Here is a 288358-nt window from a genome sequence, read left to right on the forward strand (position 1 = left end):
GATTTGCGCACATAGTATTTCCATGAGCTGCCCTCACATTCACAGCACTTCATGGACAAATACGACGAAGGACATTCTCCACATTGGCTGTAGAGATGCAAACATACCAAATTGGGCACTGGAGGACTCACACAGACGCTATCAAAAGAAAAACACATTCCGAAAGACATAACAATTGGAGATCGGAGCACATGCACAGGCGCATACACACACACAGACATATACATACACCTGCACATACACCCCCACATACACAGGCACATACATACACCTGCACATACACACACATACACTTGCGCAAACACACGCACACACCGACAAGATTACAGAAGAATGCCAGCGGAGAGAGAGACGGAGGGACGGCCCGCCGGAGAAGGCCAGCCTTGGCGTGCCAGTCTACGGGACCAGACGGGAATCGACCATCATCAACTATCCAGACGATGACTAACCTGGGGAAGACCTTCCCTTGGACATGGACCCGTGCCGTGAGAGGGAGCGAGGACGACCGATTCAACTTACATTACCCTTGACATAAAAAAAACTCCTATAAAAACTGAAGCTGGGCTGAATGATGGCGCGCATTTTTCGATGGTGCTCGCCCGAGTGCAGTTTCTCATGTGATTAAGAAAAAGCCGCCCAGATATCTGTCTTTGTACTATTTCCTGAACTCCAGAAATTGAAGAAAGTAAATATCGGAACTCTAATCAGTTGTTGAGTCTTTATTTGACCCTTTTCTTCTTGAGCACAAAAAAACGAACACGTATTGGAGTAAGTTTGGCTTTTAAATGTTGATTTACTAACTACTTCTCATTTCCAGGTGACCCAACTCCAACAGATGGAATGGCTGGTGACTGTCTTGGATTATACTTACTGCAGGACTTGTTGATTTTAAATAACATTTACAAAGAAAGTAGTGAGCTGTCCAAATCATCCAGACTGCTTGTTACCTTGAGGAGCGCTAAGAGCACCATTACGCTCACAAATTGTAAGTTAACACGTCACAAATTCCAATAACAAATCAGCCACAGCTTTAATATATAAATGCCATATTACCCAAATGGTCTGCTAAATTTGTCACCATGAATGAAAAAGTACCATATTTTCACAACCATAGGGTACACTGTATTAAAGGGCGCAATCTCGAATGCTTATGCTTTCTCTGTATTAAGCAAAGGCCACAAAGTATTATTGAGTGCAGATAACACTACAACATGCCTCAGGCTAAAACAAAAGCCAGCATGCATGTTCGGATATGTTTCAAATAAGGTTGATACGCAAAGGCGAATTGGAGTTGATCACATTTAATTAGCAGTCATGTGAGTGGCAGGGCAGCTTTTGTGACACCGCAACCAGCAATGGGTCAGCAACATTGCCATTAACGGTATATGATCACACAACATCAGTGGAGCGATTTCACTAGTCATGACACTCCTTACAGTCACAGTATTAAACCAAAATCCGAATCCGAAATCCCTCTATTGTCATTGTACTCAAGTGTGCAACGAGATAAGAGAGCTCCCCTCTCCAGTGCAATACAACAATAATTTGATGAAATATATAAATTAGATAAATCAGAGAATAAATAGTGAGATGGAAAATGATACGAAATAGGATATATAAAAACACATCACGTCGCTGTTCTGCAAGGTAGGGGTGGTCGTGTGTGTGTGTGTGAGAGTTTAGAATGGGGATGGCTCTTGGAAAGAGACTGTTTCTCAGTCTATTAGTCCTTGACTTGATGCACCTGTAGCGCCTGCCAGAGGGCATCAGGTCGAACAGGTGTGAGTTTGGGTGGGTATTGTCTTTGACGATATTGAGAGCCCTGCTGAGGCACCGGGCGATGTAGATGTCCGACAGGGAGGGGAGAGGGCAGCCTATAATCCTCTGCGCCGTTTTGACTGTCCTTTGGAGCCTCACTCGGTCTGCCTCAGTGCAGCCGCCGTACCAGGTGGAGACACAGTAGGTCAGCAAGCTCTCGATGGATGAGTGGTAGAAGGCCAGCAGCAGCTTCTTGTCCAGGTTGAATTTCCTGAGGACCCTCAGGAAGTGCAGATGCTGGTCGACCTTCTTTATCACTGCTGTGGTGTTGTGTGTCCAGGAGAGGTCATTGGAGATCTGTACTCCCAGGAACTTGAATGTGTGGACTCTCTCCTCACATTCACCTTTGATGTAGAGGGGGGGTGGCACAGTCTTGTTCCTCCTAAAGTCGATGACGATCTCCTTTGTTTTTGCAATGTTGAGTTGCAGACTGTTGTCCTCACTCCAAGCCGTTAGTCTCTGGACCTCCTCCCTGTAGGTTGTCTCGTCACCTTTCAAGATCAGGCCGAGCACTGTCGTATCGTCAGCAAATTTGTCAAATCAAAGATGAATAGACTGAATAACAGTTTCTTCCGAGAGCCATCTCCATGCTGAACTCTCACACACACACACACACACAACCACCCTTACCTTGCAGAACAGCGACGTAATGTGTTTTTATTTATCCAATTTCGTAATATTTTCCATTTCATTATTTATTCTTTAATTAATCTAATTTATATATTTAATAAAATTCTTGTTGCATTGCACTGGAGAGGGGAGCTCTTTAATCTCGTTGCACACTGTACAATGACAATAAAGGGATTTCTGATTCTGATTCTGAGTTTTCTTTCGCGGCTGATGGAACATATGAATGCAAGCGTGTGTGTGTGCGTCTAAGTGGGGGTGTGCGTGTGTGTGTGTCTGTGTGCGCTTTCGTACCGATCTAAGACTGGACGACTGTGTGGATTTTACACGTAGATATAATATCAGTATCTCTATATTGAGATTATATAATTAACTCTACATGAAAAACATCTCTATGTAGTGATAATATCAAACCCACACAGAAAGAAAACTATACATTATCTCGTATCATTCTCTCTACTTTAAAACCAACACAGAGATGAGGTAATGTATAGTATTTTTTTTTAATATTTGTCGTGTTTGGTGTAATTTATTTTAAATAAATCTCACCACCAAAGAAAAACGCCCATATGTGTTGATTTCTTGCAAAACTGCTATTTTGGGAAGAAAAAAAACAAAAAAAACCACAAAATAAAAATATATATAATAATACAAAAATTCAAGACGGGTAGGTGGTGGACTATCGATATAAAAAGAGTTGTATTGTATTGTATTGCATTGCGTTGTATTGTATATGCAGTGAGGTATTTATACATCTCAGCAAAAAGGAGCACACACACAGGCACATTTGTTGTGTTTTTACACCTTCACAGCAGAGGCCATGGTCAGCTTTACATGTACAACGCACATTGGTGCAGAATGGCCCATATTTCTTTTTTATTGTGTTCTGTATGGCCAGGGAAATGTGGCATGGTGGCCGAATGGTTAGCACAATGGCCTCAGGTGATGGACATAACAGTTTTTTAAGTGAACTGAATCTTTTTAAGTGAACTGAATCATTCGAATCAGTTCATCAAAAAGATTTGTTCAAAAGAATCGTTCACCGAATCATCAACTTTTTATAAGCTTGTCTAAAGCCCATTTGACTACACGTCTGGTTGTTAAATTAGGTTGATTAAACACAAATAAATTTCATATCCAGGCGCACACAGCTCAAGTCAATATCACCACCTTCGCCACATCAAATGAGTCGCTCGGTGGGAATTTGCCCCCTATCTATGCGTTGGCATTGATGTACTATGATCACGTCAGGCAAATAGTTGTATTCTTGTTTGGTGATAATGCACTGGAGTTCCCCAAAAAAAAAAAAAATGAATAAAACACTCCGAAATAAGTTGTGATGTACACGTACAACAAAATTTAAAACCAGCATCATTATAATCCTTATTATAATAATGGTGATTAAAAATTACCAACAATAATAATCGCAGTAGACACTATTCCTACATAAATTTTGATGCGTTACGAAGGGCATGCTGTCAAATGAAGGATGACTGCATGTCTGGTTGTTAAACGTTCTGTTGAATTAAAAAGGAGAATTAAAAAACCACTCGAGCACCAAACAGGTTTTGAAATAAAAGTGCAATTTAATGATAAAAGGCATTTTGATGATAGCACCACTTAATAATTGCATTAGACAAGAGGATAATATTGAAGTGCACATATGTACCATTTAAAATGTATTGTAATAAATGTTTTCAAATGAAGATGTCCCCTCTAACAACGTCATCTCCCAGCTGCTACATACCGGGGCACCTCATCACGATCTGCGAGGGACTGTAAGTTTGTCATTTGTTCTTATTTGTTTTCATGGCCTTGCCGGTTGCTCCCGGTACTTGAATGGACTTAGCATTGGCCGTTAGCCTGCGGAAACGGATGCCAATGAAAGCTTGTCCCCCCGCGAGCGCGAAATGAATGCTGTTGGTGAGTGGTTCCTTCCTTGGCGAATCGTGAGTCATTCACTACAAAACAGCGTTCACTGACTGAACTGATGTACTGCATGGAGTTCTCGTTCGCGTGAACCGGAAAACGGCAGCGACACGTTCACTTACTGAATCGTTGGCGAACGGGAAATGACTTCACGGATTGCTTCGTGAACGCCAATAGCGTGGCAGTATGTTCAGTAAATCATGTTTACAACTGACATTGTCTGCTGATTGGCTGTTCACAAAGATTGACAACGTGCGTGTAGCGGAGCTCAAATGAACTGAGAGAAGGTTCCTTCCTGAAGGTTCGTTCATTCATGTTCACTGAAAAGATTCGTTGTTTTTGAACGAATCGTTCGCGAACGACACAAGACAAATGTCCTCACAGTGCAGAGGTCGTGGGATGAATTCCGGCTGCGGCCTTGCTGTGTGGAGTTAGTATGTTCTCCCCATGCCTGCGTGGCACTCTGAGAAAAGTGGATACATGGAAATAGTTCGTTATGTCCGTCCGTGCATTAGCACCTCCGGAAATCACATCGTCACCCTCCTAAAATAAACTGAACAGAATTATGATAATTCATCCATTATCCAACCTGCTTATATATTAAATTTATTTATAATTTAGTTCCAAGGGTAGAATTGTATGATCTGTTTAAGTAAGGAAGTAGCTGATTTTGGCAGAGATGGTCAGCATTCGGAGATGTTTAAGGAGAGACCAATAGGTTTTGTTGATAGTATTAAACTATATGTAATTGTCGGAATGTGTACGTAAACGCCTGTACAACAGATCAATTAATTATGCAAAATTGTTTCAAATTTCCAGGTAGATTGCCCAGCGACATAAGTATGTGTGAATTTACTATTTATTGGTGATGACAGAATGAAGCCCCATGAAGCAGTCAAGCCATGCAGGGAAATATTCACACACATGTAGGCTTCAAGTTGATTCATTTGATCGACTACGCCATCATGTAGACGGAAAAATGTAAAACATGCTTGGTGCATCCAATAAAATGGTGAGGTGTAAATCATGCTCTGAATACAAAAAAATATATATTTGAAGAGTGTTTTAACATGAATTGTTCTGTGTTACGTTGTCTGTTTGTGCTTATGCAACAAGTGAAAATGTGAAATAAGGAGGTAAAATAAAGTGCTGATTCATTTTTATTTAAAAACAACTTCGAACTACACTCAAACCCAGCGAATCATTTCCTGAATCAGTAACATGGTACACCAGATTCCTGGTGCTTCAAACGTCACCACGAACGTCACCAACACGCACATCGACCGGCCGTTCATTAACCATTTCCATTACTCGGGACACACTTCAGGGATTCGACCTGAGAAGCACATCACCACTATTTAATGCAATGTCGAGCTTGATCAAGCAGGACTATGGTTTGCCCAAGAGAGCCGTTAATAGCTTGAATAGGCTGATACGCTGAGAGCAGGACTATTGCTGGGGAAATTAAATTGAGTGGCCTTCTAGTGTTAAATCAGCAAACAATCAACAGTTAGACGCAAGAGAGACAACCAACCAAGAAAGATTGAAAGGAAACAATAAGAATGAAAAAGAGATTCTATACTGAGGCCACCAAACCAGGCCCCCTCATTGCCTCGACTCCGCCAAGAAACTGTGTCCATAAAAATTATGAACAGAATCTGTGACAAAGGGCAGCCAACCCTCACTGGAAACAAATGTGACTTACCGCCGGCAATGCGGACCAAACTCTGACATAAGTGGTACAGGGACCGAACTGCCCGTATCAGGGGGCTCGGTACCCCATACTCCCAAAGCATGCTCCACAAAACTCCCCGAGGGACACCGTTGAACGCCTTCACCAAGTCCACAAAACACATGTAAACTGGTTGGGCGAACTCCCGTGCCCCTCAAGGACCCTGCTAAGAGTGTAGAGCTGGTCCACTGTTCCACGGCCAGGACAAAAACCTCACCGCTCCCTCCTCAATCTGTGATTCGACCTCCGGACGGACCCTCCGCTCCAGTACCCCTGAATCAGTACTTCTCAATTATTTCCTGTCACGCCCCACCCTACCAAAAAGAAAACAATTGGCGCCCCCCCGACCACCATTTTTTTCTTTCTTTGTATATTGATGTTAAATTGTCAATAAAATATCCCTTAACAAAGCTAAATTGCGAAGGAATATAATTTTGAGAGCTATTATTTTGAGGATCTCGAAACTCACTACTCTTGTGCAAATATTGATGAGATGATAAATATTTACTATACATTTTTTTTAACTTTATTTACATTAACAAACCTAAAACAATTATAATATAGAAAGGAAGAGCCAGGGGGATTTTAAACAAAAAAAATCCATATTAATAACATAAAGCAACAGTTTTAATGTTTCCAATGTTTTTTTTAATTTATATTTTGGTGACTATACGTTTGACATCGAACCTCTTCATCGTGATGACGTCAGCCATTTCCGTGTTCCTCTTATTTTATGTTTAGATACGTAATGGTTGCAATATAACATTTCTGTTCATAGCTTCTGGCTCTCCGCCCAAACGCAGTTGGAGTCAGACTTCTGCGTACATCGAATCAATTCATTTTAGCGATTAGCACGCTTAGCGCCTCCTTGCTCGCCTCCTTGTTGAGAACGCTACTTGTTAGTGGAGTCATTTATTTGCCAATCACGTAGCTTGTTGCTGATGCTGTGCACAGACTTACATATAGTTCAAATAAAGTCCGTTCTGCTGCGGCGCAAGATAGCTTGGCGCAGAGCATTTAAGTAGCGGTGAAAGAAATCACCTCCGGGACAACGAGCAACAGGCGACGCTTTTTTTTTAAAATCAGTACTGCGTGACCTACGGCGTGAACTAGGGGCATAAACAGCTTTGACGATCTCAAACTCGCGTTGTCTGAGATTGCCTTTTTCGGTCCCAAAACGATGCACCGTTCAACCGTACTATGGCGGAAAAAAAGCATGTTCCCCAGGGTCCCGCGCGCCCCCCTCAGCATCGCACCGCACCCCCCTCTATTTGAGAATAACTCTCCTGAATAGATCTTACCAGGGAGGCTGAGGTGTGTAATTCCTCTGAAATTGGAACACACCCTCCGGTCTCCCCGCAATCCTGCCAATCCAGAGGCACTGTGCCCGATGTCCACGCAATTTTGTAGAGTCGTGTCAACCTTGACAGCCCCACAACATCCAGAGCCTTTAGGAACTCCGGGCGTATCTCATCCACCGCTTTTCCACCGTGCAACTTTTTAACCCCCTCGGTTACTTCAACCGCAGAGATATGTGAGTCTACCACGGTTCAAATGATGGATGGATGGATTTCACAACAGATGGAGCTGTAACAAAGAGCTTTCCATTTAGTTTAATATAATTTAACAGGTCATAAGAGCACAATTTAAAACACATAAACACATTTACAATAGATACCAGAAGAACATTAGAACAATGACAGTGTTCATAGTAGAGTGTTCAGTATTCACAGTGTGTCATGTTGAGTCGAAAGCTAAAGAATGAAAATGTGTCTTCAAACGGGTTTTAAAAATGGACAGAGAGGGGACTTGCCTAACATTTCATGGAAGCTCATTCCATAGGCAAGGACCAGCAACAGAAAAGGCACGATCCCCCCTGAGGCTGCGCTTAGTCATTGGCACAGCCAGCAGCATTTGATCCACCGACCCGAGGCAGCGGGCAGGTGCATAGAGAAGCTTATAGAGGTACGCTGAAGCGAGGCCTTCTAAAGATTTAAAGATGTCTTGAAGTATCTTAGAGTAAACTCTAAAGTGCACTGGGAGCCATTGAAGAGAGGCTAAGATTGGGGTGATGTGATCTGTCTTCCGAACGCCAGTTAAAAGTTGAGCGGCAGCATTTTGGACCAGTTGGAGGCGCTTGAGCGAGGACTGGCTAACTCCAAAGTAAAGTGCATTGCAGTAATCTAGCCTAGATGTAACGAATGGATGGAATACTGTTTCTAAGTGCTGTTGGGAAAGAAAGGGCTTCACTTTAGCCAGCTGCCTAAGATGAAGGAAGCTGAATCGAACAACAGCACTGATCTGCTCATCTCATTTGAAATCAGTTTGAGACAGTTGGCTTTAGATAAAATGTCAGGCGGCAGAGGTCAACGGGATTGAGAGTAGAAGGGCCACTGGGACCGAACACCATAGCCTCTGTCTTCTTTTTGTTGGAATTCAAGAAGTTAAGTGACATCCAGATTTGATAGCCCCTAAGCAGGACAAAAGTGGTCTCAAGGAGAAAGTGTCTTTTTTGCTGAGCGGGGCATATATCTGACTGTCATCTGCATAGCAATGAAAGGAAATTCCATGTTTTCTTAGGAACCTAGGGGCAGCAAGTATAACGAAAACAGCAAGGGCCCCAAAACGGAACCTTGTGGGACACCGTACGACAAAGGGGGCAGAGCGGGACTCAGTGCACCTTAGGCGAACACAGAAGGTCCTGTCAGTCAAATAGGCTCCAAACCATTCTAGAGCGCTACCACTGATGACCACCAGGTGCTGTAAACAAGCCAGAAGAATATTGTGGTCCACCGTGTCACACGCTGCAGTTGGATCTCACAAAACAAGGCATACATAGTCTCCAGTGTCGTTTGCCAGGAGAATATCATTTAATGCTCGTTTCAGGGCTGACTCTGTGCTATGCCTTTTCTTGAAATCTGACTGGAAAACCTCCATCACGTGTTCATCTAAAAAGGATCGTAACTGCATGTGCACCACGTTTTTCAAAATTTTAGAAATGAAAGGCAATTTGGAAATTGGTCTAAAACACACCTTGATCAAGGCCAGGTTTTTCAAGAAGGGGTTGCCCCACAGCATGTTTAAAATGTTGGGGGACGACTCCAGAACCGATTTGGCAATGCTTCGGAGAAATGAGGAGGGACGGCGTCCTGTGGTGAGCCTTATGTCTTAATATGGCAAACCATATCCTCCAAAGATGACAAGGAGATCGCGTCAAAGGAATCTAACACGTTTAACTACGCTATTCTTGAGGGAGTTGCAGGTGTGCGTAGCTCCTCTGATCGGCGAGCTCCGGGAAGCTCTCGCAGAAGTTGTTGATCGACGACAGATGGCAGCGCAGCCAAAGCTCCTCTGGACAGCTGATAATTGGTACCAAGCAGGGCTCTCGAATGCGGCACCACAGAGTACATCTATCCCTTCAGGATCCAGCAGGGGACAAAGCGTGCTTTAGCTCCCTTTTTAGTATCATTAGCTGGCCACTGCGTTTGCTTCCGCCATGGAGGGAAGTATTCCGCCAGGATGTCGTCGGGCAACGTCTTATCCCAACTATGCTCAAACGCAGCTGAATCGCCAACTTCGCACCATAGTTCCAGCTGAGACTGGCAATCATACACCAGCCGCGAGTCCGTGAGCAACGCACAAATCACCAGAGATAGAAAGAAAGTCCGATAGCTCAAGAGGGTCTCTAAGAACACCAGCGCACTGTACGGCATCTTGTAACTTTTCTGCTGACTCTAACTCAGATGAGTCAAAAAGGCCCGATTGCACTCCTTCTTCAGCCTGACAGCATCCCTTACCGCCGATATCCACCGGCGGCTTCGGGGGTTGCCGCCATGACAGGCACCAACCACCTTACATCCACAGCTTCGATTGGCTGCCTCAACAATGGAGGTACAAAACATGGTCCACTCAGACTTAATGTCCCCCGCCTCCTCCGGTACGTGGGCAAAGTTCTGCCGGAGGTTGGAGTTGAAGCTCTTTCTGACCAGGGATTCTGCTTCAACTTAGCCCTCATTCTAGCAATTCCTTTAAAACGTTTGAGGTTCTCATTATGTGACCCACAGCCGCTTTTTTTTTGTGCTTAATATATTTATTGAAGTTTAACAACATAACAACGAAGAAAAAAAAACCAACCCAACAGCCACGACCCCAAAAGGCAACATCAGTGGATTTGGGGTTATTTTAACACCAAGTACAATGGAAAGAGTGTCACAAATATTACTCCAATAATGTTGAATCTTGGGGCAAATGTTTTAAAGTAGCTTCAGACGAGTTACATCGGTCACAAGTAGGGTCAATAGGTGGGTAGATACGTGCCGATTTAGATTTGGGAAGATGTCCTCTGTGCACCACCTTGAACTGGATAAGTGAGTGTCTCTGACTCAATGAGGAAGAATGCATTCTTCTCAACACATCAGACCAGTCTGCCTCACCGTTAGTGATCTGAAGGTCCCGCTCCCAAGCTTCCTTAATATTAGACAGTGGGGAAACCTAAGCGAAAAATCAAACTTCACATCATAGAATGTCTTTTCTTTGTTGGATTGAAAGATAGCAAGTCATCAATGAAAGTGTTAGGGGGTTTGTCTGGGAACCCCCTGATGGAGCCCGAAACAAAATGCCTCACCTGCAAATATCGAGGAAAGTTCGAGGCAGGCAAATTATATTTATTTATTAAACGTTTTAAGCCCCTCTTATGCCATAAATTAAACATAGAATCCTGCATCGATGGGAAAAAAAAAAATTTGTTGCTATCGGACTCGACCAACTAATGTGATGAAGATCAAAATACCTCCTGAATTGTAGGAAGATTTTAACAGAGTTATAGACAATAGGGGTTGTGGCGTGGCACATTCTGAGATAAAGGAATGGGCGCACCAATTATAGCTGGTAAGGACAAAGTACCACAGGAAAGCCTCTCTAACTCCACCCATTTTGGTCCGACCCCATTAGCACCATAATTCACCCAAAAGGACAAACAACATACATTAGCATATATATACAGTAAACCCCCGGTTATCGCGGTTAATGGGGAGACCACCCGCGAAAACTGAAAATCCGCGAAGTAGCGGCGCACCTTCAAAAATGCTTAAAAAATAAATAAATATATATTTTTATATATATATATACGGGTGGAGAGAGAGAGAGTGAAATTCATGTTATAACAAAAAAATATATATATATTATTAAAACTTATTATTTTTTTATTCCCCAGCCATTATTTTTGTATTTATTCAATTACTTCTTTTTGTATTTATTTAATTACTTCGACTTTTACCTGCTGGTACGCCGTCCGGTGTGCCCTGTGAATGTTATGACCCTCCAGCAGAGCTGGAGGATTGAGCAGGACTCTCCAAACGCAGACACGGGAAAAAAGGTGGTGATACAAAGATATTTATTATAATCACAATATAGTCAGTATCCAATTACAATCTAGGACTATTAGGGTCTATCTATATATATAATACCAATCTATCGGCGGAAAGAACGTAAAGCGCTGGTGGAACACTCGCACCAGGAAAAGGGAATAACTATAGAACGAAAAACGCTTGCAAAAGGCAAGAAATGACATAACGAAGATTGCTTACCACGGAAGGATAAGAGGAGACCAATCATCGACAGAAAAAGAGAACAGAAAACGAGCCGAGCTGTAGCTGATAACAAAATGAAAGAAAAACGCGACAACAAGAAACACTTGAACAAGATAACGATCGAAGTACGGGAGCATGAGCAAAGTAGGATAACAATCCGACGCCAGGAAGTCAGTGTAGGTGGATTATATAGTGAGTGTAATCAGTGAGTGAATGGGAATCCGGTGCGGGGCTGGTGGGCGCGTCTCGCAGCAGCTGATGGCATGGCGCGAGACGATCGCTGGAGGAACGCCCACACAGCTGAAAAAACAAAAACACACGCGGCATGACAGGCACGGATCATGACAGTGAAATGAAAGGTGGCATTCTTCATTTATTTATTTATTCATTCATAACTGACAGCCTCGCGCTCCGCTCGTGCCCGGGCGGAAGAGGTGCTCCTCTTCGGCTTAATTGTGACGCGAGCATGCCCTCCTCCTCCGGAGCTTCCATTCGGTTAAACTTAGGGGCCGCTTGACACCGCCCGTGCCCGGGGAAGGTGCTCCTATTCGGCTTAACTGCCACGCACGCCGGCCGGCCTCCTCCGGAGCTCTGGTACGGTCCGAACCGCGCGAAACGTCGCCCCCGATCTTGCCCGGGGGAACGTGCTCTTCTTCGTCCACTCTCCTCTTCGCCCACGCTCTTCTTCGGCGCACGCCGGCCGTCTAACCGCTCCAGCGCCCCGTCGTGCTGCTCGGCGAAACTACAATGCCCCGAGTATTTTTTAGACCCGCGAAGCTCTGAAACCGCGAAAGGTGAACCGCGAAGTAGCGAGGTTTCACTGTATATCATACTCTGCAGTAAGCCTCAATCGTTCTTTGCATAGATCAGGGGAAGGGGATTGTGCAGTCCTATTATCCAGATCAGCTATCTAATTTTCCAAATATTTTTGTTTACCCTGTGAGGCCTTACTCCTTACAGCCAAGATATCACCTGCCCCCTTAAGTATGCTTTGAGGGCCTCCCAAACGATTGAAGGGGAAACATCTGGTGTCACGTTAATGTCTAAAAATAAAGAAATTTGGTCAGATATGAAATGTTACAATTTTAATTGAACGAGCCATTCTCACAAACCCGGAACAGAGTATAGATATAAACATATGTGCTGGTAAATCGATACATACATCCGGTATACCACTTGTAGCCCAGTTACTCTGGCTGAATAACAAAAATTATTCAAAATATATATAATATATACAGCACGTTGGTCCATTAGTGACGGTGACAGTAACGCACCCCAGAACTCCCAGGTGACACTAGCTGCTAGAACAAGCAGCACACCTACTCTACCTAATACCAATACTTCCATATCTACTTCTACCTAAATAACATCCCATCGTCCCGCTTAATGAAATGTATGCAAAAACCCACCAAATAACAGTATTCTAATTGGAGACAGAGAAAAAAAGAGCGAGAAGCTGAAGAAAAAGTCCCCATTAACTTAAATTCCAAAAGAAATATATTATTGCTATTGCCCCTCCAAAAAAAATAAATAAGAAAATTGAACATTAGAGATAAACTAAATGGCTTGTGCAAATTACACTATAAAAACAGTAAACCTACTTTAATAAAAATAAAGAAAACAATAATAATAAAAAAAAGGGAAAAAAAAAAAGGTCAGTAACACAAGGTCCAAAAGTCATCGCCAACAGCTCAAATGACCCTTGAATCTTCGACAAACATTTAATGAAAATAAATATATAATATATTTAAAAAAAAGACAGTCACACAGGGTCCAGAAGTCCTCACCAACCGCTCAAACGTCTCCTGAATCTTCAACGAACTTCTCAGCTTCACCTAACCGAACGTCGTGTACGTGCCGTCAGTGGAAACAATTCGAAGCCGCGCAGGAAACAACAACGAAGGTTCAAGTCCCCTCTTGTACAAGACTGACATTACTGCCAAATATTTCCTCCTTTGACTCACCACGTCAGGGCTGTAGTCCTCGTAGATCCTGAATGTGCTGTTCTGGTAGGTCAAGTCACGTCTCTTCCGTGCCTCACAAACCACCAAATCTTTTTTTTTGGAACCCATGGAAGCAGATAATAACTGGGCGAGGTTTACCACCATCACCTGGCTTCGTAGCGAAGCTGCGGTGCGTACGATCCAATTCTGGAGGTGATGGGAACGCATCCCGCCCAAAAACATCCTGCAAAAATAGTGAGAAGAACTTGCTGATCTGTGGAACCTCAATTCCCTCACGTAGACCAATAAGACGGACATTATTCCTCCCGTTTCTCCCCTCCAAGTCCGTTAGTTTCGACATTAGCTTCGCGTTATCGGCCAGCAGTCTTTTACAGCAATCCTCCATTTTAGCCAAGTGCTGGTGTAGTGATTCGGCGTTAATTTCCAGGGAATCCAAACGCTCGCCCTGACTTTTGACAGTCATTTGGAGTCCATCTAACTTCCCATTCACCTCGTCAAAAGATTTTTTTAAACTCTGTGGCAGTGAATTTTGCAGCTCGGCTAGTGAGGCAGCCAAGTCAGCCCTGCTAATAGTAGCGGCAGCGGCATCCGACTTGTGTTTTCCGTTCCTTTTGGAAGCTTTAGGTGGCATCATGAAGTGAGGCGCTACCAAATGACGGAATAAACTTAAAAAATATAATCCAGGGAGAGCAAAATGCAGTTTGGAATGTGGGTGATAAAGTTGAGTAGCGGGAGCTTAAGCGTTACGCAGCTTACTCCATGCTCGCCAAACCAGAAATCCTTGCAGTTTTTTATCATCCCCCAAGCTCATACTCTGGCTTTTTAGATGAATTTTCTGAATTTGTGGCTGATTTGGTAACTCATGCAAATAATACAATATACTTCTCATGGGCGACTTCAACATTCATATGAACCTCCCGTCGGAACCACTTACCGTGGCGTTTCAGACAATTGAGACTTTTGGTTTCACGCAAATAATAGAAGCGACGCATACAAATGATAATACTTTAGATTTGGTATAACCCGAGGCTTCGCATCCTCAAACGTAATCGTATTACCATATACTACTGCTATATCTGACCATTACTTTATTAAATTTGAAATCTTGGCTCATTTCCATCGTTCTGACCACAATCAAAGCTATAGCAGCCGCATTATTAACTCTTCAACCACCACTGGGCATACTTAAACTATCATGTAGGACGCTTGAGTGCAAATGACATGCGATTAAACTTGAGGTTTTCCGTCAGGCATAGTGCGATAGTTTACTAATATACAAGAAAGCACTCGATTTCGCCAAAACTAATTATTTCTCTAGATTAATTGTCTTACATAAAAACAACCCTAAATATTTATTTGATACAATGGCAATCCTAACACAACAGCAGGATAGCTCTTCCTATTCAGCTCATGATTTCATTCTATACTCAGAAGATTGAGCGCATTCGGGTTGAAATTCAAGTCACTGTTCCTAAAATCCCGTCAAATTCTGTGATAAAAGTGTTAATAGGGGCATTAGGGCCGATAACCGTCCGACAAGCTGATCTCAATTTTAAAAAGTATCTGTCAAAGGGGCCTGTGGAGGGGCGAGAGTTGGACTCAAATGCAGAGACAGGATGCAGAGTTGTCGTCTGAATGTCCAGTGAATGGTTGGTAGATTGTCAGAATCAGAATCAGAAATCCCTTTATTGTCATTGAACAGTGTGCAACGAGATTAGAGAGCTCCCCTCTCCAGTGCAATACAACAATAATTTAATTTAATATATAAATTAGATTAATTAAAGAATAAATAATTAAATAGAAAATAAATATGAAGTAAAATAAATAAAAACAATGTTGCTGTTCTACAATAATTTAATCAAATATATAAATTAGATAAATGAAAGAATAAATAATGAGATGGAAAATAATACGAAATAGGATATATAAAAACACATCACGTCACTGTTCTGCAAGGTAAGGGTGGTCGTGTGTGTGTGTGTGTGTGTGTGTGAGAGTTCAGAAAAGAGATGGCTCTCGGTAAGAAACTGTTTCTCAGTCTATTAGTCCTTGACTTGATGCACCTGTAGCGCCTGCCAGAGGGCATCAGGTCGAACAGGTGGGAGTTTGGGTGGGTATTGTCTTTGACGATATTGAGAGCCCTGCTGAGGCACAGGGCGTTGTAGATGTCCGACAGTGAGGGGAGAGGGCAGCCAATAATCCTTTGCGCTGTTTTGACTGTCCTCTGGAGCCTCCCTCTGTCCGCCTCAGTGCAGCCGCTGTACCAGGTGGAGACACAGTACGTCAGCAGGCTCTCGATGGACGAGTGGTAGAAGGCCAGCAGCAGCTTCCTGCCCAGGTTGAATTTCCTGAGGACTCTCAGGAAGTGCAGACGCTGCCGGACCTTCTTTACCAGTGCTGTGGTGTTGTGAGTCCAAGAAAGGTCATCGGAGAGCTGTACTCCCAGGAACTTGAACGTGTGGACCCTCTCCACACACACGCCTTCGATGCAGAGGGGGGGCGGTACCGTCTTGTTCCTCCTGAAGTCGACGACGATCTCCTTTATTTTTGCAGTGTTGAGTTGCAGTCTGTTGTCCTCGCACCAAGCCGTCAGCCTCTTTACCTCCTCTCTGTAGGCTGTCTCGTCGCCTTCCGAGATCAGACCGACCACTGTCGTGTCGTCAGCAAACTTGACGATGGTGTTGTTGCCGTGGGCTGGGCTGCAGTCGTAGGTGTAGAGGGCGTATAGGAGAGGGCTCAGCACGCATCCTTGAGGGGAACCAGTGCTCAGCGTGCGGGTGGAGGACGTGTAGGGGCAGAGCAACACAGTCTGGGGTCTGTTGGTCAGAAAGTCCTTAATCCAGATGCGTGTGAGGGCAGGGAGGCCGAGAATGTCCAGTTTGGCGACGAGGATGTCTGGGATGATCGTGTTGAATGCCGAGCTGTAGTCCACAAAGAGCATCCTTGCATAGCTCTGCTGTTGTTCCAGGTGGCCCAGCACAACATGCAGAACAGTGTCGATGGCGTCCTCAGTGGATCTGTTAGCCCGGTATGCAAACTGGTAGGGGTCCAGAGTGGGAGGAAGGCAGTCTCTGATGTGCTGGAGAACCAGCCTCTCGAAGCACTTCATGATGACTGGTGTGAGAGCAACAGGACGGTAGTCATTCAGGTGGACGGCGGGTGACTTTTTGGGGACAGGAATAATGGTGGAAGTTTTCAAGCAGGAGGGGATGACTGCTTGAGCCAGGGAGCGGTTGAAGATCCTGCAGAAAGCATGTGACAGTTGGTGGGCACATGCTCTGAGGACCTTGCCCGGTATTCCGTCGGGTCCAGTAGCTTTCCTGGGGTTAACAGCCAGGAGCGCGCGCCTCACATCGTGTTCCTCTACGGTGAGTGGGGGGGAGTTGGAGCATGAGGTGCAGGGGTGTGACGGTTGGGGCGAGTCAAAGCGAGCGAAGAAGCAGTTAAGCTCCTCTGCCAGCGATGCACTCGGGTCTACAGAGGTCGTGCTGCTGCCACGGAAGTTGGTGATGCTCCGTAGACCCTGCCACACCTCCCGTGGTCTGTTGCTGGCAAGGTGGGCCTCCAGCCTCCCCTTGTAGATTGCCTTGGCTAGCTTGATGCCTCTGCTCAGGTCAGCACGAGCCACCCTGTACTGGGCTTTGTCGCCCGACCTGAAGATAACGTCACGGGCCTTGAGGAGAGAGCGGACCCTGCTGGACATCCAGGGCTTCGCATTTGGGAAGGTCCGTATGGTCCTGTGTAGGGACACAGTTTCCATGCAGAACTTGATGTAGTCCAGTACACAGTGCGTGTAGACATCAAGGTCCTGATGATCAAAGAGGTCCCAGTTGGTGTCTTGAAAGCAGTCCTGTAATTCATTCATGGCGTCATCACGCCAGGTTTTCACAGTCTTTGTGGTGGGCCTGGATCTGCGCCTGAGAGGGGTGTACGCAGGTGCGAGCTGCAAGGACAGGTGGTCTGACTGGCCGAGGGGGGCGAGTGGGAGGGCCCTGTATGCGTGCTTGATGTTCGAGTACACATGGTCGAGAGTGTTGTCTCCCCTCGTTGGGCACTTGACATGCTGGTGAAACTCTGGGAGTACAGTCTTTAAATTGGCCTTATTAAAGTCTCCCACTACTATATGAACGCCATCAGGGTGGGCCCGCTGATGTTTATTCATGACGCACGCGAGCAGCGAGAGCGCCGTGCTAGTGCTAGCGTCGGGAGGGATGTAAACAGCTGTGACGATCACTACCGTTAGCTCCCTCGGGAGAAAATAAGGCCGGCATTTAACGGACATGAACTCGATGTCGGGGGAAGAGTGCTTCTCGACGATCGTGCTATCGCCGCACCAGTTCTCATGCACGTAAACACAGAGCCCCCCACCCCTTCTCTTACCGGTGGCCCTCGTCCGATCCGCGCGATGTAGCGAGCGCCCAGTCAGCTGGATGCTAGCGTCGGGGACGTCGGCGTGCAGCCAGGATTCCGTTACGACGATCACACTGCTGTCTCGCACATAGCGGTTTCCCAGGATTAGTAATCCCAGCTCGTCGATTTTGTGGACCACGTATCTGGCGTTGGTGAGGTAGAGACTCGGCAGTGGTTGCCTGTGGGGCCGCCGTCGCAGCCGTAGCAAGACACCGGACCTGCAGCCCCGCTTCTGCTTCCTCTCTCTGCGTCGCCTGCGCCGCCTCCCGGTCCCGATGACAAGCCACGGTGAGCCGGGCGGCCTCGCCAGTTCGTCCGGAATTTTGCGATCATAGCAAAATTCCTCTGTGATGGTTATTTCGCATCGATATCCAATGTCCACGATGTCCTGGCGGGTATATCGATGCTGTGCCTTAGTTGGTGCCAATAAGAGCAAGCAAACACTAATAAAAAGCAATAAGGAGCACTGGGAGGGAGAGCTGTTAGCCGCTGCGTCCATGCGCGCCGCCATCTTGGACAACGGCCAAGGTGAGGTGCTGCTATGGAGATTATGGCCCTGATCAACTGGATGTAGTAATGGAGAAGAGTGGTTCATGAACGGCGAGTCAATGCGCATGTTGGTGACGTACGTGGTGACGTTTGAAGCACCACGAAGCGGGTGTACCACGTTACTGATTCGGGAAATGATTCGCTAGGTTTGAGTGTAGTTCGAAGTAATATTGTTTTTAAATGAAAATGAATGAGCATTTTTTTTTACCTCCTTATTTCACATTTTCACTTGTTGCATAAGCACAAACGCAGACAAAGTAACACAGAACAATTCATTTTAAAACACTCCTCAAATATATATTTTTTTGTATTCAGAGCATGATTTACACCCCACCATTTCATTTGCATGCACCAAGCATGTTATATATTTTTCTGTCCACATGCACGGTCAAGCAAATGATGATGAGGATGATTTTTTATTGAACATACAAACAGAACAGAAACGAATATAGTCATAAATAAAAGATTTAAAAGGAAAGAAGAAAAAACGGAATGTCATAAGCACAGTCTACATGTTCAATAGGGAGTAGGAAGAAGTTGAGAACTTAGCTCGTCCTACCCACTGTTCTCAGCGCATTTTTACTTAATTTAAATTAATACGATGGATTGTCCATATAAAATCTAATACTATATAATGGTATTTACATTACACTCGGTGTTTCAAACATAATACAAATTTCACGATTTAGGGATTTTACTTGGTACTTTAATTTTGAACATGTTTTTGAACACAACAAGTGATTTACACTTTTTCAGGTCCATTTCAAATGAATCATCGTGTGAAGTATTTCCCTGCAGAAGCTGACTGCTTCAAGGGGGCTTCATTTTATCATCACTAGTGATCACACAATACCAGGGGAGGAATGTCACTTGCCACCACACTGCTTACTGTCAGGGTTTTTACATCAAAAAACAAACGATGACATTGTGGACAGTGGCCCTTTCATCTAGCTTTCTCCCGGACGTGCAGACTGGTCTGTTGTCAACAGACTGTCTCAAACCGTGACCAACAGGAGTGCTCACACAATTTTTATATATTTTTAATATTTCTCTCAGTCAATTCTGCTGCACTTTATAGTTTCAAACTTTATCAACAGAGGGTGCTAATGCACACTGTGAAATGCTCCTAATTGGTCAGGCAGAGTGCTCAAGAAAGTCACACGTGCACGGATTTACGGAACTTGGTCCATACACAAGCCGCTCCACATTATAACGCGCCCTGTCCGATTTGGAGAAAATTTGGGACTTCTAGGTGCGCCCTATGGTTGTGAAAATACTGTAATTAATCACCATGTAATTTGTTATACAGGGGATTTGCTGTATGGCATTGCAACGATACCCTCTTGGCTGGGAAATAGTGACTGGAATTCCGTGTCAGATAGCACAGCGCGACATTAACATACTAGAATCAGGGGAAGGTAAATTTAAAAAGCCAAATGGACAATACTAATGTCTTAAGACAATCAATAGTCATATATCGATTTAATCAGTAATGGGCGGTCAAGGCATTCAAGACCTTCTCTGCTGGCCTGACATAATCAAGAAATCATGATCATATTCTTCACATTGATGTCATAAAATATCCTGGTGTGGTATTTTTAGGTGAGAGTTTTCAGAATTCCGCTAATCGTGTTGCCAGGCTCGTTTCACAATACCGGTAGCACGCACTATTCTTTCCCAGGCCTTCAGATACAATCATGCGGGCATCTGTTCTGTCAACGTCAATGTGCTTTCACATTTGATAGACAGTTGCATAACGAATCAGATCACAAGTTGGTTACAGTGAGCCTTCTTGCTGGCCTTACGCTGAAGGTGATGAACGCATTTTGTGATTGGATACTCACTCGGGAGGGGGATGCGCTATGCGGAATCAACACACACGGAAGTCGTAACTGGCGACTGTTTGAAAATCTAAAATATATTCTTGCTTTTTTTAAACCGCAATGGCCGAAGGAGGGAAAAGTGGGGATTTTTTTGCAGATGCACGTGCGAGGCCATTTTCAAGGCGGACCATTCCAGAGAAGCTATGTTGTCCAACACTCACCCAGTACTGTGTATGTGTGTTTCTGTATATTATTTGTCCAGCCATGGTGTCATAAATGATGGTGTTTTGAGGGGGATTTATTCAAGTAGAACTAAGTAGGACTTCATTGAAGGCCTGCGTGTGAAATGCACGGCCCGCCACTGGAATTAATGTCTTCTTTGTGCAAATTACAGAAAATAAGGTAGTTTTACTGTATGGAATCACAGAGGTTTCCTCTTGGCTGGTAAATTAGGACTGGAGTTCCCTGCAAGATAGCACAGAGCAACATTGCCACTCCAGAATCAAAAAATGCAAAGACCAAAAAAAATGTAAGAAAAATCTTATCTTGATAACTGCTGGTCAAATATGATTTGTTGTGTAGTTTGATTCACATTACAGGAAAAAGCTGTACTGCCAGACACATAGGTATATTTCTTATTATTAGTCACAGGATATGATCTTGTATTTTTTGTAGCTATGTAGGTAATTCATACAAAGTAGTACAAAAAAGTTAGAAACATGTAGAACTAATTAAAATATCAATGGATCTATCAAATAATCTTTCCATGAACAACTGTTCTGATCTTTACACTGGTGCTCTATTTTCATGAACTACAAGAGTCCATAGTTTACTTTTAATTTACAAGAACTATCAATGTTGTGACCCTTGACACTGGTGCTCCATTAAGCGAGCGCCCTGTTTCCAGGGACTGAACTTCAATCGACCATAATGCAAGCTCCCAGTATCCAGATACATAACATGAGCTCCAAGTATTAAGCACATAAAACTGATATTCAATTAAATTCTATTTTCTTTTACAGGGTGCCAGATCATAGCACAAAATTATCAAGGCACTTTACAAGTGTAGCAGGGAAAGACTTGCAAGGAAAGAAAAAAGCCATCTTGACCCACGGGAGCACTTTGGCAATAGAGGCAAGAAAAAAATATTTTTGAAGGAAGAAACCTTGGACCCATCCTAAGGCCCAGAGTGGACGACCATCTGTCTTGACCGGTTGGATTGAAAAAAAAGAGAGAAATACAGAAATAGAAAGACAGACGGACAATGACAGCGGGAGAGATAGAGACAAGAACAGACCAAGACACAGACTGGAACCTCTTTGATCATCAGGACCTTGATGTTTACACACAGTTCAAGTTCTCAAGTTCTGCATGGAAACTGTGTCCCTGAACAAGACCATTCAGACTTTCCCAAATACAAAACCCTGGATCTCTAGCCAATGTTTACTCACTCCTCAAGGCCAGTGACACAGCCTTCAGGTCAGGCGACAGAGCTTTGTACAGTGTGGCTCGTGCTGACCTGAAAAAAAGGCATTAAGCAGGCCAATCCGGACTACAAGAGGAGGCTAAAGTCCCAACTTGCCAGCAACAGCCCACGGGAGGTGTGGCAGGGTCTACAGAGCATCACCAACTACAGAGGCAGTAGCAAAACACCAGTAGACCCGAGTGCGTCGCTGGCGGAGGGGCTAAACTGCTTCTTTGCTCACTTTGACTCACCCCAACCACCACACCCCCGCATTCCATGCCTCAACACCCCCTCACTCACTTTAGAGGAACATGATGTGAGGCGTGCACTCCTGGCAGTAAACCCCAGGAAAGCTACTGGACCCGACGGAATACCAGGCAAAGTCCTCAAAGCATGTGCCCACCAGCTATCACATGTTTTTTGCAGGATCTTCAACCGCTCCCTGGCTCAAGCAGTTATCCCCACCATCATTCCCGTCCCCAAAAAATAACCCACAACCCACCTGAATGACTACCGTCCTGTTGCTTTTACACCAGTCATCAAGTGCTTTGAGAAACTGGTTCTCCAGCACATCCTCCAACACTGGACCCCTACCAGTTTGCATATCGAGCTAACAGATTGACTGAGGACGCCATCGAAACTGCTCTGCATGTGGTGCTGGGCCACCTGGAACAACAACAGAGCTATGCCAGGATGCTCTTTGTGGACTACAGCTCCGTATTTAACAAAATCATCTCAGACATCCTCATCACCAAACTGGACATTCTCGACCTCCCCGCCCTCACACACACCTGGATTAAGGACTTTCTGACCAAATGACCCCAGACTGTGACGCTCGGCCCCTACAAATCCTCCACTCGAACGCTGATCACCAGTTCCCCTCAAGGATGTGTGCTGAGCCCCCTCCTGTATGCTCTCTACACCTATGACTGGAAACAACACCATCGTCAAATTTGCTGACGATATGACAGTGGTCGGTCTGATCTCAAAAGGTGACGAGACAGATCCAGAAACTAACAGCTTGGTGTGAGGACAATAAACTACGGCTCAACACTACAAAAACGAAGGGGAATGTCATTGACTTCAGGAGGAACAGGACTGTGCCACCCCCCCATCCTCCTCTACATCAAAGGCGTGTGTGTGGAGAGGGTCCACATATTCAAGTTCCTGCGAGTATAAATCTCTGATGACTTCTCCTGGAAACACAACACCACAGCAGTGGTAAAGAAGGTCCACCAGCGTCTGCACTTCCTGAGGGTCCTCAGGAAATTCAACCTGGACAAAAAGCTGCTGTTGGCCTTCTACCACTTGTCCATCGAGAGCCGAATGACTTACTGTGTCTCCACCTGGTACGGCGGCTGCACTGAGACAGACAGAGTGAGACTCTAGAGGACAGTCAAAACTGTGCAGAGGATTATTGGCTGCCCGTTTCCCTCCCTGTCGGACATCTACACCCCCCCGGTGCCTCAGCAGAGCTCTCAATATATTCAAAGACAATACTCACCTGAGCTCACACCTGTTCAACCTGTTGCCCTCTGGCAGCCGCTGCAGGTGCATCAAAACAAAGACTAAGAGACTGAAAAACAGTTTCTTCCCGAGAGCCATCTCCATGCTGAACTCTCACCCACACCTACCCTTACTTGTAGAACAGCAACATAATGTGTTTTTATTTAGTTTACTTCATATTTATTTTCTATTTAATTATTTATTCTTTAATTAATCTAATTTATATATCAAATTAAATTATTGTTGTATTGCACTGGAGAGGGGAGCTCAATAATCTCGTTGCACACTGAGTACAATGACAATAAAGGGCTTTCGGATTCTGATTCTGATTCTGGAGGAGGTGAGACAAAAACAGAGAGAGGGAGTGTATGAGAGTGATGGAGAGACAGAAAACAGTAGAAGACAAAAAAATAATGCAATAAGTAGAGTTCCTAAAGAGCTGCTACATAACATTAATGCTTCATCAATATAATATCGTTTTGGGGTGCAAATGGCTGCCACCTTGTGCCTTGCAGAGAGGCCTCTGCTAGTCAATGGTAGCAGCACATTGCACCTCTTCCTGACAGAAATTCATTCTATATTGTTGAACTCTATCTTCGACGTGGGAGTGGACTACAGAATACTGAATGGTGGGGAAAATATATTTTTATTAGATCTGGTTCATTAATTTGCCTGCTACTCGAGGAGTTGGGTTCCCAAAAAATGGCAAAGGGGTGGAAAATAGTAGCTAATCTTTGCAAAAGTATTCAAAATAGTTACTTCTGGTACAAGATGGCGACACGTATAGATGCAGCGACCTCTCACTCTTCCTATTGTTCTGTGATTTGTTTGTACAGTCGACATACTTTGTTGGATACTTGGAAAAACAACATTTGCAATGTTTTTACAAGATCAAAAGCGTGGAGACTAAAGGGACTCGGAATAGACAGCCACCATGCCACAACAACAAACTTACCTGCTATCACTACTCCTCCATCGAAAAAGAGGAGCTATGTGGACAAGCTCTGAGCTAAGCTAGAGATCACTCCAACTCTCTCAACCTGACCATCTATCCTCCTAGCTAATGTGCTAGTACAATAAAAACAAAATGGAACATATACGACTGCTGAGATCAGTGAATACAAAGTGGAGGAATTGCTGTGTGATGGTTTTCACTGAGACATGGCTATGTGACAATATTCCCGACGTTTCCGTGCACTCGAATAGCTAACATGCTATCGAGCAGACCAGGCCATCGCAAATGGAGGGAAGACTTGTGGCGGCTGAGTCTCACACAAATATGATACACCTGGCGCCACAGCCAGGTGCTGAAGTGTTTGGCTGCCAAACTTGAGAAGAGGGTAACCTCCAATGCCATGGCATAAAATCCCCAGACTGTCTTCCCATAGAAAATACCCTTCGTTCCAGAAGGGGGAAACCATGGACCAAGCCAACTCCTCTAGAGTCAGCCCACTGCCTGTACTCGGGATTGTGAAATGCGGGTGGACCTCAGCCAGAGGCTCACTTTTCCACCTGAAACTGCAGTGACCAACCTACGCCCTGACCTGGTCCTACGGTCCGAATCCTGCCTGTGGGTCCTGATTGTTGAGCTGACAAACCCATGGGCGAATGTGATCAATGTGGCATACGAACGGAAGAGGCTGCAGTATGCCAGCCTAGCAGCCGAAACTGAGGGGCGGGGCTGGAGTGGGATGATGTGGCCAGTGGAGGTGGGCTGCAGAAGCTTCAACAACAAAGCTCCTGAAGGAAGTGGGCATCAGAGGGCCGGACCAACGGAGCGCAATAAAAGAATTTGCCATAGTAGCAGAGCGGAGCAGTCAGTGCCTGCGGGTGAAACGCAGGGACGCACTACGGGCTGCCAAATGACCAGATGGTGCCACCATGCGACACACATCAGAATCAGAATCAGAATCAGAAATCCCTTTATTGTCATTGTACTCAAGTGTGCAACGAGATTAGAGAGCTCCCCTCTCCAGTGCAATACAACAATAATTCAGATAAATATATAAATTAGATAAATAAGAAAATAGTTAGTGCAATGGAAAATAATACTGAATAGGATATATAAAAACACATTACGTTGCTGTTCTGCAAGGTAAGGATGGTTGTGTGTGTGTGTGAGAGTTTAGCCTCTCATTAGCCTGTGGTGGGCAACCAATCTTGCGGAAATTGCCAAAACACCCAATGACGTTGAGGCACACAACTGATGACGTTCCAGGCGGGGTGCACCACATGATTATCGGTACCAAGTTCCACTGCACTCAAGAGGAAGTTTCCAACTCTTCATCTGTTGTGCTGAACATAGGGGATTTTTAACAGCTAGTCCTTTAAAGAAGTCTGTTATACGTGGTACACTGGAATTTTTTTATTCATGGCCAACAATGGGTTGCTTGCCTTTCGGGGTTGATTTGTCCTTGCGCAGAGGACAGTTCTTGTAGAGGGTATTGTTGATTCCTTTAATATCTTCTTATTTTCGTTGTTTAACCTTTTCATGTAATGACGGACACAAACAACGTTTTACGCGTGAATAAACACTGACGGTCGCAGCATGGTAAAAAGACCGTGTTTCTCGTCCACCATGATTTTCATTTCTTTTCCAACAAACCACTTCACAAACTTATTTGTGTAAAACAGGGAATAAATTAATTGCGCCCTCTACTGTTGACAGTCTCAACATCTCATAGCTATTTCAATCCCAAAAAATCTAATTAAAAAAAACAAAGAAATGTATCATTTCTTTTCACAAACATACAAATCGCAAAAAAAACAAATATTTGGAATTATTATTCATAAAAATACATTTGTGAAATGCCGCTTACATGACGGCCCCTAATTGTTATAGACTGGAATAACAATTACAAAAATTACAAAAGCGACATTTTAAACTTTTCTACAACCTAAACCCTATTTAAATGTAAACAGAACATATTTGGCAACAAACTTGGCCTCTCCTAGCCACAAACCTTCTGAATGTTAATGCACGAATCAGTTTCAAGTGAGTGACCAACTTTTATGTGAATTCCTCTTGTGGTAAGACATGTAAATAAAACACCATACCTTTTCACATAACTTCAGCCACATTTAATCTCAAAAGGTCCAAAATAGTCTATCCCTACATTTGTAAAAGGGGGATTGTCTATTTCAAGTCAATCTTTTGGCAGGTTTGCCATTTTCTTTTCACCAGGTTTGACTGACCATTTACAAATGACACATTTTTACAAGATTTTCCTTACAGCTGCATCAGCTTTTGGAATCCAATATTTTTCTCTCAGCTTGGATAACATTACATTCCGAACACTATGACCTGTTTGCTTGTGAATATGTCTGAGTATCAAAGACGATACATAGTGGTCTTGATGAAGTATTACGGGGTGTTTCACATTTCATGGTAAAGCAGATTCATCCAACCTTCCACCCACCCTCAAGACATCATTATCCAACTCAGGATCTAGTTTCAATATATGACTAGTCCTTTTGAGCTTTTGACCCATCTGTAGAGTAAAGATTTCATCTTTGTTGTGTGGTATATTTTTTTGTTGATGTGTGGATCAGGCTCAGCTTTCCTCTGGGCAGGTCGCCGCGCATGGCAGAATTGGTGATGGAAAAAACTTCTGTGACACAGCCATTTTGGTTAGAAAGAGATTTTATTCTCATCACATGCTGATGTCAAAAGAAGTCTCCCCAAAAAGAAAAAGGTGTCCCCTCTCTCCAGCCTTCCCTTCTTATAGGGAATGGCCACACAGGACATGAATATCAAATTTTACCTTGTTGCATATGCATTCTCATTGTACTAGTCTTTGATTTTGCCCCCGAACCCCTGTGCAGGATCGCGGGAGGGTGCTGGAGCCTATCCTAGCTGACTACGGGCGAAAGGCGCACTACACCCTGAACTGTTCGCCAGCCAGTCACAGGGCAGACATAGACACCGTCACTGAGTGGGAACTGAACCCACGCTGCCCGCACACAACTCAGGCGAGTGTACCACCACACCATCAGTGACTAACAGCAAGCTGTTACAAGTAAAGAAGATGTATGTTTGATAGAGTTTGTAGTTGTGGTACTGCATTAGAACAAGTCTACAACAAGTCTATGCTGTTAACACATTTTTAGTTAGTTTATTTATTTACTTACTATTTATTTACTGCCCAAAGATAATTGTGTTAGGCTCCAGCACCGCCGCGACCCTTGTGAGGAAAAGCGGTACATGTAATGGTTGGATATTGAGCTAGCTTTTCGCAGAGCAAATTAGCACCCTCTGCTGGCAGGGTTCAAGACCAGAAAGCTGTGCGGCAGTGACTGAGAGAAATAGATTTTTTTTATATACTCCTTTTGGTGACGGTGTGAGACTGTGAGTTGACAACAGATTAGAATGAACGTGCGGGAAAAGATGGATAAAAGGGCGACTGTCCACGATGTCAAAGTTTGTCTTATTATTAATGTTATGCAAGCAAGAAACCTCACAGGTTACACTACAGATGCTGGGGAAAAACATAAAACACGCTGCCCAAAGCACAACCCTCATGACATCTCTCTAACCAGCCATCTGATTGGCTTAGGCTGACGAACTCCCAGAATGGTTTGCACCACGTCTTTCTTTTTGGGATATGAATGACATGAGAGATACATGTTCTTTGATCAGGATGGTGTACAGTGCGCTTGTGTTCTCAGTGACCCTCTTGATCTATCGGATTTTCTTTCTGTTTGTGGTGATTTGTGCGTTGTTCACGGACTCGCGGCTGGTATATGATTGCCAGTCTCTGCTGGACCTACGGGGAAAGGTTTGCGTTTCAGCTGTGTTCCAGCATAGTTGGAGTAAGACGTTGCCTGGCTACATCCCGGCAAAAATCTTCCGTCCCATCACGGCAGAAGCGGTGCCTCAGCAAACGCGGTGGGCGGCTGACAAAGCTGAAACCTAAAAAGAGAGCTAAAACGCATTTCGTCCCCTGCTCGATCCTGAACACATGGATATACCCTGTGGCGGCTCTTCTTGCTCGAGAGCCCTGCTTGCTACCAATCATCGCCTGTCCAGAAGAGCTTCGGCTGCGGTACAATCCGCGTGTCGTCCATCAACAACAACAAATGTGAGATTCCCAGAGCTCGCCGATCGGAAGCGCTACGCACACCTGCGACTCCCTCATGGATAGTGTTAAACACCCAGTCGTTGTCGAACAAAATGTTTATCCTGAGTGAACTATTTCTACAAAATGACTTAGATGAGCGCCGGTGAGTGCAGTGCAATGCTGGAACTATTACCGCCTGCGTGTGCTTACTTGGGCGCTCAGAGAACGTCAGGTGATGGTGGAGGAATAGCAACTACAGTGAAACCCCGCTACTTCGCGGTTCACCTTTCGCGGGTTCAGTGCTTCGCGGGTCTAAAAAAAATATTCAAAGATTAAAAACTTTTTTGCCCGGGCACGATCGGGGCTCTCCATTCGCTCCGCTACGCGGGGGCATTGTAGTTTCGCCGAGCGGCACGATGGGGCGCTGGAGCGGTTAGACGGCCGGCGTGCGCCGAAGAAGAGCGTGGGCAAAGAGGAGAGTGGACGAAGAAGAGCACGTTCCCCCGGGCACGATCGGGGGCGACGTTTCGCGCGGTTCGGACCGTACCAGAGCTCCGGCCGGCGTGCGTGGCAGTTAAGCCGAATAGGAGCACCTTCCGCCCGGGCACGAGCGGGGCGACATTTCGCTCCGTTCGGGACCGTACGAGAGCTCCGGAGGAGGCCGGCCGGCGGGCGTGGCAGTTAAGCCGAAGAGGAGCACCTTCCGCCCGGGCACGAGCGGGGCGACATTTCGCTCCGTTCGGGACCGTACGAGAGCTCCAGAGGAGGCCGGCCGGCGTGCGTGGCAGTTAAGCCGAAGAGGAGCACCTTCCGCCCGGGCACGAGCGGGGCGACATTTCGCTCCGTTCGGGACCGTACGAGAGCTCCGGAGGAGGCCGGCTGGCGTGCGTGGCAGTTAAGCTGAAGAGGAGAACCTTCCGCCCGGGCACGAGCGGGGCGTCATTTCACTCCGTTCGGGACCGTACGAGAGCTCCGGAGGAGGCCGGCCGGCGTGCGTGGCAGTTAAGCCGAAGAGGAGCGCCTTCCGCCCGGGCACGAGCAGGGTGACATTTCGCTCCGTTCGGGACCGTACGAGAGCTCCGGAGGAGGCCGGCCGGCGTGCGTGGCAATTACGCCGAAGAGGAGCACCTTCCGCCCGGGGCACGAGCGGGGCGAAATGAAACCGAGTTCAACCGAACGGAGACGCGCTTCGGGGGAGCAGGTCCGGCGTGCGTGACAATTAAGCCGAAGAGGAGCACCTCTTCCGCCCGGGCACGAGCGGAGCGCGAGGCTGTCAGTTATGAATGAATAAATAAATAAATGAAGAATGCCACCTTTCATTTCACAGGGCACACCGGACGGCATACCAGCAGGTAAAAGTCGAAGTAATTAAATAAATACAAAAAGAAGTAATTGAATAAATACAAAAATAATGGCTGGGGAATAAAAAAATAATAAGTTTTAATAATAATTTGGATTTTTTTGTTATAACAAGAATTTCACTCTCTCTCTCTCTACCCGTAATCTATATGGTGTACTGTATACAGGGGGGTATACTGTATACCTGTATAGGTTTTTTTAAGCATTTTTGAAGGGGCGCCGCTACTTCGCGGATTTTCAGTTTTCGCGGGTGGTCTCGGTCCCCATTAACCGCGATAACCGGGGTTTCACTGTATTTTTAAAAACAAATTTGAATGTAAACCGTGTATATTGGCCACATCAATCACCGGCTTCGAGAGCATTTGAAGTTGGCAGGGCTGCTCCTTTGCTTTGCACTGTCATTTATAGACCTCCCAAATACATGCCGAAATCATCCTAAAATATGATCACATCCTGCTGATGGGGGATCTTAATATACATATGTGCTGTCCTGAAAATGGACTGGCAAAGGATTTTTCAAGACGAATAGACTCAATTTGGTGCAATGCGTGTCTTGACCCACTCACACAAAGGGACATACGTTAGACCTTGTCCTTACTTTTGATTTATCGATCTCAGATTTAAAAGTGTTGGACAATGTTATTTCTGATCACATGACAGTGCTCTTTGATGTTCTCCTCTGCTGCTGTAAAACCTAAAACCAGTGAATGCAACCGCCGGATTTCTAACCCCCTCACTGGTTGTTGGTTCTCTCAAGCCTTTGATCAGCTCTGTGTTCCCTGATCAAACACAGAGGAACTCAGCTCATGGTTCCACTCTTCGTGTAGTAATATTTTAGATTCTGTGGCTCCATTAAAAATTATGCAGTCAAAAGTAAGACCGGAACCATGGTTTAAAGAACTCATGCAGCTCAACAAGAATGCCGCAAAGCTGAACGCAGGTGGAAAAACGACTGCAGGTCTTGTGTATCAAATCCTAAAAGACTGCTGGCACAGTTATCAAAACAAGGTGAAAGTGTCAAAGAGAGAATACTTTTCCAGTCTTATCCGGGCAAATTATCCTAATCTGCGACTGTGTCCTTTAACAGAGTGCCCCCTATGGTTGTAAAAATACGGTAGAATGTAAGGGTGTTATTGACCTTTTTTTTATTTTAAATTACATAATAACCGAATTAAATACCATTGCTGCTGCCAGGCCTGATGTTGTTGGAAAGTGTTCGTACAAATCTATTCCCTTCAAATTAGTATTTTCTTGGTGAAAAGAACATTTCCCTGGCAATTACTTTACACAAAATTTCACAAGCTACATTTGGCAGAATGATAAAGGCCAAAACACCAAATATGAGGCATATCAGGGTAACCACAAAAACATACAAAATGGAACAAATATTTCTTTAAGCCTGAAGGTGGCCCTACCAGTACAGTAAAAAACAATGTTCGTAGATGTCTTCAGTCGTAGATGTAGCGATTATTGTAAGATTTATTTTAATCAATTAACAGCGGCTTGTACTGCTTGTAGTACTCTTTATTCAAAAATTCAAAAAGGCTTAAACAGATAAAAAACCTGTGAAAATCAGTCATCAGTTATAAGGCTGCATATTTAGAGAATTTGAGTTCGTTTTACAATCTTAGAAGTTACTACCGTGTTTTCGTGACCACAAAGCAAACTTTAAAGTCCCAAATTTTTCCCCTTGGGGCATTTCAGAGTACATGTTAGCACACCCTGCTGGCCAAAGTCTGAGACATCTATGTCTGGAATTGACTGTGACAAATACATTATGTGAATACGTTTTTTGGTGATGGTGCAGGTAAAAGCTGGACAAAAGGGCAGCTGTCCCCAATGTTGTAGTCTGTCTTATCATTCATGTTATTGCAACCAAGAAACATCACAGGTTTAGACAACAGACTGCAAAAAAAAAAAAAAAAAACACACTGCCCAAAGGACACCACTCACATCTCTCTAAACAGCCATGTGATTGGCGGCACGGTTGCCGACTGGTTAGCACGATGACCTCACAGTGAGAGACAGCATCGGGCGTGGGTTCAATCCCGGCTCCGGCCATCCTGTGTGAAGTTTGCATGTTCTCACCGTGTTGCGTGGGTTTCCTCCGGGTACTCCGGTTCACATTCCAAAAACATGCATGGCAGGCCGATTGAACACTCTAAATTGCCCTTAGGTATGAGTGTGAGCGCGGATGGGTGTTCGTCTATGTGTGCCCTGCGATTGGTTGGCAACCAATTCAGGGTGTCCCCCGCCTACTGCCCGAAGATAGCTGGGATAGGCTCCAGCACTCCCCGCGACCCTAGTGAGGAGAAGTGGTACAGAAGATGGATGGATGAAATGAATGGCATGAGAGATGCATTTTTTGTGTTAATTTTATTTCTTTGTTTCATTGTTTGCTTGTATGCTGTTCTGAGATATTTTTGGTTTTGATTTGAAACCGTGACTCTAAGGAATGTGGTGACCAGTGACATCCCTCCCCTGACGTTGTCGATTAGTTGTGTTGCCATAACCTCTCTCATTGGTCTGAGGTGCTGCGACTGGCAGAGATCCCTTATTCGCATGGGTGCTGGAGTGCGCGAGGTAGCATGCGTGAGGTAACATGCGTGAGGTAGCATGCGCGAGGTGGCATGCGCGAGGTAGCATGAGCAAGGTAGCTTGCGCAGCTAACATGCGCCTTGTAGTGCCGTGCGCCCAGTGTTACGTATTGAATACAGAAAAAGCACCCTCAACTGGTGCCGTAAAAATACGGTAACTTTTATTTAATATTTAAGCACCCAGCACACAATGTAGTTTTATGAGGAGAGCATTTATTCTTCAAATCAACACAGGAGTTGGCAGTAATACGTCATAAGAAACTAACTATGAAGAAAAGGGTGGAATCGGACAAGATTAAAACAGTGAAATAAAAGAAAACAATAAGAGCAATCAATAAAAGATGATGGCGCAAGCTAGTGTTAACTTTCCCAGCATTTGGACATAACTTTATGATTAATATATATATATATATATATATATTGTCATGTTTGTACTTTTCGGTGCGATGGCGATGCGTGGGTAGACAGAGTCACACGACAAGGAATCTTCTCTCGTCAACTTTACTTGCCTCCAGTAACAATGAAGTCACAATCACAGCTGTTATCGTTGGAGATGATACACCGTGTTGTGTTGGTCTCTAGCTCGGGCACAGACAGCGTTTGAGCAGTGTCCATGCAGTGAGCCGCGAGTACCATACAACAAGATCAATCTTTTATCTAACAGTCTCGCGATCATAAACGGTAGTCATAACATCGCGTTGCATTCACTGACCAAACATAGGCTGGGAAAAACCAAAGCACAATAGCACTGCATAGTCCTAGGCCCTTTAACAAGTTAACTGCACTACACTACCCCTCCTTTAGGAATACTGAGTCCCTTCAGTATAGGTAATGTAGGAAAACATAAAAAATAAGTAATTATAATAACCAGAACACACATTAGTCTTAAGTGCAAACAGTGAGCTGTCAACACAACTATGGATTAGTGCAACTTGGAATCAAGATCTGTATCTTTCTGGTCTATTAACCCGGCGACCACTGGATGTATTAACAGTCTTTGTCAATGGGTTTTTATCACCTCGGCTTCGTCCTTGTTGACACTCTGGAGCGCTGGCCTGAGATACCGCTGATGGATCATCGGACTCCTCACTTGAACCCGCGCCTGGATTGTCTGGCAGTGGCAGCACTGGCACCAAGGGAATGTCCTCTGCGTTGGCTTGGATGTCAGGGTCTTGACACTGCTGTAGCATTTTACTTCTTTGCCGTGAAATCCAGACAGGTATAACTTCACTGTCATTTGGCTTGAGTCTGTCGTGATGCATTATCGTGCTACGCTTGGGACCTTGGATCTCATACAGAACCGGACCTCGCCGTACAGAAACAATCAGGGGACCCTTCCATAGGGCTTGGAGCTTTGGACTTAGACCCTTCTTTTTCATATTGTCCTTCACGAACACTAGGTCTCCAAGACTGTACGAATGTTCTCTAGCACGATGATCGTACACTTTCTTCTGTCGCTCCTGTGCAGAGCGAAGGGGCTCTCTCGCCATGCTGTGGGCTTCTTTCAAACCTTCTTCCAGGTTGTAGAGGAAATCTGATACATCCAGTGGATTGGCCTTGAGTCTTGCGGTACCAGACAGGATATCTTGTGGTTGGTGAACCTCTCCGCCAAGCATAAGCCTGTTGGGTGTAAATCCTGTCACTGTGTGTCGCGAGCTGCGGTAGGCTGCGGTAAGTAGTGGCAGTTGCTCGTCCCAGTCCTTCTGGCTTTGGTTCACATAACAAGGAAGCATTTGCAGCAAAGTCCTATTAAATCGTTCTACCTGTGTTACAATAATATTTAGAGGTTATTATACATTTGCCATGACGCAGCTTTATTTCAATGCATGGTGCGCATGACATGTTGCAAATTGGTGGAGTGGACTATGCTTGAGTGTTTACAGTTTGAGTGGAGATACAGGAGGACACCTTTACTGCAGGGAAGTGTCTGCAATTGGCAGGGCGGTGGCACTTCTTCAGAAGTGAGGATGAAGTCAACAACATCGTGAGGAGCCTGATAGTAGAAGTTGGCATCGAAGTCTGAAGTAAACAACATCGTGCTGGGTCCTGATAGAAGATGTTGACGTCAAAGTCAGCTGCGACCCATGGCGGCACGCCAATGATAAACCGGACTAAACCAGCTTTTGAGAAGACGAACTGTACCACCCTTGAGTGTAATCTGATTTCTCGAAGTGTAATCTGATTCCTCGATGTTATAAAAGGGAATGTGTGAAAAACATCGAGGAACAGAAGGGAGATGAAGTTGCCAAATAAACTTTATTAACCTCTCTGTATCCACTTGAGCTGAGTGCCTCTCTTCTTTCAGCTATGAACCCTATATGTCAAATTGGCGAACCTGACAACGTGTCCATTGGAAGAGGGGTGGTAAGGGGTAGTCCTGGTCTTGGTAATCTGCAAGATCTCACACACATTGCGAAAGAGCACACTCTCAAAATTGCGACCTTGGTCTGTGTGTAGCTCAAGGGGGGCTCCAAATCTGGCGATAAAGTCATAGACCAGCTTCCTTGCAGTTGTCTCAGCACCTTGGTCAGGGACAGGGAATGCTTCGACCCATCTGGTGAATTGATCAATTATGACGAGAATGTACTTGTTACCAGAGTTCGACACAGGGAATGGTCCGAGTATGTCAAGGTGCAAACGGTCCAAAGGTGCTCCAACTTGGTAACATTGCATCTTTGCTTTCTTTGTTGGTCCTGCAGTCTTGCATGCACTGCACTGTGGGCATCTCTTGACAAACAGGTGAACATCTCCACCCATGCCGTACCAATGGTAATTTTGACGCACACGCTCCAGGGTTTTGGCTTCTCCCAGGTGACCAGAGTATGGAGGGGAATGGCATGACTGTAGGACTTCTTTTTGCATAGATGTGGGGACCAATAGAAGCAAAGTTGGGTGTTGGTTCCCAATTCTCTCCCAAGAGTAGTAGAGGACTCCTTCTCTAAGTTTGACTTGGCGCCAACAGAGCCAGAACTTCCTCACTGCAGGGCTCTCAAGCATCACTTCATCTTTGGCAGGGAGTGTAGTGGTTTCCTTCCATGTGTGAAGAGTGGCAAGGACAGGGTCTGCTTTCTGAAGTGTTGCCAGTTGCTCCGGACCACGGGACTTGAGCCAGTTGACTTCTGGGCACCCACCAGATGGATGATCTTCTGCCGACGTGGTGCCATGACCATTGGTGTCACTTCGGGGTTCCACACATCTTACTGCCAGTGGCATAACATCATCAACATCATTCTCAAACTTGGCCCACTGTTCATGAATTCTCCGGCAGTACGTGCACCCCTTACATGGCAGGTCTGACAGGCTGATCCCGGCTTGGTAACAATCACACTTGTCCACATTTCCTCCCGGCAATCTTGACGTGGCATCCGCGTTCGCATGCAGTTTACCAGCCCGGTGTTCGATGCAGAAGTCGTATTGACCCAACTCTTCTATCCAGCGAGCTAGCTGTCCTTCAGGGCATTTGAACCGGAAAAGCCAGGTGAGACTGCCATGATCTTTTCGAATCAGAAACCTTCTACCTAGTAGATAGTGGCGGAACTGGCGGGTGAAACGAACAACGGCAAGTAGCTCACGACGAGTAACACAGTACCTCTGCTGAGCTGGCGTAAGGTGGCTGCTGGCATAGGTTAGAACTCGCTCCTCTCCCCACTGGATTTGGGATAGGACAGCTCCGACACTGTTGTTCGAGGCATCTGTATCAAGAATGAACTTGCCTTCCGCGTTGGGATACCCCAAAATGGGTGCAGTCGTCAGTTTTTCTTTGAGCCTTTCGAAAACAACTTCATGCTTGTCTGTCCAGTGGAACGTAGTCCCCTTTTTGAGAAGGTTATGAAGGGGGCTGGCCAGTTCTGCGAAATTTGGAACAAACTTGCGATAATAATTACATAGCCCAAGGAAAGCTGGCAACTCTTGCAGGTTTGCGGGGGGTTTCCACTGTTGAACATCTCTGATGAGAGCTGGGTTTGGTCGGACACCTCCACCACTCACAATGTGACCCAGGAAGAGGACTTCCTCTTGAAGCAGATGGCATTTGAATGGCTTTAGTTTTAGTCCATAGTCTTGGAACCTCTGAAAGACCTGCTCAAGCCGATCTAAACTGTGGTCCACTCCATTGCCAATAACGATGACATCATCCAGATAAATGAGAAGAGTTTCCCACTGAAGGCCTCTGAGGATGAGCTCCATTGCCCTCTGGAACGTACTTGGTGCGTTGCATAGTCCAAATGGCAATCTGATGTGTTCATAAAGACCCCATTTTGTGATGAATGCAGTCTTTTCGTGGTCTTTGCTATCCACTGTAATCTGCCAGTAGCCAGACTGAAGGTCAAGGGTCGAGTACATGGTAGCTCCACCAACAACATCAAGACATTCTTCGATCTTTGGTAGTGGATATGCATCCTTGATCGTCAGACTGTTCAATCTACGGTAGTCGACACACCACCTTAGTCCTCCATCTTTTTTGCGCACTAGGACCACTGGAGAGGCCCATTCAGATGAAGATGGTGTGATTACACCTGCTTCCAAGATGGCCTTCAGGTGTGCTTCCTCTTCACCTTGAAATCCAGGAGGTGTTCTTCTCACTGGCTGACGAACAGGCTTAGCAGAACCAGTGTCAATCTTGTGTGTTACAGCAGACATGTAACCAAGGTCAGAGTCACTTTTGGCAAAGATGGATTGGTACATGAGGAGTAATTGAGTGAACCGCTGTTGCTGTTCTTCCCTGAGAGCTTCACTTGTAGCGGCAACCAGGCCTCAAAGGTGTTCGGGAATGTCCGGGATTGTTGTTACTCTTCCCATCACCAGTGGTGGTGTATCATCATTATACGCATGGCATTACGCTGCACTTTGCTTTGCCGCACACGGGAGTTCAGGGTAAGCTTCTACAAGCATTCCGAGACAGGTTCCTTTCGGTAGAGAGGTTCGCTTAGTTGAGAAATTGCACACCCTGACTGCCACTCTCTTTTCCATAACAACAAGAACACTTCCAGATGTTACATTGTCTTTAATGTGCAAAGGCTCCAACACAGCTGGAACTCCAGGTCTTGGCTCCTCCACTTCACCCCATACAATGCATTCCGATGAAGCTGGTATAGTTGTTACTTTTCCAAGGGTCACTCTCGTCACGCAGTAATCTGGTCCATTATCTTGCACAATTTTTGAGGGCACAAGTTCATCTCCAATGAAAACCTTGCCACGGGTGTAGATAACCACATCATGGGCTTTCATCAGATCTAATCCAAGAAGAACAGGGTCTCTGATGGAAGCTACATGTACTTCCCAGGGGATAGACTTGGATCCAATTTGAAAGGTCACTGTGAGTCCATGTTTAGCTTTCATGCCATCACCGACTCCTGCGCTCAGTAGGTAGGTTTGGTGTAGGTCTGTAGGTGTTGTGTTGTCTTTCAAGATACTTTGGTACAGTTCCTCTGATATCACAGTAGTTTGAGCTCCAGTGTCCGCCACAGCTTTCGTTGGCTTGCCATTTATAGTTATAACAATTTGTAAGCTTTCACCTCTCTTCTTAGTGCAGCCAATCTGCCGGCCTTGTAACTGAAGATCTGAGTTCACAGCTGAGCTCTCCAAACCTCCAACTGGTTGCAGCAACAAGTCTGTATGGTTACGTGCAGCAATTGGACTGGGTGGTCTGACGCAGTGTTTTATGAAGTGTCCTGTTTCCCCACACTTGAAACATGGGCCGGCCGCCCCTCGATTTGGACTAGGAGTTTGAGAACTACCCCTGTTAGGTTGTAACTGCTGATAATTTTGCTTCCTTTCTGGTACAAGGTTTTGGATTGATTTAGGCTGTTGGGGTCCTGTGACTACAGGCTGATAATTCCCAACTTGCTGCTGTAGAAGTTCTACTTTGTTGACAAGGGCCTCCACTCGATCCATTAGTGCAGCGAACTGGTCAGCTGTAACATACTGGGGGATTTGGACCCTGCGGGATACCACAGCAGTATCCTCACATATGTCTCCTTCATCAACCCATGAGATACGCCTGGTTCTGTTCCTCATTTCGATTTCACGGCCCACCGTGGCTTTGAAGTTATGCTCATGGGCCTCCACAAACTTTTGAGCTTCGACGAGGGACCCTGGTTCACGATTCATGACTTCATAAGCCACCTTCTGATTTCGTAAGCCTTTGAGGAAAGCATCTTTCGCTAGCTGGTCTTGCAGCTGGAGATCGACTCCTGGATATGCGAGGGTGATAAGGCGCCTCACCTCCTCCGCAAAGTCAGCTGATGTCTCTCTACCTTGTCTGAGTTCGCCAAGCTTTCTCCTTATCGTGGTCGGGTGGTCCGTCTTTCCAAAACGTTGGGTGAGCTGCTCTACCAAGAGAACATAATCCTCCCTTGTGCGCTCTGGGAGTGAGCAGACAGACCGCACCGCAGCTCCTCTTAAACACTCATGTAGCCTGTCGACTCGTTCGATGGCACTCCACCCGTATTTTCTTGCTTGACGTTCAAATGGCATTAAGAAAGCATCCCAATCCTTATTTCCATCAAATATGGCCAATTTAGGCCTCTGGGGCTCTGCCAATGTGTTGAAATAGGCTCCCGAATTACTGAGCCTGCTTGCATTTTGGTAGGTATGTGAGTGTTGGGTTTCATGCTCAACATCTCTAATCTCTCTGCGTCGACTATCAGATTCAGGAACTGCAGCCCGCCTGGACGGCCCAGAATTTCGAGAGCTTTGGTTTATCACTTCCAGTTCCGCTGCAAAAGGAGCACGGTCCCTTGGCCTAGTTGTCACATTGAAAGGTGCACTTAGGTCGGTTGCAAACCTTTCCCTGGTAGACTGCATTGACATACGATCCTCCCCACCTTGTACAGTAGTGAGTTGTGTTGGGGCTTGTTGTACAGCTGACTGTCCTGTTATGTGTGAAAGGACTGGGGCCAACATCATTTGAAGGTGTCTTGTTTGTTGGGTTTGATTATCCAACACCGCTTGTAGCCACTTTGGAGCGGTCTCTGCCTCTGCGTGGCCTGCTGTAGCTCCTTGTAATTCTTCAGTCATTTTTATCAATTTGCTTTGTCTCGTCGGGTAGTTCCTCTTCAACTCTTATTTTGGAGGGGCGGGCCAGAAGTCGTGCGTGGCTACGCTTAAGCAAACTGACACTTTTTTTTTTTTTTCTTCGGCACGGCCGCGATGAGTTGTAGCTTAGCTTCAAATTGTCATCTAGCTCAGGATGGATCCGTAGCGTTCTTTTCGATTGAATTTACTCACGGGAGTTTTGTGAAAAATCTCACTTCTGACACCAGTTGTCGTGTTTGTACTTTTTGGTGCGATGGCGATGCGTGGGTAGACAGAGTCACACGACAAGGAATCTTCTCTCGTCAACTTTACTTGCCTTCAGTAACAATGAAGTCACAATCACAGCTGTTATCGTTGGAGATGATACACCGTGTTGTGTCTGTCTCTAGCTCGGGCACAGACAGCGTTTGAGCAGTGTCCATGCAGTGAGCCGCGAGTACCATACAACAAGATCAATCTTTTATCTAACAGTCTCGCGATCATAAACGGTAGTCATAACATCGCGTTGCATTCACTGACCAAACATAGGCTGGGAAAAACCAAAGCACAATAGCACTGCATAGTCCTAGGCCCTTTAACAAGTTAACTGCACTACACTATATATATATATATAAAGATATATATATACACATATATATATATAATTTTGGACTAGCTTAACCCCCTTTTAAATAAATTGTTAGCAACAATTTTGTTTTGTACCCTGATAATTGATTATCCTCTTGAACAAAGGACAAAGGCCTTTTTGCAGTTGTGTCACAGGCTCTACAAATTCTGATGGGATGGTCAAAAAAGTATACAGTGCCGCTAATGTCAAAAAGTATTTATGACCCCATGGTTTACGACCCTCATGATTTATGACCCCCCATAAACGAGTTCATGACCCCCAATAAAGGTGCTTATGACCCCCATAAAAGTATTTATGACCCATGATTTATGAGCCCATGATTTACGACATCTGGGTGATGTCATATCCTCCCCACTTCCTGGTGCGTCATAACACCGCCTATTTCCTGGAATGTCATAACCCTTCCCATTTCCTGGTAGTCACTTCATGCACTCAGCACCCGCCTACTCACGACCGCCATGTTGTTTTGTAGTTCTCAGCGGCCGCCATCTTGTATTGTTGTCATCTGTGGTCGCCATGTTGTTTTGTAGTCATCTGTGGTCGCCATCTTGGTTTGTAGTCCATGTTGATAAGAAATAGTATCCAGCTAGGTTAGATATAGCATGTAGCTAGGCTAAGATATAGCATGTAGCTAGGCTAAGATATAACAACAAGGTTAAGATTTAGCATACAGCTAGGCTAAGAAATAGCATGCAGCTCGGTTAAGATATAGCATCCAGCTAGGTTAAGAAATAGCGTGCAGCTAGGTTAAAATATAGCATCCAGCTAGGTTAAGACTTTTGTACCGACATTATCAAATCATTAATGCATTGTTTTTACTTTTTCAATGAGGCTGCAGGGTCTCTCGGTCCGTCGGAACCAGTAAATTCGGACGGGTTATTAAACAAACTATATTAAAACGGAAGGAATGTAAACACATTGGTCGATCCATGGTGAGGACCTGCGCATGCGTAGATACCCCCCAACCTCTGACATCCAACCCCTCGAAGTCTCCGTGTTACAACACTGCCAACCGCCGGCTAACGATTATTTTTAACAGGAACAGATCTTTTATTAATTACACGTGCATGGATATATAATTTTTTTTTTTTTTAAAAACAACAGACATGATGAGATCCCTTCTATACAAACCCGGGATTGTATGGTTGTGTGAATAGTCTAACGTGATGGTGCCTAACCTTTTCATCTGTGGTAAAAAAATAAATAAAAGGTGTCAAGACCGGATTCTGGTTTATTACTCCCATTGTTTGGTTATGCGGGTGGCAAAACCCCCCGTTCCTGTGTAGAAACAGGCCTAGGCATGTTCCCACTGACACAAGTCAGGACATGTATTTCTTGTGACTGCCTATATTTGGACAGCCGGACGACGTCATTTATCCCTGCCCCTGTCTCAAACTAGTATAAGTAAAGCCCAAATCACACTCCAGACAGACAAACCATTTTTTTTCCAGCTGAAGAGCCAGACCTACTCCTCATGAAAATGAAGATGCTCAGAACAAGACTGTCAGGTGTCGCCGGTCGGTGAGGAGGGGGAGGACCCAAAATGCGAGGAAGCAGGGGAATTTATTGAACGGATCAAACAAGGACAAACAATGTGGCAGGGTGCAAAAACAATGAACGAGGATGAACAGAACACGACGGGAACGAACTGAGCGGGGCTATGAGACGGGACAGGGACAGGTGAAAAGAGCTGAGGGCATGAACGAGAGCGAGGTTAGCAGTGGCGTGCAGAATCGCCAAAGCGAGGGCAGCGATGTCGGGAAGGAAGGGCAATGCACCGACGCTGAGCTGTCGGCACGAGGTGGTTAAATAGTCCAGTAATTATGGGAGCAGATGGGAGTCAGGTGTGCGAGGCTAACGGGGAACAGGTGCGTGGCTGGTGGGGACGGAGTGCTGAGGGGAAACACCCCTACTCAGCTGACAGAAACCAAAACAACAACAAAGACATGGGAGACGCGAAAACAATAACAAAACCCTGTCATGACCGACACGGATCGTGACAAAGACGCTTCACGACCCTGAACACCACCACCCCGAGAACAACTATTTATCTATTAATTATATTTCTATAACCTATATCTATAAATATATATATCTATAAATATATATATATATATATATATATATATAATATATATATATATATATATATAAATATATAAATATATATATATATATATATATATATATAATATTTAATAAAAGTATCTTTGTATTGCAGATAGCGGTATGGACGAACCTACACACGACCATTATCTGACTACGGTTGAAAAAGCTGTCGATGTAGAGAACCTTACATCTTCAGACAGGAGCCAGGCTGACACCCCTACAAATGCGGACCAGGCTGTGCCATCATACTCCAAATGGTTTGACTGTCCGGGAACCTTACAGACTGCCGTTGCATCCTTGTACAACACATATGGAGGATGGATCCGTCCCGATACTCCGACTCCGCCGTCGACCCCTCTGATGACCCCCCCAATCTCAAAACAGTGACATGACGTACCACAATACACAACCTGGTGGTTTAACAAATGCACCTGCCACGTCAAATGATCATGAACCCATGCAAACACAGGCTATGGAGTCAAACAATAGTTCTCAACTCAGCATACCTGGCGATTTGCGTGAACTGGTGAACGATATAAACGTTCATACATCAGATCATAACACACCATGCCAAACACACAGCGATGACGATTATGATCGACAAATTCGACAAATTGAAGATTTTGTCGATTTTTTTAATCCGTGAGAGGAGGCATTAAAGCGATTAGCACAGCCATCTCAAAACACTGACGTGACGTGTGACAACACATAACCTGATGATTTCACAAACGCACCTGCCACGTCAAATGATCACGAGCCCTTGCAAACTGATGATGTCACAAACGCACCTGCCGTGTCAAATGATCTAACAAACACATTGTCCACATCAAATGATCTAACACACACACAGTCCACATCAAATGATCACGAGCCCATGCAAACTGATGATTTCACAAGCACAGCGTCCACATCAAATGATCTAACAAGCACACCTACCACGTCAAATGATCACATGCAAACGCAACACGATGATTTAAACACCCAGTCGTCAGAGGATTCAATTGAACAGAGAGGAGGACATTGGGTAATCATACGAGACCGTTTCAATAATACAGAACTCAGGGCCCCACTGAACATACCAGAGCCCGAAGATAACACTGCTTTTCCAGCATTTTACACAGCTATCATGGGCACGATAAATGAGCAGCTGGTGACAGCATTCAAGAATTTGTTTCGGCCGGTCCCAAAGGCTACGCCTATCAAACCAGAGACACTAATAGTTATGAAAGTCAAAGGTATCACACAGACGTACGAAAGCGTTCAAAACATCAACTTAGACAGTGTCAAGGACTTAGTGGAGGGATACATATCTCACACGACACAGGGGAACGAGATCAACACGCGCACGCTTGATACCCCACAACACAGCATCATTTGCGACAAAAAGGGGTTTCGCGTCAGAAACACTTCATTCGTCAAAAGGTTTAGGGTGGTCTACGACAAACGAAGGCTTTTGCCAGACGGTCGCAGTGTCCCGTTTGGTTATTAGAGAAAATGGAATTATCACAGGTCGAATTCGATCCTCGTCTACAAGTGCCTTTTTCGTGTTTGATCTCAGGGCCTAGCAGTTGTGGGAAAACATATTTTGTGAAACGTGTTTTGGAAGACTGTCAACATGTTATGAGAAATGTACCTGATAACATTGTATGGATTTATACCTCATATCAACCCATGTACAACCAATTACAAAAGCTGATTAAAAACATAAAATTCATAAAAGGTCTCCCAGAGTCTTTTGAGGATGAAACCCTGTTTCCGTTACATCAGACTCATTTGATCATCCTTGACGATCTGATCTTCCAAGCCTCGGAATACCGGAAGTGGTGAAAATCTTTACCCAATATAGAAATCATAGAATGAGTGTCATGCTGTTAACTCAGAATGTATTCCATCAGGGTAAATACAGTCGTACTATCAGTCTGAACAGCAACTACATGCTTTTGTTAAAAAATCCTCTGGATAAATTACAAACCAGTATTTTGGCGAATCAGATATTCCCTGCAAAGAAAAAATACTTTTTAGAAAGTTTTGAAGATGCTACCAAAGACGCTCAGGAGTATTTATTGGTGGATTTAAACCCTGCGTGTCCAGAACAATACCGTTTGAGGACGGGTGTACTTCCGGATCAGTGGCCTACCGTTTACATCGCCAAAAGCTAACATGTCTAAGCTTTTAAAAACAAACGCGCCACTCCTCAAGACCCTGTTTAAAGCCACAAGCAAGAGGTGTAAAGACATACTGACCAGGGGCCCGGCCTCTTTGATCAAGGTATTGTGCGAAATTGCTTTCAATCTGTTGTAAGGTCATATACCCCTTTCACCGGCACAGTTTAAGAAATTAAAAAAACAAAAGAAAATTATTAGACTATTGGCCCATAAAAAAATGAGCCTGGAGAAAAAACGCGCCGCTTTGACTCAAAGGGGCGGATTTATTCTTCCTCTGCTGGGAACTGTTGTTGTTGTTGTTGTTGTTGTTGTTGTTGTTGGGCTAGCGCCTGGGCGGGACCTCAGAGCAAGGATTGCCCAGCTAGTGCAATCACCTTCTGCGTCTCAGTGGAGAGGACGTTGTAAGGAGGAGGTGCATCGCCGAAAATCTTCTGCCGGAGGGGGATGAGTCGGGGGCACCGCAGGAGCCAGTGCTGGACTGTCTGCGGCTCCCCTCCACATCGTGGACATGTGGGGTCGGCTGTAGGGCAAAGGAGGTGCTCGTAAGCCCGGAGCTTGGGGTGGTGGCCCGCACGGAGCCGAGCAATGAGGACGGCGTCCTGCCTTGATTGAGCAGCGGAGCTGTCTGCGCGCCAAGAGAACCCTTCATAGGCGGCTGCGGTCCGCTCGTGCTTAGGGGGGTCGTCACGGATGCGGCGTTTGATAGTTGTCGCGGCTGCGCGAAACGATACAGGGCGGAAGGCTTCGGAGTGGTTGGAGGCGGCCTCTTTGGCTCGGGTGTCGGCGAGTTCGTTGCCGGGCAGACCGCAGTGGCCCGGGATCCAAAGAAGAGAGGTCTTGCCAGGGCGCGCATTCAGCAGTTGCCGGATGTGGGCGGTGTCTGCGGCGCAGCTCGAGATGGCCTGCAGAAGGAATTGACTGTCGGAGCAGATTGTCACCTTCGTGTGGGCGTTTGAGTGAACGAGCCACTCGAGGGCCATCGTCATAGCTTCCCTCTCTTCTTCGTAGGACGACGTGAACTCGGCGCCCCTTCGCATAAGCACCGTCGTTGGTTGGACGTCAGCTGGGTCCCCAGAGGCGACAATCATTGCTGCCCCTCCATTCGAGACGCCTTCCGTAGCAGAGCCATCCGTGTAAATGGTCAGCTCCGGCTCGGTGGCACGAATGGCCGCAGTGGCCAAGTTGCGCAGGACAGATGGAGCGTCTTGTTTTGTGGTCATCCCGATGGAGGTTGACACCGTCCAGAGTCCGGAGTCGTCCAACCATGAGCATTCCGCTGTGACTTGGAGGGAGGCTCTTGCCGACAGCCCAGCTGGGAGCGTCGTGGAAAGTTTATTGGCCTCAAGTCGCCAACTGGAGCGTTGTAGCCGATGCCTCACGTTCGCAGTCAGGATCTGGGACCTCGGGTGTGTGGACGGCAGTCGCGCGGCTTTCTCGTAGGCGATGGCCGTGAGTTGGTGCGAGTGCGTCTTATAGCTGCTTACACCAGCTTCGAGCTGAAGGGCTTCAATCGGTGATGAGCGGAGTTGTCCTGTCACTAGGCGCAGCGCTGAGTTCTGCGCTCGTTCCAGGTCGGCTCGGCGAGTGTCGGAGAGGAAGGGTTGCCATGCAGGAGCCGCGTAGTCCATCACACTGCGTTGGAGGGCGGTGAAGACGGAGCGCAGGCTGTCTCCGCGCCAGCCAAATTTCGACCCACTCAGACAGGCCAGTATGCGGTTGCGGGAGAGGACTTTGGATGTCACCGCTTTCACATGGGGGCCAAAGCTGAGCGTTCGGTCCAGGGTTACGCCGAGGAACTTCGGGGTGGGGTTGTGGCTGAGGGGTGAGCCGTTGAGGGAGATCGTGGGAGACCAGGAGGCCTCGTGGGAGTTCGTTGAGAAGAAGGCCATCTCGCTCTTGGTGGCGTTGAGCGCCATCTTCTTTGTCCGACTCCATTCCCCCACCGCGTTCACCGCCGTCTGGAGAGCGGCTTCCGCCTCCTCCTTAGTGTTCTTCTGCGATAGCAACGACACGTCGTCTGCGTATAGTGCGAGGTCGACGCCTTCCGGGATGACAGACCAGAGGCTGTTGATGTAGAACAGGAAGAGGAGGGGGGCGAGGACGGAGCCCTGGGGTAAACCCTGCCGGAAGAGCAAGGATTTCCCGCGTTCCCCGTTGATCTGCACCCTAGCTCGCCGGTTCGTGAGGAGGCTCCTGACCCAACGGACCATCCGCCCCGGTACTCCGAGTTCCAGAGCGGACAGTAGAAGGTCCTCGCGCCATACCCTGTCGTAGGCCTTGCTGTAGTCCAACAGGGCCATGACTCCCCGTTGCGAGCGGGCTTGTTGGAACCCGTCGCTGATCCTCTGTGTGAGATAGAGTACCTGGTCCTCACAGCTGCGGAGCTTCCTGAAGTCGGCTTGCTCCTTGCAGAGCCACTCCCTGGATTCCGCCAGGATGTAGAGGCGGTTATGGACCATGCGCTCCATTGTCTTCACAACGCAGGACGTGAGGCTGATCGGGCGATAAGAGGAGAGTTCGCTCCCAGGTTTGCCGGCTTTACGAAGTGGCAGGATGGTCGCTTGTCTCCAAATTTGTGGGCATACACCGGATCTGAAGGAAGAGTTGAAAATCTCCAAAAGCTCCGTCCTAGCCTCCGGGCCCAGGGCCTTCAGGAAAGAAGGTGGGCCCGCCGCGCCGTTGGGCTTCATCTGAGCGATGGCTGAGTCGAGTTCTCCCATGTGGAAGTTGCCACAGCTATCATCGTCTTCTGAGCCAGCCACGTCAAGGCGTTTCTTGAGGGGGAGATGGCAGCGGAGTCGGTCGTCTCTCGTGATGGGTAGACGGCTTACTGTGGCATAGTGACGCGCAAAGACGTTGGCCTTGTCCACGTTTGTGGCGAAGAGTCGGCCGCCGATCTGCAACGCTACGTTCTGTGCACGGCTGTCAGGGGTCCCACTCAGAGACCGGATCACCCGCCATGTCCTGCTGGTGTCTGGGTTGTGTTCCAGGTCAGCCAACAGGGCTGCCCACTTAGTGTCTTTGGCGTCGCGAACAAGGCTGTTGACTTCTTGGCAGGCAGCGATCCACTCCTCCCTGTTGACGCCGATGTCGCGGCGGAGACGGTTGCGCCGTTTGATCGCCTCTTTCACCTCTGGGGTCATCCAGGACTTTGTTGTGCGCCCCTGTGTGGATTTCCCCACCACAGTGTTACCTGCAGCGATCAGCGCCTTGTTGAAGCGAAGAAGACGGTGGTGTAGCGAGGGGATTTTGTGACCGCGGAAGCCGCTGATGGTGGTCTCCACCTGGTCGGTGAAGGCGGCCCAGTCGACGTCACGGGAGTTCCATCGGGGGCGGTGAATGGGCGGGCAGGTGGGTTTTACTTCAAGCTCCACTTCCATCAGGATGGGTATGTGGTCTGAGCCCAGGTCCTCCGTGACAAGCCATGTCGTCCGGTTCGCCAGTTGTGGGTTAGCGAGGGACAGGTCCGGGGAGCTCAGGCCCCCGGTGTTCCGGTTGACCCGGGTGGCGGCGCCGTTGTTGAGGACGCTCAGGTGTGATGACACGAGCCATTCCTCGATCGCCTCTCCCCGTCGGTCGCTCGGTTGTGTCAGGTCCCAGAGGGGCGAGTGCGCGTTCAGGTCACCGGCCACGATGGTGTCACCCGACGCCGAGATCCAGGAGAAGTCCAGGTTGTCGGCGTCGTCGTCGGCGGACTCACGGCGTGGTGGGGCATACAGGTTGTGTAGTGTCAGCCATCGGCGTCGGGAGACGCGAACATTGACTGAAGAAGACTCCAGGAGGCCGTAGCAGGCATGGCCCAGGACTTCAAAGGGTAGGTCCTCTTTGATCAACGTGAGTAGGCCGCCCCCTCGCTGGCCGTTGGGGCGGTCCACTCTGACGGTCGCGTAACCCGGGAAGGCTGGGGTGGCAACTTGAGGTCTCAGCTTTGTTTCCTGCAGCAGACAGATGTCCGCTTTGAGGTCCCGGAGGCGGCCCTCCAGTTCACCAGACTTGGTGCTCAGGCCGTCGGCGTTCCATTGAAGGACACGCAAAGCCGGTCTGAGCGGGGCGTCGCTGGTGATGTGGGTCGTCTTGGGCTTGGTCGCCGGCGGCAGCGGGCCCGGGAGATTGGGCGCAGCACAGCATCGCGGGCAGGACCAGAGCTGAGTGAGCCGGAGTGCTGCGGCTGCGTCACGAGTGGCGCCGGAGCACTTCGACTGGAGGTGGAATTTTGTCTCACAACTGCGGCAGGTCAGCGGATTTGCGACGGTGATTGCTTTGTGGCAGGCACCGCAGCGCACCCTCTCCACTGGGCCTGATGGTGGATTCACTGTTAGTGTTGTTATTGGTCGGCCGGCTATCGTCTTGGTCCGGCTCCGGTGATCGGGGCAAGACCAGGAGGATGTGGGTGCTGGGCCACGGCATCGGTTCCCCCTGTGGCAGAGCGTCTCGCATTCAGGCTGTTGACATTCGAGGGCGAGGATACCCCGCTGAATCGTCTGCTTGCAGCCACAGCAAATCCGCCCTGACGTTGGAGGTGACGGCGGGGCCGGGCCACCGTGAGCCACGCACTGCCAGGAGCTGTCGCGCCGCAACCTCTCGCGAGTGAGGCCGCTGCATTTCAGCTGATGGTGGCAGAGGGCGGGGCAATTGGGGGCCCGGCACCGCAGGGGAGATGATTTCCGGATCGGACGGCCGCAGGAGTAGCAGGAGTCCGGGCCCGGGTTCGTCTCAATGTCTCCGGCCAGGATGAGGAGAAGGGAGGCCAAAGCCGGAGGGTCGACCTCCCACTGTTGTACCCCTCCTAGGCAATCTTTTGGGTGGATTAATCAGGAAAAACTAACCATCATGAGTTTGAAAACAGCCCAGAAGATGTTTCTTCTATCCCCTCAACAACTGGAGCGTCTGAAAAAACCCCAACCTACCATCAGACAGACGGCTGAACAGGATTTGGATGTGAAGATGAAGACCGTTTTAGATCGTTCATTAACCCCGCATGAAAAAATAACAAAGTATCAGTCTTTACTGCATCGTTATTTAACTCTTCTCAAACAAGGAGAAAAGAAAGAACGACCCCACTGGCTCTGGCCCTGCCTCTAACATCAGAAGTTCTGAACCCTTCAAAGAGATCGGTTGTCGAAGTGCAAGGCAAAATGGTGGGGGATGAAGCGGAGCCCTGGTTTGATATCCTGCAAAACGTTCCGACTCGTTATCGGAAAAATGCCAACTATTACTGTGACGGGCAAAAACATCGCGACTCGAACCCCTAGAGGCTGGAAGGAGTTTCTGCACACTCTATACGAACTCAATATTCCTGAGACCACCATCGTCAATCCCCACGCCCGCGATGAATTCAGACGATTGAAACTCCGAGGGTCGTTAAGCTCTGATGATGGTGAGATAGAGAAGAGGACGGCCACTAGGAAGAAGAAAAAGACGAGTAGAAAAAGAAGACCTGCTTCTGTAAAGTGGCTGGGTTATTCCCCTTCATAAGTGTCAATGAAAAATCTAAAATGTTTGTATGTTTTTACATGTTTTATTCAATAAAAACATTTTGAAATAATTACAGACAATGACATGTTTTAAATTTGTGAAAAGAACACGCAGCCTGTCCGATACACGGCTTTTCTGCGCACGTTTGATAATGTTTAACAAAAGTAGATACCATGGCGTTGTTCTTTAACACATGATCCTTGTAGCAGGCTAACACATCCTGATAACTCAACCCGCAACCTCTATGGGTTAAATAATAGAGGCAATGCTGACCACAGGTGATTGACGGCTCGTGTTGTAGTCGTCTGTTATGGTACAAAATACAGCAGGAATGTTTTTTCAAAAATGAGTTTATGGTTTGTGGGCAATATTGAAATTCCGGGGGAAATCCAAAAGCATAAAAAAAAGTACTCGTTCCATCTTTTTCCAGCGTCAAAGCCAGCCAATGTTCTCCAGGTAGGTTGCGAGGATGTGTGTTGACGATGTAGAAGATCGGTGGGGTAGGTTGCAACGAATTTATTTCGTCCGAAGCGTAAACGCCTCCAAATAACTGTCCTTGTAGACCAGAGGTATTCAATTAAAAGTCACAGAGGTCCACGACTAAAATTTCTTCCAATTAAAAGGTCCGAACAAAAGTCCAACTTCCCTTAATGTCTAGCCTACGTTCACATTTTTATATAGTTTCAATATTTAGTCATATTCAACAGAGCGCATTTATATACTAAATATTTAGCAATGTTCCCATTAAACACCTGTGCCAGTCAAACAAATATAAGGCGTTTATTTCACATTCAAGAAAATGTGGCTCCAGGAACTTAAGTTTGCCACTTCAAGAAAAAAACAGTAAAATATCTCCTGCAGAAATATATCAAGTGCTAAGCATTGAGTTAACATCTTTTACCTTTTTTTTTCTTAAATCAGGGAGTTTTCAGCCTAAAAAAACGGAAAGCCTAAATATCCAAGTAAAACAGGTCAACATGTTCAGTACACAATCAATAAAAATGAGACGGCGACTCTTTTCACAAAGAGGGATGCGCCCATGATTTTCAGATGATAGTTCACATTGGGAGGGCTCATAAAACAAAATTGATCGTTGGCTTTGATGAGTTTCACTCGCAGATCCACGTTATTGAGAAGATGTCTCTCACAAAAGAATATATTGGTGTGTAGAGGTCCTATCACGATGAATGGTCAGGAACCCGTCACGAAGTCTACTATGTGTATCAACCCTTTGTTAACAGCATCTCCCGTTAAGGCTGTTGAATCCATATGTCCTGGCGTATCTTTGTAAAACATAGCCGCTGTGAATTGGCTTTTTAGAGAGGCTTCTGAACAGTTTAACAATGTCTCTATCATAGCTCTGTATGGATGGGTTGCGCTAGATTGCGAGATCAGCCTGTCGCCTAACGTCACAGCCACTTGTGAGAATATTGTATTCAAAGGATAATTAATGATACCGACTCGCTCATCAGGCGGCAAATTGCTGCCATCTCTGTTGATCACCCTCAGGTGCAGTTGAAGCAGGGTGTCTGAGAGGTCGAGATATTTGGACCCTTCTCCAGGCACGAAAAACTCCACAGGACCATCATCGGTGAGAGCTGAGATAGGGAACATTTCCACATAATGACTCTGTTCAATCGATAGTTGTGTCATGGGTGGGGTAAACAAGTCCAGTTCCGTTAGGGTGCACTCTGCGGACTTGTGATGTAAAAGAGTCATGACGAAAAAACTGTTGGTCAATATTTCTTAAGAGAAAATGTCGCCAGTGTTTCTTCGCTGTCTCCTTTTCGTGACTGATTTCTTCTTGGACATGCGTTTGCGTTTTTTAAGTTCTCTCAGTCGTTGTCCGACGGTCATTTTGCAGGTCTTTGCGCCAGAACCATTAATCCCGAACCTTCTTGAGGCTCCGCCTTGCGGTGTATTCGCTCTAATACACGACCTGCTACATCCGTTGTAATATTTTTAGCAGCCGTTTGCAGGTGAGGTCTGGCTACGCTGAACCCTCTTCTGATTAAAGGACTCACAAAACGAAATAATTTGGCAAAGATTGATCCCAAGCCTCGCCCGTATTGGACCCGTCATCCGTGAAAACCAGATAACGAACCACCCGCTGGGTTTTCGTAATAGTCGACAAAACGGTAAAGATCAGGATGCGTCTCCAACACCATTTCTATCTGCCTCTAAAGTGTAGCGTGGCGATAACTTTCCCGTGTGTAAATTCCACAGGTTGATTCTGAGCCATTTGATTTCGATCCTTATATCTTCAATATGCCTTCTACTGTAATAAAGAGGGTTAAAGGCCTTAAACACATATGCTATAAATGAAAATGCTTTGCAGCTGTGTGGGGACACACCCCCTTCAGCAGCACGCGTTACGGCAGTCGGATTCATGCGCCATGCGCCTGTCAATATCACCTGAGACACTCAATAAAGAGACTGAACGAATAACCTCGACTCGGATCATTCTACATGGTGTCAGGAGTGGGATCACTTGCAGAGAAGAATAATTCTGCATGGCAAAGTTTAATGCCCCGGCAAGTTTTTCGTTTGATAAACCAACAGAATGGCCGGACTGGAGGCAACGTTTCGAGCGGTTCAGACTCGCCATAAAGTTGGACAAGTATGACGGGAGAGTCCAGGTGAGCTGCCTAATATATGCCATGGGCAATGAGGCAGAAAATATATATAAATCATTCACGTTCGCCAAAGAGGACCAGAGAGATGACTTCAGCGTCGTGGTGAAAAAGTTTGATGACAATTTTTTCCCACGGAGGAACGTTATACATGAGAGGGCGTGTTTCCACCAACATATCCAGCGGCCAAGTGAGAAGGCAGTGTGCTTCATTTGAGCACTTTACGATCTATCGGAACACTGCAAGTTCGGCGCGAATAGGGAGGAAAATATCCGCGACCGGTTCGTCGTTGGGATAATGGATAAAGAGCTCTTGCGTAGGCTGCAAATGATGCCGGACCTGACACTTGCATTGACAATACAGACCGTCAGGCAGTCGGAGGAGGTCGTTGCGCAAGTCAGCCTGCAAGGAGATTCTACAGCGCAAGTGCACGCAGTACAACACGGACGAGGAAGAAGTAACTGGAAGCAAAAAGGCAAGTCACAAGGAAATAAATGGAGAGGAACTGACACAAATGAAAAGAAATGGGGAGGAAATGAGGATAATTGTGGAAGGTGTGGAAAAGCACGACATGGCAAAGGTGATAAATGTCTTGCAATGAGATCTACTTGTAACTACTGCAAGAAAATGGGCCATTGGGCAAAGATGTGCCGCAGAAAGTCTGTTAATGAAATTTCTGAGACTCAACAGACAGACCAGGCATCCTTTTACCTAGGTTCTGTGCACAATGCAGAGGAAAAAGAACAGTGGACAGTGCAGCTCGAGGTCGATTCCACACTGATGGAGTTTAAAATAGACACCGGAGCAGATGTCAGTGTACTGAGTGAGGATTCATTCAGGAAACTCACCCCACCACGAGCCCTGATATCAGCCAAAATTTCCCTCGACAGCCCAGGAGGTGGGTTATCGTGTTTGGGTCGCATCAAGGCCGCGGTTTGCTACAAGGGAAAGAAATATCCATTGGAAGCATATGTAGTGCGCGGCCCAACTGTCAGTAATATACAAAGCAGGTTGCTGTCTGTAAAAATGAACCTAGTACGACAAGTGGATGAAGTGACACATGCCATTCCCGGCTTCCAACAAGCTTTTGGAGAGCATGGTTCTCTAAAAACTGAGCCTGTCAAAATCCATCTTCAGGATGATGCTACACCACATGTTGTGCACACGGCCCGCCGGGTGCCCTTCCCAATGCTTAACAAAGTGAAAGAGGAATTAGGCAGGATGGAGAAAGCTGGCATTATTGAACGGGTGACACAACCAACCGAATGGTGTGTGGCCATGGTGCCTGTTCTCAAGAAAAATACAGGCAAGGGCAGGATATGTGTGGACCTGAAGCTATTAAACGAGTCAGTCAAAAGGGAGCGATACATCCTGCCCATCACAGATGAAATAACTGCCAAGTTGAGTGGAGCAGCTGTGTTCTCCTCCCTGGATGCTGCAAGTGGATTTTGGCAGATCCCACTACATCCAGACAGCTGCAAGTTGACAACTTTTATAACACCTTTCGGCAGATACTGTTTTAAAAGATTACCTTTTGGCATTTCAAGTGCACCGGAGATCTTCCAACGGAAAATGCTAGAGGCGCTACAAGGATTGGATGATGTGGAAGTTTTCATAGATGACATTCTCGTCTATGGAACCACAACGGAGCAACATGATGAGAGGCTGGAGAGAGTGCTCCAGCACGTCGAGTCAGCAGGCCTGAAACTCAATAAGGACAAATGTTCCTTCAGATAGAGCCAGCTACGTTTTCTGGGACATCTCATTGACCAGTCCGGGGTCAGGCCGGATCCAGGAAAGGTAGAAGCCATCCGACAACTAGCATCTCCAGGAAATGTTCAGGAGCTAAAGAGAGTCCTGAGCATGGTGAACTATCTATGTGCCTGGGAAGACCCTCATCGTGGCCGACACTCTCTCGTGATCCTCAAGCGCATGAAATGGACAGTGTGGACACGCATGAAGATGTGGCCTGCTATGTAGCTACAGTGTTGCGGAGTGTCCCAGCATCTCCAACAAAGATGGAGAGCATCAGAAAGGCATCAGCAACTGAGAGTGAACTGCGGGAGGTTGCCAAATTCATCAGGTCAGGCTGGCCAGAGTACAGCAGGAAAGTACCGATACTGATTAGAGACTACACAAAAGCGAAAAACAAGCTATCAGAAGCCAATGGAATCATAATAAGAGGAACCAGGATTGTAGTTCCAAGGGAGCTGAGGGCCGAGATCTTACAAAGGATACATGATGGACATCAAGGTCTGACAAAGTGCAGAAATAGGGCTAAAAAATCAGTATGGTGGCCCAGACTCTCTAAAGGACTCAAGACCATGGTGGAGTCATGCCAAACATGCTTGGAGATAAAACGAGGCCAAAACAAGGAGCCCCTTATCCCCACGGTGCTGCCAAATCGTCCGTGGAAACGAATTGGTATTGATCTCTGTGAACATGAGAAAAAGTGCTATCTTGTGGTCTCAGACTACTATTCGAGGTTCCTGGAAATACTGCACCTGCCAACAACCACTACTTCTCAAGTCATACAAAGACTGAAAGCAACTTTTGCTAGATTTGGCATCCCAGACGAGGTGGTGAGTGACAATGGACCTCAGTTTTCAAGCATGGAGTTCCGTCAGTTAGCTGAACATCTTGACTTTACTCATGTCACGTCCAGTCCCCATCACCCTCAGGGTAATGGCCACGCAGAGCGAGCAGTGCAGATTGCAAAGAGGATTCTCAGGCAGAAGGACCCATTGTTGGCACTTATGGCCTATAGGTCAACTCCATGCACCACTACAGGGATCAGCCCTGCGGAACTGCTAATGGGTAGGAAGATGAGAACAACGCTGCCTTTGGAGACAAAGCTACAACCTAAATGGCCCAACAGATTGGCTGTCAAACAAAAGGACGCTAAGGAGAAGGCTAAGCAAGCTTTTTACTACAATCGTAGACATGGAGCCAGACACCCACCTGTCCTTCATCCAGGCGACACGGTCCACACGAAATTGGACAACGAGAAGGCTTGGAAGTCGCCGGGAGTCATCCTGAAGGAAGCTGTCACACCAAGATCTTACCTCGTTGATGTGAATGGTGGACCAGTATTGCGTCGAAATAGACTCCATCTCCAAGCGCGACCATCTCCTCGATCGACAACGAATGTCCAACCCGCCGCCTCTGAGTGTGAAGGATATAATTTCCAATCTACAAATGTCACCACCCCAGAGACAGCACCCCCCAAACCAAGTGAAATCACTAACTCGACACACAGTCATACGCCACAACCGGTAATCACGACATCTGGACGTGTCAGCGAGCCTGTCATGAGACTTAACCTGTAGGCATAGGTGTCCAGTTTAAACCGAGAGGTAGAAAGAAACACCAGACTATTGCCTTTGGTGGGGAGAGAAAAATATAAAAAAAATAACAAAAAAAGAAAAAAAAAAAAGAAAAAAAAGACTGGAAGCTTGTTGTGATACAAATGTTCAGGTTTGAGTGTTGGAACAATTTGTCTAGTTAAGAATATGATCGGATATCTTAAATGCTGAGATATAGTTGAATGATATTTGTTGGTTAGTTTATTATGCGTAAATTGTATGAAAAAAACGGAAAAAAGATCACAGATTTAAGTTTGAAAGATTGCTGTTCAGGGTAGCAAATGGATATTTTGTGACAACCGCTGTTCCAGATTATTTCAGGATGAATTGTTAATGAGATTAACTGGGAAAAGGGGAGATGGCACATATGCTATAAATGAAAATGCTTTGCAGCTGTGTGGGGACACACCCCCTTCAGCAGCACGCGTTACGGCAGTCGGATTCATGCACCAAGCGCCTGTCAATATCACCTGAGAGACTCAATTAAGAGACTGAACGAATAACCTCGACTCGGATCATTCTAAAGTCCTCGATAGGTATAGTTCTCAAGAGCAGAGCAAAAGCGTCACCCACTGCCTGATGATACAACACGCCTGTACAAACATATAGATGGTACATTCCCACTTTTATATCTGTGGGATGTTGGGTTGCTGTCCATTGGAGTCCGCAGCTTATCCATTCATCGGGTGATGCCCCAAAAATGTAGACTAATGGCGCATGAAATCGTATCCTGAAACGACCAATCCCCAACCAGAAAAATCTCCCCTTTAATGGTGTGTATACGACTTTGTTTTCCGAATGGATTTTTTTGAGGAGAGCATCCACATCGTTTCCGATTTTTACAATATTATCGTAGTAACCCGCAGGCAGGGTTAAAGTTTTGATGGTAAATTTGCGTTTGTCAAGGTATCGAGGTGTCAAAGTACCTTCTGCCGGATCCCCGTTTTCCCATGTGTCTACATATTCAAAAGATGATTGGTCTTCAGGTACGTTGAACCATGTATGGGGATTTGATATTTCACTCAGCGCCACTTCCCAGTTCCCTTCGAGAGCGATATGATGGGCCAGATTCACTCTGTATTCCGCTATCGTATTGTCTATATCAGGGGTGTCCAAACTTTTTGCAAAGAGGGCCAGATTTGGTAAGGTGAAAATGTGTGGGGGCCGACTATTTAGCCTGACATTCTTTGAACCATTAACATTAAATACAAATTAACTTTTTGGGATTTTTTTTAATAACAAATGGCATACTTTTACTTTTACATTTTTTTTTACATTTAGGTTTTTACCGAAATCACAAACCACAAAAAATTAAGAAAACTAAGTTCATGTGAAACATTACATATTATTCACTATTATATGCTCACTGTAGGAAAAGTGCTGAAAACAAAAACAATGATCACTGCATATTCAAACTGTGATTTTGACCATCACAAAAAAATTAATTAACTGAGATTTAAGAATTTATTCAACTCAGAGGACTTAACAAAGGTCTTGCCTGCACTAATGTGAAGGGTGATACTGGGATCTTGACTGCAGTATGTAGTCCATGTCTGGCTCAAGAGCAATGGTTTTGATGCGCAAGACGTCACGCAGGTGAGAGTCACTCAGTCTCATCCTCATGCGGCTCTTGTTAATGTTCATAACGGAGAATGTCTTTTCGCACATGTATGTGGAGCCAAACAAGCTCAGCATTTTCTTAGCAAATGTCCGAATTGCTTGGAACCTGCCTTCATCCAGCTGGCGGTAGAAGTTGACAAGAGGGAGCTGTTGGTGCCGACTGCGATGCTCGGCGTCACACTGCAGCTCAATGAGCTCCAGTTGCAGGTGGTCTGGAGCGTCATCAGGGTCCACGGAGAAAGGAGAGGAAAAAAGCGTGATCTCCTTTTCAATAGCTGCAAAGTCCCGAAAGCGCTGCTGAAACTCCTCAACCAGAGATGAGATGTCTGCTGCATACTTTGTCATTTGCGCACTGATATTGATCTGTGGGAAACTGGTCACAATTTCCTGCAGCGACGGGAAATGTGCGGTATTGGGCTGCGCCTGTGACAGGTGTCTTTGGAAAAGTAGCAGCTTGGTCCGAAAGGCTTTGATGTGTGAATACAGTTGGCTTACCACTGCATTTTGCCCTTGAAGGCTTGTGTTCAGCGCATTCAGATGTCGCGTTACGTCAACTAAAAATCCCAAATCAGCCAGCCAAACAGGATCATTTAATTGTGGCATGGGTTGTCCCTTTTTAGTCAAGAATTGTCCAATTTCCTCCCTGAGAGAGAAGAAGCGCTGCAGCGCAGACCCCCGACTGAGCCACCTTACGTCGGTGTGATACAAAACATCTCCGTATTCAGCCTGGATGTCGAGAAGAAACTGTTGTAACTGGCGGTGGCACAGCGCTTTGGAGCAAATATAATTAATAGTCTTTATCACCGGTTTCATAACATTATCATATTTCATATATTTGGCACAGAGAACTTCTTGATGAATAATACAGTGGAGTTTAATAGCGCTGCCTCCTTCTTCGCTGACTACAGACAAGGCTTGATAATCCACTCCGCTCGCCAGCCATGGCAGGTGCGCCGTCCGTAATAATCCCGGTGACTTTATTCCACTGTAGTTTCATGTCATCTACGGTGGAACAAACAGAAACAAATAAATCCGTTCCTCTTGTTTGGCCCTTCAGACTCTGGAGGTCCAGAAGCTCTTCACTCACGTTCATGTCATTGTCCACTCCTCTTAAAAAGATCAGTAACTGAGCGGTGTCGGACGCATCCGTGCTTTCATCGCACGCTAACGAGAAAAAGTCAAACTCAGTTCCTTTTGCCTCTAACTGTTTCCTAATATCTAATGAAACGTCTTCAATTCTCCGCACCACAGTATTACGAGCCAGGCAAATATTGGCAAACTCTTGCTTCTTCGCGGGACAAATTTTCTCAACCATTTTCATTACACAGTCTTTAATAAATTCACCCTCAGTGAAAGGTTTGCAGTGCTTTGCAATCAGCGTTGCCACTTCGTAGCTTGCCTTTGTGGCATTTTCATTTGACTCACGGACTCTTGTGAAAAAGCTTTGCTGTGCCGTTAAAACAGCTTCCAGTTGCTTCACTTTTTCACCGCGTTTGTTCCCAGTTAGCTTGTCGTAGCTAGCATGTTTCGTCTGGTAGTGCCTCTTGATGTTGAATTCCTTGAAAACAGCCACAGTCTCTTGGCAAATTAGGCAGACACAGTTGTTTCGTATTTCAGTGAAAAAATACTCAAATTTCCACTTGTCCTGGAAGCGGCGGCCCTCGCGGTCAACTTTCCTTTTTTTGTTTACAGACGCCATGTTAGAAATGGGCTGGGCTGAAACGATCACGCAAGGTCAAGGGTCACGGCGGCCACAGGGCTACTGCCATCTTCTGGTGAAATGAAAAATATGAAAAATAGCTTTTTGTACACATGTATTTTATACTGTGGTCAACAGTGCTGGCGGGCCGCATATTATTGATTTCATGATAGAGGCCGCGGGCCGGTAAAAATTTGTCCACGGGCCGCAATTGGCCCGGGGGCCGGACTTTGGACATGTCTGGTCTATATAGACATCAGAACTTGAATTGCAGGGTAGGGTGACGTAAAATCCACCTTCGAGATTTGGATCCTTGGTGTCAAATGTCGAGAGTTCTTGTAAAGCTTCTCATTCATTGAACTACTTGTTGGCCTGTTTGCTATTTCTGTTCTTTCTTTTCTGTTCCCAATTCCCCGAATTAGGTGATGGCGATTCACTTGGAAGTGGCTGGACTGAATTTACACCAACTAACCGGTACAAGATCGAAGGCTCATCTTCGGATATGCTGCCATGGATATTACGGCCCTGGATGAGGACCCACTCCACTGAAGTCATCTTCCTGCAGCACTTCATTCAATTGACTCTTATATTATCTCATCTATTATTGCATAGCATCATTGTATGTGTCAAATGTTGCCCAGTTGGCATCCATTGCAGCCTGGTCATCCTGGAAGGGGGATTCCCCCATCTGTGGTCCCTTCTCAAGGTTTCTCACTTTTCCCCTGATGAGGTTTTGTGAGTTTTTCCTTGCCCTCCTGGGGGTTAACATCGGGGATGTCGATTGTGGCTATGTAAAGCCCTTTGAGACTGTCTGTGATTAAGGGCTATACAAATAAAATTGACTTGACTTGACTTGACATTTATAGATCCACGACTTGTGTAGCGGGCACCCAACTATCATATTTCACAGGCCATCCCTTCCAACGAATGAGAAACTATCTCTGTCTTCCGACGTTACGCCGTTTGATAATCTTCTCAACATGAAAGGTTTGATCCTTGGATATCGTGACTTTCTGGAGTTTGTGTGCATAGAAAGTTCCTCGAACGATTTCACCGTTGTAGTCTTTAAGCCTGTAAACAGGCGGAAAACGTGGGAACACACTCCGCTATCGTAAATAGTTCATCTGTAAAACTCATATAACTTCATATTTCTTGTCAAAGACACCTTGCACTTTTGATATTCTAACAAGATCCCCCGATTTAAATTTCTTTTTTATTCTATCACGACCAACAGGTTTTAGGTTGCCGTACAAGTTTTGAAAGACCTGCCAAGTATTCTCTGGAGTGACTTGATTAGGTTTCCTTTTTATACTTGTATGATAACTTTCATTGAAACTGTCGAGTAAATCTTGTAATACGTCGATATAACGACGTGTGTTCTTGGCGGTGAAATATCTCCACATTCTGGTTTTTAAAGTTCGATTAAACCTTTCGACCACCGAGGCTTTCAAATCACTGGCAGTTGCAAAATGATTAATATTGTGTTTTTTCATCAACCTTTGGAAATGCTTGTTGAAAAACTCCTTCCCCTCATCTGTTTGTAACTTTTGAGGGACGCCGCTAAGGAGCAAAACCGATTCAAAGGCTCGAACGACTTCTGGCCCCGTCTTGTTCATCACGACACGCGCGTGTGCACGCTTTGAAAACACATCGATGACCGTGAGTAAATATTTAAAACCGTCGTTGTAACCCGCTAAAGCCTGCATGTCGCATAGATCGGCTTGAAATTGATTCATAGGTTTTGAAACAAACACTCTGCTCCTAGGGAAATTAATTTGCGCCGGTTTGTGCAAGGTGTATGCATCTTGCGATGATAAAAAGTCCTTGACTTTATGACGCGTCACTTTTTGACCCATTTTCTCCCGCGCAGCTAAATGAAGCCGATCTACACCTCCAAAACTGGCGGGTTGAATGGGATCGTAGTAAGTTTTTTCAACCACCTCTTCACGCTCATGATGGTTTATGATTTAGTTTCGATCGTCACACCGTTATTTATCTAAACACAGACACAAATGCTGCTTTTTTCCAAACATTTATTTTTATTGGTTCACAGCAAGGTAATAACTTTGTGAGTCGTGCTAATAACATAAAACATGCAGGTGGTATAAAAAAAAACATATCACAGGGTTAAATATGGTTACACACACATGTATATAATGATATGAAATCTGTAAAGTCGTATAAAGCCTATAAATCATGGTTAATACAGAAGGATTAACATTTGATTCCAACATATCTTCAAACATCTTCAGTTCATGTGCGACATCCACAAGTTGTTGATGACGGAGACAGTCTCTTATCACATTGTTAACCAGCGTGAGTATGGTGAGTACATGACCTACATTTATGTCATTTTCCCAATTTTCCCAAAATTTTTGAAACGTCTCGGTCAAACCCGACCCACTCACAGATATGAAGTGTTGCACAAATGATTCCCAAGGCGTTTGAAAAACCGTCCAAGACATTACACGCACTTTTTGCATAAACAATAAAATTCTTTCAGTGACAGGGTCTTTATCATTATCATCAGGATTATATGTAATTGTTCTATTTATTAAATCTGACCACCCATAGGTCCTGTAGCCAAAAAACTTTCTCAACACATTACCCATTTTTATTCAAAGTTAATATTTTGTATAATATAATCTTCAAAACTATCACATTGATCACGGTTTATCTTAAGGAGGAAGTTCTCATCTTCTGCAAGTCTGGCCGGTAAGTTCTTTACGAGCGCTAACTCCACCAGTAAGATCTCTGCAACACGTTTGATCGTTTCTTTATCCGCTTTTATAGAACACAGCTCCAACACGTAGTGAATACACGGCAAAAACTTTTCTGCAAAGGATTGGTATTATACGGTCGTAGTGCAATCTTATATAAAAATTATATCCAAGGTGAACATAGTTATACAAACAACCCTGTCTTTTCTGATACTTTCGCAAAAATCGATTGATAAGGTAAAGAATCGCTGCTTTAACAACTATTACGACATACATATCAACCCATCCCTTAGGAGGATCATCCCATGACATATGTTGTGCATCGTCCTCGGAAATAGATGCAGGACCTGGTTCGGTCATGGTCTGAGCCTTAGAGGGCTCATGCGAGCTGTTTGAGAGCTCTTGATTGAACCAACTGGGTAGTTGTACCACATCGCTTTGTGAAGATTCAGCAGATGATATAATAATAATAATAATAATAATATTCCCTTTATTAGTCCCACAATGGGGAAATTCGAGATTCGAACCCAGGTCTCCTGGGGAGACTGGGTCCTGAACGCGGCGCCTTAGACCACTCGGCCATCCTGGCAGCCAAATTAAGATTCGAACCCAGGCCTCCTGGGGAGACTGGGTCCTGAACGCGGCGCCTTAGACCACTCGGCCATCCTGGGGGTCATCGGAGGGGTCAACGGTGGAGTCGGAGTATCGGGGCGGATCCATCCTGCATATGACGGCTCGCCGGTGTTGTACGAGGATGCAACGGGAGTAGGTAAGTTTTCCGGACAGTCAAACCATATGGAGTATGATGGCACAGCCTGGTCCACGTCTGCTTTTGTAGGGGTCTCAACCTGGTCCTCGTCCACATTTGTTGGGGTGTCAGCCTGGCTCCTGTCTGAAGTTATAAGGTTCAGCTTTTTCAGCCGTAGTCAGATCATGGTCGTGTGTAGGTTCGTCCGTACCGCTATCTGCAATACAAAGATCCTTTTATTAAATATTATATATATATATATATATTTATAGATATAGATTATGGAAATATAATTAATAGATAAATAGTTGCATCGTTTACCTGAAGAGAGTTCTACAATGTTGTTATCGATTCGATCAGGTGCCCTGATGGGTGACACTCTTCTTGGGGTGGTGGTGTTCAGGGCCGTGAGGCGTCTTGTTCTGAGCATCTTCATTTTCATGAGGAGGAGGTCTGGCTCTTCAGCTGGAAAAGAAATGGTTTGTCTGTCTGGAGCGTGACTTGGGCTTTACTTATACTGGTTTGACACAGGGGGAGGGATTAATGACGTCGTCCGGCTGTCCAAATATAGGCCGTCACAAGAAATACATGTCCTGACTTGTGTCGGAGGGAACATGCCTAGGTCTTTTTCTACACAGGAACGGGGGGTTTTGCCCACCGGATGACTAAACAATGGGTGTAATAAACCAGGATCCGGTCTTGACACCTTTTATTTTTTTTTTACAAACAGATGAGTAGGTTAGGCACTGTTGGAATTTAGCTTTAAATCAATGTTAGAATTTAATTTTAAACCAATGTAACCTCAAATTAGTAATCTGACTCCAATTTGCGACCTTAACCAACTCTCACTCATCCAACAATATGCGCGCTCGTTCTGCAATAGAACGGTATCAGGAAGCCGGCATTTTCACGCACGAGTGGATTTATTCCCAATACACAGATTTATTACATATTCACCTGGGTCTCGGATCCCTCTCAATACAACTCTACACCTCTCTTGCCACCAACAGAACAGAACAGAACTTTTCCGAGTTGCCCAGTAGTGACTATACAATATGTAAATGACACAAAGACAAAGGCATCCTGGCATGATTCTATTGGCTATGTGTATCCTGCAGTTAACTTTAGCTTGCTCTTATTGGTCTTTCTTCCCCCGCCGAATCCCGTGGCGGCTCCTCCTGGTTGTGCTTGGTTCATCTCGGCTTCCCCCCTCCTTCTGGCGACCACCATCTGTCCTGCAACATTCCATTCTTGCATAGTGAGTGCTGCCACTTCAGGTCCACAAGTGAGCTTCGACTGAGGAGTTGCAGGTACTCCTCCCTGGCTCGGCTGGCGTCATCTCCCCAGCTCACGACGCCGTTGGGCTCTGTTGTTGTGGATCGTCTGTCGCACATGCGTCAAAAGTTGCAGTAAGGATTTTAAAGGCTTCCACCGCCGCCGCTGCTAGCTCTGCCACCGCCACAGCTGGCCGGGCTGCCGCCACCACCGTTGCTGTCTGGGCTGCCATCGCAGCTGTCTGGGCTGCCATCACCCCCGCCGCCACCACCGCTAGCTGGGTTGCCACCACAGCTAGCTGACCCGCGATCACTGCCGTCACCGCGGCTGGCTGGGTTGCAGCCGCGGCTGTATGGGTTGACGCGTCTGCTGGGTGGGCCTCCACCACTGCGGACAGCTGAGCGACCACCACCATTGCTGCTAACTGGGCTACCTCCACTGCTAACCAGGCTAATGCCACCACCACTGCTGGCTGGGCGATCACCACAACGACCTGGACTTCCACCACAGATGGCTGAGTCTCCACCATTGATGAGTAGACCTTCACCACAGCAAGTCTCCTCATCAAGTATATCAAATGCAACAAAGACATTACCTTCTGGGACTGCTATTATGCTGGGTGAGTCCTTGACTCCAACTACAATTAATAATACAAAACAAATAAATAAGGCCATTACCAACCATCGCAAATTTCAGCTATTCCACACTCTTAACCATGCTCGTGTTGTATGGGACCCAAAAGCTAAACCAAAGGGGCTAATATCGATGCGAACCGTCACAGAGGAATTTTGCTATGATCGCAAAATTCCGGACGAACTGGCGAGGCTGCCCGGCTCACCGTGGCTTGTCATCGGGACCGGGAGGCGGCGCAGGCGACGCAGAGAGAGGAAGCAGAAGCGGGGCTGCAGGTCCGGTGTCTTGCAACGGCTGCGACGGCAGCCCCATAGGCAACCACTGCCGAGTCTGTACCTCACTAACGCCAGATCCGTGGTCCACAAAATCGACAACCTGGGATTACAAATCCTGGGAAACCGCTATGTGCGAGACAGCAGTGTGATCGTCGTCACGGAATCCTGGCTGCACGCAGACGTCCCCGACGCTAGCATCCAGCTGGCCGGGCGCTCGCTACATCGCGCGGATCGGACGAGGGACACCGGTAAGAGAAGGGGCGGGGGGCTCTGTGTTTACGTGAATGAGAACTGGTGCGGCGATAGCACGATCGTCGAGAAGCACTCTTCCCCCGACATCGAGTTCATGTCCGTTAAATGCCGGCCTTATTTTCTCCAGAGGGAGCTAACGGTCGTGATTGTCACAGCTGTTTACATCTCTCCCGACGCTAGCACTAGCACGGCGCTCTCGCTACTCGCGTGCGTCATCAATAAACATCAGCGGGCCCACCCTGATGGCGTTCACGTAGTAGCGGGAGACTTTAATAAGGCCAATTTAAAGACTGTACTCCCAGAGTTTCACCAGCATGTCAAGTGCCCAACGAGGGGAGACAACACTCTCGACCATGTGTACTTGAACATCAAGCACGCATACAGGGCCCTCCCACTCGCCCCCCTCGGCCAGTCAGACCACCTGTCCTTGCAGGATCGCACCTGCATACACCCCTCTCAGGCGCAGATTCAGGCCCACCACAAAGACTGTGAAAACCTGGCGTGACGACGCCATGAGTGAATTACAGGACTGCTTTCAAGACACAAACTGGGACCTCTTTGATCATCAGGACCTTGATGTCTACACACATTGTGTACTGGACTACATCAAGTTCTGCATGGAAACTGTGTCCCTACACAGGACTATACGGACCTTCCCAAATGCGAAGCCCTGGATATCCAGCAGGGTTCGCTCTCTCCTCAAGGCCCGTGACGCTGCCTTCAGGTCAGGCGACAAAGCCCAGTACAGGGTGGCTCGTGCTGACCTGAGCAAAGGCATCAAGCTAGCCAAGGCAACCTACAAGGGGAGGCTGGAGGCCCACCTTGCCAGTAACAGACCACGGGAGGTGTGGCAGGGTCTACGGAGCATCACCAACTTCCGTGGCAGCAGCACGACCTCTGCAGACCCGAGTGCATCGCTGGCAGAGGAGCTTAACTGCTTCTTCGCTCGCTTTGACTCGCCCCAACCGTCACACCCCCGCACTTCGTGCTCCAACTCCCCCCCACTCACCGTAGAGGAACACGATGTGAGGCGCGCACTCCTGGCTGTTAACCCCAGGAAAGCTACTGGACCCGACGGAATACCAGGCAAGGTCCTCAAAACATGTGCCCACCAACTGTCACATGTTTTCTGCAGGATCTTCAACCGCTCCCTGGCTCAAGCAGTCATCCCCTCCTGCTTGAAAACTTCCACCATTATTCCTGTCCCCAAAAAGTCACCAGCTGTTCACCTGAATGACTACCGTCCTGTTGCTCTCACACCAGTCATCATGAAGTCCTTCGAGAGGCTGGTTCTCCAGCACATCAGGGACTGCCTTCCTCCCACTCTGGACCCCTACCAGTTTGCATACCGGGCGGGCTAACAGATCCACTGAGGACGCCATCGACACTGCTCTGCATGTTGTGCTGGGCCACCTGGAACAACAGCAGAGCTATGCAAGGATGCTCTTTGTGGACTACAGCTCGGCATTCAACACGATCATCCCAGACATCCTCGTCGCCAAACTGGACATTCTCGGCCTCTCTGCCCTCACACGCATCTGGATTAAGGACTTTCTGACCAACAGACCCCAGACTGTGTTGCTGCGTGCTGAGCCCTCTCCTGTACGCCCTCTACACCTACGACTGCAGCCTGACCCACGGCAACAACACCATCGTCAAGTTTGCTGACGACACGACAGTGGTCGGTTTGATCTCGGAAGGTGACGAGACAGCCTACAGAGAGGAGGTAAAGAGACTGACAGCTTGGTGCAAGGACAACAGACTGCACCTTAACACTGCAAAAACAAAGGAGATTGTCGTCGACTTCAGGAGGAACAAGACGGTGCCGCCCCCCCTCTGCATCGAAGGCGTGTGTGTGGAGAGGGTCCACACGTTCAAGTTCCTGGGAGTACAGATCTCCGACGACCTTTCTTGGACTCACAACACCACAGCAGTGGTAAAGAAGGTCCACCAGCGTCTGCACTTCCTGAGAGTCCTCAGGAAATTCAACCTGGACAGGAAGTTGCTGCTGGCCTTCTACCACTCGTCCATTGAGAGCCTGCTGACGTACTGTGTCTCCACCTGGTACAGCGGCTGCACTGAGGCGGACAGAGTGAGGCTCCAGAGGACAGTCAAAACAGCGCAAAGGATTATTGGCTGCCCTCTCCCCTCACCGTCGGACATCTACACCGCCCGGTGCCTCAGAAGGGCTCTCAACATCGTCAAAGACAATACCCACCGGAACTCACACCTGTTCGACCTGTTGCCTTCTGGCAGGCGCTACAGATGCATCAAATCGAGGACCAATAGACTGAGAAACAGTTTCTTTCCGAGAGCCATCTCCATTCTGAACTCTCACACACACACACACACGTGAACACCCTTACCTTGCAGAACAGTATCGTGATGTGTTATTATATACCCTATTCAGTACTAAATTCCATTGCACTCTCTTATTTATTTATCTAATTTATATATTTGTCTGTATTATTGTTGTATTGCACTGGAGAGGGGAGCCCTCTAATCTCGTTGCACACTTGAGTACAATGACAATAAAGGGATTTCTAATTCTAATTCTAACAATAAAATCCCCAAGTAAAATTATTTCTTTTTTAAGATCGAGTTCTTTAAGAATGGCCAGCAAATGCTCATAAAAAATACTGTGAGCTTATGGAGGTCTATAGATTCCAATCAATATGAAGGACATTTGTGGGGAAACTGTTATGTTTAACCCCACACATTGTGCCTCAGTTGGTTCCAATAAGAGCAGGCAAACACTAATAAAAAGTAATAAGGAGCACTGGGAGGGAGAGCTGTTAGCCGCTGCGTCTATGCGCGCCGCCATCTTGGAAAAAAAAAAAAAACTGGAATGACAGAGTAAATCGAAAACAACTTAAGTCATTGACAGACAGCCTCGACCTCTTACAAGTTGTTAAAGAGCCTACTAGAATAAGTACATCAACAGAAACATGCATAGATCTGGTCTTTAGTAACAAAAGTGAAAGAATACAAAAAATATATCATATGATAACAGGTCTATCTGATCATAACACAATACTCTTCTCAAGAAAACTGTCCAAAAATAGGTTTAATTACTCCAACTGTAAAACTACAGCCCAATTAAGGATACCTAAGAATGAAATGAACAATTTAGAAAATGCCTTAAATCAAATAAGTTGGTCCGATCATCTAAATCATGAATACATTGACAATAACTGTAATATATTCATGGCAATAGTGCAGCAAACTATGAACAGTTTCTTGAGAAAGGTGAAATTGAAACCAAGAAAAAGAAATCTTCCTTGGCTAAACAGTGGAATTTGGTCGATGATGAAACAGCGGGATCACGCACTTAAAATATTCCAAAAGACAAAAACGACACATGATCGACAAATATTCACTTCCCTAAGAAATAAAGTCACTAAAGCTCTGAGGAATGCAAAGGCAAAGTTCTTCATTGACGTAATAAGAAATGCAAGAGGCAATGCCAAGGAAATATGGACAAACATAAAGAAACTAACAGGACAGAATGCTGCAAATAGAGTTATTAAGGAACTCCAGCTAAATGGAAATACGACTCAAGATTCAAATGAGATTGCAACAGCCCTAAACACATACTTTATAGATTCTATAAACAGTCTTACTCAAAAATATTCTCACCTGACACAAAAAAATAGGACTGCAAACACCCATGTTGGAGCTTTTAATTTGAACGAAGTTACGCATCTGGAAGTTGACAGAATCATATGTGGTCTGAGGAATTCCAGAGCCGAAGATATTTTTCATATGGATACTGTGTTATTAAAAAGTCTCAAACAACCTCTTATTGCCCCTATTGCTAGCATCATTAATCAATCGATAAAGTCAGGTATCTTCCCTGTTTCTTGGAAATCTGCAATCATTACTCCTGTTTTGAAATCTGGAGATCCTACAATGATGAGTAACTATAGACCGATTAGTATTCTCCCTGTAGTCTCCAAAATAGCCGAAAAATTGGTGGCTGAACAACTCATTAGGTATTTGAATAACAGTCCATATTCCCTCCATGAAATGCAGTTTGGCTTCAGAAAAAATCACTCTGCGGAGACGGCCATCTGCTATCTATTGGAAAACTTTAAATCAAAATGAGATACAGGTGGTGTAATAGGAGCAGTGTTTCTTGACTTGCACAAAGCATTTGACACTGTAAATCATAGCATTTTAATGACTAAACTGTCATACTTTAATTTCTCCTCCGACTTGATGAAATGGATTGAATCATACCTTAAAAACAGAAAACAGTGTGTTAAAATACACAATATTACATCTGCAACAATAGAGAATTCATCCGGTATACCTCAAGGGTCGGTTTTGGGACCGCTGCTGTTTAGCCTGTTCATAAACGACCTTCCACAACATTGTCCATCTAATGTTACTTGTCAGATGTACGCTGACGATGCAGTTATTTATGTACATGCAAAAACAAAATATCAAGCTGCACAATATCTATCAGCAGCCATGTCTGATGTGTCAAATTGGCTAGAACGTTCTCACTTACATCTTAATGTATCAAAGATTGTATGTTCTTTTCAATTAGGAGGTGTGCTGATACAAATCCTAACGTATATGTGCAAGGAACAAAAATTGAGGTTGTACAAGAGTTTAAATATCTAGGAATCATGTTGGACTCGCAGTTACAGTTTAGGCAACAAATAGAAAGATTAATGAATCACATGAGACTTAATCTCTCTAACTTTAGATATATTAGGAATAATTTAACTCTCGATTCATCAAAACTATTTTTAAATGCCATAATAATGTCACATATGACTTATTGTCTAACTAGTTGGGCAATGGCATGTAAAACCACACTAAAGCCTGTTGAAATTGCATACAAACAGTCCTAGAAAATCTTGGATAAAAAGCCGAACACATACCACCACTGTCAAATTCTGAAGAAATATGAACTCCTGAGCTGGGAAAACATACAAAAATATTCTGATTGTATTCTTATGTATAAAATTCTCAATGGTTTGGCTCCACCTCCACTAAATAAATATGTGCAGAAGAATATGAACAGGTCAACCAGAGCAGGGTCTAGAGGTGACTGTACAGTTCCATTCAGAAAAAGTACCTTTGGCCAGGCAGTGTTCTCATACAGAGCATCTCACACCTGGAACACAATACCAAATGCCGTACGAGACTTACCCACTCTCACTTCCTTTGGTAAACACCTAAAAACCTGGCTTCTAGAGAATCAAGTCTGTAATCATATTTGTTCTCAGTTTACATGATTACCATTGAGTAGGAAACCCTCTGTTTGTAATTTATGTTTGTGAATATGTTTTTTGGAATTGTCTGTCGCGCTGTTATCTGTTTTTGGCTTTTACTACTTGAGACATCATCTGACTTGTAGCATTTTAACAGTCAAGCACTTTTGCACTACAACACTTTAACAAGCATGAAAGCTAGCACTGCAGCACTTTACAACTCATACTCATACTTGGTTGCATTCAATGTATTTATATGTCCATTAGTGTGTTTCTTGAAACTAAAGGATAATGTAAATGGCAGTCAATTTAAAACTGAACAAAGGTTAGACTGCTCGGAGCCACTTTTGTGATCCTGGCATGGAAGTCCATTGTTTCAGAGGGGTCTCGTTCACACCTCCTGTGGTGCAGCTGTGATCTAATCTTCCTGCATTCCTCTCCTGAGTGTCTGGTCATTAGCATGGTCTAAACTTCAGTTACACTTAAAGGATTTCATACTTTTGACTATTAAAGGAATATAAGAGTTTGAGCTTAACATAGTTCATTAGATGTTGGTGCATCCAATGTATGAAAATGTGATATTGTAAAATGCTGAGAGTGTGACTGGTGGCGCGAAACTGGTTGCGGGGGTTGTGCATGAATGGAATGTTTTAGAAGCAGATGGTGCTGAGCGAGACGAGATGACTCCGGGACCAGTGGACGAAGGAGAGGCCATCGGGGGATAGCACAAGCAGGAGGAGTCGCCACGGGATTCGGCGGGAGGAGAAAGACCAATGAGAGCGAGCTAAAGTTAACTGCAATACACATAGCCAATAGAATCATGCCAGGATACCTTTGTCTGTGCCATTTGCATGTTGTATAGTATGAATCAGTACTGGGCAACTCGGAGGTAGAACACATTCGCTGGTGGTATGAGAGGTGTAGAGTTGTATTGAGAGGGACTCGAGATCCAGGTGCCATGTAGAAATCTGTGTATTGGGAATAAATCCATTCGTGCGTGAAAATGCCGGCTTCCTGATACCTTTCTATTGCAGAACGAGCGCGCATATTGTTGGATGAGTGAGAGTTGGGTAAGGTCGCAAATTGGAGTCAGATTACTTATTTGAGTTTACATTGGGTTAAAGTTAAATTCTAACATTGATATAAAGATAAATTCCAACAATTTATGGTGACGCCGACGGGATGCATGAGAGGTAATAGAAGTCTGGGACTTCAAAGAGAGTCTGGGACTCTAAGAAAATAGAAGTCTGGGACTTCAAAGAGAGTCTGGGACTCTAAGAAAAGAAAAGAAGTCTGGGGCTTCAAGAGTCTGGGGCTCAAAGGAAGCCTGGGGCTTCAGGAAAAACCACAAGAGTCTGAGACTCGGGCCTGGGGCCCACGTCCACACCAGGTGACGACCTGATAAAGAATGAAGGAGCCGCACATCCGACCGGCCTTCCTCTTGGGCCCACAGTGACATAAGGTAAGCAGATCCTTTTCAAATTCTGCATATTGGCAACGCTAAATTATAAGAGGAAGGCGGAGTGGAACGGCGTTAAAATATATAAATAAATAAATAAATATATAAATAAATAAGTGTAAAAGTGTGGACGATAGTAGTGTAAAATCTGGGATTTACCTACTAGAATAGTTTGGAACTATTCGTGGTTAAGATACGATATGGTTAAATAAATAAATAAATATATAAATAAATAAGTGTAAAAGTGTGGACGATAGTAGTGTAAAATCTGGGATTTACCTACTAGAATAGTTTGGAACTATTCGTGGTTAAGATACGATATGGTTAAATAAATAAATAAATATATAAATAAATAAGTGTAAAAGTGTGGACGATAGTAGTGTAAAATCTGGGATTTACCTACTAGAATAGTTTGGAACTATTCGTGGTTAAGATACGATTTAAAATATCAGAGTGGAAGCGGTGTGAATGTGAAGGCTAAAATTGTTCTGCGTAAGAAGTGTGTTTGGGACACGCACGAGTGGATTTTGATTTCAAGATGGCGAAGGAGAGGAAGTATGATAGTGGTCTCGGGTCCCGGGTGTGGCACGGAGATTAAGGATAAATTCATAAAAATGAAACATAAAAAAGAGAAGAAAAACATGAAGTAGGGATGAAATAAGAAAAGAGAAAGAAAGAAAGCTAGAGAAAAGAGAAGAAATTGTGTCAGTGTAGCGATTGGAAGTTCAATAAGAAAAGAAAAGGAATGTGAAAAAGATGCAGAATGTGTAGAAAAGAGAAAGGAACAATTAATGTTCCATTGAAAGGAGGATGGTGAAACAGGCAGTATTGAGAATGACAGAGTTTGGTGATTGAAGAAGGTGTGACTTGAACAAATGAAAAGGATAAGAATTAGGGTCTGCTGTAAGGAGGAATTGAAGAAATAAATATTTCATGTTTCATACTTGAGTTGATGGTCTTTCTATTAAGGTAACTGTAATTAGTAACTGGAATGAAATGCACAGATGGAAATGACACGAAGAAAAAGATTGGTGTTATGAAATCTTAATTGAAGGAAGCTTTTGAGAGCATGATAAACCTTTGCAAGAGCATAGGTGGTTCCTGACTTTGTAGTTTGTGATTTGATACCTTGATTGTTTGAGTGGCTTTGGTAAGGCTACAGTGAATTTGGAAAATTAAAGGAAAAAAAAATAAGAGTGAGAAAGATTTTACAGAAGGCAATGGGTAGAGGTGTAATCGTAAAATCATGAGTGTGCTGTAACAAAGAGTTCACAGCCCTTTGAAGTTAGATGCTCGTTCCCAAGAAGGGGGGGGGAAGCACCAGCAGGAACATGTAAACATTTCGGACACAAGAGGAAAGACAGGCATCAATGGCAGTCGTTAACTGATTGAAAGGGAAGATATGCCTTTTGGTGCTCTCGAAAGAAGGTCACAGTCCTTTTGTTTCAGAGGTGTGTCTCGGCACCCCCCTCAATGTTGCAGACGTTGATCTAATCTTCAGGCATCTGCCTCTCATTGAGGTGTGGAGCAATTTTTTTTTACAGTGCTAGTGTAGTAAGGTACGGGATAAAATATATGTATTCAACCTAACAATAAATACAAATTAGCAGGGAATTAGAACACAAGTTAAACACTGAAACATGCAGGGGATGCCTGAGGAACAGCAGGGCGGCGACAATCTTATTAAAATTTAAATTTTTAAGCAAAGGGATTATGGTTTTGGGATAAGTTTTAAGTGAAGTATTCTATGAACATGTTGAAAGAAAATCTTTGGAAAGGGGAATATCTAGCCATTGGAGATTGGTTTACCAAATATAAAGTTGGACTAAATAGTTTTGTAGATGATTTATTAACTGATGTGTATTAAATGTGACAAAGGTGGAAGACAGATGTTTTTTGACTGTACGACGCAAACACTGACATGACAAATTTAGAGTGACAAGGATCTTTCTGTCTCCCAGCAGGGGCAGTAATCCAGTAAAGCCAGGATACTGGGTGCTTGTAAGAAGTTTGAAGATAAGACATTTGTAATTACCCAAGGGGGAAGGAAGTGTTAGTGACAGCTCTCACAGCTGTAAAGATAGCAGAAAGGTCAACATTGGTTTATTTGACACGTTGTAAAAAGGTCACGTTGGTTGAAATCTACAAAGGAGACACCAGACTAAGAGGTTTATACAGAGTTACAAGCGGGACAAAATTTATTTAAGAGGAACTGTCCTCACTTGAGGCCGAGGCCAGATCTGCTGACCAGCATGATGGTCACCAGCTAAATGGGGACACCTCAGGTGAGATTGGCCGTGCCGTGTATCAGATATTTCTGGCCCGTTGGGGTCGATGTTGCTGTGTCTTTCAGGTGGGGAAGGGGGAGACAGGCCTGGTCTATGTGGCCAGGGCGAGACGTGAATAGAGTGAGACTTCCGGCAGTGACCCATCCAATAATGTCGACATTACACAGCTGTTCCAGTTGGCCGTCCACAAGGGCGTGCCCCTCCCAGTGGCAGAAATCAGGCGAAATAGTCCATCAATGAGAAATGCTACTCGGGCTAAGTAGAACGCATTTTGTACATAATTTTGCACGACATCAGAAAAGGAAAATATGGGATTGGATTAAGGAGCGTGACTAAAATTGTTGTACTTGCAGGTTTAGAAGGCCAGGAGAGATAAGAAAAAAGGAGGCAGCTGCTCCTTCCACTTCTGCTGCTTCTGGGCAAGGTTCGGGTGACGCAGCGCCACAGCAGACTGGCTGCTGTCCATAGCAGGCCGGTCAACGAGGTTGGGATTGCAGTAACAGAGGTATGGGTGGTTACAGACGGGGGTTGTGAGTGGGGTGTGCACTTGCTGCGGGGTGTGGGGTCACTGGGTGATGAGCTGTCCATGCCGAGCCACTTTCTGGAATGTGCCATCCTCCGGTGCCATATCTGTCACAAAGAGCTCCACCAGCGCAGGGGGCGCCACCGTTACCCACTCCCAACGCACTTGACACAAACCCGCTCGTACCCCATTCCATGACAGGGGGCCGCGGAGCTTCAGCGTTCGAGGACTAGCAGGTCCTAGCATTCCGGGGACGGTGGATGGACAAGTTTTCGATGGTGCTGGATATTGGGGCGAGCTATGAGCTCCTTCCGCAACCCCCACTGAGCCATGTGGACTCTCAAGATTGCCTGAGTCACTGCCATTGACTGAACGAACACTGGAATTCGAGTGGCATTCCCGGATTGGACTGAACTTGACTCTGCACATCCGTCGGAGGGAGCATATGTCGTGCTCTCTTCCTTCCCAGTGGCTAAACTGAACTGAAACATTTGAGGGCAGCTCTGAAACCTGGTTCCCATCCTCCCGCGGTGGGTATGCCCTGTTCTTGCTCTGGTCTGAGTGGTTTAGCAACCGCCACCCTTTCAATTCACCAATTGACATATCACATTGTACATGTGATCACAAACATGATTTGGTTTATCAAAAATGCACTCATCCAAATTTAGTCATGAGTGCATCTTGCGTTAGAATTATATATTTGTTATGTCTACTGGCGTTGCCTCGCACGCGTGCCTTGTCCCTGAGCAGCGGAAATGGTATGAATTGTTTACTTTCGCCGAGCCACAAATCGCATTGAATATTGATGAGCGTCATCATACTAGAGATCTAGACCCCATAGTTGTTGAATACTCCGCGTCACAATCGGGAGATCATATTTCAGCACCGACTACAAATTCTTTGGTTTTGGGAACATTACTAAATTTCAAAATTTCCAGGGAAGGGTCGCTTGGAAATGGTAGTTCTGTGTGTGTCTCTGCTAGAGGTGTTGTGGACCCAGGGCCCGACTGATTTGGGGCTCGGCTCCACAGCTCCGCGATTGTTTTTACTGTCTCTATCCCCTCCCCCAGTTGACAGAATCAGTGTGGGCACAGCCTGTAGGTGGATTGAGCCAATCATGAGACAATAGGAGGTGAAGACTGCAGCGGTCTTGGAGCTGTCTATGTCTTGTAGAGCACCTTTTCTTCCCATAAAAAAAAAAAAAGAAAAAATAGAGGTTTAATTCGGTATCTGCGTTATTATAGTTTTGGGATTTTTTATTTTAAGCATAAAGGGTTACTATTTCATTTGTGTTGCTTTAAAATTTGTCACTTAACAGTCAAAATTGGAGCGTTAGCTCGAGGCTTAATTTGTAATCTCGGAACACAGTTAGATATTTGAACTCAGTGAACTCAGCATCACTGGAGTCGGACATCACTCCGTACATCAACCTCCGGGTGCTTTCCCGGAGGTGGACTCAATCTCGCTGATAAGGACAGTTTAGAGTTCTGGCTAGAACCTCACACGCCATCCAATTGGGAACTACGGGACAAAAGTGGTACCATAACTCACAGTTGCGCCCGGCCCCAGTATTTGTGCCCGCCAAGGTTGAGCTTAGAGGTTGACCGCCCGGACGGGCAGGTCAAGAGAGGGAATGTGTAGATGGCATGAATTGGATCAAAGTCAGACACTTTCGAGTCTGAACAAAGACGATGACGATGCAAATGTTTAACTTATTGACTATTTTGCCTGCTGGCGTGTGCTTTGTGTGGACGATGTTGGCGTTTGAACATAGGATGCGGGATGACAGAAGTGATGGAGCGAAAGGAGCATGTAATGGAATGGTATGGTATGGAGCAGAGCGAGATGATGGTAAGACGCTGACACAGACACAACAACTACTGCTAAATCTGAAATGTAAACAACCGACACAGGTGAACACTTGGGTGACAATTTTAATTGGACACACCCATGGAATGATGTGGGAATAAAAAAGAAAGAGCCTATTTTTGACACCCAAGTTGCAAAACAAAAGTTCACCTGCCTAAAAGTTAAATGGGACGGGTCCTGGGATTGGAGATCTCCAGGAGTCATGGTGTAATGAAAATGTGTCTTTGCCAGTAGGAATCCCTCTCGCTCGTGATGATGTTTGGCTGTGGTGTGGAGAGAAAGTGCTGTACTATAGGCGTCCCACCAATGCCTCAGGTAAGTGCGCCCTGGTAACGCTGATCATGCCAGTTAGTGTGACAGCCTTAGATATGGCCAAAATGGAGTGGGAAGGTGTTGGACAATGGGGAAGAATCCCTTTCCTTAACAGGAAGAGAAGGGACATGCAAGAATGGTTGAATGCAGGAGATCCCACGTATATAGATGCAATTGGAGTTCCAAGAGGGATCCCTGACGAGTATAAATTGGTGGATCAAATTGCAGCAGGATGGGAGAGTCTTTTCCTGTTCGTTACAGTAAACAAAAATGTGGACCGGATTAATTATGTCCACTATAATGTCCAACGATTGGCGAATTTTACCACCTCAGCACTCCAGGCAGTGCATGAGCAATTGGCTGCCACGTCTCTTATGGCATTCCAGAACAGAATAAGCTTAGATATGTTGTTAGCCGAAAGAGGAGGGGTGTGTGGTATTTTTGGGGATCAGTGTTGTACTCTGATTCCCAACAATACATCTCCTGACGGTCGCCTTACCAAGGCATTGGAGGGTCTGCGCACGCTAAGTAACAAAATGAAGGAGCACTCAGGTGTGGACACCAGTTGGTATTCTGACTGGTTAAACATCTTTGGTAAATATAAAAGCCTGATTGCATCAGTACTGATTTCTATCGCTGTGTTTGCCGCTATTATGGTGTTATGCGGATGTTGCTGTATTCCATGTATCAGATCATTAACTGTTAAGACAATAGAACGCACGTTGGGGCCACTCCCTCCGGGGGGTCAGTACATGATGATCCCTCAAAAGGACCCCCAGGAGGCGGAGGTAGCGTGGCCCTCCGGGAGTCCAGGATGTGAGTATGGAAAGATGGCCTCGGGGACCTGAGGCCATAAGGAGGGAAGGAAATTTTCTACTGATTCTTATTCTTTTACTAATTGTTTGATGTGTTTTAGTTTTATGGCAAGTGATGTCGAGCTCGTGTGCAGCAATGAAATAAGGTGTTCAAGTGATGACCTCAGATGTCTGAGGTCATGAGAGGGATTAAAGGATAATGTAAATGGCAGTCAATTTAAAACTGAACAAAGGTTAGACTGCTCGGAGCCACTTTTGTGATCCTGGCATGGAAGTCCATTGTTTCAGAGGGGTCTCGTTCACACCTCCTGTGGTGCAGCTGTGATCTAATCTTCCTGCATTCCTCTCCTGAGTGTCTGGTCATTAGCATGGTCTAAACTTCAGTTCCACTTAAAGGATTTCATACTTTTGACTATTAAAGGAATATAAGAGTTTGAGCTTAACATAGTTCATTAGATGTTGGTGCATCCAATGTATGAAAATATGATATTGTAAAATGCTGAGAGTGTGACTGGTGGCGCGAAACTGGTTGCGGGGGTTGTGCATGAATGGAATGTTTTAGAAGCAGATGGTGCTGAGCGAGACGAGATGACTCCGGGACCAGTGGACGAAGGAGAGGCCATCGGGGGATAGCACAAGCAGGAGGAGTCGCCACGGGATTCGGCGGGAGGAGAAAGACCAATGAGAGCGAGCTAAAGTTAACTGCAATACACATAGCCAATAGAATCATGCCAGGATACCTTTGTCTGTGCCATTTGCATGTTGTATAGTATGAATCAGTACTGGGCAACTCGGAGGTAGAACACATTCGCTGGTGGTATGAGAGGTGTAGAGTTGTATTGAGAGGGACTCGAGATCCAGGTGCCATGTAGAAATCTGTGTATTGGGAATAAATCCATTCGTGCGTGAAAATGCCGGCTTCCTGATACCTTTCTATTGCAGAACGAGCGCGCATATTGTTGGATGAGTGAGAGTTGGGTAAGGTCGCAAATTGGAGTCAGATTACTTATTTGAGTTTACATTGGGTTAAAGTTAAATTCTAACATTGATATAAAGATAAATTCCAACAAAACTGTACTGTATTTTAAAGTTATATGTTTTCTATTGTACAGTCTAACATCAACCTGCTACAGGGACAACGGATGCAAATTAGCCATTGGCTATAATTTGGCATATTTTCAGGAAACTGTTTTATTAATATGCACTGTCCCTGTATACTCTAAAAAAAAACTGAAAAACAAATACAAATACCCCCGCAACCCCCATTCTGTTGCTTACGCTCCCCACACACAGTTTCACACCCCCACACACACCCAGCACTTTACAATATCACATTTTCATACACTGGATGCAGCAACATCTAATGAACTATGTTAAGCTCAAACTCTTATATTCCTTTAATAGTCAAATGTATGAAATCCTTTAAGTGTAACCGAAGTTTGGACCATGCTAATGACAAGACCCTCAGGAGAGGAATGCAGGAAGATTGGATCAAGGCTGCAACAAAGGAGGTGTGAACGAGACACCTCTGAAACAATGGACTTCCATGCCGGGACAACAAAAGTGGCTCCTAGCAGTCTACCCTTTGCGCTGTCTAGATTGACTGCCATGATTACATTATCCTTTAGCATAAAGGAGTGGAAGAGTTTAAACCTGGCTAGTTTTATTCGATGTCCTGCATCTTGTGTCACTGTTATTCTGTGGAATGCTGAGTGTGTGGCTGGTGAAGCTGAACAAAGAAAGTGAAAGAATGTGAAGGTTTGGGAGGTTTTAGGTCGGTGCCTGGCGGAGACAGATACTTTGAGGGGGAAGGGGTGGACAAGAAACTGGACCCTTCAGCCACAAGCAGGAGGAGCCACCACGGGATTCGGCGGGGGAAGAAAGACCAATGAAAGCAAGCTAAAGTTAACTGCAGGATACACATAGCCAATAGAATCATGCCAGGATGCCTTTGTCTTTGTATAATTTACATATTGTGTCGTATGAATGACTACTGGGCAACTCGAAAAAGTTCTGGTTAGTTACATTCACTGGTGGCAAGAGAGGTGTAGAGTTGTATTGAGAGGGACCCGAGACCCAGGTGCCATGTAGAAATCTGTGTATTGGGAATAAACCCACTTGTGCGTGAAAATGCCGGCTTCCTGATACCTTTCTATTGCAGAATGAGCGCGCATATTGTTGGATGAGTGAGAGTTGGGTAAGGTCGCAAATTGGAGTCAGATTACTAATTTGAGTTTACATTGGGTTAAAGTTCAATTCTAACAGTGATTTAAAGATAAATTCCAACAAGCACCATCACTGGTCGTTAGACTATTCACACAACCATACAATCCCGGGTTTGTATCGAAGGGATCTCATTATGTCTGTTGTTTTTTATTTTAATTTTTATTTTTTTACATATCCGTGCACGTGTAATTAATAAAAGATCTGTTCTTGTTATAATAACCACTAGCAGGCAGATGGCTGTGTTGTAAATAGGAGACTTCGAGGGGTCGGATGTCAGAGGTTGGGGGGTATCTACGCATGCGCAGGTCCTAACCATGGATCGACCAATGTGTTTACATTCCTTCCGTTTTAATATGGTTTGTTTAATAACCCGTCTGAATTTACTGGTTCAATGATATATGATTATTTCCCACCCCATCCCGCAACGGCACGGCGCTCCGAGACCGACCCGACACAGCGCGTCGCTCTGAGGCTGACCCGACACGGCGCTCCGAGGCCGACCCGACACGGCGGGGCGCTCCGATGGACCGAGAGACCCTGCAGCCTCATTGAAAAAGTAAAAACAATGCATTAATGATTTGCAAATGTTGGTACAAAGGTCTTAACCTAGCTGGATGCTATAACTTAACCTAGCTGCACGCTATTTCTTAACCTAGCTGGATGCTATTTCTTATCAACATGGACTACAAACCAAGATGGTGACCACAGATGACTACAAAAAAACATGGCGACCACAGATGACTACAATACAAGATAGCGGCCGCTGAGAACTACAAAACAACATGGTGGTCGTGAGTAGGCGGGTGCCTAGTGCATGAAGTGACGTACCAGGAAATGGGAGGGGTTATGACATACCAGGAAATAGGCGGTGTTATGACGTACCAGGAAGTGGGGAGGCTATGGCCGTGTCCAAATTAACAGGATGCGACCTCCGAAGGCCAGTTCGCAGGCTGGGTCCTCGAAGCCTAAGAAGGCTCCTCCTCATGTAGCCTTATATGGACCGCATAACCCGTGGTGAATTTGGACAGGCTCGATAGCTACGTACAAATAATTAGGCTGCGTCCTTCGATGTCCAATATGGCGGACAGAAGACGTCACTTCCGGTGCGACAAGAACGCTTACGGCGGTGTCCAAATTCACGCGGCCTCCGAGTACTAGCCTTATAAGCTGTCCTCGTTTCCATGGAGTTTCCATGGAAACGGGCCCTGAGTGAAGGCTACGAGCATGCAACCTTCGCAGCCTTAAAAGCCTCGCTCTTCTTCTACGCCGTTCTACAGTCGCAAAATGCAAACTACCGAAGCCACGTGTTCCGCCTCATCGGAGTGCACTTTCAGATGTAAGTATAAGTTATTTATATGCAAATTAAAACATCACTCATGAGAAATATTGGGCAGCAATGTTTGGATATTTAGCTCCAGATTAAGATAATTTTATTCGTTGCGATATCGGCCAAATATAACTAAGGTAGCTCTAAGAACTATTGCATAGGAGGTACGGCTGAAACATTTGAATTGTCTTATTTCTGCATGTTAGCATTATTTTATTTAATCTTTCCCTTATGTTTTAGGGAGCAAGGAGATGACCGCGCGGCTGATCAAGCTGCGCGGGGAGTACGACAGCCTCTTTACGGGGGCCAAGTTCTCCGCAGCCACAGCATGGAGGTAAAAATACAATTACTATCGGGAAAAATATTTGACGGGTTATTGTCTTTTTTCCATCCATTTAAACTCAAAATATCAAAAAGAAAACGCATAAGAATGGTGAGACCCACTATAGCAATTTTAGTTTCCATTCATCAGCCATTTGTGTTTGAATTAGATTTGCGCTAACACGCAGCTGTTTATCCTAGCACAGAATGTGCCCTGTATAAATTCCATGTACCTCCTGCAATGTGCTCCCCAATTACTGATATTAATGAATAATATACGAATCACCCTCCACATTAACATGATAAAACGCACTGAAACGGTCATGAACTAATGTACTGAAGTGCATAAATCTGCATGTTACCCATAACACCAGGATTTCTGACTAATGTTTGCATCTTTTTTACCCATTTTTTCATCCTTTATTTTTGCATGCATTTTTATTTATTTAATACAGGACCATCGTTGAAAAGCTTGAGCTGCAGGGCAAAGTGACGCCCCTGCAGGCAAAAAAAAAATGGGATAATTTAAAAATGAAGTATAAAGTATGGAAGTCCACATTTCTTTTTCTTGTGTGTGAAAATGAAGATATAATTGTTTTATCTTTTTGCTTCTTTTCATATAAAGGATTGCAAAAACCCAGGCACTGGCGAAGGGGTGGCAGGGAAAGCTACTGCCTTGGCCCTGGTTCGACCTCATGGATGGAGTGCTCGGACAGAGACCGTCCATCACCCCCCCTGTCCTAATTGCCTCCATCCCTGAGGAAAGACCAGGGCCAAGTCAGGCAATCCCTGAAGAACTCTCAGGGCCAAGTCGGGCCAGGGTGACGCAAGAGGAGGAGGAGGAAGAAGAAGAAGAAGTCGTAGAAGAAGAAGAAGAGCGAGGCCAACAGCCGGAGCAACAACCGATAGGGAGAAAGCGAAGGAGAGAGGATGAAATAATCAAACTATACAGACTCGACTTGGCAATGCGGAGACAGGAATTGGAGAGACAGAGGTTGGCAGAGGAGGGAAGGGCAACTGAGAGGAGGGAGACATTTAAAAGGTTTTTCAGTTTGATGGAAAAGATGATAGATCAAAATAAAAAATGAGTGAAATATGCTTGGTGTTCAAGACTGAAATTTAGATAACATTCATTTAAGAGTAAACAAAAACCGGGGTACTTTCAAAACAGATGAACTAGTTCGTATCCCAGTCACATCTTGAGATCAGCTTCTTCAGACAAAAGTGAAAAAGCCCAGGTTTGTGAAAGACCAAAACTTTTACAATAATATGAAGACTCCACCATGTCTGTTTTGCTTACAAACTTAATTTATTGAAAAACTGGTGGACAAACAAGGCATAAATTTATATATAATTCACAGTAACTATTCACAGAAAATAAAAAAGCCTTTCCCAGTTCATGACTGTTGCAGGATAAACCTGAGTGTGTCAGTGCTGTTTTGCCAATTTTCGCCTGAGCAGGGACTCATTTGGAGCATGGATGGAACCCTTGTTCCAGGACCCATGACATGGATGGGGCACGAGCAAGAGTCCTGATCTTCCTCTCGTGACTTGAAGTGGGGCATCAAACCGGTTGCAGTGTCCACTACATCATCCATTATGTGGGGGTTTGCAGGGATGGTTGGGGCAATAGATGGCTGCCATGTCACTACAAAAGATGGGATAGATTTATTAACCATTCATTGCATTGTATATGAATCTATTTTTCCATCTTCTGATATTTTGCCATGTTTGTGTGGCTGTGCTGTTTGATGATTCAGTTAAAGATTATTTTGTGGCATATTTGATGGGATGATTGCTCAAATACCATTGTGCAGTTAAAAGTATTTAAATACCTAAATATACTCGTGGTCCTCTGGTACCTCCTCCAGGGCAGAGACCTGAGGAGACAGGTGGTCCCTCCACTGCACTCCAGCGACTGTGTCAGCCACCTCTTCCACAGCAGCCTCCTCTTCCCCTTCGTCCTCCGAGGCCATGAGGTCTCCCACCCTAAGGCAGATGTTGTGGAGGACGGCATATGCAGCGATGACCTAAGAGAAATAAAAAGGAAATGCTGTATATTAGCTATATTTGATAGTTATTGCACTGAACAGGACATGATTTGATCCTGAATAAAGAGCAACATATTGAAAGTATAAGTATCAATTATACTTTTTTTTTTTATTTACTTACATGTGGTGCAAAGGTGTGGTGCACCTCCAGGGCGTGGAAAAAGATGGCCCGGAATCTCACCTTCATCATTCCAAAGGCACACTCAATAATTGAGCGTGCCTTGGAATGATGAACGTTGAAGCGCCGGGCCCCCACGCCCTGCACCGGCTGCTTGTAAGGAGTGATGAGGGGGAGTGGTCGCTGGAGGCACGGATACCCTCCATCTGCCAAGATGAAGTGCCCTGGAGGAGGATACAGCCCTCTTTGGTAAAGAGGGCTGTATCCTCCTCTTTACCAAAGAGGGCTGTGCCGGAGGACCCTGGAGTCGTGGACTGATCCAGGCCAACCCACGTATATGTCCAGAAAGCGACCTTGATGGTCACACACAGCTTGCATGATTATGCTGCTGAAAAGCTTGCGGTTCTTGTAGTCATGACCATCAGGGCCACTTGGAGGCTTGATTCGGACATGACAACCATCTATTGCTCCAGCAGCTCTTGCAAATGCATGGTGCTTCGCCAGCCCTGCAAATCCCTGGGTCACTGCCTGAAGGTCTCCTGCAGTGTTGGGGAAGTGGATGACTCTGTGGCGAAGAGCCACCACTTCCCCAGTGACCCGGTGGATGATGTAGTGGACAGTGGACCGCGGCATCCCAAATGCTCGTGCCACCACCCGATATGATGCCCCACTCGCCAGCCAGAAGAGAAAGACAAGAGCCTCTATCTCGACACCCCATCCATGTCGTTGGTCTTGGTCCAGGAGGTTCAGCAACACTCTGAATGAGTCCCTGCTCAGGCGAAAGTCTGTTTGGAGATCCTCTCCATTGAAAAAACGATCCAACACTGGCACACCCAGGTTTATCCTGCAGTATGGACTTCTTGGCTGTTAATGTTTTGAATGAAAAAAAAAAACATGAACGCATTAATTATTGTACTTGTTTCGTTTGCTTGCATCATTCCTACAGTATCACCAACTTAATTTTAATAACTCTGGCCCTAAACTCTCTAGTGGTATTCTGGTGTTTTGCCATATGTACAAACTAATCACGGGGACAATAAAGCCGTCACAAGTATCTAAATTCATAAAAACTCTTTCAGAATGTATATAATTATATCATTTCCATTCAATATTCGTTCTATTATGAAGCTAACACATGTACTACTGAAGTTGTACTACTGATGTTTTTAGTTCATCTGTAACAATCACGTTATAACCCTATTGACCTGTCAATGTTGGTAATAGTGTGAAAATGCTGATAGACCGATTTAGAACTTACTTCATTCCTTCGATAAAGGACAACTCTGCGATGGGAAAGCGTGATCCTCCTCTCCTCAAGAACAAAATGGAAATAAACTAAAAAGTGAAATAAAATGAAGAAAAGTTCGGGTTCCATCGTTTAAAATGAAATAATACAAATGTTTTGCTAAGCCGATGCCTTCGGTCTGGCGCTCGTCGCTGATTCTCCATTGATTATCCAAGCCGTTTATAAATCCACCGCAAATACTTATCACCTGCGTCGAACAGAGGAGCAAAGTATATGGGGGCGTAACGTAAATGTTGCGCCAAGCGGCCTTGGCTCCATGGAAACGAAGACCAATTCCAAGGCTGGATTCGAAGGTCGCACGTGACAGCCGTGAATTTGGACACCACGCGCGGTCGTGTCGCGCCGAAAGTGACGTCATGCGGCCGAAAAAGCAGCCTTCAGAGGTCGCAGCCTGTTAATTTGGACACGGCCTATGACATCACCCGGATGTCGTAAATCATGGGTCATACTTTTATGGGGGTCATAAACACCTTTATTGGGGGTCATAAATCATGAGGGTCATAAATCATGGGCTCATCAATACCTTTTTGACATAAGCGGCACTGTATACTTTTTTATGGTCCTTCCTGTCCTTTGCCAGAACTTAATATATCCTGTTAGACACACCAGTCTCACTATTGAAGATAAGGAACAAAGTTTCTTGAGGATTATAAAGGTGTTCAGCTGGCGAGGTTCTATTATTGTTCCATATACTCTCAGCAAATGTGTGAACTTTAAGATATTTTTATGTCGGTCAAGTTACAGCAGCTTTTGTAGTCAAGTTGATAACGAATTGTGAAGTTAATACAAAATGGATGACTTCCTTTTGTTTTAAGTATAAGGCTCCAAGACTTTTTTGTAGGTCTTGGTCTGTTAGATAAATTTTCAAAGATCTATGTGAAACGTGCAACCGGGGTTGCCACGCCCACAGATTTTTGTGGGGAAAAAAATCACAAAATTCATATTTTCACGCCATCAAGGCTTAAACACTCTTCCGAGCAAATCTGAGGTAGCCCTTGTAAAACTCCTTGTAGAAAAACAACAAATAATGAAATATTTACTTACTTTAGCCAGTAGGTGGCGGTACCACTCGGATGAAAAATAGTTTGTAGATGTTGGCTCAGCTAATGCTAAAATAATTTCGGCTTGAGTGGACGCTGGCACGATTGGCTGCTGTTGGTCAACGGTAACTTTCGGTAATTTTTGCACCCGTTAGTTGTACCTGCCCTGCGGGTACTCCGGTTTCCTCCCACATTCCAAAACATGCATGGCCGGTTGATTGCCCCTAGGTATGACTGTGAGCGCGGATGGTTGTTCGTCTCTGTGTGCCCTGCGATTGGCTGGCAACCAATTCAGGGAGTCCCCCACCTACTGTCCGAAGATAGCTCGGATAGGCTCCAGCACCGCCCGTGACCCTAGTGAGGAGAAGCAGTATAGATAATGGATGGATGGATGTTGTACCTGCTCTATCGGTTTACAATCCCTCCAATTACCACATTTTTACTTATTGTCATCTGTGTGTTGAGCGATCCCCTTTCTCATCCAGTCCAATCACTGATTGCACAGTCACCGACACGTCTTCTGTTCGGGTGGCTAAGGTTAACTTAACTGTCAATGGTAGCACCTGTCTGCCATGTGGACCCGCAAGCCGGTCTGCTTCTCGCACCTCTGCCTGTTCCTTTCCTGTCATCAACCTGTGTCAGGACTATTTCAATACACTGCCGCTGAACTCGGTTGGATTTACCAGCACATGCCCAAGGGCGACGCACCACTACCGCTGCTCTTCCACCCGGACATCGCTCGTTGATCCCGCAAGTGATACATCCACCGTGGGTCTCGCCGCTTCTTCCACCACAACTAAAAAACAATTAAATCCATCTGGTCCACCTCTTGCCATCCTTCTAGTAACCCCGGATGGACCGCTGACCATGACGTTAGCCAGCCTAGCTAAGTCGGCTAACGCTAGTGCCAGTCATGCCAACAATGTCTGCGTCGGTTTACTCAACATTCGCTCACTCATGAGCAAGGGCCAACTCATTCACGAGCTCCTCATCGACCACAGATTGGATTTTCTCTATTTGACCGAAACATGGCAGCAGCACAACAACTTTTCACCCCTGAATGAATCCACTCCATCGGACTTTCTCGACATCTCTCGTCCCCGTGATAGCGTCCGGGGGTGTTTTGCGATAATCCACCGCGCGAAATGGAAAATACTTCCAGTGCCAATATTTGAATCATTTGAATGCTCGGCTTTGTCGCGACCTGACCACACCCCACCATTGTTGCCATTGTCTACCGCACCCCCAAATCACACAGTGACATTTTAGATGACTTCTCCACTCTGCTCACAAATCTGTCCACTCTCTCTCCTAATATGCTACTATTAGGAGACCGTAATATTCACATTGAGAACAATAATCTGGCCCTCACCAAATACTTATCATGCCTGGGCATCTTTGGCCACAGTCAATTTGTTGATTTTCCTACTCACTCCAAAGGCCATACACTTGATTCATCTGCTGTTCTGGCCTCACTCCCTCTAACTGTTTTTCAGATGAAATCAATGAAACTGATCACTTCCTCCTCACATTCAGTGTTTCGCTCTGCTTGTCACCCATTAAGTCCCCTAGCACAATCTCATTACGTAATACAAAGCACATCAAAACCGGTACTTTTAGGGGCGGTTGACACACTGTCTTCTTCAGGCATTGAGTCAGTGTTCTCATGATCAGCATCATGAGTTGGTGTTTCTTTGTCGGTGATGTTTTCCGTCTTTAGGAGGTGACGTCGGTTGCGCTTCAGCACTTGGCCTTCTTCCATGATGATGTTATACGATCTCTGGGTGCCTGCTAAATCTATAACTGTTATGGGTTCCCATTTCCCATTTGGCAGTTGGAATCGAATTGTGACTCCTTCAGGCAGGGCAAGTTGTGCCTTTGCACTTTTGTCATAACAAAGCTTTTTCCTTCTCTGACAGGCTTCTCTCTGGCTGTAAACTGTGCTCTTACATCCAAGCTGTTGGAATTTATAACTTTAAATGTACCAAAAGTTTACCAAAATAGTTCGAATTAATTATCTGACTCCATTAATGGTTAACCAAACACGACCTTCATTCATCCAACAATTATGCGCACTCGTTTTTGAGAGAAAGATGACCAGGAAGCCGGCAACTTCACACGGCAGCGGATTTATTCCTAACACGAGATCTAATACAAAGCCTGGGGCTCGGTTCCTACCATTACAGCTCTGCGCGTCCCTGTACCCAACAGAGGACGACGCCCCCCCCCGAGTTGCCCAGGATCATTTATACATTTCAGCAAACAAAGCAAAGATATCCTACTATTCTACTATTGGCTATGTGTCATCTGCAGTTAACTTTAGCTTTCTCTTAGTGGACGTCTTCTGCCCGCAAGGTGACGTGTCGGCTCTTCCCACGGTGCACGCCAAGGCAGTTGTTTGTGCGCTCCACTGCCCATGAACCACTGGATCTGTTATTCTGCTCTCACGGTCGACCGTGTGACCATCTCATACAACAACAGCCGGGTGGCCTTGATCGAAGTCCGGGACCCTTCGCGTCTGCACACTCAGTTCTCCGACGTGCGGCTCATCCTGCACAAAACATCTGCCACCCATGCATTTCACACAGCCTGGCCTGACCTTTTCTCATACATTGAATTAAAGCCCAATCAGTATATATCTTTATTGCATTAAACTGAATACATGTCACTTGTAGTCAAGCTTATAAAATCCTTTAAAGCTCAGGTTGAAGTTGCTTCTTGGTGGATAAAAGGATTGAGCGTAAACGCATGCTCATCAACAGCTCTTCTGGCGATTTCAGTCGAGGGGTCTGTGTCTTCCGATGCTCCAATAAGTAGGGGACTGCATGCTTGAGCTTTGTCCATAAGGGCTTAGGCTGTCTGGACAGTCTTGTCAGCCAACCCATTGTGCTGTGGATACAGTGGGCTGCTTGTAATATGTGTGAAGTCCCATGAGAGAGCAGTCTCTGAACTCTCGTGGTGAACTATAACAAGGTCCGTTTTTGCTAATTAGCGTTTGTGGTATTCCAAATCTCGCAAACTTAGCCTTGAGTTTTTTTTATGACTGTGTTGGATGTGAAGCTGGTGAGCTTTTCTACTATAGTAATCGACAACAACGATGTAGTCAGTATTGTTCCATACAAACAGTTGTGTGGCGATCACCTGTGCCCTGGAATCGGATGTGAAATCATTGGTTCCTTTTGGATGGAGTTACGTCGTTCCTGGCAGATGCTGGAAGATTCTACCAGCGCCTCTATCTCTTTTACCCATCCATGGCCAGAACAGTACATCTCTCACTCACTACTTAGATGTTTCAATACCTAAATGTCCATTGTACATGTGTAAAAGCATTTCTGCTCTGAGTGAGTGAGGTACAATGATTTTTTTTTTCTCCTTTCAGCAGGATACCGTTTGTCTCTGAAATCTCATCCCTGTGGTTCCAGTATGTTGTAATAGGAGGTGGACATTTCTTGTGCGACTCAGGCCATCCTGAAATGATGATTGACCTCAACATTGAGAGTTGCTCATCTTGGGCTGTGACAGCTCTGACCTCTGTCATTCTCTTGTCACTTACTGGCGCATTGCTAAAAACAGTGTGTATTTGTAAGTCCATAACTTCACTCAGTGAATTATTAACGCATTCGATTGACTTCCTGGAAAGTGAATCTGCAACCAATATCTGTTTACCAGGCTTGTGTGTCATCACAATGTCATATCGTTGCAGTTGTTGTTGTTGTTGTTGGGCTGGCGCCTGGGCGGAACCTCCCAAGGTTCGCCCAGCTAGCGCAATCACCTTCTGCGGCTCGGTGGAGAGGCCGTTGTGAGGGGGAGGTGCGTCGCCGAAAATCCTCTGCCGGAGGGGAATGAGTCGGGGGCACCGCAGGAGCCATAGTCAAAAGGTGGCAGGAGATAGTGGCGGCGCCCTCTCCCTGACCGGTCCTCCAGACCGAGTCGTGGGGTAATATGGGTGCCGGCAGGATAATTCGTCGTCGACGGGGGACCGCCGACTCGTCCGGGAGACCACGTAGAGGTTGTATCCTTCCTCCCGGATCGTTGCAGTTGCAGGATCATGCGATGGAGCCACTGCCGGAGGCTTCCGCATAATTGACTGTTGTGGTTTGTGGTCTGATTCCACGACCACCTGACAACCATAGAGGTATTGGTGAAACCGTTAACATCAAAAAAGTATTACATACAGCACTTTCTCAATCTGAGCGTAGTTTTCCTCAGTCGCATTCAGCGTGACCTTTTTCTCTTCTTGGAGTAATAATACAGCTCCCAACCTGTATTTGGATGCGTCAACTTGCAGCTTAACCTTTTTGGTGTGGTTGAAGTAGGTGAGTATAGGGCCTGGTTCCTGCATCATAAGATCTTTCATATGCTGAAATGATTGGAGTTCCATGCAAACTTGTTGCTATCTTTTAACAGCTGACTGAGGGGAGCTGTTGCTTCTGACAGTCTGGGGGCAGATCTGGAAAGATAAGAGACCATGCCCAATAAAGTCTCCAGCTCGGCTTTGTTGCATGGGGAGTCATTTCTTTGATAGCCTTAACCTTGCGTGGGTCAGACCGGCTGCCTTCCCGTGTCAGCTTGTGACCAAAATAGCTCACTTCTGGCACGCAGATGATGCTTTTGTCCGCATTCAGCTTTATTACTCTCTCCCTCATCCTTTCCAACATGGCGCACAGGTTTTTAGCATGTTCCTCCTTCGTGCGACACTAGGATGTCATCAACTATGGCTACGTCGCCTTGGAGACCTCATATGCTTCATCTGCCCTCCTTTGAAACTTGTGCTGTACAGTCGCTTGAATCTGTATCAGCCAACGATAGTGTTGAAGGTAGTTATCATGGATGATTCATGGCTTAGCTGGATAGCCCAATAGGCATCCAGCACGCTGAAATATTGTGCTCCAGCAAGCATTGGTGTGATGTCAACTGGAGTGGGAAGTGTATAGTGTCGTCTCAGAATGGCTTTGTTCAAGGCGCGAGGATCGAGGCACACCCTGAGTCTTCTTGTTGTTAGTATTCCCACTGTCACTAACGCATTCACCCACTCAGTTGGTTCTGAGTCCTATCACAAAGAGCATATGGGATGTGTCGAGGTGAACACTCTACAGGTGAGGATGAAGGTTTGAGGTGGAGGACACATTCACCAGGAAACAGACCAATTCCTTCGAACACATCCACAAACTCTTTGGTGATGCTTTTACTTGTCGATTATATGTACCAGCTTGATTATTTTTAAATCTAGACATGCTCTCATGCCTAAAACAGCAGGGGCGTTTTTCACGTCAACAATGTCAAAGTCTGACATAATTTCTATTCCTTTGTATCTGCACGTTAGCCTGCAAGCTCCTTTGACTTTGAGTCTCTGTCGTCCGTATCCTGATATATTACTGTCTGATGAACCAAACACCACGTTCCAGAATATGCTGTGAAATGCATCTGTTGGTATTACATTAGCCTGGGCACCAGTTTCCACTTTGAACTCCAATTTGTGTCTTGCTTTGCCTATTTCCACCTCTGCAAATGCCTGCTCTTTTGCTGAGTTTTCATATAGTTTTGTTATACTGTCAAACAACTCAGGTGGTGATTCTTCTGCGTGGTCTGAAACAGTGTGCACTTTCTTAGACTTGCAGGTTGCCTTTTTGTGCTCTGTATTTGTTCAACAGATATGAGCAAAATCGTTAGGTTTATTGCATTGTCGTCCTTTTGCTCCACAGTGCTCTGTGCAGCTGTACTCTCGCCCGGATGCACCACACTCTTTGCTCTCGACAGTTCCACTGTCTGCTGTTTTGGCCATTTTGCGTCCATGGCGCCTCTTTTCTGCTTTATTAGTCCATTTGTTCACTCCATGTACGCATGAAGTCGGGACCATGACAGAGTAAATTTTCACAGACTTTTGGCGAGCTTATGCTAAAAGACAATTCAGTCGCGGACAATCTCCTCATTGTTTGGGTAGTTGCAATCTCTTACTAGTAGCCTTAGCTCCGTCACAAATTGGTCAAAACTTTTGCTATCACTTTGCGTCTTTTCATGGAATTTGTTACATGCGAAAATGGGGTTCGCGTGACGTAGGTTCCAAACCTGTTGTAGTACGTCTTAAATAGTTTTTCTTCATCCGCCGTAAGAGTCCATGTGTTAAACACATCGTGCATTTTTCTTCTTCACTTTTAGAGCGTAAGAGGCCCTGAAAACATATGCTCCACATGCTGGCGAAACTTCCTCCATGCATCGGGCAGGTTAGTCGAATCCCAGTCCATGCATGGCATGGGGACACCTGTGCTGTCCATCTTCTGTGGGGTCGATGAAGACTTAACTCTGACACCATGTAATGTTTTGGGTTATAATGATATCAAACTCCCCTTTTTCTACTCTGGCATACATGTGCCAACTTTTTTTTGCTTCTAACATAACTCCTACATTTCTTTCATGTGTGTGCTTACATCACTAAGTAGGAGGTGTGCAACATCCCAAAATGCTACATTAACAATATCTTCCAACCACCCAACTCCCCACCGCCACACATGTATTCAACTGACACCTGCAACTCCATAAATCTTTTTCATTGAAAAAAATAAAAATATCCACCAACACCTCCATGCAAATGCTCTCTCTTCTTCCAAGTCTGAACCCCTACCTACCTGCCAGTCTCTCTCTACATTTGCACTCCCCATTTCCTCAGAGCTCGCTGAACTCATCCACAAATCTAAGCCCTCCACCTGCCTGCTCGATCCGCTCCCTACAACCCTAGTCAAATCCTGCCTTCCCTCACTACTTCCCCTTATCTCTGCCATTATCCGTTCTTCTCTCTCCACCAGCATTGTTTAAAACTGAAGCTGTCGCCCCCATTCTAAAGAAACCTGGTTTAGATCCCAACACCTACAAATATCTCTGCCTAATTTGCCAACCTACCATTCATTACAAAAGTACTATAAAAAGTAGTCGCCACTCAACTCCACTCTCATCTAACGTGTTGGAATTAGTAGCCAAATAGATGCAAATTACTACATAATAAACCCCTAATTAACTAAATGTACTCAATGTGTGTTCGTTATTATGTTCAAGAAAGAAGATGTCAAATTAGACTCAACAACTGATCCGTGTTTTGTTCCGATAGTTTTTTAAATTCTGCCTGGAGTTCAGGCAATAGTACAAGTCAGATGTCTGCGCGGCTTTTTCTTATCCTCACGGGCACATGCACTCAAGCGAGTACAGTTGGAAAAAATCTCACTTTCTATTAGGCCACCCTCACATTTATATGATTTCTCAAGCTAGGTTTCTATGTCAAGGGTAATGTAGGTTGAAATCGGTCGTCCTCGCTCCCTCCCACGGCACGGGTCCACGTCCAAGGGAACTTCATCTCCAGGTGGATTATTTCCTGGAAGGTTGATTCCTGTCTGGGTCCCAGGGCATTCCCAGGCTGGCATTCTCCTGCTGGCATTCTCTTGCAACCTTGTCTGTGTGCAATTGTGTGTGTGCGGCAATCTCAAATTGTCATGTCTTTTACAATGTGCTTTTGCAATGTCATCCTTGTGACCCCGCAGTGCCCAATTTCATGTCTGCATCTTTTCGACATATGTGAAAAATGTGCTTTATCATATTTGTTGTGTCCATGAAGTGCTGTTTGGTTTGTCATAATTTTGTAATGTGCTGATCGAATATGTTTGCTGTGAATGTGAGTGTAGGTCATGAAAATACTATGTGTGTGAGTTGCAAGTTTGAGGTCAAAGACTGAAAATTCTTCAGAGTTACCACATTTAAACTAAGTAATATAAATTTTAGCATATGAGAATAATATAATAATCAGTTAACACCATCACTATGATCCCAGTCATTACTGTACACGGTACTTCTTGGTAAACGCTTCTTGTTTAATTAATGTTTTACATATTCAGTAAATTTGAACCTGCTAAATTTAATGATTGATGTTATGTCCCATAAATGTTTAAAATAATGCCACTAATCGTAATACAAAACTTCACCTGCAATAACTTTTATGAGACCTTTCAGTCCGGTTTCCGTCCCCTCCACAGCACTGAACCAACTCTACTCAGTCACCTCTGCTCTCCTCATTGGAGCTGACTCCGGTTCACTCTCCATTCTCATCCTCCTTGACCTGACTGTGGCTTTTGTCGCCATCTCACACAAAATACTCCTCAACAGACTTTCTTCCATCTGCATCACCCACACTGCCCTCAACTGCACGCAGGTCATCCAGCTAAATTCCTTCTCATCCAAGTCCCTCCCAGTCGCCTCAGGTGTGCCCCAAGGCTCAGTCCTGGGTCCCCTGTTATTTATTATCTACCTCTTTCTCCTTGGCACCATCTTTTAAAAATTCAATATCTCTTTTTATTGCTTTGCGGATGACACCCAGCTCTATTTCTCCTGCGACCTAGCATATACCTTCCTTCCTCCTCCGTCAACTCCTGTTCATCTGAAATCAATGACTGGTTCACCAATAATATCGTGAAGCTTAATAGCGACAAAACAGAAGTTCTTCTTTTCGGTACAAAATCATTAATATCCAAAGTTGGCAGTTTTCCCATTCCTGTTGGCCACTCCCCTCAGGTCAATCGTCTGAGTGTAATCCTCGACAGCACTCTATATTTCCATAAGCATATCAATAACATAACCCAGTCATCCTACTTCCATCTACGCAACATCAGTGGACTGCGTCCCTCCCTTTGCCCCTCATCCTCTTCTCTCCTGGTCCATCGCCAAGTCAACTCCCATCTCGATTATTGCAGCTCTCTCCTCTCCGGCCTCTCCCACAAGTCCCTCCATAAACTTCAACTGATACAAAACTCAGCCGCTTGTCTCATCACAAGGACACCCTCGTCACATCACATCACCTCCTTTCTCCAGAAAACTTCACTGGCTTCCTGTCAAATTCCGGATGCAATTTAAACCTGCCGCCGCCTCCCGACTCTGCCTTGGCTCGACCGACTCTGCCTCGGCTCGACCGACTCTGCCTCGTCTCGACCGACCTGTAGCCGCCGCCGTCTCCAACAGCCTCACGACGTTGATTTTACTAAATTTAGAATTTTCTAACGTTTCGTCGAAGGGCGTGGTCATTACGCTACCGCAAAGTCTGATTATTCTCCGTGACAACAATAGCTCCTGTAACATGACTCAGATGATCCTATCTTCTTGAATTTTTTTCAGATATGAGGATAGTCCAGCCCTGAAGACATCAACCAACTTATTTTTCATGGTAGTGGTGTTGCCATCTATTTGTTAAAGCAAATACAAGTTATTTTCGTTGATGTTTTTCTCTGAGCAGGTTAACAAGGTCTTCCTCATATTTCCTCTTGAGACCTTCAGGATGTCACAATACGAAATCTTTCATTTATCGTGAAAAGCTGCGGACGTGGCTTCGCACATTTCACCATTAAAGCAACGCTTATTTTGTGTTCTAAATATGAACGAAAACTCTTAAAAAACTTTGCACGCGCACCAGGCCCGGCAAAATCATCAAAACTTTATTCATACGAACTTATTTTTCATCGTATTGGTAGCGCCACCTACTAGTTTAAGCAAATATAGATTATTTTCGTTGATGTTTTTCCCCCCGCAGATTAAAAATGTCTACCTCATATTTGCTCAGATGAGTTTTACGAAATTTTTCATTTTTGGTGAGAAGCTGTGGGTGTGGCTTCACACAGTTCACCAATGAAAAAACGCTGATTTTGATGTTATAATATGAGTCTCACATTTGATTTTAGTACAGGCCTAAAATTAAAAATCAACTTAATTTTCATAATAGTGGTAGCACCATCTACTGGCTAAATAAAGTAAATGTTATTATATAACATATATTAGAATATATTATTTAATATAATATCTTTGATGTTTTTGTCCGAGCAGGTTCACAAGGGCTTGCTATGATTTGCTTGTAGTGTTTAGGCCTTCATGACGTCAAAGTACGAAAATTTGTGATTTTTTTGCAAAAAGCTGTGGGTGCGGCAATACAGTTTGCCATTAACCCTTACATGAATAAGTGGGATCAATAATGACCCCATAGTGTGTTATTCTTTCATATTTTTTTAAATTAAAAGTCGTAATATTTTCATATTCCTGGTATTCCTCATGAAACATGTTTATGACATGAGGACATTCATATTTTTATTTAATTTTTCATTATTTTTAAGAAATTGCATTTTTCGTATCACGTCCCCACATGAGTGGGCTAAAAATGACTCCAATCAATTCCTATGGAATCTTCTATGAACTTTTGTTTCCTAGCAACTCTAGGTGTCAATAGACATTTACGGTTTCACTTACACGTCAGATGTCAGAAGTATTGCCACTAGGATTTCATTTTTACACAGCAACATACATCTAAGTATTTTTCATTGACAGAATATATTTTGTCATCACATGAGCTGACTTTGTTATCAGCTAACAGTATTGTTAGCTAACCCACAGATCAGGTCCAAAGTATCCGCAACTTAGCTTAATTCATAGTAGGCTGTTATATTAGCTCATTTAGCAAGGCAGCTAACATAACTGCATTTGTTTTGTAGAGACTGTTACTATATTTTTAACTTCCTTGAAAATAAAAGCCAACCTGTTAGTTGCCTATTATAAAATCATTGATTGTGCACGTACTTCTCTGTGTGGGCGAGTGTGTGCATGTACCTATATGACTATAAATGCATATACAATTACTTACAAAGCTATGTATGATTTATAGTTTTGTGTTCCATTCCAACATTTCCCTTTTTAAATTTTATTTCAAGTAAGATGGCTGCTAGGAGGCCAGCTAGGATTCTTGTGGACGTTGTCCAACAAATGATCCAGGACGAATGGGATGAAGAGGCCATCGGAGGCATTGACTCAGGATCTGAGATCTCGGGTGCAGCGGACCCAGACTATTGTCCACCTAGAAATGTCCGGGCGCCTAGAAATTAACTTCCCTCCACTGAACAAGATCAGTCGGACACAGAGGAGTCTGCTGACGAGTCCTCCATAGAGGAAATAAATATGGCTCTTACTGGGCAGAGTTTGCTCCCAGCCAGGCTAAAACACCTAGTCATAATATTCTAAAGTCAGTGAGGGCCTGCACCTCCCCATAGGTGCATGAAAGCAAGTAGCTTTGTGACAGCTGTACATGTAAAGTGAGAAGATGTTTGTGTGTGTAAATAGGTGTGGACAGTGTTATGTGTCTGGACTTATTGAATGTTCTCCATATAGTCAAACAGACAGAACAACACGCGAACATGTTTTCATACCTGATTGATTGATTTTTAATTGGTAAAATGTGAATAAAAAGTGAAAAATGAAATTACTCTTTTTTTTAAACAAAATATATAATCCCTAACCAAAATGAAAGTCGTGTCTTAAGTTTATTACAAAAACGCGATTCATCTATTTTAATTGGGGTAATTTTTGACCCCACTCATGGAAGAGTGTATGTATTGGTAGGTCATGCATCCAAGGGTTAAATCAAGGCTGATTTTGAAGGTCTAAATAAGTATAAAAACTCATGAAACTTTTCATGCATATCAGGCCTGGCAACCATCTATAGTCTAATAGTTTATTGTGCATTTTTTATAATATTGCTCACGAGCGCCCCCTAGAAATATTGCAAAAAGTTTCCCTGGTTGTATGTTTCACCTAGATCTACGGGAATTTGGTAGTATATGTAAGAACCCAAGAGCAACATTTTTTTTTTTTAAACTATTTTCCCCCATTCTTGGCCTTTTATCAAAGTTATATTTTATCAAATCAGGTTTTAATCTGTTGTACTTCACTTTCAAAAAAATTCAGATGCCATTATCTCAATGTGCCTGCACCCAAACGTTGCCAGGACTGCGAGGGCCATTTATAGTTGCTTGCAGCTCTAGTTATTTTGGGGATTTTGACACAGCATGAGACTTACTTACTGTTTTTGTGCTTTGTACTGTCTTCATTATTGTTTTATCGTTAGTTGTTGTATGACTTTTGCTTTATGTACAGTGCTTTATAAATACAGTTGAGTTAAGATGATGCCATCTTCCAATTTTGTGTGTGTTGCTTGAGTTATCCAAATTCTCATTGATCTCTTTAAGACAAGCAAGTGAGTCCTACTAAGTATTGGTGGTAGTCGTACAACGACTAGTAAATGAAGAAGAACTCAACATTTTCTGCGCAGGCTGGCAGTGATGCATCATTTTACGGTAGGATTCAACCAGGTGGAATATATATATATGCTAAGCTGAGTTGTTACATATGAGCCCGTTGAAATTTACATCCATCCATTCACCTCTTATTTGAGCTTCTTTATCCTTACGACAAGCTGGAACCGATTTCAGCCGTCTTCTGGCAATAGGCGGGATAAACCCCAAACTGGTTGCCTAATTTTTTGTAATAAAGTTTTTGAATATTTTTATTTCTGAATTTACCTCATTCTGTTTTTGTTACGTCCATGTGTTAGCACCTCAGGAAATCACATCGTCACCCTGCTAAAATAACCTGAACAGAATTATGATTCCATCCAAAAGGCCACTATCCTGGGAGGTTTAAGGCAAAACAAATATATTTTTGACAAAATATGATTTAGGCCATTAAGAGGTTGATAATATTAAATAATGTGTAATTGTTGGAATGAATACGTAAACGCCGGTCCAACAAATCAACTAACGATGCAAAATTGTTTTATATTTCCTTGTGGATTGCGCAGGGACACTTTTAAATGCAAATGTTTTTTGTTTTTTTAAGTTTATGGCACAATGTTTAGCTAGAGATCAGGCAATGACTTTCATTTGACCATTAGAGCCATGAACAGCTTTTGAATAGGCTTACACACGGAGAGAAGGACCATGGCTAAGGAAATTAAATTGAGCTGCTGATCTAAACCTAATGGCTGGCACATGAACTTTCATACAGGGTGGTTTTGACTGTGTTTAATGTCTCATGAGCTACTCTTCATCACATTAGACACAAGGTAGCACATGACATTTGACAAAACCGAAAGAAAGCCATCTCAATCCCAGCAGATAAGCTTCAAGTAGTTGGAGAGGGTTTTGTTAAATTGTCAGGGACAACTGTATTTGTAAATGTAAGGGTAATTTATGGGAGCCATATCCGCACTAAACCACCAAGCCAAGACCAGTTGGATTTTCCGAACTATAAGGGGTTCTACTGCATCAGCATGTAGGCAATATCTGATGCAGGCGGAAGGGTTTTAGACATTTTCATGGGGTATCCGGAATCTTTGCATGACACAAAAAAGTAGTGAATCCCATTCTACAGAACTCAATGTTTACCTCCACTTGGTTACATCATTGTAGGTGATGGTGGATACCCCTGTCTCCAAACACCTGTGTGCCTGATTACGCCCTATAAGCAGCCTGTTCGTGGATGAGTCCAGCTGAAGTTCAACCATTATCATTCCAGAGCACGCAGCATAATCGAGAGAGTGTTTGGGATGATGACAACATGGAGTTCAACGCTTTTCCAAGCACTCAAAGTAAAGCCCACCCTTCCACCACTGGTAATCTCCTCCTGTGCATTTCGGCGCAATTTATGGATATACAATGGTAACACACTGGATCTTGATGAGGATCTTGCAGTTGATGACCCCCAGCCTCCAGTTGAACCTGCTGCAAGCCATGAAACGTCAGGGAATATAACAAAGGACAGAGTGGCTGCACTCATTTCCAACGACACTAGATAAGGCAAAATCCTTGTAAACATGTCTGTTATGTCCTGGCAGGTTTAATTGAATTGTTAATATCTTGATTTCATACAAAAGAATAACATTTGTCTTCCAAAATTTGGAAAATCAAAGAAATGCTACTGTTAGTAATGTTTTTGCGATTTTACATTTTCTGTCAATTTGTATTTAAATTCAAATGTTTAGGGTGCCCAGTATTTTGTAAGTACAGTAATGTACACTGGTAAAAATACATTATTTATGTGAATATAATATTATAAAATACAATTACAAGTACAAATAAATGCATTTTTACATTTCCCACTTCTAAGTACCCTTGAACAAGATACTAAACCCCCTGATGCACCTGATGGTATGTATATCAATTGGTAGATGCAACAGCAGTGTGTAGCGCTTTGAGGCCCATCATAGGTGGAAAGGCACTATGCAAGTGATAGAATATTTACCATTTACAGTGACAATTAATGCGGTATAACTATTAACTTGTAAATAAGGAGCGATAGTGTGCTGAATCCAAAGAGTAATGGTGTCATGATCCGCGTCGGGCATGGCAGGGGTTTTGTGATTATGTTTACGTTCCATGCTTTTATGTTATTGTTTTGCTTTGTTTTCGGGGCGTTTCCCCTCAACACTCGTCCGCGCCAGCCACACACCTGCTCCCCGTTAATCATCACACACCTGATCCCCATCTGCTCCCCTGATTACTTGACTATTTAAGTTTCCCAGACCTTCAACCCAGTGTCGGGTCATTACCCCGCTTGGCTCCCTGTTGCTGCTCCATTGAGGACTGTCACAGACGCTCCCCGATCTCGTTCTTGCTCTCGTTCACGTTCATGTCCCTCAGTATTTGTCACTCTCTTTGTTCCTCGTTCTTGACCCAGTTTAGTCACGTTTTAGTTTGCCTTTGTTATTTTTTGCACCCTGCCACGTTGTTTGTCTTTGTTTGATTCAGTTAATAAATTCCCTTTAAGTTACCCTTTTCCCTGCTTCCTCGCATCTTGGGTCCTTCTCCACCTCGCCGATCGAATCCTGACAAATGGTGCACAAAAAAAAAAAATGAGGTGGACAACAGCAACAAAAACTGAATTTTTCCCATCCTCAGCCTCTTAGCCTGTTTTCAGGGTTCAAATTTCCTTCAAGAAAACAAATGCAAAATGGTAAACTTAAAAAAATGTTCCAAATTCATTTGCTATGGCATTTTAGGGGTACAGCTGGAAAACTACCTTGTGTTTTTGTTCTTATAGGCTTGTTGTCCAGTTACCTGTCCTTCAAGCCCAAACTCTTCTGTCCCACATTACTTACATTACAACACAACTGAAGAGCACGCATGGTAAATTTGCATGTTATTCCCACATTCTCTGTTAAAGATGTGCTCTCAAAGTCCTTACTTTGTTATGTATATGTTTATGATGTAATACTTTTATCACATGCATGCTTATGATGTGCCGCCCCTTTCATCCTTTGTAGCCTCAGAATAAAATCTTCACTTCTTCCACACTGTCAGACGAGACAGGTTGTGTGCAGTTATTCCTCTGTCAATACAGAAATTCTGGTTTGCTGATCCTGAAAGTAGTTGGACGCGACACTACTGCTGTGTAGTACCACTCTGCCAACAGGTTATGGGCCCAGGACCCAACTGAAGCCAGGACAAAATCAGGAATTCTTGGACTCTACCACCAGAAAGAAGCCGCGACATACTGCAAGTCTGGTGAGCATAACTGCGACTAAGCCAATGGCTAACGCAATGAACCGGCGGCCGACTGAAACGGGTAGCCGCTGGAGTAGACTCGTTTTTGACGGGGATGAGAAAAACTATGAACTGTGGGAGACAAAGTTTTTCGGTCATTTAAAACTACAAGGGCTCAAAGACGCGGTTCTGTACAATCCTGCTGAAAATGAGACAGATGATGAAGATGATAAAAGAGCCGTCTTTGAAGCGAAAAATGCCGAAGCATATGCAGAGCTGATACAATTTTTGGATGACAACAGTTTATCACTGGTAATGCAAGATGCAGTAGATGATGGACGAAAAGCACTGCAAATATTGAGGAAGCATTATGCGGGTACTGGCAAGCCGCGCATTCTTAGCCTCTACAAAAAGTTGACCACGCTCAGAAAATCTAACAGTGAGAGTGTCACTGAATACATCATACGGGCAGAAGCCGTCATCACAGCACTTCGAAAGGTTGGTCAGACATTGCATGACGAATTGCTCATCGCAATGGTATTAAATGGGCTGCCTGAATCATTTGAACCATTCAACGTCCACATAACTCAAATTGAAGAGGCAATGACTTTTGCTGACTTCAAGACGAGATTACGGGACTATGAAGACAATAAAAATCTAAAAAGACAAGAATCAGAGGACAATGTCATGAAAGCAAGAGGACGACCAAGTACGAAAACAGAAAGTGCCGAAATTGAGTGCTTTAAATGTGGCCGTAAAGGACATAAAGCTAAAGAATGTCAACGTAAGCAGTGGTGCAGTTTGTGCAAGAGCGCCACGCACCGCGACTCAAACTGCAGGCGTAAACAACGGTCGGACAACGCACGAAAAGTTACCGACAACAAGGATTACGCATTCCACCTGAATGACATCGACACAGATATCCAGCCGGTGCGCAGCATCAACAAAACAGGTCTGATGGTCGACACGGGCGCCACTTCACACATCATAACCGATCTGGGGAAGTTCAAAGCGTTCGATGACAGCTTTCAAGCCGAGACACACTGCGTGGAATTGGCTGATGGCACGAGATGCAAAGGAATAGCAGAACGCAGGGGAGACGCGGAGGTCTGCCCGATGGACAACAACGGAGAACGACACAAGGTGACACTGAGACAGGCGTTATTCGTTTCATCTTTTCCGCAAGATATCTTCTCGGTACAGGCTGCTACATCCAGTGGAGCGACAGTCATCTTCAAGAAAGAACATAATGTTCTACGACACAAGGATGGGACACAATTCAACATTTACAAATATGACAGGATGTATTATTTAAACACTGTGAATGGAGAAAATGATGACCAATGCAAAAAGTGTTGTGACATGCAGACATGGCATGAGATCATGGGTCACTGCAATTATGATGATATTCAAAGGTTGCAAGAGGTTGCCGATGGCATGGTGATTAAGGGTAAAATTGACAAAGCAACATTACAATGTGATGTGTGCACTCAGGGAAAGTTTATTCAAACTAGAAATAGAGAACCTGATACCAGAGCTAAAAATGTACTCGACATGATCCACACAGACATAGCCGGACCAATTGATCCTGAATCAATTGACGGACATCGTTTTGCATTGCCATTTACCGACGATTACTCCGGTGCAATATTTGTGTATTTCATGAAACACAAGAGTGACACAGTACTAGCAACTGAGAAATTCTTGGCAGACTCAGCCCCATACGGCAAAGTCAAATGCATCAGATCTGACAATGGGACAGAGTTTCTAAGTAAAAACTATCTAAATTTGCTGACTAAAAATAGCATCAAGCATGAAACATCGGCGCCATATTCGCCACACCAAAATGGCACAGCTGAACGTAATTGGCGCACATTATTTGACATGGCGAGATGCATGCTAATTGAGAGTGGATTACCTAAGATGTTATGGACCTATGCAGTCCAGACAGCAGCTATTGTGAGAAACAGATGTTTCAACAATAGAATAAAACAGACAGCTTATCAAATGCTAACGGGGAAACGACCTAACCTCTCCAGGATGCAAAAGTTTGGTTCTAAATGTTTTGCTTACATACAGAACAGAAAGAAACTAGACTCCAAGTGTGAGGAGGGAATATTTGTTGGGTATGACAAAAATAGCCCTGCCTATCTGGTGTTCTATCCAGACAGTGAAAAAGTGCAAAAACACAGATTAGTGAAGTTTGTAGCAAAAGCTGTAGCAGAGCAAGAAACACAAACTTTCACTAGTGATGATGACGAACTGGTACAGAACAAACCAAGGGCAAACCAATCTGGACCAACCATAAGTGTGAGCCCAAATGTCACTCAGGGTCATGAACCCAAAATGACACCTGATGTGGACAGCCAGTCACAAAACGATGAAACAGAACAAAAAGAAATGGCACCAGAAGTGAGTGACCAAACACAGACTGATGAAACTCAACAAAGACGATACCCTTCCAGAGAGAGAAAGAAACCAAAATATTGGTACGAGTATGTAAGTGGTGAAGAATTTGATGATCAGACTTTCACCAGTGTTGACTACTGTTACCGGTTAATGTGTAACATACCTGTAACATACAGCGAAGCCATAACCTCATCCAATGCAAAACAATGGCGTGATGCAATGGATGATGAGATGCAGTCGCTAAAAGACAACAACACGTTTACCCTGACTAACTTACCTAGAGGTAAGAAAGCAGTGGGGGGTAGATGGGTGTATGCGCTGAAAAGCAATACTGAAGGATGTGAGAATTACAAAGCACGTTATGTTGCAAAGGGATATAGTCAAAAGATGGGTGTAGATTATGATGAGACATTTTCACCCACCGCAAACATGACTAGCATTAGAGTGCTAATGCAAATAGCAGTACAAGATAACCTGATTCTACATCAGATGGATGTCAAAACAGCATACTTGAATGCACCAATTGACTGTGAAATTTACATGGAACAGCCAGAAGGCTATGAAGTCAAATCAAGCACTGGAGAAAAATTGGTGTGTAAGTTACAAAAGTCACTTTACGGACTAAAACAATCTGGAAGAAATTGGAACAAAATGCTGCATGAATATTTGGACAAAAACAAAAATGTGCAAAACCCAGCTGACCATTGTGTTTATACAAAAGTGAACAATAATGACAAAGTGATCTTGATAATATGGGTTGATGACTTGATTATTGCCGCAAGCAATGAAAAAGTGTTAATGAACGTGAAAGAAATGATGACAGCAAAATTCAAGATGAAAGACTTAGGAAAGCTGAAACACTACCTAGGTATTGATTTTGAACAAAATGACACAGGGAAAATATGTTGAAAAACTACTGGAAAGATTCAACATGCACGACTGTAAACCAAGAATGACACCATGTGAACAGAAACTTGACTACACTGGGAACACAGAAGAGATCTGTTATGTCAAAAAGTACAGAGAGGCTGTGGGTAGCTTAATTTATTTAACTACGTGCACAAGACCTGATTTGAGTTTTGTTGTGAGTAAGTTATCCCAATATTTAGCTACGCCAACAGAAGAACAATGGTCTACAGTAAAACACGTCTTAAGGTACTTAAAGGGTACAACTGGCAAGGAACTTTGCTTCACTAAATGTGATGACAAACTTGGATTACAAGCATACAGTGATGCTGATTGGGCAGCTGACACAAGTGATAGACGAAGCACAACAGGTTACTGTATTAGCTTGAACAAAAATGGTCCTGTTGTTTCATGGAAGACGAAGAAACAACCTACCGTTGCATTGTCCACATGTGAGGCCGAGTATATGGCTCTAGCTGCCACAATGCAAGAATGTTTGTACATAGTACAGTTGTTGGGCCATATTGACAAATATCAATATGAGCGACCAATTATCTTTGAGGATAATCAAGGCACCATAGCACTGGCGAAAAACCCAGTAAAAAGGCAAAGGTGCAAACATGTTGACATAAAGTACCACTTTATCAGGTCAACTGTTAATGATGGGAAAATAAGTTTGGAGTACTGTCCAACCGACCACATGGTGGCAGATGTTTTGACAAAACCAGCAACAAAAGTTAAGTTGAATACATTTGCCAAGTTCATATTTGGGAACTAACAGGTATGTTCAAATACAAGCTTTTTCCCAATGTTTAGAGTGGTCAAAATAACGTGAGAGCAAGTGGGGGTGTTAAAGATGTGCTCTCAAAGTCCTTACTATGTATATGTTTATGATGTAATACTTTTTCACATGCATGCTTATGATGTGCCGCCCCTTTCATCCTTTGTAGCCTCAGAATAAAATCTTCACTTCTTCCACACTGTCAGACGAGACAGGTTGTGTGCAGTTATTCCTCTGTCAATACAGAAATTCTGGTTTGCTGATCCTGAAAGTAGTTGGACGCGATACTACTGCTGTGTAGTACCACTCTGCCAACATTCTCTTTGAACAAAACTTCAATTTCAGAAAATTATTATCTTAGTCCATCCGGAACCTGATGATCCTTTTGATTTCCTCGAGAGCCCCTGTGGAGAAAAAAAATGTGTTCGATGAGCCGTTGGTTATCGTGGTACGTTTTTGCATTAGCCGAAGTTATGCTTCTTGGGTTCAGTGACAACCGTCAACGGACTTCCGAATAATAATTACGTTAAGTTATTGATTACACAACGTAACAATGAAAATCGGATGCCAACCAATTCAGTTGCAGCCTAGCCTTGATGCTATTAGCCCCGACCGAGTGTAAGCAACAACTCTTAAAACAATGCTTATTACAAGAACCAACATATCTCTGATAAAATTTTTGGTATAAAAATCAATTTGTCACACTCAGAAGCAGCACTGTACGACCTGGCTTCTACCATTGTTGTTTGGTCCCACAGCCAGTTCTACCAAGAGCATTTTAACCCACAACTCAAAACACGTAATTACAGCAAAGTATAGAACAGTGTCACTCCAATGAAACACAAATACATTACTTACATTTATGTGTTTCCCACTTCTTTTTTGTTAATGTCATCTTTTCTACAGCCATTATATTTTGTGCCGAGGTAAATGGGCTGTCACTTGTATAGCACTTTTCTACCTATGGTACTCAAAGTAGTTCACACTATTACCTCATCTACCCACTGATGACTTACCATCAGGAACATTTGTAGTTTCAGTTTCTTGCTGAAGGAAACGTCGATATGGTCACAATGGCAGGGATTGAACCTATTGAACGACCACTTTAACACTGAGCCATGACACCGCCCAAGGTGGCATGTATAGAATCGAGAGAGGTTGGGATTTGTTTCCGTGCTGTCAGCCATACGTCGCTTGTTTGTGACCCTAAGTTTTCGGAGAATTGGGACACGTCTTGGTTCTTGTGAACACTCATTTCAAGGCGGAAGGGACAGGACGAGATGTATGGGGTTGTATTGGTATTGGGCCCAAGCCATGCAAGCCCAAGCTATGATATAACCTCACATAGGTGTAGGATGGGGCTCATGACCAGATTCTTCCAAAGCTTTAGCAAACTCCTCACATAAATAAAGGTTAACTTTACTGGAACATTGCCCATAAAGTTCAAAATAGTCCAATGATTGCGTCAAACATTGAAAAAATTATTTTCATATTCCTCTCAAGGACACATAAAATACGTCATACGACATACGTCATTATCTGCTAGTAACATTGTTTTATGTAATTCCTTTTTAATCTGTTTGCTCAGTATGCATGGTTGAATGTGCACTAAGGATGTCTGTTAAAGGTCATCTATGGCGACTGCTCCAGGAGCTGCTTGTGCTTTTTTCTTTTTTTTTTTTTTTCTTTACATAGGAGCCCTCCGCCTATTGGCTAGCCCACAGCGGGTTGGTGAGGTGGGAGTGGATAGACACGAGATAAAAGAAGAGAATGTGTCATGCCCTGTGTACACCCACACATCTACTCATACACACTCACGTCAAACTGTACATTTGTCTTTTTTAGAACAACAAAAGGCGAGGAAGGGATCCACAATATACCACTTTTGGTGCTCTTGGGGCTGGAAATGTGAGTACATGCGCACACACACTCTGCATACACACGCCATGCACACAAAAACTCATGCACGCGCACGCACACACACACACACCCACGCGTACACGCGTTTGTAATCCTATTTCAGATTAGTGTAAGGATAATGGCCTCTCAAATGGAGAAAGGGGGAAGTACACTTGTTGCACAATAAAGCATTTGTGTACAGCATAGTGTATTTTTCATTTGCTATTACATGCTTGTGTTATAAAAAATATGGACAAATTATGTATTTTTACATCCTTTTAAGGTGACCATAATAACAGACACATTACAGACCCACGATAGTCATTGTAATTGTAGTTGAGGTGAAAAGTGTGACTGAGATCCTTTATTAAATTGGACATCCCTAAAGACAGATTGTCTCTTCATGTAATACATTTTGAAAATGTTGACCAGTCTGATACAGGAACTGAAAGAAAAAAAATGTGTCTTACAAATACATATAAATATATATATATGTATATATATATATATATACATATATATATATGTATATATATATGTATATATATATGTGTATATATATGTATATATATATATATATGTGTGTATATATATATATACACACACACATATATATATATGTATATATATATGTATATATATATATGTGTATATATATATGTATATATATATGTGTGTGTATATATATGTATATATATATATGTGTGTGTATATATATATATATATACACACACACATATATATATATATATACATATATATATATATATATACATATATATACATATATATATATGTATATATATATGCGTGTGTATATATATATATATGTGTGTATATATATATATATATATATATATATATATATATATATATATATGCGTGTGTATTGTTCCATAGCTACGTCCCTCCTCACAGTATGAGTTTCATTAGTACGTGACTGCAAATACAACCACAATATCAGAATTGCCTTTATTAATGCTGATCAACAAATTAACTAACTTGAAAATCAATTAAATGTCAATAACTAAACAGAAAAGAATAAGAAAGAATATATCTTAAAATGGTATCTCACTGATTGGCGAATGCTTGCAAATTGGTATTTTCGTCAGGGTTCGTAAGAGGTTGCAAAAGGTTGCAAAGATGTTTGCAGACAGTAAATGAATGTCTTTTGCAACCATTTGCACCCTTTTATAAAGTCGTCATTTTCATCTGATAAACAGGGACACAGCAAGGAACCCCACTGCACGCGCCCATTTCCTGCCGACTGTCACCACTGTCATAAAATATAGAACAAATTAATATTTTACCACAAGACTAACCCATATTTACATTTTCACATGTGCTGAAGGTTGAATTTTTGATAATAAATGGTAAACATTTTGATTTGCGCACGCACCGCTCGCCGGGTCTCATTCAATGAATGGGAGGTCTGCAGCCACAAAGTGGAGTGTCGCTGCTCCCTCGGCCGGGCAGGTGAGGCTCCCGCCTCAGGGTTGGGGCAGCACTAGACAAACAACGGAGGGCTTCAGGTACGGCAGTGAAGACAATGAGCCGCTATCTTAGCAAGGTGGCCAAGTGATTTAAACTGAGCTCCCCATTCAGAATGATTGAGTGTAGACGCCGACTTTTGGGTGCCACTCGTGAACTTACCATTGGACTAATTCATCCATGGTACATATAACATTGTGAATTTGGTTCAATGTTGATGTAATATACAAAATTTGTGTAGTGCATATACTGTATTTTTGGGAGACTCGCCTCTAGTGAAATGTTACGGCAGAACCTCACATGCTGCAACTGTGCAAGCTTGTACAGCTAAACTGATCCCCATGCCGCCCCGCATCTTTTATAATGGTATAGCAATGTAAGCTATGTGGTGTGTTGTGGGGCTAATAGAGAAGCGGCATTGGGTACCAACTTGCATGTATTAATAAAAAAAAAAATGCAGCTCACACTAGGGTTGTGCAATTAATCGAAATTCAATTATGATTACGATTATTACACTCCACGATTACAAAATTGGCATAATTGTAAAAAAGAAAAAAATTATCCATCCATCCATCCATCTTCTGTACCGCTTCTCCTCACTAGGGTCGCGGGGGGGTACTGGAGCCTATCCCAGCTATCTTTGGGCAGTAGGCGGGGGACACCCTAATAAACTGGTTGCCAGCCAATTGCAGGGCACAGAGAGACAAACAACCATCCGCACTCACACTCATACCTAGGGGCAATTTAGAGTGTTCAATCGGCCTGCCATGCATGTTTTTGGAATGTGGGAGGAAACCGGAGTACCCGGAGAAAACCCACACACGCACGGGGAGAACATGCAAACTCCACACAGGATGGCCGGAGCCGGGATTGAACCCACGCCTGATGCTGTCCCTCACTGTGAGGCCATATGGTATTATTATATGTATAACATGTTAAAATAGTACTCATTCTACCAAAGCAAGGTGAACGAGTGAAAGAGTCCAAAAGGAAATACTTGTCCAGTCTTATTCAGACAAATCCACATTACCACATTTAAAACTATCGCATCTGCACTTAAACCCCATCAGACAATTTGCACAGACTTGGCCCCTGAAATGTGCAGTTTCTTATAGACAAGGTTGCTACAGCTAAGGTTTCTTGTTTCAAACACTCACTTGACCCCCTCTGTCCACTTTCCTTGTTACGCAGAGATGGATTGGTGGTGATCTTGTCATCTTTGGAGGATGTGGTATGGCATATTAAGCCAGTCCTGTGTAAAACCCAAGTTTGAGACGGTTGGCTTTAGATAAGATACCAGGGGGCCAAGGTCAACAGGAAAGTAGAAGGGCCACAGAGACCGAACGACAAATTAAGTGACATCCAGATTTTGATTTCCTCTTGTCAGGCAGAAGTGGTCTCAAGAAGAAAGTGTCTTTTTTGCTGAGAGGGACATAGATCTGACTTTCATCTGCATAGCAATGGAAGGAAATTCCATGTTTTTGAAAGATGGAACCTTGCAGGAAGCATAATTAAAACAGCAAGGGCCCCAAAACAGAACCTTATGGAACAGCATACGACAAAAGGGCAGTGCGGGACTCAGAGCATCTTAGGTCAACACAAAAGGTCCTGGCAGTGAAATAGGATTCAAGCCATTCCAGTGTGCTACCACTACTGGCCACCCGGTGCCGTGAACGAGCTAGAAGAATACTGTGGTCCACTGTGTCAAATGTTGCAGTTGGATCTAACAAGACAAGACACACATAGTCTTCAGTGTCATTTGCCTGGAGGTTATTAGAATTAGAATTAGAATTAGAAATTCCTTTATTGTCATTGTACTCAAGAGTGCAACGAGATTAGAGAGCTCCCCTCTCCAGTGCAATACAACAATAATACAGACAAATATATAAATTAGATAAATAAGAGAGTGCAATGGAAAATAATACTGAAGGGTATATAAAAACACATCACGATGCTGTTCTGCAAGGTAAGGGTGGTCTCGTGTGTGTGTGAGAGTTCAGAATAGAGATGGCTCTCGGAAGAATTCATTCAAAACTCGTAGCACGACTGACTCTGTACTTTGCATTTTCTTGAAACCTGACAGGAAAAACTCCATGACCTTGTGTTCATCCAAGAAAGATTAGAACAGCATGTGCACTTTTAGATATTTTGTTCTCTTTAAGATATTTCTGTTTGTCTTCAAATCTTTCAATGGCCACGCCCCAGTGTACCTCTCTGAGCTCCTCAACCCCTACGCAACTGCCTGCTACATTGGTCTGCGGACCAAATGCTGTTGGAGGTGCCGAGGACTAAGCGCAGACTGTCATCATGGCTTTTCTGTTGTTGGCTCTTCCCTATGAAATGACCTCTAATTGAATGTTCGGCAAGCACCCTCCCTGTTCACTTTTAAAACTCATTTGAAGAAACATTTTTCTTTCGCTTTTGGCTCAAGATGAGACTGTTGCTGTTCTTCTGGTAGCTACTGTATATGTGTTTTTTGTGTTTTAATTTGTCTTCTAATTTCCTGCTAATTTATATTACACCATGTAGAAAACGCTTTGTTGCAGCTCCAGCTGTTGTAAAAGACACCAAATAAGTAAGTTTATATTGTATTGTCCAATGCTATAGTTAGTATATTTGAGTTAAAAATTGGAGCGCTGCATAGATTTTGTTTATTTAAATGTTTCAACAGTTCTATGGCAATTTCCAAGCATATACGCTCTTTATCATGACATGCTAGCCCTATGCTGGCAACTTGTAAGTAAATACTCCATGCATATATATATATATAGTTTGCATGTTCTCCCCGTGCCTGCATGGGTTTCCTCCGGGTACTCCGGTTTCCTCCCACATTCCAAAAACATGCATGGCACGTTGATTGGACACTCTGGCAACCAGTTCAGGGTGTCCTCGCCGACGGCTCGAAGATAGCTGTGATAGGCTCCAGCAGGAGGTCCTGTAGGGGTCCGGTGACATTCTTTAGGTGGTACAGCCCAAGGCATTCGAAGAACTTCATAAACACAGATGTCAGACCTACAGGCCTGTAGTCATTTGGTTCTAATGTTGAAGGTTTTTTGGGGACTGGGATGATGGTAGATAGGCAGGATGGGACCTTGCGCAGCTCGAGGGATCTGTTGATGGTCTGAGTGAAGACTGGAGCCAGCTGGTCAATTTGACTTTAAGGTAAGAGGTCGACACGCCATCCAACCCAGCAGCCTACTTGATTTTCTGCTGCTTCAAGATCCGTCTCACATCCTGTTTGTGGATCTCGAAATTGTGGTAGTGGCTAGAGTTGGTGGCTAGTGTTGGTGGCTAGTGTTGGTGGCGATGGGTGTATGTATCAGAATCAGAATGCCCTTTATTGTCATTGTGTACAACGAGATTGGAGAGCTCCCCTCTCCTGTGCAATATAACAAATAATCGAATTAAATATATCAATTAATTAAAGATTAAATAATTAAATGATAGATAAATATGACGTAAAATGAACAAAACACATTATGTTGCAGTCCTACATGGTATGGGTGTGTGAGAGTTCAGCATGGAGATGGCTCTCGGGAAGAAACTGTTTTTCAGTCTTTGTTTTGATGCACCTGTAGCGCCTGCCAGAGGGCAGCAAGTGGAAGAAGTATGAGCTCAGGTGACTATTCTCCTTGATGATCTTGTGAGCTCTGCTGAAGCACCGGGTGGTGTAGTTATCTGACACAGAGGGGAGAGGGTAGCCAATAATCCTCTCCGCTGTTTTGACTGTCCTCTGGAGCCTCACTCAGTCTGCCTTAGTACAGCTATCAGGTGGAGACACAGTATGTCAGAAGGCTCTCAATGGATGAGTGGTAGAAGGCCAGCAGCAGCTTGCTGTCCAGGTTGTATTTCTTGAGTACCCTCAGGAAGTGTAGAAGCCGATGGACCTTCTTTATCACTATTGTTGTGTTGTGTGTCCAGGAAAAGTCATCAAAGATCTGTACTCAGAGGAACTTAAATGTGTGGGCCCTCTTCACACACTCGCCTTTGATGTAGAGTGGGTACGGTACAGTCTTGTTCCTCTTGAAGTTGACGACGATATCCTTGGTTTTTGCAGTGTTTAGCTGTAATTATTTGTCCTCACACCAAGCTGTTAGTCTCTGGACGACCTCCCTGTAAACTGTCTCGTCTCCTTTTGAGATCAGATCGACCACTGTTGTATCGTCAGCAAATTTGACGATGTTGTTTCCGCGGGGTCTGCAGTCATCGGTGTAGAGAGCAGACAGGAGAGGGCTCAGCAGGCATCCCAGAGTGGAACCAGCGCTCAGATATGTCGGGGACGAGTGTCACAGCCTGGGATCTGTTGGTCAAAAAGTCCTTAATCCAGGTGTGTGTGAGTGCGGGGAGTTTGTTCATGAGGATGTCTGGTCCACAAAGAACATCCTGGCATATATCTGCTTTTATTCCTGGTGGCCCAGCATAACATGCAGAGCAGTATTGATGACGTCCTCAGTGGATTTGTGTAGTTTTCCTTTTAACATATACAGTATAACATGTTCAGATTGTCAGCCAGTGTCTCATTGTTTATTGCTTTGGGTATTTCACTCTGAGTTAGAAATGTCAAAAACAAAGACGATTTTAGTGACCCTATTGCCAATCAATAAACGGTCACTATGGTTGCTACTGGCTTGTTTTGACGCATGTCCTTTCTACCATTTCCAAACTAAAGTCTATCTTGGTCCACTTTCACAACAAATCACCTCACGTCATGCCACGTCAAAAACTTTTTGCTTTCCCAATAGCAACACCTGGGTCTCATTATCCCATTGGTTAAATAGACCTGTGTCTAATTGACACCTCACCGCCCTCAAGTGGTGGGAGGTTTAAATCTTTATCTTAAAATTAACAACAAATGGCTCTTACAACGACACGAGAGTGCGCAACACAGAGGCGACCACTCGTGTCTGCGCCATCTTGGTTTATTCTGTTCTATATTTGTCAAATAAAAAATGCTTTGGGAATTTTCTGTTGTGTTCACCAAACAGTACGTACCATGGATGGAGAAGAGTTCCGGCGTCGAGGAAAGGAGATGGTTGACTTTGTAGCCGACTATTTGGAGAACCTGGAGCAGCGACCAGTCTTTCCTGATGTAGAGCCAGGTTATCTTAAATCCTTAATCCCGACTGAGGCACCGCTGGAACCAGAGAACTATGAAGAGATAATGAAGGATGTCGAGCGAGTCATAATGCCTGGGGTAAACGTTTAAACACTTAATTTCATTTGTTGATGCATTTTAGGGTGCACTGTAAAAATACAGTACTGGCAGCAGTGATCCAGTAACGTACAGCAATTTACTACAGTTACTCCATCTGTAATTTATAGTATAATACTGTAAATATACATCCGTTTAATTACTTTATTTTTTTATTCCTGATTACTGTATTTTACTCAATCACTGCTCAAAATAAAACACTTTTTATTATTAGTGCCTGAGCAGTGACCTCTGCGACGTCCCGATGTATTTTGTGGAAATTGTTAGTTGGAGGCACATGTAACAGCCCAAGAAAATAAAAGTTTCTGAAGCACTCATCTAACCTCAAAAGTAAGTTGCCCATTTTTAATTTCCTTTCAAATTTTGCCCCATTTTGGCCTTTTAAATATGTCATATTTTATCAAAAGACTTTTGATGTACTGTTCGGCGGCGGCTACATCGGCTCGCTACAGTTTTGACATCTTGGTCAAAATGCTCAGTCTTCGACTCAGTTTTTGATGGCGGACACAGTCAACTCAAACCGCAGATTAGCATATGATCGCAGGTTTTTGCAGGATATGCGATCATCCAGAAATCAAGTGCCCGTTGCTACGACCACTCTGGAGTGTTTACATAGCCTCGGAGTGCTACGCCGACAAGACCCAGCGGCCTACGGAGCAGCGGAGCAGAGAGGCAAGCGTAGGCGATGTGACCGGAGGAGGAAGCGGGGTTGTTGGGCTGGCCTAACAGCTAGGCTAAAGGCTAAACCCTTCAAAACGCCTCTCCCATCCATTTTTCTCTCCAACGTTCGCTCTCTGGACAATAAACTGGACCATCTACAACTGGAGCTAACATCGAACCGCGAGATGACGAACTGCTGCGCTATAATTCTGACGGAGACATGGTTAAACTCATCAATCCCGGCTGACGCTGTTAGCATTGGGGGGCTAACTGCATTCCGTGCTGACAGGAGCGGCGAACTCACCGGTAAGAACAGAGGAGGCGGACTATGCATTTATACCAATAACAACTGGTGTAAAAATGCTAGGATAATCTCGAATCACTGCTCAAGGGACATTGAGCTTTTGACGGTGATCTGCAGACCCTTCTACCTCCCCAGGGAGTTTACCGCTACTATCGTTACTGCTGTGTACGTGCCCCCCAGCGCTAATACAAAGGAGGCAATGGACGTTCTCCACCGAACTGTGAGTGAACTGCAGCATGCTTACACTGGAGGCATTTTCATTGTTGCTGGAGACTTTAACTAGGCCAACATGAAAACAGTTCTTCCGCATTTCTACCAGCATGTGGACTTTGCTACAAGAGGAAGGAACACATTGGACTTGGCCTACACAAATATCAAAGGAGCATACAGAGCAGCCCCCCGCCCCCACCTTGGCTCATCAGACCACCTTTCTGTTATGCTAATTCCTGCATACAAGCCCCTGCTGACCAGAGAAAAACCTACAGTGAAGCAGGTGAGGGTGTGGACTGAGGGGGCAATGGAGGCACTACAGGACTGCTTTGAATGCACAGACTGGGACATGTTTAAATCGGCTGCCACCTACAACAACAAAATAAACATAGATGAGTATGCCATGTCTGTGTCAGCCTACATCAGTAAATGCGCAGAGGACGTCAGCAACACCAAAACCATCTGCAGCCGTGCCAATCAGAAGCCCTGGATGACTGCTGAGATACGCAAATTGCTAAAGGCACGGAACCTTGCCTTTAAATCTGGTGATGAGGAGGCACTGAGATCAGCGAGGGCCAACCTGAACCGTGCTATCAGACTAGCAAAGCGATCTCACAGTCAAAAAATCCAGGACTTTTTCCTCAGCACAACCAACACCAGGGATATGTGGAAAGGCATTCAGGCCATCACCAGCTACAAGCCAACCACCCCCCCAGTGGGGGACACTGGCATGGACTTCCTGAATGACCTCAACAACTTCTTTGGGAGGTTTGAGGCACAAAATGGCACCCCTGCAGTGAAAGCGGTTCCACATCAGGACGAAAGAGCACTCCTCCTGGACTCAACTGACGTGAGGAAGACCCTGAAAAGGGTCAACACACGGAAGGCTCCAGGCCCTGACAACATTCCAGGGCGGGTCCTTAGGGAGTGCGCCGATCAGCTGGCTTGTGTCCTAACAGACATTTTCAACACCTCGCTAGACCAAGCCACGGTACCATCATGCTTCAAGATTGCCACCATCATCCCAGTGCCAAAGAAACCCCAGATCTCATCATTGAACGACTACCGGCCCGTTGCACTGACTCCTGCCTTAATGAAGTGCTTTGAGAGGCTGGTTAAGGAGCACATCACCTCCAGTCTCCCCTCCTCACTTGACCCCTTTCAGTTTGCCTACCGGACAAACCGCTCCACCGGGGATGCCATCTCCTCTGCTCTTCACCTGAGCCTGACACACTTAGAGGAGAAGAACACCCATGTGCGGATGCTGTTCCTGGACTTCAGTTCAGCATTCAACACCATCATCCCACAACACCTGGTAGACAAACTGAGACTTCTGGGCTTCAACACCCCCCTGCGGAACTGGCTGCTGGACTTCCTCACTGACAGACCCCAGTCAGTGCGGCTTGGTCAGAACACCTCCAATGTCATCACCCTCAGCACGGGCTCCCCCCAAGGTTGTGTCCTGAGCCCCCTGCTGTTCACCCTGATGACACACGACTGCGTCCCTAGGTCAGCCACAAACCACATTGTGAAGTTTGCGGACGACACAACAGTGGTGGGCCTCATCAGGGACGACAACGACCTGGCCTACAGAGAGGAGGTGGAGCAGTTGGTGGGCTGGTGCAGAGTCAACAGCCTGGTCCTGAATGTTGACAAAACTAAAGAGATCATTGTCGACTTCAGGAAAAACCAGCCCAACCATGCCCCACTTCTCATCAACAACAAGGCTGTGGAGGTGGTCAGCAGCACCAAGTTCCTAGGGGTGCACATCACAGACAAACTCACCTGGTCTGTGAACACTGCATCACTGGTGAAGAGGGCACAGCAGCGCCTGTACTTCCTGCGGAGGATGAGGAGAGCCCACCTGCCCCCACCCACCCTCATCACATTCTACAGAAGCACCATAGAGAGCATCCTGACTAACTGTATCTCTGTGTGGTGTGGAGGCTGCAGTGCCTCCGACTGGAGTAGTGTGAGGAGGGTGGTGAGGACAGCAGAGAAAATCATCGGGACTTCTCTCCCCTCCATTCAGGACATTGGCCAGAAGCGCTGCCTATCCCGAGCCAAAAACATCATTAGGGACCCCTCTCACCCCCATCATGGACTGTTCACTCTGCTAGCCTCTGGGAAGAGGTACTGCAGTGTGCGGTGCAGGACCACCAGGTTCTGCAACAGCTTTGTCCCCCTAGCCATTAGACTGTTAAACGGTCAATCACACACATAGCAAGCCTACCCAGCTGTTACCCCCCCACTTGCGTGTTTCACTCTACAAACTTTCTATTTTTTTGCACTGTTGTACATAAAATCCCTTTTCTATATTCCAACTCAATACTACATATTTTATCTGTATATTTATGGAACCTGTGCGGGTCAGATGTATCGACATTTCATTCTGTATACATGTGTACAAGAATGACAATAAAGTATATCTGAATCTGAATCTGAATCTGATGTACTTAATTTAAAAAAATGAATAAATTCCAAAAAAAAGTATCCCAACATGCCAGTACCCTAACCTTGCCATTTATAGCTGCTTGCAGCTGTAGTTAAGGCTCAGTTTAATTATAGTCCACCCTTAAAGACATCTACGCATATATTTTTCATTGGAGTGGTAGCGCCACTTTCTGGCTAAAGTGATCATACCCTAATCCTAGTCCCCTGAATTTGAGGGCGGCCTTTGACACCATTTTCCACCCCATCCTCTTTAGTAGAATGTCCTCCATTGGCATCACCCACACCCCTCTTCACTGGTTTCGCTCTTACCTTACAGGCCGCATCTATTTTATTCAGCTCAGGTCCTTCAAATCCTATTTTCTCCCCATCTGGTGTGACTCAGGGCTCTGTCCTGGGATCCCTCCCCTTCATCACTTACCTCCTCCCCCTTGGCCAGATCCTTTGCAAATTTAACATTCATTTTCATTGCTTCGCGGATGACACCCAGCTCTACCTCTCCTGCAAACCAAATTCCCCACTCGCTCCTAAAATTCTGGTTTACCACTAAAAAAATTAAATATCAATAAAACTGAACTACTTCTTTTTGGCAGCAAATCCACCCTATCTGAAGTTGACAGTTTTTCACTATCCATTGACACCACCTTGGGCTCATCCTCGACAGTACCCTTTCATTCCAATCGCGCATCCACAACATCACCTGATCCTGTTGTTCCCACCTCCATAATATATGCCGAGTGCCGGCGATCGGCTTGAGGTTATCTTAGTTTCTTTCAATAGCACTCCCAACAAGCCCCCACTATCATTACCACTCACGTCGGACATGTTCTCAATTCAAACCATCACTCGCAGACGCTTCCCTCCCACACACAAACAAAGTGGTTTTAACAGTGACAATTTTTATATGTTAACATTTCAAATCCATGTGACCATGAGCGCACGTCCAGCACAAACATTAACCTGGCTGTGCTGAACGTGCGCTCCCTTTTAAACAAAACTTTTATCATAAACGACCTTATTTTAGACAACAACCTTGAAGGTATTCTTTTATCTGAGACATGGCTAGGTACAGATGCTCCAGTTGCTCTCACCGAGGCTTGCCCACCAAATTTTAATTTTTTATTTTCGACCAGAGACTGTAAAAGAGGAGGCGGGACTGCGTCAATTATAAAAACTTCTCTTATTTAAAAGGAAACTATTTTTAACAGGTATTTATCTTTTGAACACCATACCTTTGTTTTTAGCAGTCCCTCCATTCTCTGCGTCACACTTTATAGACCTCCTCATCACTCTACTTCTTTTATTAGTGAGTTTTCAGAGTTCTTATCGATTTTACATTCCACTTATAACAGAATTTTAATAACTGGCGATTTTAATGTGCACGTTGACAATATCTCGGACCCACTGTCCAGAGAATTTTTAAACCTTTTAAACTATTTTGATTTTAAACAGCATGTCGCACAGCCAACTCACAACAGAGGACACACCCTGGTCCTGGTCATAACCTACGGCCTGTCCGTTGGTGTGTCCTCTGTTGTTGACCTGGCTGTGTCAGACCATTACTGTGTATATTTTAACATCGCCAGTTTTAATCAAGAAACAGCCCCGGTGAGAACAGTGAGAAAACGCTACCTAACTTCTGAGGTGGCTGCAAATTTTATTGAGATTTTAAAGAGCACTCCTGCTGACATTTTACCTGCACCTTGTGATTTTATTGTTGATAATTTTAACAGGGTTTTAAAATCAACATTAGACTCCGTTGCTCCACTTTTAACAAAAAACATAAAAATCAAGATGATACCCCCGTGGAGAAATTATTTAACTAAGGAATCAAAAAGAAAATGCAGGAGTGCAGAAAGGAGGTGGCGAAAGAGCAACCTTACAGTTCATTACCAAATATTATGTCAACAACTCAAATCCTACAATAAAACAGTCAAACTGGCAAGAATGTCTTACTTCTCAAATCTCATTACAATTAATGAAAACAACCCTAGGTATCTCTTCTCCACCTTCGATCTTTTAACCAGCTCTGATCTTAAAAAGTCCTCACAGACAGCGACAGACACTCTCTGTGAGGACTTTGCAGACCACTTCAGAAGTAAAATCGATGACATAAGATCCAGTCTTTTAGCTCATCAAAATGTAACTTCTATTAACGCTGGACAGTCATTTTTACCAGAGGAAACACTGGAAAGTTTTGCCCTGGTTGATGCAAGGACACTTGGTCGAGTTTTCTCCCAGGTAAATCAAACAACCTGCCTTTTAGATCCAATTCCCACATCACTTTTAAAAGCTTTTTATGGATTTTTTGAGGAACAGATTTTAAATATAGTTAATTGCTCTCTTCAGACGGGTGTCTTCCCCACTGCGTTTAAAATAGCGGTGGTGAAGCCCCTTCTGAAGAAGAGCAATTCAGACCTCAGTGTTTTAAATAATTACAGACCTGTATCCAACTTACCGTTTTTAAGTAAGATTTTAGAGAAAATTGTTTTTCTACAGTTAAATTATTTTTTAAATACAAATAATGTTTTAGAGAAATTTCAATCTGGTTTTAGAATGAACCACAGTACAGAGACAGCTCTTTTAAGAATTTTAAATGATTTCAGGTGTTTTGCAGATGCAAAAAAACTCACAGTTTTGGTGCTACTGGATTTAAGTGCCGCGTTTGACAGAGTAGAATAGACTTAAAAACCTAGTGGGCATCTCTGGTACTGCTTTTAACTGGTTTTATTCCTATCTCACAGACAGACGTTTCTTTGTAAGTATGGATACCTGTTCCTCCAAAACCCATGAAATTAAATGTGGGGTCCCCCAAGGTTCAATTTTAGGCCCAATACTTTTTAATCTGTACATGCTTCCTCTTGGGGATGTCATTAGGAGACACGGCATCAGCTTCCACAGCTACGCTGATGACACACAGCTGTATATTGCCGTGTCTCCGGATGACACAAAGCCTATCGATACCCTTTTAAATTGCATTTTAGATATTAAGTCATGGATGGCAGAGAATTTCCTACAGCTCAATCAGGACAAAACAGAGGTTTTAGTTTTCGGTCCTGAAGGTCAGAGAGAAAAACTTTTACCAAAACTACAAGATTATAAATCATCACAATTTGTGAAGAACCTGGGCGTCATTTTTGACTCTGAGGTCAGTTTTATTCCTCATATTAAAAATGTAGCCAAGATTGGTTTTTATCACCTTAAGAATATAGCCAGAGTCCGCCCGTTTCTCTCTCAGGCTAACACGGAGGTGCTGATGCATGCTTTTATTTCCTGCCGCCTAGATTACTGTAATGCCCTGCTCTCTGGTCTTCCCAAAAAGAGTATTTCTAGTCTACAACTATTTCAGAATTCAGCCGCACGGGTGCTGACGAGGACCAGAGGGCGGGCACATATTACACCAGTTTTAAAATCGCTGCATTGGCTCCCCGTGTGTTTCAGGATTGATTTTAAGGTGCTTCTATTAGTTTTTAAATGCCTTAACGGTCGTGGGCCATCATATTTATTTGACCTTCTTTTCTCGTATCAACCCTCGCGGACCCTGAGGTCCTCTGGCACCGGCCTGTTAATTATTCCTAGGGTGAGGACTGGAACACATGGCGAGGCTGCATTCAGCCATTCTGGTCCTCGTCTATGGAATAGCCTGCCGGAGGACATCAGGTCCGCAGAGACTGTTGATATTTTTAAAAGGAGGCTCAAGACTCACCTTTTTAGTTTGGCTTTTAAATAATTTATCTTAGTCTTTTAATTTAGGACTGTCATTTTATCTATTATCATTGTCTTTAATTTTTTTTTTTTTTTTTAGCTTCTTTGTCTTTTAGTATCATAATTTTTTATCATTTTCTTATATATTTTAGCTCCGTCGTTTTATATTATTGTCTTTTAATTTTTAGCTTCTTCTATGTCTTTTAGTATCATAATTTTTCTTATATATTTTAGCTTCGTCTTTTTATATTATTGTCTTTTAATTTTTAGCTTCTTTTTCTTTTAGAATTATCATTTTCTTTTATATATTTTAGCTCCAGTGTTTCCTCAGGGGGGGCCTCCGCGCTGGGAGGTGTGGCTGGCCTTCTTACAGGGGGTTTCATCCCGGAGGCTCCTTAGGCCCGGCGGACCGGGGCCCTCTGCATTATGTGTGGGGTCTACCCCGGTCAGTCTGGGCCAGGGGTCTGTGTGTTGGCGGAGCTCCTTGTGGCCGTGGGCCGTCATCCCTCTCAATGCGGATGACCTACCCTGGGTACATTTTCTCATATGGTTTCTCTGTGCCTTGCCATGTCTTTCTGTTTTTCTACTAAGATGGTTTATTAAGTTGTGTGAATGCGAGTGTTCTGTGTGTATGCGAGTTCAGGCGTGTATGTGGATGTGTCTTGTGTTTATGTTGAGTGGGTGGAATGGGTTTTAGTTTTTTGTTGTATTTTGGATGTTTTTATTGTGCAGCACTTTGAGCTGCATTTTATGTATGAAAAGTGCTCTATAAATAAAATTTGATTGATTGATTGAGTCTAGGGTCACCAAAGGGGGCAAACGATATACCTCATATTTGGTCGGAAGAGTGTTTGGCTTTTTTGATGCTGCACCAAAAAGTAAGTGAATTGTCGCCCAAAGCTGTTGCTATAGCAACACTCCCTTTGCCAAATAAACTACTTTTGAGGTCCTAAATTTGCACAAAAACTCATGAAAATTTGCAAAAACATCAGGCCTGGCAGCAGAATCAATATTATATCAGGTTATTTTGCGATAAAAAAAAATAGCTCAAAAACACCCCTCCCAAATGTATTTAATGATCAGCCTTGCTTGTACGTGTCATCAAGCTCAAGCAAAAGTTGCAGTTACATGTAACAGCCCGCGACCTCCAAAAAGTTCCTGGTACCCAATTGTTAACTCGAAAGGAAGTCGTCCATTTTTAATTTGCTTTAATTTGGTTACATTTTGTCAAAATATCTTTTCATCTGAGAGAATGATGGGAGCCAAAATGGAGTGAGGACGTGTGCTTCAGTGCTCCTGCAGACTTTGATACATTTCACGCTTTAAAACTACAATTTTATTTTCATTGATTTTGTTACTGAGATGCACAAATTTTTGTCTTAACAACTTTGGGCTTCAAAGGATTGGATATCTTGGCTATTTTTTAGTTTTTGCAAATGGCGGATAAGTACGGCGGCGCTGTCAACAACCCTAACAGGTCTAACACAAGGCTACAAGCTGCCTAGATGGGCAAAGGAGACTACAAGAGGCCAGTGTCGTCACAGGACAGAGGCGATGCCGTCTTCGGCGCTATTATTCTGGCATCTTTTGTAAATGTGTTATTGTGTTTTAATTTGTGTTCTATTTACCTGCTAATTTATATAATGGCATATGGTAAGCGCTTTGTTACAGCTACATGTGTTGTGAAATGCGCTCTATAAATAAATTTGTACTGTATTTTATTGTATTGATAATAACGCAAATAACTGCCCTGGCAAATGATTTTGCCACCCTCAAAGCAGAGGTCCAGGCCGCGCGAGCCGAAATAGCAAACATACCTCATTTTCAGATGCACGAAAAGCCCGAGGTTACCACAAGCTTTGCTTTGGATTAGTCTATCTAGCAAGATTCCGAATCACTTTTAATCATGAAAGCCAGGAGTTTTAAGACGCTGCCAAGGCTATGGTCTACATCCAGTCGACTATCCTTTCTGTGACTGAAGCTTTATCTGACCGTATAGTGCATTTGTAGGATATATGGCTGGTTTACCCAACGTTTTAGGGTTTTGAAAGCACAATGTAGTTACATTCAGAATATTTTTTTAAATTATTATTATTATTATTATTATTATTATTATTATCTAAGCACGGTGGCTGACTGGCTAGCACGATTGCCTCACAGTGCACGGGTTGTGGGATTGATTCCAGCTCCGGCCTTCCTGTATGGAGTTTGCATGTTAAAGATAAAGGTAAAGATAATGATGGCCTTTATTAGTACCACAACGGGTAAATTTGCAGTGTTACAGCAGCACAGATATAGGTCACACTGAGACAGCGGAGTAATGTACCCTTTATTGTATCACATGAGCAGCAAACATTCTGAAAAAACAAACCTACGCAAATACACACAGTATATCCATTTATATATGCAAATGCCCATGTATATACACAATTACATCTCTCAACATATAGGAGTGTAAGGACACACTCCTAATGTATGTCCATCGTACAGAGGTAAGCGTGAAATCTCTCCTTTGTACAGCGAGGATATAACAGCAAGGGTCAGAGCTGGACCTCCTCACCAGTTTGTCCAGCCTGTTTTTCTCCCGGTCTGAGAGGCTACCTGCCCAGGAGACCACTCCATCAGAAATGACTGATGCAACCATAGAGTCTTAAAAGTTCCTGAGTGTCCACTGTACCCCAAAGGACCTCAGCCTCTTGAGTAGGAAGAGTCTGCTCTGACCCTTCCTATAGAGAACATCTGTGTTGTCGCTCCAGTAGAGTTTATTGTTCAGATGAACACCCAGATACTTGTAAGTTGAGACTCCCTCAACGTCTGTTCGTGGATATTCACTGGTTCATGTGGAGAGTGCTTGCAGAAATCCACCACCAGCTCTTAGCATTTACCAGCATTGATTTGACAGCAGTCTACAAAGCCCTGAGAAAGTTCTCTGTACTCCCGATCGTCTCCGTCTATGATGAGGCCAACAATCGCAGAGTCATCAGAGATCTTCTGCAGGTGACAGGTAGGGGTGTTGTATTTGTAGTCTGAGGTGGAGAGGGTGAACAGGAAGGCAGCCAGAACAGTTCCCTGTGGCACACCCGTGCTGCAGAGAATCACGTCAGACACACAGTCCTGCGTTCTCACGTAATGTGGCCGGTTTGTGAGACAGTCAGAGTTCCATGTGATGAGATAATGGGCCACTCCCGCTTGTCTCCCAATAGAGCGGGATGGTGTTGAAAGCACTGGAGAAATCAAAGAATATGATGCTCACAGTGCTACCCGCCTTCTCCAGGTGGGAGTGTGGAGGAGGTAGATGATGGACATCCACACTGATGCCAGGCTGGTATGAGAACTGGAGTGGGTCCATTGAGGAGCTCACCAGGGGGCGCAGGTGAACAAGAACCAATCCCTGCAGGGTCTTTATCAGATGAGACGTCAGCGCCACTGGTCTGAAGCTGTTGACCTCCTTCGGATGCGGGGGTCTTCGGGACCGGCACCAGGCAGGATGTTTTTCACTGTTAGGGGACTCTCCCAGATTCAGGCTCAGGTTTAACATGTGCTGGACGATTCCACAGTGCTGGTCTGCGCAGGATTTGAGGAGCTGGGAGCTAATGCCATCTGGACCCAGTGCCTTCCTTGCCTTTATCTTCCGCAGCTTGTTCTTCACCTGAGATGTTGTGAGGAACAAGGCTGAGCAGGTGGACGTGGTGATTGTCTGATTTGGCTGAGAATTGAAGACTGTGGGGCGCAGGAGGATTTGGATGAGGCTGCATCAGGACGTACTGAGCGGAGGCAGTAATCTGATTGAGCCGATTGAGAAACTGGCTTAACTCATTTGCTCACTGGGTCTTAAATTGTCCGTGATCTGAGATGGTGTTCAGGCCCCACCAGACACCCCTGGCATTATTCTTCTGCGGATGTTCCTCCATCCTCTTTCTGTCGGACCTTTTCCCCTCTCTAATCCTCCTTCGAAGCTGGCGCTGCACTCTCTTTGGCTCCTCCTTGTTGCCTGACACAAAAGCCCTCTTCTTCTCCTTCAGGAGAGCTTTAATGTCCGGTGTGATCCAGGGTTTATTGTTGGAGAAACACCTTGTGGGTATTGTCAGATTCCGCTTACTCGCAGGACTAATCGGGATAAAGTCCTATGCCGGCTCTCCGTTCAACGGGTCCGCGGGCGGGGGTTACTCCCCCCCGCGCCCTTTCCTTAAGCCAGCGGCGAGGCGAATTCACCTAGGTTTGCTAACTGCCTTATATTTACGGAGCCAATCCGGTCCTCCCACGCTCGCCCAGCCCCCGATGAGTAACCGCACAGAGAGCTGGCGATGCGACTACTCCGTTTTTAAGGCAGCTTCGCCTCTGTGAATCTATTGCATTTGTTACTGACCTAGTAAGTTTAACAGTCCTTATTAGGACCCTACGGATTTGTTTTTACCTGTTTAAGCCGAAGTAAACTTTTTAACTGATATAATCGTTGATGGTTACGGGCCCCGATGTCACAGAGGGGGTCCCGCCCGTTCGCTCAATACGAAGGGTGAGTGGTGCGAGCGAATCAAATCATAAGAATGATAAAGATAGAATCTAATTAGAATTCTCAAGAGATTTGATATGAATACAAGGGCTCACGCGACATCCATTAATTGACATTCGATTCCACCAGTCGCGGGATACCAAAAGGGACAATGCAGAAATAGAGTCACCGCATCCACATTGCGAACAAATAAACAGTAAGTAATTAATAATAAAATGGTGCAAAGTGAGTAAATGCTTAAAACGAATTTCAGTTGATCTTTCCAAGACTGATGATTTGCTGAAGCGCTCAGGGTTCGAATTGGCAATAAGGTAAATTTGGGGAAGAACCAGAAATAACTGGACAATCGACTAGACGCTCTCTCTTTCCTAAACACGCATGACTTATGTTATTCCTTAAGTTCGTTACCTTATTGAAGCTAAGCTTTTTTAGAGTTGTCCAATTGATAGAAGAAAGATCCATCCCGCCGAGGGATCTAAGTCCAAGGCGAGAAAAAGCATAAGTCCCGAAAAAGGGGAAAAAATGCAAAAATAGAATCCTAGTCAGAGTGTCCCCATGAAATACACGAAGAAAGAGCCCTTTGTGCTTCTTGGGCGAGCTTTATATAGCCCCGCGTCTCCTCAAAGTTTCCATGACTCATAGTCACGAGTGGAAAATTCCACCCTTCTGGTAGCTTCTAGAAGCTTGTTCACTGACTCATACATATAAGTGGAAAGTACCCTTGCCTAACGGTACTTTCCCCCCACATGATTTAAGAGCAGACCGTGTCCAGTATTTTTCCATCATCCCACCCCTAGCTAGGGTGTTGGCTTGTTTTTCTCTGATCCCATAAGATCACCAGTTAGACTCAAACAATGTAATGCTTAATATCACATATACAATGCAGCTCAATACATTGAAAAACAGATGATAATACATGTTGTTACATTCTCTCTTTGTAATCAACAGGTTATTAAACTGTTCATTTCTTCAACATCATGTGTCTTAATTAGAGAGTAACAATGCTCACAAGTCATATTCATACACAAAGCAGTTTCAAAGCAGTTATTTTGTATGTCATTGGTCAATAATCATTCCAACATTTAACAGCAAGTCATCGTAACTATCCGCCGTATACAAACAGTAAGTCACTGTGACTAACTGCCTAACTAAACAGCAAGTCACTCTGACTGTCTAACTAAACAGCAAGTCACTGACTAACTGTCTGAGGCAAGAATGGGGTTTTGTCCAACACACTCATGTTTATGTGATTCATGAGTCATGTGTAAAACATAACAAAAGTATTGTAAGGCATCGACTTTGTGTATATTCTAATTATTTTTTAACAATAACAAGGCCTCTGTCTGAGCTGGCATGGCTGGACAAGGCTGAGTCGGCGTGCCCTCAGTACTGTCGACATCTCGTGTCTATACTAGACAATGTCTAATAAGGCTAAATTTGGTGACCTTTCTACTAGGTCTTAGCCCAAATCATACTACACTATCTACTATTTGTCCCATAACTTTACTTGACACGGCGCATCACTCAACCGTATGTGGCTCTCCATGCAGCAATTAATATAGTCTGGAACAGTGTCTGGTAGAACATTAATGTCCTCCCTGTGGGCTTCGCTGAATACTTCCCACACAGTTGTGTTGAAACAGTCCTGTAAGGCCTCCTCAGCCTCTCCAGACCATCTCTAAATTGTACGTGAACTGAACTCCATGAATATTAGCAAGCCTGCCTCCCGGAATTTCCTCTTGTGCCGGGTTAGCACCTTGAGCTTGTCCATCTTATTGGGAAGGGATCTAACATTCCCCATAATAACGGACTGGAGGACGGGGTGGTATCGTCTCCTCCTTGCCTGGCGTTTAGCCCCCGCGCGACATCCCCATCTCTTCATCCTTAGCTCGTGGGGGATATCGGGTCTCACTAAGGCACAGGGTTAGCACAGATTGCTAACAGCTGATTGCTCGTGTAAACGATAGATTTTTAGCTCCGAGTTATGTCTCTGGACACGGTCGCGCAAAACTACCGCAAGTTGGATGTCCATTACTGCAATGAAGTAAAATAAATAAACAAGTTAAAATAAGGTAAAAGCAAACAAGAAAGGCTCAACTGAGAGCCGTCGCTGGTGAAACAGGCTGCCACTTCCGCAGCGCCGATGTTCTCCCCGTGCCTGCGTGGGTTCCTGCCTCTTGGCGCTACCTGTCTCACATGGCACCCAACCCCTTTCTCCCCTCCCGCGTTGCCTTTTCGGGCTGAGCCCAGCTGAGCCCCATGGGTGCGGCCCGGTCACCAGTCGCTCGCCAACGACCACCACCTCCAGGCCTGGCCTGGCTCTTGAGGGGGGGCCCCGGTGACCCGGTGAGGTCGTAGGGATCGAATGTGGACTTCCCGTGTAGAGTTTGCATGTTGCATGTTCTCCCCGTGCCTGCGTGAGTTTCTTCCTGGTACTCCAGTTTGCCCCCACATTCCAAAAACATGCATGGCAGGTTGATTGGACACTCTAAATTGCCCCTAAGTATGAGTGAGTGCGGATGGTTGTTTGTCTATGAGTGCCCTGCGATTGGCTGGCTATCAGTTCAGGGTGTACCCCGCCTACTGCCCGAAGATAGCTAGGATAAGCTCCAGCACCCCCCGTGACCCTTATGAGGTGAAGATTAAGATAAAGATGTCCTTTATTAGTCCCACAATGGGGAAATTTGAAGTGTTACAGCAGCAAAGATATAGATCACACAGAGTCGGCGGCATAATGTAGCCGTTAATGTATAACATTAGCAGCAGACATTCATAAAAAGCATGCAAATATACACAGTATAAACGTATCTAAGTGTAAGGAAACACTCCTAATGCCTGTCCATTATACATAGGGGGAAACACTGTAATGATAAAAACTACTGAATGATTGAAAATACTGCAATGATAAAGATATTACAATGATAAAAGTACTGTAATGGTAAGAGTACTGAAATGACAGGAAAGTACTGCAATGATAGAAAATACTGCAATGATAAAAGTACTGTAATGGTAAAAGTACTGCAATGATAAAATATACTGCAATGATAAAAGTACTGTAATAGTAAAAGTACTGCAACGATAGAAAAATACTGCAATGATGAAAGTATTGTAATACTAAAAGTACCGCAATGATAGGAAATACAGCAATTATAAAAGTACTGCAATGATAAAAGTACTGTAATAGTGAACATCCTGCAGTGGTAGAAATACTACAGTGATAGAAGTATTGTAATAAGAATACTGTAATGGTAAACAAAATACATCATTGGTCAATATTTAAGTACACCCTTGGCTGAAAGTACAGTAGTAGTTTATATTGCATCCTAGGACTGCACAATTGCACTAATGCCCGCCCGTTTGTAGGCCTGACCCAATGTTCTTGTTAAAAAGTCTGACAGCAGTCGGCAGGAAGGAGCGGCGAAATCTCTCTTTGGTACAGCGAGGGTGTAAAAGTCTGTCACTGAAGGAGCTGTAAAGTGTTCTCAGAGTGTCAATGAGTGGGTGGGCTGGTTTGTCCAGCATTGATGACAGTTTTGCCGTCATCCTCCTGCCCCCCACTGAGTCCACAGAGTCCAGGGAGCAGCCCAGGACAGAGCTGGCCCTCCTCTCTAGTTTGTCCAGTCTCTTTTTGTCCCGGCCCGAGATGCCTCCTGCCCAGGAGACCACTCCATAGAAGATGACCGGTGAAACCACCGAGTCATAGAAGTTTCTGAGGAGTGTTCCCCGAACGCCAAAGGACCTCAGCCTCCTGAGTAGGAAGAGTCTGCTCTGACCCTTCCTATAGAGAGCATCTGTGTTGTCGCTCCAGTCCAGTTTATTGTTCAGATGAACACCCAGGTACTTGTAAGTTGAGACCCTCTCAACGTCTGTTCCCTGGATATTCACTGGTGCAGGTGGAGGGTGCCGACGCTTGCGGAAATCCACCACCAGCTCTTTGGATTTCCCAGCGTTGATTTGGAGGCGGTTCTGCTGACACCAGTCCACGAACCCCTGCGTAACCCCTCTGTACTCCCGATCGTCATCGTCAGTGATGAGGCCGACAATCGCAGAGTCATCAGAGAACTTCTGCAGGTGACAGGTTGTGGAATTGTATTTGTAGTCCGAGGTGTAGAGGGTGAACAGGAAGGGAGCCAGCACAGTTCCCTGCGGCGCTCCCGTGCTGCAGAGGAGCACGTCAGACACACAGTCCTGTGTCCTCACGTACTGTGGCCGGTTTGTGAGGTAGTCGTGAATCCATGTGATGAGGTGGTGGGCCACTCCCGCCTGCTCCAGCTTGTCTCCCAATAAGGCGGGCTGGATGGTGTTGAAAGCACTTGAGAAATCAAAGAACATGATCCTCACCGTTCCCCCCGCCTTCTCCAGGTGGAAGAGTGAAGTGTGGAGCAGGTAGATGATAGCATCATCCACACTGATGCCAGGCTGGTATGCAAACTGGAGTGGGTCCATTGAGGAGATGACCAGGGGGCGCAGATGGACGAGGACCAAGTCTCTCCAGGGTCTTCATCAGATGAGACGTCAGCGCCACTGGTCTGAAGTTGTTGAGCTCCTTCGGATGGGGTGTCTTTGGAAACCGAACCAGGCAGGATGTTTTCCACAGCTGGGGGACTCTGCCCAGCTTCAAGCTCAGGTTGAACATGTGCTGGACGATTCCACACAGCTGGTCTGCGCAGGATTTGAGGAGCTGGGAGCTGATCCCATCTGGGCCTGCCGCCTTCCTCGCCTTCATCTTCCTCAGCTGGTTCTTCACCTGAGATGTTGTGAGGAACAAGGCTGAGCAGGAGGAAGTGGTGGTCGTCTGATGAGGCTGGGAACTGGAGCCTGTGGAGAGAGAGAGGGGCGAGAGAGGGGGAGAGAGGGTCTTGTTCGCAGTGGCAGGAGGGGTGGGTGGGGGCTGCATCAGGGACATTTGATCAAACCTATTGAAAAATAGGTTCAACTCATTTGCCCACTGAAGCCCCCCCCCTTCTGGGTCTTACCTGGTTGTCCGTGGCCTGAGATGGTCTTCAGGCCCCTCCAGACATCCCTGGCATTGTTCCGCTGCAGTTGTTCTTCCATCCGCATCCTGTAGGACTTTTTCCCCTCTCGGATCCTCCTTCTCAGCTGACGCTGCACTCTCTTCAGCTCGTCCTTGTCGCCTGAAACAAAAGCCCTCTTTTTCTCCTTCAGGAGAGCTTTAATGTCCGGTGTGATCCAGGGTTTGTTGTTGGAGAAACATCTTACTGTCCTGGTGGGAATGGTGTTCTCCATGCAGAAGTTAATATAGTCTGTAACTGTGTCTGTTAGACCATTAATGTCCTCACCGTGAGCTTCGCTGAATACCTCCCACACAGTTGTGTTGAAACAGTCCTTCAAGGCCTCCTCGGCTTCTCCGGACCATCGCTGAACTGTGCGTGTCACAGCTGGCTGCCTGCGGACGAGAGGTTTGTACACAGGCAGGAGAGCAACCAAGTTGTGGTCAGCTTTGCCCAGCGGGGGGAGGGGCAGTGACGTGTACGCCTCCTTGGTGTTGGCATAGAAGAGGTCCAATATTTTATTGTCTCTGATGTGGCAGGTTACATATTGTGTGAATGAAGGCAGAGAGGAGGAAGGAGAAGCATGATTGAAGTCACCAAAGATAAGGAACAAGGCATTTGGGTCCTCCACCCGCATGCTGAGCACCGGTTCCCCTCAAGGATGCGTGCTGAGCCCTCTCCTGTACGCCCTCTACACCTACGACTGCAGCCTGGCCCACGGCAACAACACCATCGTCAAGTTTGCTGACGACACGACAGTGGTCGGTCTGATCTCGGAAGGTGATGAGAGAGCCTACAGAGAGGAGGTAAAGAGACTGACAGCTTGGTGCAAGGACAACAGACTGCACCTTAACACTGCAAAAACAAAGGAGATTGTCGTCGACTTCAGGAGGAACAAGACGGTGCCGCCCCCCCTCTGCATCGAAGGCGTGTGTGTGGAGAGGGTCCACACGTTCAAGTTCCTGGGAGTACAGATCTCCGACGACCTTTCTTGGACTCACAACACCACAGCAGTGGTAAAGAAGGTCCGCCAGCGTCTGCACTTCCTGAGAGTCCTCAGGAAATTCAACCTGGACAGGAAGCTGCTGCTAGCCTTCTACCACTCGTCCATCGAGAGCCTGCTGACGTACTGTGTCTCCACCTGGTACAGCGGCTGCACTGAGGCGGACAGAGTGAGGCTCCAGAGGACAGTCAAAACAGCGCAAAGGATTATTGGCTGCCCTCTCCCCTCACTGTCGGACATCTACACCGCCCGGTGCCTCAGAAGGGCTCTCAACATCGTCAAAGACAATACCCACCCAAACTCACACCTGTTCGACCTGATGCCCTCTGGCAGGCGCTACAGATGCATCAAATCGAGGACCAATAGACTGAGAAACAGTTTCTTTCCGAGAGCCATCTCCATTCTGAACTCTCACACACACACGAGAACACCCTTACCTTGCAGAACAGCATTGTGATGTGTTTTTATATACACTATTCAGTACTAAATTCCATTGCACTCTCTTATTTATTTATCTAATTTATATATATGTCTGTATTATTGTTGTATTGCACTGGAGAGGGGAGCCCTCTAATCTCGTTGCACACTTGAGTACAATGACAATAAAGGGATTTCTAATTCTAAATGATATGCGTTTCTGAGATCCAGTTTGGAGAAAACCTGGGCCTCGCAGTGGGGTTCCAAACAAGGGATCGATGATTTATTTTTAACTGTGATTTTGTTTAGGCCCTTGAAGTCTATACAGGGGCGGAGTGAGGAATCTTTCTTTTTAACGAAGAAGAAACCTGCTCCGAGGGGAGAGGAAGAGGGCCGAATTAGACCGGAGGCGAGGGAATCCCGGATGTACGTGTCCATGGCGTCCCTCTCCGGACGGGAGATGTTGTACAGCTGGTGGGGAAGGAAGCTCCAGGGAGAAGGTTGATGGCGCAGTCATAAGGGCGATGGGGAGGTAAGGTGAGAGCGAGGACCTTACTGAACACCCAGGAGAGGTCATGCTAGTTTGAAGGCACAGAGGAGAGATCTGGAGGAGTCAGAGGGGGGAAGATTGGGGAGCAGGGTCAGCGGACAACAGGCACTGCGAGTGGCAAAAAACACTCCAGCTGGTAATGGAACAGTTTCACCAGTCCATGGAGCGGTTGTGTTTATGGAGCCAAGGGAACCCAAGCACTATGGGAACACGGGGTGAATTGATGAGGTACAGCTGAATGGTTTCCCTGTGGTAACCTGAGATGATGAGTGTGAATGGTATTGTTTGATGGGAGACCAGGGAAATAAGATGTCCATCCAGGGCCACCACTCTTCGGGGGGAAGTGAGGGGTTCCCCAGAACACCCCAACTGTCTGGCAAGGGCTAGATCCATGAAGTTATCATCTGCTCTGGAGTTGATTAAGACGGCGACTGAGAAGGATTTGTTTTTCTGGAGGGAACCGACATGCGAGGGGAAGAGCCGATAGCAGATGCAATCTGGCTCACAATGGGCTCTCATTCATTGGTGAGCCGTCTTTTGGCTTAGATGGACAGGCAGCCATATAATGTCCACAATAAATACACAAGCAATTAGTGAATCATCTATGGCGATTAGAGAATCATCTATGGTGTACCTGAGCATCCAGTCCAGTTCTTCCCAGTTGCATGGGCCCCTCCTGACCAGCAGAGGGCAGAAACTGACTGGGTGATGATAGCTCGAAATGGAAATCAACAGGAAAGGCGTGTCTGTCAACCCTCCACGATTTTTCTGTGCTTCTCTCTCTCAGCCGGTTATCAATCTTTATAGATAGTGGAACCAAATCCTCGAGGGAGGTGGGCTCGTCACGGGCAGCTAGCTCATCCTTTAATCGTTCGGTCAAACCATTCACAAAAATTCTTCTCAGGGCGGGCTTGTTCCATCCACACTCGTTCGCCAGGATTCCAAACTCTATGGAGTCATCCGCTACGGACCCCTGCCGAAGGACTAGCAATCTTTGGGTTGCTTCGCGTCCTCTTACTGGGTGAATGAAAACTCTCCTTAATTCCTGGCAGAAATCCTCATAAGAGGACATCACTGGAGAAGAGGCTTCCCAAAGCGCCGTAGCCCATTTAGCGGTTCTGCCGCGTAGCAGGTTAACCATGAAGGCCATCTTCGATTGATCAGAGGGGTAATTTAGCGTAAATCAAAAACTAACGAAGAGTTCAGGATAAACTGACTACACGAGCCTAGATCCCTGGTTGCGAAGCAGAGGGGACCGAAGGAGTACTTACGGAAGGATCAGTGGAGGGAGCGAGAGAAGAACCGGGAGAGGTGCGTGATCTGAAGGTGTAGATGTTGGACTGTTTCCATAAGTTCATGTGACATTTTTCGTGGCAGCCGAGCAGCCTACCTTGGTTAGATAGGGCCTCTCTGAGGGGGGTCCTGGGTCGCTGGGTCCATTGTGATGGCTGAATTATTCTGTAATGGTTGGGTGGGACCGTAATGGTGAGAAAAGCTCCTAAGAGCAATCGGAATATGAGAAAGGGTTTATTCTTGGGGAAGCAAGTGAAGGCAGCGGGTCCGGAGTTCGGCAGGCCAGGCGGTGGAGTGGTAGACGCGGTTAACAAGGTCAACCTCATATTTGCTCGGATGAGTGTTTAGGACATCAGAATGTCACAAAATTTGTCATTTTTCGTGAAAGGCTGTGGGCGTCGCTTTGCAGAGTTCGCCATAAAACAAGACTTATTTTGTTGATCTAAATATGAATGAAAACTCATGAAACTTTGCACACAAATCAGACCTAACAAAACAATCCATATTTTATTACTGTTTCCTGCATTTCTTTTTTAAATGGCTTGCTATCGAGCCCGAAAAAATAAAAAACAAAAAAAAAAACAGTTCCTCTGTGTTTCACCAAACTTTTTGGAAATTTGATGAAGCCTGTACAAAGGCCTGGACATACAAAAAAGTCTCTTGGAGCCATATGCCAAATTGCACAGGAAGACGGCCATTTTGAATTTACTTCAAACATTGACGTGGCTTTGACAACAAAAACAGCTCTAACTTTAACTACACAAAAATTCCTTTTGAAGATTCCTCTCGTTATTTCTTGTAAATATTTACAACGTGCCAGTACCCGAACGTTGCCAGAGTTGCGAGGGCCTTTATTGCTGCTCGCAGCTCTAGTTATTTTTATTATTAGGGCCCGAGCAGCGGCAGCTGCAAGGTCTGTCTTCTTTTTCTAGAAATTCTTCTTCTTATTCTATTTATTATTAGGGCCCGAGCAGCGATCGCTGCGAGGTCCCTCTTGTTTTTGTAGAAATTGTCATGTCATGTCATTATGCACACCGCTTATCCTGTACAGGGTCGCGGGAGGGTGCTGGAGCCTATCCCAGTTGACTACGGACGAAAGGCACACTGCACCCTGAACTGGTCGCCAGCCAGTTACAGGGCAGACATAGACACCGTCCGTCACTGAGTGGGAACTGAACCCACGCTGCCCGCACACAACTCAGGCGAGTGTACCACTACACCGTCAGTGACCGGCTGAAATAGATTTTATTCTGAAATTTGACTGGCATTTCTCCAATACATCCATCGATGATGGCTCATGACGAGTAGTGTATGGAATCATCTTTGATCCGTGATCCGTACTAATCAAGCACCACGGTTCAGGCCGTGCAAGATCTGCAGTGGTTGGTGAAAAAAAGATCTGTGATCGTCCACATTAGGGCAATATGATTAGTCCGCATTCACTATAATAGCAGCAGAAGAAGTTGAAAACCCTCATTGCATAAGTCGCATGTAGAGAGCATATTGGCAACTTGGGGTGAACAAGTCCTTAGTCCTTAATAATACAGGGGGGGGGTTTTCTCTCTTGTCCCAACCCCGTCACAGACAAGTCAAGGAAGCTGCCAACATACTCAATGAATGCACCTCCTTAGCAAAGGCAAACTTCAAAATAAAGCTTTCCAAATAATACATCGAGTCATTGCAAAGACATTTACTTTGAAGTTGGCCGCATGGTGTGGCAATAGCAGCATTGACTCAAGTTTTCAACCTTATAGCAATTTTAATTGACATAATTGCCACCAACATCAACACAACGGCATCCTGCAATCATATTCAGTCTCTAATTTTGGACACCAAAAAACCGGCAGTTAATTTTCCATTAGTGTATGGCACGGCCTAAGTCTCCAGTGTTAGTCTCTAGCAGCCAGCTCTTCACATTAGCAACAAGTCCCCGGCTGGTAGTTCAAGCTGTTGATTGGCTTACTTTTTTTTTTTTTTTTTTTAATTTTTGTGTACCTAGATTACTTTGCAATGCACTCTCCACGTTTATAGGGTATGTGCCTTAAATCGCACTATGAGTTCTTTTTCATAATGAAAACATCTTAATTTAATTTATAACACACTTATCTGAAATAAGAACATATCCTGTTATATATTGCCTTAAGTAACGTTTTTAAATCATTCTGGCCATATTAGACATTAGATAATTTTTTTTCTTCGAAAGACAAAGGTCACTTATCTTTTTTTTTATGCTGATGTGAAAAAGGATCCGATCATGACTCAAAACCCATGATCCGATCTGAACCGTAACTTCAAAAATCACTAATTAAAATAAATGTAACGGAAGCGCAGTGAACAACTAACAAAATAACTCAGCCCAATTGGGCGAAAGACAGATGACAAAAACGAAACAAAAATAAGTCCTATCTACACAATTTAGGACAAACTAAAGTGTCAGGGAAGTTTCTATTAAAACAAGCCTGAACAAAATGAATCAACCAGCCAAGATCGTCTTTGTCACTCGCGAGGACCAGACCCTTGAGCAGTCAGGGGTTAAACGACTGCTTCCTGCTCCCGCGTGTTTTTTTATTGTATCACAGCAAAGCAATTTGAATATGCAACTCATACAGAATGGAAACACCCCTCGCATAAAGGTCAGTGTGACTTCAGTTTGTGTCCTTGGATCTCAGACACTTTTACTTCATATCAGTCTGGAATGTGCGCCTGGCTTGTCTCTTCCTATCAGTGCAGGCACTTCTGTTAACACTGGATAACAAGGGTACAATGTTCACTTGAATTTCAAATGACCTGTAAGCATAGTTTGAAACTTGATAATATGACAAACTAATTTCTTTGACATAAAGCAACAAAGACAGGAAATACTAAAACTGGAATTTACTTACGTGAGAATAAGTAACGGGGCGAACGACAGAAGCACACGATAAACACCAAAACCAGGCTAGCAGCAACAATATTCCGGTGACTAACTTCCACTTCTCCAGCACCTTTATACCCAGCTGATTAGGATGACCAGCAGGTGTGCACTGGAGGCTTCGCCCATCCACCAGGCCCAGGGACTGGAAAAAAACAAACGTTAGTCACTGAACATGACGCTCGTCTTGAAGCGTGACCCATTGCCATGAATTTGTCTGAGATAGGAATCTCCCATGCTCTAGCCACTAGCACTTAATCACTGAATATAATCAATGTGTTAGAACCTTAATGTTTGAACCCTGTGCCTATCATCAAGATATCAGAATTCAGCTGGGCAAATCAAAGCGCATGCCGGTGACGATATTTTCATCATTTGTCAAAACAAAAGCATCCTGTGTCCACTGCATGCGTCACATCAAAGGGTGCCGCATACATCAGCTCACAACAGTAGAACACAGTCCAACTAGCGTATACTGAAAGATCGCGCTGACCGCTCACACACATCTATTTTTTTTTAAATACTATTTCAGATTTTTTTCACCCAAAGTTTGGTTTGATTGAAAATTTTACATTGTTTAAGATTTGGGTGTCTACTTTACTGTACAATACTACCACTGGCCACTGTAACTTGAATGAAACTCTACGTGAGACCCCTCTTGACCATCGAATCTGTGACCGTCTGTTTTGAAACAATTTCTGATACTGCTTATGATCAATTACAGCATCAATAAGAGTGACTAGTAGCGAGACTGATGCCCAATCGCCAGGCTACAATGGGTTAAGCTGTCTGTTATGTCCAATCAGACAAGCGTGAGCCCTTGAGTAGACACTGCTTACAATCAATTACAGTATCAAATAATATAATAGTCACAACTCATGATCAATTGCTATGACTTATTATTAACTTCAGGATCGCGGATCGTCGGCGACTTACATGGACAACAAACACTTCACTGCGTTAAACAAGCGGCACATTTTATTTAACCCACAGTATAAAGTGTACAAGCAAGCAAGCAAGCAACAATTGTATTTCAGCTCATAGATTACATGCAAGACATAAATCTCATTACCGTGTGCTGGAAGGACGGAGAGCCCCGGCGTCCTCAGTAATGCGAGCAAAAAATACGATGCTGGGCGTCCGCGCGTAAAACCCTCAGCCGACTCTACTTTCGTTTTGCCTTCGTCACATTCTTATAGCCAATATTTCATCCCAACCCCTCCCGTTCGAGTGCGCTTTGATGGTTCGCATGGCCCTTCGCACAACTTTGGCCTCTGCCAATCCTCACTCCCTTTTCGTTATCGACTGCACCTTTTCACATGAGTCAGACATTCCTGGTGCTTAGGCCCTGTACGAATCCTTTCCAATTATTCCCGTTCTCATAACACATAGATACAACCTGTGCAAATTCTCATAACACATAGATGTAGCCTGTGCAAATTCTCATAACACATAGATGTAGCCTGTGCAAATTCTCATAACACATAGATGTAGCCTGTGCAAATTCTCATAACACATAGATGCAGCTTGTGCAAATTCTCATAACACATAAACACAGACATCTACTAACGCGTGTATATAGGTATAAAATGGTTATTATGCAGCATTTATGTGGTAAAACAACATTAATAAACCATATTTCACTTCACCGTCCATGTAATTAACATGATGTTCAGAGATAGTTTCTTTTCATTCCAGATTACCCACTGGCACAGTCCATACTTCTATGCCTACTTCCCAGCAGCTTCCTCCTACCCTGCCATGTTGGCGGATATGCTGTGTGGAGCCATTGGATGCATTGGATTCTCTTGGGTAACAAAATCAAAACATTGCTGCCTCAGAAACTCATCTTATTTTCTCAGTGTTGAACATTTCATGTTTGTTTGCATTGTCAGGCTGCCAGCCCAGCATGCACAGAGCTGGAGACAGTGATGTTAGATTGGTTAGGAAAGATGCTGCAACTGCCAGAATCTTTTATAGCTGGAACTTGTGGTCATGGAGGAGGTGTCATCCAGGTAAATTTGTAAACTATATGATTTTATTGACCAATTTTACTCAAATTTTGCCAGACCTAACAATGTTAGGTCAAACCTAAATTTATTGAATTTCCATATTGTTTATTTGAGTAGTAGCGGACAAACTCTAGATGCTTGGGATGAATAGCTGTGTTCGATACCCACATAAAATAATTTGTGGATAGGGGTGGGGTGGAGTGTGATGTCATTTTTTTTAAGGTTATGCAACCTGGATCACAAAGGTCCACTAATCCATGAACGTCAACATACATGCCACAAAGATTTTGATCATGGGGGGGAGGTGTCTATGCCCCAAATGAGGGGTGGGGTGCGATTCATTATGCCTTGCAACATTGTATTTGTGGTTTCTGTAAAGGCTTTTGAAAAAAATTAGACAGACTCTCCCTCTAATCTCGTTGCACACTTGAGTACATTGACAATAAAGGGATTTCTATTCTATTCTATTCTATGGCTCAATTTGATGACAACCGTTTGTTCTCTCGTGTTTTTCTTTGTTGATGTAAGTGGTGCACAGCTGGTAAAAAATGGCAAGCCTTTTAATGTGTTGTTCATAGGAAGGCTTCAGTAATGGTGGTATGATTCTTTAGTGTGGTGTAACTTTAATGCTTCAGCGACTCAACACAAAAGCAACAGTGAAGGATGCTGTGCGACTTTGTGTGTGTGTGTGCGCGTGTGTCAGGGGCGCCGGTCGGCGAGGAGGGGGGAGGACCCAAAATGCGAGGAAGCAGGGAAAGGTGTAACTTAAAGGGAATTTATTAACGGGATCAAAACAATGACAAACAACGTGGCAAGGTGCAAAAATAACAAGGTAAACTAACGTGACTAACTGGATCAGACGACGGGGAACATAGACAGTGACAATTACGGGGGGACGAGAGCGGGAGCAAGAACAAGGGCATGAACGAGATCAGAGTGTGGTCGTGACAGTCCGTAATGGAGCAGCGGGAGCGAGAACGAGATCAGGGGGCGGCCGTGACAGTCCTGGTATGGAGCAGCGATGTCGGGAATGAAGGGCATGGCGGGAGAAGTGCACCGACAATGGGTTGTCGGAGTGAGGTGTTTAAATAGTCCAGTCATTAGGGGAGCAGATGGGAATCAGGTGTGTGAGGCTAACGGGCAACAGGTGCTTGGCTGGTGGGGAACGAGTGCTGAAGGGAACGCCCCACTCAGCTGACCAAATAAACAAAAGGAGCACATGGCAGGAAGGTGAAGAAAATAACAAAAACACTGACATGACCGACACGGATCATGACAGCGTGTGGGTGTGTGCGGGGGTGCGTGTGTGTGTGTGTGGGGGGGGGGGTGCGTGTGCATATGTGTGCGTGTGTGTGAGTATGTGAGACAGAGAGAGAGAGTGGTTCTATGTTGAGAAGTGGAGCATGAGAGTGCATTTTGATGATGGATCATTGCATGCACCTTTTATTATGACCACCTGTGTGTGAGGAAGAGTGTGTGCGCATGCTTCTTCATTTGATTAATTGAGTTATTGTTGTTTCTGTCTTGCTGCTCTTTTTTACAGCAGAGCTTTTTGGCTCGCTTTCGCAACAAATTGCCTCCTTTCACAAACAGCAGATATAATGGGTGCTGTGACAACACATTGCCATCAAATTGTTTTGAAACCTTTCTGGACAGAAAGGTTGTGCGTGTGTGCGTTTGTGTGTGTATGTGTGTGTTAGAACCCTCTGTTGGCGAAGTTTGAGACTACTTGGTCCTGCAGAATTGACTGGGAGAAATACAATGTGTGAGCACTCCTGTTGGTCACGGTTTCAGACAGCCAGTTGACAACAGACCAGTATGTACAGTTGGAATTTTTAACTTTAAATGTACCAAACGTTTACCAAAGTGTTCGAATTAGTTATCTGACTCCAATTAAATTAACCAAACACGACCTACATTCATCCGACAATTGTGCGCGCTCGTTTTGAGAGAGAAATGACCAGAAAGATTTCACACGGGAGTGGATTTATTCCTAACAGGAGATCTAATACAAATCTGGGGCTCGGGTCCCTACCATTACAGCTCTGCGCGTCCCTGTACCCAACAGAGGACGACGCCCCCCGAGTGGCCCAGGATAATTTATACATTTCAGCAAACAAAGCAAAGATATCCTACTATTCTCCTATTGGCTATGTGTCATCTGCAGTTAACTTTAGCTTTCTCTTAGTGGACGTCTTCTGCCCGCAGGATGACGTGTCGGCTCGTCCAATCTCACACAGCAGCGCCTTGATGTCGGGGAGGCCCTGCGTCAGTACCCCCGTTATCAGAAGTGCGGCTCGTCCTGTACAAAAAATATCTGCCACCTACGCATTACACACAGCCTGCCCTGACCTTCCACTGCACATCGAATCAAAGCACAATCAGCAAATATCTTTATTGCATTAAACTGAATACATGTAACTTGTAGTCAATCATATGAAATCCTTTATAGTCAAATGTATAAAATCCTTTAGTACGCACGGGAGAAAGCTGGAGAAAAGGGCTGCTGTCCATGATGTCACAGGCTGATTGGCTGAGGCTGAAGAAATAAAAGAGAAAGATAAAGATGTCCTTTAATAGTCCCACAATGGGGACATTTGCAGTGTTACAGCAGCAAAGATATAGATCACACAGAGGCGGCTGCGTAATGTGGCTGTAAATGTATAACATTAGCAGCAGACATTCATAAAAAGCATACAACTATACACAGTATAGACACAAAATCCCCATGTATATACACACTTACGTCCCACAACATATACAAGTGTAAGGAAACACTCCTAATGTCTGTCCATGGTACACAGGGGAAATAAATAAAATTGCTTCAATGATAAAAAAACTGAATGATAAAAGTACTGAAATGGTAAAGGTACTGCAATGATGAAGAAATACTGCCATGATAGAAAATACTGCAGTGATAAAAATACTGCAATGGTAAAAGTACTGTAATGGTAAAAGTACTGTAATGATAAGAATACTGCAATGGTAAACAAAATACAGTATTGGTCACTATTTAAGTAGACCATTGGATAAAGCACAGAAATAGTGTGTATTGCATCCGAGGACTGCACAATTGCACTCATGCCCGCTCGTTTGTATGCATGACTTCATGTTCTGGTTAAAAAGTCGGACAGCACAGGAAGGAGCGGCAAAATCTCTTTTTCGTACAGCAAGGGTGTAACAGTCTATCACTGAAGGAGCTGTGGAGTGTTCTAAGGTTGTCTTTGAGTGGGAGGGCTGGTTGTCCAGCATTGATGACAGTTTTGCCTTCATCCTCCTGCCCCCCACTGAGTCGACAGAGTCCAGGGAACAGCCCAGGACAGAGCTGGCCCTCCTCACTAGTTTGTCCAGTGTCTTTTTGTCCCGGCCCGAGATGTCTCCTGCCCAGGAGACCACTCCATAGAAAATGACAGATGAAACCACCGAGTCATAGAAGTTCTTGAGGAGAGTCCCCTGAACGCCAAAGGACATGGGTAGGAAGAGTCTTCTCTGATTCTTCCAACAGAGAGCATCTGTGTTGTCACTCTAGTCCAGTTTATTGTTCAAGTGAACACCCAGGTACTTGTAAGTGGAGACCCTCTCAACGTTTGTTCCCTGGATATTCACTGGTGCAGGTGGAGAGTACAAATGCTTGCAGGAATCTACCACCAGGTCTTTGGATTTCCCAGCGTTGATTTGGAGGCGGTTCTGTTGACACCAGTCCACAAAACCCTGAGCAACCTCTCTGTACTCCCGATCGTCTCCGTCAGTGATGAGGCCGACAATCGCAGAGTCATCAGAGAAATTTTGCAGGTGACAGGTAGAGCAATTGTATTTGTAGTCCGAGGTGTAGAGGGTGAACAGGAAGGGAGCCAGAACGGTTCCCTGCGGTGCTCTCGTGCTGCAGAGGAGGACGTCAGACACACAATCCTGTGTTCTCACGTACTGTGGCCGGTTTGTGAGGTAGTCGTGGATCCATGTGATGAGGTGGAGGGCCACTGCCACTGCTCCAGCTTGTCTCCCAATAGGGTGGGCTGGATGGTGTTGAAAGCACTGGAGAAATCAAAGAACATGCATACAACACCGTGCTCCCCCTCTTCTCCAGGTGGGAGAGTGAAGTGTGGGGCAGGTAGATGATGGCATCATCCACACTGATGCCAGGCTGGTATGCGAAATGGAGTGAGTCCGTCGAAGAGCTCACCAGGGGGCGCAGATGGACGAGGACCAGCCTCGCCGGAGTCTTCATCTGATGAGTCGTCAGCGCCACTGGTCTGAAGTTGTTGGGCTCCTTCGGGTGGGGGGGTCTTTGGAACCGGAACCAGGCAGGATGTTTAACACAGTTGGGGTACTCTGCCCATCTTCAGGCTCAGGTTGAACATATGCTGGACGATTCCACACAGCTGGTCTGCGCAGGATTTGAGGAGCTGGGAGCTAATCCCATCTGGACCCGCTGCCTTCCTCGTCTTCATCTTCCTCAGATGGTTCTTCAGCTGAGATGTTGTGAGGAACAAGGCTGAGCAGGAGGAAGTGGTGGTTGTCTGATGTGGCTGGGAACTGAAGCCTGTGGAGGTAGGAGGGGAGAGAAGAGAGGAGAGAGAGAGAGGAGAACAGAGGGGGAGAGAGGGTCTCGTTTGCAGCGGCAGGAGGGGTTGGTGGGGGCTGCAGCAGGGGAGACTGAGCGGGGGCATGCATCTGATCAAACCTATTGAAAAATAGGTTCAACTAATTTGTCCCCAGAAGGTCTCCCCACTTCTGGGTCTATGGTTGTCCGTGGCCTGAGATGGTCTTCAGGCCCCTCCAGACATCCCTGGCATTTTTCCGCTGCAGCTGTTCCTCCAGCCGCATCCTGCAGGACTCTTTTTCCCCTCTCTGATCCTCCTTCTCAGCTGACGTTGCACTCTCTTCAGCTCCTCTTTGTCGCCTGACACAAAAGCCCTCTTTTTCTCCTTCAGGAGAGCTTTAATGTCCGGTGTTATCGAGGGTTTGTTGTTGGAGAAACATCTTACTGTCCTGGTGGGAATGGTGTTCTCCATGCAGAAATTAATATAGTCTGTAATTGTGTCTGTTAGACCATTAATGTCCTCCTCATGGGCTTCGCTGAATACCTCCCACACAGTTGTGTTGAAACAGTCCTTTAAGGTCTCCTCGGCTTCTCCAGACCATCTCTGAACTGTGCGTGTCACAGCTGACTGCCTGCGGACCAGAGATTTGTACACAGGCAGAAGAGCCACCTTGTTGTGATCAGCTTTGCCCAGCGGGGAGAGGGACAGTGATGTGTACGCCTCCCTGGTGTTGGCATAGAAAAGGTCCAACATTTTATTGTCTCTGGTGTGGCAGGTTACATATTGTGTGAATGAAGGCAGAGAGGAGGAAGGAGAAGCATGATTGAAGTCACCAGAGATAAGTAGCAGGGCATTTGGGTGCTGTGTTTGTAGCCTGCTCACAGCTGCAGTCAGTACGTCACAAGCTGTCTCACTGTTAGCACGTACATCGCCACCGTGATCACATGACTGAACTCTCACGGGAGGTAGTACGGACGCATGCTAACAGCTAGCAGCTCAAGTCCCGACTGCAAAGTTGCTCCTTAATAGTTAAGTGCCCAGGGTTACATCATCTATCATTAACAAACAGAGCCAGCCCTCCTCCTTTCCTCTTACCGCTCTCCAGTGCCCTGTTCGCACGTAGGATTTGGAAGCCGTCCAATTCCACGACGGCGTCCGGCGTTAGCTCTGTTAGCCACGACTCCGTGAACATCAGCAAGCTAGCCTCCTGGAAATTCCTCTCGTGCCGGGTTAGCACTGTTAACTCGTCCATTTCATTGGGAAGGGATCTACCAGAATGCTTTGCAGCACTTGGGCCATGAATGGCATGAGATACATCCTTTGTATTAATTAAATTAATTTGTTAATGTTTTTTTTTTCATTGTTTGCTAGTATGCTGTTCAGTTGAATTTGGGTTGTAGTTTTGGTTTTGATGTAAAGCCCTGACTGTAAGTAGTGTGCTGGCTAGTGAGATCCCTCCCCCATTCTGTGATCACGTACTGTTAATGTGTCTGACCCACTGCTGCTTGTGTTGTCACAAAACCTATCCTCAAACCTGCAGGACGGCCAATGGCATGCTAGCTTTGGTATTAGCGCTGTGGTATGTGTTGACATACCAGTACCCAACATTGTTGTTTTCGTCAACTATGGTGATGACGAAAATATTTCGTTAATGCCCCTTTTTTTTGTGACAATAACGAGACAATAACGAGCTAAATGAGGTTATTGGATGATGAAAACGTGACGTAGTGTTCATGAATTTTCGTTGACAAGACGAGACGGGGCGAAATTGTTAGCGTGTGGTTCGTCAGACACTCAAAATTTATGACATCCAATCCTATTGTACATCTAATCTGCCTTTCAAAAAATGCAATGCTGGTGCAACCTATCCTTCGTTTGGGCACGCCCACCACCCGGACAGCAAGGCGGATGCGTCGCGCTTAGACACGAACATGTGCGGTCATTCATCTCGGCTCACGCACACACACTGACACGCTTTCCTTTGACATACCATGGCAACAGTGACTCTCGGTAGGCTACTTGGTTCTGATAACATCAATCTGTTACGAGTAAACAAGACATGATTGATAGAGTTTGTACTTGCGGTTCTGTATTTTCGAAAAGTCTACTCCAAGTCCATGTTGTTAAAACGTTTTTATGTTGCTTTAAGTGAAATAAAGCCACAACAGTTGCCAAATAAAACGTTTTGGTTTTCTGCTTATTTTGGAGCAATGAGCATTGATTCCACTGTTACCACTTTATTTGTTTGTAATGCATAATCCTTAAACGTCCATCAGAAAGTTTTTGCTATTGAGTGGAGAACTTGTATGCCTATTTTTAACTAAAACTAGACTAAAATATTTTGAGTATTTGTTGACTAAAACTAGTCTAAAACCTTTGGGATGGAATGAGTCCAGTGTAGGGGAAAAAAGGAATGACTAAATCTGACGAAAACTAATAAGCATTTTCGTCCAAATGACTAAGACTACGACTAAATCTAAACTGCCTGTCACAAACAACACTGGTCTCCAAAAATACAGTGTGTCCTTTGTATGTGTTACAGAAACAGCACCCGCAATTGAGATGGCACACTTTAATAATAGTGCGCCCTAGCTCAACACACATAGCGCTCTGCTTCTCGGCACACTTACTGAGAATATAGAATGACTCTCTCGCCTTTCTCTTTATTCATTTATTAGCACTCCTACGAGCCCAAAAATTACGTCTGCATCGGTTCACGTGGTGTACTGAAAAGAACATATATGTAACAGGCCAAGACATACAAAAAAGTCTCTTGGAGCCGTATGCTAAATTTTTAAATTTACTTTAAAAGTGGGTGTCACCGCTCCTGCAAAAGCTGCTGTAACTTGGCCGACATAATACTTTCTTCAAAATATTTCTTACGTTTGATAATAGTCATCTTTATACGTTTACAGTGGTCATACTTTTAAAGATAAAGATAAAGATGTCCTTTATTAGTCCCACAATGGGGAAATTTGAAGTGTTACAGCAGCAAAGATATAGATCACACAGAGTCGGCGGCGTAATGTAGCCGTTAATGTATAACATTAGCAGCAGACATTCATAAAAAGCATGCAAATATACACAGTATAAACGTATCTAGTGTAAGGAAACACCCCTAATGCCTGTCCATTATACAGAGGGGGAAACATTGTAATGATAAAAACTACTTGAATGATTGAAAATACTGCAATGATAAAGATATTACAATGATAAAAGTACTCTAATGGTGAGAGTACTGAAATGACAGGAAAGTACTGCAATGATAGAAAATACTGCAATGATAAAAGTACTGTAATGGTAAAAGTACCGCAATGATAGGAAATACAGTAATTATAAAAGTACTGCAATGATAAAAGTACTGTAATAGTGAACATCCTGCAGTGGTAGAAATACTACAGTGATAGAAGTATTGGAATAAGAATACTGTAATGGTAAACAAAATACATCATTGGTCGATGTTTAAGTAGACCCTTGGCTGAAAGTACAATAGTAGTTAATATTGCATCCTAGGACTGCACAATTGCACTAATGCCCTCCTGTTTGTAGGCCTGACCCAATGTTCTTGTTAAAAAGTCTGACAGCAGTCGGCAGGAAGGAGCGGCGAAATCTCTCTTTGGTACAGCGAGGGTGTAAAAGTCTGTCACTGAAGGAGCTGTAAAGTGTTCTCAGAGTGTCATTGAGTGGGTGGGCTGGTTTGTCCAGCATTGATGACAGTTTTGCCGTCATCCTCCTGCCCCCCACTGAGTCCACAGAGTCCAGGGAGCAGCCCAGGACAGAGCTGGCCCTCCTCACTAGTTTGTTCAGTCTCTTTTTGTCCCGGCCCGAGATGCCTCCTGCCCAGGAGACCACTCCATAGAAGATGACCGGTGAAACCACCAAGTCATAGAAGTTCCTGAGGAGTGTTCCCCGAATGCCAAAGGACCTCAGCCTCCTGAGTAGGAAGAGTCTGCTCTGACCCTTCCTATAGAGAGCATCTGTGTTGTCGCTCCAGTCCAGTTTATTGTTCAGATGAACACCCAGGTACTTGTAAATTGAGACCCTCTCAACGTCTGTTCCCTGGATATTCACTGGTGCAGGTGGAGAGTGCCGACGCTTGCGGAAATCCACCACCAGCTCTTTGGATTTCCCAGCGTTGATTTGGAGGCGGTTCTGCTGACACCAGTCCACGAACCCCTGCGTAACCCCTCTGTACTCCCGATCGTCATTGTCAGTGATGAGGCCGACAATCGCAGAGTCATCAGAGAACCTCTGCAGGTGACAGGTTGTGGAATTGTATTTGTAGTCCGAGGTGTAGAGGGTGAACAGGAAGGGAGCCAGCACAGTTCCCTGCGGCGCTCCCGTGCTGCAGAGGAGCACGTCAGACACACAGTCCTGTGTTCTCACGTACTGTGGCCGGTTTGTGAGGTAGTTGTGAATCCATGGGATGAGGTGGTGGGCCACTCCCGCCTGCTCCAGCTTGTCTCCCAATAAGGCGGGCTGGATGGTGTTGAAAGCACTTGAGATATCAAAGAACATGATCCTCACCGTGCCCCCCGCCTTCTCCAGGTGCATCTTTGCCTGAGAGGATTAACCTGATTGACTACAAACTTTGGTTTTACCAGTTCACCAAGATCTAGCAAAGACACATGTAACAGCCCAAGACCAACAAAATCTCTCTTAAGCCCTATTCTAAACTTAAAAGGCAGGTAATTTTTCATTTCCTTTAAAAAATTTCCAAGTTTTTGCCCTTTTATGGACGTCATATTTTATCAAAATAGTCATTAATCTGATATAAATAATTTTCTTATCATTACAATTACAATGTGCCAATATCCCAACATGCCGGCACCCAAACATTAACAGCTGCTCACAGCTCTAGTTTTATGTGCCTTTCAAAATACCCCTAAAATCATACATGCAAAAGTCAACCAAAATAACTTTGCCAATGATGTATTCTGCGTCCTTTTCTCCATAATCGTCCAAAAAACCTGACTACAACTAAGTTCTATCCTTGCAAATGAAATCCTCAGACTTTGTTTGATTTACACTGATTGCTTTGTTTGTGTATAATGACAATATTCGCGAAAACTGCCAGATGGTTTTTTTTTCAGTGAATGATTTCAACATTGCATTGACTTGTCTGCTTCGCACTCAAGTGCACATCATTATCCAGCCTCGCACAATGGTCACTATATTGAGTAACCACTTAAGCGTAATCTCTTTGCTCTTGTGGTGAAATCAAAGAAATCGATTTAAACACACACCAATCAAACAAAACAAACAACATACGCACAATTACTTAATACGATGTAAACCTCCCTTTAATAGCAGCATGGCGGTGGTAAACGAGCACCTTAATTGAAAAGGAAGCACTTTGCAGCTGATGCCCAATTTCATTGACAAGGTCAGACATGTCTGAAAGCTACATGTAGTTAGCACACACAGGCTACCATGCGCATCTGATGGAACACCGCACACATGTCCTGTTGTGGTACGGTAAATATTCTTGTGTCTACTCTAGATTATGGCAGCATTAGTCAGAGAACTGAGCTATTTTATTTTCGAGCTTTACGAATGCATCACACGACGTGCGAAATGAGAGGGTTGTGCGTGGGGGGGCGGTGAGAGAAAGCGAGAAAGAGAGTTTCTCTCGCTCCCTCTCGCTTTGTCTCTCCCTATATGACTCTTGATGGGAAACTGTGGTTGCTCTTTTGGTGTCGGCCCACAGTAGCGATGTAATAATAAAAATTGAAATAACTAAACTAACTTCTGACGTCGTTGAAGTTTTTTTTTCAGGCAGATAGCACATTTTGAATGTGTAGATTATATTATGCATACTAGAGAAGCAAATCCAGGAGAGGAACACAGAAGGTGGTTGACTTTGCAAAAAGGGTGGAAATGGCTGTTGTGAACAGAAGAGGCAGGAAAATAGGGTGACCTACAAGAGTGGAGGGAGGAGTACACAGGTAGACTACGTCTTGGGTAGACGGTGTAATCTGAAGGAGATCATCGATCTGCAAAGTAGTGGTAGGTGAGTGTGTGGCCAGACAGTATAGGATGGTAGTGTGTAGGATGATTCTGGTGGTGAGAATGACAAAGTGGGCAAAGGCAGAGCAGAGGACGAAATGGTGGAAGTTAAAAAGGGAAGCGTATTATATGACCTTCAGGAAGGAGTTGAGACGGGCTCTAGATGGTCAGGAGGAGCTTCCAGATGACCGGACAAGTACAGCAAATGTGATCAGGCAGACAGGTAGGAAAGTCCTTGGTGTGTCATCTGTAAGGAAAGGAGATAAGGAGACTTGGTGGTGATATGAGGAGGTGCAGAAATGGATCCAGAGAAAGGTAAGCTCAGAAGAAGTGCTTCAGTCAGAGGACTGAAGAAAACACACAGGACTACAAGCACATACAGCGGAAGGTGAAAGTAAAAGTGGCAAAGGCCAAACAAGGGGCTTACGATGACCTGTATACGAGGTTGGATGCAAGGGGGTAGTGACAGATCTATACATGTTGGCAAGGCGGAGAGACAGGAGGACGTGCAGCAGGTTAGGGTAATAAAGGATAGGGATGGAATTGTGTTGACAGATGCCAGTAGTGTGATGGGAAGACTGAAAGAGTACTTTCCAGAGTTGATGAATGAGGAAATTGAGAGAGAACGAAGAGAAGAAGAGGTGACTGCTGTGGACCAGGAAGTAGCAATGATCAGTAAGGATGAAGTGAGAAGTACATTGAAGAGGTTGAATAGCGGAAAGGCACTTGGTCTTGATGATATACCCGTGGAGGTTTGGAAGTGTCTAGGAGTGGTAGCAGTAGAATTTCTGACTAGGTTGTCCAACAGGATCTTAGACAGTGAGAAGATGTCCGAGGAATGGAGGGGAAGTGTGCTGGTGCCCATTTTTAAGAACAAGGGCGATGTGCAGAGTTGTGGCAACTACAGAGGAATAAAGCTGATGAGCCACACAATGAAGCTGTGGGAAAGAGTGGTGGAACCTAGACTGAGGACAGAGGTGAACATTTGTGAGCAGCAGTATGGTTTTATGTAAAAAAAAAAAAAGGATACAATAGATTTTATTTTGAGGATGCTGATAGAGAAGTGCAGAGAAGGTCAGAAGGAGCTGCATTGTGTCATGAGAGGCTGAGGAGTGTGATCCCACGTGATGTTGCAGAGGGACAGCCCTACGACATCTAGAGGCTTTAAGGTACTCCAGCAGAACTCATCAAACCCCAGGGCCCTGCCAAAATGACGGCGTGTTGATGGAATTCAGAGGGTCTTCGTCCGAGTCCTGGTTGAAGTCAGCAGCACCTGATCTCCACTATACACAGTGTTTTATTAGTGTATTGCTTCCCTCTCCTTCAATGCCAAATGGTTGACCAGAATTTCCTCAAATCCGTCTTAAAGTTGTCAGGGTCGCCTTTCGGCGAGGAGGAAGGTGGACCCAAAAGGCAAGGAGGCAGGGAATGGATGTCGTTCAGGGGGTTTATTAAAGGGGTTCAACAAAGGAAGATAACCGGGACGGGAGCAAAATAACAACGGTACCAACGTGACGAACAGAAAAAGGGGGGCGAGGAACAAAACCGAGGCAAAAGGCTGAGGAAGGCAAACGGGAACGAGGAGGGGAACAAAAGCAAGAGCCTGAACATGAACGTGAGCGAAACGTGGTCGTGGCAGTCCGTAACTTGCGGCAATGACCCGACACAGAGTGGTGGGTCTGGGAGGCTTAAATAGTCCGAGTAATTAGGGGAGCAGATGGGAATCAGGTACGTGATGAGGGTAACGGGGAACAGGTGCGTGGCTGGTGAGGACGAGTGCTGAGGGGAAACGCTATCACAGCTGACAAAACAATAACAGAAAGCACATGGTGAGAAGGAGGGAAGAAAATAACAACACAAACAATAACAAAAACCGCATGCACACGAAAACAATAACAAAAACCCTGTCATGCCCGACGCGGATCATGACAAAAGTCTTCCTCTATGACCAAACTCCTCCCATGCCTGAGCGACAAACAAAACTATGTACCGCTGGACAAGCCAGTATCCATCAGCTGCCTCTGGAGTCCAACAGGCCAAAAAGACTCTTTCAGCTTGACAACATTGCTCACTGTTTTGAGGGTATCAATGACAAACTACCAATGGCAGCCACTCAAAGAGGCTCGCTAAATTTTTTACCACAGCCTTTACTTTTTCATCCATAAGAAACATATATTTTCACTCAGTCTTGCTTGCTGAAAATCAGGAAATTATTCCTCGCGATGTCACTTAAGAGACACCTACTTCTGTCAGCCAATCATATAAAAATGACATCACAGACAGGCTCCGCCTGAATTTTAAAAGCACCTCAGAGGAGGTTCTGAAAAGCAGTTCCATTGTAACCACACAGCCCCTCACCCCCAAAAAACAAACGTTAACAATAACATTATTCTTCCGCATCCACACAGTCACCTAGAGCACATTCGGTGGTTCATTAGAATTATGTCAACATTTTTGTTAGTCAAAAACAAGTTTTAATGTTTGATTGTTGAAGTTAGTGTACTGTTGCACCTTTTGTCCAGTTCTATGATAAATTTTAATATGTTAGTAACGTTTTAGTCCTGTACTCTGCAGGAATGTCAAAACTGCCGCTGGTGTCCTCATACCTTATTTAGTTTTTTACTTGTTTTTTTTAAACATTCATTCAAATATAGTTTTTATTATTTGTATTTGTTTTGTTTGTAGTTGAGATTTTGAGCTTTTGCATTATCAAGTTGGGGCCTATGGTGACCTTTTAATTCTCTCACAGGGCACAGCCAGCGAGGCAACCCTCATGTCCTTGCTTGCTGCCCGTTGTAAAGCTGTCCGTCAAATCCAGTCCATCAACCCAGAAAAGTCTGAACCCGAGATCCTCATCAAATTGGTGGCATACACCTCAGACCAAGTAAGCAAGTTATCTTATTTCAGAAAGCTTCTGACAATAATAAATTTACCAACCGCATATGCAGTACAAGGCATAATTAAATATGATCCAATACAAGAACTATGTGAGGACTCAGGCTTTGTAAACAGAGGGTTATGGTTACAAATCTGACTGTAACTAAGTTGTTGGAGAAATGCTACTCTGTTTGATGGCTTCTGTCAAGGTAACCATGACACGGGGCACCAAGGCTCTGTCTCCTCCACCCAGATTTCACTCTAATTCTCCTGTTGCATGATTGATTGTGTGACGTTTTTTTCCCCTTTCATTTATGTATACAATAAGAATAAGATGTCCTTTATTAGTCCCACAATGGGGAAATTTGCAGTTTTACAGCAGCAAAGATATAGATCACACTGAGGCGGTGGCGTAATGTAGCCGTTAATGTATAACATCAGCAGCAGACATTCAGAAAAGGCAAAACTATGCAAATATACACAGTATATATGCACATACACAAATCCCCATGTATATACACACTTACATCCCACAACATATACAAGTGTAAGGAAACACTCCCAATGTCTGTCCATGGTACAGAGGGGAAATAAATAAAAATTCTGCAATGATAAAAAATACTGCAATGATAAAAAATACAGCAATGATAAAAGTACTGCAATGATAAGAATATTGCAATAGTGTGGTATATTTTGTTATTAATGTGTGGGTCTGGCTCAGCTTCCCTCCGGACCGGTTGCAGAGCATGGCGGAATTGGTGATGGAAAAAACTTCTCCGACACAGCCATTTTGGTTAGAAAGAGATTTTATTCTCGTTACATGCTGATGTCAAAAGAAGTCTCCCCAAAAAGAAAAAGGGAAAGGGTGTCCCCTCTCTCCCCCTTCCCTTCTTATAGGGAATGGCCACACCGGACATGAATATCTAATTTTACCTTGTTGCATATGCATTCTCATTGTACTAGTCTTCGATTTTGCCCCCATGTCAGGGATGTTTCTATCAAAACAAGCTGAACAAATGAATCAACCAGCCAAAATTGTCTTTTGTCACTCGCGAGGAGCAGCCCCCAGAGCAGTCAGAGGAAAGCTGTTGCTTCCTGCTCCCGCGTGGTTTTTATTGCATCACAGCAAAGCAATTTGAATATGCAACTCATATAGAATGGAAAACATCAAGCTTTGACTTTCTCACACTCGCCCACGCTCTTCCTGCTTATTCTAACAGTTTCTCTTTTACAAGACATCTCTTTGGTATCACACTTCTGCTAATCTTGAACCGCATCCTCACTTGTTACCTAGCAGCTCAGACACTTCTACTTTTTATCAGTCTGGAATGTGTCAGGTTTAAATGCCCTGACGCCTTTTGGGAGAGCTTACTGAAATAACTTACTAAAGGTAACGGCCGAAATAAAAAGATGGCTGAGAGGCCAGGAGGAACCAGACATGGCGTTCATTTTCCCCGGCCGGCGGGGGAAAGAGTGGGACAAAGCGGAAGCGAGCAGGCAGCTCGCCCGCTCGCAGCCGCTCCACGTGACTCCTCCCTCTCTTCCTCTCACCGGCTCTGCTTTTATTAGCTTGACTCAAGAATCACAAGGAGACAAGAAATTAAAATACAATGAAGTTCTGTTTAGCCTAAACTAATCACCAGAAGACAGTAAAACATCAATAACTAATCACCAGGAGACAGTAAAACATCAATAACTAATCCCCAGGAGACTCCAGCAGGCAGAAAATCACAACTCATGGTGTAAAGGTCTGTTTAACTAAAACATCAATCACCAGGGACTCCAGCAAGCAGAAAATCACAACTCACGGTGTAAAGGTTACTTTCACTAAACACATCTTCAGAATACTATGTCTATGTGCGTGTGTTAAAATAACAGCGTAAGCGTGTTAAAGCTATTATCATTGATACAAATAGTGTATAAAAACATGATTAGAAATACACAAATTGTTTACATAAAGTTACTTGAAGTTATTGTGATCTTCAGCTTATCTTACAAATGTGCACCTGGTTTGTGTCTTCCTGTCAGTGCAGGCACTTCTGTTAACACTGAATCACAAAGGTACAATGTTCATTTGAACTTCAATTGACCTGTAAGCATGGTTTGAACTTGATAATATGACAAACTAATTTCTTGGACATGGCAAAATCTCTCTTTTGCACAGCTAGGGTGTAACAGTCAATGAAGGAGCTGTGGAGTGCTATAAGAGTGTCATTGAGGGGGTGGGCTTGGTTGTCCAGCATTTATGACAGTTTTGCCGTCATCCTCCTGCACCCCACTGAGTCACAAAGTCCAGGGAAGTGCCGGGGACAGAGCTGGCCCTCCTCACCTGTTTGTCAGCCTCTTTTTGTCCCGGCCCGAAAATGATCGATGAAACCACTGAGTCATAGAGGTTCCTGAGGAGTGTCCCCTGAACACGAAGTACCTCAGCCTACTGAGTAGGAAGAGTCTGCTCTGACCCTTCCTATAGAGAGCGTCTGTGTCCAGTTTTTTGTTCAGATGAACACCCAGGTACTTGTAAGTTGAGACACTCTCAACGTCTGTTCCCTGGATATTCACTGGTGGAGGTGGAGAGTGCCGACGCCTGCAGAAATCCACCACCAGCTCTTTGGATTTCCCAGCGTTGATTTGGAGGCAGTTCTGTTGACACCAGTCCACAAAACCCTGAGTAAGTTCTCTATACTCCTAATTGTCCCTGTCAGTGATGAGGCCGACAAGCGCAGAGTCGTCAGAGAACTTCTGCAGGTGACAGGTAGGGGTATTGTATTTGTAGTCCAAGGTGTAGAGGGTGAACAGGAAGGGAGCCAGAACAGTTCCCTGTGGCACCGCCGTGCTGCAGAGGAGCTCATCAGACACACAGTCCTGTGTTCTCACGTACTGTGGCCGGTTTGTGAGGTAGTCGTGGATCCATGTGATGAGGTGGTGGGCCACTGCTGCTGCTCCAGCTTGTCTCCCAATAGGGTGGGCTGGATGGTGTTGAAAGCACTGGAGAAATCAAAGAACATGCATACAACACCGTGCTCCCCGCCTTCTCCAGGTGGGAGAGTGAAGTGTGGGGCAGGTAGATGATGGCAACATCCACACTGATGCCAGGCTGGTATGCGAAATGGAGTGAGTCCATCGAAGAGCTCACCAGGGAGTGCAGATGGACGAGGACCAGTCTCGCAGAGTCTTCATCTGATGAGTCGTCAGCGCCACTTGTCTGAAGTTGTTGGGCTCCTTTGGGTGGGGGGGGGGGTCTTTGGAACCGGAACCAGGCAGGATGGTTTCCACAGCCGGAGGACTCTGCCCAGCTTCAGGCTCAGGTTGAACATGTGCTGGACGCTTCCACACAGCTGGTCTGCGCAGGATTTGAGGACCTGGGAGCTAATCCCATCTGGACCTGCAGCATTCCTCTCCTTCATCTTCCTCAGCTAGTTCCTCACCTGAGAGGTTGTGAGGAACAAGGCTAGGCAGAAGGAAGTGGTGGTTGTCTGACGTGACTGAGAGACTGGGTGGCTGAAGACTGTGGGGGTGGGGGGGGTTGTCGTTCGCAGGCGGAGGGGTCGGCGTGGGCTGCAGCAGGGGAGACTGAGCGAGCCAGGCATTTGATCGAACCTATTGAAAAATAGTTTGAACTCATTTGCCCACTGAAGGTCCCCCCCTTCTGGGTCTTTGGTTGTACATGGCCTGAGATGGTCTTCAGGCCCCTCCAGACATCCCTGGCATTATTCCACTGCAGCTGTTCCTCCATCCTCATCCTGTAGGACTTTTTCCCCTCTCTGATCCTCCTTCTCAGATGACGTTGCACTCTCTTCAGCTCCTCCTTGTTGCCTGACACAAAAGCCCCCTTTTTCTCCTTCAGGAGAGCTTTAATGTCCAGGGTATATTGTTGGAGAAACATATTACTGTCCTGATGGATATAATGTTCCCCATGCAGAAATGAAAATAGTCTGTAATAGAGTCCATTAGACCATTAATGTCCTCCCCGTGGGCTTCGCTGAATACTTCCCACACAGTTGTGTTGAAACAGTCCTTTAAGGCCTCCCCCGTTTCTCCAGAACATCTCTGAATTGTGTGTGTCACAACTGGCTGCCTGCGGACCAGAGGTTTATACACAGGCAGGAGAGCCACCAAGTTGTGATCAGCTTTGCCCAGCGGGGGGAGGGCCAGTGATGTGTACGCCTCCTTGGTGTTGGTATGAAAAAGTCCAAATTTTATTGTCTCTGGTGTGGCAGGCGACATATTGTGTGAATGAAGGCAGAGAGGTGGAAGGAGAAGCATGACTGAAGTCACCAGAGATGAGGAGCAGGGCGTTTGGGTGCTGTGTTTTGTAGCCTGCTCACTGCTGCAGTCACTAGGTCACAGGCTGACTCACTGTTAGCAGAGGAAGGTACGTACACCGCCACCACGATCACATGACTGAACTCTCGCGGGATGTAGTAAGGACACATGCTAACAACTAGCAGCTCAATGTCCCGACTGCAAAGTTGCTCCTTAATAGTGATGTGCCCAGGGTTACACCATCTATCATTAACAAACACAGCCAGCCCTCCTCCTTTCCTCTGACCGCTCTCCAGTTTCCCGTCCGCATACTCATGAGCAACACTCCATTTATTGCCACAGAACAAAGCGTGGTTTGCACAAATACACCATACCATCACTGTTTTTGTTCATAAGTGTTCTTTACTATAGATGAATTGCATAAGTCTGTATTTCATTGCTCCAAAGGTATTCACACCAAGTCATCAAGTCATAGTCAGTACTTGGTTGCTGCTCCTTCGGCAACAATAATAGCTTACAATCTGTTTGGATATCCAGCAGTGAGTTTTGTGAGTTGAGTTGTTTGGACAGTTTCACCTACTTCTCTTTGTAATACCGCTCTATCTGAATCATGTTTTTCTGTGATCTCAGGTGGACGGCAATATTCAGATCCTGCCACAGGTTTTCTATTGGTCTGAGTTCTGGGCTTTTATTTGGACAGTCTAGAACAGGGGTGCCCATTGCGTCGATCGCGATCGACCAGTCGCTCGCAAAGGGGGCATCAGCCGATCGCATCACATACAGACTTGTTGCATGCATCAACGTGCATGCACAAGGGCGCTAACGATTTTTTTCCGTCTACTCTAAACCTAATAAAAAAGTATAAAAACAATGGGAACATGTAAGCTAATTATTTCCACACAGCGTAAGAGGAGGATTTCTGCATTGCTTTGGGCTCCGTGGAAGGGCGTCCCGCACTGGCTGAAGAACTAGCAGGCCAGGGGGAGGCGGGCGATGCGCGAAGGTATGCGCTCGCAGTTTCAACGCTGGAGAATGACTCGCGGGATGGAGGAGCCGTCACCACCACAACCGGCAGCCATAGCGCAAGGAATCATTAAGTCCAAGTACCCGTTCCAACAGGCCTAAAATTCATTGGGAGGTGTGAGCAAGGCTCACTATCAGTAGGTCCTGTCTGGACTCTATGGTTGACTCATTCAGCACACGTCATCAGTAAAGTAATGACAGAGAATGTGCACTAGTTGTATTGTGCAATATGGTTTCATGCAGTTATGCAATATCTATCAATTTATACTTTACCTATAAAGAATTCTCATTCTATTTTCAAATAAATATATAAATTAGGTAGGAAGATCACTTGGACTTGGTTATTTTATAAGAAGCTCGCATGCTTGAAAAAGAGTGGGCACCCCTGGTCTAGATCCTTCACTTTCTTTACCGTGAGACATTCTTGTGTCACTTAAGCTGTATGTTTTGCATCATCTTCCTTCTGAAAGGTGAAAGTCCTCCATAGGTTCAGGCTTTTTACAGTTTTGAGGATTCTGCTCCAGCATGATAATGTATTTCGCACAATCCATAGACCCTAGAACAAGGACAAGCTCACCAGGACAGGAGGAAGAGAAACATCCCCATATCATTATGTTCATGTTTCAAGGTAGGGAAGGTATAAGCCGGACCATCAGATGTGTTGGCTTTGCGCCAAACATACTTCCAGGTGTTCAGGCCGAAAAGTAAAACTTTAATTTCATCTAACCAGGTCACTCTTTCCCCCACCTATTTGGCCGCATGTTGGAATAAATGGTGTGAGGAACTCCAAAACATGAGTAAGGCATCAATCAACAGACAATACCTATGATAAACAATTTATTTGAGGTGAAAAGAAAGAAAGGCATATGTTTTGTGCCGCTAGTGAACGAGCCTACTCGACCGCTGCGTATTTACGTAGAAGCAAGCACTGTGAATTTAATCTCAGCTAAAACTAAAGTAGCTCCCTTGAAAAGAGTAACCTTACCCCAAATGCAAATACTAGGAGCACTTGTCACCACCAGACTTGGTAATTATCTGAGCAATATCTTGAGTCTGAACAATGTTAAGTCTCATTTCTGGACTAATTGTATGATCATCATTCACTGTATGAAACGCACAGCAAAGCAATGGAAGCTGCTTGTGGCTAACAGGGTAGCAGAGACACAGAGTCTCACGCTGCCGGAGAACTGGAGAAATTACAACAGGAAGGAAAAAAAACAGTTCAGAGACATTTGTAAGGACAAGTTGTGCTGGAATGGACCGAAGTGGTCACACTCAGCCAATGTAACGCCCATTGGAGAAGAAAAGGGAAGAAAATATTATGTGAGTTGAGTGCAGACTGCACAAAACAAACTGGGCCTATGGCCAAAAACATCCACAGATTCTGCAATCAGAGAACATGTTTTCTGAGCTTTTAATCAAAAGTTCCCATGAGGATGTCATGCATTCTGGGCTTCAGGACACATTTACCCAAGTCAGAAAAAGGAATTGGCTTGTAAGAGGGAGACAAACTATGAAGAAAACTAAGAAAACTCGGAAAATGTTTTGTATGTTGCAGAAGTCATGTTAAAGCTGGTCAACAACCCTTTACAGCATCACCGCATGCTTGCATAACAGAAACTGAGCCATTTGAGGTAGTGGATGGAGATTTTGCTGGTCCCTTATTTGCGAAAACCAACAGTTGGAAAACGTGCATCGTCCTGTTTGCATGTGGAGTTACTCAAGTTGTTCATCTGGAGCCAGTCTCACTTATCTAAAGATGCATTTCTGATGTTCTTTCTGAGATTTATTGCAAGAAGGGTAATCTGCACTACTACTCTGATAATGCAAAAAAGCTAAGCGAGCAGAGCAAGAGTTGAAGCAAATGTGAAACAAAGTGACATGAGATCAAATGAAAAGTTTCTTTGTTGGAAAGAAAATTAAATGGAATTACATCTTGGAAAGAGCTGCATGATGGGGCGGGATGTGGGAACGTCATGTCTGCGCTGTCGAAACCTGCATCAGAAAAGTCCTTGAGAAAGCCTATCTAACATCAGGAGAAATGCTGCCCTTGTTAATAAAAGTGTAAGCAGTGATTAATTCAAGGCCGCTTACCCATTTACACTCTCAGGACTCATTGCCACTTATCCAAGGTCATTTTCTGATTGGACAAAGAATAATTACCTGATATTTGCGGACCTTTCATGTTACTGACACTAGGAAGGTGGATGAAGATCAATTGACACAACCGCAAATTGGTGGGTTGAAGATTTACATCCATTTCATGATGGGAGGTCACCACGCCATATGTGGGGGACCGGTCAAGTGGAGGAAGCATTTCAAGGCTGTGATGGGAAAGAGATCATTTTCTTACCTTTTGATCTTATTCTAAGACCTATTCAACTGCTTTATCACCTGGAATTGGAATGATAAACATGTTGATCATTAAAGTTTGTTGCAGATTGATTATGCCTAATTAACCTGTCATCATCAGCGCTTTGGACAGCGCTGCAGCCATGCAGGAGTATCCCAGGGTTAATGTTCATTAAGGCCTCCACCACCAGCACATGCTCCATATTTGTAACAGATCCCCCCCTTTGTCGACAGGAACCAATCTTCGAGATGTTAGGGGCGGCAGGTTTTGGCAGGACGTCAGCAGGTGGACAAGCAGCACAGCAATATAACATTCCTGGCATACAATGGGCGTATACCACCCCTCTAAGGCGACTTTCATCTGTGTGTGTGTATATGATGTGTTCAAGTGAAGTAGTTGGGCTATACAACGCCTCATCGATGTACGCTGGAGGTGGTCTTCTTGAACGTTGTCAGGTTCGCCAATTTGACATATAGGGTTCGTAGCTGAAAGGAGAGACACGCAGCCCAAGTGGAGACAGAAAGGTTAACAAAGTTTATTTGGCAACTTCATCTCCCTTCTGTTCCTCGATGTTTTTCATACATTCCCTTTTATAACATCGAGGAATCAGATTACACTTCGAGAAATCAGATTACATTCAAGGGTGGTACAGTTCGTCTTCTCAAAAGCTGGTTTAGTCCGGTTTATCATGAGCGTGCCGCCATGGGTCGCAGCTGACTGACGTCAGCATCTTTTATCAGGACCTAGCACGATGTTGCTTGCTTCAGACTTTGAGGCCAACTTCGTTATCAGGACTCATCACGACGTTGTTTACTTCATCCTCACTTCTGAAGTGCCACCGCCCTGCCAATTGCAGGCACCTCTCTGCAGTAGAGATGTCCTCCTGTACCTCCACTCTGACTGTAAACACTCAAGCATAGTCCACTTCACTAATTTGCAACATGATATGTGCACCATGTATTGAAATAAAGTTGCGTCATGGCAAATGTATAATAACCTCCAAATATTATTCTAACATTCCCCCCTGTTTATTCTACATTTGCCCCAAAATTATCATCAATGGAATTTCCAAAGATTTAATTCCATCAAATCATTAGCTTGATAGCAAATGTAAACCCCTCTATTTTTCTTTGTTTATTTTTAATGTATTTGAGCGTTTTGGATTAACGAATAGGATCTCCCAGGTAAATTCAGTCGTCGTCATCAACTTGGTCATCAGTGTCTCCTCCATCACCAGTACCTCTGTAATTAATCAAAGGATATATTTCCTGTAGTTTGGAATTTGTTGGAGCGAGAGCTGTTGAGATAAGTCGGAAAAGCAAAACGCGAATGCAGGGAATACAACAACATCCACACAGTACAAGGATTGAGGTGAACATTGTTATAGAAATCATTACAGAAAATACCATATTTTTATATTTACCAAACGTTTTGTTCCACCAGTCATCCCATGCAGAGGTACTCACACCTGAGTGTTCCTTCAGCTTCCGGTTCAGGGCGCGCAAGCCTGTAATGGCTCTTGTGAGGGACCCTTCCGGAGAAGTGTTGTTAGGAATGAAAGTACAACATTCGTCCCCAAACATGGCGCAAACCCCTCCTCTCTCTGCCAACAGCATGTCCACCGCGATGCGGTTTTGAAATGCCATGAGTGATGTTGCTGCCAATTGTTCTTTTGGACCAATTTTACGTCACCCCAGATGGAAGGACGACGAAGGACCAATTGTTCTTTAATAGCTATAAATCCTTCTTCAATGAAGTTCCCCAATCTTTGCACGTTATAGTGTATGTCATTTATTCGATCCACATTCTTATTCGGTGTAATCCAAAGAAGAATGGACTCGAACAATGCTGCGATTTGATTTACCAACTCATACTCATCTGGCACGCCCCTTGGTTGGCCAAATGCATCCAAATAGGTCATATCACCATCCCTCCAGGAAGCACTTCGTCTTTTCCTGGCGTAATAATAATAGTGGAATTCGTGGGCTTCAACTGCTCTTTGAATATCCCTTGCTGTGGATGGAAAAATAGACACTGGTAAGAGAAGTGACACCAATGCACAGGTTCCAACTGCGTCCTTTAATGAATTAAATAATTTAGTACCCCGCACCACCACCACACATCGCTGCGTGGCAGTAGTGTACCTGCTTGGAGTACAGTTGTCTTACACCACTTGTGTTCCTGTGAGATTAACACAAGTAAAGTTAGCCACTGCCACATCGGTAGAAAAGATAGGCTTATCTTTCGTTGCCTTAATCGCAGCGTACACATCATTCCAAGCAATGCAGTCCGCATTAGGTGTCAATTTTGTCATTACTTCTAAAAGGCATGTTGATGGAAGAGCTGTTGGAATTACTCATAGTAATGGTCTCGGACACATGCATGAAACACAGCTTTTAGTGCAACCAAAACTACACAACACAAAATCTAAATTTTTATCCACGCGAAAATCATATCAACCGAGAGACCCCTAATAGGGTTAGGTTGAGATGACTTTTTACAATGCACAAGGTGTATTGTTGCTTGGGGAAACTGTCCTCGTTTTGGGTTTATGTTTCCCTGACAATTGTGTCGAGCACAGATCATACAGGCTCTACAAAAAAATATTTTGAGAAAAAATTAAACCCATATGTTGTATAAAATTGGTTTATCTGTCTTACCATACCATCCCTCCTGTTTGACATGTGTGTGACATGTGTCAATATTGCGAAAAAGATTTTTTGGAAGAATTGTTTTTTTTGTTTTTTTTTCCTGAACTGACATATATGCCATTAGTCAAAGTAGCTCCTTTTTCTAGCCATAGATTTTCTCTTGCATAAGACTTTGTTGTTGCATGTCTGCAAGGATGTTGCCTCGCAGAACGTTATCTATCAGCGCACACACAGCCACACCTATGAATGGCTTGGTAGCTGCTTCTTTTGCTGTCTTATCTTTCCTAAAGTAATGTCATCAGTATCCACAGTATGTGTGGAACATTTAAATGTTGCAATTTGGTTTTGCTATTTCTATCTAGTTTCTGTCTTTGTGCCATTGCCATCCAAAATTCTGTATCTTCATATCCGTTATTCACCTCTTTTTTTTTTTTTTTCCCTCTCTTCGCTTTATTTTGTAAGTCGACTATTTTTTGTGTATTAAGCTGACCAGCGAATTTATATTTTGTTATCCATGAGTTTAAATGTTTTACTTTTTCCGGACATTGGCTTTCTATAAATTTCCAGTCCTTACACGTCAATTGTTGTTTCGGATCCTTTTTGCTAGCTTTTTTACTGTTTGATTTCCCCATGTTTCCCTAAACTGTTCTCCAATCCCTGAACAGGCTGACAATTACTCTGTCTTAGGTAATTCCCAAGCTTCTGCTTCCCAGACAGTTGTCAGTTAAATTTCCTGTTCCAAAATGAGGTTGCAAGCCTCCATGCACACTTATTCATTCACACTATTTTGCCCCCTTTTCCTTTTTTCCCTTGTCTTTTTTCCCCCTTTTTCCTTTTCCCCTGTTTTCTCTTTCCCTTATTTCTCTTCCCTTTTTTCCCTCTTTTTTTTTTTCCCTTTCAAACGCGCGTGGAGGATACACCCCTGTTATCCTCTATCAGTTTTATAGACTATCTCTGTCTCTTCACGTAACATTGACTAGTATCCTTACGGTTTTACACAGTTTTAAAGACTTACTCTGTCTAGTCGTAGTGGAGTCCGCCCTCCAATATCCACGGAATTTAACTACTAATTTGCAGAGGAGTCCGCCCTCCTGTTTATGCGGAATTTAACTACGTACCTTCACATGCACACATTCATCCCATTCGGAAATGACACACTCACCAAAGATGAGCCGAGTGTCTCCCTTCGCAGCTCCCTTCAACCTTCAGTATTCAGCAGCAGAGTCGAGGACCAGGTAAAAAAGAATAGTAATCCTCGTCGTGGCCACGATTGTCCCCGGTCGTCGGCTCCGCCCCTGGACACCTCCAGTATGTTGGGTTCACGGCGTCGAAGGACCAATTTTATGTCAGGTTCGCCAATTTGACATATAGGGTTCGTAGCTGAAAGGAGAGACACGCAGCCCAAGTGGAGACAGAAAGGTTAACAAAGTTTATTTGGCAACTTCATCTCCCTTCTGTTCCTCGATGTTTTTCATACATTCCCTTTTATAACATCGAGGAATCAGATTACACTTCGAGAAATCAGATTACATTCAAGGGTGGTACAGTTCGTCTTCTCAAAAGCTGGTTTAGTCCGGTTTATCATGAGCGTGCCGCCATGGGTCACAGCTGACTTTGACGTCAGCATCTTTTATCAGGACCTAGCACGATGTTGCTTGCTTCAGACTTTGAGGCCAACTTCTTTATCAAGACTCATCACGACGTTGTTTACTTCATCCTCACTTCTGAAGAAGTGCCACCGCCCTGCCAATTGCAGGCACCTCTCTGCAGTAGAGATGTCCTCCTGACTGTAAACACTAAAGCATAGTCCACTCCACTAATTTGCAACATGATATGTGCACCATGTATTGAAATAAAGTTGCGTCATGGCAAATGTATAATACCCTCCAAATATTATTCTAACAAACGTTGTGCATCGCGGGCTGCTTCGTGAACATTAATGTTCAGCAAAAAGGTCCAGCGACGAGGTTGTCTCCACAGCTGAGTGTGGCCGCATTGGAATGCTCCATTGAGTGGTGTATGCGTAGCCTGGAGCTGTTCCATTCTCAAGAATAAAATGGCGCGTAGTAGTTATGTCGCCTACACTTGAAAAAAATCCTTGTGCAAATAAAAGTGCATGTCTACACATTCCCACTTTAGTCTCTGTAAATATCCCGACTGATGCTTTTATGCGGTGTGTCCTCACCTTGATAAGCAAAGAAGCAGATTGCAGCGTCCTAACAGCATAATCTATGAACCTCTGCTCACTTCCACAATTACTCATTCTCATATAAATCAGCCATGGAGCGGTTAATCCATTTAATATGTTGCAGTGGACATCGGTAGGGATGTCGACATGAATTTTGATGTCAATCGATCAATGTTTTTGGACGTCATTGGCAATGAAAGTTCCATGATTTGTGATGGAGCGTTTTTAACGCTCCCTTTAATGACTATAATGAAACATGGAGAGAGCGGATGGGGATGTGGCCATATTCCTCATTAAAAGTAGGGGTTTTTCAAGGCATCACTTATTTCCTAATTCCTCCAAAATGAATACATAAAAAAAAATTGCAATATGATATTAATATCATAATCGAATATGATAACTAATTTTAGTTTCCTGATTAAAAAAAAATTACAAACTGAGCTTGTTAGTGAAAAATGTCTTGTTCTCCTTTAAGATTTTATTTGTTTATAAAATACCCAACTGGTGAAGATGACCCAGAAATATATGCTCATGTACCCACTGCTGAGCGACAAGAGAAACACTCAATGGAGAAGATTGAGCATCTCACAAAGAAAATACAAAACAGTGAAAATCTGATACACAGAGACACATTCGAAGATGACAAATTGAGCACTGCCACAATGTCAATTGTTGCCTATACTGCTGCTATTCAGAATATTGATCTTACATTTTTGTGTAATACTTCAGAAGTCATTTTTGGTCCTTTCACAGATGTTCTATTTTTAGGTGATCTTGATGATACACTCATACATAAGCCAAACCTTGTGTGGCAATGTGATGTTTTGAACAAAAACGAGCAGACAACACCATCTGTGGACTTGCACCCCAGGAGTTTGAAACAACAAATAAAATTTAAGGCACATGGTTCAAATACCCACAAGACAGAAGTGATGACAAAATAATATTTTTATTAAAATACAAATGATTAAAACTAACTAAGAAAAAGTGGTATGAGACCTGCCACAACAAAACACAGACAGGACTGGGGGCTTACCACAACAACGGTCAACAAAAAGTGGGGGATACAAACCTACACAGCACTCGTAAACTACAAAACAAAATAAGTGAGCAAAAGGACCACCACCAGGGGACGGCGGCGGCACCGGGACCCTCAGCGCCTGTCAAACAACCAAAAAGAAACCCAATAAAACCACGCAATTGAGACGGACCTCATACCACAAACAGAACAAACCCACACCACAATAAGTCAAAGCAAAACAAAAAAATGCACACCACTAACAAAATAACATGTTAAAAACAATCCAGTGGCTTTGTATGGGCCAGCATGAGTGGTGATTTGCTTAATTGCATAGGCCGGGTCCAGCCCCTCAAGTTACACCTTGCGGCGACCTGGAGAAGAGCATCCACTGTCCACGAGTCTGTTAAAATAAACTATAAAAGGGAGAGCCTGTTACGAACATGAAGAGTTGGACCCAAGTGCGAGTAGCAGACAGGGAGAGAGTTGAGATTAGATTTAATGGTTTTTAAATGGTACAATAGCTGTGATCAATCATGAATCCAAAAGCAGGCAGGAGTTTGTCAAGTTCCGGAGTGGGGGCGGGGCGGCAATCCCGTGACGAGTTGAGGGGTGACCAAAGGGATCCTTTGTAGACGAGTCGGCCTTGCAATGGCGTGGTGAGAGAAGCTGGAAAAGGAGCGCTTCCTGAATTTTCTGGAAGTCCGCACTGTGAGGGGGAGAGCAAAGTCAAGACAAGGGCGGTAGATATTCAAAATACTTAATAGCGAGGACTGTAGTGTCGGCCGAGGTACCACTTTGAGAGCGGGAATCATCTGGCACCTGCATGTTGGTCTGACTGGCTCTTAAACAGTGTTGATTGAGGATCGCATGCAGTTGCGAATGTGTGGCCTCCGGAAAGAGCCACACCCTGACGGAAACGTGAAGCCCTACAAGACAGACAAGGTGGAGCACAGGAACCAGTCCCCGCCAAAATAACACACCACAGAGCCAAGACAGCAGTGTGGCCCAGAACAGCGGCGAGTGGCACCAACACGTAGGGATTGACACTCAGTTCGCAAGGGTTGGCTGGAAATAGAACCTGCAACCCTGCAGTGCAATTGATAGCTGTTGACGCACGCCGCATGCACACAGACACTAGGGAACAGTCCTCTCTTGAGTCACACCACGCTTTAGGTGACACCACACCCTGCTCACAGACGCCACATTAGCGCACGTCTCGTCTGCCAGCTCCATGAAGGAGGAAGAGGAAGCAAGAGGCAGATGGGCGCCGCCCAGGGCTATTGATAGGCAGGCGCTTAATGGCCATAGCCACAACGCCCCTTGTAATACAGTGTTGGGCTTCATTTTGCCATACTTGCAATAGAAGACGAACAAATGGAATATGCCCACTTACACATCAACTCCTACTGACACTGTGACAGATTTTTGTAGACCACAAAGTCCTGCCTATGAAATTTTATATGAGAATGTAAAACTTCACCAAGTAACTCTCCTAGATGAACTGATCTCCCAATTCAAAGATGAAGCAATGATGACCTCGTCTGTGAAATACATTGATGAAATGGAGGCAGATGCAGATGGTGTGTCCAGGGATGTATACACTTCTGGACAGAATTCCTTGACTGTGAAGATGAAAGTGCAGATGTGAGGTTGCCATCCCTCACCCCAGAATGGCAAGAGGGGGAATGGCGATCTGTCGGCACGATATTGCCCAAGTGACTGGAAGACCATGGATATTTTTCATTTTGACTCGCACAAGCCTTTACAGCCGCATTTGTATTTGGTGAACGTTATTTCATCTGATTTACTGTTAGACTCCCTAATGTTGTACCTTAGTCAGTCTGAGCGTGACCTCTTGTCCACTGCTTAGTAAGAAGCCATTGTAGGTGAAGATGAGCAAGGGTTTCTTGACCATATGGATCACATGGGGGTAAGAAAAGTGCCAACACAAGATAACCTAAAAGCCGTGCTTTTCCAAGTTGCCCTCAAGCAAATCATCCAGCACCCAAAATATTGCAGAGGTTGTAGGACCAATACTCAGTAAGTTTTTTCTGGATGTAAATGACATGAAGAAGCTGTATGACGACATTGAACCAATGACACGGAAGGTGATTAAAATGATATAGGCTTCTCCATCCATTGCAGCAGAGAACCAATGTTTGCAATTTTTATGGGGGATGAAATTAGTATGTAAAAGGTGATGAGATTTCTGACTGGGTCTGATATTATCTATTTCAAAGAAATTCAAGTCAGTTTCACCTCTTTGGATGGGTTAGCACGGTGGCCAATTGCCCATACTTGTGACCAGACTGTGGAGCTGCCCTCAACATATTGCAGCTATCCTGAGTTTGGAGCTGAAATGGAGGCTATATTGTCTAGCAACTCTCATACAATGGACATTGCATAAGATGTTAAGTCAACGGTGTTCTCACATTTTCCTCATCCCCTGCCATATCAGCAATTTTTGTTTAGACTGTTTGAATGTGGGATAGAGTATTTCGAGTTTTTGTTCTGAAAAAAAAAAAAAAGTGTCTTTCGTGTTGAGTCATGTAGTTCAGGAGTCCGGGTCTCAAAGAGACAATTTATATTTCCACTCAGTGTTAAAATTGTTCCTTTAGTGCTTTTGTTGTGAAATGTTCTGAGTATCAAATATGTACAAACTCAAATCTAGATGCTTGACTAATAAAAGAAAATTTGCTGAAAGTTTAATGAAAACTGCATTTTAACATATGTATACAGTACACAATATACAATAATATTTGATCCAAGAGATTACATGGAAGTGAAAAACAAATATTTACCAAATCTTATTATATATAATTGGCTACCAATTACACATGAAAGTTTTGGGAGTAACAAAAATCATCCATCCATCCAGTAAATGTGTATTTCCTTAGCAATATATTGACCGATATATACATAAATATAAAAAGGGAGACAGAGAGAAACAAAGGTTTCACTGCTCACTATTAAGATATTGTATTTTTGAGAGCTGTTTTTGACATTAACCATACACACCATTGTGGATGGGATACTGTATTATAAAGTGGTTTATTTATAATTCACAATGATTGTCCTTTTTATACAATGTTCTTTTTACATTGCACCCAAGGTCTTACATTTTTACCGCTATTAAACTGTCAACACTTATGTGTATTTTTCCCTTAAAGAATAGAAAGATGATAAACTAAAGTGGTGATGTTCATTTGTAGAATATTCAGTTATTTCCTGTTGAAATACCCTTTACAGTTAAATTCCTAGCCCACAAAATACCTACCATTATTTGGAGGTTTAAATCCCATCACTTGATCCAGTAGAGCTGATAGTGTTTATGCAGTCTGAGCTCATGTGTAAGCAAGTAAGAACAAAATAAAGCTCAATGGCTTCCTCTGGGGCGCCACGGTGGCCCGACTGGCTAGCACGATCGCCTCACATTGAGAGTCAGCAGCGGTCGTGGGTTCGATCCGGGCTCCGGCCTTCCTGTGTGGAGTTTGCATATTCTCCCCGTGCCTGCATGGGTTTCCTCCGGGTACTCCGGTTTCCTCACACGTTCCAAAAACATGCATGTCGGGTCGATTGAACACTCTAAATTGCCCCCAGGTATGAGTGTGAGCGCGGATGGTTGTTCGTCTATGTGTGCCCTGCAATTGGCTGGCAACCAGTTCAGGGTGTCACCCGCCTACTGCCCGAAGATAGCTGGGATAGGCTCCAGCACCCCCCGCGACTAATGAGGAGAAGTGGTGCAAATAATGGATGGATAATGGATGGCTTCCTCTGGAGAGGTTGGTTTGATGACAATTGTTTTCTGCCATGGCAAGGTAACAAATGTCAAACAGTGTATCATCGCAAGGATATGGTCCTCTCTGAAGCCATTTCTCTTAGCAGGCTTCTATATGTTGTTGGGGTAACAACACTCTCTGGCACCAAAAAGTTGAGGTAGGGTGTACATCATCACTGGGCGCCACTTGGATTTTTAGCATTTCTACTAGGGCATTTTCTGTGAGTGTTCCAGCGGTGAACAACTTCCTGTAGTTCATTCTAAATACAAGCACGAATTGATCAAATTGTGTCACACATTTTCTTTACCAATCACAATATGATACAAACTAGCCAGCCAACTTAAACATCGGCAATATTTGGCGAAACTCTCTCATGTACCGTATTTTCCGGGCCATAGGGCGCTCTTTAAAATCCCTAATCTTCCCTAAAACAAACAAAGCACCTTGTAAAGCGACGCGCCCATTATATGGACTAAGCCTCACTCGCGACCATCAACCCTTTTACTCATTGGGCTGTTCGGAGTGCATGTTAGCACACCCTGCTGGACAAAGTCTGAGTCATCTATGCTTCTAATTGACCGTGACTTATACATTATGTGACTATGGTGTTTGGGTGATGGTGGAGGAGAAAGCTGGACAAAAGGGCAGCTGTCCACAATGTTGTAGTCTGTCTTATCATTTCTGTTATTGCAAGCAAGAAACGTCCCAGGTTTAGACAACAGACAAAAAGCCCAAAGCACAACAGCACATCTCTCTAAACAGCCATGCACATCTCTCTAAACAGCCATGCACATCTCTCTAAACAGCCATGTGATTGGCTGAGTCTGAGTGGCTCCCAAGAAGCCATTTCTGTAATTGGCTAAGGCTGAGTGGCTCCCAAGAAGCCATTGCTATAATCTTTTTGTGTTATTTTTATTTCTTTTGGGTATATTGATGGAATGAGAGATACATGTTTTGTGTTAATCTTATTTCTTTGTTTCATTGTTTGCTTGTATGCTGAGTTTTTTTTTGTTTTGATTTGAAACCATGACTCTAAGGAGTGTGGTGACCAGTGAAGTCCCTCCCCTGACGTTGTTTAGTAGGATATTGCCAAGACACCTTTTATTGGTTAGAGTCATTATTAATGACAATGATTCCTAATAGTTTCATGACATCGGTCAATGAAACGGGGTGATGCCTCTGGCAGCAATTCTTTATGGGATTGAGTCCTGGTGAGCTGGCAGGAGCCGAGCTAGCGATTGAGTCCTGGTGAGCTGGCAGCAGCCGAGCTAGTGCGAAAGATGTCCTAGCGCAAACGACGTGCTAGCGTGAACGTGCTAGCGCCAGCGTGCTAGCGCCAATATAATAGCGCGAACGTGCTAGCTCGAGCAGCCGCTAGCGCCTTGTAATGCGGCGCGCCTAGTATATGCATTAAAGACGGAAATAGCACCCTCAACTGGGGTTGCGCCCTTTGAGGCAGCGCGTCGTATGGCCGTAAAAATACGGTAATTAAAAACGTCAAAACACTAACACTTTTCACACTTTAAGTAATATGAATACTGTCGGGCTTCGCCTTACGGCGAGGAGGAGGTGGACCCAAAAGGCGAGGAGGCAGAGAGGTGAGTAACGTGAAGGGAATTTATTAACTGAAACAAACAAGGACAAACAACGTGGCATGGGGCTAGGGAACAAGGGCAACCAAAACGTGACTAACAGAAAAGGAGGACGAGGAACAGAAGCCGGGGCAAAACGCTGAGGGACGTAACGGGAACGAGGACGTGAACAAGAGGATGAACTTGACAGGAACAAACGTGGTCGTGGAAGTCCGGAAAGTGCGGCAATGACCCGACACTGAGTAGTTGGTCTGGGAGGCTTAAATAGTCCGAGTGATCAGGGGAGCAGATGGGAAACAGGTGCGTGATGAGGGTCACGGCGAACAGGTGCGTGGCTGGTGAGGATGAGACGGCTGAGAGGGAAACGCCCCTACACAGCTGACAAAACAATAACAGAAAAGCACATGGCACGAAGGAGGGAAGAAAACAACAACAAAAACACAGACATGCCCGACACGGGTCATGACAGTACCCCCCCCCCCCCCCCCTCAAGGGACGGATTCCAGACGTCCCAAATAAAGCCAAAAGAAAAAAAAAAAAAAACAACAACCCAAAGAACAAAGTCCAAAAACGAGGGTGGGCGGAAGGGGTCGGGAGGTGGAACCACCAGCCGTGTTCGGGACCGGTCTGGCGGGTGTCCGGGAGGCCAGACCAGCAAGTCCTTTCGCGGCCCTTCAGGAGGGCGTGCGGGCGGCCAGACCAGCACGTCCCATTGTGGCCATTCAGGCGGACGTCCGGGGCGACCCGAACGCCAAAAGGAGTCCGCCGACGGGGCTGAGACGAGAGGCGGCGGCGGGACGCTGGGTGCAGCAGAGGACGGGGCTTGGGCCGGCGTTGAGGCGGGCGCAACCGAGGCAGTAACTTGGGGCGACGGTAGGACGTTGGACACCGCCGCCGAGACGGAGACGAGACCCGGTGGATCGCCGGACGCCGCCGGAGCAGGGACGAGACGCGGCGGTAGGTCGTCGAGCGCCGTCGAGGCAGGCACTTGGACCGGCGGCTGGTCGTCGAACCCCGCCGAGACAGGAACGTGGAGCGGCGGCTAGTCGTCGAACCCCGCCGAGACAGGAACGTGGAGCGGCGGCTGGTCGTCGAGCCCCGCCGAGACAGAGGCGGGACGCGGTGGATCGCCGGACGCCGCCGGAGCAGGGACGAGACGCGGCGGTAGGTCGTCGAATCCCGCCGAGACAGGAACGTGGAGCGGCGGCTGGTCGTCGAGCCCCGCCGAGACAGGAACATGGAGCGGCGGTTGGTCGTTGTCCACCGCCGAGGCAGGAACCGGGAGCAGTAGCGGATCATCGGACGTCGCCGAGACAGAGGCGAGGATTGGCGGTGGTTCCTCTGGCACCGCCGGGACAGAGGCGGGAGGCGGCGACGGTTCATCAGACGCCGCCGAGGCAGAGACGAAGGGCGGCGGCGCGTCGTCGACGACCGCCGAGACAGAGACGGGAAACGGCGGCGGTCCTTCGGACGCCGTCGCGAACGTGACTTGGGACGGCGGGGAATTGTTAACCGCCGTCGAGGCAGGAACTTGCGACGGGTGCAGGACGTGCTCCGCCAGGACATGAGCTTGAGGCGGACGCAGGACGTGCTCCGCCGGGACGTGAACTTGGGACGGATGCAGGGAGTGCTCCGCCTGAACGTGGACTTGACCTTGAGACGGACGCAGGACGTGCTCCGCCGGGACGTGAACTTGGAACGGATGCAGGGAGTGCTCCGCCTGAACGTGGACTTGACCTTGAGACGGATGCAGGACGTGCTCCGCCGGGACATGAGCTTGAGGCGGACGCAGGACGTGCTCCGCCGGGACGTGAACTTGGGACGGATGCGGGATGTGCTCCGTCTGAACGTGAACTTGATCTTGAGACGAACGCAGGACGTGCTCCGCCGGGACATGAGCTTGAGGCGGACGCAGGACGTGCTCCGCCGGGACGTGAACTTGGGACGGACGGAGGGAGTGCTCCGCCTGAACATGGACTTGAAACGGACACACAGCGTGCTCCGCTGGATCGGGTACTTGGGACGCGGCCGAGGCGCCGGAAGGGGGCTCGGCCGCTGGTGAGGAGCCGGTACAGGACTCTGGAGGTTGCAGCTGGTGAGGAACCGGCACTGGAGGCTGCAGCCGACGAGGAAGCGGCGTAGATTGCTGCAGCTGACGTGGAAGCGGTGTGGATTGCTGCAGCTGACGTGGAGGCGGCCTGGTCTGCGCAGCTGACGTGGCGGCGACATGGGTTGCTGCAGCTGACGTGGAGGTGATTGCGGGCCGGGCGCAGCATTCGGGCCGGGCGCAGCCGCGACGGGGGACCTGATCAGCGTCAGCCCTCTTCATGTCGATCAGCTGGGCTTGAAGTGAGGAGACCTGCTTCTCCGCGTTCCTCTTGCCCTCCTCTGCCTCAGCCAGCATCTTCCGCAGAGCGTTCCGCTCATCCTCCTGCTGCCGCAAGCGAGTGGAGAGGCTCAGCTTTTGGCGGGTCTCCTCTTGGAGCAATTCCTGTGCATCCTGCAGCTGCGACTCCATTGAAGACAGGTCTTGGCTGACTTTGATGTTTCTGCCCTCGGCTTCAGTCAGCAGACTGTTGATATTGTCCAGCTCCGACTGCATCTTGGCCAACTTGTCAGCCATCTCCCGCCTCTGCTGTTCGCTCTCTCCAAATTTGACCTGTAGCTCTTGCTGTGCTGCAGTTGAGTCTAAAGCGTCCTCCAACTCAGTCTTGAGAGCTTCCAGCTCCTCTCCAAGGTCTCTGCGCACCTCATCTGCCTTGTTGCGAGCCTGTCTCTCCGCTTCCAGATCCTCCTGCAGCTCTGAGATCTGAGCTTCCAGTTCCCGGGTCCTCTTCTGGGCGAGGTTCTCCTCCTTCCTCCTTGCCAGTACAGTCAGCAGCTCCTCCTCTTTCTGGGCCAAGTGAGCTTCCAGTTTAGCAAAGTGGGCCTGAAGTTCAGAAATCTGGTCACTGATTGAGTCTGGGTTGCGCTGGGCGTCTGCAAGACGGTAGAAATACTCGAGATCGTCCTCGTGATCCGAGTCGATGATCAGATGGGGTGGAATGACGGGTAAACCATCGATGATGTAACCTGGAGACGAGGGGAGTGTAGCAGACGTGGCGCTGAGGTGATCGGCAGGTTGAGGGAGGTTGTCCGTGCGGTGGTGTCCATGACGCCGCCGCGAGCCCCTCGCTGGGTCCTTCTTTCTCGGTCGGGTCATTCTGTCGGGGTTCGCCTTACGGCGAGGAGGAGGTGGACCCAAAAGGCGAGGAGGCAGAGAGGTGAGTAACGTGAAGGGAATTTATTAACTGAAACAAACAAGGACAAACAACGTGGCATGGGGCTAGGGAACAAGGGCAACCAAAACGTGACTAACAGAAAAGGAGGACGAGGTACAGAAGCCGGGGCAAAACGCTGAGGGACGTAACGGGAACGAGGACGTGAACAAGAGCATGAACTTGACAGGAACAAACGTCGTCGTGGAAGTCCGGAAAGTGCGGCAATGACCCGACACTGAGTAGTTGGTCTGGGAGGCTTAAATAGTCCGAGTGATCAGGGGAGCAGATGGGAAACAGGTGCCTGATGAGGGTAACGGGGAACAGGTGCGTGGCTGGTGAGGACGAGACGGCTGAGAGGGAAACGCCCCTACACAGCTGACAAAACAATAACAGAAAAGCACATGGCACGAAGGAGGGAAGAAAACAACAACAAAAACACAGACATGCCCGACACGGGTCATGACAAATATAGATTATACTGGTGAAAACAATTACTAAATATTGGTGACCTCTATTCAAGACATGTAAACTGAATGATACTTTTGTCCTGGATGTCCCCAGAAAAGGAGTTTGACTTTTTTAATCCTTGGAACTGGTTCATCCAAAACTGTGTGTGTTGCCTGCTTAAAAAGCTCCATCAGTTTGCAATTCTTTGGTTGTGATTGATCAATCCATGCTGATAACATCTTTGCGAAAAGTTGTCCGGATAGTTGTACCACATGAACATTTGCATTTGTTCAATATAACAGTTGTCAGTGCCGACGTCCGAAATAATTTGTATCCCTTACTCAGAAAAACAGGATCTCTTTTTCAAGTGAATGCAATATGCCTCTGTGCATTTCTTATTTTATTTTGACTTTTGTTTAAATTCCGTTAGTTTTAAGAGTCGGTTTGTCAGTTTTTATTTTTTCAAAAGTGATTTATTTTAGTTTAGTTTTTGTTTTAGTATTACCTAGTATTGTTTTTTAATATATTGGGCATTTGTCGAGTGCAATATAAAAAAGATCAGTAAGTATTGGCTAATATAGTAAACTACATTTCTCAAACAACTCTGCCCTACTTCTTCCGCAGCGAGAGTAATACCAAAATAAATGCTTTTGAAATGAACCCCTCCATTATCCGCTTCACCTTACGAGGGTCGCGGGCTTGCTGCAGCCCACCCCAAGTGTCTTTGGGCAGTTGGCGGGGTACACACTAAATTGGTTGACAGCCAATCACAGGGCACACAAAGACAGACAACCGATCATACTCACAATTACGGCTAGGAACATTTATAATGTTTAATCAACCTACAAAGCATGTTTTTAAAATGTGGGAGGAAATCGGAGTACCCGGGAAAAACCCACACGGGAACTCAGTGAACATTGCAAACTCCATCGATCAACCCCCTGCACCTCTGAACTGTGAGGTGGACATGCTAACCAATCGCCCACCGCGCCGCCTATAATGTATATGTCAATTGACCAAGAAAACAATATGTTTTGCTATAATTACAGTTAATTTTAGTTAGTTTCATAAACATAAGTAGTAGTTTCAGTTTGTTTTTTGTTTTAAAAGTATTTTTATTTTCATTTCATTAATTAAAATTAATTCTCAATTATAGTTAGTTATTTCGTTAATTTTTATTAACTGTAATAACTTTGCTGGGTAAAGTATTTTTCAAGTTTTTAGTTATTATTGTTATAGAAAGTAATGTTCCATTTAGAAGATGAAGTTAATAGATCAATGTATTGTATCATGTGATTGCATGCTCATTCTATTTTCATGGTTACCATGGCAGCAGATGGAGACAGGACTGTGGTCATAAAGAGAATAGCTGGATGTAATCAGGTTAAATAGGCTGGGACACAGTTATTTGGTTTGACAGTCACCAGTGAGCCCTTTCAAAAGAGTTGAGTTTCTGTTTGCAGATTCATTTTCTGGCAGGGAATCCGATTTCAATTCGATTCCCGATTTTAATTCAATATAACTCAATACAATATTCACTATTTACAGTAAAATTTACAAACACCACCATGCCATACATTGTTTCAGGTTTACTATAATGATGTAAGGACACTAAAGAGCCTTCGTGAGGAAGGCAGCCCTTTTGTCACAGTGTATGCAAACATATTTTTTGTTTCATCGAAAATGTTTTGCCCTTTGCACAAATGTAGCGACACATTTCCTCTACATAAATATAAGAGCGTATGTAAATTGGTTTTCATATTTTTGCCATAGTCTCTAAAGTTTCAAATACTTATTTGGGCTGAGCAAGAATTGATATCATGGTCATGGTTTCCCTTAACAGTAAAAGTAAGACGTGGGCATTCCATCAGTACTGATGGAAGATGGTCGTTTTGCTGACAATTTACGGAAAAAAATGACTGGCTGAGTGCTGATGGAAGTTTTCGACCATCGGTTTAATCGTCACCAACTGAGTCAAGTACCGATGGGACCGCTCAGCCCGCCACTGACGCATGCCCGTTTTGATGAAGAATGACGGACCAGCAAAATTTTGTAAATTGCCCGCCTCTGGTAATAGTATACATCGTTATAAACAGTAAAGTTGTGTTGTATTGTATTGTATAAACTGAAATGTTAAAATGCTAATGGAATCAGCACTGAATGAGTTATTTACATGTGAAAAGTATGTATTTTGTGTTAAAAAATATTTAATAGATTTATTCTTCTACCTGCTGCTTTTCAAATTTTGCTTTTTCATGTAAACATTCCTGCTTTCACAGCTTGGTAATTTGATAAATTCAGCCCCTAAGCAAAGCCAAATGGAATTGGGGGAAAATAACAAAAGCTATTATTTTATTTGCGCTCCGTTTTATAGCGGTTCCAGCCAGAGTTCTGTGAAAAGTGTAATGTACACCAAAGCACTATTTCACATAATCTTAGTGATTGGTCTACTGCTCGGCGAGTCACACCCGTTGCTCCTCCTCGTCCACCTTTACCAATAACGATGCACCCTCTCCACGCAGGGAGGATAATATTTAGTTGCATCAAAAAGCAAGCGCATAGACGTGCTTTGTGGAGGAGAAACCTAGCTGAGAGGCTGGTATTCCCACTTTTCGAGCTGCCGGCAAAACGAGGAGAATGGGAAACTTTGCTACGTCAAGTCAACATGACATTTTTTAACCAGCTTGGAATTGATTGATTTAGGTGACCTGTCACAGATTGCGTGTGTGGAATAATTGACACACCAGAGCACCAGATTCTGGTTTAAAACTGTACAAACCTTGCAAAAACAGCACATTTGGCGATCACATGATTTATTCGTTTGAAATCATCATCCAAAACATGATAAATCATTTAGCCCTCTGCACACTTCACTTTTTGAACACTTCCAGTAGTCTATCGTTCAAAACATTCCACCATCTTTTTCATCTTTTAACACTCAAAGATTTGTTGATTGTTATTCATTACTGTCATTTTTTGCACCTCTCACATATGTTTCTCCTCTCTAGTCTCATTCATCCGTGGAGCGGGCAGGTCTGATTGGAGGCGTGAGGATGAAGAAAATCCAGACAGACAGCAATTATGCTGTCACAGGTGATATGCTAAAGAAAATAGTGGAAAAGGACAAAGAAGCAGGACTCATCCCTTTCTATGTAAGCAAAACTCTTATACAAATACACGATGTTTAGGCTTATTATACTGAAGTTGCTCAACCACTTCATAGGTAGACAGTCACAATGTCCCTGGGATGCCACCATGTATGGAAAGCTATTTGAGTATTTATTTGATATCCTTTGTCTGCAGTTTAAGATTCATGAATTAGTTTGCTCTTTGTCTTGACTAGTAATCTGAATCAGAATCCGAATACCCCTTTCTTGTCATTATACTCAGTGTACAACAAGATTGGAGAGCTGCCCTCTCCAGTGCAATAAAACAAATAATTTATCTAAATATATCAATGAAATTAATTAAAGATTAAGTAATTAAATAAAAAATAAATGTGAAATGAAATTAAAAGAACACATTATATTGCTCTGCCCTGTGACTGGCTGGCGACCAGTTCAGGGTGTAGTGCGCCTTTCGCCCGTAGTCAGCTGGGATAGGCTCCAGCACCCTCCCGCAACCCTGTACAGGATAAGCGGTGTGGATAATGACACATGACACACACATGACACACCCTGGAGAGACTATGTCTCCCGGCTGGCCTGGGAACGCCTTGGCATCCCTCCGGCAGAGCTGGAAGATGTAGCTGGAGAGCAGGAAGTCTGGACTTCCCTTCTGAAGCTGCTGCCTCCGTGACCCGACCCGGATAAGCGGCGGACAATGGATGGATGGACATTATGTTGCGGGCGGCACGGTGGCCTGACTGGTTAGCACAATGACCTCACAGTGTAGAGGTCCTGGGTTCAATTCCGGCTCCTGCCTTCCTGTGTGGAGTTTGCATGTTTGCAATTGTACTCCGAATAGAAAAATGCTGCGCGCACAGAGTCCATTCAGAGCCCAAGTAGAACGGCTGTGTTTTCTATAATTTTATCCTCTACTAATGCCATGTTTGTCACTAAGGGAAATGGACGTCCGTGGTTACTTGATTCGTTTAGGGATGATTAAAGGTGTGGACAAAAATCCACTTCGGTCCTTGCTTAGTAAAAAAAAAATTCTCATCCTCCATTCACCAATTTGCGTCCGTCCAAGATGGATGGACAGGCTGTTCCATCCCTGGGACCGGCCCATCTCTGCTTTCAGGTTGTGGACATGACTCTTTTTTGTAAGTCTTGGACAGTTACATAAATCTTGCAATGTTTGTAGATTTCAAAGAAACTTATTTATAGGTGGCATTGCTGAGCCCATACCTGAAGATTTTTGCCAGGTCTGATTGAGTTTGTCAGTTTAGACCAGAGGTGTCAAAGTCATTTTTGTGAATGGGCCACATCGTGGTTCTGGTTTCCCTCAGAGGGCCGTTATGACTGCGAACTCATATAAATCACCTTACATTATCACTTACACACAACACATTGATACAAAGCTAGTTTTGAATATCAGAAGTCAGTAATAAATGGCATTATCTCATATTTCAATGTTGTTAAAAGTGAAGAAAATGTGCTAGAAGCAGCAAGTTGAAGTTGATTTTTGCTTCGCAGGCCACATAAAATGAGGTCGCGGGCCACATCTGGCCCCCCGGGCCTTGAGTTTGACACATGTGGTTCAGACCCTCAAAAACTGCATAATGTTTCTTTGCTCCTGACTCGTCGGCATGGTAAAAGCTATGGAATACGAGATGAAAAGCATCATAACTTTTCATCTTAAACATGTTTATACACCCAAAGATTGGAGACTATCGGATAAAATCTCTCGGGAAAGTTTGTTAAAATATGATTTCTTTAAAATGGCTGCCAATTCCAAAATGAAGTCAAAATGGTGGATTTACTGCAAATTCTCTAAAAGTATGAAAATAGTGCACAATTCTAAAATGAAGTAAAAATGTCCCACGTCCTGTAAGGGTTAGAATATGGCTATAAGAGACTTTTTTGTACATATGTCTCAAAATGTTCACATATCTTGGTAAAATGTTGAATGCTTTGTTAAAAAAAAATAGTATTTGCCGCTTTAGAGACATTTTTTAAACTAGCGTAATAAATCTCAACAGTGTTCATTTGTAAAATCTCTAATATTTATTTTCATGCCAGATCTGATGTGGGTGCAGAGTTTCATAAGTTTAGACCCTCAAAAACAGCATAATTCTTTTTTATTTAATTCTTTTTTTTTTCCAAATGAATGCATCATCATGGCAACAGTGTCCAACAAATTAAAAAGCTTTCAAAAAACGTTTCATCATTCATCATCTGTGATGAAAAACAAACAAACAAAAACAAAACAAAAATGTTTGAAGCCAATCAAATGCACTTCTTGGGAGGACTTAGTTAGCATATAACCTCTATAAAAGTTAAAAAATGGCAGCAAATTTCAAGATAAAACATACTGTTTTGTTTTAGGTATAGGGAGGCGTCCAGGAGGCATCCTAATCAGGTGCCCGAGCCACTTCATCTGGCTCCTCTCAACGTGGAGGAGCAGCGGCTCGACACTGAGTCCCTCCCGGATGGCCGAGCTTCTCACCCTATCTCTAAGGGAGAGCCCAGACACCCTGCGGAGGAAACTCATTTCGGCCGCTTGTATCCGAGATCTTGTTCTTTCGGTCACGACCCACAGCTCGTGACCATAGGTGAGGGTAGGAACGTAGATCGACCGGTAAATCGAGAGCTTCGCCTTTTGGCTCAGCTGCCTCTTCATCACAATGGCCGTTACAGCGTCCGCATCACAGCGGATGCTGCACCGATCCACCTGTCGATCTCTCGCTCCATCCTCCCCTCACTCGTGTACAAGACCCCAAGATACTTAAACTCCTCCACTTGGGGCAGGATCTCCTCCTCGACCTGGAGAGGGCACTCCACTCTTTTCCGACCGAGTACAATGGTCTCAGAATTGGAGGTGCTGACAGTACCACATCATCTGCAAAATGCAGAGATGCAATCCTGAGGTCACCAAACCGGATCCCCTCATTGCCTCGACTGCGCCTATAAATTCTGTCCATTGAAGCTATGAACAGAATTGGTGACAAAGGGCAGCCTTGGCGGTGTCCAACCCTCACTGGAAACGAATCCGACTTACTGCCTGCAATGCGGGCCAAACTCTGGTACAGGGACTGAACTGCCCATACCAGGGGGCTCGGTACCCCGTACTCCCGAAGCACGATCCACAGAACTCCCAGAGGGACACGGTCGAACACCTTATCTAAGTCCACAAAACACATGTAGACTGGTTGGGCGAACTCCCATGCACCCTCAAGGACCCTGTAGAGAGTGTAGAGCTGGTCCACTGTTCCACGGCCAGGACGAAAACCACACTGCTCCTGCTGGATCTGAGATTCAACTTCCCGACCGACCCTCCTCTCCAGTACCCCTGAGTAGACCTTTCCAGGGATGCTGAGGAGTGTGATTCCCCTATAATTGGAACACAACCTCCGGTCCCCCTTCTTAAAAAGGGGTCTGCCCAGTCCCCGATATCCGCGCAATGTTGTAGAAGCACTGCTTCCCTCTCCTGAGACGTCGGATGGTGGACATGAATTTCTTCGAAGCCATCTGGAAGTCGTTTTCCATGGCCTAACCGAACTCCTCCCACGCCCAAATATTTGCTTCGGCAACCACCGAAGCTGTATTCCGCTTGGCCAGTCGGTACCTGTCAGTAGCCTCAGGAATCCCACAGGCCAAAAGGGCCCAATAGGACTCCTTTTTCAGCCTGACAGCATCCCTTACCGCCGGTGTCCACCAGCGAGTTCGGGAGTTGCCGCCACGACAGGCACCGACCACCTTACGGCCACAGCTTCGATCGGCTGCCTCCACAATGGAGGCACGAAACATGGTCCGCTCGGACTCAATGTCCCCGCCTCCCCGGGTATGTGGGCAAAGTTCTGCTGGAGGTCGGAGTTGAAATTCCTTCTGACCGGGGATTCTGCCAAGCGTCCCCAGCAGACCCTCACAACGTTTGGGACCATGTCAGGTTCGCCAATGTGACACACCATCAATGAAGAGAAAGACGCTCAAAATTTGGCTTGCAAGGAGAACGAAGAGAAAGACTGAATTGAAAGCTTATCTCTTTGCGTTCTGCTCATATCGCTCCGTTTTCTCCCTTTTATTGATTTCCAGATGTCCCTTTTACATGTGTCTTCAACCTAATGGGTGGGGTTGCGTTATCTTAAGCAAGCAGCTGAAGACACATGAAATTGTTTTTCTCTATGTGTTGTGCATGTTCCTGTAAGATTACTTTATACATGTGGAGAATTTGCGTCACAGCATTACTCAGCAGAATATTTCAAACTGGTAAACACATTGCACTGCATAAAACAAATAAGAGAATTTGAGGCCTCACCCTTATATCTTCTACCTTCTTACAAGCAATTGCGAATCTCATTTATGAAAACAAATTATTTCTTCAAGATTATCATTCCAAGAAGATATTTAAATCGAATACTCTTCATCTTTAACACATACATATCCACGGCATAAACAAATGGGTGATAACTATTTAATAATTACTCTTTCAGACAGGCATCTTCCCCCACCATCGGAGCCAACTCACAACTAGGTGGTGATCAGTTGACAGCTCCGCCCCTCTCTTCACCCGAGTGTCCAAAACATGTGGCCGCAAATCCGATGACACAGCTACAAAGTCAATCATCGAACTGCGGCCTAGGGTGTCCTGGTGCCAAGTGCACATGTGGACACCCTTATGTTTGAACATGGTGTTTGTTATGGACAATCTATGAAGAGCACGCAAGTCCAGTAACAGAACACCACTCGGGTTCAGATTGGGGGGGGGCCATTCCTCCCAATCACGCCCTTCCAGGTCTCACTGTCATTACCCACGTGAGCATTGAAGTCCCCCAGCAGAACGAGGGAGTCTGTTTGGTGCATAAGCACAAACAACAGTCAGTACCTGTCCCCCCACCTTGAGGCGGAGGGAGGCTACCCTCTCGTCCACCGGGGTGAACCCCAATGTACAGGTGCCAAGCCGGGGGGCAATAAGTATGCCCACACCTGCTCGGCGTCTCTCACCTTGGGCAACTCCAGAGTGGAAGAGTGTCCAACCCCTCTCAAGAGGACTGGTACCAGAGCCCAAGCTGTGTGTGGAGGTGAGCCTGACTATTTCAAGTCGGAATTTCTCTGCCTCGCACACCAGCTCAGGCTCCTTCCCTGCCAGAGAGGTGACATTCCATGTCCCAAGAGCTAGTTTCTGTAGCCGGGGATCAGAGCGCCAAGGTCCCTGCCTCTTGTCGCTGTCCGGCTCACATGGCACCCAACCCCTTTGGCCCCTCCCACAAGTGGTGTGCCCATGGGAAGTGGGACCCATGTTAGCTTTTCGGGCTGTGCAGGCCCGGCCACCAGGCGCTCGCCAACGAGCCCCACCTCCAGGCCAGGCTCCAGAGGGGGGCCCCAGTTACCCGCGCCCGGGGCAAGGGAAAACGTGATCCAAAAATGCTGTGCTTTATAAGGGGTCGTGGTGAGCCGTGCTTTGTCTGGACCCTCACCAAGGACCTGTTTGCCATGGGTGACAGTCCCAGAGCAGAAGGGCGCCTATCAGTGTCAGTGACGTGCCTCTATTAGTATTAGTGATTAGATCAAACCATACCCGTGAACAAACAGCTGTTTAATACATGAAATGGCCACTCCCAAAAAAATTTCCTCCCATCGCTTTGGCGCCTCCTATAGCGCGCCGCCCCTAGGTGCCGCATATGCCGCATACATGCAATACAATACAACCCAAATTTGAAGTTATGTGGGTGAACAGTCTAGGACGAGGGGGCAAAAGTATGACCACTCTAAATGTGCAAAAATTTGCCAAATAAGGCCAAATATATAAACAAATGTAAAAGTGATATAAAAATGGCGGATTTCTTGATAGACTTAGGGTGTTACTTTTAAAGTCTTTTTGTAAGTCTTGGGCAGTAACATATCCCTTCCACTGTATGTAGATCTTGTAGAAACATAAAACCAGGGTTGCTTTGTTAATGGTTTATAACCAACACTAGAATATAAATGTTTTTGCCAACCCTGCTGTCTGAGATTTCGCCTTGATTTAGACCCTCAAAAACAGCATAATTTTTCTTTGCAAATGGTGTATCGTCACTGCAAAATGTGCGATGAAATGAAAAGATTTCAATAACTTTTCATCTTACTCATCTTTAGATGAAAAACCCAAAGTTTGGAGATGATCGAAAAAACCTTAAGAGATGTTCGTTAAAATATGCCCTCTATAAAAGGCCAAAAATGGCACCCAATTCCAAAATCCCAGAGGATGACCCAGGACACGCTGGAGAGACTATGTCTCCTGGCTGGCCTGGGAATGTCTAGGGATCCCTCCGGAAGAGCGAGAAGACGTGGTTGGGTTAGGGAAGTCTGGGCTTCCCTGGTGAAGCTGCTGCCTCCGCGACACAAACCCGGATAAGCGGCGGACAATGGATGGGCGACTTTTTTGTTGCTCTTGGGCTGTTTCATTATCCGTCCTAATATCTCCCCGTCGGGTAGCATGTCAAAAACATAAAATAATTTTTGTCTCAAGTGTTGATATGATACAACGCAACTTTGAATCAGAATCAGAATAAAAACCAAAATGCCCTTTGTTGTTATTATACTCAGTGTAGAAGGAGATTGTAGAGTAGTATTAGAAGTTAGTCGGATGACCCGTCTCGGACAAGCGGGGTAAGTATGACCCGTAATGTGCAAAAATGGGCCACAATTGTTCATTCGAATATGCATAATTCACTTCTTTAAAGTGTTTTTTGTACATCTGAGGGTTCTACATGATCCTCACAGTTTTCATAACCGTAGGTTAAACCTTTTGTACTCATTTATGATTTTAAAATATCAATTTTTTTCTCCTGGCCCAATGCATGTGCAAAGTTTGGTGAATTTTCGTTCACATTTAGTTCGGCAAAAATGTGAGTCATTACAGGGAATAATAATAATAAAATAAGAATAATTATAAAGAGAATTTTTTACAAAAACAATAGGGTCCTTGCAGTGTTCGCCTTCATGTGCATGCATGTGTTTCTCAAGCAGTGGAGTCAGAAGTGGCAAAGAATAGGAATTTATTGTGGAGAAGGTTGTTAAAGGCGGGGGGTCCAGTGGAAGGCAGGCCAGGTGAGAGGACGATGCAGCTTCAGGAGGTTCCAGGTGTTAATGCGGGGCTTGGGCAGACGGGCAGGAGGCACTGTAGACGGGACAAGAGAGAAACAGGAAATTGAGTCAGTTGGCAGAAGTTCACTTGAGCAGGGTTGCATAAACGCAGGTGGGAGCCTGAGTACCGCAGTTGACGCAGGATAATCTGGCGCCTGACTCCTGGCTGCACTGAGCTTTTATCCGCTGGATGATTGTCAGTGATGAGCTGCAGGTGCGCCGGATCAGGAGGGCGATGAGAGGGATCTGCCCAAGCCCTGTAGGGAAACACAGAGGCTCCAAAAAGCAGGACACCACAGTACCCCCCCCCCCCCCCCCCCTCAATGGACGCCTGCTGGCGTCCGACCTGGCTTGTCGGGGTGAGCTGCATAGATATCGTCCAACAGAGAATTGTCCAAAAATAGTTTCCTTGAAATCCATGACCGCTCCTCCGGACCATAACCCTCCCAGTCCACCAGGTACTGGAAACCCCTACCCCGGGGCCTCACATCCAGGACCTTGGACACCGTGAAGGCAGGGTGGATGTCAATGATCCGGGTGGGCGGAGGGAGAACGGCTGGAGGGCTAAGAAAGCTGGTGGAGACAGGCTTGAGGAGAGACACGTGAAAGGTGGGGTGTACCTTCAACGAGTCTGGAAGCTTAAGCCTGACTGCGCAGGGGTTAATCACTTTATCCACGGGGAAAGGGCCAATGAATCTTGGCGTGAGCTTACGTGAGTCGGTTTGAAGGGGTACGTCGCGGGATGAGAGCCACACCATCTGTCCCAGTTCGTAGGTCGGAGCCGGAGTGCGATGAAGGTCCGCCAGGCGCTTATTCTTTTGAGCAGAACGAGCGATGGCCGCCTTGACCTCCTTCCATACTCCCCTGACCCGCCGGAGGTGGCCATTCACAGATGGCACTGCTACGGCATGCTACTGGTCTGCAAAAAGTGGGGGTTGGTAGCCAAGACAAGCCATAAATGGCGACATAAGAAAAGGCTTGATCCCCTCTGAGGCTCCATTTAGTCCTCAGCACCTCCAGTACCGTCTGGTCCACAGAACTGATGCAACGGACAGGTGCAGAGGGGTGGAGAATCTCAAACAGATAGGCTGGGGTGAGGAAATGTTAAGATTTGAATAAAAAAAAGTAGTATATTAAAATTAATTGTAAAATGCACTGGCAGACAGTGACGAGAGGACAGAATTGGGGCTATGTACTCCCTCTTGCTCCAGTTAGAAGGCGAGCAGTAGCATTTTGCACCAACTGGAGATGCTTGAGAAAATTGTCTCTCATGTTGTTGTCTTTCTAATATGCCAAAGTTGTCCTACTAATGAGCACAAATTTTATACAGTAGTGAAAGGCATCCATCCATCCAGTGGTGGAAAAAAAAAACATTATTAGTAAGGCAAAGTTAAGTGACTGGTGCATGCTAGACATTCCACTTTGATAGTATGTTGAATTGTCCAGTCAGTGAGATCAAAGAGCACACTACTACTTGGATCTAAAGTTGAAAATCAGGGATACCAAATAAATGCACAGAGGTATTTCCAGAAGCATGCACATGTCTTTCCAATGGTGACATATTATTTCAAAGTGCGTTAACCTAGTCCACAAAGCAGCAATGTTATTCGGGAGATTGTGTGTTTATTAGGTTTGTTTAGGGTAAAAATATTATTCCAAAGTATGAAATGGCAATGCCAAACGAAAATTATCATTGCCATTTCATTTCATTGTCATTTTGTCTTTTAGTTCTGTGCAACGCTTGGCACCACTGCGTCATGTGCGTTTGATCGTATTTCTGAGCTGGGGCCTATATGTAAGTTACCTTGGTAATAATTTCATTGTTTTTTGCCTTGCTACAACATATTTAGTACATTTTTAAAAGCTAAGTACATCCAGAACAACAGCCATGTTTTCTGTTGATTTGGCAAGTACTGTATATGCACTATTACCATATATTGTACTAAATTTGTAAGCGTAGATTTGAAAACCGTCATACTGTTTTTCATCTGATCTGATTATATTGTTGTCAATACCATATTCTGTGTTATTACTGCAGCACAATGGACGCACATGATCAATATTGTTGCTTGTTGGCTTCTGCAGGTAATGAGCAAACCATGTGGATGCATGTTGATGCTGCGTATGCTGGGAGTGCATTTATCTGTCCTGAATTCCGGCCTTTGTTGAATGGCATTGAGGTATGTGACAAATGAGAAAATAATGCATGCTGTATAAACCATCTGGTCACTCCATTCAATGAAATCCATTGCAAGAGCTGTGTCTAAAATTCTTCCTCCGTCAAGATACTAAAGTTGAATTTGCCTGACACTGTTGGAGGGGTATTAACATACAATTTTGATAATTAGTTGATTTGCTTACACCAGAGAAAGAATATATATATATATATATATATATATATATATATACATACTGTAACTGAGTCCTAAAGGAAGAAATAGAGACTTTGTCACTTTTTGATTATTGAGATTGTCAGTTGTGAAGTAATAAGTAATAATCTGACTTGGCCTATTTTAATGAGAGAGGTTGATTTATTTCTTAATTGCCTGAAGCAGTCCAGTCAGCAGAAGAATCACTTTTTCTGGCCTTAGCCCATGCTCAGTTGCACAAGTGGATAAAGTCTGACAGCTCTGGGGAGAACCAGGGGTTATCCCGACCCTTCACTCTAAATCTCTTAATTGGAGCATGCTTATTAACAATGCTGGCCAAAGTTTATTGAAAGAATGTCCCAGCGAGTTCAAAATTTGGTATCCCCCTCATAGGGATACATTGGACCACAAATATCTTTTTTCAAAACAATATGCATTCTTTACTATTATTTAATTAATTTAATTATATCAAATGTGCCTCCTAAATTCAAAGCAATGGCAGCTTTCTGCGCTGATATAAGTGGTCACTGTGTTGTTGCTGCATGCAGGGACACTGCAACCCCTAAAAGTAAACCGAATGTTATCTACAGGAGGAATTTCAAAATATTCAAAGAGCAGGCTTTTAATCACTACCTATCTCTAGTAGATTGGGAGCAGCCATTTTGAATTCTTGATTATTTTTCTCTGAGCAGGTTCAGGGATCCTTCCTTTCCTTATAATTGCTCGGATGAGTATTTAGGCGTATATCCGGGCTGCTTCTTTGAAAATTTCCAGGGTGCACCACTTTTTTTCAAATTGCATAAGAAACTACTAAAATGCTGATTAAATTAGGACCGATGTTCTTGCAAAGTTTTATGAGTTTTCATTCTTTTACAACCTTAAAAGCAGCATTCTTTTTTTGTGTATAACAAGAGCAAAATGTTCACAGTTAGAAAATTAAACAACAGTAAGTGATGTAAATAAAGAAAGTGAAATAAAAATAATATAAATAAAATAAAAAAAATAGCAAATAAGAATGGGAGGGCGGTTATTTTGCTGCAAAAAAAGTCCACTTCGTAAAAAACTTGGTCAGACTACTTTTCTTGAATATCTGATTTTTTCCATTTTCAAAAAGGACATAACATCATTTATCCAATGAATATGTGAAGGAGCATTTGCAGATAACCAGTTTAGGGGATGACGTTTCACAATGACCGAAGTGAAAGCGACAACTTCCAATTCCATAACTGAATATAGAGAATAATCTTCCTGGAGACCAAAAATTCCAATGTGTGGTGACGTGGTTACATGCCAGGAAAGAACCTTAGATACAGTGTCAAAATAAATTTGCTAGAGGATTGTCAGGGGTGGACAGGAAAAAAACATATACGCAAGATCACAGGGAGAAGTTCCAAATTTATCGCTGATATCTGTCACATTAGGAAATAACTTCGACAGAACATCTGAACACAACTTTGAACTGAATCAAGGTCAAGTGAGCCTAGATAAAAGTAGTATGAATAGCCCTCAATACAGAGTCCCACCAGTGATCCTCAAAAACTAAACCCTGTTCACGCTCCCATGCTCCCTTCTTAGTCAGGTGCACGAATCGAATTGCAAAAATTCACCCCAAGGTTGCTCAGATGGTATTTGATGGAAGTCGGAGAACAAAAACTTAGCACAGTCAGCGTAGTTTTATTGGCGAAATGTGCGAAGCCACACCCACAGTTTGTCACAAAAAATTACCAAATTAGTATTGTGACATTCTGAAGACCTAAACATTCATCCGAGCAAATATAAGGTAGACCTAATTAATCTAAAAATCGGACAAAAACATAGATGAAAATAATAATTATATTTGCTTTAACCAGTCGGTGGCGCTACCAATACGATGAAAAATACGTGCATGGATGTCTTCAGGCGAGTTTTATTATCAAATGTGAGAAATCTTCATAAACTTAGACCAACTTTTGTTGTCAAATCCTCGTAAAGGTTTGAAGTAAGTTCTCAGTGTTTGTCCAAGATCTTAAGATGGTACAGTCCAAATTTTGCATCAGTCGAATGAATCTTTAACTCATTAAATACCAGCCATTTTCACTGGAGCAACCCGCTCAATCCCAGCGTTTTCCTGGGTTTTGACTAATATTGCAAGGCCCACAGAATATTGTATTCTAATGCTATATAGACAAAAGAAAGATGAGACTCTTCTTTCAACAGAAAAAAAAAGTTTGTTTCTATCTTTTTCCATTCTGTCGCGGTTGCGCGAACCGGGTGAGAGGGAAGGAGGACCCAAGAGCGACAGGAGTGTTTGAGACAGGGTTTATTGGGGAATGAGGAAGGGCGGCAAGCCCGGAGGGAAGCACCGTAAGGCAGGTGTCGGGACGGCGTGCACCGGGAGGTGCTGACGGGCAGGCAGTGGGCACCGGGAGCTGCTGACGAGCAGGCGTCGGAGCGGTGGGCACCGGGAGGTGCGGACGAGCAGACGTCGGAGCGGGGTGCACCGGGAGGTGCGGTCGGGCAGGCGGAGGTGCGGAAGACGCGGCGCGGCGGAAGCCCGGGCACGGCGTGTTGCGGAGAGCGCTGGCGGGATGAGCTCCGGGCAGGAACTCGGGAGCGGTTGCGGGAGGAGCGGGTCCGGACGGGCTCGGGTCGGCTGGACGGGGAAACAGAGAGCACGGAAGTCAGACAAGCACGAGGGCACAAGGAATCGGGCGATCGAGAAGCGTGACGTGACATGGGCCAGTACCACACGAGATGACGAGATAATCCGGCGTCGAGCTCCTGGCGTGGCTGGTTCTTATGCTGCCCGTTGATTGCAGACAACGAGCCGCAGGTGCGCCGGAGCCGACGCCCACTTTCTCCGGAGGAGAGCCTGGCTGGAAGGATCGCGAACCTGCAAGTAATCCGAGACTGCCAGGCCCTCCTCCCCAACCCGAACCGTCACACATTCTTGAGCAATCGGCATTTGAAAATAGCTAAATTTCATGAAAACTCCAATCCCTGGGGAAAAAAATGGAGAAAATGAGCTTTTTGTAAACTGATGCATTTCGACCATAATTTGAACTTTGACACTATTATTTATGGTTTTTATGACACCTCCAACATCTAAATAATGCATGCCTTCTATAAAATAACAAAAAAAAGCACAAAAAATATGTTTTTGATAACAAAATAAATGTATTTGCACATAACACAAAACAACTGAACTGTTGAACTATGTACAAAAATGAAATACATCAGTGTCATACATACTTTTTTTTTGTGTGATATAAAAATAAAACAGTTGCCTTGATGCAAGGGCACACAACATAGTTCACACCACATTGTTTCACTCCGTTTGCCTTTGCGCAAACAGACCCGACACTTTCATTCTGGTCTGGCTTTGCTGGTCCGTGGCAAATAGGCGAGCTTGTGTTTGTCCACTGGGGTTTGTGTGAAAATAATTGTCTGGGAAGTGATTGGTGGCATCCGCGATGTGCTGCAGAAGCTCATCCGTGAGAAACAGCTGCAGGAAATCAGCTGGCTCCTCAGACTCCAAATGGGCAGCGGCATTCAGTGGTCCAGGGGTTGCTGTAAAGTCGATTTTCCTCGGTTGCCATCCAGTGTGACGCCATCCGGAACCACTGCTTCCTGATGCACAACCTGTAAATTACAGAAATATAAACAATTGGAAATATATATTTATTGCTGCATTTTATTGCTGGCGTGTGAAGTTTCATATTATAATTTACCTTTCTTTACACCAACAAGACGAGGAGGAACTTTCTTGCCGCGGGATGCACAATCTGTGAATTTTAGAAAGTATGCATGATTACCACACCATTCAGTATTGTTGTTTCCTCGTCGGTGAGGAGATACGCTCGCGTGTAACTGCACATTTACGCGACATTTTCTGCCCGCAAGATGCATGATATGTACAATAAAAGCATGAGGGCTAAAACCACATGTTCAATGGTAACTTGCGAGCGTTTACTTCCTCGTCGGCGAGGACTTGCGCTCGCGTGTAATTGTGCAATAGAGGCGGCCGGACGAGGAAGTCAGCGAGCAAGCTCGCGTCTAACTGCACATTTACGTGACATTTTCTGCCCGCAAGATGCATGATATGTACAATAAAAGCATGAGGGCTAAAACCACATGTTCAATGGTAACTTGCGAGCGTTTACTTCCTCGTCGGCGAGGACTTGCGCTCGCGTGTAATTGTGCAATAGAGGCGGCCGGACGAGGAAGTCAGCGAGCAAGTTCGCGTCTAACTGCACATTTACGCGACATTTTCTGCCCGCAAGATGCATGATATGTACAATAAAAGCATGAGGGCTAAAACCACATGTTCAATGGTAACTTGCGAGCGCTTACGTCCTCGTTCGGGGGGATCTGGTGAGGACTCTCGGCTGCTTTGGCTATTGTCCGAAGGCAGGCGATGCAGGCCGCAAGGCACGCGCAGCCTCTTTAGACGCCTGTTTGTTGTGACGACGACGAAGCGTCATCCTCTCAACCAAAGCGTCTCCATCGCCTTGATGCTTTTAGGAAGCTTTTTTTTACAAAAAAGCATTCCTCGATCGTCATTTGCTTTCATTGCTAACGCTATTAATGCGACTGCTGCTAGTGCTGCCGATGCTGCTGCTACCCACGCTGCTCTCCACACTTATAAGTCTACCCCAGGATCCTGCCCCCCATTTGTACCTCTGGCGCAGATTCAAGGCGGATCTTTTGCACCTCTGCCCCCTGCTGGGTGATTTTTACATGATTCACAATGCAGACAAGGCTGATTCTCAGTCAGAGGTTGCATCAGACCCTTATGTACACTTGGGAAGCTTTTCTTACAAAAAAGCATTCCTCGATCATCATTTGCTTGGAGGATTTCATTGCTAACGCTACTAATACTACTGCTGCTAGTGCTGCTAATGCTGCTAGTGCTGCCGATGCTGCTGCTAACCGCGCCGCTCTCCACACTTATACCGTCTACCCCAGGATCCCGCCCCCCATTTGTAACTCTGGCGCAGATTCAAGGCGGATCTTTTGCACCTCTGCCCCCTGCTGGGTGATTTTTACATGATTCACAATGCGGACAAGGCTGATTCTCAGTCAGAGGTTGCATCAGACCCTTATGTACACTATGACGTAAAAAAGACAGGAAACGTACTTATACGTCTTTGGTAGAGGGCGCCATTGCATTAAAAGACGTCTTTGTACGTCTAAGGGAGTAAGTGAGTTAAGGATCAGCGTACAAACGAATGCCCCCTGTAAATGTGCAAAAATGGGCCAAAATTGGACATTCAAAAATTAAAAACTCACTTCCTGTTCGTTTTAAACTATGGTCTGTCAAGGACTTTTTTGTTCAACTCGGGGTGCTACACATGTGTGCCAATTTTTGGTGACCTAGGTTAGTCGGGTCACGGTTGGTTTTGATTTTGCCACTCTCTACATCAGGGGTCTCAAACTAAATTTACCTGGGGGCCACTAGAGGCAGACTCTGGGTGAGGCTGGGCCGCATCAGGTTTTCCGCAAGAAAAAAATAAAAAAAATCTAATCTTCTCAAATGTCTTTATTTTTATTTTTTAACACAAAATAAGATTTAAAAATAAATAAGGAATTAATATGAAAATAAATAAGGAATTAATAAGAAAATTAATCAGTAATAAATAATAATAATAATAATAATAATGAGTCAAATGTCTGTATTAACAGTTCTTTAATCTTCTTCTGAACATGAATTGTCCTGAACATGAGTGGAACATTCATCAATCAAACCCCTACTAAAACATCGAAAAAAAATTACAATCCTACCCTCGTTTTAAAGCTGAAGATGTGCCCAACAATAATCCGCGGTTCAATTTTATCCACTGTGACCAGGTAATCCTACATTTTATAATTAGTCCCGTCTGTGCTAGTGCTGATGCAAAGCTCCGTCAGACTGCACATCCTGTTCGCGCATGGGTCTCCTGTCAATCAAATCAAAATCTTGTCAAATAGCAGAGATCCTAAGCATAAACCATAGTTCTGGGATGAGTAGGCCTACTTCTGTAGTTATAAAGCTTTAATTACACTGTAATTAAAGCTTTATAACTACAGACTGGCACTTTACACTGTAAAGTGCCAGTCATATCAAATTCGCGGGCCGCACGAACATTAAACTTTCATAATAAGGCGGGGGCCGCAAACTATCATCCCGCGGGCCGCAAATGGCCCGCTGGCCGCGAGTTTGAGACCCCTGCTCTACATACTCCATCCACACACAACCAGGGGGTGATAATGAGCCATTTTTAAAAAATTGCACGACAAACTAATGAAATATTGATGATTTTGCCAGGCCTGATGTGTGTGTTTCATTTTTAGAACCTCGAAATCAGCGTTGTTTTATTGGCGAACTGCGAAGCCACGCCCACAGCTTTTTACAAAAAATGACAAATTTGGTATGTGACATCCTGAAGGCATAAACACTCATCCGAGCAAATATCATATGACTTGTAATTGCTTTAACCAGTTGGTGGCGTTACCAATACGATGAAAATAAGTTTGTAGATGTCTTCAGGCCAGTGCCATTATCAGATGTGAGATATTTTCACATGAATTTTTTGTGTAAAGTTCAGAGCCACTTTTGTTGTCAAAGGCTTGTCAATGTGTGAAGTCAATTCAAAATGGACGACTTCCTGTGCAATTTAGCATATGGCTCCAAGAGACATTTTTGTAGGTCTTTGCTTTGTGCGTACATTATCAAAATTTCCAACTGCAGGCCTCGCTGTCCTCAGTGAAGGTGAGTGTTAGTGTGACTCCACTACAAGAAAGTCACTGGTCAAAAATGGCATCCATAAGATGGTTCCAGGCAAAAACCACTGTTGTCACAAAAGGACACAAAGCTTCATCTCATTTTAGCGAAAATGCATCCTGTTGATCCTCGAGACTTTTGGAGAAATATTCTGTGGACGGCAGAGTCAAAAATAAAACTTTTTGGAGGGTGTGCAGCCCGTTACATCTGGCGTACAAATGGCACAGCATCTGATAAAAAAAATGTTGACAGCAGTAAACCATGGTCGTGGCAGCGTGATGGCCTTGGAAGGCTTTGCTTCCCCAGGACCAGGACAACTTGCTGTGATTGTCAGCAAAATTAATTCTGCTGTTTACCAGAAAATCCTGAAGGAGAACTTAAGGCCATCAAGTTTGTGCCCTCAAATTTAAGTGCTCTTATGCAGCAGGACGACGATCCGAAACAGCCAACAAGTCCACCCCAGAAAAGATAAAGATAAAGATGTCCTTTATTAGTCCCACAATGGGGAAATTTGAGGTGTTACAGCAGCAAAGATATAGATCACACAGAGTCTGCAGCATAATGTAGCCGTTAATGTATAACATTAGCAGCAGACATTCATAAAAAGCATGCAAATATACACAGTATAAACGTATCTAAGTGGAAGGAAACACTCCTAATGCCTGTCCATTATACAGAGGGGGAAACGCTGTAATGATAAAAACTACTGAATGATTGAAAATACTGCAATCATAAAAATATTGCAATGATAAAAGTACTGTAATGGTAAGAGTACTGAAATGATAGAAAAGTACTGCATGATAGAAAATACTGCAATGATAAAAGTACTGTAATGGTAAAAAGTACTGCAATGATAAAATATACTGCAATGGAAAAAGTACCGTCATAGTAAAAGTACTGCAACGATTGAAAAATACTGCAATGATAAAAGTACTGCAATGATAAAAGTACTGCAATAGTGAACGTCCTGCAATGGTAGAAATGCTGCAGTGATAGAAGTACTGTTATAAGAATACTGTAATGGTAAACAAAATACATCATTGGTCAATATTTAAGTACACCCTTGGCTGAAAGTACAGTAGTAGTATATATTGCATCCTAGGACTGCACAATTGCACTAATGCCCTCCCGTTTGTAGGCCTGACCCAATGTTCTTGTTAAAAAGTCTGACAGCAGTCGGCAGGAAGGAGCGGCGAAATCTCTCTTTGGTACAGCGAGGGTGTAACAGTCTGTCACTGAAGGAGCTGTGGAGTGTTCTCAGAGTGTCATTGAGTGGGTGGGCTGGGTTGTCCAGCATTGATGACAATTTTGCCGTCATCCTCCTGCCCCCCACTGAGTCCACAGAGTCCAGGGAGCAGCCCAGGACAGAGCTGGCCCTCCTCACTAGTTTGTCCAGTCTCTTTTTGTCCCGGCCCGAGATGCCTCCTGCCCAGGAGACCACTCCATAGAAGATAACTGATGAAACCACCGAGTCATAGAAGTTCCTGAGGAGTGTTCCCCGAACGCCAAAGGACCTCAGCCTCCTGAGTAGGAAGAGTCTGCTCTGACCCTTCCTATAGAGAGCATCTGTGTTGTCGCTCAAGTCCAGTTTATTGTTCAGATGAACACCCAGGTACTTGTAAGTTGAGATCCTCTCAACGTCTGTTCTTTGGATATTCACTGGTGCAGGTGGAGAGTGCCGACGCTTGCGGAAATCCACCACCAGCTCTTTGTATTTCCCAGCGTTGATTTGGAGGCGGTTCTGCTGACACCAGTCCACGAACCCCTGCGTAACCCCTCTGTACTCCCGATCGTCACTGTCAGTGATGAGGCCGACAATCGCAGAGTCATCAGAGAACCTCTGCAGGTGACAGGTTGTGGAATTGTATTTGTAGTCCGAGGTGTAGAGGGTGAACAGGAAGGGAGCCAGAACAGTTCCCTGCGGCGCTCCCGTGCTGCAGAGGAGAACGTCAGACACACAGTCCTGTGTCCTCACGTACTGTGGCCGGTTTGTGAGGTAGTCGTGGATCCATGTGATGAGGTGGTGGGCCACTCCCGCCTGCTCCAGCTTGTCTCCCAATAAGGCGGGCTGGATGGTGTTGAAAGCACTTGAGAAATCAAAGAACATGATCCTCACCATGCCCCCCGCCTTCTCCAGGTGGGAGAGTGAAGTGTGGAGCAGGTAGATGATGGCATCATCCACACTGATATGCGAACTGGAGTGGGTCCATTGAGAAGCTGACCAGGGGGCGCAGATGGACGTGGACCAGTCTCTTCAGGGTCTTCATCAGATGAGACGTCAGCGCCACTGGTCTGAAGTTGTTGAGCTCCTTCGGATGGGGTGTCTTTGGAACCGGAACCAGGCAGGATGTTTTCCACAGTTGGGGGACTCTGCCCATCTTCAGGCTCAGGTTGGACATATGATGGAGGATTCCACACAGCTGGTCTGCGCAGGATTTGAGGAGCTGGGAGCTAATCCCATCTGGGCCTGCTGCCTTCCTCGCCTTCATCTTCCTCAGCTGGTTCTTCACCTGAGATGTTGTGAGGAACAGTCTCCAAAAGAACAAAATTAACATTTTAACGTCTGAATTTAAATCCAATAGAGATGTTGTGGTGTGATATTCATTGTGCAGTTCATGCTAGAAAACCCTCCTCTATGGCAGTGTTGAAACAATCCTGCAAAGAAGAGTGGTCCCAAATCCCTCCTCAGTGGCATGACAGACTCATCACCAATTATTGCAAACATTTGATTTCAGTCATTGCTGCCAAAGGTGGCATAACTTGCTATTATGTTGAGGGGGCAATTACTTTTTCACAGAGGGCCAGACAGGTTTGTAAATGTTTTCCTTCTTGGTAAATAAAATCATCATTTAGAAATTGCATTTTATCTATCCTTGGCTTGTCTTCGTGTGATATTAAAATCAGATTGATGAAATGAACCCATTCTGAGTGATAAAGATGCAAAAAACACAGAAACCAGCAATACTTTTTCACAGCACTATATATCCTGTTGATTTGTTCTTTGACATTCCTTGATGTTAATGTCAAGTAGGAGGAATGTGAGAGAGAGTAACAATCATCACTCTGTCTGCTTTTTACTTCCATCGAGGTTGCTGCATCTCCACATGCTGTGCAGGGACGCAGCGATAAGCCCAGAATGATTTCCTGGGGCGGGGTTAGACCTTTATATATATATCACTCTTTATTAGACACACATGTTCAAACAATAGATTCAAACAATAGAAGAGCTTGTTTTTAAAAAAGGACATTGGACAAATACTGTATAGCAGCTGTTTAGAGTAATATTTTAAAGAACGTGTACATTAAGTGTGAGAGGTACAAAAAAAGAGAAAAACGTCTTTGTGGTTGATGGATGGCTTGGTTGCCAGGGGTGATGGACTAACAAGCATCAGGCGGCATGGCAACTGTCCGTTGTTTCCATTTACTGTGGATTTAATTGCATTTGGTGGGGGGAGGGAGGATATGACAAAAGATTGGCCAAAAAGATAGAGGCAGAGAAGTGTGTGTATAAATTTTAATAAACGCTGGCTCCTAAACAATTATTTTCTGACTCCTCTGTCTTGCTGCAGCAATTGTTCACTTCGGTAAATAAGAACAATCTGTACTAAACATTGTACACTATTTTAATGTTTCGTTGATTCTTGATTAACCTTATTTATCACACAGTCTGATGGTTACTTCTTATCTGTGTCTGATTTACAGTTTGCAGATTCATTCAACTTGAATCCACACAAATGGCTGTTAATCAACTTTGACTGCTCTGCTATGTGGTAAGGTGTCTTTTAATCATACATTTACAATAAAATAAATGAGTAGGATGTTACTTTGTAATTGTACGTGAAGGATGTTAATTTTATTTTTTTAGTTGGATGCCGTAAAATTGTGAGTTGTAGAAAACTGTTCTTTTGCCAACTGGAAGGGGGAGTTTATTTTCGCTCACAGCAGTCTGTGTATAATAAACACAAACTAATCCACCAACTTTTTCTGCCTTGGGCCTGATACCTTCCAAAGCAAGCTCATTGGCAACTGATGAGAAGAGAATTAAAAGAGAGGAAGTGGATCATGATAAAGTCAAAGGTCACTTAGTCAGAATAAATATGTTAAAATTAATATGAAGTCTCTCCATGAAATAGCGCACATAAAAGCAAATGCAAAAATTATAGTTAATAAAATACAAATAAGTGAAAAATTATAATTAATAAGTTAATGTCCCCATCCTGAGCACCTTTCTGTCCTTTCTTTGTTCATATTCATGAAAATAATAATAAAACTCATAAGCCGGCTAATTTACTATTCATATCCACTTACCGTAATTTCCGGCCTGTAAACAACTGATTAAAAGCCACAATATTTAAATTTAACCATAAAAAGGATTTCTACTTCCCTTAGACGGCTTGGACGAATAGCTGCGGGTTCTCACGTTATTAAATAGCGTATTATCTATATTATGGCACTCTTGAGGTAGTGAGGGATCATTGCCCTTTAATTATTGGAAGCAGTAGAACAAGCTCACAGCAACTTACATTCGTACAATGATGAAGTGTAAGGTATGTATTTGTCAACATGTCATCCACGATCACAGTGTCACATCAAAACTAAAATTATGACACAACAGCAAACTGAAATAGCATACTTGCAAAGAATGAAACAATAAAATAAAGATTCAAGAAATATAATTGACACACAAGGCAAATTCACAAATGAGCTCCGACTGGGGTCGCACTGTAGAGATGGCAGTATTCATTAAACTTTATCCCTTTGGCTCTCAATTACTTCTTAACACACTGCGCTCTCTCTTCTTTTTTGCATGCACTTGCAGAGAGTGAGAGAGAGGAGAGCGCTCAAAAGAGAGAGAGAACGAGACAGAGAGAAAGAGAGAGAGAGAGGGACTGTACATTACATGATTTCATACTGTTCCGGGTGCAAATATTTGAATTCTATTCATGTGGTAATAAAAGGACCTGACAAAAATCCACTTCTGGCCTTTTGGTAATACTTTTCAAGTAAGAAAAGGCATCAAAAGTTTTTACTTTCAAGACAAGTGCCTCCAACATTGCTCTGTGCATGTGTACAAATGATCATCTTTATATAGAAATTTATAGAGGACCTAGCGTGCCAACATTAAATAATTACAGCAGTTTTATGGGTGTAGTAATGTGCCTGCATGTGGTCATAGAGCACTAAATTAGGAGGCCCAGGGTTGCCTTGAGAATTCCGGTTCTTAAAAAAGGTAACTAAATAACAGTGTGCCATTGTTTTTGAGACTTTTTCCTTTAGGGTAAAACAACCACATATCGTTGCTTTTTGGTGAAAATATATTTGACTACGCAACAACACGTACAAACAGGGTAAAGAAGAGGCAGGACATGATTGGAGCCTTCAAAGTCGAGCCACTCTACCTCAGACATGAGCACCAGGAGTCAGGTAGGTTCATCTTACCTAAACTAAAACAAACACTGCATGGACAAATTATGTTGCTTAGTCCACATCAGAAACAAACAATGCTGCAACACATAGAAAAACAACATTGAATGATTGTGTTCAAATCAAAATTAAGTACTGTAAAATGGGCCCAGATACAAACCGAAACTGGAATGATTTTTCATTATTCAAGATTCCAGAATGTGTTATTGCTTGATTTCTGCGGGTGTTAATTTGTCAGATTAGCAGTACTATGTGAGCCACTTCTGACACCTTGCAAAAGCTTTCTCTATTTCAATTTGGACTCTTCAATGTAATTTGTGATTATTATCAGTGATATAAACATAGGCCTACATTCCATCGTGATCATCTGGTAGCTTGTGGCATGGCAGTTGTTGTGATGATTGTGACATGAGAGGATTGCGTGCGTGCGTGTGTGTGTGCGTGCAGGGGTGTGTGTGTGTGTGCATGTTTTTGCGTCTTTGTGTGTGAATGACAGCAACATATCTAAAATGCAAAATTTTGCTCCATGACAGTCACTCAAACTCAAATATGGAGCCATATGACAACGCAGTATACTTCCTGTCTGTCTAAAAATTCCTGCATGTTCTAGACATATCAGCAACGCAAATATAAGTTAATGAATAGATTATCACAACAATGCTAACTTTAGCTTGAAGTTGTGACCCTTCAGCAACAGAAGTTATAAGGAAAACTTGAAGCTTATGATGAAATCTATCACAAACCAATTCAAGAAACATATGTACCGAATATGTCAAGATGACTTTGAATGAACATGAGTGAAAATAAGGTGAAAGACAAGATGTATAGCCCACGGATTTAAATATTTAATTCCTCATCAAAGCGCTATTGTGATTATGGCAAAAAAATAAAATAAAATACATTTATATAGCGCATTTTGCAACAGCTGGTGCTGTGATAAAGCATTTTATATACAGTATAACATAAAATAATATTGGAATAATACTGTCTGGTTCAAACAACCTATAAGACTTCTCAAAATAATAGATAAGGAAGGGCAAGAGAGTTTAGAATTGTGTGGAGAAACAGAGTTACAACTCTCCAATCTGCTCTGAAACACACCTCCCCGAGTTCACCCTATTTATTGGTGATGTCTCTAGTTACAGAAGATTGTCTGATATAAAGGTTTTGGGGAAAGCAACACTAACTCGTAAATCATTCCAAAACAATAGAGGTAGGCATAAACTTTTAGTCCTCCGGCGATGAAAGGTCAAATTCTAACAGTTCAGGCACCAATATTTTCAGTCACATTCCAACAGTTCAGATGCCAGTTTTTCCAGTTTCAGCCGTGTGACATAGGCGCTGTTGGTGAAGCGCTAATGCAGCGGTGCCACCCGCATTTCGCTTTTCTTGACAGATGACTTTTTATCTGGTGTTTTCCTTCGATTTCAAACAAAGGTCACACTGTGGAATAAATTATTTGCAATACTACAAGAGTAAAGCAGGGATAATGTATGTACATTTATTCTATTATTTCTGTTTATCACATATTTGCTCAAATCCTCATATCACATTACATCAGTCACTTCAGTTAGATTTTCGACTGTGGGATTGTTTTGATGAAAAATACAATTACACTTATAGGCAATGTACTTCCCTGGCTTTGGAAATTAATCAAGTACGTAATAAAGTATGCATCATCCATTATCTTCATCCTTGCCATTACCTTTATGGTTAGGATCAAACAAAGGATACATGTAAGCCTTCTCATTCCCAATGGGTGAGATAGCTGTTGTTACCAATCTGTTAATGAGAGAGTGTGAACACTGAATAAACCAACATCCACACAATGTCAAAATTGCTGCAAAAACAGTAATTGATACCAGGGGTTTAGGACACTAGGGGTTTGTATTTTTCTAAGGTCATTAATCCAGGAATTCCACATGGTGGCATCAACACCAGACAGTTCTTTCATTTTACAATGAAGGGTCTTGAGTACCTTGCATAAATGAGCCTGAACGAAAAATCTAATTAAATTTAATAATTTAGATCTTCAGGCAGTGTGGGTACACAAAGAAAGTAACAACCTTTGCCTGTTCCAAGTTTCTGAAGATGAAAAAGAGAGTTAATAGCAGCAAGAGTTAATAGCAGCATAGTTGTCTTTATTCAACAATATTCATTCATATACTTTCGGACACTTTATTTTTTTCATGTAATCACAGAGGATTCAGATTCAGAAAGATTCATTTCCACAGGGTAATTAAGGATGACATGTCTTGAAGATAAACATGCACAATGTTTTGTGTAATGCTCAGATTAAATCAGGTAGATGTTAAGATATCCATATTTTAACAGCTGTTTCATACCCGAATTTCTCCTAATACAAGGAAATAACTACATAGTTAGAAATATGTTGACTTCTTCAGACTAAATCAAAGATGAGAGCTGGAATTGGTAATAACCACTAATTACATTTCTGTCACTCTCACAAGGAGATGAGTTTGCATGACCTTTCTCTCCAACTTGCTAATGCAGTGTTAGCAAAAACATGAATTAGACATGTAAGCATAAACTTATTTGTACATACTAAGTTGTAAAAAATGAAGTGCTTAATTTTCATTTGCAATAAGATAGCAATTGTTCAGACCATAGCCTTATATAAGCATGCTCAGACATGGGAAAACACTCATATACAGACATGCACACGCACGCGCACAAAAAAAAAAAATTAACATGTCTAGCTTCACCCCTTAGTGACAGTGTGGCACCATGACTAATCCTCACCTACTCTCTCCTCGTAGTGAGCCTTTCTAAAAAAATTTCCTACTACCATCATCCTTTATTGTTCTCATCTCAAACTCTGGAGTTGAGTATGCAAGACCTTTCTGTATGACTTGATAACAGCCGCACAAGAAAGCTAAATTAGTTTTTAATGGTCACTCAATCACAAATTAGTTTAAAATGTGTGTCAAAATATTGCTGTAAAACTCAAGGCATCATCAGAACGATAATAAAAAAAAAAGCAATATTATTAATATGACATTAGTTTTAACATCAGTATGGAAGTGAACAATTATATTTGCAACTTTAGTGTACTTTGCCTATTGCCCAAAGACAGCTGGGATAAGCTCAAGCACACCCAGGACCTTCGCGAGTACAAGGGATTTTGATAATGGATGGATGTATTGTGTTAACAAGACCACTTGTCTGAAACACAGACCCCCTCCTATCATTCCACCTCATCCTCACCCTCCTCCTCTTCCTCCCATCTCACATTTTTATTCTGTGCGTATGCTTCAGAAAAATCCATCCATCCATCATCATGACAATAAAGGGATTTCTAATTCTAATTCTAATCTGTACCGCTTCCCCTCACAAGGGTTGCGTTGGGTGCTGGAGCCTATCCCAGCTATCATCGGGCAGTAGGCAGGAGACACCCTGAACTGGTTGCCAGCCAATCGCAGGGCACACATAGACCAACAACCATCCAGGCTCACACTCATACCTAGGGCCAATTTAGAATGTCCAGTCAACCTGCATGCATGTTTTTGGGATGAGGCAGGAAACCGGAGTACCCGGAGAAAACCCACACAGGCACCGGAGCCGGTATCGAATCCTCCACCTCTGCACTGTGAGGCCGTCATGCTAACCAATCGCCCACCGTGCCGCATTCAAAAATTCATCCTTTTTTTTTTTTAATCAAATTTTGTTATACAAACCAACTTAACACCAGTCCAAACCGTTCCATTTTTTCTTACATGTGCAAAAATTTAATTATTTCCAACCTAAGGTTTGTATAAAACACGATCTCCGTTGCTCAAACCACACATTTTAACCTACTCTTAAAATTTTTCTTCTTTTTTTTTTTCTTTTTTCATCAGAATTGAAATAACAAAAATATAAATTTAGATTTTTCTCATAACACCTCAAGGACAGGAACAAACAACTTTTCTTAAAAATACATTAGCTGGTTTGATGAATACCTAGGCTTTTCTTGAGCCAATTTCATCCAAAGCCTGCCGTGAACATGGAAACAAATGGATGCAGTGGTGAACCCTCTCTTTTCTGAAGAAAAAAGCAGCTTGATATGAATGACCCTTATTCACTTTTATTCATTTGCATCATTACCTAGCTCATCTTTTCCCCTGGGGGGAAATAAACTATAATTGGTCATATCCTTGATAAATCAAAAAGTCATAAACCAGTAAGAAACACAGCATAACCTTCGTTTATTTCCATTCAAATACAATGGATTAAACACCACCACATCAGACACCTGCTAGTCACCTGTGTGACTTTTCACACCTTGGATAATCAATCAAAACATCCCCCACAGGACATCCTCTCCGCCACGTACTTCTAGGAGGCCAGAGAAAACAAAAATAATTCACACCTATCAATCAGTCAAATTTTGGCTAGGTTCACACTGTAGGCATATGCTACCCAGGATCACATTTTTTGCCCATATGTGGTCTGCATCAGATTTTGTATTTTTTCATTTATTTTTGACAGCGCAATTCGTTTTTTTTTTTCGAATCCAACCGAGTGTCACGATCCGTCTGCTCTCGTTACAGCTGAGTGGGCGTGTGCCGGCGGCGCGCGACCCGGGGACCGGTCGCGAGCGAGACGCGCTCACGAGCCACACAGCTGCGCTCAATGAAGCTCTGATTACCGACTACTTAAGCCATCGACACGTCCGCGTCGGATTATTGACCCACGTAGCTCTGATCCCACGTTGCTCTTGTTCATGTGCCCTCGCTATAGTTCTCGCCACGTTGATTCCAGTGTGTTGTATTTTGTGAGTTTTGTTACCTTTGCTTCCAGCTACTCTCGGCTCGCCTTTTGTTCTCGTTTTCGTATTTGGATTCACCTTGCCCTTTGGTGGCAAGCCATTGTCGTTTTCGGTCTCCTTGCGTTGCAAGCGTTTTCTGTTTCTCGTTTTGATTTCCTGGTGTGAGATTGCTCCTCCAGCGTTTTTCGTTACCGTCTCCCGACGACCGTAATTATAGACACCCTATCTAATATTATACTCGATTGCAAGTTACCTTGCCTCATTGGATGTTGGATTGATACCTGTCGGTCACAATAAACCTTTGTACAACCCCGATTTTCCCTTGTCAGCGTTTTAAGGATCCACATTCACCGCTTTCCAGCCCCCCCGCTGGAAAGCGGTCCTGACACCGAGTTCGCTTTCAGATGTGGTCTAAGATTAGAGACGCGTATATTCACACACTAAACGAACAGAAGTCGTATGTAAGTGAACACTTACACACAAAAAAAATAGACGCAAGCGAATCGAGCAGAAATACCTGCAGTGTGAACTTAGCGTTTTACATTTGCTTGATTGTATATTCTACTGACGCTTCAACTGCAAGTTCGACTCCTCACAGGTGAAGACAAACGTACCCTAGCGCTGATCCTATTTTTCAACATATAACATAATATTCTGTCAACACAGTTTGGGTGTCCTAATGCGGTAGTGACACAGACAGTCTACAGCCATTGGGCACACAGTGAATGTATGTGGGAGAGGTATGCCGCTACAACCCGCAGCAGTTGGACATCACATGAATCAGCTGAGTTGGTCACTGACAATCATCACTTCGTGTGAGTGGCTGAAAAATGACTCAAAACGTGCAATATAATGTTTTGACTTTGATAAGCGCTAGACCTTAGTACAACCACTGGAATCTGTAAATCTAAATTGGCTGTGTGTTTGCTTGCTCTGTGCATGCATACGTAGTTAAGTACATTGTCAATGCAGATTTGCTGTCGGCGTTGTGCAGTAAGATTGGTTAAGGAGCAAAATCTTTGCTCCAAACACATTAAACACGCCATACGGCACAACTGTCACTCTCCAATCTTGTTGCACACTGAGTACAATGACAATTAAAGGCATTCTGATTCTGATCACGCAAACTGCATTGACTATATGTGGAAAAGCGCTGCCAGAAATGCTTCGCACACATTTGGTCTGACTGAAACATCAAGCACACCTCACTACTCATACACACAGCATGGACGGACGGGACACTCAGAGGCAATCTTAATTGCAGTTAATGGACATCCCAGCTTTCATTTTGAGTGACATAGTGAGTGTGCATTTTGATTATATGACAGAACACCCACTAACATTTTCATCCAGTTTCATCTCAACGAAAACTCACAGACATCTAATCATGATTTAATCATCAATGAGCCAGGTTTTGCTCATCACCATCACTTTGTCGTCATGGGAAAAAAAGGGTGTCAATGAAATTAGTTAATCATCGTTGACAAAAACAACACTGTGTGTGCGCATGTGTGTTAGTTGAATATAAACACCTGCACGACAAAATCTGACCAGAAGAACACAGATATATATGAAAGGCTATTTTCGTATTGTTCAGTTGATGAATAATAATGATGATGAAAAAGAAGAGAAGGTTTCATGTATGGTGAGCTTTAAAAACACAATTAGATTTAGGCTGTGATGTACCATATCAGAGTGGAAATTTGGTTTATCTAAATTAAAATTGGGGGGGGGGGGGTTATTGTGCCATAAATGACAAATGTCTTTTTCCTCAACAGGGCTAGTGACAGACTATCGGGTAAGAACTTGTGTTATTTTCTTTTATTGGAAAAAATGATATTATTAAGAGCAAATGGAAAAACATGCTTTTCATGTGGGCATTTTTTTCTTTCTTTAAGCATTGGCAGATTCCACTGGGCAGACGCTTCCGCTCCCTCAAAATGTGGTTTGTCTTTCGCATGTACGGTCTCAAAGGATTGCAGGCCCATATACGCAAGGTATTGCAGTAAACCCAGTTGTGTGTTGCATCTTGATCTAGTCCATTAAACGTTAGATACTGTGTGTTTGAATACATAAAGGCTCCTAATAACTCAATTAAGTTCAGTTATAATATACAATATACTGTATGTTTGTATGAATAGAGAATTAGTTTTTGGTACAATTAACAGTTGTTGAATTGTGTTGTTGTTGGTGTTGTGTTGTGTAGTCAAGACTTAAGATTTAGATTTGGTCACCTGCCAGTGGACTTGTGTCTGCTCTGTTGTACTACTAATCATGTTGTACAGCATGTGTTTATGTAAAATAAACTCTAATTGCATTATGTCAGAAGAATAATATACAGAGTATTTGATATATAGTTGATGACGGTATATCTTATTAGATAACATTTTCCCTCACCTGACGTGGGTCAATAGGGGCCCCCTTTGTAGAGCTAGGCCCGAAGATGGGGCTCGTTCACGAGTGCTTGGTACATCCGTGTGGCCCAGCAAGGCACAAACCCTCAACGAAACATTGTGGGTCCCCCTTTCCATAGGCTTACCACCGGAAGGGTGCATCGAGAGCTGGATATTATTCAAAAGTGGGGAACTTGACGTCAGATTCCCAGCTACAGAAGCTAGCTCAAGGAATGTGGAATGTCACTTCTCTGGCAGGAAAGGATGTAGAGCTGGTGTGCGAGTTTGAGAAGCTATGACTGAATATAGTCAGGCTCACCTCAATGCACATCTTGGGCTCTGGTTCCAGTTCTCTTGATAGGGGTTGGAATATATTCCACACTGCATGGGCAATTGCCCATAGTCAGAGCACCGAGAAGGTGTGGGCAAACTTAGCCTTTGGCTTGGTGCCTGTACACTGTGACTTATACTAATAGACGTGTGGAAAGTCTACCTCCACCTTTGGGCTTGGGGACAGATTGTGTCTGCTGTTGGTGTCTATTCATCAAACAGCAGCTCAGATTGCCCACACTTTTTGAAGTCTCTTGTGCAAGTGCTGGACAGTGCTCCTGCTGGGGAGTACCTGGTTTTGATGGTTCACTGCTCAAGTAAACAATGAAAGTGAGACTTGGAGGTGTGTGATTGGGAGAAACACCCCCCCGATTAGAACCTGAGCTGTGTTGGGCTCGTGGATTAATGTGCTAGTTGGTGATTATCCATAGCAAACATGATGTTCAAACAAATGTGTACATATGCGCAACAAGCAATGGACACCATCGGCCACAGTTCAATGATGAACTTTGTGGTGGTGTCATTGGACTTGTGGTCTTGGATCCTTGGGTGAAGAGAGATGCAGAGCTTTGAATATATCACCAGGTGCACCAATTAAACAAAAAAACACAGATTTTAAGGGTTTTAATATACATTAAAACTCATAAAAATGTGAACAAATATTAGAATAGGCAAAATCATCAAACATTTTTCAGTTTATTCAGTCCCTATTTATTTTTTTCTGTAGAAATGATTAGGGCCCGAGCTGTGTCTGCTACGAGGTCCCTCTTATTTTCCTAGAAATTATTAGGGCCAGAGGACCGACCACTGCAAGGTCCCTATTGTTTTTGTAGAAATTATGATTATTATTCATAATAATAATATAATTAATATTATTAGGGCCCAAGCACTAACTGCTGCAAGGTAAGCATTGTTTTTGCAGAAATTATTATTATTATGATTATTATTATTATTATTAAGAGCCCGAGCAGCGACCGCTGGAAGATCACTGTTTTATTTGTGGAAATTAGTATTATTATTAGCGCCCGAGCAGTGACCGCTGCGTGGTCCCTATTGTTTTTGTAGAAATTAGTATCATTAGGGACCTTGCAGCGACTGTTGCGAGGTCAGTATTGTTTTTGTATGTATTATAATTATTATAAGTAGCAGTAGTAGTAGTAGTAGTAGTAGGAGAAGTAGTAGTAGTATTACAATATGGGCCAGAGCAGCGACCCCTGGGAGGCCCCGATTGTTTTTGTAGAGATTAATATGAAGGCCCGAACAGCAACCCCTGCGATGTACCTAATGTATTAGTAGAAATTAATATTATTAGGGCCCAAGCAGAGACCACTGCGAGGTCCCACTTGTTTTTTTAGAAATTAGTATTATTACTAGGGCCCGAGCAGCGACTGCTGCGAGGCCCATCTTGTTTTTCTAGAAATTATTATCCTAAGGGCCCGAGCAGGGACCCCTGCGAGGTTCTTCTTGTTTTCATCGAAATTATTACTATTATTAGGGCCTGAGCAGGGACCGCTGCGAGGTCCCTCGTGTTTTTCTAGAAATTATTATTATTATTATTATTATTTGGGCCAGAGCAGGAACCACTGCAAGGTCCCTCTTGTTTTTCTAGGAATTATTATTATTAGGGCCCGAGCAGCGACCATTGTGAGGTCCCTCTTGTATTTGTAGAAATTTTTATCATTATTATTGTTTTTATTATTATTATTGTTATTATTAGGGCCCGAGCAGCGACCCCTGCAAGGTCCCTCTTGTTTTCTAAGAAATTGTTATTCTTAGGGCCCGAGCAGCGACCGCTGCAAGGTCCCTATTGTTTCTGTAGATATTATAATAATTATTATTATTACTACTTAGGCCCGAGCAGCAACCGCTGCGAGGTCCCTATTGTTTCTGTAGAAATTATGATTATTATTATTTTTATTATTAGGGCCAGAGCAGCGACACATGAGACAACAGGATACGAAAATATTTTACGTTTTTGACTAAATATACGGGGCGTAGAATACAACTGAGATTCAGAATTCCTTTTTTCTTATTTTTTAGGAACTTAATGTGAACGAAAACTCACCAGACACACATTGAGAGTGGTGAAAATGTTAATATTTTATAGTAGCGATACACTGATACTAAACAATGGGACTGTAGCGCCCCTGAAAGTGGTTCATTTGAGGTTCATTCAAATGTATCACCCTCATACATTCATAAAGACTTTGGTACCCATGCCTAGCATGTACAGGAAGTGAGTTATGAATATTTGAAAGTACAGTTTCTGCCTATTTTTGCATTTACACGAGTCATAATTTTGCCCCCACGTCCAAGACAGTTAACCTGATAGACTTCAAACTTGGGTTGTACAATCTCAACACTTGGGTCAAGAACAGGCGAAAATATTTTACGTTTTCGAGAGACTATACGACAGGTGCGGCGCATCAAACTTTGCATTTCATAATACCTTAATGAAGGATTCTGGGTTGTAAGTTTAACTAACATCTACAAAATGCATCTACAAAGCCTAAGGCCCAGAAAAATGTATTTTATTGCCATGTGAAAAACCAATACAATTATTAAATAATAAAAAACAATTATTGGACCTTTCAACAAAGGTCATATTTTAATGAACTCCTGCAAGAGAATTAATCTGATTGTCTTCAAACTTTGTGTGCTTAATCAAAAGATGTTTAAGATGAAAAGTTATTGAAATCTTGTTATTACGTCTGACTATATGATGGAGGTGCGCAAAAACTGAACATTTCATAATTCCTTCTTAACAAATGATTCTGGGTTGTGCATTTCACCATCTACCAAAATGTGATGTTATATGTAACAGCCTAACACATACAAAACGTCTGTTATAGACATTTGAAAAACATTACTTAAAGTGATGCTGTTTTTGAGGATCTAAAGCTGCGCGAAAACTTGTTTAACTTTTAACACACATTACACATGGCATAAAAATGAATACTGTAGAGATTTCTTGAGCTTGTCAGGAAAATTTTCTCTATAGCGCCCACAATAAACAATAAATAACAATAAAGCCTTCCCGGTTCTACGTTTGACCTAGATCTACGAATGTTTGGTAGACTATGTAACAGCCCAAGACTGACAAAAACATCATTTATAGCCAGTGTTTAACCTCACAGGAAGTCCACCATTTTGAATTTACTTTGGAACTTGTTAAAATTTGGGGGCCTTTCTAAACCTGGGCGAAAACAAAACTCATGCACGCACAATAGACCTGGAATTAACATGAATATTTGAAATATTTCTTGTGCTATTTTCAAAAACAAGATCTATAGCGTCCCCTACAAATTTGTAACGAAGCATTCCCGGTTCCACGTTTCATCTACATCGGTGAAAATTGTGAGGCATATTTAACAGCCCAAGATGTACACACATAAGCCCTGGCATAAAAAAAAAAAAATCTCTATTTTTTTGATGGTCATTGTCCTCTGAGCAAGTATCCAGACGTGAAAATATCCCAAAGCGCAAGTACCCCAATGTGGCCAAGGTTGCGAGGGCCCTTTATAGCTGCTCGCAGCTCTAGTTAGTATTATTATTTTTATCCGTAAAGACTTGCCTTTTTGAGGACCTGAACATGAGAACTCACCAAACTTCAAAAAATTACTTTAAAAATTAGAAATGTTCTAGTTGCAAGACACGAGTACTAAAAAAAAAATGGTCTGCAGTGGCCCCTAGAGCAAATCTTTTGGGTTTCATCAAAGCCTTGTTTGACCTACGGAGACGAAAATCGGGAGGCACGTCTAGGAACCTCAGACTTATAAAAATCCTTTGGTACCCTTGCCTAAAACATGTTCAGGAAGTCCATCCATCTTCTGTACCGCTTCTCCTCAATAGGGTCGCGGGGGGTGCTGGAGCCTATCCCAACTATCTTCGGGCAGTAGGCGGGGGACACCCTGAACTGGTTGCCAGCCAATCGCAGGGCACAGAGGGACGAACAACCATCCACACTCACACTCATACCTAGGGGCAATTTAGAGTGTTCAATCGGCCTGCCATGCATGTTTTTGGAATGTGGGAGGAAACCGGAGTACCCGGAGGAAACCCACGCAAGCACGGGGAGAACATGCAAACTCTACACAGGATGGCCGGAGCCGGGATTGAACCCACGCCCGATGCTGTCTCTCACGGAGGCCATCGTGCTAACCAGTCGGCCACCTTGCCGCCCTGTTCAGGAAGTGAGATGTGAAAATTTTGAGATAAGTACAATTTTGGCCCATTTTAGCACATTTGCAGGTCGTCATATTGATATTTAACCCGAGTGACTACAAATTGGGTCGTACAATCTCAACTCTTGAAAAAACAAAGGGCAAAATTATTTACATTTTGAACCGACTACACGACGGGGGCGGCGCACCAAAGTTTGAGTTTCATAATTCAATTTTCCCACATTTTTTTATGAACTAAACATCAATGAAAACTCACAAAACTGCACACACATATTTTGATAATTTCTTGTCGCAATACACTAATAATAAAAAATGGGTCTTCAGGGCCTCCTAGAGTTGTTTCTCATAGGTAACTCAAAGCCTTGCCCCTGTAAGTTTGACCTAAATTGGGAGGCATGTGTAGCACCCTCAAATGTACATAAAAACTTTGGTACACATGTCCTAACATGTACATGAAGTGAGTTATCAGTATTTGAAAGTAAAACTTCGGCCCAATTTTTCACATTTAAATGGGTCATACCTTTCCCCCCCTCATCCTAGACAGTTAACCCGATTGACTTAAATTTTGGGTTGTATCATATCAAACAACAGGGGAAAATATTTGTGACAGACTATACAACAACGGCAGAGCATGAAATTGCACTTCATAATTCCTTTTAAACTAAGGTTTCTGGGTTGCACGTTTCACCTAGAAGTACGAAGATTTGGTGGTGCATCTAACAGCCTATGACCTAAAAAAACAAATCAAGGGGATCTTGCACTTGCCGGATGTTTCATAAATGCACCTATATGCAAAAATGTATCGTTTAAACCTGCCATATTAGATCATGTTTTTAGAAAGTGGTCTAGTAGAGGTATAGTTTCAATTAAGGATCTTTACATTGATAATGGGTTTGGATCGTTTGCGCAATTGCAAACAAAGTTCAGTCTCCCGCCCGGTCATATCTTTCGGTACTTGCAGATAAGACCTTGAGAGTTGTTTTTTAGCTCATTTTGACAAATTGTCAGTGCAACACAATTTTTTGAGCTTTTAAGGAAACCCCCAACCTCCAAACCTCGGCTAATACTCAGTCATATTTCCGATCAGCCCAGCAAGCCATCATGTTTGGTATGATTATTGCTAAGAGGGTCATTTTGAGAGAATGGAAGTCTACCACGCCACCTAGTTTTCATAAATGGCCAAATGATAAGTCTTAAGAGATTTGGTATGGCCTGTCAGATACTCATGATACATTTGGAAAAATCTGGGGACCTTTTATTGATTATATCAAGCAGAAGCAGACTCAATCTGTAACCTCTGGGGACTGAGTGACTTGGCTCATCTCATTTTCGAAGTTGGACTTTTCCTGTTTTTTTACTTTGTGGACTGTACATATTAAGCTGTTTATATGAATGTTTCCACACTGGCAGTGTTAGTTTTTTTTTGTGTTATGTTTACATAAAATCTGGATGAAAAAAGATGAATTTTTTCAAATATTTTTATTTCGTTATACGCTGTTGTTGTGGCAATCTGCTGCATACAATGAAAACTAATACAGTTTTTTTTTTGTTCTAAATATGGGTGAAAACTTGTGAATGTTTGCACACACAATAGACCTGGAATGAATATTTAATCTTTTGAAAATTTTTCCTGCTGTTTTCTAAAAATAGATCTATAGCCTCCCCAACAAATTAGTAACTATGCGTTCCCGGTTTCACGTGAATCTGTGAAAATTGGGAAGCATTTGCAACAGCCGTAAAAAAAAAAAAAATTAAAAAATCTCTATTTTTGATGGTTATTGTCCTATGATATTTTGCTCATTTACATTGGTCATATTTTTGCACCTTGATCCTAGAGGATTGACTTTAAACTTCGACTTAAAAAAGAAAAAAAACATTCAATTTAAAACTCAAATTGTACCAGTATCCCATCGTCCCAGTACCCAAAACGTAGCCAGGGCTGTGAGGGCCCTTTCTCGTTGCTTGCAGCACTAGTTCTTATTTTTTTGCTCTATGAATGATCGCATTTTAGCGACCCTAACCATGCACAAAAACTCATCAAACTTTATGCTCTCATCTGGCTTGGGGAAAATGTTATATATTTTGTTGTCGTTATAAATGATGACAACAAAATGGCTCTGTAGCGCTACCCACAGTGGGTAAATAAAAACAAATTCCGGTACATTTGACCTTGGCCAATGGAAATTGGCAGGCACGTGCAGAGACAAAAAAAAAAAGTCCATTACAACCGGTCTAAAATGTGTGGGAAGTGAGCAATGAATTATTGAATGGCCAATTTTCGCCCATTTTTGCACGTTTACAAGGGCCATACTTGCCACCCTGTCTGAGAGAATTCCTCTGAATGACTTCAAATTTTGTCTGTAACATTTTTAGAGCTGGTGAAACAGCACGGGACAAAAGTAGAGTTTTTAAATTACTTTAAGACATGTCAGATTCCACTTTCCCGCCGGACTAAGCGGGATAAAAGTCAGGCCGGCTCTGCCGCATCCCCTGACTTACATGTACAAAGATTTTGTGGATATGTAAGAACTACAAATATATGTCTTGGAGCCATATTTTAAACTTAGCAGGAAGTTTAGGGTCATCTAGACCACGAAAGCAAACATGATAATGTCTAGTAAAGATTTCTAATGTTTGATGATAATCTACTAATGATTTTTATCACACTGGTGGCACCACATACTGACTAAATGGTGTATCTAGTATCTGTTAAGTTTTTGGATGTTTTTCTCCCAGCTTGTCACCAGTTTTGTTTCACATTTACTCTGAAGAGTCTTCAGGCCTTCATTATGTTGCAAATCTAATTTAGTGACTTTTAGCAAAAAGCTCTTGGTATGTCAACACTATTTACAAAGACATCAACGCAAATTTTGAAAGCCTAAATATACATGAAATCTAATGCAACTTTGTAAACACTTTAGGCCTGGCAAAAGCAGCAATATTTTATCTAATTATTGTGCAATTTTTTAGAAAATGGCACAGGAGCAACTAGTGAAAATATAGCGATACAGTATATGCCAATTTGTAGATTTTATCGCCTCTTAGGTTTTCCCTTTGGGTCGGTTCTAGTTCATTGTTGTTGCAGATTTGCAACATGTGGGCAGACATATACCAATGAATGCCACATGTTTTTTCTACTAGTTTGCCTATATTTTGAGCAACATTCTCTACAAGGGTTAACTTACTTTCACCGGTGTTTACTTGTTACTTTGAGGTGTCATTGAGGCTATATCCTATGGAAAACAAAATAAGTTGGAGTTCGATTATACACTATCAGAGGCAGATCAAAAGCATAGGGATAATACGATTTACGATCATTTGACTCTGCAGTGATCAATCTGATGTAGCCCAACTTCCATGGCACATAGTAAATTACTATAGGTCTTTGTTGGACTGAAAGTTTTTTTTAGAAAACAGACTACTCTCTTTGCAAGATTTGCATTGCGTTAGGGCAAGCAGACGAATATTTTATTCAATCAAGAAAGCCAGGGGAATCGTTTGACTTCCTAATGGGGCTTTATCTGGGACGGAATCCATTTCAGACAATGAAATTAGTGATCTAGATTTTGAGGAAACTCCTGAAGCATACGAGTCTGACTTCAGCCTTGATGATGATGCTCTACTGATGGCAATAGCAATAGCTAATACAAACAACCTAGATGGTGAAATTCAGAACCTACATGCAGACAGTAACACTGAGGTCTGAGATGACGATGAACCTTAGCCAGGCCCAGCTTGGAGGTAGAGAAAACTCCCAGCGGCTGACATAGACTCCTCATTTCAAGGACATGCATTCTCACTTCCACCAGACAAAATACCAAGTCTAAAGTGGTATTTTGATCAGTTCATGGATTAATATTTTACTTATTTTGATTTTATTCCCAATCCAACCTGTATGCAGTTAGGAAGAATGGCCCAGAACTAAAAACAACCCCTCTCAAATGGAGTAATCAATTGGTTTACTCATATTGATGAGAGTAGTACGTATGTCATTGAACCGCATGTACTGGCAGACAACAACACGCTATGACCCAATTATTCAACGATGGGACGTACGTGATTTGACCATCTGCGAACATACAACCGTATGAACGACAATACGAATCTGAAGCACAAAGGTGAGCCAGGATATAGTCCTTTGTTCAAGGTGTGACCAGTACTTGAGAAAGTCTGTTCTAATTGAAAGTTGAATCTAAAAAAAACAAAAACACTCCATTGTTGAGCAGATGATCCCCTTCAAAGGAAAGATTGGAATGAAGCAATATACCAAGACCAAACGAAGATTTTGGGGGGGCGTGGTTGACGTTCTTCAGCCAGAATTTAATGCTTCCTGTTAGACTCACCAGTGGCACTGTTGAGGATAAGGAACATCGTTTCTTGAAGCTTGTAAAGATGTTCAGCCGGCGAGTGTCTATTATCGTTACAACTGTTTGCCTTGCAAATTATGAATACATATATTGATGTGAAATGAATAGTATTACAATTATTGTTTCTGTCTTCAGCAAGTGGGCCTGGCCAAGGAGTTTGAAAGACTAGTGCGAGCAGACAAGCGATTTGAGATCTGCGCCGACGTCATCATGGGTCTGGTTTGCTTCAGGCTCAAGGTAACACCACCTAACTCTAAAATGCATTGTTCGATGAAACCTTTCAATTGCATTCACCTGTAGTAGATTCTGTGACAACGGGTTAAAACCATCAAGTAGCTGTCTTGACTATCATCTGACTACATCAAAACTGTCATTATAGCTTTTCTAACTGAGTTACAGCAAATACCAGTAATCAAGGCTCATTCAACCTGGCATGATTCCTAAACCCCTAAAAGTAGCTGCCGTCAAACCCCTTTTAAATTCTAAAAAACGCTGGATGTGTCCTTGTTAGTAAATTGAAGACCCATCTCAAACCTTTACTTTTAATCCAAGATTGTCAAGAAGGTGTTTTTTAATCAACCCTGCAAATTCTTGGACTTGATTCCAATCAGGATTCCGACCTTATCACAGTAGAGAAACAGCTCTTATTGCAGTACAAAATTATAAAAGATTGAACACTGTCGGTGTTCATCTGATTGGATCTCAGTGCAGCGTTTGATACAATTGATCATAAAATACTGATGAACAGGTTGGAAACTTGGGTGGGATTCAATGGAATGTAAGAGTAAAGTTGTTAATTTGTGACCATTGGAAGTTTTGAATCAGATCGAATGGCCAAGACATAAGGTGTCCCTTAAGGGACTATGTTGGCTATCACATTTATGCAGATGACACACAGCTTTATCTATCAATGTCCCCAAATGACAACAGTTCAATTAACATATTGTGTCACGGTCTAGAGCAAATTAACTCGATGAACCAAAGCTTTTCTTCAGCGAAACCAAAACTATACAAAGACACAATAAAATGTATTTTCTGCAATAAAAAAAGGAGGATTGCTGTTAGAAAACACCTGGAGTCACTGTCTTTAGAAACCAAAGACCAAGTCCGAAATCTTAGTGCTGATAGGCACAGACCTGACTTTCAGCAGTCAAATTAAGCCACTCATTAAAACAGCCTTTTACCATCTGCAAAACCATACCCCGACTGAAGAGTTGCATGCTCCAAGCAGACCAGGAGAAACCAATCCATGTTTTTATCTCTCGCTTATTGAGCCCTAACTACAGCTGCGAGCAGGATAAACGGCCCTCACAGTCCTGGCAATGTTGGGGTACTGGGACGTTAGAAAAGTTAAATATTTACGAAGAAATAATGTGGGGAATCTTCAAGAGGAATTTTGTGTAGTTTAAGTTAGAGCAGCTTTTGTTGTCAAAGCCTCGTCAATGTTTGAAGTAATTTCAAAAAGGCCAACTTCCTCTGCAATTTAACATATGGCTCCACGAGACTTTTTTTGTAGGTCTTGGCTTTGTACCTCAAAAGGTTAGGTGAAACACAGATCCAGAGCTGCTTTTATGAAAATTTCAGCAACCCATTTAAAAAAAAAAAACTGCACAACAAACTAATAAAATCTTGATGATTTTCCCAGGCCTGATGCGTGTGCAAAGTATCACGAGTTTTCGTTCATATTTAGAACCTCAAAATCAGCGTTGTATTGTTAGCGAACTGTGCGAAGCCACGCCCACAGACAAAATGACCAATTTCGTATTGTGACATCCAGCAGTCGCTGCTCGGGCCCTAATCGGAAAATAGAAAAATAAATGAATAGATAAATAATAATAATAATAATTTCTACAGAAACATTAGGGACCTCACAGTGGTCGCTGCTTAGGCCTTAATAAATAATGATAATAAGAATAATAATTTCTACAGAAACAATAGGGACCTCGCAGCAGTCGCTGCTCGGCCCTATTAATAATAATAATTATAATAATTTCTACAGAAACAATTGGGACCTCGCAGTAGTCGGTGCTCTGGCCCTCATAATAATAATTTCGACGAAAACAATAGTGACCTCGCAGCGATCGCTGCTCGGGCCCGAATAATAATTTCCACAAAAACAATGGGGACCACGCAGCGGTCGCTGCTCGGGCCCTAACTAGAGCTGCGAGCAGCTATAAAGGGCCCTCGCAGCCTTGCCAACATTGGGCTAGTGGCACGTTGAAAATGTGAAATAGTTACAAGAAATAATGTGGGGAATCTTCAAGAGGATTTTTTGTGTTGTTAAAGTTAGAGCAGCTTTTGTTTTCAAAGCCACGTCAATGTTTGAAGTAAATTCAAAATTGCAGACTTCCTGTACAATTTAGGATATGGCTCCAACAGTCATTTTGTAGGTCTTGGCCTTGGTGCATACTTTTCAAAAAGCTAGGTGGCATCTGGCTGCTTTGTTTAAGATATGTAGGGGGTAATAACTCTGCGAAGCCACGCCCACAGCATTTCATGAAAAATGAAAAGTTTTGTTTTGTGACATCCCGAAGGCCTTAAACACTCATCTGAGCAAATATGAGGTAGTGCTTTCACCAGTAGGTGGCGCTACAAATACAATGAAAAACAATTTCTATTTTTATTCTGTCCTCAATCTGTGTCTGAACACAAATTGACAGAGAGCGAACAATCTTCAAGAGAAATGCAGAGGCTGGAGTAAAATTGAATTGTTTTACTGTTGTCTTTAATCTCTTGAGTATAACTATTTGTAAAACAGAAATTATACAAAAACATATCGTACAACTATAGCATGGTATTGAAAATAGCATAAGCATACACAAATGATAATATAAAGAGCTGTGCATAACTTGTAGACAATGTAAAATGTAGTCTATAGTTTATTATAAAGTAACTGACACTCAGAATGCAAGCAATAAACTCAACGTTTAAAACATCAAATTCTCCACACAAACGCAAGTGTTGCATGAAAAAGAAAGGAAAATGCTACTCACAAGCGATGCTTTTTTCAGGCACAAACAGCGAGAGGAAATTATGAGAGCACGGACCGTCGAATGGCTGTAGACACGTAATGTTAATGCAGCTGTTAGCAGACTATGCATGCATTTTGAACTGGAGTGACTAAATGTGCCAATAAGAAGGCAAGTTAGAAATACATACCTGTCAACCTCGGACAGTGACTCCCCTTATAAACCAGTGTAGTTCCCCTTATAAATGGATAAAAAACCTTATAAACACAATCGCAGCGTTTTTTAATTATATTTTATTATCACTATTAAGTATTTAGCAAGAAAGACATGTAATGGAAAATAATAAAGGCAGTATGCATAACAATCTTGCATTGTACTTCCAGGCCCAGCATGTATTCAAATAAACAATTTCACCTTTATTTTCATAGTCAGTGTTAACGTTTAATGTTTTTTATTATATTCCGATGTGCATGATTTTGCTGACATAATCTGCTCCCGAGATGGTTTAACTTTGAAGCATAGGTCATCACAGTTTAACTTCACCTGGAGTAGAGCTGTAAGAGTGTCAGTGCCCATTGTCTTTCTATATTCGGTGTGAATCTTTCTGACGTTGCTGAACACACGCTCACTGTCAGCATTGCTATGAGGCAGGCACAGGAGCACTTGGTAGAGCTGTCGGATGAGGGGGAAACGCTCTTGGCCAAATCCAGTTTTCAGCTCAAAGATTTTAGGCCAAAATTCTTTGGGAATTGACCTTTGATCCTGAGAAGTCTGGGGCAAGAGTTGGGTACCCGGCGACTTGGTTTTTGGTTCCGAGGGCGGCCAGGCCCCGCTGACACCGACGGCTGCGGGGCTGAGGGAGGGGGAGTAGCGCAGGGCGGTCGAGCCCCAGCACCCCCCTCCCGGCCCCGGCCCGCCGGCCGTGGCCCGGCCAGACTAGTGGGGTTTAGACAAGTACCCGAGACGGCGGGAACGTAACAAGCAGGAGCGGGGCGGGACGAGGCGGCGGGGACGGGGCGATCCAGACCGGGGACGGACGAGGTTGGGCCGAGGGTAAAGGAATCGGATAACTGCGCGCGGGGCGCGCGCAGCCCCCGCTTCCTCGAGGAGGTTAAACGGATAACTGCACGCGACTCGCGCCGCGTGCAGCCCCCGCAATCCCCACTCCCCGGCCCCGTTACAGCCGTCCCCGCGGGCCACACTGCCGCACGGGTCCCGGTACCTACTCCTTGCATGCCTGAACCTACCGCCACGGATGCGGCTCCGGGTCGCGGCGAGCCCCGGCCCGCCCGCTCGTCAGCGGGCGAAACCGTCCCCTCCGCACCATCCTCACGCGCCAGGAATCATTACCGAATGGCGAGTCGATATCGGTCTGGACTGAAACGTCATTGGGATTTTTTTTTGTTTAACTTTTTTGTGGTTTCCCGTATAAAAGTCGTTATACGCCGTATGTGATTAGAAATTGTCAAAAAACGTATAAAATACGGGGAAACCGTATAAGTTGACAGGTATGGAAATAGCAGGGAAAATTGTTAATTTCGCCAAAGTGCCTATAGAGGGAGACAAAGCAACATAAACACAGGTCAGTTATAACGAGTCATGACAATTATCAAATGTGAGAAATCTTCACAAGAAATTATTGTGCGGTTATAGCAGCTTTTGTTGTCAAAGCCACGTCAATGTTTGAAGTAAGTTCAAAATGGCCGACTTTCTGTGCAATTTAGCATATGGCTTCATGAGACTATTTTGTAGGTCTCGGCCTTGTCGACACTCCATCAACTTTTCAAAAAGCAAGATGAAACTTGCATCCGGGGACGCTTTTTTGTAAATTTCTGCAGGGCAACAATGAGCGATTTGTTAAAAACTTAAATGAGAAACGAATAAAATATTGATGATTTTGCCAGGCCTGATGTGTGCGCAAAGCTTCATGAGTTTTCGTTCATATTTAGAACCTCAAAATCAGCGTTTTTCTATTAGCGAACTGGACAAAGCCGCGCCCACAGCTTTTCACAAAAAATGGAAAATTTCACATTTTGACATTATGAAGGCCTAAACACTCATCCGGGCAAATATAGGTAGACCTTGGTCACCTGCTCGGAGAACAACATCAATGTAAATAACTTGTATTTCTGTTCACCAGTATGTGGCGCGACCAATACGATGAAAAATAAGTTGGTGGATTTCTTCAGGGGAGGACTATCCTCAAATTTGAAAAATTTCTAGAAGTTAGGATCATCTTATTCATGTTACGGTCGCTTTTGTTGCCACTGAGATTAATAAATTTTTGCGGCACCGTAATGGCTGTGCCCTTTGCCAAAAAGTCACAAAATTCAGCATAGACTAAGATCAACGTCTTGAGGCTGTTCTGAGAAATTTTCAGTTGGCTTCGTTGAAAGGGCTCCGTGCAGTAAATTAAAATGTAAAAAAAAATATATTTTTGATACCATGAGGTGGCACTGTGTGTATAACAATATAATAACATATAAATGTCTTCAGGTCGGGACGTTTTATGTACAGGATAAGTTTTGGATTTTTTTAGAGCATGAGCAGGGGAGTTATTAAGCATTTAGTCCATTGTGGTGGCCCGCCCCCTTTTAATGTAATTCAAAATGGCCGACTTCCTGTAAAACCAAGCTCATGGCTCCAAGAGACTTTTTTGTCGGTCTTGGCCTCATACATACTCCATAAAATTTACAAAAAGCTAGGTGAAACACTCAACCAGGGGTGCATTTTTGAACATTTCTTGAGGGCCATGGCGAGCCATTTTAAAAAAGTTGCACAACTAACGTATAAAATATTGATGATTTTGCTAGGCCTGATGTGTGTGTAAAGTTTCACGAGTTGTCGTTCATATTTAGAACCTCAAAATCAGCTTTGGTTTATTGCTGAAAAGTGCAATGCCACGCCCACAACTTTTCACGAAAAATGAAGATTTTGAGAAGATGGGATTTTCTGAGAGATGTTTCAGGAGCTTTTTTTGCCAGAGAAAATAATCAGACTTTGTGGCACCATAATAAAGTCACAACATTGGGCATTGAGTAAAATCAACGTCTTGAGGTTGTACTGACAAAGATTCGTTCAACAGGCTCCGTGCAGTAAGTTAAAACGTAAACAATATTTTTTGTCACCACTAGGTGGCGCTGTGTGTATAACAGAATAATAACATATACCATATTTTCATGACCATAAGGCACACTTTAAAGACCCACATATTCCCCAAAGCAGATGGGATGTCCTGTAATGCGACACACCTTGTGTATAGACTGAGACCCATGGATCTGTGCACATGCTCGGGCACTCAGCTTACATTTTAGGCACAACTGAGCACAGAATGGACTCTGACAAATACATTATCTGAGTACATCTTTTGGTGATGGTTTGAGAGAGTCAGTGAGAACAGTCCAATATGTACGCGCGGTACAAAGCTGGACAAAAGAGCAGCTGTCTACGATGTCGTATTCTGTCTTATCCTTCATGTTATTGCAAGCAAGAAACATCGTAGGATTAGAAAACAGACTCTGCAAAAACCAGCCAGCCGATTGGCTGAGGCTGATAGGCTCCTAGAATGCATTGCAATACTCTTTTTGTGTTATTTTTATTTCTTTTTGGGATATGAATGACATGAGAGAGTCATGTTTTGTGTTAATTGTGTTTCATTGTTTGCTTGTATGCTGTTCAGTGATAGTTTTGGTTTTGATTTAAAACCGTGACTCTAAGCAGTGTGGTGACTAGTGACATCCCTCCCCTGACATTATTGGTTTGCTGTGTTGTCATGCGAGCTCCCTCAGCCTTCGTGGTACTGCGATTGGCAAAGCTGCCTTAATCTGAATGAGTGCTAGCATGCGTGAGCTAGCATGCATGAGCTAGCGTGCGCCTCACAGTGTGCCACGCCCAGTGTATCTGTTAGTGTATTTGTTAAATAGAGAAACAGCACCTACAACTGACGCTGCGCCCTTTAATACAGTTGTCTTTTGGTCGCAAAAATACAGAAGATGTCTTCAGGTCGGGACTCTTTATGTACAGGTGAAGTTTTTGGTTTAGGATTTTTTTGGGGGGAGCATGTGCAGGGGAGTTGTTAAGCATTTTGTCCATTGTGACAAAGAAAATATTAAACGCAAAGGAAATATTAAGCGCAAAATTTGAAGCCCAGCCCGCCCCCCCAACTTTCGGAGGCTTAACTCAAAAGGTGCCGGGATTGTTTTTTCTTTTGCCACTCTGGGTGGCACTACTGAGCCATTTTGTTTGCGTCGTTTCGGACGACATTAAAATGTCAAAATTTTCGCCAGAGACTGCAGTTTGGTGATTTTTCGTGCATGCAATAGAACGCGGAAAAAATACTAAATACTATTAATAATCCATCCATCCATCATCTACACCGCTTCTCCTCACGAGGGTCGCGGGGGGGGGGGGGGGCTGGAGCCTATCCCAGGTATCTTCGGGGCAGTAGGCGGGGGACACCCTGAACTGGTTGCCAGCCAATTGCAGGGCACATAGACGAACAACCATCCGCACTCACACTCATACCTATGGGCAATTTAGACTGTCCAATCAACCTGCCATGCATGTTTTTTTGGAATGTGGGAGGAAACCGGAGTACCCGCAGGAAACCCACGCAGGCACGGAGAGAACATGCAAACTCCACACAGGATGGCCGGAGCCGGGATGTAACCCACGACCGGTGCTGTCTCTCACTGTGAGGCCATCGTGCTAACCAGTCGGCCACCGTACCCCCCTAAATAATAATAATAATAATAATAATTTCTAGAATAACAATAGTGACCTTGCAGCGGTCGCTACTCGGGCCCTAATAATAATGAACCACATTATAACATGAATGAGAAATAAAAAAAGATTAAAAAATCATATTGTCCATGAGAATTACTATACTTGCCTTATTGTGTGGAAATATGGGGGAATGCCTGTAAAACAAGTACTTACCTGTTTTATCATTTATAGTTTTAATTATTAATCAAACAAAAAATACAAAACCAAGAGGACCACTATTTATCAACTTAAACATCATGAAATTTTATGATTTGGTTGAGTTTAACTTAGTTTATTTATAATCGCGCAAATTATGTACAAAGTACTAAATAACATGCTCTGCCACAATACGCAGAAGCTGTTCGAAATAAGAGAAAGTTGGTATAACTTAAGGGGCACATGTCTGTATAGAAAATCCAAACCAAGAACAAACATTAAGCAAAGGTGTATTCCTGTAAGAGGTGTTATTTTATGGAATAACTACTAAACTGACCTGAAAAGGTGTAAATCGCTTGTTGCGTTAAAAACATGTTCAATAGTAAAAATATGTATAAAACAAGTATAAGTAAATTGCCCAATCCTGAAATTTCGGTCATGTATTTGATTGAGATGAATGTAAATGAAATATTATGAGAATAATGAAATATGAATATGTCTGTGTATGTACTTTTGTACAATTGTGTGTGTCTATTTATATATATATTTATATATATATATATATATATATATTTATATGAATTGGTTTTTATGTTGACTTTTTTTTCTTTTCCTGTTGGGGTATATTATATAAACGATTTTTTTGTATTATCAAGTCATAATACACAATAAACAGGACTGGATATGTACCTTACTTCTTCCTACTCCCTTTGAACATGTAAACTGTGTTCATGACCATCTTTTGTTTTCCTCTTCTTAAATCTTTTACTTTTGACTAGTTAATTTCTATTATCTGTTTAAATCTTCCGAGAAAGGTTTTCAGGAATAAGGAAAAACAACATTAGCTGGTGAAGATAATCAGCGAAGGGGCAGAAGTTTGTGCCAATTCAAGTTGACTGGCATTTGTAAATTTTCATTTGAAAATCCAGTCTCCTGAGTTGGTAGTTTAATTATTCCTTGGTGATTTCTAGGGAAAGAAGGGAAAAATTACATCATTAGGTGGAGAAACACTGAGCGCATAACATCCTCATGAACTGCAGCCAAATTCTATCGCCATCAAAATAAACAGCCTGGCCGAGTATAGAAGTGAGGGTTTCAGCCACATTTGTACAGTTTTTGTTTTACATCCCGATAAGCCCAGCATTGCTCCATGACTTCCGGGTTGTAGTCTTTCGAGCTTTTCTACTAACCGGGATTAACATAATAACAGGGCTTGGCCTTCCACCTTGTCTGGGTTTAGCTGTTAATAATCGGTGAGCTGGGTCTTCACCGATGAGCTCGCATAGGAATGAGGTGAAAATCGACTGATTTCGGGAATCCGATATTGTGAATGTTGTTATGGCACCTAAGCGCTTCAAGGTCCGAGGCTTTAGCTTTCAACTTAGCATTGTGAGTAGTTAGCTCCATGCAGGTAGCCTCCAAAGCATTCAGACGTTCACTCACAGAGTTCACATCAGACTCTAGCGAAGAATTCCGCTGTCCCAGAGCTGTCAAAGTAGCGTGCAAAATGTCAAGCTTTAAATCCAGAGCAGAGATTGCCGTTTTAAACTACAAAAACAGAGCTGCCTTATGGTCTTCTAGTAGCTTAGTTAGCACAGCCATGTCTGTGCTAATTGCAGAGATCGTTCTTCGGCGGCAAGTCTCTTTTTGGTTGTTGTTTCGCTGCCCTGAAAGTCATTTCAGAACTGTGCGTCACTTGTGACACTAGCAATGGTTGGATATTTCTTGTAATATCATGCAAGTATATAGGAAGCCGGAGTCAAATACTCCTCACATGCCTTTAGCTGAAGACTCAATTTCATGATAGTTTTAGAAATGTCAGATGGCATTAAGTCAAGACAGCGAGATGATGATTTAAACTCATGAACCAAAACTGTTATGTTTCAATCTACTGTATCCAGGATGGCCGAGTGGCTGCCAGGATGGCCGAGTGGCTGCCAGGATGGCCGAGTGGCTGCCAGGATGGCCGAGTGGCTGCCAGGATGGCCGAGTGGCTGCCAGGATGGCCGAGTGGTCTAAGGCGCCGCGTTCAGGACCCAGTCTCCCCAGGAGGCCTGGGTTCGAATCTCAAATTTCCCCATTGTGGGACTAATAAAGGACATCTTATCTTATCTTATCTTAAATTCTGTCATGGTAGTTGAATTATTCCTTGGTGATTTTTAATGCTGCATAATTTTGTAATTTTGCTCATCTGTGTGAAGATGGCTCCGCAGTTTGAGTGGAATCTCGCTGTGGATGTGGTCCAGACGTTTGGGCTGGTGAGGAGAAATCAATCTGTTCTGGAGGCAGGGGTGTGGGTGATTGAGTTTCATTGTTTGTTTGTTGGTCCTTCAGAGTCAATCCAGAATATCATCTTATCGGTTGCTGAGAATAAACATTTTTTGGGGGGAATGTGGCGCCCAGTGTCGCACACATTGCATAATGTTGGCAGTCAGTCATTTGATCCACTGCTTTTTAAGATAAATCCCCTTGCATTGGAAAAGATCATGACGGGGCGACGCAGAAGATGAATGGTTAGCTCATTGCCCTAACAGTACAGAGGTCCAGGGTTTGATTCTGGGCTCTGGTTTTCTTCTGTGGCGCTTGCATGTTCCCCGTACCTGTGTGGTTTTCTCCAGGTACTCCAGTTTCCTCCCTCATAGTAGGTTAAATGAACACTAAATTGTACCTAGGTTTGACTGTGAGTGTAAATGGTTCTCTTTGTGTGATGACATTCCCAAAAAAATTCAAAATAGTCAATAAAATTCACTGAATAGGCACAGATGCTTCTTGACATCTTGATAATGTAATTATCCAGCTGAAGCGCTCATCCCCTTGCCGGCCCATAGGAAGAATCCTACTCAGGAATACCTCTGTGTTCAGAGATTGTATTTTTTATAGGAAAACACAGTCTTGCTTCAGTATCTCTGACTGGTTTTTTTTCAACACATCAAATGCTCCTATTTGAATTATAACTGATCTGACAGTCAAAAATACTCAGGCGTGATTTTCTCCAATCTTTCCGAACTATCAGAAACTATGTCAGAGGCAAAACACAGAACCTTTGTGTGCTGACTGCTCCATAGAAGCCTATCATCATTTTTTGTGTTGCTGAGAGTGTCAAATTCCATACCTTTCATTGGTACTGTGATCCACAGAAGCCTGCTGGACAGATAAGATGATGCAGTAAGGCCAACCTGTTACTCAGTTCAATGCCCCTTATGTTTTCGTTGAGTAAGATGGTATCCTTTTTCTAGCTGGTGCCAAAGTGCAAGACTGATTTCTTGGACCTCTAGCATTTGCGAATGGTATTTCTCATTAATATGTTTGTGGTCAGGTTTGGCTGTTGTTGTCACTTTTGGCTTTGCTCCCAGCAAATTGAACATTATGTATTAAATTATTCAAGTCACTACAGGGCCTTAATTCATCTAGAGGAGGTCACGTGAAGAAGATGGGCAAGATGAACAAAAAGAATCAATCAAAAATGTGTTATTCATCTCATATCAGTTAAAAAAAATCACATTAAAAGGTTAGTTGGACAATATAATATAAATATATTTTTTCAAAAAGAGCAGTTGAAGTTGTAAGGGATCATGACAGATGCATACGCGTCTTAACAGCCATTAGAAAGATACTATTCTTCTAAGTCTACGAGAGGGGAGACTGGGGAATAGTGTGTGTCAGCTGGACAGACAGCTGGATGAGATGCACTCTAAGCATGGAAGTAAGTAGTTAATGATCCGTTCAGCCATTTGATAACAGATTCTGTAGTGTGTTTTTCTAAGATGCAGTACATCTTCTTTTCCTTTCGGCTTTTCCCTTCAGGGGTCGTAGCAGCGAGTGAGTTGCCTCCATCTAACCCTGTCCTCTGCTCTCACCCCAACTACTTTCATGTCCTCCTTTATACAAGACTATTTTTATAGCGTATTTCACAACAGATGGAGCTGTAACAAAGCGCTTTCCATATAGTGTATATAAATTAGCAGGTAATAAGAACACAAAATTAAAACACATTTACAAAAGATACCAGAAGAACAGCAGAACTCCAGGAAGTGAAGTGACATCCCAATTTTGATATCCTTTAGGCAGGACAAAAGTGGTCTCAAGGAGAAAGCGTCTTTTTTGCTTAGCGGGACATAGATCTGACTGTCATCTGCATAGCAATGGAAGGAAATTCCATGTTTTCGTAGGGTGGAACCTAGGGGCAGCAAGTATAACGAAAACAGCAAGGGCCCGAAAACATTTGTTAGTGATGTGGGTGGTTCCTCTGAGATGTGAACTCCAAGAAATTTGAAGCTGGTGAGACATTTCACTTCATCCTGGTTTAGGTTCAGGTTTAAACATATTGATCTGACCAAGGTTTCTTTCCCTTGCTAATACATATTTTTAATTATTTTATTGAAAGATAAAAACTAGGAGCAAAGTGTTACGGCCTTTGGCTAGGGCCCACCTACCAGGCCACGCCCCTTGTTTCTGTGTTGACTCTTGCACCTTTTGTACCAAAAGTAAATGTACTAGTTTCCTGTTCGTTCCTCATTGGTGGCCTAGTTTCCCGCTCGTTCCTAATGGACAGCCCTATCAACGAGCTCCACCTGTGCAGCTGGGACCAATAATGGACCTCGGTTCTGCTGCTCAGGGGCGGCTGGGACTTAACAGTGCAGTTCGCCTCACTTGTGTCTCTTGCGTTGTGTGGGCTTTCGTAAATTGTGAGACACTTGTTATTATATAGAACTATCTGAATTTGAGAACTTGGTTAATACATTTTGTTAAACTCTTTTGTTCCTAAACCTACCTCTTTTCTTTTACTAAGAATAAATTGTCAACTCTACTTCCAAACCATTTTACAATTTGGTCTGTGTTACTTGCCTCCTTCCCTAGCAGAGTAACACAAAGTATATATACATTTAAAGTCTGTAGCATAGTATAAAATATCTTCTGAAGCACTCTGACAATGAAGAACAAGTGATGACATGCAAACAATGTATTATTATTATTATTATTATTATAAGTGAGGTCAACATCAGTTGTTTTGTTTTTCACCACTCAGGGCTCCAATGAGCTGAATCAGAATCTGCTGAAGAGTATCGCAAAGAGCAGAGAGATCCACTTGGTGCCTTGTCATCTAACAGGACGCTTTGTCCTGCGCTTTGCCATCTGTTCGCGCACCACTGAGTCTCGTCACATCCGTGAGGCATGGCGACACATCACACAGCGGACCTTTGAACTCCTGCAGGAATCCATTCAATGACAACTGGGCAAGCGAGTGAATGCCATTTTGATGCCTGTTCAAGGATAAGGGGGGTATATTAACCTTATGTTGCAGATAGGAAATGTCTCCATGGAAAAAAAAATTGGAAATAATTTTGCAGGCAGCATGGTGGAACATGTTTGCCTCACATTCAAGAGGTTCTGGGTTTAAATCTCGACTCAATCCCTCGTGTGGAGTTTGCATGCCCACCATGTGCTTACCTATTATAATTTACAATGTTTGCATGTGTTCTCTCTGGGCATTCCAACTTCCTTGCACAACCCCAAAACTTAGCAATTTATCACCAATGTCGCTTGTGTGTCCCGTGTAAAATGTGAGTGTTATCTTATTGCCACCCCTTAGTGAGTTATTGTGTCACCCTGCCAACCCCACTTAAAAACTGTGTCGTCTTTGATCAATGTACAGTATTGCATTTGTATGTGTGTGTGCTATGTGTATTTGTTTTGATTAACTTGTCTGTAAATGTACAGTATGTACTTGGTGATGGGCAAAAACAGAGTTTTGATTCGATAAGATACAGATTTTTTTTTTCGGGGCATTTTATTTTTCTTTAATATAATTACATCGATACATGATAACACTATATAATATATTAAGGACACACTAATAAGCATTAGCAAAGTACTTGTAAATACTGTAGACAATATATAAAGCATGGTTCTGATATAAATAATAATTTGCATTTAGTTTGTAAATACCTTATTACTGACAAATTTCAAAGTGTTTTCATTTGTCATTTAGATAAATAGTATCGACAGAACAAAGGTAAAGGTAATAATCACATGAAAAACTGCAAAATCATTCAGTGTGCTGAGACTGTAGTGGAGTTTCAGAAGAAGAAAGTATCAGGTGGTACCAGGCAAAATAATAACGGGTAACACTTTATAATAAGCTATTGACAAACAATACGCAAATTATTATTCATGTCAGAAACAAGCTTCATAAATGATTTCCTCCGTATTTAAAAATGCTTAGCTCATGCTTATTCGTGTGTACTTAGCATAAAGTGTTACCACATACAGTGTGAAGCAATTTGCTCATAACAGTGATCACAAATTACATTACTTAATTATTATGACGCATATGTAACTGAGTAAACCTCCAAAGGCTCACTTGAGCTTTCCTTGAACCTGCTGAACAAGCCACCATTACATTCAAAACAATGACATGAGAGGTGTAAATAATGAATATACAAGTAAATAATGAATATGAATTAAATATAAATTAAATCAACAAAATGTCATTTTACTTTGTGAAATGAAATACACCTTGTCAAAAGGCTCATTCATCAAAACAAATGTCCCAACAGAAAAGCAAATCTTTTGCTTTTGGCTTTTCCCTTCAGGGGTCGCCACAGCGAATCAGTTGTCTCCATCTTACCCCGTCCTCTGCATCCTCTGCTCTCACCCCAACTACTTTCTTGTCCTCTTTAACTGCATCCATAAACCTCCTCTTTGGTCTTCCTCTAGACCTCTTACCTGGCACTTGGAAACTCAGCATCCTTCTGCCAATATACTCACTATCTCTTCCCTGGACATGTCCAAACCATCTCAGTCTGGCCTCTCTGACTTTATCTCCAAAGCCCCTAACATGTGCTGTCCCTCTGATGTACTCATTCCAGACCCTATACATTTTGGTGACTCCCAAGGAGAACCTCAATCTCTGCCACGTCCAGCTCTGCCTCCTGTCTTTTCTTTTCTCTAAATTGTCCTTTGATGAGTGTGAGCACGGATGGTTGTTTGTCTTGTGTGCCCTGCTATTGGCTTGTAATTGTAATTTTCCCTAGGTGTGTCTGTGAGCGTGGATGGTTGTTCATCTTTATGTGCTCTGCAATTGGCTGGGTGTACACCGCCTACAGCCCGAAGACAGCTGGGATATGCTCCAACACTCCCGTGACCCATGTAAGGGGAAGCGGATCAGATAATGGATGGATTGATGGATAAGACACAACATTGTCAGAAGTAAATGAAATGACATGACACGGTGAACGACTGGTTAGCACTATGGCCTAGCAGTGCAGAGGTCATGGGATTGATTCCGGCTCAGGATGTTCTCCCCATGTCTGCGTGTTTTTTTCTCTAGGTACTCCGGTTTCCTCCAACATTCCAAAAACACGCATGGTAGGTTGATTGAACACTCTAAATTGTCCTTTGGTGAGTGTGAGCACAGATGGTTGTTTGTCTTGTGTGCCCTGCTATTGGCTGGCAACCAGTCCAGGGTGTACCCTCTTACTGCCCGAAGACAGCTGGGATAGGCCCGAGCACCCCCTCAACCCTGGTGAGGAGAAGTGGAACAGATAATGGATGGATAATATAGACAATTTCTTATATTCACTAAAAATTACACACTGCCCAACTGTGTTTTATTCCGCTCATGTTCCATTTGGATTCTTTACATCTCCTCAACATGGAAAACCTCAGTTAAAGGAATCATGCAGCCAGGATGGTCCATATTTCAATAACAAGATCAATTTATGGATCATTTTTTTCCGGAAAATGATATTAGCTTGTATTTTCTATATACCCCCTTGCCCTCCCTCCATGTGGGAGTCAAGCCTTAACTTGACTTACATTGTTTTTCACTGAGGCCACCCAGGGAGTACGTCTCCATCATTCTTCTAAAATTATCTGTCCAGTGCATACACACTAAGCTGAGTAGTCAGCCTCCCCGTTGGAGCGTTTGTTCTCTGAATTTTTCAAAGTCTGTCCAGCCATCAATCCTTTTTCTGCACTGCATATCCTCTTTAATGTAGATCGGGGTTTGCGGTTAACCACTTCCCGATTGCCCGGGGGAAGTGAAATTTGGCCACGGGCAAGGTAAAATTATGGGCAACTTGCCCGACCGGGCAAGCATTTTTTAAAGCAGCCAAATATCTTTAATTTCGACGAAAACGGTGGTGTGATCTGTTTGTGTGCACTGTATGGTGATGGTTTAACCCAGACACCCCCTTATGTTGTGGTATGGTCCATTGGCCTTATCGGGGGCAATGGGCGGGCGCTACGGGGATCAGTTAGTTCAGTGAATGTCGAGTTAAAGTGGACGTCAATAAATCCCGCAGTATTGGAACTCGCTGTAGTTGCATCCTTATTTGAAGTTTGAAAAAGACAACAAAAAGCTAAGATATTTCAGCCGAAAATTGACAGCCGGAAGTTTTCTTACCTTCTGCGCATGTTTCCAAGTGGCGACGAGTTTGTTCAAATCCGAACATTTCGGATTCCTCTGACATGACTAAAATAGCTCGAATATTTTTAAGTAGACAATTCAGTTGTGAGTAAGGAAGGGAGTAATATTTGATTATTGGCTGTTAATTCATTAGCTCCATGATGTGACCTGACATAGTGTCAGTGACTGTGTTCTGTTTATGCTATGAAACTTATGGAGGCAGCACCACAGGCACTGGTCTTAAAGGAATACACAAATTTGCCACACTCATAATTTACTCATTTGATTCCTCAATTAATACGCTCTCCAGGACTTAAAATTGATAATCTGGATTGCTGTAATATCATTTTCCCAATTTAACATGCAGATTTGTTAATTATTAAAACTACAATTAACATTTTCAATAACTGCACAGGATGATACATGCTGTTGTGAGTAGGGTTTCATGGTTGATGATGAAAACAAGATTAATTTATGATTATCAGATTATATGTTTATTTACATTTGTGGCGCACATTTTACAACCATAAACATTTTATTCTTAGAGAAAAAAAAGTGTCACTTGCCCAAGTCGGTCGGGCAAGTAATTTGGCCACTCGGGCAAGGCAAATTTTAGTGGCACTTGCCCAATGGGCAAGCAGTTTTTAAAGTTAACCGCGAACCCTGGTAGATTGCACGCTTGATTTTTTTAGAGTCCAACTTTTCACCAGGGCACGACAACCAGGGTTCTCGTCAAGTGCGCAATCCGACATTGACACTCACGAAGCGGCCCCAGCCTAAAGCTCAATGTTGTTCTGTGATGCGGAGCGTTCAAAAAAAGATCACCTCCATGATTCGTCGATGAGGTGTTTATCACAATTCACTCTGCAAAAGGGTGCATGCCAATTAGTTGTAAATCTCATCACCAAAAAGACCTTAAATCACGACGGTCATTTAGGGGGGTGAATTTTAGTGCTGATGTAATTTTTACATGCAAACTTATTATATGTGTCGATGTAAAAGTCAATCAAGTGTCCCTTTTAAGGAAGAAGCTGTTGTCATTATGAGAATTGTCTTTGTGTGTTTCTCTGGCATGGCTATGTAATGCTATGGGTTTATCAGATTAATAAAGTATACTGTTGTCAGAATTTTGTCGCGAATATTTAAGGAAGAAGCTGTTGTCATTATGAGATTTGTCTTGGTGTGTTTCTCTGGCATGGCGATGTAATGCTATGGGTTTATCAGATTAATAAAGTATACTGTTGTCAGATTTTTGTCAAGAATGTTTTCTTTCACTCATGATACACACAGTTAATAGAATTGATTGATATGTTTGACACATCTTCATAATTGAATGAATGTGAGTGAATAAGAATGCACTCATGACTATCCTACATCATCTATACAATCCATACTTGTGAAATGTGCTATCTAAATGTTGCATTGTATTTTAAGTGAAGAGTATGTTCTCTCTAAACTATGTGTAGCGTGGTGTAGAATGACTTGTCTTTATCAATCTGTCGCTACACAATTAATTTTGAAGGGTTTTATTTTGGGTTGCTGAAACACAAAATATTAACATTCATAAACAACGTTCGCTCTGTACTGCTGTTTCCAGCTTACGTGTAGCTCTTCTTCGCTCTAGAATGTGAGACTAATATAAATTATTTAACCAATATTTCAATCAATACAACGCCTCAATAACTTACGCTTGTATTCAATGCAAAAATACTTCACATTTGTATCATACACACAACGCCTCAAACTTACACATGTATTCAATACAAACATACTTCACATATGTATCAAATACCATAGTTTAACAGCATTGTACACGACGCTCTCTCTCATCATTTCAACGCAACCTGTTCGTCTACTTCAATTACCAAGTTACATCTCGAACGAAAAGCATCAGTAAACACTTAATTTCAATATAGCACACTTACTATCAATAAACACATTCACACATCAATATATGGTATTCAATCTCAATTGTCTTACCTGAAACACAAAATATGAACATTTGTAAGCAACGTTCGCTCTGTACTGCTGTTTCCAGCTTACCTGTAGCTCTTCTTCGCTCTAGAATGCGAGGATCCCAATTTGCCACACACGCAAAGCAGCAAACGATGTCCTCTATCGGTCAGAGTTCGTCATTGAACTAATGTACAATAATTTCCCTCATTCCCCTTTAGAAAATAAGCAATAACACGAAACTATCACCCTCTTAACATGGCCTGCACTAGTAATCAAAACAAAATATCTGTGGAAACAATACAATTCCAAATACAACTAGATCAGCGAGCAGGTATAAAGGGCCCTCGCAACCTTGGCAACGTTGGGGTGCCGGCACGTTGGAAATGTGAAATATTTACGAGGAATAACGTGAGGGATCTTCAAGAGGAATCTTTGCGGAGTTAGAGTTAGAGCAGTTTTCATTGTCAAAGCCTCGTCAATGTTTGAAGTAAATTCAAAATGGCCGACTTCCTGTCAATTTAGAATGTGGCTCCCAGACACTTCTTATTATGTCTTGGCTTTGTACATGCTTCATCAAATTTTCAAAAAGTTTGATTAAACACAGATCCGGGGCTGTTTTTTTCAAATGTTCAAGGGGGCGATAGCGAGCCATTTTAAAAAAAAATTAAACGACAAACTAATAAAATATTGATGAATTTGCCAGGCCTGATATGGATGCAAAGTTTCATGAGTTTTCATTCAAATTTCGAACCTCAAAATAAGCAAACTTGTTAACCTACTCTGAGAAAAATATCAACAAAAATAACTTGTATTTGCTTTAACCAGTAAGTGGCGCTACCACTACGATAAAAAATAAGTTGGTAGATGTCTTCAGGGTTGGACTATCCTCAAATTTGAAAATATTCTAGAAGTCAGGATCATCTGATTCATGCTACGGTAGCTTTTGTTTTTTGCGGCACAACTAATGTATAAAATATTGATGATTTTGCTCGGCCTGATGTGTGTGTAAAGTTTCACGAATTGTCATTCATACTCAAAATCAGCCTTGTTTCATTGCCAAACAGTGCGATGCTGCACCCACAACTTTTCACGAAAAATTACGAATTTCGTATTGTGACATCCTCAAAACCTCCACACTCATCCGAGCATATATGAGGGCGACCTTGTTGACTTGCTCGGAGAAAAACATTCAAGAAAATAACTTGTATTAGCTTTAACCAGTTGGTGGCGCTACCATTACGATGAAAAATAAGTTTGTAGATGTTTTCAGGGCTGAAGTATCCTCAAATGTGAAAAACTTCGAGAAGATAGGTCATGTGTCATGTTGCCGGAGCTTTTGTTGCCACAGAGTACAATCAGACTTTTCAGCAATGTAATGGCCACGCCTTTTGCCAAAAAGTCACAAAATCCGGGATAGAGTAAGATCAATGTTTTGAGGCTTATATAACAAATTTTTAGTCTGATTCGTTAAAAGGGCTCCGTGCAGTACGTTAAAATGTAAAAAAAATAAAAGAATTTTTTGTACACTAGTTAGTAACATATAGATGTCTTCATGTTGGGACGTTTTATGTATAGGTGAAGTTTTGGATTTTTTGGAGCATGTGCAGGGGAGTTATTAAGCATTTTGTCCATTGTGGCGACATGCCCCCTTTGAAGTTAATTCAAAATGGCCGACTTCTCGTGCAATTTAGCACATGACTCAGGGAGACTTTTTTGTAGGTCTTGGCCTTTTACATACTCCATAGAATTTTCAAAAAGCTAGGTGAAACACACAACAGGGGCTGCTTTATTGAAAATTTCTAGAGGGCGATAGAGTGCCATTTTAAAAAAAAGACTGCGCGAGATACTCATAAAATAATGATGATTTTGTCAGGCCTGATGTGTGTGCAAAGTTTCAGGAGTTTTCATTCATATTTAGAACCTCAAAATCAGCGTTGCTTTATTGGCGAACTCTGCGAAGCCACGCCCACAGCATTTCACAAAAAAAGACGAATTTCGTGTTGTGACATCCTGAAGGCCTAAACACTCATCCGAGCAAATATCAAGGGGACCTTGTTCAACTGAGCATGTTGGAGCTTTTGTTTCCACGGTGAATAATCAGAATTTGCAGCACCGTAATAGCCACGCCTTTTGACAAAAAGTCACAAAATTCGGGATAGAGTAAGATCAATGTCTTGAGTCTTTACTGACCAACATTCAGTCAGATTCGTTGAAGAGGCTCCGTGCAGTACCTTAAAATGTAAAAAATTGGATTTTTAGTCGCCATTAGGTGGCGCAAGGTATGTAACTGAATATAAACATATAGGTGTCTTCGGCTACCAACTCTTTATGTACATGTTTTGGATTTTTAGCAGCATGTGCACAGGAGTTATTAAATATTTTGTCCATTGCGGCGATGAAAATATTCAACGAAAACTTTGAAGCCCCGCCCCCGTCATATCGTATTTCGGAAACGAAAATTTTTTGTCCCAGGTCTTAAAATGGTACAGCCGTGATTTTAAGGCAATCGGCTGAACCCTGTAAGATTAGGGTGCAAAAGAATGACCCCTGTAAACGTGCAAAAAACAGCGAAAGTTGGACTTTCAAAAATAACTCACTTCCTGTTCATTATAGACTAATGTTGTTAAAGAAATTAAATGTACATCTCGGGGTACTACACGTGCCTGGCAATTTTCGGAAGCCGAGGTCAAACGGGCCAGGATTTCCTTTGATGTTTACCACTCTAGTTGGCGCTAGAGAGCCATTTTGTTTGCGTCATTTACGACAACGTTAAAATATACAATTTTTCGCCATGCCCGATGAGACTGCCAAGTTTGGTAAGTTTTCGTGCATGTTTAGGGGGTCAAAAATGCCATTGAACGATCGGAAAATAGAAAAAAAATAATAATACTAGCGCTGCGAGCAGCTATATAGGGCCCTCGCAACCCTGGCAATGCTGGGGCACTGGCACGTAGGAAATGTGAAATATGTACGAGAAATAAGTGCAATATATGTCTTCCAACTGCACAGATGCGGGTGCAGGTCCTCGTGAGTAAAAAAAAAGCTGCTCAGATATCTGACTAGCAATATGTCCAGAACTCCAGCGAATTTAAGAAATTATCAAACTAAGAATCGGAGCAGATGTGGAGTCTTTTGTGAAAATAAAAAAGAACATATATTGTGTACATTCAGTTAAATTAAGGGTTTGATTTGCATCTATTTGGTAACAAATTGCGCATTGCCTTATTGGCTGATATAGAACTCGCATGTGCTGTCTAGTTGTCAGTGCAACAAAAGAAACACGAAAAGTCCTCCACTGCTGGTGCCATTGTGTGTTATTATTGAAAAAGGAAGTAATTGTCATCGTTGTTTCTGTCTCTCCACCACCCCAAAAAACATTCATCACAAAGTAACATTTATCACACGACAAGTTATTTATTTAGCACCCCAATATAAAAAAAAGTACACATTATAGATATATAGTTGTTTGTTATGAGTTGATTTAGTCACTATCGGAGTCCTCTGAGGCGTCTTCAGTCTAGGTGTTTGCGTGTGATATTCTGTAAAAGAAAGAAACAAAATGCTACTTAATGTATTTGTTTGATATTTGGTTGCATTGTATTGAAATCAGAATCATGTTTTTATTTTTGTTGCATGTTCATAAGAGGTATGTTTAGGATGTTTGTAATATTCATACTGTACAATAGATATTCTTGTGAAAGGGCTGGGAGTTGTGCAGGATGTTTTTTCTTCCATTTAGTAATCCTCAAATGTTCCAATGTAATGATTAGAACAAGCAGGGCGATCATTGTTACTCCCTGTCTACTTGTTGCCACATGTTTCACACTGATAATATGATGATGAGGATAATGTTAATATCGAGAGCTATTGTGTGTGCGTGTGTGTTCAGAGATATATGTGTGTGCTTGGTGCATTTGTGTGCGTGTAACATGCAGCTTACCATCACGTGTAAATGCTAGACACGATTCAGAGACCTCTAATTTAGTTTCCACATCTTTGACATGTTTTTTCAGGAAGGCCAGTTACTCTCCAAGGCTCGGAAGACTCATGTCAACTGGACCAGGTGCTTCATGACGTGAGCGTTAACGGCAATGCTCTTTTGGTACAGGTAATGGCGATTGATACCAGCGTCATTGCATGCGTACTGTAATCACAAATTATTCAATTGCATCAAGGACAGCAAGTACATTTTTGACAGACAGTCAGACGGACAGAGTGATGGCTGGTCTCCAAACCGTATTTGGCTACTGTCTTTGATGGCAAACGTAGTTGGTCGGTTGGAGCCATGACACAACTGTCCCATCTATGATCGTTCATATGTTACGCAATGCGCGGCAAGACTCAAGTAGCAAATAAAAACATGCTTCCATAGTAGGACTGTACATGGATAGCAATGCTTAACTTACACGTACACATACATTTTTATTTTTAATCTTCCAGGCTTTATATATGGCGTAAAACTCACAGACATAAGTTGCAATTTGCTCCTTATCAAATTCAATTCTGGGTCCTTATCAGAAGCAAATTTGGTTGGAGATATGTTCATCTGTTGAAAAACAATAGATAAGAACTTACATACATAGACATAATTTCTGAACTGAAATTACATTTTTAGGTTCGTTGACCATATCTATATGAGTATTTACTAAAGTTACTTATGGAGAAAATGCTTAGTTGTCGTTTAGTTTTGAGTAATGGGGTTTATTTGTCAGGTGTTTGCGCATAAAGTTCAAGAAAAGTGCAGTGCTGCTTCGCAAGTCAAAATGCAGATGAAACACAACATACTGTAAATGTTGCTGAACTTAGTGGTTCGAGTCTTGGCACCCCTTTTGCCAATGCTAATTTTTGTAACATTAAATGTCATGTCACGTCATTATCCACACCGCTTATCCTGTGCAGGGTCGCGGGAGGGTGCTGGAGCCTATCCCAGCTGAATCCGGGCGAAAGGCGCACTACACCCTGAACTGGTTGCCAGCCAGTCACAGGGCAGACATAGACACCGTCACTGAGTGGGAACTGAACCCACGCTGCCTGCACACAACTCAGTCGAGTGTACCACTACACCATCAGTGACGTAACATTAAATATTACACCATGTTGAGTGTTATTGTATGACTGCTTGTTACTGTAATGTGCTTATTTGCCCCAAGGGGTGCTGTCGCTAACAGACGAAGCGATGTTAGGCCGGTGTTCAAGCCTTTTTTCTCTCTCTCTGCTTTTGGTTCTGCAGAAGAGCAGTTCGTGTGTGTTGCTGAAATAAACTACGCCAGTTGGCTAACGAGAGAAGTTGTCTAGATATCAGAATTATTCTTCTGCTGCGACTGGGCATTAAGGTATAATCCTATGATGCCACATTACCGTGAATTTTATTAGGTTATGGGCCCAGCACGCTTCCGCTGCGCAAAAGAAGAAAAGCGGACCGCCGACGGGGCTGGCGTGTTGGCGATGCGGCGAAAAGGGTCACCGTAAAGATGACTGCTCAAAGACTGTTTGGTGTAGTTTCTGTAAACACATGGGAGACGCGGACAAAGCATGCCGGAAGAAGCGCGGACAGAGCGCCCGGTACGCATGCGTCCAAGATGGCGGAGAAGATGACGGCGGTGGCAGCCATGAAATGCAACATGATGACGCCAGGAGAGAAACTGGAGGTGAGGATTACTCCTTCAGGATGGAGACTGAGGATACCAGCTGGACAACACAGCAATTGCAACAAACGGTACTGATTGTGGACACAGGTGCATCGTCCCACATTATGAATGACAAAAGACGGTTTAAGAACTTTGTGAGCGATTTCAGGCCGGAGAAACACAGCATGGAACTAGCAGATGGAAAACGTGTTTTTGGGCTGGCACAAGGCAAGGGAGATGCATAGGTATGTTTAATAGACAGTAAGGGGCGTCGGTGTAAAGTCGCGTTAAAGATACATCCCATCCTTCCCTCAAGAACTGTTTTCTGTGAAGTCAGCTACGGCTAACGGTGCCGAAGTGTTCTTCAAGGAAGGTGAAGACGTTCTTACGGCACCTTTTGACATTTATGTGCATAACAGAATGTACTACTTGAAAACAGCGTGTGATGAAAACGATGTGTGTAAAGTCAGCCATGATATTCAGACATGGCATGAGATAATGGGGCACTGCAATGGGGATATATTGAAATTGCAAAATGTAACAGTTGGCATGCACATTAGTGGTGCAAAACACAAGCCTGTTAAAGAATGTGATGTATGCATAAAAGGGAAGTTCACCCAAACGAGAAACCGAACTCCAACTGACAAGGTAAAGACACCGCTAGAACTGGTGAACACAGATTTAGCTGGTCCGATAAGCAACAAATCCATTGATGGTTTTAAGTATGTGCAATCTTTTACAGATGTGTATACAGGGGCTGTATTTGTTTATTTTTTGAAAGCAAAGAGTGATGCTCTTCAAGCTACAGAGAAGTTCTTATCTGATGTAGCACCTTATGGCACTGTTAAGTGCAGACGATCAGACAATGGAACAGAGTTCACAAACGGAGACTTTAAGACACTGCTACGAAAGAACAAGATTAGACATGAAACCTCCTGCCCTTATTCCCCAGACCAGAATGGCGTAGCAGAGAGGAAATGGCGTACTCTCTTTGAGATGGCCAGGTGTAAGCTTATTGACTGCAACTTACCAAAGAGCCTCTGGCACTATGCTGTTCAGGAGGCAGCATATACAAGAAATAGGTGTTTTAATAAGCATACTGGCACCACACCATACACAGCACTGACAGGAAAAATGTGTAATTTATCAAGGATGCACAAATTCGGGTCAATATGCTATGCCTATCAACAAGACAGGGGTAAACTAGACTCTAGATGCGAAAAAGGACATTTTGTGGGGCACGACAAAGGTAGTCCAGCCTTTCTAGTTTATTATCCCAGCGAGAGAAAAGTACAAAAGCATAGACTGGTAAAGTTTGTCACCAGGACAACATGTGAAGACGAAACGCAGACTTATGAGTTAGAACTGGAACCTACAGTGAGTTGTGAAGTCAAAGACACCACACAACCAAGTGTGAGCACAGACATACAAACTGGTGGTTCAAAACTACCGAAGGACGATGATGACAAGCACCCTAAAGGGACACCACAGGTCCCAAGCAGTGGAAGATATCCTACCCGAGAACATAGACCACCGGGTTATCTAAAAGATTATAGTCAAGACAGCAGTGAGGAGGAGGACAGTACACTCGTGAGTATAGACTACTGCTACCGAGTAATGTGTAATATTCCCCAAAACTTTAAAGAGGCCATGACATCAACTGAGTCAGAAAGATGGAAGAAAGCAATGGATGAGGAGATGAAGTCCTTAGAGAACATCCAAACTTTTACTTTGACTAAATTGCCAGAAGGCCGGGAGACAGTGGGAGGAAAGTGGGTCTATTCAATCAAGGAAAACAGTGATGGACGTGAGATGTACAAGGCCAGGTTTGTGGCTAAGGGATATAGCCAGAGAGCAGGAATAGACTATGGTGAAACATTCTCACCGACAGCGAATCTGACTAGTCTACGGGTAGTAATGCAAAAGGCTGCCCAGGATGACTTAATCTTACACCAAATGGACGTAAAAACAGCATATTTGCACGGCCCCATGGATCGAGAAATATACATGGAACAACCTGAGGGTTATGAGAAAGGAAGAGATGGGCTAGTGTGTAAGCTGGAGAAGTCCATTTACGGCCTAAAGCAATCTGGACGTAATTGGAATTTATTACTTCACAAATACCTAACCGAGAACAAATTTATCCAGAACCCAGCAGACCACTGTGTATACACAAAGGAGTCGAAAGTAGAAGGGAAAGTGATAATTGTTATCTGGGTGGATGACCTTATCATTGCAGCCAATAACACAAGTGGATTAGAACAAGTGAAGAGCATGCTCTCCATCAAGTTTAAAATGAAGGATCTAGGCAGATTAAAACATTTCCTTGGCATGGTCTTCAGCCAGTCGGAAGGCTGTGTATACATGTCACAAACAAAGTATGTGGAAAAGATCCTTACCCGTTTTGACATGCAAATGTGTAGAACAAGGGAAACACCCTGCGAACAAAAACTAGACTACACTGAAGATGCGCCTAGAATGACTGACGTGAAAATGTACAGAGAAGCGGTTGGCAGTCTCATAGATTTGGCCACCTGCACACATCTATGTTTTGTGGTGAGCCGACTATCGCAACATTTTTCTGAACCCACAGATAAGAACTGGATCACGGTCAAACATGTCTTGCGTTATCTCAGAGATACAACCGACAAAAAGCTCTGTTTCAGAAAGATCAGCGAGGGTCTTGGCATTCGAGCTTACAGTGATGCAGATTGGGCGTCGGACGCCACTGACAGACGCAGTACCACAGGGTATTGTGTGAGCATGTGTAAAGACATTGCACTGGTCTCTTGGAGGACCAAGAAACAACAAACAGTAGTACTATCTACCTGTGAGGCAGAATACATGGCTTTAGCCCAAACAATACAGGAGTGTATTCATTTGGAACAACTGTTAAAAGGTATTGATGACTATGTGTACACTGTTGGAATTTATCTTTAAATCACTGTTAGAATTTAACTTTAACCCAATGTAAACTCAAATTAGTAATCTGACTCCAATTTGCGACCTTACCCAACTCTCACTCATCCAACAATATGCGCGCTCGTTCTGCAATAGAAAGGTATCAGGAAGCCGGCATTTTCACGCACAAAGTGGATTTATTCCCAATACAGATTTTCTACATGGCACCTGGGTCTCGGGTCCCTCTCAATACAACTCTACACCTCTCTTGCCACCAGTGAATGTACTACCCGAGTTGCCCAGTAATGATTCATCCTATACAATATGCAAATGGCACAGAGACAAAGGCATCCTGGCATGATTCTATTGGCTATGTGTATCCTGCAGTTAACTTTAGCTTGCTTTTCTTGGTCTTTCTTCAAGTGGTGGCTCCTCCTGCTTGTGGTTGAAGGGTCCAGTTTCTTGTCGACCCCTTCCCCCTCGAGGTGTCTGTCTGCGCCAGGCACCAACCTAAAACCTCCCAAACCTTCACATTCTTTCACTTTCTTTGTTCAGCTTCACCAGCCACACACTCAGCATTCCACAGAATAACAGTGACACAAGATGCAGGACATCGAATAAAACTAGCCAGGTTTAAACTCTTCCACTCCTTTAACACGAAAACTATCATTCATGAGGGCAATCAAGGGGCTATCGCACTTGCGAGGAACCCTGTGTACAGGCAGAGGTGTAAACATGTGGACATCAAATATCATTTCATTAGATCCACTATAAAAGATGAGAAGATGATACTTGTTTACTGTCCCACAAATGACATGGCAGCAGATGTTATGACCAAGCCTGTTACCAAATCTAAATTGAAGAAATTTACAGGGGTCCTGTTTGGCATGTAAATATTTGACATTCAAATGTCATGTTATTTGATTTTTTTAATGTCTTTGTGAAAGTTGTACAGTATACAAGTCATTCATAAGTGGGAGTGTTGAGTGTTATTGTATGACTGCTTGTTACTGTAATGTGCTTATTTGCCACAAGGGGTGCTGTCGCTAACAGACGAAGCAATGTTAGGCCGGTGTTCAAGCCTTTTTTCTCTCTCTCTGCGTTTGGCTCTGCAGAAGAGCAGTTCGTGTGTGTTGCTGAAATAAACTACGCCAGTTGGCTAACGAGAGAAGTTGTCTACATATCAGAATTATTCTTCTGCTGCGACTGGGCATTAAGGTATAATCCTATGATGCCACATTACCGTGGATTTTATCACACCAAATGAAATCAAGGTGTAGCCATTGATTCTTCTGTCCATAACACATTTCTCATGTGTTAGGGAAAATTTATTGTGGTCCTTAATGGAGGAAATAATTTATCACGGTCTATTTTTTTTTTTTATAAAAACCTGACAATTGAACAAGAGTTTCAGACCTGGTCAATCACTATACATAGTCGTCAAATGTAAGACCGTGCCTATTGAAAGGTTGCATGAGTGAGTGAGTGAGAGAGAGAGAAAAGAAACGTCCGAAAAACAGAAAAAAATTACTCCAAAAAACAGGGAAAAAAATTACACCGGAAAACAGAAAAAAATACTCCATAAAACAGAGAAGAAAAAAAAATATAGAAAACAACAAAGGCCCCCCCCCAAAAAAATACTCAGAAAAACAAGTTGGTTTTTTTCTCAATGCAATACGCTTCTGTAGGAAAGCGCTTTGTTACAGCTCCATCTGTTATGAAATGCACTACAAAAATGAAAATGTATAGTATTATAGAGTATTAATAAGAAGAAACGAAAAAGTAAATAGTGGCCAGGATATTTGTAAAACGGGTCCATTACCCCAACAACATAACAGGAAGGGCAAAAAAGGTTTTAACATTTGTTTTGTGATAACATATAGTAACAAAATGAATACTTTACTTTACACTGCAAAAATACCAACGCTAATAGGAGAGGCGCCAATTAAGGCAAAATAAACACTGTGATACATACTGAAACGTTGAAGAAGAAATCAGGGCAGGCGGATATCGAGCAGCAACTCTTGTATTAATAAGAAAAGGTTAATGTTGGCCGTAATTAAGCTGAGACAACCAATATAACGCTGACTATTCGGTCAGTTTAAAAAAGTAGAAAGATCTCTTCGATCTCTTTCTTCTTGCGATGCTATTTACCAACCCCCTGTTGCCTTCACAGCCTCTCCGGGGAACAGGAAAACACAGAACTTGTGAACTATTTACAAGGTTGCTACAATACAAAATATTACCATACAATACAATACAACTTTATACAACAGAAAACCATTAATGTAGAAATTACATTTTAATACTGTGGTACATTTTGTTGTTCATGTGTGGGTCTGGCTCAGCTGTTTGTAGTTCTGCCTGTTCATTAAAGTGTTGCATATAACTGTTTTCTATGTTGTTTTTGCACTACCCATTATACAAAGTCTATTGCGGTACAGTTGTTCTGCTCTGATTCACAACAACCACTGTTCTTAAATGCAGAAATCTTGGTCAAGACATAGCAGAACAAAAAATGAATGCTTGAGCTATAGTAGTTTCCTTCTGCACAAACTACAAGCAACGAACATCCTGTAAGTTTATAGATGATGCAATTTAAGACCACTGGCTTAGACTAAAGCACTCAAGAGAACAATGGATAGCATTCATGGATAGACCAAAAACATTGTGTACATTTTGTACATTTTATTGAACTTTAATGCATAATTATATGCTTGTCTAATTAGCTACCTTCAAAACATGTATATGTAAACCACTTTTGTTTGTTTTGTTTTGTATTTGCTTGATATTCAAGAAGGACATTTTATATATCCATAGCACAGTTATTGCTGATTGTCAGATTTTTTTGTACGATGTGCAAATGTTAAATAAAGTTCGCCGCACAATCAGGGCCCCTCCTCCGGCCAGATGTCTTTGCAACCAACATTATCGTAGCACCGCCTTCATTAGCCTCATTGGTCTATCCAAATTTGTACTTTCTATTTGAACGGAGGCACATTTTTTAATCTCTCCTTTTGTGTGTTTTCGAATTTTGTGTGTGTAAATTGAGGAAATACTTCAGACAAAAGGATTTGCATTTAATATTATCAACGTATCAAAGAGGGATTCTTTAGGGTGAACGGTAAGCATCTCTTGAATTACCAGTGATTGTGCCATTTTGTTATCATGTCCCACGTATTTTTACGTAAAAAAACAAAGCTTAATTTACAGCTTATTATCCAGATGCCTCGTGTGAAATACCATCGTAGTTCTGAGTCTATCAGATTTAAGAAGACCGAACGAGGTTTGGATATTCAGCTGTCTCGCACTCTGCATCGTTGTAAGTTGCAATCATTGTAATGTAATGTTTTCATTACAGAGATGCTAAGTGTTCTATCTACGTAATGGGTTAACTATAGGTATCCATCTTGCGCTGCTACGTGCGAAGCGGTTTAAAGTTGTTTTCTTTCTCGAAGCCGAAAATGCCACAGTGTATGGAGTATGGTTGTACCAATTAGTTTGGGAATAGCGCCGTTCGAATGTTTAACCGGGAAGAATTTGATTATACATCGTCTGTTCTTTATAAGTTGCCTATGTGGAGTTGTACATTTGAACGTACTTGTAGGCTAAATGCTAGATAATGCCCGTGGTAGTGATTTGCATATGCGCTTGTAAAAATAGAAGCGCTTTTTTGCTGTGTTTAATATTTACATCATAACAATACGTTCACGTTCCTTTTTGGTAGGTCTAGGCCTAATACATTCTCCATAAAATTTTCAAAAAGATTGGTGAAACACACAACCGGGGCTGCTCTTTTGAGAATTTCTGGAGGGCGATAGAGAGCCATTTAAAAGAAAAAAACGCACGAGAAACTAATGAAATGATTTTGTCAGGCCAGATGTGTTTGCAAAGTTCCATGAGTTTTCGTTCATATTTAGAACCTCAAAATACGTGCTGTTTTATTGGCAATATGGGCGATGCCACGCCCACAGCTTTTCACAAAAAAATTACTAATTTCGTATTGTGACATCCTGAAGGCCTAAACACTCAGCTGAGCAAATATGAGGGCGACATTGTTAACCTGCTCGGAGAAAAACATCAACGAAAATAATTTGTATTTGCTTCGACAAGTTGGTGGCGCTACTACTACGATGATCAAAAATAAATTGGTAGATGTCTCTAGGGCTGAAATATTCTCAAATGTGAAAAATTTCGAGAAGATAGTATCATCTGAGTCATCTTGCCGGAGCTTTTGTTTCCACTGTGAATAATCAGACTTTGCGGAACCGTAATAGCCACGCCCTTTGACGGAAAGTCACAAAAATCGGGATAGAGTAAGATCAATGTTTTGAGTTTTTTCTAGCAAATTTTCAGTCGGATTCATTAAAAGGGCACCGAGCAGTACGTCAAAATGTAAAAAAATGATATTTTTTGTTGCGACTGGGTGGCGCAAGGTATATAACTGAATATAAACATATAGATGTCTTCGGGTACCGACTCTTTATGTACATGTGCAGTTTTGGCTTTTTAACAGCATGTACAGGAGAGTTATTAAGCATTTTGTCCATTGCGGCGAAGGAAATATTAAGTGAGAACTTTGAAGCCCCGTCCCCGTCATATAGTATTTCGGAAACTAAAAATTGTTGCCCCAGTGTTTGTCCCAGGTCTTAGGATGGTACAGCCAGAATTTTAAGGCAATCGGATGAACCCTCTAGGATTAGGGTGCAAAAGAATGACCCCTGTAAACATGCAAAAAAGGGCGAAAGTTGGACTTTCAAAAATTTATAAACCACTTCCTGTTCATATTGGACTTTTGTCGTCAAAGAAATTATATGTACATCACGGGATACTACACGTGCCGGCAATTTTCGGAGGCCTAGGTCAAACGGGCCAGGATTTCCTTTGATTTTTCCCATTCTAGTTGGCGCTAGAGAGCCATTTTGTTTGCGTCGTTTGCGACGACGCCAAAATATAAAATTTTTTGCCATGCCCGATGAGACTGCCAAGTTTGGTGAGTTTTCGTGCATGTTTAGAGGGTCACAAATGCGATCGAACGATCGGGACCTAATAATAATAATTTTTACAAAAACAAGAGGGACCTTGCAGAGGTCACTGCTCGGGCCCTAATAATAATTTCTACAAAAACAATAGGGACCTCGCAACGGTCGCTGCTCGGGCCCTAATAATATTGAATATGAATGTATGCCACATATGAATTGCCCAACACAGTTTTATTCCACTGTCTCTGATTTCTATTTTTCTAACTCATCTCAAACTGTAGCATTAGAGGTCTTCAGAGTCAAGTGGTTAGAATGGAACCACTTTTCAAAACCATCTCTGAGGTGGTTCTAAATGCCAGTGTCCTGAAAGCTTCACCTTTTGGCTTAGCTCCTTCTTCACCATGACAGACCAATACAGGGACCTCATTACAGAAGTGTTAAAGAAATTTAAGTTTGTATGTTCATCTGTTAGTTTTGGTGTTTAGTTTGTCATCTTATCAAGTTTCAAATTATAACTAATCTTACAGGCCCCCTTTGTTGCACATGCATTCGTATCTTTCTGGCCTCTAATTAAACTTTCGACAGCTACGGGTGCCAGGTACGGCCTCCTCGCGAATGTGACTCCCCAACGCCAGAACCCTTTTCTGTAAACACCTCCCTTGGGGTGTTGATGACCTCTTAGACCCTTAGCAGATAAAGTGAGACTCACTCGCTTCTAAGGCCGTAACTTATGACTTAGGGAGGTTCAGCACAAGGCTCGGTATCTCTAAAGCAACAATATCGTCATGGCCAGAAAGATAACTTGTATGTGTCAGGCCTTGTGAAAATACACCATAAACCAAAAGATGTCTTGTAATCTGAAACCATTAGAATAGGCTGGAAGAGTGTGATGGAGTCAAATGTAAAGTTTCCCATTCTGTATGTATTGCATATTCAAATTGCTTATGCTGATGCAAATAAAAACCATGTGTGCAGTCGAACACGCTGGCTTCGCCTCGGAGTTCGAGGGCTGCCCCGCGCGTAAATGACAGACAATCTTGGCTGGTTGATTCATTTGTTCAGGCTTGTTTTGATAGAAACATCCCTAACATTACTTGGTCCTTCGAATGCCGGATGAAAACGTGTGATCTGCGGTGGACGATTGACGACGACTGAAAACGGCGCCATCGTGAAAAGTCCTCTCTTCCAGGAGGCCAGTCCTCGGCCATCCTCCACCGGAGAGAACACAGACTTCATCCATGAACCGCGAGTGTCTCGACCAGCGGAGAGATTGTCACAGGTCAGTGGTTGTATACAACAGATAGTAAAAAACTTGAGTTTTTGGGTTTTTGAAGAGGATAGTAGGGTTTCAGGGAGTTCCTTTACCCGAAGAGATAGTACATCTTAGCTTAGCTATTTTCTGGAAGAAATACAGATTTAACTTTGCTATTTTGGAAGACTTGTTGGAAGACTCGGACAGTACAGAATTAACTGTTGTTTTTTCTGGAAGGCAGATTAAGGTATTCCTTGTCTGGTAGAGAGTACAAGTGTAATTGATTATATCTGCTCGGATAGTACAGAATTAACTGTTGTTTTTTTCTGGAAGACAGATTTAGGGGTTCTTATTTCTGGTAGAGTACAGATGTAATTATTACTATATTTGGAAGTGATAGTACAACGTTTGTTATTTCTAGAAGATGAAAATAGTTTATCTATTTTCACGGACACAGAACTGATCAATCTGTGAGTGTGTATGTGTACTGTATGAATGTCCAACATTTGAGAAATCTCAAACTGACCGAGGGTTGTGAGTAAAAACACCCAGGAATACCCGCTCCAAATTGGGAGTAGAAGCTTGGTATTCAACCCAAAGTCAGGCAATTTGAATTTTTCTCAACACTGAGGAACCATAACTAGACACCATAACAATTAAGACTGTCAGAAATGGCGGCAAAATTGATGAAGGAAGTTAACTGTCAACTTTCCGAATTTGAAATAAAGGAAAAATGTAGGTTAGCTGAAATTGAAAAATATTGATTAGCTTCTCGTTTGTAGCTGTTCAATGTTGAGAACTGTGTGTGTTGTTTTGTGGGCCCGTGTATATGTCTGTGTCTGACTATGTGTGTGTGTGAGAACAAAGAAGAGAAAAGGGTGGGGGTTGAGTCAGTGAGCTGGAGTGTGTGCGAGTGTGTGGGGTGAGTAGATCATTTTGTTTGCGGAGGTTTGCGAAAAAACTGTATGCAAAGTGAGTGAATGGTGTGATTGGGGATTACAAATACCATTTGGTATTTTATCCCATGTAATACAGTAGGATTATAAACAGCAGACTGTTGTGGATGTAATAGACAAGAAATCTCCACCTGAAAAAGTTGAAGTGAGAATTGCCACAACAGGAAAATTGAGTTGCTGTCCTACTGATGAGAAACCAGTTTTTAGAACACCCTAGGTGTTGACAAACTGGTCCAATTTTCAAAAAATGGGGTATTAGGTAGTATAATAAAGTCCAGGGAAACTTTGCAGTGTAGAGATTGGAAGTTAATAAGAAAAGAAAAATAATGTGTAGAAAAGGGAAAGGAACAATTAATGTTCCATAGAAAGGATTGATGAAGTCCAAATGATAGGGCAAGTGAGAAAGAGGTCATAGGCAGATTTGCAAGTGGAAAACTGTATAGAGTAACAGAATTAGAACCTATGTGGTTGAGGGATGTAAGACACTGAGTTGGGTGCATGAATTGAATGAGAGAAGGAGGTGTTATGAAAGATTCAATGAAGGTTTTGAAAGTGAACATGAGGAATCTTTGCAAAAGCATAGGCGTTTCCTGATTTTGAATTTTTTATTCGACACATTGGTAGTTTTGAGTGGTTTTGAAAAAGCTACAGTGAATTTGGAAATTGGGAGCAGGAGAAGCCTTTGCAGGAGGCAAAGAGGAGGTGTGATCGTAAATCAGGTGCGTGTAGAAGGAGCAGCCTGTGAAGAGATCCCAGGTGGGGAGAAGGAGAGAGAGAGTTAGTGATTGAACAGTGTGTCATTTGAACAAATGAATGAGGATAGGAACTAGATTAGGCTTATAGGAAATAAAATAGAATTAACATGTTCACTTTTGTGATAAGAAATTTGTGATTAGGTGAAAAGGAAAAAGAAAATGACAGGCTTTTAAAATAAAACAACCTAATTTAAATTGGCCGACTTGTCAAATGGAGGAAAAAATCCTAAATTCTGCACGAAATTATGAACGTGTCGAACAGAAAAAGGAAAAAACAGAACGTCCTGTTATGAACATAAATTTTTCGGGACCGAGTCGTAATAACAAAGAAAAATCACGCGGACAAAAATACCAAAAAAGAAATCCATTTGACTTGTCCAAATTGTCACCCAAACATCAACAGTGGTTCAAAGAAGGCAAGTGCTTCAATTGCGGTGAAAAAGGTCATCTCGCTCGTAAGTGTGGGGGAAAAGTTAAGCCCAGTCAACGCCATGTTGATGATTCACCTGAAAATGAATGACTAGGCCGGGACCCCAGTGGGGCTTCGGACTGCGAGTTGATGTCCAAACCTCTGGATTCCCCCTCTGACAGTGACAACAGTGAGGACATTGAGGAAGAGATTAAACATATGTTTGACCTCGAGAATTACTTAATGCGTCATCAAACTGAACCGATGAGATGCAGCTGTTAAAAAAGGAAGTCACATATTTAGGCCGCATTTTGACTGAAAAGGGGCGCATTTTTGGTGACAAGCAAAAAGAAGGCGTTGCCCGAGCCCTAAAACCAATAACAAAGAAGTAAATGATGTCCCTTATAGGTGTATGCAATTATTGCCAGGCATGGATTGCAAAGTACTTAGAAATCACGACTATTGCTGGACATCATGTGACGGTTCGGGTTGGGGAGGAGGGCCTGGCAGTCTCTGATTATTTGCAGGTTCGCGATCCTTCCAGCCAGGCTCTCCTCCGGAGAAAGTGGGCGTCGGCTCCGGCGCACCTGCGGCTCGTTGTCTGCAATCAACGGGCAGCATAAGAACCAGCCACGCCAGGAGCTCGACGCCGGATTATCTCGTCATCTCGTGTGGTACTAGCCATGTCACGTCACGCTTCTCGATCGCCCGATTCCTTGTGCCCTCGTGCTTGTCTGACTTCCGTGTTCTCTGTTTCCCCGTCCAGCCGACCCGTGCCCGTCCGGATCCGCTCCTCCCGCAACCGCTCCCGAGTTCCTGCCCGGAGCTCATTCCGCCAGCGCTCTCCGCTACACGCCGTGCCCAGGCGTCCGCCGCGCCGCGTCTTCCGCACCTCCGCCTGCCCGACCGCACCTCCCGGTGCACCCCGCTCTGACGTCCGCACCTCCCGGTGCCCACCGCTCCGACGCCTGCTCGTCCGCACCTCCCGGTGCCCACCGCTCCGACGCCTGCCCGTCAGCACCTCCCGGTGCACGCCATCCCGACACCTGCCTTACGGTGCTCCCCTCCGGGCTAGCCGCCCTTCCTCATTCCCCAATAAACCCTGTCTCAAACACTCCTGTCGCTCTTGGGTCCTCCTTCCCTCTCACCCGGTTCGCGCAACCACGACAGAATAATCCGGCCAAGCCAATGGACCCCAGCGACCCCGGACTCCCTGGGAGAAGCGCTCGCCCACCAGGGCAGCTTGCTCGAGCGCCATGAGAGGATGCTGCAGGAGTGCCCGGGCTCCTTCCAGGCCATCAATCGCCAGCTCACGCACCTCTCGAATCAGGTGGGCTCGCTCGCTTCTCTCTCCAACCTCCCCAGTTACGCGGCCCCGGCTCCCCCAGCCGCCGCGGCGCCTTACGCGGGCGGTCGGGAGCCCCACGTCCCTACCCCTGAACCCTACTCCGGGGACTTGGGCTCGTGTAGCCAGTTCCTGCTCAGCACTTCCCTGGTCTTCGATCTACAACCCCACAGCTACTCCACCGATCGGGCCAAGATCGCGTATATGATCAACCTGCTCCGCGGCCGCGCCGCCAAATGGGCGACCGCGCTGTGGGAGGCGGCGTCGCCGGCGATGTCCACCTACGCGGACTTCTGCCAGGAACTGCGCCGCGTCTTCGACCACCCGGTGCAAGGGCGCGAAGCATCACGCCGACTCCTCTCCCTCCAACAAGGCTCCCGTTCCGCCGCAGACTTCTCGGTCGAGTTCCGTATTCTGGCACACGAGAGCCGCTGGAACGAACCGGCTCTCCGCGAGGTGTTCCTGAACGGGCTGACCGACGCCCTCAAGGATGAGCTGGCCGTTCGCGACGAGACCTCGACCCTCGAGGAGCTGATCATCCTGGCCATCAAGGTGGACCACCGGCTTCGGGATCGGCAGGCCGATCGGTCCCGACGACCACCCAGGGCCGCCGTCCGTGCAGCAACCCCCCGCGCCGAAGGCCGCCCGCCGTCTCCGGTCCAGCCCACGACCGGCTCGGACGAACCCATGCAGGTGGGAAGGACTACCCTGGATCCCCAGGAGCGCCAGCGACGCCTGTACCATCAGCTCTGCCTGTACTGCGGCCTACCCGGTCACTTCCTTGCCGTATGCCCCAGCAAAACCAAAGGATCAGGCTCGTCGTTGACGGAGAGCCCAACGCCGAGCCTGCTGGTATCTGCCACTGGCTCTTCCCCCCGGATGTCAGTCCCTGCCCGTCTGCTGGGCCAACACGCTCCCCTCGCGGTCACCGCGCTGGTCGACTCGGGGGCCGACGGCAGCTTCTTGGACCTGACCCTAGCACGCCAACTCGGGGTCACCATGGAGCCCATCGCCTCCCCCCGGCGGGTGGTTGCGTTGGACGGGCACCTCATCGCCCAGGTCTCCCAACAGACCACCCCCCTGACCCTCATTGTCTCTGGCAACCACCGGGAGTCCATCAGGCTGTTCCTGATCCACTCCCCCCAGGTTCCCCTGGTCTTAGGGTTTCCGTGGCTCCAGACCCACAACCCCGCCATCGATTGGAGGAAGTGCGTCCTCACCGGATGGAGTGAATTCTGCCACTCCCACTGCCTGCGTCCCACTGCGGAGGCCCAGGTGTTCTCCAAACTGGACTTGCGGAACGCGTACCATCTGGTCCGCATCCGGGAGGGGGACGAGTGGAAGATGGCGTTCAACACACCCCTGGGACACTTCGAGTATTTGGTGATGCCTTTCGGCCTTACCAACGCCCCCGCCGTCTTCCGGGTCCTAATAACGGACGTCTTCCGCGACATGCTCAACCGGTTCGTATTCATACACCTTGACGACATTCTCATCTTCTCCCATTCTCTCTCAGATCACCGCCGACATGTCCGACTGGTCCTCCAGCACCTCCTGGAAAATCGCCTCTATGTGAAACCCGAAAAGTGCGAATTCCACGTCTCGTCCGTGCCATTCCTGGGCTACATCATCGCCCGGGGGCAACTTCGTCCCGACCCGGCCAAGATCCAGGCCGTAGTGGAGTGGCCCCAGCCCGCCACCCGGAAGGAGCTTCAGCACTTCCTCGGATTCGCTAATTTTTACCGCCGCTTCATCCGGGACTACAGTAAGGTCGCCAGTCCGCTCACCGCACTCACCTCCACAGCCACCGCGTTCCAGTGGACCCAGGCGGCTTCCCAGGCCTTCGCCCGCCTCAAGGGGGCCTTCACCAGCGCCCCGGTACTCCGGCATCCAGACCCCTCGCTCCAGTTCATCGTGGAGGTGTACGCCTCCGACACCGGGGCGGGGGCCGTCCTCTCCCAGCGGGATCCCGGTACCCAAGTAATCCACCCATGTGCATTCTTCTCCAGGCGCCTGTCCCCAGCCGAGAGGAATTATGACGTGGGCAACCGGGAGCTACTGGCGGTGGTATGGGCCCTCCAGGAGTGGCGGCACTGGCTCGAGGGCACCCCGACCGCCTTCCTGGTCTGGACGGACCACAAGAACTTGGCTTACTTGCAGTCCGCCAAAAGACTAAACCCCCGCCAGGCGCGCTGGAACCTGTTCCTAAGCCGGTTCAATTTCACCCTCTCCTTCCGACCCGGCTCGAACAATGGTAAGGCGGACGCCCTCTCACGTCTGTTCTCGTCCCCCGCCAGCCCGGACACACCTGAGCCCATACTACCCTCCTCCTGCCTCCTGGGAGCGGCCACCTGGGACATCGAGCGGGTCGTCCGAGAGGCCCAGGAGCAGCAACCCGACCCTCGCCCGGATCCCTCCGACCGCCTGTTCGTCCCCGACGCAGCGCGGTCCCAGGTACTCCAATGGGGGCACTCATCCTCGCTCACCTGCCACCCGGGCGTGGCACGCACGCTTCGCTTCCTCCAACAGCGCTTCTGGTGGCCCCGGATGGCGAAGGACACCCGAGAATTTGTGCTGGCCTGCTCCGTCTGCGCCTGCGGGAAGGCCTCCCACGCGGTCCCGGCCGGCCTTCTCCAGCCCCTGCCCATCCCGAGCCGTCCCTGGTCCCACGTCGCCCTAGACTTCGTCACTGGTCTTCCTCCCTCCAATGGGCATACCGTCATCCTCACCCTCATCGACCGTTTTTCCAAGTGCGTCCACTACGTCCCCCTTCCCAAGCTGCCCACCGCGCTGGAAACAGCCCAACTCCTCACCCAACACATCTTCCGACCCCATGGCATCCCGGAGGACATCGTGTCCGACCGGGGCCCCCAGTTCGCCTCTCAGGTATGGCGGGAGTTCTGCAAGGCGGTCGGGGCCACCGCCAGCCTCTCCTCAGGCTACCACCCGCAATCCAACGGCCAGACGGAGCGGGCCAACTAGGACCTCGAAGCCGCTCTTCGGTGCGTGGTGGCCCGCAACCCGGACTCCTGGAGCGACGCCCTGCCCTGGGTCGAATACGCCCACAACTCTCTCTCCACCACAGCCACAGGTATGTCTCCCTTCATGGCATGCTTTGGATACCAACCTCCTTTGTTCAAGGACCAGGAGCATGCCGTGGCCATTCCCTCCGTCGAGGAGCACCTCCGCCGGATCCGAGGGGTCTGGGCCGAGGTGAAGGCCGCACTCACCCGGACGGCCCAGAGGACCAAGCGCCTGGCCGACCGTCGCCGATCTCCAGCCCCGGACTACCAGCCCGGCCAGATAGTGTGGCTCTCCTCACGCGACCTCCCCCTCCAGGTCGATTCACGTAAGCTGGCTCCCCGTTTCATCGGTCCCTTCCCCATTGAAAAAATTATCAACCCGTGCTCCGTCCGGCTTAAGCTCCCCGACTCCCTCAAGATCCATCCTACCTTCCATGTCTCCCTCCTCAAGCCGGTATCCTCTAGCCCACTGAGCCCTCCGACTGTCGCCCCCCCACCCCCCCTGATGATAGACGACCACCCGGCGTACACCGTATCCAAGGTCCTGGATGTGCGGCGCCGTGGCAGGGGGTTCCAATACCTCGTGGATTGGGAGGGTTACGGTCCGGAGGAGCGCTCCTGGATCCCGCGCAAGCTCTTCCTCAACGACGCCCCCATCAGGGAGTTCTACGCGCTGCACCCGGACAAGCCGGGTAGGACGCCAGGAGGCGTCCGTTAGGGGGGGGGGGGTACTGTGACGGTTCGGGTTGGGGAGGAGGGCCTGGCAGTCTCTGATTATTTGCAGGTTCGCGATCCTTCCAGCCAGGCTCTCCTCCGGAGAAAGTGGGCGTCGGCTCCGGCGCACCTGCGGCTCGTTGTCTGCAATCAACGGGCAGCATAAGAACCTGCCACGCCAGGAGCTCGACGCCGGATTATCTCCTCATCTCGTGTGGTACTAGCCATGTCACGTCACGCTTTTCGATCGCCCGATTCCTTGTGCCCTCGTGCTTGTCTGACTTCCGTGTTCTCTGTTTCCCCGTCCAGCCGACCCGTGCCCGTCCGGATCCGCTCCTCCCGCAACCGCTCCCGAGTTCCTGCCCGGAGCTCATTCCGCCAGCGCTCTCCGCTACACGCCGTGCCCAGGCGTCCGCCGCGCTGCGTCTTCCGCACCTCCGCCTGCCCGACCGCACCTCCCGGTGCACCCCGCTCTGACGTCCGCACCTCCCGGTGCCCACCGCTCCGACGCCTGCTCGTCCGCACCTCCCGGTGCCCACCGCTCCGACGCCTGCCCGTCAGCACCTCCCGGTGCACGCCATCCCGACACCTGCCTTACGGTGCTCCCCTCCGGGCTAGCCGCCCTTCCTCATTCCCCAATAAACCCTGTCTCAAACACTCCTGTCGCTCTTGGGTCCTCCTTCCCTCTCACCCGGTTCGCGCAACCACGACACATCATTTATGACAAGCCAATGACATTTGAGGAAAAAGAAATGTTTGAACACTTGAGGCTGACAAGCTTTTGAACTTGTCAAGTGTGAACTCATTGATTAAGATGTATTAGCACTACCAAATTACTATGAGCCATTTGAGCAAAAAGTGACTGCAAAAAATGGTTTCATGACCTTGTGTGGCTGCAGACGCGCAGGGCTCATGAAATCACTTGCATATTAGTCACAACAATTGGATCAAGCAGTCTTCACTGCTGCTTTAAGGAATCAAAAAATGACATTCCTTTTCCCACCACATTCACATTGCACGGCGACCTAATTGTCACATTACACTGATAAGGTGCGCTCAGCCCAGCGTCACTTTTTCCCGCACCAGTAGAAGGCACACCACACGACTGTGGAAGCCGAGTCCAAATTACCACCAAACAGCGACCTGACCTCTTGGACACCTTTCTCCCGACTGGAGAGACAGTTTTTTGACGGCCGCAAAGGGGTGGGAATTTTTTTTTTAACAAAGCATTTTGTTTCAAGGGATATTAAAATCTGTATATGCAGGACAAGCAGCAGAAATTTCTGTGCTGATCCAGAATTGTAAGATGTTTTCTAAAAAACATTTTACAATTTGGACTGACTGCCAAGATATATGTTTATGTGTTCTGTCGACATTGGGCAAACGGCGCTTTAAAAAATCACAAAAGATGAAAGAAAAGTTGTGCATAAAGCACGTCTAAATAAGTATTTGTAAATGCAAAATTCTCTGAACAGAAAATGACACGATTACAATTGAATACTGCCTCGCTGACAATGCAGCAAGGGGTAATGCACACACACACACTCACGCAGCAAATCAACTTGACAATTTGATCTCACGCCAGGGAAAAATACACCACTAATTGAATGCACACGTTGGGAGAAAACAAAGGTGCAAACATTGCTGAGGACAGGATCAGCAAATTGGCAGATGGCAAATCCTGGCTGCCTAATTCATTGATTAGAGGAATAAGATGATTGACACACGAGCAGATAGTCGTGTGTCAACAGGGGGAAGTATGATATGAAATTGTTCCCACATATAGACTTTTCAACAAAAAACTTTTTTTTAGACAAAGTGTTAGTTGTTTGGGTTGCAATATTGTTTGGTTATAATTAATGTGTTTTCAAAATGGATTACGTTGTTTCCAACAACACATGATGATGTTAAAACAGTTGGAAAAAGTGTTGTGTAATCGAATTATCCTGACATTTGGAATTTCAAGAGTGATTTAAAGTGAAAATGATGCATTTTGTGAATAATGTTTGTAACAAGTGGGACAGTTGTTGCAAAATTGACTCAAAGCGTCATTTTGCATACAGTCTGCAGGACTTGTGGAACGCACGAATGGAACTGACTTATCAAGACAAAGAAAAAAAAAGAGACAATAGCCAGACTGTGTTTCAATCACAGCAATGAGGATAGTGACAGCCGAAGGAAGGACACTATCCCCTTTTTATCCTATATGGCCTCACACATAGACTCTCAGGTTCACCAGAACCACCAGCGACTGGCACATCTGTCCCAGTCCACATGAAAGACATGTTTGACCACAATTACTGGCCAGTGTGTTTTGATCCACAGATAAACCACGTCCATGTGGGAGACCAACTCTTCCTCAAGGTGCTGAAACGACCTCGTTGGGACAGTGAACGCTGGGACGGCCCTCATCAGGTGATTGCAGTGACCCCGACGGCAGCAAAAGTTGAGGGGCGTGGCGGCTGGATCCACCAGTCGCAGTGCAAGCTTCTCCGGTTCCCTGCTGACAGGCCGAGCGACGCTGGTCCCTCCGAATAGGATCTCCACCACGTACACTCTCAGTGTACCGACGAAAGACCACAGTTGGAAAGCTTCAGCTTCTGACAAAAGACTCAGGGACACTGATTAATGTAACCTCTCTTTCACAAGAGTATGCCATTACCATTCCTATGAATCAATTGCAGGCCCGCTAAAGGATAATGTAAATGGCAGTCAATTTAAAAACTGAACAAAGAGTAGACTGCTAGGAGCCACTTTTTTGATCCCGGCATGGAAGTCCATTGTTTCAGAGGGGTCTCGTTCACACCTCCTGTGGTGCAGCTGTGATCCAATCTTCCTGCATTCCAATCCTGAGGGTTTGGTCATTAGCATGGTCTAAACTTCAGTTACACTTAAAGGATTTCATACATTTGACTATTAAAGGAATATAAGAGTTTGAGCTTAACATAGTTCATTAGATGTTGGTGCATCCAATGTATGAAAATGTGATATTGTAAAATGCTGAGAGTGTGACTGGTGAAGCGAAACTGGTTGCGGGGGTTGTGCAAGAATGGAATGTTTTAGAAGCAGAAGGTGCTGAGCGAGACGAGATGACTCCGGGAAGGAGCGGCCATCGGGGGATCGCACGCAGGAGGAGCCACGGGATTCGGCGGGAGGAGAAAGACCAATGAGAGCGAGCTAAAGTTAACTGCAATACACATAGCCAATAGAATCATGCCAGGATGCCTTTGTCTGTGCCATTTGCATGTTGTATAGTATGAATCATTACTGGGCAACTCGGAGGTAGAACACATTCGCTGGTGGCAAGAGAGGTGTAGAGTTGTATTGAGAGGGACCCGAGATCCAGGTGCCATGTAGAAAATCTGTATTGGGAATAAATCCACTTTGTGCGTGAAAATGCCGGCTTCCTGATACCTTTCTATTGCAGAACGAGCGCGCATATTGTTGGATGAGTGAGAGTTGGGTAAGGTCGCAAATTGGAGTCAGATTACTTATTTGAGTTTACATTGGGTTAAAGTTAAATTCTAACATTGATATAAAGATAAATTCCAACACCGCCGAACCCAGTTTGAAAAAGTCTCAGCAATACCAGATTATTCAGGAAGGGTTACACTAGAAGAACAATATACCGAAATAACTGACATGAGTCAGTGGCGAGGTTATTGGTTTTATCTAATGAGTGCTCATGGCGACAATACAAATTGGAGGCCCTGGTCTAATTATATCACTTCTGTTGATGGTGATTACTGGTCAAAAATAAAAAGAAATCAAGGAGCACTAAATTGGCATAATAAAATAGCCATCAAGGTAGCGACATCTGATGAACCCACCATAACCTTTGTGTTACAGCCAATGTCAACCCTTCCAAATAATGATGGAAAAAACTGCACTATGCTCACGCAATGGGTATGGCACGGGACTGGAGCACATCCAAACGTCCCAATCAAATTGTGTTATAATTGGCAGCCACCGGACTATAATGACCCACATGTTATTGTCACCTCCTTAAGGGGGAAAACAAAAAAACAAGCACGGGGCGTTAAAACTCACTTTAAAGGAGAGGACATTGAAACATTGTTAAGAGAAGACACAGGTGTTGGTATCAGTGATAACCTTTTCCTTGAGCGAATAGTGGCAGTGGCAAAATCACTAAAAAAGGATTGTGTGGTTTGTATGAAACCGCGTGCCGCTTTGCAGGTTGTGGAAGCGGTCCCGTCAGAGTGTGTCCTCAATATGACCCGAGGCCTAGCAAGTTCCTCCCGGTGTTTAGCATACTCAAGCCACTTTCCTATTGTGCAAGCAGAAACCAAACCAATGTTGTTCCACCCCCCATCTTCCGGGGACTTCACATGCTTTAAACGAGATAGGTGCGCACGAATTAAGTGCACTGACCATGGCAAAATCAACACCGCATTATGCAGCACCACTGAGACTGTTCCAAAAAACCTCACCAGGTTTGTTCTGCGGTCTCAGTTGTGGTGGTATTGTGGTGGAGGCACTTTGTATGCTAAATTGTCTCCTTATTGGTCGGGAATTTGCATATATGTTACTGGTGTCCAGCAGACGACCTCTTTTGTTGTGAATGATGATGACGAAACACCGAACAGTACACACAGGGCCTACAGGGAGAAAACTCAGAGTATGGAAGGTGTTGATTCTCACTCCATTTGGCGATGGTTACAAAATGCATTTGGGAATTGGACACACATAATTATTGCAGTTGCTGCATTCATCGTTTGTAGCCTTTTATTATCTTGTGTTTGTATCACCTGTGGAATCCCCATTTTTAAAATTTGTATTTCCAAAGTCATGAATACTATGGAATTGAAGGTAGCTGCTCAGGTTTCTGTAGCCCTGTCCGAACACCAACCTATGTATACTGACTCCGAAAATGATGAGGACTTTACTGATATGTGAACCCTTTTTGATGACTTCACAGAAAAGCGTTGCAGTTGTGAATGTTTGATGTTCCGGGTTTATTTTGTACATACATGTATTGGACCAAAAACAGCTTTAGCTTTGCTTTATTATCTTTTAACTGTTATTGTTTTTGGGCTCTTCGTTTGGGGCATGGGTTTCTACCATTTTTGTCCAAAGTTTTGGAATTTTTGGGTAGTTTTTCTCCCCCCTCAAGCGACAGCCTTTGATGATGAGATTTGAAACTTGATAAACAGGAGGGATATGTTAAAGAAATTTAAGTTTGTATGTTCATCTGTTAGTTTTGGTGTTTAGTTTGTCATCTTATCAAGTTTCAAATTATAACTAATCTTACAGGCCCCCTTTGTTGCACATGCATTCGTATCTTTCTGGCCTCTAATTAAACTTTCGACAGCTACGGGTGCCAGGTACGGCCTCCTCGCGAATGTGACTCCCCAACGCCAGAACCCCTTTCTGTAAACACCTCCCTTGGGGTGTTGATGACCTCTTAGACCCTTAGCAGATAAAGTGAGACTCACTCGCTTCTAAGGCCGTAACTTATGACTTAGGGAGGTTCAGCACAAGGCTCAGTATCTCTAAAGCAACAATATCGTCATGGCCAGAAAGATAACTTGTATGTGTCAGGCCTTGTGAAAATACACCATACACCAAAAGATGTCTTGTAATCTGAAACCATTAGAATAGACTGGAAGAGTGTGATGGAGTCAAATGTCAAGTTTCCCATTCTGTATGTATTGCATATTCAAATTGCTTATGCTGATGCAAATAAAAACCATGTGTGCAGTCGAACACGCTGGCTTCGCCTCGGAGTTCGAGGGCTGCCCCGCGCGTAAATGACAGACAATCTTGGCTGGTTGATTCATTTGTTCAGGCTTGTTTTGATAGAAACATCCCTAACAAGAAGACACTGCACCATTCTGCCTATCAATCTTACGTTCCATCCTACCCTCACTCGTGAACAAGACACCAACTCTCGAACTCCTCCACTTGGGGCAAGATCTTTTCCCCAATCTGGAGAGGGCACTGCACCCTTTTCTGACTGTGAACCATCACGGCTTCTTCAAGCCATGATCTACAACTTTCATTGGAGCGGTTCGCAACCGAGTGCGACGCTGTTGGGATGAAGATCAGCACCTCCAAATCGGAGACCATGGTCCTCGGTCAGAAAAGAGTGGAGTGCCCTCTCCGGTCGGGGATGAGAGCCTTCCCCAAGTGGAGGAGTTTAAGTATCTTGGGGTCTTGTTGACAAGTGAGAGGAGGATGGAGTGCAAGATCGACAGGCGGATCGGTGCAGTGTCTGCTGTGATGCGTACGCTGTATCTGTCTGTCGAGGTGAAGAAGGAGCTAAGCTGAAAGGCGAAGCTCTCGATTTCCCGGTCAATCTACATTCCTGCACTCACATATGGTCATAAGCTGTGGGAGGGGCCAGCTGTGGTCAAGACACATAGCAGTTCCATTCCACCTCAGTCGTCTGGCTCTCACACTTCAGTCATAGGTGATTCCATTACCCGTAACATTAAGCTTGAAAATCCAGCCACATTAATGTGTATTCCTGGGGCCAGACCACCCAATATTTAAGCTAACCTTAGGGAGCTGGCACGCAAGAGATCTAGACACCAGCGTAGCGGAAGCAATACTAGCTGCTCGGATATAGTGATACATATCTGCCCCAATAATATTAGGATGAGGCAATCAGAGATCAGGGGTTGACTATACACTATATCAAATGCAGTACAACAATATCGTGTACAGTGAAACCCCGGTTATCGCGGTTAATGGGGACCGAGACCACCCGCGAAAACTGAAAATCCGCGAAGTAGCGGCGCCCCTTCAAAAATGCTTAAAAAAAAACTATACAGGTATACAGTATACCCCCCTGTATACAGTACACCATATAGAATAGGGGTAGAGAGAGAGAGAGAGTGAAATTCGTGTTTTTTCTAGACCCGCGAAGCACTGAACCCGCGAATGGTTAACCGCAAAGTAGCGGGGTTTCACTGTATACTGAATAAGTGCAATAGATACCTGTGGTCTTGACTTGATTCAATTCATTTTGTACCAAGAAAACAAATGAATGCTAGGGCTATAACTATTTGGATGGTGATCATGTTTTTTGTTACTCAAACTCATATGGTCATCTCTTTTTAATATGTATGTGCTAATGTGCTTGTCTTAATTGAGACCATATATACCATCCATTAATAACTCAAACAAAACATTGAAAAAGTATACTTTATTACAGTGCTCCATTGCATTACTTAATTCAAAATAATGTATTAAGGTTTTACCTATAGCACTAATTGCCAATAATTTATCAAGCCTTTGCATTGACCTTAATTAAGAGGAAAATAGTGAAGAGCAAAAACGAAAACATCCTGGCACATGAGAATGCATGAAAAAAATTAAATGGTAGGTGGTACCTAACCTCAAGGGAAGCGCAAAATAATAAACGTAATACCAAATCAGATCAGGAAATATATAATATACTGCACCAAATGAAAAAGGCAAAAGTGTGCATATATGTTTGGCTTCTGGCATTGACTGGCGTTCCGTTCGCAATCCGCATAAGCGGAACTTGTCGCCATAACCCAAAAGTATCCACCCATTTTTGAAAGCTTCAAAACAGATTAAGTGAGGCTGAAAACATTTTTTTTTATGTCATCATCTCCACCACCGTTACGCATCTCATCCGTGCTACTATCATTCGGAAAAGAGGGAATTTGAATATCCCGAGTAAATTCTACTCATTGATTTTTAATTTTATTTTTTTGAAACAGAAATGAACAAAACCCAATTGATAAATGTATCAATAGTGTTAGAAATTGAATTAAATCCGCAGCCACATCCATGTCTGTACAAGTGTTAACAGTTAGTTTATCCACCGTCATGCCACAACATTGGCAACGTCAGAAAAGAGCAGCAAACTGGCAGGGCAGAAATGATCCACCATACGTTGACGCCATTGTTGTTGCAATTGAGTACAAATTTTACATTTTGGCAACACTGAAGTTTGTGATTCAAGAATGCTGTTGAATCTATATTGTTTTTTGGTTGAATTAAAAAAATTGAGAGCTCAATATTTAATTAATGTTGAATTTGCCCTTCTCCAATTTTCTTCTTCAGTGGGGGGAGGTGGGAAGGGAGCATATTCAGAATCAGATATCCCTTTATTGTCATTGTACTTAAGTGTGCAACGAGATTAGAGAGCTCCCCTCTCCAGTGCAATACAACAATAATTCAGATAAATATATATATATAGATAAATAAGAGAATAGTTAGTGCAATGGAAATAATGATGCACCTGTAGCGCCTGCCAGAGGGCATCAGGTCGAACAGGTGTTTGGGTGGGTATTGTCTTTGACGATGTTGAGAGCCCTGCTGAGGCACCGGGCGGTGTAGATGTCCGACAGTGAGGGGAGAGGGCAGCCAATAATCCTTTGCGCTGTTTTGACCGTCCTCTGGAGCCTCACACTGTCCGCCTCAGTGCAGCCGCTGTATCAGGTGGAGACACAGTACGTCAGCAGGCTCTCGATGGACGAGAGGTAGAAGGCCAGCAGCAGCTTCCTGTCCAGGTTGAATTTCCTGAGGACACTCAGGAAGTGCAGACGCTGGTGGACCTTCTTTACCACTGCTGTGGTGTTGTGTGTCCAAGAAAGGTCATCAGAGATCTGTACTCCCAGGAACTTGAACGTGTGGACCCTCTCCACACACACGCCTTCGATGCAGAGGGGGGCGGCACCGTCTTGTTCCTCCTGAAGTTGATGACGATCTCCTTTGTTTTTGCAATGTTGAGTTGCAGTCCGTTGTTCTCGCACCAAGCCGTCTGTCTCTGGACCTCCTCTCTGGAGGCTGTCTCGTCACCTTCCGAGATCAGACCGACCACTGTCGTGTCGTCAGCAAACTTGACGATGGTGTTGTTACCGTGGGCCGGGCTGCAGTCGTAGGTGTAGAGGGCGTATAGGAGAGGGCTCAGCACGCATCCTTGAGGGGAACCGCTCGGTGCTCAGCGTGCGGGTGGAGGACGTGTAGGGGCCGAGCAACACAGTCTGGGGTCTGTTGGTCAGAAAGTCCTTAATCCAGATGCGAGTGAGAGCAGGGAGGCCGAGAATGTCCAGTTTGGCGACGAGGATGTCCGGGATGAATGTGTTGAATGCCGAGCTGTAGTCCACAAAGAGCATCCTTGCATAGCTCTGCTGTTGTTCCAGGTGGCCCAGCACAACATGCAGAGCAGTGTCGATGGCGTCCTCAGTGGATCTCTTAGCCCGGTATGCAAACTGGTAGGGGTCCAGAGTGGAAGGAAGGCAGTCCCTGATGTGCTGGAGAACCAGCCTCTCAAAGCACTTCATGATGACTGGCGTGAGAGCAACAGGACGGTAGTCATTCAGGAGGACTGCGGGTGACTTTTTGGGGACAGGAATAATGGTGGAGGTTTTCAAGCAAGAGGGGATGACTGCTTGAGCCAGGGAGCGGTTGAAGACCCTGCAGAAAACATGTGACAGTTGGTGGGCACATGCTCTGAGGACCTTGCCTGGTATTCCGTCGGGTCCAGTAGCTTTCCTGGGGTTAATAGCCAGGAGCGCGCGCCTCACATCGTGTTCCTCTACGGTGAGTGGGGGGGAGTTGAGGCATGAAGTGCGGGGGTGTGACGGTTGGGGCGAGTCAAAGCGAGCAAGAAGCAGTTAAGCTCCTCTGCCAGCGATGCACTCGGGTCTACAGAGGTTGTGCTGCTGCCTCGGAAGTTGGTGATGCTCCGTAGACCCTGCCACACCTCCCGTGGTCTGTTGCTGGCAAGGTGGGACTCCAGCCTCCTCTTGTAGTTTGCCTTGGCTAGCTTGATGCCTTTGCTCAGGTCAGCACGAGCCACCCTCTACTGGGCTTTGTCGCCTGACCTGAAGGCAGCGTCACGGGCCTTGAGGAGAGAGCGGACCTGGCTGGACATCCAGGGCTTCGCATTTGGGAAGGTCCGTATGGTCCTGTTTAGGGACACAGTTTCCGTGCAGAACTTGATGTAGTCCAGTACACAATGCATGTAAACATCAAGGTCCTGATAATCAAAGAGGTCCCAGTTGGTGTCTTGAAAGCAGTCCTGTAATTCACTCATGGCGTCATCGCGCCAGGTTTTCACAGTCTTTGTGGTGGGCCTGGATCTGTGCCTGAGACGGGTATACGCAGGTGCGAGCTACAAGGACAGGTGGTCTGACTGGCCAAAGGGGGCGAGTGGGAGGGCCCTGTATGCGTGCTTGATGTTCGAGTACACATGGTCGAGAGTGTTGTCTCCCCTCGTTGGGCACTTGACATGCTGGTGGAACTCTGGGAGTACATTGACATGCTGGTGGAACTCTGGGAGTACAGTCTTAAAATTGGCCTTATTAAAGTCCCCTGCTACTATGTGAACGCCATCAGGGTGGGCCCGCTGATGTTTATTGATGACGCACGCGAGTAGCGAGAGCGCCGTGCTAGTGTTAGCGTCGGGAGGGATGTAAACAGCTGTGACGATCACTACCGTTAGCTCCCTCAGGAGAAAATAAGGCCGGCATTTAACGGACATGTACTCGATGTCGGGGGAAGAGTGCTTCTCAACCATCGTGCTATCGCCGCACCAGTTCTCATGCACGTAAACACAGAGCCCCCCGCCCCTGCACTTACCGGTGTCCCTCGTCCGATCCGCGCGATGTAGCGAGCGCCCAGCCAGCTGGATGCTAGCGTCGGGGATGTTGGCGTGCAGTCAGGATTCCATGATGACGATCACACTGCTGTCTCGCACATAGCGGTTTCCCAGGATTTGTAATCCCAGATCGTCGATTTTATGGACCACGGATCTGGCGTTGGTGAGGTAGAGACTCGGCAGTGGTTGCCTGTGGGGCTGCCGTCGCAGCCGTAGCAAGACACCGGACCTGCAGCCCCGCTTCTGCTTCCTCTCTCTGCGTCGCCGTCGCCGCCTCCCGGTCCCGATTACAAGCCACGGAGAGCCGGGCGGCCTCGCCAGTTCGTCAGGAATTTTGCGATCATAGCAAAATTCCTCTGTGATGGTTATTTCGCATCGACATCCAATGTCCATGATGTCCTGGTGGGTATATCGATGCTGTGCCTCAGTTGGTGCCAGTAAGACCAAGCAAACACAAATAAAAAGCAATAAGGAGCACTGGGAGGGAGAGCCGTTAGCCGCTGCGTCTATGCGCGCCGCCATCTTGAATCCAAAAAAAAAAAAAAAAAAAAGGGGGACAGGCCTTTTTCAACACTGTTTCATGAAAACGTTTTCATTTTTTAGCCATTTCATCGCAGGGATCTAACTCATAAATTGTGCGTCCCCCCAAAAAAGACCATCTTTTAGTATGTTGTAAAGTTTGCTCAGATAAACATGAATATTTGAATCATCTCCATGCGACACTTCATTGTGAAGTCCTCTACTTTAAGATTGTCATTTGTAAAGCTCTTATATTGTGCGTAACCAGATCCATATTTAACGCGGAGCATAAATAAAGCCTTTATGGGTGTGTTGGACTTCCCACATAAAAATTGATTGCGTAACGTATTGACTGTTGTCACATGAAGTAGCAGCTGCAACCTGCGGGGGCCAGTAAGCGTCCCCTCTGCCAGAAATGCAGCAGAAGAACCAGTAGCGCATGCGCACTGATTTGCACTTGACTTCATGGCGCCCTTTTTCCGTACAGAAAACCAGTTGCGAGTTTCTCTCTGCTCTGCTTGCTTTTTCAGTAAGTTTGAGGAAATTATCTTTCTTCGATTCTGTGATCAAATAATTGTATTGTGCTATGCTTATGTTTTACTTACATTGAGCTAAATATGTGTAAAGATTCTGTTTGTTGCAGGAGGATGATGGCGAAACTGTCATCAATGCTGGACAACCCAGCCCACCCTCTTAATGACACTTACAGCACTCCACAGCTCCTTCAGTGATTGACTGAGACACACACTAGACACCCTCGCTGTGCAAAGAATAGATTTTGCCGCTCCTTCCTGCCGGCTGCTGTCACACTGTTTAACAAGAACATTGGGTCAAGTCTACAAACGGGTGGGCATTAGTGCAATTGTGCAGTCCTAGGATGCAATACACACTACTACTGTACTATTATCCAATGGTGTATTTATATTGACCAATGCTGTATTGCTGTATTCTTATCATTGCAGTACTCTTATCATCGCAGTACGTTTATCATTGCAGTGTTTTTATCATGACCGTTTTTTTTTTAATCATTACAGCATTTTTATTTATTTCCCCTCTGTACCATGGACAGACATTAGGAGTGTTTCCTTACACTTGTATATGTTGGGGGATGTAAGTGTGTATATGTGTCAGGTTCGCCAATGTGACATTTCATAAACACACCATCGATGAAGAGAAAGATGGTCAAAATTTGGCTTGCAAGGAGAACGAAGAGATAGTCGGAATCGAATGCTTGTCTCTTTGCGTTGTGATCATATCTCTCCGTTCCCTCCCTTTTATTAATTTCCAGAAGTCCCTGAACATGGGTGTCTTCAACTTAAAGGGGTGGGCTTATCTCAGCAAGTAGCTGAAGACACGTGAAGTTGTTTTTCTGTGTGCATGTTTTGAAAGATTACTTTATACATCCAAAATGCATAAAAGCATTACTCAGCAAAAACATCTCAGTCTCGTCACAACCTATTAACTTCAAAAAATATTTCTGCCACACACCGATAAGAGAGGTGGAGGCCATCATTTTGCTATCTTTTGTTAAAATTTTCATTAGGGTGGTTATTATGGAGACTTAATTACGAAAGCAGACGCATTTTTCTTTTTCTTCATTGCAAAGCAAGAACATTTCACGTAGATAGTTATTCCAATCTATCAATATCATTGCTCTATTTTTGAACTATATGTAATATCCTAGCTATCCTAGCAATAAAGCAAATGTGTGATAACTATTTCATAATTACTCTTTCAATATACATGAGGATTTGAGTATAAACACTGCATAGGTTTGCGTTTTCTGAATGTCTACTGATAATGATATACATTCACCTCTACATTACGCCGCCACCTTTGTGCGATCGAAATCTTTGCTGCTGTAACACTGCAAATTTCCCCATTGTGGGACTAATAAAGGACATATTTATCTTTATCTTTGTCTTAGCACTAGAAGCCCCCGGATTACAACTCCTTTTCTTAGACTTTAAGTAACAGGTATTCTGCTTACCTGTTAGATGTGGCCACCAGAGGAAAACAGGTCCAATTTGCGATGTCCGTTTTAGCAGGTCGTCACCTGGTGTGGATGTGGACTGGGTTCCAAACCTAGTGGTTCTGTGGTTCTTTCCTGTGGTCTGTGGTCTCTCGAAGTCTTCCCTCCCAAATCACGTCAGGGTCACCAAGAATTGTTGGAATTTAACTCTAAGACTGTAGCATAACTTTTACCAAATTATTTGAATTAATTATCTGACTCCATTAAATTAACCAAACACAAACTGCATTCATCCAACAATTGTGCGCGCTCGCTTTGAGAGAGAAATGACGAGGAGGCCGGCAAAACATATTGTCAGTCAATTTTTACTTTACAAGAACGAGCCATAAAATAATGAGTTGAAAATCATACAGAGAACCAACAAATCCACTATTTATTCAATTAATTAATACGATTTTGTGAATTGGTAGATAACATTATTTATTTTACTTATGATTTTTCTGAGTAATTTTTTTTTCCCCTTAATAATTCCAGACAAATAGGAGTGGAAAACACTGAGGCCCGGAGTGGCCCGCGGCCACTATGTTTGTTTCCATACAACCCATCCCTTCACAGCCCAGTTTGTCTCTTTTCCTGACACCTTGGGGGTGTGTGTGTGCGTGGGGGTGTGGGTGTGTGTGTGTGTCTGTGTTCCCTTTGGCTGATAAACATAGCTGGTAGTTTGGTCTACTATAGTTTTGTTTACTTTCTTTGCTGCCTACTCTCTGAAGGTTATTGTTAATTTGATTCTTCTTATTATGTTGCATGAAGAAAATCTTTTAAGGATCCATTGGCAGAAATAAAGGTCAGTCAAGGAATTTGTGTTCCCCATAAGAAAATATGAGCCTTGATTGGGTCAAAGTGACGTCATACTGCAGGTTCCTTGCAAGATTGATGTGCCACCCGCTGTTAAGGACTTTTTAGTGACATAAGCACTGGCCACTTATATAGCTCCTGATAAGACCTGTTAAATTTGTAGAATTAATTAGTCCTATAGAAAACGAACGTCTTTGTTCGGAGGTGTGCATCTAAACATCAACTCAAAACATTAAGACCCGTTTCGATTTCCCTGCCCCAAACTCTCTCTCTCTCTCTTTTTCTCTCACTCTTTGTGTGTGCAGGCGAGTTGGGATTTAACATTTTCTGGACATAAAGAATATACAACTTAATTGATATAGCGCATTTCACTTTCAATATTAGGTAATAAAGTAATTAATAGATAAGATGAATATAAATTAGCAGGGAATTAGAACACAAACTAGAATCAGAATTAGAAATCCCTTTATTGTCATTGTACTCAAGAGTGCAACGAGATTAGAGAGCTCCCCTCTCCAGTGCAATACAACAAATACAGACAAATATAAATTAGATAAATAAGAGAGTGCAATGGAAAATAATACTGAATAGGGTATATAAAAACACATCACGATGCTGTTCTGCAAGGTAAGGGTGGTCTCGTGTGTGTGTGTGTGAGAGTTCAGAATAGAGATGGCTCTCGGAAAGAAACTGTTTCTCAGTCTATTGGTCCTCGATTTGATGCATCTCTAGCGCCTGCCAGAGGGCATCAGGTCGAACAGGTGGGAGTTTGGGTGGGTATTGTCTTTGACGATGTTGAGAGCCCTGCTGAGGCACCGGGCGGTGTAGATGTCCGACAGTGAGGGGAGAGGGCAGCCAATAATCCTTTGCGCTGTTTTGACTGTCCTCTCGAGCCTCACTCTGTCCGCCTCAGTGCAGCCGCTGTACCAGGTGGAGACACAGTACGTCAACAGTGGTAGAAGGCCAGCAGCAGCTTCCTGTCCAGGTTGAATTTCCTGAGGACTCTCAAGAAGTGCAGACGCTGGTGGACCTTCTTTACCACTGCTGTGGTGTTGTGAGTCCAAGAAAGGTCATCGGAGATCTGTACTCCCAGGAACTTGAACGTGTGGACCCTCTCCACACCCACGCCTTCGATGCAGAGGGGGGGCGGTACCGTCTTGTTCCTCCTGAAGTCGACGACGATCTCCTTTGTTTTTGCAATGTTGAGTTGCAGTCTGTTGTCCTCGCACCAAGCCGTCAGCCTCTTTACATCCTCTCTGTAGGCTGTCTCGTCACCTTCCGAGATCAGACCGACCACTGTCGTGTCGTCAGCAAACTTGACGATGGTGTTGTTACCGTGGGCCGGGCTGCAGTCGTAGGTGTAGAGGGCGTATAGGAGAGGGCTCAGCACGCATCCTTGAGGGGAACCGGTCGGTGCTCAGCGTGCGGGTGGAGGACGTGTAGGGGCCGAGCAACACAGTCTGGGGTCTGTTGGTCAGAAAGTCCTTAATCCAGATGCGTGTGAGGGCAGGGAGGCCGAGAATGTCCAGTTTGGCGACGAGGATGTCTGGGATGATCGTGTTGAATGCCGAGCTGTAGTCCACAAAGAGCATCCTTGCATAGCTCTGCTGTTGTTCCAGGTGGCCCAGCACAACATGCAGAGCAGTGTCGATGGCGTCCTCAGTGGATCTCTTAGCCCGGTATGCAAACTGGTAGAGGTCCAGAGTGGGAGGAAGGCAGTCCCTGATGTGCTGGAGAACCAGCCTCTCGAAGCACTTCATGATGACTGGTGTGAGAGCAACAGGACGGTAGTCATTCAAGAGACACCTGAAGAACAGCAGAACAGCGACAGTCTTACTAAAATTTAAATTTTTAAGCAAAGGGATTAAGTGAAGTTTAAAGTGAAATATTCTATGAACATGTTGAAAGAAAATCCTTGGAACAGGAAATATCGAGCAATTGGAGATTGACTTACCAAATATAAAGTTGGTCTAAATAGTTTTGTAGATGATTTATTAACTGATGTGTATTAAATGTGACAAAGGTGGAAGACAGATGTTTTATGACTGTACAACGCGAACCCTGACATGACAACTTTTAAGGGACATGACAGCATTCCATAAATACCAGACTGCTAACATCCGTATCTATGAGCTGTTTGACGTCACAGGTGCAGGATCGTCGGCTATGTCCTGGAGAAACAGGAGAGGCGACATCACGGGGACTGAATGGGAAAATCCACAAACACACAGTGGTAAACTTTGGCATACGCTGGCTAAATTGAGGCAAAATAAAGGATCTACCAGCACAAATCTCAGTGAAATCAAGGCGGACACGCCGAGGGTGGGGTCTCTCTGTGGAATTGAAAAGTATCTTTTTGGTGAATGAAAGTGTGAAAGAGAAAGTGTTTGTATGTGTATGAGGTTTGAGAGAATGTTTAAGGGACGGGCTCCAGGAAAGAAACCTGATTAAGGGCACCGGCAAGCCCTTACACTACTGAGGATGCAATGGGCGTACAGGCCTGATCAACCTGGATCCCTATTGCACTCCCAAGTATTGATTGTCAAATTGTTATTGGAGACAGATTGGATTAATTCGATTCAAGCATCAAGTGAATGGTTGATTGACGTGATTACACAAAATTTATGCAAAACCCAAAGTTTCAGAAGGGAGGTAATTCACCCCTTCTCGCTTGCAAGTGCCACTCCTCTAGTTCTCTCCACAGGTTTGAGCTGACATGTGACCGGTGTGAGCAGAAGGCCGGAGAACGCTTCAAATAGCGTCTCACCACGACCATCCCGCAGGTTCTCCTCAACAAGGAGGGAGATATAAGATATTCTAATTTAGGGTCCACGAAACAGATTGAGATATAGTTGTTGCTTTAGCGTGCTCATGGGCCCCGCAGGTTTTATTTTTATTCACATTGGGTGCACGAATAGATAAGACACACCCAGTCCAGGATAGGGAAAATTTCGTTGTATTGTTTAGACTTTTCCATAATATACGGCACCACAGCGGTGATACTTGAAGTTAATGTCAGTTAAGTGGGGCGGTGGCGCTGTTTTTACGAAAAATTACTCACTTAATGCAAGGGTAGGTTCTTTGTGGAGGGGATTACAGAGTTACATACGGGACAAAAGGCCGAGGCCAGACCTACAGACCAGCATGATGGTCATCGGCTGAATGGGGACACCTCAGGTGAGATTGGCCGTGCCGTGCATCAGATATTTCTGGCCCTTTTGGGGCCGATGTTGCTGTATCTTTCAGGTGGGGAAGGGGGAGACAGGCCTGGTCTATGTGGCCAGGGCGAGACGCTGATGGAGTGAGCCTTCCGGAAGCGACCCGTCCAATAATGTCGTCATTACACAGCTGTTCCAGTGGGCCGTCCTCAAGGGCGTGTACCTTCCGGTTGCAGACATCATGCGAAATAGTCCATCAATGAAAAACTGCTAATCAGTCTAAGTAAAATGCATTTGTTACATAATTTTACAGGACATTGGAAAAAGAAAACATGGTGTTGGTTGAAGAACCGTTACTAAAAATTGTTGTACTTGCAGGATCAGGAGGCCAAGAGGGCTAAAAGTATATAAAAAAAAAAAAAAAAAGGGGAGGGGAGCAGCTAATGCAGCCATTGACGCATACAGCTCCCATTGCACCTGTGTCCTTCCACTTCTGCTGCTCCTAGGCAAGGTTCGGGTGACGTGGCGCCACAGCAGGCTGGCTGCCCGTACCAGGCTGGTCAACGATTGCGGTAACAGAGGTAGGGGTGGTTATAGACAGGGGTTGTGAGTGGGGTGTGCTCTTCCTGCGGGGTGTGGGGTCACTGGGTGATGAGCTGTCCATACCGAGCCACTTTCTGGAATCTGCCATCCTCTGGTCCGGTGCCATACCTGTCGCAAAGAGCTCCACCGGCGCAGGGGGCGCCACCGTTACCCACTCCCAATGCACTCTTGACACCAACCCACTGGTACCACATTCCATGACAGGGGGCCACGGAGCTTCAGCGTTCGAGGACAGGCAGGTCCCTGCATTCCGGGGACGATGGATGGACAAGTTTTCGATGGTGCTGGATACTGGGGCGAGCTATGAGCTCCTTCCGCATCTCCCAGTGAGCCATGTGGACTCTTGAGATTGCCTGAGTCACTGCCATTGACTGAACGAACACTGGAATTCGAGTGGCATTTCCGGATGTGACTGAACTTGACTGTGCACATCCGTCAGAGGGAGCATATGTCGTGCGCTCTTCCTTCCCAGTGGCTGAACTAAACTGAAACATCTGAGGGCAGCTCTGAAACCTGGTTCTCCATCCTCCCGCGGTGGGTATGCCCTGTTCCTGCTCTGGTCTGAGTGGTGTAGCAACCTCCACCCATTCAATTCACCAATTGACACATTACATTGTACATGCGATCACACACATGATTTGGTTTATCAAAATGCATTCATCTAAATTTAGTCAGGAGTAGATCTTCCATTAGGATTCTACTTTTGTTATGTCTACCGGCGTTGCCTCGCATGCGTGCCTTGTCCCTAAGCAGCGGAAATGGTATGAATTGTTTACTTTCGCCGAGCCACAAATCACATTGAATATCGATGCGCATCATCATACTAAAGATCTAGGCCCCATAGTTTTTGAATACTCCACGTCACTATCAGGATATCATACTTCAGCACCCACTACAAATTCTTCGGTTTTGGGAACACCACTAAATTTCAAAAATTTCCCGAGAAGGGTCACTCGGAAGAGGTAGTTCTGTGTGTGTGTCTCTGCTAGAGGAGTTGTGGACCCAGGGCCCGACTGATTTGGGGCTCGGCTCCACGGCTCCGTGATTGTTTTTACTGTCTCTAAACCCTCCCCCAGTTGACAGAATCAGTGTGGGCACGGCCTGGAGGTGGATCGAGGCATTCGGGAGACAATAGGAGGTGAAGACTGCAGCGGTCTTGGAGCTGTCTATGTCTTGGAGAGCACCTATTCTTCCCATAAAAATGGTTTAATTTGGTATCTGCATTATTATAGTTTTGGGATTTTTTTATTTTTATTTTTATATTTCATTTGGGTTGCTTTAAAGATTTGACAAAAAACGGTCAAAATTGGATCGTGAGCCCGGTCTTAATTGGTAACCTCTAAACACAGTTAGATATTTGAACTCAATGAACTAAATTTTATTTTATTCAGGAATAATTTGCCCATGTTGCAAAGCCAAATTCTAATATTGTGCCATATTAGCTGGATATCATTAGGACATTATTGCGAACCAACACTGCTTGTGGTGATTTTCCTCAAAACTAAATTTATACGTTCGAGAATTGTTTCTGGGGGCAATAATAATAATAATAATAATAATAATAATAATAATCCCTTTATTAGTCCCACAATGGGGAAATTCGAGATTCGAACCCAGGTCTCCTGGGGAGACTGGGTCCTGAACGCGGCGCCTTAGACCACTCGGCCATCCTGGCAATGCCTCAATGCCTGTGAGGATGCCACGGTCTAGATTATATTCGAAGAAAGCTTTTACAACAGTCTGGGAATTGAAATAGATATAATATTTGGTGGGTTTACGTTAATTACAATATATTATTCAAGTGACTGATACAAGTTTCACAAACAAATTGAAAAAGGTGATTGAATACAATTAATTATGGCATTATTGCGATTATTTAGCATGCATTTTTTGAAGGATTGTATAACGATTGCTGACATTATTTTAAACACTTACGGGACAGAAGGTCAATTATTTAATTGAGCAGGTTTATATTTACTAAATATGTTGAACATTAATTAAACAAAAAGCATTTATCAAATGAAAGTACGGTGCAATTAGACACGAAAGGTCGTAAGTGGTTCCATTACTCACAACTTCGACCCGCACCGGAGTTCTTTCCCCGCGATGGTGAGCCTGAAGGTTGACCGCCCGGACGGGCAGGTCAAGAGAGGGGGAGATACTGACCAATTGAAACACATACAAATCAAACATAAAAATTGACACGGCTGTCCTTTTTCTTATTATTTCTGGATGATAGGCTTGCTTTCTATGCTTTTAGTATGTTTGCTTCTAATGTATGAGACTGTTTTTCAGACAGACGGAGTGGAGACAAAAATTGTGATGTTACAGTACCACTGCAACCAGACGGTCATGTACGAGGAATGGGAGGACAGCTCGGATAGGTTGACAGACGCACAGGTGATATTGTTTTATGAAATTTGTGACCAAGACCCCGAGGTTGGTAAATATGCGAAATTATTCAATCACACAATTGATTTGGAGAATTTAAGGGATTGATAATAAGGGGGCCAAGCAAAATTTTTCGTGTTTGAAGTTGAATGGAGCAGGACACACAATTGGACAAATACCATGGGATTGGTGTGAAACGAATGTGTCTCTTCCAGCAGGAGCCCCGCTTTCCCGTGCAGACGTCTGGTTGTGTTCTGGTGGGAAATTTCTATACGACAGGCTGCCGACCAATGCCTCTGGCAGGTGTGCCCTGGTGACTTTAATTATGCTGGTGAGTGTGACACCTGTAGATCTGGACCAGTTAAATTGGGATCAATTCAATCAGGTCATCCCGATGTCCGGTTTGGATAGACAAAAAAGAGGTCACAACAGGGGGACCCCACTTACATTGATGCAATAGGCGTGCCAAGAGGGGTCCCGGACGAATACAAATTGGCAGACCAAATCGCATCAGGGTTTGAGAGCATTTTTGTTCGGGTGACCACAAACAAAAATGTGGATCGGATAAATTATGTTCATTATAACGTTCAGAGATTGAGTAATTTTACTACATAAGCTTTAGAGGCGGTACATGAACAATTATCAAAAACTTCATTAATGACGTTTCAAAATAGGATTGCTTTATATATGTTATTGGCCGGAAAAAAAAAAAAAAGGAGTGTGCGGGACATTTCGGGATCAATGTTGTAGTTTCATACCAAACAACACGGCACCAGATGGGCGTCTCACCAAGGCATTGGAGGTTTGCAAACTTTGGAAAAAAAAGATGAAAGAACATGCAGGTGTAGATTCGGAAATGTGGTCAGGATGGTTGAATGTCTTTGGGAAATAGAAAGGTCTGATTAGCTCTATATTAATCTCAGTGGTAGTATTTACAGCTATTAGGGTGCTTTGCGGATGTTGTTGTATACCTTGTATCAGATCTCTTACAGTTAAAACCCTCGAGCGCGCCTTGGGCCCGCTGCCACCGAGTGGCAAGTACATGATGATCCCCGTGTCGGACCCACAGCCGGTTCCTCTGGCAGCTAGCAGGTCCATAGGGTTCAGCGGAGTAAGTGGCAATGGCCTCAGTTGTCTGAGGCCATGAGAGGGAATAAAATTTTTATAGATCATTCTACGTTTTTATTTTTTACCGTTTTTATTATTTTTTATTCTTATTTTTGTGGGGGTGAGGCCATGAGAGGGATTAAAGGATTTTATACATTTGACTATAAAGGATTTTATACGATTGCCTACTAGTTACATGAATTCAGTTTAATGCAATAAAGAAATTTGCTGATTGTGCTTTGATTCGATGTGCAGTGGAAGGTCAGGGTAGGCTGTGTGAAATGCGTAGGTGGCAGATGTTTTTTCTACAGGACGTGCCGCCTTCTGATAACGGGGGGTCCTGACGCAAGAGCCTTCCAGACATCAAGACGCTGTTGTGTGAGATTGGACGAGCCGACACGTCATCCTGCGGGCAGAAGACGTCCACTAAGAGAAAGCTAAAGTTAACTGCAGATGACACATAGCCAATAGTAGAACAGGAGGATGTCTTTGTTTTTGATGAAATGCAGAAATGATCCTGGGCAACTCGAGAGGGGGCGTCGTCTTCTGTTGGGTACAGAGACGCGCAGGACTGTGCTGATAGGGACCCGAGCCCCAGATTTGTATTAGAGCTCCTGTAAGGAATAAATCCGCTCCCGTGTGAAGTTGCCGCCCTCCTGGTCATTTCCCTCTCAAAACGAGCGCACACAATTGTTGGATGAATGTAGGTTGTGTTTGGTTAATTTAATTGGAGTCAGATAACTAATTTGAACATTTTGGTAAACCTTTGGTACATTTAAAGTTAAAAATTCCAACACATAGCATAGGTTTGCGTTTTCTGAATAACTACTGATAATGATATACATTAACCTCTACATTACGCCGCCACCTTTGTGTGATCGAAATCTTTGCTGCTGTAACACTGCAAATTTCCCCATTGTGGAACTAATAAAGGACATATTTATCTTTATCTTTGTTTTAACACTAGAAGCCCCCGGATTACAACTCCTTTTCTTCTCCGAAGACTGTAAATGACACCCAGATTCTTATCTAACAACTCTACTGGCTACGATTAGCCATCTTTCATTTGTAAATGAGGACATTACGTGCCAAAGCAGCAGTGACAACAAAAGTGCCTTCAGTATCAGTAGGTAGAGTGTCAAATGTCAGTTTTTGGATTGTTATATATGTACGGTTATAGTATGACCAATGAATTATTTAACACAGACATGTCTAGTTTTGGTCCTCAGTGGCCACTTCTCTGCCTGTTTTCCATCTGTGCCTGCTGCAACACACCTGTTTCAAATGATCAGTTCATTAGCAAGTTCTGAACAAATCTGCTCACTTTTGAATCATGTGTGTTCCAGCTGGGATAGTTGGAAAACGGGCAGGCCCTTGAGGAGTTTGGAGACCCTTGATTTAATATCTCGATTTGTTTAAAATGTGTTTTTCACTTTTGTCATTTAACCGCAATGGTTCTGTTCGCGGTATGAAACCAGCTAACCAAATGCATCAATTGTAACTGAATGACGTGGTGATCAGAAAGCTCTCACCGATAAGAGTCCTGGACGATGAAGTGACACATGGAATATAATGCACCAAACGTTCACACAGCCATTTTGGTATGATAGAAACCGCGTCCACTACAACATTTTTACAATTGTGCACCAGCATGTCACAACATGAAGAGGCAAAACAAGGGGCGAACATTGGACAGGCTCCCAAAAGAGGAACCAAGGCGCAGTCAATGGATCATAGCATGCATGCATGCAGTAGTAGAATAAATAAGACAATTCTGATTTTATTTCCAAGTTGCATGAATGTTTGTGTTTTACAGATGTATCCGAACAGATGCAAGGCAATGACAGCAGGCATACAATAGAAAAAACTTTATTTATATAACGCAGACCTAATTTAGTTAGATTCTTCACAAGTGATCCTTTTCATTTTTTTCACCTGATGATTTTATTCCTTCCACTCAAGACATTGCCATCAAACATGACTCCAAAGCTTGCCGAAGTACTTGTGGTGGCAAAGGAATCGGCCAGAGATGTGCAATTCATCAAAAATTATTACCAATTAAGAGGACTTCAATGAGGCAGAATCATTCCTGGAGAATGACTCAGTATGCCAAAAGATGGTAAATTTGACAGACTGAACTGAACTGAATGAAGTGTCATCTCGGCATAGTCTATTGCTCTTTTGCCATTCAACAACCCAAAAAAAAAATAAAAAAAAATCACTGTGCATGTTGTTAGCTTGGGGATAAGCTATTTATGGAAAAGTTTTATTAAAATGCATGAACTTAATTGAACACCATGGACTGCTGGAAAAACAGTGACAGTAAATATATAAATAAAAAATGATTATCTTTTCTGATATAGATTGCTAACCTGGCTGTTGAAGGAGGCACAACTTCCACTGACCTTATCAGGCGGATGATGGGAACTGCTATGACCAACGCCCTGGCCTGTCTGTACAATTGGAGAGAGAAGCAGGATAAGTTGCAGCGGCAACTACGTGTTCAAGGAGACAAAGAAGCAAGACTGTATGCTTGGGGAGTTATCTCACAACTAAACTGTTTTTAACCGCAATGCTCTGAAATACTTTATTTTATAAATCATTCCTCCTGGTGCCTCTTGGCAGTCCATTTAGCTGAAAAACCTGCATGGCCACCGATCCAAAAACATAAAGCGGCGGCTAGTGTTTGTGGGATTTAAAATATATTAAAATTAAGTGTTCACATTCACCATAATTTATTATTACCTCAATCTCTAAATATACTTAAGAAGTTGATAAGCTAGTCTCGTTTTCTGCACTGACGTGACAGAATCAGAATGCCCTTTATTGTCATTATACTCAGTGTACAACGAGATTGGAGAGCTCCCCTCTCCAGTGCAAATATAAATAATAAATATAAAATAATAAATAGAATAAATAAAAAAAACAAAAAGAGTGTTGAAAAATTTCACTGGGTGCCACATTATGTTGCACTTCTACAAGGCAAAGGTAGTTGTGAGCATGAGTTCAGCATGGAGATGGCTCTCAGGAAGTAAGTGTTTTTCAGTCTGTCTTTTTTTTTATGCACCTGTAGCGCCTGTAAGAGGGCAGTGAGCTTGGGTTGAGAATTGTCTTTATTTCATTCACTGTCATTGACGGGTAGAGAAACCAAAAAGGACAATCCTTTTACCTGGACTGGCAGTGAATGAGTTAATGATCTTATGAGTTTTGATGAGGCACCGAGTGCTGTAGATGTCTGACAGGGAGCGGAGAGGGCAGCCAATAATCCTCTTCAATGTTTTGACTGTTCTCTGAAGCCTCAACCCATCTTTCTCAGTAGAGCTGCTGTACCATGTGGCAACACAGTAAGTCAGCAGGCTCTCGATGGACGAGTGTTAAAGGGTAGATGCAACTTTCTGCCCAGGTTGTATTTCCTGGGGACCCTCAGGAAGTGTAGACGCTGATGTACCTTATTTATCACTGCTGTGGTGTTGTATGAGAGGTCATCAGAGATCTGTACTCCCAGGAACTTAAATCTCTAGACAAGACATGTCCAAAATCCGGCCCGGGGGCCAAATGCGGCTCGTGATCAAATTTCATATAGGTGCGAAGTAGTGGCGCACCTTCAAAAATGCTTAAAAAAAAAAAAAAAAAAAAAAAAAAATATATATATATATATATATATATATATATATATATATATATACGGGTAGAGAGAGAGTGAAATTCATGTTATAACAAAAAAAATATTATTAAAACTTATTATTTTTTTATTCCCCAGCCATTATTTTTGTATTTATTCAATTACCTCTTTTTGTACTTATTTATTTACTTCGACTTTTACCTGCTGGTACGCCGTCCGGTGTGCCCTGTGAAATGAAAGGTGGCATTTTTCATTTATTTATTTATTCATTTATTCATTCATAACTGACAGCCTCGCGCTCCCCTCATGCCCGGGCGGAAGGTGTTCCTCTTCGGCTTAACTACCACGCACGCCGGCCGGTCTCCTCCGGAGCTCTCGCACGAAACGAAATGTCGCCGCGCGAGTGCCCGGGCGGAAGTTGTTCCTCTTCGGCTTAACTGCCACGCACGCCGGCCGGTCTCCTCCGGAGCTCTCGCACGGAGCGAAATGTCGCCCCGCTAGTGCCCGGGCGGAAGTTGTTCCTCTTCGGCTTAACTGCCACGCACGCCGGCCGGTCTCCTCCGGAGCTCTCGCACGGAGCGAAATGTCGCCCCGCTAGTGCCCGTGCGGGAGTTGTTCCTCTTCGGCTTAACTGCCACGCACGCCGGCCGGTCTCCTCCGGAGCTCTCGCACGGAGCGAAATGTCGCCCCGCTAGTGCCCGGGCGGAAGTTGTTCCTCTTCGGCTTAACTGCCACGCACGCCGGCCTCCTCCGGAGCTCTGGTACGGTCCGAACCGCGCGAAACGTCGCCCCAAATCGTGTCCAGGGGAACGTGCTCTTCTTCGTCCACTCTCTTCTTCGTCCACTCTCCTCTTCGGCGCACGCCGGCCGTCTAACCGCTCCAGCGCCCCCTCGTGCCGCTCGGCGAAACTACAATGCCCCCGAATATTTTTTAGACCCGCGAAGCACTGAAGCCGCGAAAGGTGAAGCGCGAAGTAGCGAGGGTTCACTGTATAACAAGCAGCGAGAAACTGAAGCAACTTGAAGGTAGTTTAATATCACAGGAGCAATATTTTGCAAGAGCCCAAGAGTCAAATGAGAACGCTACAAAGGCTAGTTATGAGGTAGCCACACGGATCGCAAAGCATTGCAAACCTTTCACTGAGGATGAATTTATCAAAGACTGCTTGATGAGAGGTTGAGAGTTTGACTTTTATTCGCTAGCTTGCGACGAAAGCACAGACGCCTCTGACACTGCTCAGTTACTTATTTTTTTGAGAGGAGTGGACAACAAAATGAACGTTACCGAAGAACTACTTGACCTTAAGAGCCTGAAAATCCAAACGAGGGGAACAGACTTATTCTCCTCCGTTTGCGCTGCCGTGGATGACTCCCGTGGAATAAAATTTCAGAGAGTATTACAGACGGCGCACCATCCATGATTTGCGAACGAAGTGGATTAGCAACACCAATAAGTAACAAAGTAAATGAAGAAGTGGGTAAAGCTGTAAAACTCCATTACATCATTCATCAGCAAGTTCTGTGTGCTAAATATCTCCAATACGTTATATGTTATGCAATATGTTATGAAACCAGTGATAAAGGCAATTAACTATATCTGCTCCAGAGCACTATGCCACCGTCAGTTCCAACAGTTTCTAAGTGAGATTCACGAGGAATATGGAGATGCTGTCTATCACACTGACGTGAGATGGCTCACTCTGGGTTTTGCTCCAGGGACCAGATGTAGTCATACAGCAACTATATTCACACATCAAAGCCTTTGGAACCAAACTGCAACTGTTTGAAAGACACCTGTCGCTGACCCAACCCAATACTGCACAACTTTCAGCGCTGCAAGAAATCATGACCAGATTCCCACAGAGCAATGTCAGTACGCAAACGCAGCAGTACGCGTCAGATATTTCATCTCTGGCTGAAGAGTTTAAATAACGTTTTCTGTTTGCAGTTATCAAGAAGGAGATCGCTCTTTTTTCCTCCCCTTTCTCTGTGGAGAACATCAGAAGATGTTCCAGACTATTTGCAGCTGGAGCTCATTGAGCTGCAGAGTGACGCTGAGAGCCGCGGTCAGCACCAGCAGCTTTCGCTTGCCAACTTTTACTGGCAGCTGGATAAGGACAGGTTTCCAAAGATTCGAGCACTTGGTAATAAAATGCTAAGCTTGTTTGGGTCAACGTATTTGTGTGAGAAGACATTCTCGGTTATGAACTTAAATAAGAGCCATGTGAGGACACGGCTAACAGACTCCCTTACGAGACATCTTGCGCACCATTCCACTGTCTGAGTGCAGCAGTCCAGATTTCAGTATCAACCATCACATTAATGCAGACATGTTATTTGTCACTTACAAAAAGTCTCCGAAAAAATTTTGTTTTTCTAATATGAAAATCAGTGACATATTCAGACAAGAGTTTTCATCCTCTCATTTATAGTTACTAATGTCATATTTCAAATGAGCCATGCACTTGTTGACTATTACTTGCTCATCATTCCTGTTATTTTATTACAGTACAGTCTTGTTCCTCCTGAAGTCGATGACGATCTCCTTAGTTTTTTACGTGTTCAGCTGTAGATTGTTGTCCTCGCACCAAGTAGTTACGTCTCTGAACCTCCTCCCTGTAAGCTGTCTTATCTCCTTTTGAGATCAGACCGACCACTGTGGTTTCGTCAGTAAATTTGACGATGCTGTTGTTTCAGTGGACTGGGCTGCAGTCATTAGTCGAAGCACTGATTGGAGTAGGAGGCATAAAGAGGGGGAAGAGCTGAAATTCATATTTCAAATCTTGCAATCCAACATCGTCAATTCTAGCTCTAAGATTTTACCAAAAAGATTAGATAGAATTAGGTGATGGTAACATTGCAAGCCATAATAAGATACAAGTATTTTTAGAGGTGGTTGGATGGATCCAGGCTTGTCGTTTGCACTTTCCAGTCAAGTGTTTTAACTTGCTGACTGCCGGTTATTTATTTATTCACTTTAATCGTGTCTTTCAGTTGCTGCTCGACAGTTTGCGTGCTGACCCAGAAAGATTTTGGTATAGCTGTGATGCATTGGCTTCCTTTTGCTCATGAGCATAAAGGAGGCCCCCCAAGGCATTACTACCGTATTTTTACGCCCATACGACGCGCTGCCTCACAGGGCGCAACACCAGTTGAGGGTGCTATTTCCGTCTTTAATGCATATACTAGGCGCGCCGCATTACAAGGCGCTAGCTCGGCTGCTCGCGCTAGCATGTCCGCGCTAGCTCGGCTGCTCGCGCTAGCACGTTCGCGCTAGCTCGGCTGCTCGCGCTAGCACGTTCGCGCTAGCTCGGCTGCTCGCGCTAGCTCGGCTGATGCCAGTTCACCAGGACTCAATCCCATGAAGAATCGCTGCCAGAGGCATCACCCCATTTCATGGACAGATGTCATGAAACTAATCGGAATCACTGTCCATAATAATGACTCTAACCAATAAAAGGTTTCTTGGCATTAGCCTACTAGACAAGGTCAGGGGAGGGACTTCAGTGGTCACCACACTCCTTAGAGTCACGGTTTCAAATCAAAACCAAAAAAACTCAGCATACAAGCAAACAATGAAACAAAGAAATAAGATTAACACAAAACATGTATCTCTCATGCCATCAATATGCCCAAAAGAAATAAAAATAACACAAAAAGATTATCGCAATGGCTTCTTGGGAGCCACTCAGCCTTAGCCAATTACAGAAATGGCTTCTTGGGAGCCACTCAGACTCAGCCAATCATATGGCTGTTTAGAGAGATGTGCATGGCTGTTTAGAGAGATGTGCATGGCTGTTTAGAGAGATGTGCTGTTGTGCTTTGGGCTTTTTGTCTGTTGTCTAAACCTGGGAGGTTTCTTGCTTGCAATAACATAAATGATAAGACAGACTACAACATTGTGGACAGCTGCCCTTTTGTCCAGCTTTCTCCTACACCATCACCCAAACACCATAGTCACATAATGTATAAGTCACGGTCAATTAGAAGCATAGATGACTCAGACTTTGACCAGCAGGGTGTGCTAACATGCACTCCGAACAGCCCAATGAGTAAAAGGGTTGATGGTCGCGAGTGATGCTTAGTCCATATAATGGGCGCGCCGCTTTACAAGGCGCTTTGTTTGTTTTGGGCAAGATTAGGGACTTTAAAGAGCGCCCTATGGCCCGGAAAATACGGTACTTAAGATGTAAGGCAGTTAACCGTGGAATTTTTCTTTATTTGATTAATTGTTATGTTATATTATGTTATGAGTTACGTTCCAAGAATATTTCTTTACAGCAATATGGACTTTTGTTCTTACAGTCAGTCACTTTAGATTTTGTCGATTTCAATCCTATGGTACGTGGTTGACGAACAAACATGTCGGGTTAGTAAAATATTACTAAAACTAAATTATCTTATTCGAAACACTAATTAGAATTTTACAAATGCATGGCCAGAATCAACAGAGTAGAGATGCTGCGGTTTACTGAAAGTATTTTGATCTCTTCCAATACATTTTTTTTATATTAAACATGTTTGGGTAAGTAATGGAAAAGCTAACATTTCGTAGTGGACTGACCCAATATTTTTGTGACAGTATGTTTTAAGCTTTAATGTCAAATTGAATCCCAATTAGGATGATGGTTGAATCAATGTTGTTTCCTTAAGATTAATTTTACAAATGCATGGCCATAATCAACAGAATAGAGATGCTGCGGTTTACTGAAAGTATTTTGATCTCTTCCAATAAATTTTTTAATATTAAACATTTTTGGGTCAGTAATGGAAAAAACTAAAATTTTGTAGTGGACTAACCCAATATTTATGTTACAGTATGCTTTAAGCTTTAATGTAAAATTTAATTACAATTAGGATGATGGTTGAATCAATGTTGTTTCCTTAACATTGATTAAAAAAAAAAAAGAATCGACTAAAATGTGCACGTTGGTTAGATGATGGCTGAATCAACATTGACGTTGTGTGATATTTGGTTAAAAAAGCAAACGATGACCCAACATTTTATCATTTTGCGCTTTCTGGATAATTTCTACTTTAGGTTTCAATGTAGATTCAACACTTAAGCTGAACCCTATTTAAATATTGATTCACCCATATTTTGCTATCTGGGTAGACAGGATCAACTACATTCATTACAACGAGCAAAAATTGGGCAATTGAAAAGCAGAATGGGTTTGAAGCTGTGAATGAACAACTATCAGTCACATCCCTTATGGCATTCCGAAACAGGATAGCTGTTAACATGCTGTTGGCTGAGAGAGTGTGCTATATTCAGAGAGCATGCTTCAAATTCAGTCCCAACAACACAGAACTGCAGTCTCACCAAGGCCATAGAGGGACTCCGAAGCTTTATTTGTAAAATGAAGGAACACTGGTATTGACACTTCCCTGTGGGATTCCTGGATGAATGCCTTTGAAAAATACACAGCCCTGTTGTCCTCAATTTTTGTATTAATCACTGTTTTTGCATCAATTTTGTGTGGCTGTTCTTGTATTCGTTGTCTGCGCTCTCTCATTAACAATACAATACAATTTTATTTATATTGCGCATTTCACTCAGTGTGCCCTGCAATTGGCTGGAAACCAGTTCAGGGTGTCCCCCGCCTACTGCCCGAAGATAGCTGGCATAGGCTCCAGCACCCCCCGCCCCCATGACCCGAGTGTGGAGAAGCGGTACAGAAAATGGATGGATGGATGGATAGCACATTTCACAATAGATGGAGCTGGAAAAAACGCTTACGATATGCTGTCATATAAATTAGCAGGTAATTAGAACATAAAACCCATAAACACATTTACAATAGATGCCAGAATAATAGCAGAACAGCGACAGTCTCATGTTGAATCAAAAGCCAAAGAATAAAAATGTGTCTTCAAACGTGTTTTAAAAATGTACAGAGAGGGGGCTTGCTTGACATTTAATGGGAGGTCATTCCATAGGGAAGGTCCAGCAACAGAAAAGATGCGATCCCCCCTGAGGCTCCGCCTAGTCCTCGGCACCTCCAGCAGTATTTGGTCCACAGACCTGAGGCAGCGGGCAGGTGCGTAGGGGTGGAGGAGCTCAGAGAGGTACGCTGGGGCAAGTCCATTCAAAGATTTGAAGACAAACAGAAGTATCTTGAAGCGAACTCTTAAGTGCACCGGGAGCCAGTGAAGAGAGGCTAAGATTGGGGCGATATGATGTGATGTCCTCCGAGCGCCAGTTAAAAGGCGAGCAGCAGCATTTTGGACCAGTTGGAGGCGCTTGAGCGAGGACTGGCTGACTCCAAAGTAAAGTGCATTGCAGTAATCTAGCCTACATGTAACGAATGCATGGAGTATATACGTATATACACAAATCGCCATGTATATACACACTTAAATCCCACAACATATACAAGTGTAAGGAAACACTCCTAATGTCTGTCCATGGTACAGAGGGGAAATAAATAAAAATGCTGCAATGATAAAAAATACTGAGATGATAAAAAATACTGCAATGATAAAAGTACTGCAATGATAAGAATATTGCAATTGTAAACAAAATACATCATTGGTCAAAATTTAAGTACACCATTTGACAAAGTACAGTAGTAGTGTGTATTGCATCCTAGGACTGCACAATTGCACTAATGCCTGCCCGTTTGTAGGCTTGACCTAATGTACTTGTTAAAAAGTCTGACAGCAGTCGGCAGGAAGGAGCGGCGAAACCTCTCTTTGGTACAGCGAGGGTGTAACAGTCTGTCACTGAAGGAGCTGTGGAGTGATGTAAGAGTGTTATTGAGGGGATGGGATGGATTGTCCAGCATTGATGACAGTTTTGCCATCATCCTCCTGCCCCCCACTGAGTCCACAGAGGCCAGGGAACAGCCCAGGACAGAGCTGGCCCTCCTCACAAGTTTGTCCAGCCTCTTTTTGTCCCGGCCCGAGATGCCTCCTGCCCAGGAGACCACTCCATAGAAAATGACAGATGAAACCACAGAGTCATAGAAGTTCTTGAGGACAGTCCCCTGAACGCCAAAGGACCTGGGTAGGAAGAGTCTGCTCTGACCCTTCCTACAGAGAGCGTCTGTGTTGTCACTCTAGTCCAGTTTATTGTTCAAGTGAACACCCAGGTACTTGTAAGTGGAGACCCTCTCAACGTCTGTTCCCTGGATATTCACTGGTGCAGGTGGAGAGTACAAATGCTTGAAGAAATCCACCACCAGGTCTGTGGATTTCCCAGCGTTGATTTGGAGGCGGTTCTGTTGACACCAGTCCACAAAACCCTGAGTAACCCCTCTGTACTTCCAATCGTCTCCGTCAGTGATGAGGCTGACAATTGCAGAGTCATCAGAGAACTTCTGCAGGTGACAGGTGGAGCAATTGTATTTGTAGTCCGAGGTGTAGAGGGTGAACAGGAAGGAAGCCAGAACAGTTCCCTGTGGCACTCCTGTGCTGCAGAGGAGCACGTCAGACACACAGTCCTGTTTTCTCACGTACTGTGGCCGGTTTGTGAGGTAGTCGTGGA

At 44.3% G+C, this 288358-nt stretch overlaps 3 protein-coding genes and 2 pseudogenes across 12 annotated transcripts; 3 read left to right on the forward strand and 2 right to left on the reverse strand.

The window, feature by feature from the left end:
* Nucleotides 1-107117: 107117 nt before the first annotated feature.
* Nucleotides 107118-239417, forward strand: ddc (dopa decarboxylase). Of its 9 annotated transcripts, XR_015845699.1 has the most exons (15): nucleotides 107119-107275; nucleotides 113743-113951; nucleotides 138694-138807; nucleotides 138891-139010; nucleotides 152307-152441; nucleotides 178020-178163; nucleotides 186966-187032; nucleotides 187323-187417; nucleotides 198051-198118; nucleotides 199696-199772; nucleotides 206322-206341; nucleotides 206442-206540; nucleotides 215953-216054; nucleotides 225608-225964; nucleotides 228733-228863. XR_015845699.1 is itself a non-coding variant. In XM_088307667.1 (14 exons), the coding sequence occupies exons 2-13, from the start codon at nucleotides 113751-113753 to the stop codon at nucleotides 238149-238151; spliced, it is 1206 nt and encodes a 401-aa protein (XP_088163793.1). In that variant the 5' UTR covers nucleotides 107119-107275; nucleotides 113743-113750; the 3' UTR covers nucleotides 238152-238180; nucleotides 238972-239072. The 9 variants fall into 9 exon arrangements, 8 of the variants coding, with proteins under 8 accessions (XP_088163790.1, XP_088163793.1, XP_088163786.1 ...); XM_088307667.1 differs by lacking the exons at nucleotides 215953-216054; nucleotides 225608-225964; nucleotides 228733-228863 and adding exons at nucleotides 238086-238180; nucleotides 238972-239072; XM_088307660.1 differs by lacking the exon at nucleotides 225608-225964 and having other exon boundaries at nucleotides 228733-233363.
* On the forward strand, nucleotides 115223-121324 carry LOC148329671 (uncharacterized; annotated as a pseudogene).
* On the forward strand, nucleotides 163892-168340 carry LOC148329672 (uncharacterized; annotated as a pseudogene).
* On the reverse strand, nucleotides 185168-186644 carry LOC148329673 (uncharacterized). Its single transcript, XM_088306636.1, has 6 exons — nucleotides 186637-186644; nucleotides 186204-186276; nucleotides 186010-186148; nucleotides 185569-185910; nucleotides 185366-185494; nucleotides 185168-185271 (listed from the first exon to the last, which is right to left on the reverse strand). The coding sequence occupies exons 1-6, from the start codon at nucleotides 186642-186644 to the stop codon at nucleotides 185168-185170; spliced, it is 795 nt and encodes a 264-aa protein (XP_088162762.1).
* Nucleotides 239418-270433: 31016 nt separating the features above from the next.
* LOC148329674 (uncharacterized) lies at nucleotides 270434-279683 on the reverse strand. 2 transcript variants are annotated; one of them, XM_088307669.1, is made up of 3 exons: nucleotides 279650-279683; nucleotides 272092-272188; nucleotides 270434-271791 (listed from the first exon to the last, which is right to left on the reverse strand). In XM_088307669.1, exons 2-3 carry the CDS (start codon nucleotides 272103-272105, stop codon nucleotides 271317-271319), a joined length of 489 nt encoding a protein of 162 aa, XP_088163795.1. In that variant the 5' UTR covers nucleotides 272106-272188; nucleotides 279650-279683; the 3' UTR covers nucleotides 270434-271316. The 2 variants fall into 2 exon arrangements, with proteins under 2 accessions (XP_088163795.1, XP_088163794.1); XM_088307668.1 differs by lacking the exon at nucleotides 279650-279683 and having other exon boundaries at nucleotides 272092-275265.
* Between the last annotated feature and the right edge of the window lie 8675 nt (nucleotides 279684-288358).

The sequence above is a fragment of the Idiotropiscis lumnitzeri genome, chromosome 10 (genome assembly GCF_059441095.1).
Source record: "Idiotropiscis lumnitzeri isolate Australia: NSW breed Sydney's pygmy pipehorse chromosome 10, RoL_Ilum_1.0, whole genome shotgun sequence".
In the NCBI taxonomy this organism is placed as follows: domain Eukaryota; kingdom Metazoa; phylum Chordata; class Actinopteri; order Syngnathiformes; family Syngnathidae; genus Idiotropiscis; species Idiotropiscis lumnitzeri.

Bases quoted from the DNA above. Each gene is read 5' to 3' on its own strand.
- ddc (XM_088307659.1), top strand. From the start codon at position 113,751: ATGGATGGAGAAGAGTTCCGGCGTCGAGGAAAGGAGATGGTTGACTTT. The intron at 178,164-186,965 runs GTAAGCAAAACT...TTTGTCTTTTAG, and splicing joins CAGGACTCATCCCTTTCTAT to TTCTGTGCAACGCTTGGCAC. The intron at 206,342-206,441 runs GTAAGAACTTGT...TCTTTCTTTAAG, and splicing joins GGCTAGTGACAGACTATCGG to CATTGGCAGATTCCACTGGG.
- LOC148329673 (XM_088306636.1), bottom strand. The intron at 186,149-186,203 runs GTCGCCATTTAT...GCAGACCAGTAG, and splicing joins GGGATCAAGCCTTTTCTTAT to CATGCCGTAGCAGTGCCATC. The intron at 185,272-185,365 runs GTACTCAGGCTC...TCCCGTCTACAG, and splicing joins ATTATCCTGCGTCAACTGCG to TGCCTCCTGCCCGTCTGCCC.